Genomic DNA, 267,854 nt, shown 5'->3' with positions numbered 1-267,854 from the left:
ATTCAACTCATTTTTAATCCGCGTTGAAACCATTGATTAACAAATTCACTGCAGTACACCGCTTACTCTTATATCGAACAAATCCTCCACAGCCTCGCCGATGGTCATGCTAAAAATCTTCATTCGAGACGAAAAGGTTTAGGGGTGCGACCGGAGTTAAAGCCCCTTATTCGCCGTATGTCTGCAGGCTCTGCATGAAGACTCGTGAATATTACCTAAACCGGGTGAACCGGAGTTTAAGTCCCTTGACGTATTGGCGGCGGTTTCTAGAACTATTTTTCCCGCGCGCTATGGTTACAAAAATTTTCTCAACAAATCATAAATTTTATCAAATTTTATTTGTTATTAAAGCAAAAACCGTCCCAAACCAACCCAACCCAAACCAAAAAATAGTTCTAGAAACCGCCGCCAATACGCCAAGGGGCTTAAACTCCGGTTCACCCGGTTTAGGTAATATTCACGAGTCTTCAGGCAGAGCCTGCAGACATCAGTCTCTCCAACGTTAAATGGTAAATATCCAGAGCCAGAGGTTTCCATGATTATCAACGTACCACGGATTCCACGGAGGGATGCTTGTTAAAATAAGCATTAGCGGATGGAGTAAACACTCACTCCATGGCGTGAAATTTTCCACACGCAAATTAGCACGAGGACGAGATCATTCATCTGAATAAAGGGCGAGACTGAATTTAAAATCATTTAATGCGACTTGTCAACATGAAACCACGTTGCTTTACCAATTGAGGAAGAAATACATTTTGCTAGGAAGCAGCTTCCAAATTGCCCTCCACCAGTTCACGAAATAAAGATGTCCTCACTGTTCCGCAAGTTTTATTTTTTAATAAAAGCAAAAAGCTGTAACAGTAATTTAAGAGGGGAAATTCAAACAATTTTAGTATAAATAAATATAAATTCAGTTTTGGAGGTAAAAATTATTTTAACATACCCAAAAATACTAAATGTATAAAATTTTGGTGCCATATTGGCGGCGTAATAATCGATAATGTTTAACCGGGCTACTAGCATAAATGCCAATAAAACGAGGCAAAAATCCGAACTTCGAAATATCCAAGTTGAAAAAATTCTGCTTTACTAATTTTGTTAGTCAATTGTTTATTCCCAACCGGCGCCACCGGTCGTCTTGTCTGGGCTGTCATTCGAATGGCAAAATTTTATTATTTCATGTTCCTTTTCCTCGATTTTGGTAATTTCTTACTCATACTTAATGTAACGTTAATTGATGAAATGAGAATATTCTACACCATCGCACAATCCCTGTTTTTACCATTTCTTTCCGTGGAAACACGTTGCCTCTCGTAAGACCCGTGTTTCGTGGAGTATATTTGAAAAGGTTTTATCGAGATTCGTGAATATAACATGAGAATTTTCGTTTAAGGCGAAGAAGCAATACGAAAGTGGATTAATTTGTTTTAAAAGTAAGTATTTTCCTTAGGAAAACGAAAAAAGACGACTTCGAAGTGATGAGGGAGGCAATTAAAATGATGGAGGAAGCTAGACAGGGAACTGTGTACACGGCGAATTTTGTCTTATTATATTTTAATGCTTTTTCAAAGAGTGACTATCAATAGAAAATAATCGATAATAGTGCTAGAGTACCGTTCAGGTAAAAAGGGTGTTTTGTACATGGATCTCACCATTTTATGGGCCTTGAATTTTTTTAAATTTACGTGCTCAACGATGGAAAAAAGGGTTAAAACATTGTTTTGGTAGATTTCTTATCATTTCTTGTTTCTTTCTGCCTTGGCTCAGTAAAATATGACAATTTTTCTCGTGATATTTGTTAATACTTAATTTGGTACAATGAATCCCTTTAGGGTTTTGAGTAGGGTAGTTTCCTTCATCAAAGAAAACGAAAGGTATTGGTTGCGATTCGTTATCCACCATTAGTGTGTTCATAATATAAAAATTATTTGGTTTTAGAAATCCCGGTTTGGACGAATGGCATTGGTCAATTTTAGCCTCATTTGAAAAAGGCTATATTGGCGACCATGCGATGCCAGTCCATGTGACGTCACAGGGACCTAGTTTATATGCGAGTAGATAGGAGTTTTACATCGCCTGAGATTACCAATGCATGCATGAGGTACAGATCTCAGGAAAGCATCTGTATAATAATCACCCATTAAAATTACCTAAGTTCGGAAAGTTTCCTTCCTTTAATAGGATATTAACAATTCTTATTTAAGCCAAGCGATACCCATGCTATCAGGGTACTATGCTACCTGCTAGCAACGTACATCGTAGCGTAGGTCATAGCCTCGCACTCAAGTGACCTCATGCGGCGGAAGCCGGAACCAGAAATACGTCACACGGGATTTTCCCAGCATTCATACTTTGCCGTCGCGTTTTCGTGCGCCTGAATTTTTTCACTTTTCATTTAATTGCGAAAAATAGATATCGTCAATTAAAAATCTAAATGCGTACTCTAGGAGTAATAATCTTTCGATTTGGGCAATAAAAAAATAATAGGGAACCACCCTATTTCCGTTACACAACGTGACATTCACAGGCGGCGTTTGTCTCTCTGTAATCCCTATGAGCCGCGGAAGCTATAGTCAAGAAAAATTCGATTATCTTTACAAATTTTATCGTTTTTTTTAATTCGGTAAATAATTATTCCTCTTTGTAACTTTCATTAAAAGCGAATAAATAATATTTATGAAATTAAGTGAAATCGATTAAATTTAAAAATTTCTGTGATCTCTATAAGGGAGTTTTTATCCCCTCAAAAACCCACCATCGCTGAGCACATGTTCCCAAGTATATTTTTATTAGCTTTTGGTTTTAATTCCATTGAATACGGCTGCTATTAATCATTTTTAACCAGAGCCATATTTTACGCCGATTTATTTATTTACTTAATTAATAATAATATTTTGCATTTTAAAAATCTATTACATATACAACAAATGTGGTTGCCTAATTATACTGATGCAATAGGGTGGTTTCCCATTATTTTTTTATTGCCCAAATCGAAAGATTATTACTCGTAGAGTACGCATTTAGATTTTTAATTGACGATATCTATTTTTCGCAATTAAATGAAAAGTGAAAAATTTCAAGCGCGTGAAAACGCGACGGCTAAGTATGAATGCTGGGAAAAGCCCGTGAGACGTCATTCTAGTTCCCGCTGCCGCAAGTGAGGTGACCTTGGGGCGAGACTTTGAGCGCTGATACGACGCATGCTGCTAGCAGGTAGCAGAGTACCCGGCTAGCAGTTAGCGCTTGGCTTAAATAAGGATTATTATTACCCAATCAAACGAAGGAAACTTTCCGAAGTTAGCCAGTTTTAATGGGAATTTATTAAGAGATGTTTCCCTGAGCTCTGTGCCTCATGCATGCATTTGTAATCTCAGACGATGTAAAAATTCTATCTACTCAAATAGAAACTAGGTCCCTGTGACGTTACGTGGAGTGGCATCGCAAGGGCGCCAATCTGGCCTTTTTCAAATGAGGTTAAAATGTACCATTGCCATACGTTTAATCTGAGATTTCTAAAACCAAATGATTAATATATAATGAATGCACTAATGGCGGGTAACGAATCGCAATCAATGCCTTTATTTCGTTTTCTATGATGAAGGAAACAACCATATTGTTGGACTGAGGATTGAGTAATTCAATTGGCCGTCCTTATGGCTCGAATCCATCAGCTACACAGTGATCTGAAATTGGCTTGCGTGCTAAATACTGAAGCCGATATGTGCTAATAACTGATTTAAGTGACTAATACTATTAAAAATATCCGTGTAGCAGGGGTCCGGATTGTTATCTCATCTGGGTCAGGTAAAATAAACCATAAGTCAAGTCAAAACTATTAATTTTTTGCAAGTTTTACGATGGTAGACTGATTTCAGATCACCTGCATCATAGGACGATTTCCAAGATTTTGAGTAATAGCCTTAGTTTCTTTCCCTTACCTCATTAATTCCGTCCATTACTTAATGTGTACTCCAGACCTTAGTCCTTACATTTAATGATAGCAAGGACAACTTCCTCGTTAACACTAAATCACACATGCCATAATTCACACAAAAACAGTCACTATCTTATGCAAACTCATTCACACTTAATGATGGCGTTTCTTTCGTACTAAAAAGCACTCATGACACTAAATTAAATACTCTCGTTCAGACTTAATTATATACTCTCAGACACACAAAAATATAACTCCTACAACTTAAATACCATATACCCTCAACCAAATTATACAACTTGCTCACATCACACTAAATTAAGTACACTCATTCAAACCAATAAATATATAACATCATCTTCCAAATTGCATTCACACTTTAATATACACTATAATTCATAATAAAAACAGTATCATCGCACTAAATTTCGTGCTCGTATTCACACTAAAAATATACATACTCTGATCTCACTAACCTACGTACACTCTTTCACATTGAATGTAATCTCATTCACACTAATTAATAGAACACATCGCCCTAGATTACATGCACTAAAATATAAAATATCATGTCAATCATTTAAATGCAGTGATTCACAATTAACCATACATTCTAATTCATACATAGCAACACTATCATCACTATAAATTACATACTCTGAATCGTACTAACAAATACAATGTCATGTTCCAAACTTTCGTACATTCACATTCACACTACATTAATTACATTCATAGCAAACCCTTAAGAAAAATCTACTTTGGTTGAGGCTATAATGTGCAAAATAAAAATACAAACTTTTGAAATTTATTTCAAAGAGATACATAAAAAATTTATTCGATAGAAAAAGTAAAGTACACTGAAATTTACCATTTATACAAATTAAACAATTAGAAAACGTTTCCGTAAATTATAAAATATAATATGTACTTTAGAATTCTTATTTCTCACTCAAACAAATAAAATAGGCAGATTTTGAAAGTTATACATAGAAGCAAACATTATACATATAATTATTGGAAATAACAAGACCTAAACATAAACAAAAAAAATAAAAAAAATACAATTTTTCCGCCGAGCAGATTTAGAAAATGGATTTTTTTTAATTATCTTTTTCTCCCTTGTTATACATGCATAAATACAAATTTTTAAATTAGATATTGGCGCATCATTGAATTATATTGATAAAAACAAGGAAAACACTGACTATTGAATGATATCAAGTACATTGGTTTTTGTCGGCGAGCATAATCAGTTAAAAGTAGACAATTTTTAATTATTTATTACTCAATTAAACCCATGATTTAAGTGGATAATTACTACAATAAATTATGGCTGTTTTATTAGGTTTAATTGAAGATAATATGATGTAAAATCAAACACAAAAATATACATGCAATGCTTCTGTAAGACTTACATGGAATAAATGAGTAGTTTTAAATTTTTTTCGCCGACGCGAACGAAGTAAAGAAACACTCAAAGTGAAATATTAGTAAATCATACAATTGTACTGGAGTTTTCAAGGTTCACATTAAAAAAATCGTTGGACATTGAATTGAACACATTAAGTGACGGTCTAATTTAACAAGAGGAAAAAGAAATTATTAATCGAACGAAATTAAATTGACATTAAAAAAACTGAAACAGTTACAATTGTGAACAATAGAAATGAATGCGTACACACTCCGATACAAAAGTCACCAACTGCATTAGCCAGCGGAAAGTCATGCGTATAGCAACTAGATAACCGGTTTTTACATTTTGAAACATTCAATGTAGTTTGCTAGCAATCAAAGAATTCGGCAAGTTCTGTGAAAGAAAAATTATCAGGAAAAACTGCCGAGCAAAATTTCGAAAATTTGTTTGAAATCACCATGGTAACCTCGTTGAAACATGACTGTCCGCTGTTACACCCCCTCTCCACGTTGAGGACGCAGTTGGATTTGAGGGGGACATGCACTACACTACCATCTACTATCTACGCTACCCAAGTTCTACGATTAAAAAAAACAAGCTCTACTTCAGCCATAACAGAAAATGGCTTCCTCCAATGAAAACTAAATAGCACTTTCATTCACTCCAAATATATTAAACCTTCATTCACACATTACGTAACACAAGGTCATTCGCAATATAAACATCACACCATCATTCAGACACAGATATCGATAATAAACGCTTAATTATAATAAACAATCCCCTCTCATTCACACCCAATAACACAATCTCCCTCAAACTGAAATTACGAACTAATAATCTCACTCTCATTAATATCTCATTCACACCAAATATCATACCATCAATCAGACTACATAATATACCCTTATTCATTCGAAAAAAATATACCTCATTCACACGATATAGCATACAACATTCACATGATATAACATTCCACATTCACGCGAAAAACATACTTCATTTACACAAAAAACATAGCTCATTCCACGAATTAACATACATCATTCACTCGAAATAGCATACCTAACTCACATCATATAATATTCCACATTCACACGAAATAACATACTCATTCAGACTAAATAATATACCCTCATTCACACGATATAGCAAACACCATTCACATCATATAACATTCCACATTTACGCGAAAAACATACCTCATTCACACATAATAAGATCCGTCATTCACACGAAATAGTATACCTAACACACATCATATAATATTCCACATTCACACGAAATAACATGCTCATTCAGACTAAATAATATACCCTCATTCACACGATATAGCAAACACCATTCACATCATATAACATTCCACATTTACGCGAAAAACATACCGCATTCACACATAATAAGATCCGTCATTCACACGAAATAGTATAGCTAACACACATCATATAATATTCCACATTCACGAGAAAATCATACTTCATTCGCACAAAAAACCATAGCTCATTCACACGAAAAAACATACCTCATTCACACATAATAAGATCCGTCATTCACACGAAATAGCATATCTTATACACATCATATAATATTCCACATTCGCACGAATTAACATGCCTCATTCACTATAAATAGCATACCTCATTCACACAATATAGCATATCTCATTCACACGAAATAATGCACTTCACACAAAGTAACAACGCCATTACACAATTAATAACACACACTCTTTCACCATTAAGCACGTTCTCTATCGCACACTGACTCAATTACTCTCATTACACATATAAACTAAATACCATTCTCACACACAAACTAAATCCCATTCACTCATTAAAACACAAATTAAACCAAATTCACCAAAAAATACAAAAGGCACATATACAATCGAAATAGACACAAATATGCGAAGCAAAATATAATCTAAATCTTCAGACTTCTGATCGCCGCCATTCTTCATCTCTTGTATCTTCAAATGGGTCATATGTTCCTATCGTGTCTTCATCTCTTGACTCTTCAGTTCTTCAGTAATGAATCTACACAATTCGTTTCCTTCTTCATAATTGCTGAGTTCCTGAGTCAATTCCATTGGATGTAGAGGCATTCCACGTTTATTTCATTCCTAAATCTCCTTCTTGTAGTGTCCATCATTGCAAGCTGCCTCCCTTTCTCCCCCTGCTGATAAAACAGATTATCCTATGTAGTCATCCATGAGAAAGAAAGGTTACCTTGTACGGCACAAAGGTTATTATTCTTGAAATAAACAAATGCTAAAGAATAAGAACATAATTGTAAATAAAAAAGGATTTGACCCACATGATTGAGTTCTAGAAATAACGGAAAAACTTAGTCCGGGTAGTTGCTGAATATTAGGTTCCTGCTTAAAATTTATGTTATCTAAAAATATTAATTTTATCATTCTTGGAAACACAAGCAAAACGGAGACAAGAGTAAAAGAATCAACGAAAATAATTTGGAAAAACTAATTTTCATCTGATGAGGCTTGTAGGATATCTTTAAGGAAGCGTAAAAAAAACATCCTCAGGATTAAATAGAAATGGATTGTACAATGATAGGGGAAATTTCAGCTATAATATTCATAGATTCGCCAAGATTTCAGGGTTCATATAGCGAAGTAGAAAATAAAATTGACGCATGAAAGGATTAACTTACATTTTTAAAGCTTGAAAAATTAAATTATTTTCAATTTTCAAAGTACTAAACAACAAAACTTGGAACGTACCGATTTGAAAAAAATAATATTCACTGATACGCAGTGGTAAAATATGATAATCAATACATTCTCATGATAATATTACAAAAAATCAAATTCCACCAAAAAGACGTACAAAACAAAAGAATGTGAACATCGCGATACTTACAAATTCACCTGTAGTCACGTAGTTTGCGCAATAGTCAATTGAAGCAAATAAGATTTTGTGCACGAAAAATCATTTCTTCCTAAGAACACGAGGCATAAATCATCATCTTGGATGAAACGGATATGAAAAATATGACTTTTATGGAATTTAATATTAATTTTTATTGTCCAACTACTGCGTAATTATTAATTTTATTAGTTAAAAATTTCTGGATACCATTATCAATGCACGTTAACATTTAGAATTTGCCAAAACTTTGATGGTGTGAAAGGCGTTGTTAAATATTTTCCTGTCCAATATTTTACGAAATAATATTAAATTTTATAAGTTATTTACAGTTAAATCGTATCTTCTCCCGTCGTGTGATTTCAAAAATTGATCGAGACATCCCATTTTTGTCCATTAAATTATGCCCATTTATGGCACCATTAAAGAGTTTGATGCCAAATGAAGCTACAACGAAATTTCTTCTCAACCAAAACAAAAAATCTATCTATGAGCACCTTAAATTATCTATTCACATAACTGCTAGACTATTCGGTCAGGTACTCCAAAGAATTCAATGCTCCAGATCAAATTACAATCACGAATACATATTTTGTCATTCTAATTTCACAAAGCTGGAAGTAATACTCGTACGACTGGACAACGATTGACAACTTTGATAAAACGGAGGAGGAACGGCTATAAAATCACATGCGACAATGGTTTTGTGAAAATTGTTCTTTTTTTATTTATGAAACATCGAAGGGAAAAATTTAAAGAAATCAGAAGAGCATGCAGCGAACTTGATGAACTATTTTTAAAGGCTGCCGATCTTGTATTTTTAAAAAAGTATGGAAAAACACTGAGAAAAAATGGAGAATTCTTAATGAAAATGTGTACTCTTCATCGTTCAATGCTAATTTTCAGCGGAAATTGATTCAGCTGAGAGAGTTATTACCAAACTTATATTGGGCTGAATTTCGGATATCCACCCTGGCTGAATGAAAAATACTGAAATTAACGGTAACCGTAAGGGATGTTATAGAAGAGTTGGAGAGATCGGAATAATGATTTCATTTTTATTTAAATATTAATACTTCATTAATTAATTCTCCTTTCCCTGCACTCTAAAAGAAACGACGAAAATTGAGGAAATGGTTAGGTCTCCGAATAAAAATCCCTTACTGTCTGCAGCACTTTAAGTCTCGTTCCAAAGGCAGCAGATCAATTGCAATGTACCACAACGAACAAGTGTAGCAAAAATAATATTACAGCATTTAATGAGAAGAGAAGTATCTTGTTTCGCTTTTTTAAAGATGTTCACATAGCAGACTTTTGAAATAATTAACGGACATGCAGAAAAAGGCGTATTAGAACGATTTCCTTACCTTTTGGTGTGATGTCAGTACAGTATTACATTCCGGATTAGCGCCATTTTCCCACCAGCTTACTCCATGATCATCTGCGATGACTTGTAGCTGAGGAGAGAGAGAAAAGGGAATTGAATTAATCTCGGTGTAAAATTGAAAATTAAAAAGGTGTGTGTTAAAGTGATTCAAGGTCATTTCCAATGAATAGTTATTTTGAGTAGCCAACAGGATAAGTGTAATCTACGCATACAAAGGTATTCAAATATGTATGCAAAAATAAAAAAGTAATATCCAGAAAAATAAAAACTTTTGGAATTTTTTTTAGGAAAGAGTCGATTTCTTAAATAAGGAATGGAAATAAATCACGAATATGGATAAATGATTGCACAGATTAATGCAGAGGTTGAGCATTCAAAAAAGGCTCCAAAAAGTTTTAAAAAACTGATCATGACGTATACGTGAGACCCGAGGAAAAAAGATCTCTGAACAAAAGGAATTCATTTAAATGCATTATTAATCTCAGAAAATATAAGATGTCACATATGATAGACGCAGAAATAGCTAGGAATGATTAGGATATTCAAAATAGTGTAATATGTATTACGAATTTAAAAAATATATAAACTCAATTGGATACATTAAAATAAATTGAAATAGTAATAGCTTGTCAATAACTCATGTTGAATAGACCTGCATACCATTTTGTAATGTTAGCATCGTTTTTTGGGGCATCAATTTTAATTGGCACTCAACTGAGAGAATAGAGATAGATCGCATGTGAATTGCTTAACAAATTGAGGATCTTAATAGTTCATGGGAGAAATTATAAATACTACTCGTCCACAAAACATTATACCATTAATCTGACGATGTGATAAAATATAAAAACCAAAACAACATCAAACAGAGAAATAGAGAAATACATTTAAAACTTTATTCTTACCGATTTCCATGAGAAGAAATTCCTGTTTGATTTATCTTCAGATCACAGTTAACTGAAAGTCTCAATCTTCAGAATTTTTCATATATTCGGCCAAGGGAACATCTTCAGCCTATGAAGAGAGCGGGTTAGTACATACAAGGATAATAAAAAAACTTCCCCCGAGGAATCACATACGCCCCACTACAATGCACGGGGAGTCACCGTGACACAAGGAGGAAATTACCACTTTTCCATCCAAGTGACACAGTATCATCCCCGTACACTGCAATGGTTTACAGCGCATGAAAAACCTTGGTTCGACACAAATAAACTAAAATTAACGCAAGCTAAAAATCCTAGCCTTACTCGACGCTATGATTCATAGCCATAATGGCCCAAAAGCTAACCTAGTTTTGAAGCTGGGGTCCTCTTCACGTGAAGTTCTGATGACCTAGACCCTGGGGAGAGAGGGAGAGAATACATACAAGGAAAATAAATGACCCTTCCCTCAAGGAATCGCATACGCCCCACTACAATGCACGGGAAGTCACCGTGACACAAGGAGAAAATTACCACTTTCCAATCAAATGACACAGTATCATCCCCGTACACTGCAATGGTTTACAGCGCATGAAAAACCTTGGTTCGACACAAATAAACTAAAATTAACGCAAGCTAAAAATCCTAGCCTTACTCGACGCTATCATTCATAGCCATAATGGCCCAAAAGCTAACCTAGTTTTGAAGCTGGGGTCCTCTTCACGTGAAGTTCTGATGACCTAGACCCTGGGGAGAGAGGGAGAGAATACATACAAGGAAAATAAATGACCCTTCCCTCAAGGAATCGCATACGCCCCACTACAATGCACGGGAAGTCACCGTGACACAAGGAGAAAATTACCACTTTCCAATCAAATGACACAGTATCATCCCCGTACACTGCAATGGTTTACAGCGCATGTAAAACCTCGGTTCGACACAAAAAACTAAAATTAACGCAAGCTAAAAATCCTAGCCTTACTCGACGCTATCATTCATAGCCATAATGGCCCAAAAGCTAACCTAGTTTTGAAGCTGGGGTCCTCTTCACGTGAAGTTCTGATGACCTAGACCCTGGGGAGAGAGGGAGAGAATACATACAAGGAAAATAAATGACCCTTCCCCCAAGGAATCGCATACGCCTCTCTACAATGCACGGGAAGTCACCGTGACACAAGGAGGAAATTACCACTTTTCCATCCAAGTGACACAGTATCATCCCCGTACACTGCAATGGTTTACAGCGCATGTAAAACCTCAGTTCGACAAAAAAAAAACTAAAATTAACGCACGTTAAAACCCCTAGCCTTACTCGACGCAATGATCACGGCCCTAAAGGCCCAAAATCCACTCTAATTCCTTCGTTTTATTCTTCGCGATGTCCTCTTCTTTTGTTGTCTTCTTTCTTCTCCTCCTAAAAGTGGAGGACACACCAATCACTCCAATCTTTTCGCCGTTCGTACGATCAAAACGCAATTTTCGCTCAAATACGCAACGCATCGGATAAAAAGCCATGTACGCACGCATGTCGTATCGCTTTTTTTCTTCGAGATCTCATCGTTGTATTCTCTCTTCCATCCTGTAACAGAGCTGATTAGTACTCATGAGCATGAGATACAAGTATACATGTAACCCAAAAATGCATCGCAAAACAAAGCACAACCTATTCACACATTAAAAATTACTCAACATGGTACCTTTACCCGTCCCAACTTAAGTTTTGTATTTTAGGCCTGTTATATTTGCAACTTTTGATACCTTTTGTATTTATGGCGCCTTTTTAAGAGTTCACTCTTTTCAAGTTGCTGTTTTGTGAACTTTCCGTTCACGAGAATTCTCATAAGAAAACCCATTTACTATATGGGTCTTTAACCATATAATAACCTCATCGGATCCGATTTTAACCAAGAGCTGAATTCAACTCATACCTCATAATACCAAGTCGTCTCTCTTGAACTATAATCATCAAAGAGAGATACTTCATTTTACCATCATACCGCGGTACATATAACATTTCTAATTAGCTTATCTTCCGATGAATTCTGTAGGGAAAGACACAGTATATTAACAGCATGAATCAGAATTACTAAATTATAATAAAATATAACCTCAGCAATAAGCAGCCTTCTGCCCATCACTGAAAACCATCTACTTCATAGGAGATCCATCAGCTGCAAACACGCCTTCCGTTGACATAGAAACATCTTGTATAATCTTGATTGTGTCAGCTTTCTTATTGCTTAAGATAACCGCACGATCTTTTTACTCCTGGGAAACGGCTGTCTTTGTTCACCCTGAAATAAATAAAAATGATGTTGTAATTTTAATTAAGATTATTGTTTAACCTATTGGTGAATATCAATATTAATCAATACATTAGGCTATATGCCTAATGTTTTTTGCCATCTCATGCTAGTAATTCACAAATCAATTTGTTTTCAATATTTGTTATGTGTTCTCGTAATTTTAATCAGGTAACAAAATAGATTGCTGTAATCTATCAAACGATGGAAAAATTCAGGACAATGAAGGATGTTTTCAACGCCCCCATGAATAAATATTTTATCTGTTTCTGATTAAAATTTAATTTTGTACAAAACTTTTGATCAAATACGGTAATTAAAGATTAATAGCACAAATTGTTACAATTGTCGTGAAAGGTTTCTTAGGATAAAATAAAGGTTTAATCTAAGATTTGTAAAAAAAGATACTAAAATAAGTATTTAAAAAAAGACACACGGGTTTATGTCGCGTGATGTAACGGTAAATGTCCCAGACGCACAGTGGGCTAGAATCGTTTAAAAAGCTGGCCAAAACCTCAAAATTGATTGTTTTGAAGTGAGTGTAAATTGAGTGTAAAAATAGCTAAATTCATCCTCATGCACTGTTTTCGTTAATAGTGTTATTGAAAGAAGATGTTATACCATCTTAATTAACACTCCTTCGCCTCCCATTTGAAGGGTTTTTTTTTAAAGATTTTTTTCATCATTCATCATTTAAATTAATTAATTTACTTAACATCTGGGTAACACTGTCTGTACGCCCGTAGCAGTTTTTTTGACTAATCGCGCAGCCTTCCTTTGTATTTTATTCAGTTCGCGGATTAAGTCTTTCTGTACAGGATCCAATGTGACATCGCTGCATATTCAAGTGCGGTCGGACGAGTGGCGAAATAGCACCTTTCTTTTACTTTCTCATCTGAAAATCTTCCCACAATACGCTTGACGAATCCTAATATCTTCAGGGCTTTACCGCAGATATTCCTTATGTGTGTTCCCCACGAGAGGTTCCAGGTTATCTTAACTCCCAGGTACTTCATTTCGTCTGTCGCCTTCATGTTAATGCCATCCACTGCATAAACATGGTTATCGTCGGACGAATTTCGCAAGAAATGTACCGTCATGCATTTGGCCCGATTAAGTTCGAGTTCCCACTCTTGGCTCCACAAATAAACGTTGTTCGGAAAAATATTCTACAACAAATCTTCAAGAGTATAATAAATTAATCACAGTAATTCTTTGTTTTAAAGACCATAGAAATAGCCTTGATTTTCCCTGAGAAATCTTCCACAACCACAGTGAAAAAAATTGTATTCCTTATTAGTACAGAGCATACAAGACTGTATACTATTTCTGTTTCAATTATTACGTGCCGTCAAAGCTTTGAAAATGGAATGATAGGTAATAAGGATTCATAATTTTGTCCAATGGAGAGATGAATTACTAGTCGACTATTATAATTTGCTTTCGGTAATTTCTTGATCAAAGCTTTCTTAGCTCACGGTGATTACGGTACGGGTAGATAGTACGGGTGTATGCCGCGTGATGTAAATGGTAAATGGCCCCAAGACGCACAGTGGGCTAGAGTCGTTTAAAAAGCTGGCCAAAACCTCAAAATCGACGCAAAACCTTATTATGCAGTCGCTGGGCACTGCAAGAGGTGCACTGAAAGGTTTTCTTTCTTTGAGTGCATTCCAAACACTACTACGGAGAATGGACTTCGTGGAATCGTGTGCTTAAAGTAGGGAAACGGACTCTTTTTTTTTAAACTGAATTTCTAGGCAAGGGCCCTCGATGATCAATGGCCTCCACTTCCTAACCTCTTATACATATTGAAAGGCCAGTTGACAACGGTAGTTTTTATAGTAATGTGCCAAATACCAATTCAGGAGTAAAGGCATTCAAAATATTGTGCAGCTTAAGTATGATGACGGCACAACATATTGACCTAGTAAGTAACGAGGAGGTGTAAAGAAAAGTTGGAGAAAATAGAAATCTTCTAAAAAAAACCTCAGCCACATCAATAGGTATGATGTCCTAAAGAAGACAACTGTGGATTGACAATTTGAAGGGATCAAAGGCAAAGGATGGCCCCCAATGAATTACAAAAGACAAGTAAGACTAATACGGCACCTGAACACGCTCACCAAATACCAATTTGTAAACATGAACAAACAACAAATCATGCTGAATTACCAACAAGGTTACAAAAGAGGATATTACGCAGGGGTAAAGAAATGTTGGGTCATTCATGGCTGACTCCTTTGAGGAAGGTTGAACACATTGCAACGGTTAGCAGGAGGGCAAGTCTGTAACACTGTTTTCTTCCGAAAATGGGAGAAAGGAGATTTGTGAAGCGCCTGCGCGAGAGTTTTCGCCCGCCCCAAGTCTCTAGCGCGTCCCGCCGGAGAAAGGAGACAATTTGTCGCCTGGGAGACTACTATACCATTTATCCGAGCTGACGGCGGCTGGGTGGAAAATAGAAACTAGCCAATGAGAAGCCCTGCCCCTTCCACCTCTCCGTTCCCCTCCATCCCCTTCCCTTTTCCCCTCAGCTCCCCTCCATATGGCCGACCGGCGTTGCCAGCCTTGGGAATAACGGCACTTTCGGGGGCGACAGAACGACCACTGTGTGATCTCCAAAGATTCGGCTTGGCAACACTGCTATCTGGAGAGCGATGTGCACTGCACGGAGTTCGGAGAGGAACTGCGGGCTCTTCCACACTTTCTCCTGTCGCTCTTCTGTGATTGGTTAGAAGAGTGGGTGGGTTTCGAGCACGCTCAAGGTCAGCCGCAGTCAGTTCAGAAAAATGGTATAGTCTCCCGACCCAAGTCTGTAAGCCCCCTCAAGCGCCTTCCGGCGCCCCAGACAGAAGGCAAGGTCCTCGCCAAAGTTAAAGGATTTAAACAGAGACTCGTCCGGGAAGCTATTGAAATATCCAAGGAAGAGAAGAACAATTTCAACAGGGACACCGGCATTAAAATTAGCCGTACTTGGCAACCCGTGGTGAGAATAAACAAGCAGCAACCCACCCCCCTAACCTCCCGCTACCCTCCCCCCACCACCTGACGCAGATACCTATATAAAAGATGTTAAATTCTCATCTCTTCAGAATCCCTTGAAAAAGCGACCAGCATCTGTCGGGAAACGTTGGGGCCACCCAAAGCATTGACGCGGCGACATAGCCCAAAAGTTTCTAATCATAACGACGAGTACCCGCGAATGTTTTTAACGAAGAATTGCGACGCCTCCATGGGGAGGAATTCCGACAGTGACCAGCAGATCCTGCCATATTTTCTGAGACTGCAGCACAACCGACGTACACCCCGGATTCTTCACAATGCCAGCAAGCAATTACTACGAGACAATCTATTCAAGGGACCCGTCGCGAACCTCACCACGTCGGCAAGGAGCCTTTCAACGTACGCATATTCTCGCCCATGCAATGAAGAGGAAACATTTCGAGAGGCTTGAAAGGACAGGACGGCATCACACATGATCGCGGTGGCGGAGACTACGAGGGAGAAACAGAAGAGGAAATTCACAAGATTACGAAATTCGCAGAAACCACACAATCCACAAGGCGAGGCACAGGTCGTCGCGACGACCTGTGCCTCGCGTCGCGACCTGTGCGTCGTCCAACCGAGTCTTAGAGAATGGAGAAAGAGTCAAACTCACGACGGCAGCGCCACGTACGGCTAATATTGGTACTGCTTTCATTTTCTAATTGCCGTTTTCTCGCAATTAGCTAGCAATTAATAAAAAGTAACTGATGAAATCTAGTGGTCTACCAAAAAGGTAGACTGTTTCTGTGGATTTGTGTTGATTACATCCTGAGGGATTGATGAAATCTAGTAGTCCACCAAAAATGTTGACTCTTTCTGTGGATTTGTGTTGATTACATGCTGAGGAATTGATGAAATCTAGTAGTCTACGAAAAAGGTAGACTGTTTCTGTGGATTTGTTTTGATTACATAAAAAGTAATTGATGAAATCTTGTAGTCTACCAAAAAAGGTTGACTCTCTCTGTTGATTTATTTTTATCAAATTCTGAGAAATGGGTAAATTCTATGAGTCTACCGAATATGTTGACCCTGTCGATTATCTTCATTGCATTAAAGAGGAGTTACCTATTTTTTTTATAGCTGAGCGAATCTAATAATGTAACTCTTTCACTCACTTTGTTATAGAAATGTACTTCATGTCCCTACATACAATATCTTCATTAACATGTTTCATTCAATGAAATGGTTTCTTAATCCTCTTTAACCTTTCGTCCATTCCACGCCATTGCTTTATTATTGTTTGTGTGGTGTCCCTGCGTATTTGCACGTAGTTCTTTAGTAATCCATTTTGGTACTGCTCTCGGGTATACCGGGCGGTTGACTCTTTCTCCATTCGGAACGACTCATCGTCAACCTCTCAAAACACCCCTTGGACCCGGCCGCCCAGTCGATCCTTCAAAAAGGATTCAATTACGTGCAGACGCCAAAGAAAATTCAAGTGGAAGAAATCATTAGCGGAGTAGAGAGCGCGATTGGTCACCTACCACCCAGCGAGGCTGAGATGGTTCGAGAAGACGCCTGCCGAATCCTCAGAATGAATAAGAAAAACCAGAAGCACACTACCACCATTTATCTATTTATTTAAGTAAATTTCACATACAGCCGTAACGCCAGTTTACAGTAAAATTTTTAATAATGACATGAATTAGACACAATACAATAACAACATAAAAACAAACAAAGAATTAACCAGAAGGGTTGTATAGCATTTAATTAGCAGACATATGGGTCATAGCTTGTGCGGTGAATTTTTTGCGTGACAGGTAAAGAGGATCTATGGAAGGAGGGAGCGAATTTAGAAGGGAGGAGAGGCGATATAAAGGTGAGCGCTTGGTCAGGGAAATCCTGGGAATAACAGGCAGATGGAGTAGGGAGAGAGCGAGCGGGTGGAAAGAGTCGGTATTCTAAAATTCAACTGAGAGAGGAGTTCAGGGCAGTCAAAAGTCGAGTTCAAGATGTTGTGTACAAAGTTGAAGTCCGTTTTATGTCTGAGATTCTGCAGATTAGACAAGGAAAGAGAAGACAATACAGCATCAGAGGACAGAATAAGATAAGACTTCCTCCATGCACAAGATATCCGATGAGACAATGTATGAGTAATGGGCATGAGGATGAAATACTGCATCCGGAAAAATATACTGCCTGAGTGAACGAGATAAAATGATAGATTTTTCAAGGCATTTAATTTAATAGCACTGAGAAAAGTATAAACCAATGGCATTTCGTTAGTTGAAAATTCAACATTAATTTGTTCCGTATAAATAATGATATAATATATCGTCCAAGCATCATGATTATAATCATTAAAATATTAAGCATAATATGACAAGAATTGCCTCCATGCACAAGGTATCCGATGAGACAATGTAAGACTAATGGGCATGAGGATGAAATACTGCATCCGGAAAAATATACTGCCTGAGTGAACGAGATAAAATGAGGTTAACAGAAATTTAAGCTTTGCAATCAAGGGGCCTGTAACCACTTCCGGAATAAATTTGTTCCACAGCGTAACTTTAACAAACAAGATAAGTGAGCGACTCTATGCCTAACTATTTTGGCAAAGAAGTGGGGGATGCAATCGCCCATGCGCCATGGCGGAGAGAGAAGCCCTTCGAAAATTGAAAGAAAATGACAGCATCGTGATTTTACCAGCAGACAAAGGCAAGGCGACTGTCGTCCTAGAGAAAGAAGAATATGATAAGAAGATGGAAGAACTACTTGCGGAAGGACCTTATCAAAAGATCGACAGAGACCCAACCTCCCGAAACAAAAGGATAGTGACAGAAATAACAAATACTTGTGTACCGGAACCCGCCGAAAGAAGAAGAATTAACCCACAGGATCCGAAAACTCCTTGTATCTACGGCCTGCCAAAAATTCATAAGGAAGGAGTGCCCCTTAGGCCCATTGTCAGCGCCATTGACTCACCAACATATAAATAAGCGAAATACCTGGCGCCGATTTTACAGCCCGCAGTAGAAGAGGCGAAATCATACGTGAAAAACTCTCAACGTTTTCTTCGGATTATTAGTGGCATCCAGGTCAAAAAAAAAGAAGACATCCTAGTCAGCTTTGACGTGACATCGCTCTTCACAAATATATTACTTGTGACGAGGCAGTAAATGTCATCAACGACAGATTCGGAGAAATCATCGCCAAGCCGGCAGAGATTTGCCCTAAGAGCACTTTTTTGGGGGAATAATTTTTATCAACAGACGTCTGGAGTAGCGACGGGTTCCCCTCTTTCCCCAGCAATTGTAAACATATTTATGGAACGCATAGAAGAAACAGCAATTCAGACCGCCGCACATTGGGCTGAAATCGAAAAAAGCTGGACAAAAGTCCAAAATGACGTTTTTTGAGATAGAGACTTTAAACTTGGCGTAAATACTTATAAACGATTACCAACTATAGATGTATGTGCCTTTTTACAACAAGACGACTCGTTACCTAGATACAGTGGCCCAAACATGACCAACTTTTTAGAAATACTTGCGATCTCGTTTTACTTCAGAAACCTTTGAATTTAATCAGGTGGTGTTGCGTTGGCATGATTTTTATGGAATAAAAAACGCAATATGCCTTTGAGCTGATGCTTTGCCTATACTTTCCATTAATTTTGAAGATTTTGGTTCTCATTTGACTGGTTTTACAACGCAAAATGGCGGACCCGTTTTTCACGTGAAATTTGACGTAAAGTAGACATTATCTTTCGTTCTATAAATATATAATTCGGGAAATTCGCATTATGGTGTAAAGTAGAGATTTATTAAGAATACTAAGCAGAAATCTTGGAAAAAAGTCTGCGACGAAGGAAATGAGAGCGATTTTTCGATCGCGAGCTACACGCCGCGGGACCCTGAGGTTCGGTAACAGAGGTCGATGTTTCAAGTTTTTTGAAACTTTATTCTTGAAAACCGTCATTATAAGCACAGAACCTAGTCAGTATTGATCTAAAACACTATACTGATGACATTAACAAGCATTATGGATCGACCGAATTGACCATTTAACGCGTTACTCGAGTGAAAATGCTAGGGATTGGATATTTGTCGACAAACGAGATTTGGGTAAGATATATCGACGACATTTTTATAATTTGGACACACGGCAAGGAAAAGCTTCAAGAATTCTATACCTATTTGAACGGGATCAACGACAACATAAAGTTTACAGTGGAGGTGGAGGAAGACGGAAAACTTCCATTCTTGGACGTTCTCGTGGAAAAGAAGACGGATGGAACACTTGGGCATACATTGTAACGAAAACCAACAGCAATAAATCGGTATCTACCTGCACGCTTTATCTCACCATCACCCAGCCCAAATAAATGGAGTGGTAAACACTTTGATTCACCGCTCCTACACGATAAGTGACCAGAAAAAACTTTGCCGAAGAGAGACGGAAGCTAGAGGCCATTCTACGGGGAAATGGATTCGACGACAGAGGTATCTCTCGCACTCTTAATAAAGTCATCAAAAAGAAAATGAAATCAAAAACAACACCGCAGAAGCCGCGAACTCATCCACAAACGACCTCAGCGACCAGAAGAAAGCCTTCCTGCCATGCATTAAGGGGACGACTGACGTAATACGAAATGTCCTACGAAAATTACAGATAAGGACTATCTTCTCGCCTCACACACAGATAAAGCATCTCCTAAACACCGTCAAGGATAGAACTACACTACAAGTGGAAGGGGTTTACCGAATTCCTTGCCAGACGTACGGGAAGAACTACTTCGGCGAAACAGGCAGGTCGGTCAAAATACGCCTAGAGGAGCACGAGAGAGCGATTCGAATGGGACAGTCAACAAAGCCCGCGGTAGCCGAACACGCAGCGCTTGGGCACACAATAGACCTCGAGGAAGCCAAAATCCTTAAAATCCTTAAATCCTCAAAAGAAGAAATAAGCGGCCATGAATTAATCTACCTTCAGAATGCTCCCAGAATGCGTCTTTACGAAGCCGGAGTCAACAATTGCGCAATACAAGTACCGTAAAAAACTTTTAAACTGTTCACATCGGTTTTTCACACACCCATCACGTTATGAATCAGTACCGTCGTTACTGTTTGTTATTGCCATGGAGCGAAACTGCTTACTCGCATTCTGACGTATCAGGGCGTTTTTATAGCGCGAAAGAATTTAGTAATTTTTTCGAACTTTGAAGCTCCCTAGTAACAGGAATATTGAGAATTATGAAGTCATATTTGGCATACGTTAATAACTTTAACTCACCTATCTTAACTTGTAAAAAAAACTACCTTTTTAATTTTATGAGAGCACCCCATTTTCGGAGCACCCTGGTTCATGTCAAACAAAAATATTAGGAAAGACCTAAAACTAACCCCTCTCTTTATCCTTTTTTCAAATCATACTTTTCCCGGTTCGAGAAATCATTCGCTGCTATGCAAAACGAACTCTTAACAACTCTTTGAAATTATACCCCATCAGCATACGCTAAGCACAAAGTCTATATTGCCTACGACACAATGCCATGATCATACCGAGAAAATTCATCAACTGAAACCACCAAAATTCAGAACTTCTCACAATCAGTAAACAGCTGGGAACTTGAGCTACAAGCAAATTCCGCGAAATTTCATCGTAGCGTGGTCTCTATAATGGTAAAGGTGCATTCGATATTCTTTTGTTTTCAAATTGACGTTCTTGTCAACTTCCTTATCATCGCTTTCTTCCTCTCACCTTCCTTACTTCCCTGATGTTTTGAAGACAAAAACCGGTCTCTAGACAAATGAGTTCCTCGGAGCGCAAGGAAGGAGATGAAGTATAACGATGAATACCGAAGCGTTTTTCACATCTTTTCTTCCCGTGATCTCGTCTTCCATGAAATGGATGCTACAGAAACTCGGCGATTGTGGAAGAAACTAATTAAACTAAATCTTCGGAGAGCACCAAGTCGTCATCGTCAAATTTCGAGGGGAAAAATAAGTGAGCATCAAGAATTTTTCTGATCGACGTTCGAAGAAAATTCAACCTTATTGGAAACGGCATATCCCCACGATTCTCATAGAATGAATATTATCAACTAAAATCAGTCCTGGGCCTTCTGCGGGGAAAACGCGTCTTACATTGCCAACTACGGCATAAGTACGAGGCGTGTTCTCAGAAAATTAAAGGATTGGAATTTGGATAGTCTGATTGTCAAATTTGTTTCATTATGTTGGTGAACATGCACCTGCAGAATGCAGAAATAATTTAATCTGCATATCTTGTATGATGTTGGGCACGATATGGTGGAAGTTCTAAATACTATTAAAACAAGACATTGCAATATTTTCGCTGAGTTTAAAGGTACGTTTTCATGAACGCGTTTCAGGCGAACCGACGCGAAAGCGAAATTCTCAGCCAATCAGAAGCCCGGATTTCTTCGTGTGATATCGCGTACGTTCGCCTAGCTTCGCGTCTCCCGAGATGAAATATGTTCAAAAGGTACGTTTTCATAGACGCGTCAGAGGCGCACGCGCGCGATGATACGCGTCACGTATTCGCGTGAACCGTTCACATGCAAGCGAAAGCGAACCTGCGCGTAGGATGTGCTTGCGCGACATCTACGGCAAAGAAGAAATTATAAAAAAAAGAAACGACACGACCGTGTGTGAATGTTGCAAACTAACTTTCAGATATATGAGTTGGAGTGTATTTCTGCGAACATATTTGAAGGGAAGAAATGGATGCAGTACTGCCATTGAATCCTGTACAAATGGAATGGAGGTTTAATGCCTTATTGGGCCTTGTTTTACTAAGAAGACGGCGATATGCAAGAAAAAGGTGGTGGGTTCGCCCAATATTTGAGGAACGCAGAAGGCAGGGAGACTACCATCATCTCCTCCAAGAGATGAGGCTTAACGACCGCGAGTCATTTTTTAATTACTTAAGAATGTCCCCAGAAATGGTTTAGTTAGAACTATCGAATTCTGATGAAATTTATCAAAATTTTCGGTCGTCATATGGCTCAATGAAAAATTTAGTAACAATTACCAAACCAATTTGATAAATTATATCAAACTGGTTTGGTAATTGATACCGAAATGGCCACAGCAGTTCGATAAAAACTATCAAAATCAAAAGATAATAAAACATACGTAGCGTGCACATGTGAAATATTTTCAATCCATAAAACACTCTTATGATTTAAAATCATAAAATTAATAGTTAAACGTAAGTTTATGCCAAAAATATACATAAAAAAGTAAAAAAAAATACTCCTGCTAGCAGCATCGAACGTGGGCCCTCCGCATGGTAGCGTTGGGCGCTAACCACTGGGCTACAACGGTTGTCATAACAAATGCTTACTCAAACACAGTAATATTTTATTAATGTTCATAATTAACCTTTGCGTTGAAATGTGAATAAGATGTGATTAAAATTTCCCTTTGTAAGCTTAAGAGTAATACTTGATGCACACAATTGCACTAAGTAGTTACTCCATATCCATATCTAGTGCATATGCGCAAGAAAACTTTGTTTGTACGCTTTTTACATCGATCTAGAGGTGATTTTAACGTGCTGGGTGATATCCTTATTAGCATGGATTGCGTCTAGTATGACGACTTTAATCACGTCATTCAACATGATCGCGAATGATTATGCCTCAAGAATACCTCCAATTAAGGTTTTTATGTGTCGAAATACACAAACATCTCCTAACAGCTTTAATATCCATGATAATACGCTGTTCAATCATTGTCTTTGATGCACCGGCTTACGGATAACATTGCAATGTAAAGCAGAAATAAACAGAAAAATGAACGTAAATAAAACTAAAACTTTATCGCCATCACAAATAATAAAAACAAAATCATTTCTACCAAATTACCCAGATTTCCGAAATGATAACTTCATCAACGAAACCTCGCTGGTCGGCCATGTTTGAGATTCTACGCGTCCCACGCGTCGAAAGTCGCGTTTCGTCGTTACAAACAACAATTACAAACTACACTCGTCGTTAGAAACGCGTTGTGTGATATTAAAACTCACAAGGAGACATCGCCAAAGTGATATTCGGGATCTGCATGCGGATGTTATTAACTGAAAATATATAGATAAGGTAAAAAAAGTGTCACAGCTTTCTTCCATATTGGCTCGGGTTCGAGAGATATTCGCTTGTAAAGATTTCGCGCAGCATGACATCCCTTGAGTAATCGCTACCTCTTACCTACGGCCGTGTTTTTCTCTCTTCTAATGTTTGAAATCACTGTTACATTTTATCCCCATTCATTTTATTTAGTTACTTCGCGATTTTTTTAATTTAATATCAATTTATGGATTTTAAACGAAACTCCGAATTGTGCCTTACCACGGCGATTACTCAAGGGATGTCATGTTGCGCGAAGTCTTTACAAGCGAATATCTATCGAACCCGGGTCTATGTGGAAAAAAGCCGTGGCACTTTTTCTACCTTAGTTTCAGTTAATAACATCCGTATCCAGATCCTGAACATCACTTTGGCGACGTCTCCTTCACTGGAAATATTGCAATGTCTTATTTTAATAATTTAATCTGCATTCATTGTTTACTTAGTCTTTTTAAGCCGCAAAAGGTAAGACATGTTTTCATGAGCTCGGCGATTTTCCGTTTGCACTTGATTGTTTGTTGGTGATTTATTTGGCCAATAGGAATGTAGCTATTTCTATTATTCTACTATCCTCTGTTTTCCGCCGAACTTCGAAGAAATTGTCCTTGAAATGGTGGAAAAAGCAGAGCCCGTGATGCATCGCATATGAACCGTTACTGAGTCCGTAATAAGGCCTGAAGATGCAGAAAAGGTCATCAAAAATCACTCTGCAGTCAACCGCCCGAACGGTTATGTAAGGAAGGAGTTTAACATTTCAACGAATAATTAATCGCTTGAGAATTCAGTAGTCATGCGACATCCCCAACACCTCACACGACTTAATAGTTTAGCTCTAGAATAACTTTACACGGACTAAATTAAATAGGCTCTGTATTTACAGTTAATAACATACTGCATTTGTCAATGCTAGCCATAGCTAGTATTATCAACTAGTAGCTTATGCTTAGCTAATGCATGATATATTTGCATGCTTCTCTTGGCATGTTATAACTCTTGCATGAATCTCTCACGGCGCTAATTCCTATTACCAACTAGTAGGTTTATTTGCATAGTCGTGACTTGAACCCTTTAACCTTTCTTTCCTAGCATGTTACTTAACCCAATCCACAAACTGTACATGGAATCATTACTTTAATAACTTTCGTCGTATAAATACACTCGCCATTTACGTCCTCTTTGAGCAATGTGCATATACAATATGTCCATTTTTAAAAATGCCTCTTTTAAAAATTGAAAAACGTGTAATTACTTCGGACTCCATCTCTCACAGAGCTCTACCACATCTACTACTCATAGCATAGACCCAATCGGCTACTGAGCTGAGCCTTAAAGGGACATAAACAGCAAGACGTAATGTGAATCTAATCTGAGGTCAAAAGAAGGAAATCCTCAGACAAGAAAGCGCTTCATCTAAAGAAATATCTCGTCATAAATTTCAGGGTTTCGTGATACTTTGGTGGGCCTCCAAAAGACCCCAAGTACACGAGACTCGAGCCAGGTGACCAAATCAGTATGGAATTAGCAGCAATAGCAATAGCATTAGCAATAGTACTGTGAAAAATCATCTGACTTACAACTAAGCATACTCACTCCCTGCTTTCAATAGTGTTTAATTACGAACTTTCCCGTGTCTGTAAGTGCCGTGAAGGCTAAGGATGCAGGTTGCTTCATGAGCCAACCTTACAACTTTTTAACCAACCCGGCCCCATCAGTTAAGTGGGTCTCGTTGGTGTCTATATATTACTGAAAACAATAGAGCACTCGAGTAACACGAAAAAGAACATGATGGACAAGAATAGCTGTCTCGAATATTTCCCAAATTCTTCTTGAAATGAGACTTTGTTTCGAATGACGATATCCGTTAGATACAAAATGAATTTTCGTCATGAAAAATTTCATAACGATAGCAGCAGGGCCGTTTTAAGGTCGTTGTAGGCACTTTCAAAGTCGTAGGCCCTCCCCGACTTCATTTTTAATATTTTTCAAAACTCCACCCACACCTCTTTGCTATTGGAAATCTAAATGAACTTTCCGCATTGTTAATTATTCTGTGCAGTGATGATGTTGTAATTCCGGTGTTACATCATGCGCTTCGCATTCGTTGTTTATTGTTAATCGTGTGCTTCTTCCCACACAGCACATCGTTGCCAGAGGACGTCCGCTGTGCGTCCGTCGCGTCCTCTCAGTGTCCGCGGATTTTCAGGACAGCCAGAGGACATCCGCCGGCTGTCCTGGCCATCCGTCCGCACACTGTCCTATCTCGGATGTCCAGCGGACGTCCAGCTAGTGTCCCATTACGCAGGGTTTGGGAGTTTTGGTTTCCTCTTAAAATACTCACCTCCTCAAGGAGGAACTCCGAGAGAAAGTCTCGTGATCCTCCTCCGAGTAGGGAGTATAGGAGAAGGGAGAAAGAAAAAAAAACTCTCTCTCGTTTCTGAAGCCAGAATACTTCCTCACGATCGAGGAAGAGGAAATTTTTCGTGGAGGAAGAGATATTTTGAGGATTATTTTAGGTAACCAAATGTAATCCTCTTGTTGGAGTGTGGACTCGGAGGAAATTATAAACTATTTAACGAAAAAAAAATTGACATTTTTACCGCTTCTATAGTTTAAGAACAACAAATGTACGCTATTTTTAAGTTTTATATTGTTTATAACAATTAATTAAGTTTAAACAAAGTTAGCAACAATTTAAGTAACATTTACGAGCGTTAAAAATTTCTACATGCCTCACGGGTTAAACAACAACAATTGAACGAACAATTGAACTCTCTACATTATTTATAACAATTTTTAAAGTTTAAATAAATTTAGCAACAATTTTAGAAACTTTCAAAAAATTAAAAATTTCCGCATGTTGTACGGTTGAGAAGCGTTGGATGAACAATAAACCCGTACTTTTCATGATTATAAAAATTACTTAAATTTAAACAAATTTAGCAACTTTTACAAAAATTAACAACAGGAATAATGGAATTTATCGATTTTTACTGAAATTTTATATTATGTACCAATGTCCTGCGGACGTCGCTTAGCCGTCTCGGGGACATTCCATTCCTACAGGTTAAATGAACTCTTTCAACTTATTGATTAATTAATATTTACTCTCAAGGGATTAAAAAATCTCAGAGGCGATTGATTGGAAAGTATTTTAATGAAACATAACGCTTTAAATTCATTTTAATTTTTAATGGTAAGAATTCTCCTAAAATTATCACGGCATCGATGGCCTCATTCCCAGATTAGAAATTGTAATTGTCCAATTTAAGGATAGGCAAGTAGAAGAAGTAGTAGAAGATAGAAGGTAAGTACTGCCGTACCTTTACTTTATATCGAAATTCTAGTTTTTTTGGTGGCGAACGAATTTTGAATCTACCGCTACCATGGTTCTCCACATTCCTCCGTTCCTCCTTTCCAACAGAGGAACTGGAACGGAACACCGGAGACAGCATGGTGGTTTGGCGGTTACAAAGATGCTGCTGCAAGTAAGTTTGATGTGACTTCTAAATAATTTTTTCTTGGCGTTCACTGGCGGCAGTATAGTGTTTCCGCATGCTCCTTATATTTCTTATAACTCAGCCTGTAACATCTCGAGGAAAAATATGGCTCTGCTTGGAACAACATTACCGTCTTGGTAAAACCGTTACTTGGCAACTAAAGGTAGCGTCTTTTTCCGTTGTTCATGGTGAAATTTTCGCTTTTGTTCCTTGTTTACATGATATAATTTAAAGTGGAAGTTCTTGTACTATAGTCTCTGTACGCGAGAACGTATAGGAAATAATGTAAGTGCTAGCGCATAAAATAGAACCTGTTATTTTGATAGCGTAGGCTACGGCTGAATTTGTTGGAAGTCCCAACGGTCCGTTTGGTTCCGTTCCTAAATCAAATCAAGTAGGGTTCTTGGCAATAAATATAACTAGGAATTGTACTTACGTGTAACCGGGGGATTTTGCAACACGCATGTATGATTAATAGGTTTCACGTAAATTATTAATTCTTTGAAATCGGACTACACCGTGTGATTTCTTTCGATATGTATAGTTACGCACGCATCGAAAAAGAACAATAATGTTATGATAGGATAACCACCAATGTTTAGCCTTTTTACAAAAAGTTTTTATACTCTTTATATGTTTGATGGAACTAGGTTAATAATTAAAAACTTTAGGTCCTAAATAAATAAATGATCTATTATGTCAGTAAAGATAAGGCTTAGGGATTGAAAAATTACAATGCCGACGTAACTTTTATAGCGTTTATTATATTTTTTCTGCCAAACTTTGCTAACCTAATAAAATATAAACTAATTTAACTGCAAACTAAGTAACTGTGCTATTAGTCATCCATGCATTTAATTTAGTGGAAACTATAGGACGACTGTAAGAAATTCGGGATGAATCTAAACAAGGTCTAATTGTAAGTGATATATTGTGTAAACAAACCTTAAGGCTATGTTTTATGGTTCATTTATTTGCTCAAACTGCTGCATGAAATCTTATACCCAGAAAATAGAACTTGTGCATCTTTTCGTACAGCCATCGGTACACATTTTGGTGTAGAGTATCGTGAACCTGATATATTTACCTGGAGGCATTTACTGACTATAGCTTTCATGTAGTGGAGTTGAATAAAAATAGTTCATCTGTATTTTTATTTATTTCCTATCTCTATTTATAAGTTTGTATGTCTCTCTTCTTATAATTGTCTGTATACTTATTTGTCTTCATTCTTTACAGATGTTGCATTTAACCAGGACGATACAGCCACCAATTCTAGTGTGGAAGTTACAGTGAAGAGTTGGCTGGAACATGCTTAAGCGAGGCATGTGAGAGAGGTGTAAGTATTCGTTTGATTATTATATAGGTTTGAGCAAGGAGGAATAATTTTGGCCTGGATACTTTTTTGGCAAGTTGCTCCTGTAAAGGGAGCTCATATAAAGTAAATTTAAATAATTATTAAACATCTTGTAATACAAGGTTCACCCTTCCATGCTAAAGGTAGAGAAAATAGTATTGTTATGTATTATTTTCAGATGCAGATTCCACTACCAAGTAATTCAAACATTTGAAAACAATTTTTGTTCTGCATATGGGAGGTATAATTACCAAAAACGTGGTTGAAAAGGATCTCATGCTCTATAAAAGTTCGATGTATAGCACCTGTAGAACTTAAGAATGGGATAACTTATTCAACAGGGATAGTAGTTGCACAGTACTACAGAAGCTACTATTTTCTAGTAGCTCTAGCTAACTAAGATGTTTTGAAGTAGGTGTTTTTGTAGGAGCTATAGAAATTTCAGTAGCTCACAGCAGGCCTTAGCTGCTATTCCCCTGTTATGTCTCTGTCGAAATGTGAATATTGCCAGTGAGCTAGGTTGTCACTTTTGCCTTGATACCAGACTACATTAGAAGATCTATTTTAATTATTAAGATTGGAAGAATTCGGAGATCTAAATCATGGAATGGCCTTAACTACAGCAAGTTTTTGCTAGTTTTTCAAAGTTTCTATTTTTTTAAGTTGCATCTCGGCCAATGCAGCTAAGTGGTTTGTGTGCCAAATCAGTGTGGCTGTTTTCACACTAATCCCAAGAGATCTAGTTCACTTAAACTTCCTCCTTTAAATTTTCTAGTTTCCTTTACTCCTATATCATATTCAGCTCTTCTGCATTAGTCTTCCTTAGCTCCAGCTTATGTAACACTTTTCTTCACCTCCACAATTCACTCTAGTGTAGTCATAATCTTCAAGGGGAGACCAATTGTTCAGAAATATTATCCTCCATTTGAATGCTTTTTCCAATATCTTTTTCGAGACCTCTACTAAGCTGTCTGGCAAGGATGGATCAAAGAATTTTTTTCTACATGGTGCACCAGGGTCTAACAGGCAACAGTCTTCTCATATTTGGGATTAAAATCTAGTTCAACAATTGTTCTATGAAAAATGTTCTTAATCATAATATATACATTACTAACACATTAATAATTTTACTCAAAATCTTTTCTTATTTAAGAACAAGAAAAAGTCAAAGAAAAGTTTGTAAAATGTATTCAGCCTGTAATGGACAGGTTTCCTAATTTTGAAACCTTAAGAATGTTAAACACGTGACTAATAAGACTGTAGCGTCCTGTCTTATGTAATCTGCTTGTTGCGTACAAGATACAATTTCTTGCTACAATGAAATGTTTATATACTTCATTATTACAGGAGCAGTGCAGGAGAGCAAGACAGCCCCTGAAAAGGATGTGGAGGTTGCCATCCAAAGCTGGCTAAGGCACGCCAAGGAGAGGTTACAGGGGAAGAAGAAAGTTAAATAAATCGTATGTAGTTTCTGGCATTGTACTGTTTTAAGAAGCCAAATAAATATTGTGCATGAAATTGATGCCTTATTTATTTAAATTCTTGTCTGGACCTATTATTTATTAGTATCGAACAAAATGCAATCCTAACCTAAACGTGTCCTGAAGGTGTCCAGAGCGGACAATTTCAGGTCGTCCATAGGCCACCTTTTTTACTGACATGCGGACTTGCAGCGGACATCATTTTGTATGAATTCGGCTGTCCGTAGGATGTCCATAGGCCACTTGGCGGACAATCACCGGATGTCCGAAAGGTGTCCGTGTGCTGTGTGGGTTGTTTCTTAAGAAAATTTAAATTAAGTTTCCTTTTCTAAACTCAAATTGATGAAAACGTATCTTCGGTCAACGAAGGGACAAACATACTTTACAGAGGTATAGCGATTAGTTATTAGCGATCTATCGTTAAAATGATTTTAAGCGTTTCAGCTGTTCACGGTCTAACATCTTCACTCGATGAGGTGCTTCATAGCACGAATTGCTAGCGATGAACTCAGTTTTCCATCGGCAAGGCGCGTTATATATTCGTAGTCTAATTAATCAAATGAAAATTATATATTTCCTTGAGTTCATAAAATTATGCGAATCGATATTTGCGCGCGTCAATTTTTACAACTTTATTTAATGGACACATACCTTTTGGCATAGATATACCTAAATGTTTTCTCAGAATATTCCAAGCGTAGGTATTAGCAGAGGCCTTCGGTTCTTAAGTCCACGATCATGGTAACATGCTCATTTAATCCTGAGTGTGTATATTTAACGTCATTTGACCCTTAAAATGTAAGTCCCATTAGAAAAAATTGGATGTTTGATAGTAATTTCATCAATCTTTCTTACCTTTTGGCTTGTTCTATTTCTAGGGCAGAATTAAAAGAAATTATTTTGAAAATAGAGATGTAGGGTAAATGCATGTTGGTTGTATTGAAACGTGTATTATTTAAATTACATCGGAACAAAATATTCATGGAATTATGCTCTATGTAATGGCATGGCATGATACAGTGCCACACGTTCAATCGATAGAGAAAATAAGTAGGCTACAGATAGATGATAGGATTAAAGTATGGATTAGGGAATTTTTTAAAGGTATATCTCAGAGGGTAAGAGTAGGTGAAGGGTATTCTATGGAGATAGCGGTAACATCAGGAGTCCCGCAAGGAAGCGTATTAGGTCCGCTTCTGTTTTTAATATACATTAATGACATCCATGTGGGAGTTACGCTCCAAAATACGCCTTTTCGCGTATGATTTCATAATATAACGAAGGATCAAAAGCAGTGAAGACCGTTGTCCTTCAAAATGACTTAAGTAATATATCTTCGTGGATAATCTCCAACAAAATGGATGTGAAAACGGGAAAATGCAAGCAAATTACATTCACGTGAAGGAGAAACAAGGACAATCGGTCGGATCTATCTAATCTATAACTATATATAATATGTATCATAATAGTATGAATTTTTGGCAGGCCTTAGATACAATGAGTTTTCGGTTCCTGTGGGTTGATTCTTCTTCTTTCGGCGGGATCTGGTACATAAGTCTTTATTGTTTGTGTCACTATTCTCTTGTATCGGGAGGTTGGGTTTCTGTCGATCTTTTGATAAGTTCCTTCCACAAGTAGTTCTTCCATCTTCTTATCGTATTCTTCTTTCTCTAGGACGACCGTCGCGTTGCCTTTGTCGGCTGGTAAATCACGATGCTGTCATTTTCTTTCAATTTTCGAAGGGCTTCTCTCTCTACCATGGTGGTATTATTCCTCTGGCTTTTCCTATTCGTTCTGAGGATTCGGCAGGCGTCTTGTCGAACTATCTCGCTTCGCTGGGGGGCAAGTGAAACTTGCCGTCAAGTCATTTCTAGAAAGAAAGACGTCCAGAAAATTCCCTGCCAGCATCCACCATTGATGCTCAATAAAGGCGACATGGCCATTAGCCCTCCGGCATAGGGGAGGAAACGTTGGCCATTTTAAAGGCTTTATTCAATATAGTGCTCACTAAATATGGTCAGACTATATCACTGTATTTGTCGAGGCGCCAAGAAAGGAAAACATCCTACAGCATATGCAACCAAATAGCCATGATAGGTCACCCACTTGACATATCTGAACGAAGAATGGCATATGCTACAGGAAATGGATGGCTTAAGCTATACTATGCGAATGTCGTTTCAGCAATCCCGAGCAGTACCAAATTGACATCCAATTTTTAACCGTTGATCATTTCTCCTACCTATCTCATGCCGTTCGTGTTTTGTTTTATTTCGTCAGTATTTTGCTTTATTTGGCTGGGTATTTTTTATACACTAACGTCTAAACATGATGGACATACCAATTCAGTAATTCTGAGTAACTAAAGCATGATGGATTCCATAATCCCCAAAGACGATGGGCGAGTTGCATATCGAATCGTCGGAAGGAGACATAGAGGACTTGATGCGGTGCATAACCTGAGTAACCTTTACTGATAATTGATAAATAATTAGGGCACTTAAGGAAATCATTAAAAATTTAAAATAAGGATTAAACGGCAATTATTACGTTTGTTGCCAAAAAAACGACGTAAAAAGATTGAAAACAAGCCGTGGATTCGCCTGTTTTGGAGAATCTATTTTGGCGGTATGTCTGTTCCCTGCACCTTTCGCATCTAGGGGCTTTTTGGTAAATTCTGAAATTTTCATCGTCAAATGTTAGACGTATCCCTACATGGCATCAGAGCTTGTCAGAAATTTTTTGCCCCTGATTTTGTTCACTGACCGGCACAATATGTTGACGATATCAAGCCTTCATTCAGACTGTTAATAATGTTGTCACACGTCAATGACTTCCCCACCAGTTTTGCATCAGCCCTTGTGTTTTTTTCAATGCTGTGAGTAGAAATTTCCAACTCCTATTTAAATATTTTAAATGAATGATGATGTTTGTTATTATTGGGAGATAGAGTGGAGTTGTCACAGTCGTACTCCGTGAGAGACTTTATTTGTATTTGAAACAATGATTGAAATAGCGATGAGAACATTTCATGCCATCCCTATACATTTGCTTTTATTCCATTCACAGTCATTGGAATGACACAAGTTGAAGGCAATTAAATGGCAATTCCACTTTTATTGATATAGGATGGCAACAATACTTTTTTTGCTGAACCAAATGGCCGATAAAAAATTATAAATACATATTTAGCCTATTAAGTATTTATTTCCATGAATCCAGGGTAAAAAACACAGCTTCAACCCTCTTCCAAACAATGAAACACTCCGTTATTCACAGAATGATTTCACAAATCAAAATATTTTTTCTATCTCTGAGATCTGCATGCATCATTTCCATATGTTTCCGCCCTGAATTGTTAGGAAAACAGAAGTGAAACACATAGCATGGCATTGGGAGAGATGAAATGGAACAAAACACTGAGCTCATACTGGATCATAGATTTTGTCATTTAATATGGCATCCACAACGATCATGTTGCCGTTAATTGATTGCCTCTATGAATGAAGTGAAATGGGTTTTTATATGGAAAGTTAAATTTTAAAAAATTCCCTTCAGTGAACCTGCTTAAAATAAATATTTTTTGGAGCTACTACCACTATTTGTAATATGTAGCTGGATTTCAAGAGAGATTATAACATATTTCTGAAACTAGAAAACATAGAGACAAGGTGTTTCACATGTTTATTGCACAAGAAAAAAATATTTTACCGGAAGCTATACACATCAAAAGGTATATATATTACACTATTAACAAAAAGACAATGGAATTATTTGTGTGACTTAAGTAGCAAATAATTTCTCCACAACTTTGAATCCTAATCTATAGAATCGACACTTTCATTCCCGACCTAATACCTAGGATAACAATATCACCTGAGAGTGACCTAAGCTCCATTCCATAGGCTGGTAAAAAAAAATTCAACAGCAGGAAACTATCATGGTAGGGAACAAATGGGGGAGACGTAGGTCTCATATAAACACTTGTTAAGTGCATACATGTATAAATACATCCCTGTACATATCATAAACTGTTCCCATGAGTACAATGACTACACATACTGAGTGTGACAAGCTGCAATTATTACATTATATTCCTTGCCTTTGAACAAAATTTGAAAGAGCTCATTTACTTCACATTATGTTATGTAAAGATAATATAAAAGTGCAAAAATCAGGCATCAAACTTTTATGACATTAGCACCTGCAATGAATAATATACATATGTACTGATCCATATGAGATCTGCCATTAGAAAGCTGTTTCAAATGACATAGATTCTAACTCACAACTCTAACAAGCTGCTGAAGGATGATACTATATATTTACACCAATATCTCTTCCTTAAAGGCAAATTTTGATATGGGTTTCCCAGGCTAAATGATTAACCACATCAATATTTTTTTCAAATAAAAGACTGTCTTGGAGGTTTAACAAACAACTTGACATGTCAACAACATGATGTGTCAAAGCAATGGTTGGAGAATATGAATTGAAAATTACAGAGTGAAGTTTCTTTTCTATTCATTAATCTCACAAAGTGAAGGATGAAACCTTAAAATGGGCTCAATACACTTCTGAGGCTGAGGAAACGCTCTAAGTGGCAGTCTGCTCACACTCTCTGGGGGAGAGCTTTGAGCACCCACTTCCCATGATAGCATCCACTTTGCAAGTGGGCTGGGAAATGCTCATACTATTAAGACTGTGAAGGACAAAGTGTACAACTCGATCATCAAGCATTACTGGAAAAAATAATGTTTGGCTGATAAATATTTCCTGTTTGCCTTTCCCTTGCTTTTGAGGTCCTATTTAAAGAAAAACATTCATGAACAAGACCCAGGATTGAAATTTCAGGAGAGGCACTCATTCTGTATTCCACAAAACAATGCCATGCATTGTCTATGATGAGAGGTTACTTATTAAATGCACTGTCCCACCTCTTTACTGGCAGTGATGGATACACATGAGGTACCAACAGGTGGCAATGGGTATCGATGAAATCATGACCAAATAGCACATATTAACTTACTCAATATCAAAATATGACATGATTATCGACCAATAAGTTTGAACTTTTGACACCATGGGTAATAACTAATTACATGGCTAAAATTGAAGTAATAATGGTTGCAGATCACAGTGTGCTGGTTATTTCACAAAAAAAGGGAAGTGAAAGAAGTGATCACAATACAGAGGTACATTGCTCACATGATAGACCCAAGAGAGTAGAGTTTCTAGAATAGAAGGTGAATTCCACATTAATATTTCAAAGTATTACGTATGTCTACGTATGGTTGCTCAAGGATTGGCTGATGGAAAATAAAATTACAGCCATTGGCTGCTGGAGGAGGTGGCCACTAAAAAGAGTAGTACTTAACATTGTTTACATGGAAAATACATTTGGATTGAAGGAGAATTTACATGATAAATAAATATTATGTTTGTAACCCCCAAATATTTCAATAACAAATAGATCACCGTCAGCTCCCATAATCCTGCTTAAGAAGAGATATTCTTTCCTGTTGTTACTCCTGATTTTGATATGTCAATGAACAAGGACAAGTGTGTGTAAGGGTCCAATGTGACTAACATAAAAAAACTACTTGCCATGACAGGATATGCTAGAACAGTAGCTCTCGTAAATTGCTCAAATGGCACAAAATTGTTAGTGTACATCAATAAGAACACATGATCCTAAGAATAATTTTTGCTAAGTAAATAGGCTAGTTCTAATTCACAAGGTTCACACTGGTAAGTATCCCATATTGTGTGCCTGATCTTATGCCATACAATGCAGGCTAAGCTTTGAACCTGGCATTCATTGAAAAAATTTGATCCACCTGTAGGAAGATTTATGAGAGTTATGATTTCTCATGCAGGTAGAGCTCACCAAAATTTCTCTATTTATGAATCAAACAGTGGCATCCCTTTTGAACGCACAGTGCCAAATGTGGTAGTAAATCTATAAAAGTTAATACAAATTTACAAAACAGAAACATTGTATGGTCCACCAAAAATGAGTGTTGGTTGCAATGCATAACACAACACTAGCAAACCAAACCCAACCAATTAAGATGTAACCAATCTTTTATGTCAGCTATGCCGAGTGCAACTATTCAAATTTTTGGTGAAGCTCCTCAAAGTTAAGCTTGATATAAATTATCATAACTGGTTTTTGTACTAACATTGCAAATATTCAGTTTTTCTGTTACACAGTGTAGTCCTTCCCAGGATTAATTGTACACTTCGACTCAGCTAACTATATCTCATACCTACAATGTCCTCGACCATGAATCTATTACAATACCAGTTCAAAACTTAAATAGATCACTGTAAATATATAGCACAACAAAATATAACATCCAGAATGTCAAAACTATTATAAATAAATAAACAAAAATAAAAAATTTCAAGGTATTTACTTGGGGAAAATATGGCCACTTGAAATTCCAGTCTCTCTTGTGAGCAGTATTCAATCATTGAAAAAAAATTGCAATGGAAGCAGCTTTCATATTATTGCAATGTTTTTCACACGTGGTATCCAAGAAGAGCTATCAAAAACACTGATATACAAGAATTAATGCATTTAAAACATGCTGCCAGAAATGATACAGTCGCCATTTACCTTCTTCACAAAATAATTATTTTCACAGAGATTAACGAGGTTTTCCGAAATATACAAGGAGGAACTGGCCTCTATGTTCCAAGAGAGCAAACACAAATATACAGGCACTTGATGAGCAACATCTATTTGGCTGTGTGGTAGAATTTAAGGCAGATCATTGCTCTCAGAAACTGAAGTTGGAAGTTTCAATCGTTGTGCCTTCATTCATAAATAGACATTAGACTTTCAAAACAATCTGAGAATCACTGTCCAATGGAGTATAGCTGCTCAATTTTTAACTGAACTGGACACTGGTAATCATCTTCTTGGCTGTGTGTTGCTAACGGCTTTTTTCCCAATTGTCCGACTGAAGAGAGTATTGGAGATAGCAATTACAGGGGAGAACAACTGGAGAGGAGTATCACTGAAAATATAAAAGAAAATTACAATTTTACCAAATGCATCAACTAAATTAATGTTTTCTGATTAAAGCAAAAAGTTATGGTAGTTCCTGAAGCTTAAAGAAAAGCTAACATTATAAGAACCATCCCAAATCGTAATACCATACTGTGCACCATCAATGCAATGGAATTATGAGCAAAAATATGATACAATAATATGCATAATATAATAGCTAAAGAGTGGTTTCACACATTAAAATAGTACATATCTGGAACTATGAATATATTGGAAAATGGAATAAATTACGTACTATCCATTTAAAACTTCTCAGAATTAAATTAAAACAAATTTGCCAGGTGACTGAGAGGGCAAGTAACGGTTCATGTCTTTCTTTTGTTTAACATTTGCGTACTTTGCAAACTGAATAATCTAATTCCTTTCCTTTCCACCTAATTCTAGCCCTTAATTTGCCCACTAAAAAGTACAGCTTTAGAGGATTATTTTTACTCAACTAAGTCCACTATTCATAAACGAGTCAAAAAGGTGATTTCGAAAGTCGATGCATGAACTCTTCTACATCATAAACTTAGGAATTCTACTGACAAAAGATGGGCGGTCCCTTGCAATGGCTACAGTGTCTCGAGTACATCTCAGCCAAAGAGAGAATTCCAAACCCTCCAATTTTGCGATTGGTGAAAATCTGTGGTGGAATCATAGATAACTTACCAAACTCCAGTAACTGGTTCTGCTTCGTTTCCACTTATAATGAACAATGGAAATAATATTGAGAAGACACAGCCACTGTAATTAAAAAAAAATAAAGAATTAAAACATGCTGTTAACTACCACCTTGATCAGCATATGATTCAAATTAGATCTTTAAACACAATTAAAAATTTAAGATTTTACCTTACAATATACGATGATGGCATTGCTGTCAATACCGCAAGGGGAAGGCCAAATCCGACAAAATAAGGCCAGTTCCCCTCCAAGAAAGTCAAACGCTTGTGAAGTTCCCAACCCATGTTGAACCACTTGTATTCAAAGGCATACAATGAATACAAGAGGCACATGTGCAGTAAGCACACAATGTCTCCTACAGGAGCAATGGGGAGCATGCTGACAAGCATACTCTGAAATAAAATTTACATTAAAATGTTTTAAAAACCATTCAAATTAACATACTAAAATTAACCAAAAGGTGACATGGCATCTTAGAAGCCTAGAAAAATGAAAATATTCAAACCATAGATTAAAGTGGGAAGAAATATGCAGTTTCCTTGAGCCAATGCCACCCTAGCAAGCACTAAGCTTGCAAACAGTACAAATTGGCAATTTTGACATGAGTTTTCTATGATGAAGTACTCTTCTCCTTTGTAAATAATTTTACTAACCAGCTATTCCTTTACTCAAAGAGGTTTTATCAAATAGTCTAAATTTACAGTTCCTAGAAACTTCCAAAGATAACTAAGAATTGCTAGTTACTAAACAAAAAAAAATAAACAAAGAAATGCCACAGATTCCCATTTGTGCATGAGCAAGCTTAAGTCACATACCGGAAAAATAAACATAATGTGTTTCAGTGCAATTGCATTTTCTTGCATTTTAACAATTAACAATAAATTTATGACATAGCCTGAGAACTTAAAATTTTAAATTCAGCATTTTAAGCTGAAACAGATTTTTTTGTTGCAGTTTCCCAAAAGTGAGCCACAATACAAACACATTTTGGCAAGCTTTGGAAAAAATGCGTTCTCTAGTAACTGAACTCTACGGATGCAAACTAAAAGAGTCAAATGGAGTAGAGGCGCATGAGGAGGGGCAGTTGCACCTCCTTAAATGCGGCCTGAGAGCTTCTCTGCTCTTTTGGAAGAGTCGCATGTTTTTGCTGACTCACTCGCTCACTGCCCTCATCACTAGGAGTGACATAAGAAATCAAATACACATAGAAATAGAAAGCCTTATATTTTACAGATATTCCTGGATAATTATTACCGTGTTTACTCGCGTAAGCAGTGCCCTTGTGTAATTCCTTGCACCCCCATTTTCGTGCCGGATCGTGAAGAAAAAAAAACTTCCTGACGCCTTTTGGATAATATAGGAATTCGTGATTTATTGGTGGATCGATAAATTTATATTTCCATGATTAATAAGGTAAAATAATGTTATAAATATAATTCCTGGGTTTCCTAGTTTCAATGCTCAACTCTGGAGAAATAAACGATAAGAATTTGAGGGAAAATGGAACGTGGCTTATTTAAAATTGTGTAAGCCGCGCGACTGCATTTTTTCACTGGCATTTCCGGAAAAAAAGTGCGTGGCTTCTAAGGGTAAATAAGGTAATTCTGGATAAACAGTCCTCTTCTGGATTTGTAATACAACCACCATAGATAGGCCTCTGGAGATTACAAGCCCAAAGAAATTGGGTGTAGCCAGTGGCAGATCTATGGGGGGCTATATCCCCCCCCCTTGGGTATCCAATGTACGCTAGATAGAATGGTAATTTTTTTCCGACCCCCACAACAGCTGGAATTTTAACCCCCTCCACCCCCCTTGTCCTTATCCTGGATCCGCCACTGGGTGTAGCAATCCAACATAAGTGGTGATTATAATTTTAATAACAGCATAAAAAATTTCCCCAAACTATGTAGTATTTTTCTCTTAAACAAATACAAGCAGTGGCGGCGCGTGCGTATACGCATGTTAGCAAGTGCACAACCAAAGATGAATGAATAATAAAAGAAAACTATTCCTTTGCAACGAGAAGGATAAAAATCCTGTCTGCATAAGCAAGAAACATGAAGCTCCGAACGCTACAGCTATCTCCTTTTCGAATTCACCGCTCTACAAGTGTGCGATCCCGTGGCATCGTGCCGGGCGCATATTCGGTTTATGCGATCGCTTATGGGTGCTCGGGCGGGACGAAGTAAGCGGGGGGGTATGTGCTGTTCAAATGGGGCGATGGGAGCAGACTCAAAACGATGCGAGTGCGCACGCGCATATTTTTGGTGACTGACTCGCAGGTAGTGTAGTGGTGTAGCCGCCACCTACACTACCTGCGCCCAGGATCCTAGTCCGTCTACAGAGTCATCTGTATGGCCGTTTTCTACACTACTTCCTCATTGGGCGTAAGGAAAGGTGAACGAATTTCACCTACCGTCACATGTAAAGGTGTGTTTATAATAATTATTTTAATGCATGATTATATTATTTCTGTTCATGCAATTTCAAGGGTAGAATATACCAGTGATATGTTTTGCTTGCTATGTATTCTATTACGACGAAATATGATGCTCATGGATTAGTATTAACATAATATAATTAAATCATCCTATATCTGCTCTAATGCACACCCTAGATAAATTACCACCAGCCGCCACTGAATACAAGGATATTGTTTCTGCAACATATGTCATTTACTTTGACATTCCATGACTTTCCAGACAAAATTGAAGTTCCTTTCAATTTTCCAGGATTTCCAAAAGAGTGGACACTCTGAGAAGAGTATGACTCTTAAAAACTTGCGCTGTAAAAATTTCTACCACTCAGTTTCAACAGATCACCCCATTCCAATGCCTTCCCACCAATTGGTGGCTCTCGCAAGTCACACCGCTTGCCTTGAACACTATCTTGACATCAGATGAGCAGAGGAAGTGCATTTGGGCATGGCCTACGTCACACCAAACATTGGCAACCGCTTATTAGGAGCACCCATCTAAATAGAGTGCAAAGGGCCCCAGTGATTTTCTATCAAGCCAAGATTTCGTTAACTTTTGAACCTATTTTTCCATTGCCATCCACTGAGGCAAGTTTCAATGACCCGCAAAATTGAATTCCAAATGATCTATAGGGTGCAAAAATTTTGGCAAATGAAAATATTACTCATTAGATGCGTGCACCATTCAGTTAAGTTTTGATGATTCATTTCAGCAATTACCCCTATTTATTAGTAGGTGAAGTAACATATTAAAGGGAATAATTTACCTGCACCAAGAAGAGAGCTTGGACTAATATGCTGAACAGTGTGTCTGCAATCAACTTACTAACACTGGAGAGCAGCTGTGGTCTTCCTCTACTGTACCGATAGGCTGAATCAGCTATGTCCTGGAAATTAAATCGTAATAAATACAAAAGATATACTAAGAGTAATTTCAGAATTTTTGACTGAGAGATAAGGATGAAAATACAATAATGGCTCATTGATTTAATGAAAATTAAGCATGTATTAGTTCATTCCTGCCTCATTAAATATAGAATTTCCATTGAAAATATTTAAGTGGGGCTTATTTTACTCGTGTTTTTTTTGGACTACCATTAAGAAATACAGATTATGATTTCAAAATGAAAAACATTTGGTTATGATAAAAAAAATTAAATAATAACGCATTTGGGATGTCTATTGGCAATGCTAGAATTTGAAAATAAATACTACATGCACTTGAGATATGTAACTGAGGGTAATGGCTAACTACATGGCGAGGAGAGTAGATTATATTCACCTGAAACCATAAACTGTTCACAACCTTGCTCAACAGGAATAATGGTAATACCCACGTTGCACTGAATGTCCATGATAAAAATGGTTTCATCCAATACCACACAGACTTGTCCATTCCAGGTGAATGACCAAACAGGAGTGAAACCAAATATCGAAGACATGGTAGCACAATTGCTTCGAAAATGATGATACTACACCAAAAAACTACACCATTCAATGCACAACACTGAAGAGTTCTCTTCAAGACTTTGGGTTCTCTGCAATTTAAATATTCAGTGAGAGGCAATAACTGACCAGAGGCATAGCCAACATTACATGATGAGAATCGTAAAAACATAATTCATACTCATGCTTTTTCGGCGCAGGGGTTCCTTCTCGTCCAACATCTTTTCTTCGGCCAACAAGCTGCTCCTTCGAAGGCGACTTTAAGGCCCTCTCTTTAATGTTTTTATCCAAATAAAATATGACGATTGTTCCTTTGAGGCTATCCACGAATCCTTTGAAGATCGCGTACAGAATTCCCTGATAACGATTGGAGTTAGTGAATGTTTATTATTTCGCAATATGCATCTAAAGAATAATGGTATTTCACATGAAAGCATCTTTCCCATAATATCTAAAAATACGTTACCGAGCAATTATTCATAATTACAGGGCAAATCTTCTTTACTACAATTAATCATTAGCCACAAGCGGTATTGCACATCACAGCTGATCAACGTAAACACGTAATTACAAAGAGAAGACAAACGAATATCCTCACTCCTCTCGTTAGTCAATTTTTCTGGGCGGTTTATTGTTGTTATTGTGCATAGCCCAAGCAGGCCCTGTTTTTGACGTATAGTAGTAGATAATTTCTCCAACGAGATAGTCTTTGATGAGTTACCTTCCCTTGCGTTGAGCTATTGCAAATATTAAATATTGTGTCAATGAGGTCCAAAAGTTTCAATCTTTTTGCGTACATTTTTTATTGAGCCAGTGAATCTTCGCCGAAAGCGATTGTGTTCCCCTGGAACTGAGTTAAATAATGGTGATTTACGGAGTTTACATCGTTTCCAAGTCTGGTGGGCTTATATATCATCATGATCACAATGTTCCGAAGCTGGAAACTGAAAAAACATTTAGTTTCCCTTTGGATTTAAAATTGGAATACGAGAATAAAAAAGTGGTCGTCGTGTTTGGGCAACGGGATGGAATAATGGGTATGGCTAAAGAATAATAAATGGAATTATAGTTTATGTGAATTATTAAGTTCGGTTTTTGTTTATGCTATCATTTTTTCAGTGGGCCACGTATTGATGGCTGTAAATGGATCGGTGGTTACTAATCGACAGTTGGATGACGGTCGCGACGTTTTTGATGTCATACAGTCAGAGTCCAACTATCCACTCAATTTGAAGTTTGGTCGCCCTAAAATGACTACCAATGACAAAATATTTTTGGCTAGTATGTTTTATCCTTTATTTGCTATAGCCAGTCAACTAAGTCCAGAACCAAAGAGTTCTGGTATAGAAATTCTAGAAGCTGATACATTCAAACTCCATTGCTTTCAAACACTTACAGGTATACTGAGTGGTTACTTGGCAATTTTTTATTGTTTTGTCAAAAATATCGATGTTGTTTTCTATCCATTATTTCTCTTTAATATTCACAGGAGTGAAATTCATGGTAGTGGCTGAGCCATCGCAAATTGGAATAGAGAGCCTTCTTAAGAGAATATACGAACTTTATGGTGACTATGCACTAAAGAACCCTTTCTATTCGCTAGAAATGCCCATCAGGTGTGAACTGTTTGAAAATAATCTCCAAAATGTCTTGGAACAAGTTGAAAAAACTGGTATCAGTAACGTTTGAATGATGAATTTTTATGTTGTTATGTATCTGTGTGCGATTAAGTTGATGTGTAAATATACATTTATATAGTTTGTTTGCTTTTAGTTTCATTTTCATGCCTTATTTTCAAACATCCAATGGTGTGGGTTGACAGCAACACAGGGTATGTTCCAAATGTTGTTTTAAATAAGACCATTTTTGGATTGAGTTGGTTTCCACCTGTAACAACTGAGTAAAATTAAATTTCAGATTTGATTTTGAAGTGCTTTCATGGAATTGGTCAACCTCATACCCTCGAAACACTCTCGAGAACATGCAGTGAGCCTTTTCCTCAGTGTTAATTCAGATTTCTGTATATTACTAAAGAAAGGTAAACTTTTATCATAATATTTAGCCACCTGTTCATTTTATTTAATCAAAGTTACTAAATTGTTTGTCATCACTATATGTATGGTGAAACTTTATGCATCATAAACGCTTAAATAGGAAATTCCCTTCAAAAAAGCCTTCGACTTGACAGGGATTCAAATGTAGATTTTTGGTCAGGAATGCTATTACCACTTAGCTGTCATTACCAAGGTTCATGGTGCTAATATTACCGTGGAAAAGAAGAATGTGGTTAGCATGGTGATCTGTGCATTGCTGTGGGTAGCCAAAGGTCTTTGGTTCAATTGCTCATGGTTCCAGGGAATTGTTTGCCCTTCAGAGAGTGTGAGTTAGCGAAAGCTTTATCGTGGGAGCTCAAACAGGCATTGCTTCAAACAGTACCGAAGTTGAATTCTCGTTGACATTCTCTAGGCATGTGACAGGGAAGACCTTCTGATGATGGTATCAAAAGAAAGTAAGGGAGTATAATAGTATCACCAAATGCTGTTGCAGTTCCCTTGCATGTTAAGCTAATTTATATTCATTAAAATAATTATAGAGGTTGGATTACATATTTCACCTTATCTTCTTTCCTCATTGATGGAAGGGAGTAGGCCCCCTTACGTAGTACGTCATTGGGCATAGGTGTGATTAAAATAATGTCTGCTGCTGGTCATTGAGGGATGGCTGTTTTAAAGAGATAACAAGAAGTCAAAACTAAGTGGGATGAATAAAAGATAGATGCACACAACTCGATCAACTCTGGCTTTTGATATGGGCTTTAATGTTTCTTGGAAGCTATGCATCACCCAATGATTATTTTATCGGAAAAAATCCTTTTACTAACATCACTTATAGATGGATCCATTTCTAGCTTGTGAGGCAAAATATTTTTTCATTTTTAAACCCTACGATTCTTGTTGGTAACTTCCTCCGTGCAGTTTACCACTGTGTTCGTCACAGGATTTTGGCAAAGATCATCAACTGATGACACACAAGTAAAGGAGGAAAAACCTTTGATTCAAATTGCTGGAGTCAACAAGTCAGCAGAACCTGCGATCTGAACGAACAACCTTACAAGAAACATTACCGTCTATCTTGCTATCTTCGACTCCAAAATTGAAAATCGGTGTATGGATCTCTGGGTTTTGGTCATCTCAGCAATGAGGCGCTAGTTGTGAATTCCAGGGGTTATGATGAGAATCAGTTTGTTAAGACCAATTGGCAATAATCTCCCCCTTGAAATACCCATCCTCCTATCTCCTCTCCTTCGAGACTACCAATCACCTACTTTCATAAATCCCCCCATCCCACTTGGATCCTGTGCATCAAGTGCTCCCTTGTTCTTCCCTTCCCAAACTGCCTCATTCATCCCACCCTCCAGGGTCCTCAGAGAGTGAAACAAAGCCACATGGCCTGAGCTTAACCGTGCTCTTTCAGTTCTTCCATGGAGGGAGGGTCTCCAGTAGAGGGCACTGAAGTGTTAAACGGCCTTCTTCAAACTACCATTGATGATTTTGTCCCAGTAAACCATCTGTATAAAAAATACCCCTCTGCCATTCCCTGTAGACAACCCTGGCCCTGAGAAATAAACTCAATGCCTGCATTTAGAAACGACACCCAGGCCCTCTGTCCCACATCTTGTTCATTACCCAATGGTGCCATTCATGCTTTCTCCATTCCTCAGGACTATAACAACCACATTCAAGAAATTTCGGATGGAATTAGTGACAATCCGAAAGAATTTTGGACCCTTATCACTTCAAGAAGAAAGTCACTCAGAATCCCTTCCTCTGTTTCCTGCAGTGGGCTTAGTTCTCATGTTGAAGAGCACCCTGGTGTGTTCAATGAGTATTTTTGTGCCAACTTCAACACTGCCTCTCCAATCCTTTTTCTCCCTAAGCTTCTAACCATACGCCACCATTCCCTTTCATTTATTTCCACAAATCCTGAAGAAGTTCTGTCCTTTTTGGTAGCTCTGCCCAGTGGCACAGCAAGGCAAGGTTTTGGGGGTTAAACCCCCCCCCAGAGCTCAGAGAAATATTTAAATTTAATACATTTTACTTAATAGGATTGATATTACTAATAGAATAGTGTAAGGAGTAATAAAGTATCCCTCAGAAAGCCGTAAAACTCACCACTTTGAACCGTTTATTTTAAAATTCCTCAATTTATTAATCTTGCACCTACCGCTTATCCTGGTGGGTATTCCATACAACCACACACCCTGGTATTAGTTGCACCTAAACCCCCCCCAGCCTTAATTCCTGGCTGCGCCCCTGGCTCTGCCCACCTCTCAGGCCTCTGGTTCCGACAATGTCGGTTTGCTCTCGCATCACTACCATCCCTTGCATCCCCATTCCTATATCCTCTTCAACAGATTCTCCTCCATGTACACTTTCCCTGAGCTCTGGAAGAAGGCAAACGTCACTCCAATTTTAAAATGTAGCCCAGAGGTATCATCGAGAATTATTGTCCACTTTCCATTCTACCCTTACTGTCCATTATTTTTAAGTGTATCAAACGTAGTTGTCTTCTCTCTCCTCTAAATATACCCCTATCAGTATGGCTTCCTTCCTATGATAGGTTGCGTCTTTCTAACCTCCCTGTACTACCACCAACTCTTTCAAATCCAACTCACAACTCAATGCTTGCTACGTACAGACTTATCCAAAGCCTTCGGCACCAATAATCACTGTTTGCTCATGGATTAACTTCAACACCGGTATAATATCCATTTAAATTTTTGAGCCACAGTTTCCTCAGTTCATGTTACCAACATGCTTTAATTATCAGCACCTCATCCTCTTTCTTACCTGTTAAATCTGGTGTACCCCAGGGAAGAGTCCTTGGTCCCCTCCTGTTTGCACTATTCATGGATGACATTAGTGATGCCATGATCCCTCTTGATTGTAATTTTCTTCTATACATGGACGATTGCAAATTTTCAAGAAGATGGATTGCCCCTCCGACTCTTATTCCCTTCAATCCGCCATCAATTTTGGCCACGACTGGTGCTCTACTTGGCTGCTTTGAGTTAACCCCTCAAAATTGGTGCTGATGATGTTTGAATCAATCCCCAGAAACACCCATACACCCTCGTTAACAAATCTTTCCCTACTGTAACTTACCACTGCTACCCAGGAGTGGTCTTTGATGACAAATTAAAATTTCAGGAACACACATTACGATGATTGTGAAGAAAGGAATGGCCAAAGTTGGTATACTATATTGAATAACTACCTTCAGGACCCTATCGCTTTATTGATTATCATTTTTTCTTTTGGCTGTACTCTCCCCATCCTGGAATACTGCTCACAAATTTGGTCAACCGCCTGTCCTACTATTCTAAATTTGCTGAACTGCCCTATCAACTTCTTTCTCATTGTAGTGCCATTGAATCCTGATGCTCAGATACTATTCCCACGGGTGGATCCAGGATTTTGTTCTGGGGGGGCACAAGGATGCCTCGCAATACAAAATGAACGCAATGATAATGGGACCGTATTAAAAATCTTGCATATTTATAAGGGTCTGGGGGTGGGGGGCACGTGCCCCCGCGCCCCCCCCCTAGATCCGCCTATGACTATTCCCATTAGTCTATCCTTTCCTCTCTCAGGATTTCCAACATGGCTCACTGGCATGTTTTATTTGTTTTGAATTTCCTGCTTGGAACCTTCAGCAGATCTCTCCGGACCAATGACATCCCCTCTTTTGTTTTCAATTTCCTCCTCGCCCCTTACGTAATAACACTTTGCTTCATATTCTACGATTCCATCTCAGTACCCCATTTTTCTATCAAATCCCTTCTGTTTAACTCCTGTACTTCAATATATCGTTCCCTATACCTCTTCTCCCCCTCCACTCGACTTCTGGGATCGAAACTTAACTATGAGCGGCGAGGTTTTGATTAATTTAGTTTTGTTTCTGGGAGTAATGTTTCGACTTGGGTCGATACCAGTGGCGCCGACTCCATGGGGCCTGAGGGGGCCCGAGCCCCCTCAAAGATTTGTTTGGGGGGGCGGAGCCCCCTCAATAATTCAAGAAAATAATTATGTTATATTATGCTTTGTGAAATCACAAAAATATATTGGTAATTTTTATTTCCCATGTTTGACGATAGTTACCTTTTAAAATAAATTCAACAATGTATTAAAACAAATAATTATAAGGTTGAGCAGGTTAACTGAATCAGGTGGTGTGAATCATGATAGTGTTTCGGTGCTGCGACACACTTTCAATTTAGCCTCTTCCCGGGGCAAGACCTCGGATATGGGCCCCCCCAATATTTTTTATAAGTCGGCACCCCTGGTCGATACTAAACTCCTTGTTGATTTAAATTTCGTTCGGGAACAAACCTAAACCTAGGGCTCATATTTTCGTTTCCCTCCGGATCGAAACGAATGATTTTCGTTTCGTTTCACTTGCCATCCCGGGTTTTATCATGACCTTCATTAACTCTATCATATTTGCCGCGAGTGAACACCACTCCTTCTTGAGTAGTAGCAAAGTATACAAAAGATGGCTCTGTTCCTCTACGACAACTGTGACACCTTTGGCCAACTTTAGTACTACAACTACTGTGCATTGAATTTACTTAGTTCATTTGTTATAAATTCCGCACATCAGTTGTTTGTTTTTAATAAAAAGCAGTTGTGTGTTTATGTTTCTGTTTTGAGAAGGTGAGGCACATGCCTTATCTTCTTAAGAAAAACAGTAATGACTCTTAAAAAGAAGGTAAGCTCCTTTGCTCACATACAATCTATGGTCCTTATAATCTTTGGCCTTATTGTCATATTGAAAGGGTCATTTTCTTTCAGTCAACCACCAGCTCTGAATCAACTTCTACAAGTAACAGTTCATCTTCGTCATCAAGCTCCTCCTCATCATCAGGAAGTGAATCGAGCTCATCAGATTCAGAAAATTCATCTACATCTCAACCTAGTGCCCGTAGTCCCGCCAAAAGCAATGCTTCCACAGACTCTGACGCGGCACGGAGTACAGTAAAGAAGAACCCAACTCCTGCTAAAGTTTCAACTTCTACCACAGCTGCTAATAATGAGGGTTCAAAAAGTAAAATTAAAACTCGTTCTAAGGGAAATTCATCGGAGGAGGAAGAACCCCCCAAAACGGCTGCTCCTAAAAGGAAGCCCGTTCCCAAACCCAAAGCGTCGGCGACAGTGACTCCACATAATAAGCATTCCAAGCCTCAGGTGAAGCATGTCAATGCAAGTAAAGGTGCAAACAATTCTCGAGCTTCCAATAATGTAAGCACTGGTCAAAAATCAAACGATAAAGAGTCGAAGGCTACTATCAAACAGGAATCGACTCCTCAGAAGAAGCAGAAGACTAAAAGTATATTTAGTCCTGAGAATAGTAGTGAGAGTGATGACCAAATACTTTCCCCCCCAAAACTAACCCCCATGAAAAGTACTGCTAAACTCCCCGCCACAAAACCCAAGCCAAAAATGAAAGAGACCAACTTGGCGCCCGTCAAAGTGGAGAGACCAGCGACGTCGTCGAATTCATCGGCATCGTCAGCTACCTCAGGTATTTTTGAAATACTTACATTAGGCAATGCCCTAGGGGTCAGTTTAGTGAACCCACCCGCTTTGTTATTGGCCTTACCCGCTCTCCCATTACTGCAGCATCTCGCTGTTATTTACCAATTTTGTTAATAACACACCTAGCCTATTCTACATTAAATTTCACTCTATTCGGTTCTTCATCAGTTTTCCAGTTTGGGTTGTGTTTTTGTTTGTAGCTTTTTTGGAAAAAATAAATTTAACCATATACAGTGAAAAATACGTCGAGATTCATGATGCTAGAAAGAATTTTTGTTGTGATTTCACCTTATATAACGTCATTGGAATGTTAAATGTGCACATTTAAAGGTTAACCTTGAATGCATATCCCCAAATGCGGAGGGAAGGCCTGTGAAACATATGTGTGCCTTGCTGGCTTATATTTGGTTGGCCATATGTTGTCTCAGCAATATTGTTGAGTCAAGTTTAGATACGAATGACTAAATAATGGGGTGAGATACAGGAAAAGTAATTACTTCACTGTTTTCTGCATTTTTTTATTCATCATCATTACTCAACAATCCCAAGATTGGTTTGACGCAGCTCTCCATTTCTCTCTCCTATCTGCTAACCTTTTCATAGCGACTTATTTCTTCTCTTAAACATCCTTTGTAACCTGACCTATGTAACTTCGGGGCTGTCCCTTGCTCTTTTTCCCTTTCACTTGTCATTCAACGATAGACTTCATCAGGCCATCATGCCTCAAAATGTGTCCAACTAAGCTGTCCTGTCTTCTTCTTAAGGTTTTTAGGAGGCTTCTCTTTTTTCCCATTCTTCTTAGACTTCCTCGTTACTTACACGGTCAATCCATTTTATCTTCATCGTTCTTTGGTAGCACCACATTTCGAATGCTTCCACTCTTGACTTCTCTGCTGCTGTCAACGTTTAAGCCTCGCTTCCATGGAGAAATATACTCCATATATATCATCTGATGAATTTTTTTCTTACTTCTATGCTTGTAATCTCAGTTGTAAGAAGATTCTTCTTTTTGTAGAAAGCCCTCTATTCTACTGACTATTTCTTTCTTACTTCGTCCATCATTGGTAATTCGGCTTCCCAGGTAAGAAAACCCTTTTACCCCTTCAATCTTGTGCTTCTCTAGGTTAATCTTTGTCTCAGCCTCCTCTCTTTTGCTGCAAACTAATATCTTAGTCTTCTTTTTGTTGATTTTCAGCTGATATATGGCCAGTGTCCTTTCCATATTTGTCCAAGTCTTCTTCAAATCATCCTCTGTCTAGGCTATGACTGCTACATATATTTTTTTCTGGAGGTAAACTAGTCCCGCATTCGGATCTCCGGGCGGAGACTACCCAAAAGGGTACATCAGTCAATTGTGACTTTTTAAATTATGTATAAATGATGTAAATGCCATCTGTAATGTAAATAGTACCCAATTTTTAAATTACTTTTACAAAGCATATGTAGACTATTTGTTATGGGCATATCTGAACTATTTATTGATTTTATCCTTAGTAATGGTGTGATCTATGACCGTGATCCGTAACTGTATTGCAATTTACAAATTTTAATCTACGAAGAAGATTGTTGCCCTTAACTTTTAAAAGAAAGAATTACTCACATGTATGACGAGTATTTTCCACTTAATAACTTGACTGGAAGTAAGCATTTTTGGAGCTCAATAAAGTTAACCCTCCAACAAACATTTTAACATATTTACACAATGAAATTGAGCATCAAATTCTTCAAAAACAATAATTTTATGAAAATTCATATCCAAATACCCGAAAGAAAATTTTCCTACCTCAGGATAAAATAATTACTTCATATTTTCTCAACCAATTTAATTATTCACAAAAGTACACTTACCATAATTCTTTTCCCCATACAATTAGTAATTAGGTTGCTTGTGATATTTTTTTGAACCTTTTATTTTTTGATTCCAACAGTCAACACAGGAACCCACATAGCAATGAACCTTTCAGAGACGTCTCGAATATCACGATTGTCTCAGAGATGTAATCGTGAGACGTTCAGGAATTTAAAAAAAAACTTATTTAAATGCCATTAATGCCTTCCATGCATATGTTTGGTGCAATTCTGCAGTTATGATTATTAAAATCACGTAAATTCTTATGGGTTTCTTATTTTCAAAAGGTCATCCATCAAAAATATGTAGCTAAAAATGATCTAGATAAGTAGGCCATAACTGTATAATTTGCATTTAATTATTTTTTGCCGACATTTTTAAGCATACCGTAGTACAAACTCTCATGAGACATCTCAGAGACCATTTTTTTGGACATAGTGACATCTCAGAGAAGTCTCAGGGATGCCTCTGAAGCTCTCAGAATGTCTCCAAGTCATAACATGCGATATTCGAGACGTATCTGAGACGTATTTCTGCTGTGTGGGAATCAGTCCAGGAGCAATGCTATAAATGATATTCTTTAAAATTCCTGAAAAGGTGCATCTTCTTCTATTGTCATCCACTAAAATTATAATTTTAAATATGTACTTATAATTGTTATGATGTTCAAAAATAAAAGGATCATATTTAATTAAATAAAAGATCGTAGCACTTTTCTACAAGTGCTATGATCTTTTATTTATTTAAATATGTCTAACTTCCACCAATTGAAGCCTGAATCTGTTGAACTTATATAAAAGGATCAATGCAATTATACGTAAGACACCTATCACTCAAAATATACCTCTGATAAAAAGTATTTAATTTACATACACTCATGTATGTCAAAAGTCCTGTGTCCTCCATAGAGATATACTTCAAACAAGATCTCTCTCCTTTACCCTTTTTTATGTCGAGTAAGCACTGATTATCAAATACTCAGTTTAAATAATCACTTAGATCACTCATGAACCAAGGTTCAGTAGTGTTCACGTACACATGCAAGTGGCTGAACACTCCTCTGTGTCCATCTTTCTCCACAGTCTCTAACCAACTGATGCCCTAAGGAAGAGCAGTGCGCACATCCTACCTAATACCCTCATTAATCTCTTAGGGGGGGGGGGTAATTCTAATGATAAATTAGTAAAATTAGGCATTGCAATATTTCCATGGGATTTTATTTTTACACAATGGGTTTTGGTGTTACAACAAACAATTTGTGATGAAACACGCTGTGTTAAAATAAAATCCAGTGGAAATTTTGCATTGTCTAATTTTACTAATACTAAGAACTTCCAACACATTGTGCCTTACATTATACAAGCTGATCATAAATGTTTTGGTAGCCTGAGGAAAAGTCAAAGAACTGTAGTCTCATTATGATGTATCAATAACTTGTTTTCATTACTGTGATAATTTTTCATGCCAGATCAAATGGGCATTTTCATTTGCTAAATCAAACGGGCATTTATTATTGTTAACGACGTTTTTCATAATGCTTTCCTACCATTAGAATATGTTTTGATGTTATTCTGTAACAGAACTCATGAAACATGAACTTCTCCAGAGACATAAGTATTCCGAGGGAAAATTTTGTTTTTTTTGCTTGTTCATTGTATTTTAGTTGGTTTGTTTAGTTTAAAATTTTTTTTACAGAAAGTAGCTCAGAGAGTGAATCCAGTCAAGACTCACTGCCAACCACTGGTAAGATGGCGGCAACAACGTCAAATGCCCAGCCTCAGCCTCCCAAGAAAGCAGAAGTTTCCAAGAAGAAGGGGAACAAGGCTGCGAGTGCAGCATCTGCACAGATACCTCCTCCACCTCCTCCCATTTCGTCAAAGAATTCCACCACTGGCTCTGCCCCCGTGTCTGATGGAAGCGATGGTGGGGATAATGCTAAGCCACCTGTCACTAGGAAGCTTACGAGATCTGTGAGTGCCCGCAGAAGTCGACATCTGGTGGGAAAAGCCAGTGACACAGAATCAGAAGCTGGTAAGTTAATCGTTGATATGGAGTGTCTTTTTAATGTGCTCTGAAATGGAGTGCTGGCAATCTTTATCTTTCCATTAGTTGCTCATGGTCATAAGTATACATTTGGAAATAGTATCCAATACCCTGTATATATGTAATGTGCATGCATATAATTGTCATGGCAGTCATTGTTCAATGTGCTCTAGATTTTATTATTAGCATAATTCTGTTTTGCATTCTTTGCTTTTAATTTACAGCTCTAATATGGGTTCATTCATCTTTTTCTCCAAACATCCTTTTTTTTTCTTTCCAAAACCCTTCTGTGAGAGTTACATTCACACTGTTTTTACATATTTTAATTCCTCTCGGGTATTATTGACATATCTATCTCGAATCTATCACAAATCTATGTATAAATCGAAGTCAAAAATCCTGTTACTTATTTACCCCATTTATAACTTGAGAGCAGCTGTACCAATTTTAATGATATTTGGTTTTTTGGATACCTCTCATCCCCAGATAACGGAATAAACAGTAAAACGTGGTAGAAGTTCACGGGAAAAACTAATCAGGATGTTAGGGGTATGGTTTTAGGACTTGGTAACACTGTAACAGCTGACAAGTCGATCAAAAATACTAAATGATTTGTTTTGTTTTTGCCAATTTAATGTCTGAGGTTCATATCAATATAAAAAACATTTGAGCTAAGCCCAGCTTGAGTTGACACGTTGCAACCATTGATAACAAATCTCCAAGCAATTGTTGACTATTGGTATTGGCCATGTTTCTGTCGACGAATCAAGCGGATTCATTTCATTTCCTTGGAATTTTTGCTGTATCGTTTCATCGAAAGATGAGCTCATTAAGAAAATGTCCATGAACATGACTGATAACCACAAAAATCACAAATGGTTGAGTGAGTGAGCAAATTTTTGCAGCTAATAAAATGTTGCATTCACCATGAAGATTAGCAAAGTGAGAGTTTGTGGTTTAAATCTACGTAGTCTGCAATCGGTCTAGTGTATGTAAACTTACCCAGTTCTTGGGCCCTCCCCAAGAATGGGGCAAGTGTGCGCAATGGCCTTGGACCTAAAAGCATTATTTTTATGGTTAAAAACTCATTTTTTCATATTACAGTACTTTCTTTTTGAGGTTGAAGTAATTTTTCAATAATCACCTAACAGTATGTCACCATTATTTAATTACTCATGTTACTAGAATGTACCACCACTTTTAATATGGCTTATAAATTATGTGCCTACACGTAGATCGATTCATAAAATTTTGTTGATAAACATTAAATTGTGGAAGGATCTAATATTTTACGCAAATATTTCGTCAATACACTGATATTAGTAGTATAAGAACTCATTGTCAATTATCATACAATTTCCTAATTTTTTGGTGGTTGCTAAAATTATTTGGGTGGATAACAAACTATCAATAACTCCAGTCTCTCATAAAACTTACCTGAAAATATGGAAAAAAATATGCTACACAGTGAGTCCTCGTTTAACGTCACTTACCTTCCCTGAAAAATGTGACGATAAACGAAATGATGTTAATCGAAAAATAATATCCCATAAAAAACAATTTAAAAAGTGAATATTGGCTCCTAGACCTCACAATTCCTACGAGAAAAAATTTTAACGCGTCATATCTGGGGCGTTTTTTACGATGGGATTGCCAAACAATGGCATAAATATGAGTTCCTGTCTTCATCGACGACAGTAGCAGTAGTGATGTAAATCCTTCTCCAATTTTGTATCTTCCTGCGTTTGCTTTTCGGCTTCGCTATGGGGTGCGGTCCAATGAATGCTGCTTCCGCTACCAGACGGAAGTGCTCCGGAGCACCGGTCCATAGGCACTACGTTCGCTATGAGAATTTCTCATGGTCCTTATATACTGGTTGCTAATCTCCCGACATATTCCGGCTCAGGAGTGTTGCCTCGACGGACGCTTTTACTCCATGAAACCCCTCAAACGCCTCCCCTCAAACACAACTCTGGGCACAGTCGCACTGCCCCTAGGGTCCACCACTCACAGTCATTGCCGATACTGGGAGGATGGCCAGGGCAGTTGTCCAACAGGAGCAATATCTTATGGCAAATATTCATTCGCTTGCAGTACTGTTTTACGGCGGGTAGAAATTGGTCGTTAAAGAAGATAGACTGTGTCACCCAAGTCTTTTTATTAGCCTTCCAGACAACAGTCAAGCGATGTTTTACCATACCTTTAAGTGCCCTCGGGTTCTCCAAATGATACACAAGCATTGGTTTCAGTTTCATATCACCAGATGCATTTCCCCCCAAAAGTATCGTCATATGATCTTTAGCCATCTTAAAACCTTGAATGGACTTCTCCTCCTTGGAGATATATGTTCTAGAAGGCATCCGTTTCCAGAATAAACCAGTCCCATCACAATTAAAGATTTGTGGAGGTAAGTATCCGCCTTCCTCAACAATTTCTGGAAACATTTCGACGAATGCATTGGCAGCTTCACCATCAGCACTGGCTGCCTTGCCACTCGTTTTCACAACACCACGCAAATTAGATCGCTTTTTATAGCGATCGAACCACCCTCGACTAGCCGTAAAAGGTTCAGGATTAGGCATATCTTTGGTAAGGTCACCATATATGGCCAATGCCTTTCTATGGAATCTAGCCAAATCAACTGGCTGTTTTTTTTGTACTTCACTCTCAAACCACAACGTTAACAAACGTTCCATTTCCACAAGAACGGTGCTTCTATTTCGTGATAAATGTTTTGCGTACAAGGGAGTTGCAATAGGGAAATTGCATACTTTTTATAAACAGTGTGCTGATATACTACAGTAAACACTTAGTACCGCAATATACTTTTTTCCGCTTAAAATTCAGTTTATACTCTAGAAAATGACTCCCAAAAGTCGCCCGAGTTTCGCGGGCTAAAAAATACCGCCCCCACTAATCTTTGGCTGTGACGTCATAGTTCAGTACGAGTCCAAGATCCAAGCCCAGTAACTGCAGGTTTGGAAGAGCCACGTTGCGTTTAAAGGAGAACATGGGTGAAATAAGGAAAAATTACAAGTGGTGCATTGTTCCTCTGTGCAATAACACCCCAGAAAAAATTTTCGTCTGCATTCCCATGGAGGAAATTAGAAGAAAAGCCTCGATGCATGCCGTCTGTCGGGATGAGCGTTACGGAAAAATAAGAGTATAATAAACGGAATGATAAACCCGTGTGCTATGTGAGCGAAGATAACTTTAATATAAATAATATTTCCATATTTCATTGACTGAATAACTTGAAACTGAGATTTTTCGATAATTCGGCCGCCGTAGAATAAAAACTCAACTTCCGAACAAAAATCGAGATAGGTACGTTTCTCGATGGTTACGATCGTTACGATGGACTCAAATTATTAAGGCACTTGTTCAATTTCAGTTACGGAAGGACATAGAAAATTCCATGATGCTTAAAATCAAGGGAGGAAATATGAAAATATAGAGCAACGTTGATCCTCATGCATTCGAGTGCCAGCCAAGAAGACAGCGTTTTCTTCTACTCTCGGCGTCAAAATGATGTGCCGCTGTACTTTGCAAATTTATATCCTGGCTTCACCACATGCTATAATAATGAACTATACGTCATTTTAAAGGAAATTTTATCCTAAATTGTGATTATTTTATTACAAAAAAATTGAAAAATGTAGACATGGTCAGTGCAATAAATGACTCCGCGCACCGAAAAATTAGCCGTTTTGTCAACTTCATGAACTTTGCAACTCAACCTAAGGAAAACTACTATGTCTACAGCATTCATCTTCCACATTAATTTACACTCATCAGTGCGGATTAATAAAATGGCTTTTGGGTATTTTTAGAACTTATATTTTGTTATAAATTAATGAAAATATTTAAACATTATCTTGTCCCATAGTTTACCCCGAAAGATAAAGGAAGTTGTAGATGGAAAAAGAATGGAATCCAGAGGTGGTCACAAAAAATGAATCGCAGCATTCTTTGATTTAATTCTACGCCGTTGCTTGCTTTTCAAAAAAAAAGTTGAGTCACAAGAGGAATGTTCCGCGGCCTTTGATTTGGAAACTATGGAGATAAGAATGGACATGTGTGGATCAGCAATTTCCATTTAGTTGGCTGTCAGGATAAACCAAGGATCCATTTAAAGGTTGTCAGGCCATCGTATAAAGATAGGACTGATGTGCACCACAGGGGAAATGGGGTGTTTGAGGGAAAGTCAAAGCCAAAGTTGCCCAAAGAATGTGCAGTTCTATGTTGCTCTTTCCCCAGTTAAAACCAAATAGAAATTGGATTGGGATGATATTTTCACCACGGGTTCCAGTGATAGTGAAAGTGCAGGTGATCACGGTCATCGTCGAAAGTCATCCCTCTAGGATTTCCGATACGGAATTTTTAAGTGACAACCGATCGCAATGACGATGAGCTCGCCTTTAGAGAGGGTTTCAGATATATCGTGAGAAAAGCTCCCAAAATGTATTAAAGACTCTGTTTGGAAAACATGTACATTTTAATGCTAATTTAGGAAGTATTTCATTTCAAAAGTAACTTATTAACACCTGAAGACGTTGTGTTTATTATCTTGATCGAAGGGCGATTGACCGATTCTTTCTGCAGAATAGGAAGTGGCTTCGGGGTTTTTAGTCACAAGATGGTAGATTGTGTTGGAAGTTCGTCTATATTATCGCTACTAAATTGAAACATTAATAGTCTGCCTTCCTCAGAGCTTCCTGTCGCCCTCAAGGCAAGGTATTTTTAAGTTAAGTATCATCGACAGCTTCGAGGTGGAAATAAGTTCACCATAAGACTCTAACGGACTGCCAAAAGAATACACATTTCACCTGAGTATACGCTTTCGCCAATATTATACGCAAGTTTCACTTTGTTATGAACTATGAAACATTAAAGATCAGCTACCTTTCCATTTCTCGGCATCGACTTTCCGAGCCGACGAATTCTACAGTTTCACTAAAATACCCTGTTATCATGATGGAATCAGTAACAGGAAGCTTGCTAGGATCAGCCTAAGAATAACCATATGCCTTCATCTTTACGCAATCTATCACTTTCAATGGAGGAGAAATAGATCAAATAATAGCCCTGAAGTCACAATGAACAACTGCGATACGTCTGCACTTCAATAAATGAATCATAACCACGCCGTCGCATGTATTCAAGTATTCAACCTATACTATGGCCGTGCCTCGTACTGAACTATGACGTCACTTTTCTACCAGCCAATCATCGGGCGTTTTCGCTTCTCACTTGCATTTGAAAATTCTCGTGAACTTTGATGCATTAAATATCGCAAACCACGTCATAAAATAATAAAAAAACTTTCACCGAGGTATGCAAACATATATTTTTAAATAATTTTGGGGCTATTGATTATATCTGAAATATATGCAAGTTCCCTATTCTCCCAAACTCTTTGATCTTTTCCTTTTCTTTCAAAATTGACCTAATTGTAGACGGCGGAAAGCCTAAAATTCTTCCAATATCAATTGAAGTGGCTCCATTCTCACTTCGTCTGACAATATCAAGTTTTTGCTCCAAAGTTATAGTTTTCCGCCTTTTTTTCTCTCCCGCTGGTTCAGAAGAATCACTTCTCTTGGACATATTCGTGGAAATTTCTCTGATGCTAAAATTTGCTATAATTGTAATTGCAATTAACAATACACGCACCGTTATACACTTTGTATAGACTGACTGTATTACCGCCCACGAAATGAACAACCTGCAATGCCTGCCACTTGCCTTTTTTCTCGCGCGAAATTTAAAAGACTTGACGTTATCGCGAAGCGAAGGTGTGATAAACGAATGACGTTCTCGAAATTTTCTTGACGTTATCGCGAAATGACGTTAAACGGGGTGACGTAGAACGAGGACTCACTGTACTTTTAAAAAAGATTTCATATATTGATTGGACTGGTAATTGGAATGGCGAATTGGGTGTTGAAGACGAATTAATGGTAAATGTGTAGTTTATCTGATGTCAGCTTTGACGACAATAACCCAATTTTCTATCATTTATTTGCTTTGTAATGACCGCAATGAGTACATTCTGAATGCAGGCAAAAATTTCATGATAACCAATGATAGTTTTAAAGTGTACCGGGACTAGCCGCGGTGATAACTTTTTACGGGAGTCACCCGCAATGCACAATCGTGCGTAAGATCCACAGAGAAAAAACCATTCGCCTTGACCGGGACTGCTTGTGGCATCATATGCTCAGCAGTCCAGCAACATCTTGTCCGGTAGTGTCCGAAAATATCCACACGGAAGAATGACGCCTCGATAGCTTAACTGGCTAAAGCACTCGACCGGAAATCGGGGGTTCGAATCCCGGTCAAGACGAATGATTTTTTCTCTGTGGATCTTTCGCATAACCAATGATTACTAGCCCTGTTATTTCTTGATATGTATTACTCAAACTAATAACTACTGATGGCTATTGAAAAATTCTTCATTTGTCATTTTGAAGTGCGCAAACATTGTCATGGAGTACCATAATGTATTGGTGGTATTCATCAGGAAATAAATTCATGATAATAGGGTAGTTTCTTTCATAAAAAAAAACGAAAGGCATTGATTGCGATTTGTTACCCACCATTAGTGTATTAACATTATACAAATTATTATGTTTTAGAAATCTCAGTTTAGATGAATGTTAATGGCCAATTTTAACCTCATTTGAAAAAAGCCAGATTGGCACCCATGCGATGCCACTCCACATGACGTCACAGGGACCTAGTTTCTATAAGAGTAGATAGGAGTTTTACATCGTCTGAGATTACCAATGCATGTATGAGGCACATAGCTCAGGGAAACATGTCTTAATAATCACCTATTAAAACTGGCTAAGGTTGGAAAGTTTCCTTCGTTTGATAAGGTATTAATAACCCTTATTTAAGCCAAGTGCTGCGTGCTAGCAGGGTACTCTGCTACCTGCTAGCATCCTGCGTCGTATCAGCGCTCAAAGCCTTGCCCCAAGGTCACCTCACTTGGTGGCAGCAGGAACCAGAACGATGCCACACGGGCTTTTCCCTGCATTCCTACTTAGCCGTCGCGTTTTCGCGCGCTTGAAAATTTTCACTTTTCATTTAATCGCAAAAAATAGATATCGTCATTTAAAAATCTAAAAGCATGAAATACGCACTCCAGGAGTAATAATCTTTCGATTTAGGCAATTAAAAAATAATAGGAAACCACCCTATTTCAAGCATCTTTCATAAAGAGTTTTGTCTCCTCAAATCATACTAGCATTGCAGGTTCATGCCATGCACCATAGATTTTTTACTGATTTGCTGCTCAGCTATTGTCCAAAATATGTGGTTATGTATTTATTGAGATGCATTGAGAAGGAAATTGAAAGATAAGGGATATTGAGATTAGTTTTCAATGCCAGAATCAAGTTGCCTTGTCTTTAATGAGGACCACAGTGGCAAGGCCACTCAAAAAATGTACACGGTTGAAATAACATGAATGGGCTAATTTGCCTAATGACGAAACATATTCCTAGATTATGCCATATCAATTGTACTGTAGTACTAATAGATGCATCTGGCTACCACAAAAATGCCTTACAAATATATGTGCGGTTGAATTCAAAAGTATTGCAACTAATGGAATGGCATCACTTTTGTTGCAGTTCGTAAATGGAGTTTTGGTATTTTTTTTATTGTATCTGTCGGAGGGAAATTTGAACAACACACTCATCTCCTGCAGTATTATTATTACTACATCATTAAAGAGAAATATATATGGGATATATGAAATGTTTAATACCACATGGATTGTGGAGCTTGTGGTAGATAGTAAATTCACCACGAGAATGTCAATTTAGTTTTTTGCATAAATTGGCTGATCTGTCAAAGTATATTCTCTTACAATTAATGGTAAAGCCTTTTGATAAGAGATAACAAATGTAAAGTATATATATTTTTGATAAGAGGTTAAATAGTTTTTCACTTTCTGCAATTAGGATATGTAGTAGAAAGGAAAACTCGCAATCTCACTATTGGGATGTTGTTAAAGTGTGACAAAAGACTGTAATTTCATAGAATTTGTTTTGAATTGTCATTAATTTTGCCAATTGCTCATTTCTGTGTTACTGGGCATTATTTTACTAAGCTTTCTTAATTCTAAGAAGACCCCACCTGCTTTCTCCCGGTCATAATATTTTCCTAGAAACAGCTGTTTGGAGTGAAAATATTTTTCCCTGTGAGGCCTCTTGCTCACAATTATCTCAGGGCTCTCTCTTCAACACTGATCTCCTGTATAAAGTTGTTCCCACACAGCAGAAATAAGTCTCGTAGACGTCTCGAATATCACATGTTACGTCTCAGAGACATTCTGAGAGCTTCAGAGACATCTCTGAGACTTCTCTGAGATGGCACTATGTCCAAAAAAATGGTCTATGTGACATCTCTTGAGACGTCTCACATAAGTCTCTGAGATGTCTCATTAGACTTTGTACTATGGTATGCTTTAAATTTAGGCAAAAAAATAATTAAATTTAAATTATACAGTTATGGCCTACTTTTCTCAATCATTTTTAGCGACAAATTTTGTGATGGATCACCTTTTGAAAATAAGAAACCCATATTAAATGTCGTGATTTTAACAATCAAAACTGCAGATTTGCACCGAAAAATATATATGGAAGGCATTGATGGCGTTTGAATACGTTTTTTTTTAATTCCTGAACGTCTTATGATTACATCTCCGAGACATCTGTGAGACATACGTGACATTTGAGTCATTCGAGACCATAGTGAGACGTCTCTGAGAGGTTCGTTGCTATGTGGGTTGGGTATAAATTAGTGATGGGTCGATTCCAGAATTTTATCGATTCCGATCCCGATTCCGATTCTGAGATTTCGATTCCGATTCTACCGATACCGATTCCATCGATTCTGATTCCATAGGCTCCAAGAAAAATATCACTTAATTCCAGGCAACAAGAAAACCACTTTAAAAAATATTACTCGTTGGAAGAGTCAGTTGACAAAAGCATCTTTCATATCATCACTATGTAATTAAAATATAATAGCTAAATTTTTAAAACGGAACATACCTGAAAAGTGTTGTTACATGATAGGTATTACTTTAGAATATTAGCACTCATGTTTAAATTTAAAGTAAAAGTATCTCCTCGCAGTTAGGACGGCAAAGTCGGGCGAGAATGATGTTTGGCGGGGAGAGGGAGTACATGCAATGCGGCTTCGAAGGCGTAAATGGCGGGTTTGGGGCATGGAAAACCACACCGTGACGCACTTCCGCAAGATAAACAATCTTTTATTGATAATATCTTATCATTATCAATAATGTCTCACAAATTTAGTCTCCTTTTACTGGCTTTAAATTTTTACTCAGAAAGCAAAGCATCTTCCCTCTGTCAGCATAAAGCCTGTTGCATTTTACTTCACATATTTTTCCTGCAGAACTAAACGTCCTTCACTGAACACAGGGGATGGCAGTATGGCAAGAAACCTCTTTGCTAATACTTTCAGCCTTGGGTAGAAGATACAAGTATTCCCGTATTTCCCAGGGAAGGAATTTGGTGGTGCATTCATCTCTGATAAATAAGCTTCCACTTCAGCTTCAACAGTGTTTGCTATGGTGACTTTGGGTACTTTTCCAAATGCATCACTGTATCTTGACCATATACCTATCACAGGCTCCTTAGTCTCCATTTGCTCCTTCGGAATATAATAGGGATTTCCAAGTAGCACTTTTTGATCTCGATTCGAGTTGAAAATTACTTACGAGTATCAAGTCGAGTCGAGTATGATAATTTATGAGCCAGGCATTAATACAGCAATGCATACTACAATATATTCTACTCCAATTTACTATGATGAATGTCTAGCGTAGTGTAAGAAGGAAAATATAATGAGGATCGTTGATGGTTATTGCCAGAAGTAGGAGATGAATGAAAACTAATATCTCTTCAACAGTTCCATAGGGACAATTGAAATTAATTAACCCCAAGTAATATGTCGACCATATATATGTATCCAAACTACAAGGGAGAGCCCTGAGTATAGTAATTTTCACGGCTATAATAAAGATTACATACTACGTCTATGAATCATGTAATATTTGGCCCTTTCAAATTCTCAAGCAGAAAAACCAATTATTCTATATGCTCAGCCAGCAGGTTTTGACGTCTCCATGTTACAGTATTGCTGCTGCAGAAAATTGTCTTTTGCTACACACTTGTGTGACTGAGCAAGTACTTTCCTACCAAAATTGCAAGATTTCAGAGACTGGAATTTTTATTAAAAATTATATCAACGATTTTTTTGTATCTTGAATCTTCATGGAATTCAAGTAGACGAAGCAAACAAACTATAGAACTAAACTTTAGTTTTGTAGAGCCAAAAAAATTCTATACTTCTCACATCATTAAATCAACCTTAAAATCTCTTGCTTTTTTTAAGTTCAAGAAAGAAACTAAACGCTACAAATGAATATCACATCGGACGGACGCAGTAATAAAAAAGACTAAAAGAGCCTTGTGGTGTCAAAACTCCCCCTTCCGCGCGACTCACCTCGGCGAAGGTGGAAAGGGAAAAAGGGTATCGGTCATTGCCTTTCACGAAAACAGTTCATTTTTCTCTCTCTTAAGCATGCTGACTTAATCTCTTCACTTTACTTCAATACCCGAGCCATATTTCTTATGCGTGGGATGGTTCCGAAAAATATCCAATCCTTAGTATTTTCACTCGAGTAATGCGCAGTTACCGAGCCTCAAAGAGTTCCGCGGCGTGTAGGTCAGCCTTGACGCGCGATTGAAAAATCGCTCTTATTTCCCGCGTCGCAAACTTTTTTTCCAAGATTTCTAATTAATACTCTTTACAAATCTCTACTTTATACTGTGATTCAAATTTTCCGAGTTATATTTTTCGTAAACGAAAGATAATGTCTACTTTATGTCAAATTTCACGTGAAAAACGGGTCGGCCATTTTGCGTTGTAAAAGCTAACAGATGAGAGCCAAAATCCTCAAAAGTCATTGAAAGTATAGGCAAAGCACCAGGTCAAAGGAATATTGCGTTTTTTATTCCATAAAACTCATACCAACGCAAAACCACCTGGATAAATTCAAAGATTTTTGAGGAAAAACGATATCTCGCGTGGCATTGAAAAATTGGCCATGTTTTGGCCACTGTATCTCACTAAAGGGTCGTATTGATGTAAAATGGCATATAAATCTATATCTGGTAATGATTTATGAGTATTAACGCTAATTTTCATATCTCTATCCCCAAAAAGGTCATTTTGGACTTTATTCCAGCTTTTTCCGATTTCGGACCAGTTTGCGCCGGGTAGGAAGACGATCGGCCGCCGCGGCTGGCGTAAAGGTATTCGGCGCCCACGTCGACAAATATAGTGTATTCGGCAAGCTGAAACTACCAGGCCAAGGCATTAGAATGACTTATCGGATTTAAAAACTGCATTATTACATGAGTTTCATGATAGCGCTTCCTGTCGGTAGATTAGACCTACTAGCCTCGAAAGCTCTGTAACCTTAACTAGCTAGACTAGTCGACTCGACATTCGTAATGCTACTCGAAACGCTCGAGTTGAGTACCAACTACTCGAAACGCTTGAGTACCAACTACTCGACTCGATTCGAATTTTTTAGTACTCGCGCATCCCAAGATATGTGTTTTGTTATTACGATTACGTGGCGCGAAAATTCGAATGACTGTTCGAAACGCGGTCGTACATAAATTTGTGTGTTGAAGTACTACTGGAATCGGAATCGATTTTTCACTTTTGCAAGTACTCGTTTTCGATTCCGGTTCTTGGTCAAGAATCGAGGAATCGAAGAATCGAGGAATCGAACCGACCCATCACTAGTATAAATATTTGGGTTAAATTTGTTACCTTTTCAGCAGCCATCTTTGTATTCAACAATAACTGTTGTTATGGCAAAGTGAAATCACAGAATTTTATGTTATTTACAGCATGAATGTAAGGTATTTGATAAAGACTGCTTTCTGTTGATTGTAATAAGATTTGCTCTGTAATCCTTTCTTCCTGAAATCAGGAGTGAATTTCAAGAAAGGTTAATGTCCAATTCATTTTTGATGGTGAAGTTATTTTCCAACAATCATATTTTGCTTTTATTTGTGACTTAGCATCACTTTACCTCTGATTGAGTACCTGTGGTTGTCTTGAGATTTATGTATTCATATTAATATAAGGGTGAACAAACATCCAGGCTTATATGATTATCCCAGTCTGGGTGTCCAGGTGGATTTATGATAAATTGGAAGTTTTTTGGCCACCTTCGATGTGTTTGAAGTTTCTTTCTTGTAACTAAATGTATGCTGTGTTTGTTTACCTCTATTCTTAATGAGCTGAAGGGGGAAGCAATTTATAATAATTGCTCCATATAAAGATGTTGCCATGAGGTCATTACATAGTTATTTCAAGCAGTATTCCTGCCTAGAATATTATAATTACCCATGGGGATTCTATACAGGATGCCAAGGCTCCTGGATATGTAAGATCAATATTTATGTTTGAAGGAATTGCTGAGAAATGAGTATTGCAATTAGTAATTGCTGTTAAATTCAAATTGGCAGTTACTGCATGTCCCATTTTTTTCCATGTAGTGTTCTCTTCTTTGTCTCTGGTTATGTGATCACCATTTTAGTAGTTGTATTTCATGCATGCCATATAAGCCTAATTTGAGGTTGTCATTGCAATTGCAGAAACAATCAAGTCGGGTCGCAGTGGGAGCAGCAAGAAGGTGCCCCCTCCACCTCCGTTACCACCACCATCTTGCCGCCTCACGCCCAGGAAAAGCAAGAGCCGTGCGTGTGCCGTCAGCGCGGAAGCACCCAGCATCACACCCATTGAGGAGCGAAAGTGCCCAGTGTCAGGGTGCAACTCATCTGGTCATCTCAGTGGCCATTTTGAGCGACATTTCACCATTGAGGCGTGCCCAGTATATCACAACAGAACTCCTGAGGAGTGCAAGGTCAGTGCATTTTCCTTTGGTTAATCTAAACTAGGAATGCTTGCTAGTACATAGCATTTATATATTTCAGTTTTCTTAGTTGGGTGTATTAGGGAATTATTTTCATCAAAATCATAATGGTATTGAGTTAATTTTCTGGCATTTAAGGAACCAATTCTCGTAATCCCATTTGGTAATCATTGATTCACTTCGTAATGAAAGTATGTTTGATACTTAAAATTAGTGATGGGTCGATTCCAAAATTTTATCGATTCCGATCCCGATTCCGATTCTGACATTTCGATTCCGATTCTACCGATACCGATTCCATCGATTCTGATGCCAGGGGCTCCATGAAAAATATCACTTAATTCCTGGCAACAAGATAACTACTTAAAAAATTATTACTCCTTGAAAGAATCAGTTGACAAATGCATCTTTCATATCATCACTATGTAATTAAAATATAATACCTAAATTTCAAAACAGAACACACCTGAAAAGTGGTGTTGCCTCATAGGTATTACTTTAGAATATTGGCTCTCATGTTTAAATTTAAAATAAAAGTATCTCCTTTAATATCTATTTTTTTATTGAAAATATCTTATCATTATCAATAATGTCTCACAAAATTAGTCTCCTTTACAGACTTTAAATTTTTGCTCAGAAAGCAAAGCATCTTCACTCTGTCAGGATAAAGCCTGTTGCGTTTTACATCACATATTTTTCCTGCCGAACTAAAAAGTCTTTCACTGAACACAGTGGATGGCGGCATGGCAAGAAACATTTTTGCTAATACTTTCTGCCTTGAGTACGATATACAAGTCTTCCAGTATTTCCCAGGGTAGGAATTTGGTGTTACATTCATCTCTGATAAATAAGCTTCCACTTCAGCTTCAACAGTGTTTGCTATGGTAACTTAGGGTACTTTTCCAAATGCATCACTCTATCTTAACCATATACCTGTCACAGGCTCCCTAGTCTGAATTTTCTCCTTCGAAAGATAATAGGGAAGTCTGAGTAGCACTTCTTGATCTTGAGTCGAGTTAAAAATTACTTGCGAGTGACGAGTCGAGTATGATAATTTCTGAACTAGGCAATACAGCAATGCATACTACAATATATTCTACTCCAATTTTCTATGATGAATGTCTAGCCTAATGTAAGAAGCAAAATATAATGAGGATCGTTGATGGTTATTGTCAGAAGTAGGAGATGAATGAAAATTAATTTGTCTTCAATAGTTCCATAGGCACAGTTGAAATTAATGAACCCCAAGTAATATGTTGACCATTTAAGTGATATATGTATCCAAATTACAAGGGAGAGCCCTGAGTATAGTAATTTTCACAGCTATAATAAAGATAACATACAACGTATATGAGTCATGTAATATTTGGTCCTTTCAAACTCTCAAGCAGAAAAACCAATTATTCTACGGGTTCCAACTATTCAGGTTTTGACGTCTCCATGTTACAGTATTACTGCCTGCAGAAAATTGCCTTTTGCTACACACCTGTGTGACGTGGTAAGTACTTTCCAACAAAAATTGCAAGATTTCGGAAACTTTGGAATTTCTATTAAAAATTATATCAACGTTTTAATGGATCTTGAATCTTCATGGAATTCAAGTTCTTCAAGAATTCCATTAATTTTTCTCTCTCTTAAGCAAACCGACTTAATCTGTTCACTTTTCTTCAATACCCGAGCCATATTTCTTATGTATAGGATGGTTCTGAAAAATATCCAATCCTTAGTAATTTCACTCGAGTAATGCGATAAATGATCAAGTCGATCCATGCATAATCCTTTTTAACATCCTCAGTTTAGTGTGTTAGGTCAATGAAGACGATTATCCGTGCTTTAAATGACGATTTTCAAGACTAAAGTTTTAAAAAACTTGAAAAATCGGTCTCAAGAGTTCCGCGGCGTGTAGCTCAGCCTTAACAGGCGATTGAAAAATCGCTCTTATTTCTCTTGTCGCAAGCGTTTTTTTTCCAAGATTTCTACTAAGTACTCTTTAAAAATCTCTACTTTATATTGTGGTTCAAATTTTCCGAGTTATATTTTTCGTAAACGAAGGATAATGTCTACTTTTTGTCAAATTTCATGTGAAAAACGGTTCGGCCATTTTGCAATGTAAAACCAGACAGATGAGAGCCAAAATCTTCAAAAGTCATTGAAAGTATAGGCAAAGCACCAGGTCAAAGGAATATTGCGTTTTTTATTCCATAAAAATCATACCAATGCAACAACACCTCGATAAATTCAAAGATTTTCGAGGAAAAATGAGATCGCGCGTGGTTTTGAAAAGTTGGTCATGTTTGGGCCACTGTATCATCACTAAGGGCCATATTTATGTAAAATGGCATATACATTTATATCTGGTAATAATTTATGAGTATTTACGCCAAGTTCAAGTCTCTATCGCCAAAAAGGTAATTTTGGACTTCTTTCCAGCTTTTTCCGATTTCGGACCAGTGTGCACCGGGTCGGAATACGATCGGCCGCCGCGGCTGGCGTAAAGGTATTCGGCGCCCACGTCGACAACTATAGTGTATTTGGCAAGCTGAAACTACCAGGCCAAGGCATTAGAATGACTTATCGGCTTTAAAAATTGTATTATAACATGAGCTTCATGATAGCGCTTCCTGTCAGCAGATTGCTGGACCTGCTAGCCTCGAAAGCGCTGTAACCTTAACTACTCGACTCGACTCGACATTAGTAATGCTTCTAGAAACGCTCGAGTCGAGTACTCGACATTAGTAATGCTTCTAGAAACGCTCGAGTCGAGTACCAACTACTCGACTCGACTCGAACTTTCGAATATTCGCACATCCCTAGAAGATAACGTGTTTTGTTATTACGATTACGTGGTGCGAACATGACTGTTGGAAACGCGGTCGTATATAAATTTGTGGTTTGAAGTACTACTGGAATCGGAATCGATTTTTCACCTTGGCAAGTACTCATTTTCGATTCCGGTTCTTGGCCGAGAATCGAGGAATCGAAGAATCGAGGAATCGAACCGACCCATCACTACTTAAAATCAATTAAAATAAGTTAAGCAACCCTGGTTTTGTCAATATCAAGATGAACAAGTTGTTTATGACCTTTACTTTTAACTACCTTCGGATGACCGCCTGCTTTGGTGAAACATAAATGAAAGAAATATATGTACTTGATATATGCCATCTATCATCAGTGTTCAGAATTAGAACCATGCTAAAGTTTTGGTGGTTGAAACAGACAAAAATGTCCATGTCTCCCATTTGTAAAGAGGAAATAAGTTTTTTTGAGGTACAATGCACACTGGTGTAAATATTCAAGGAAATAATGAAAGAAAACTTTGTAGCACATTTAAAAAAATGGTGGATGTGGAATATGGCTTAGTTTATGTTGTGTGTACTTCACTTGCTCTGAGGCCAGTCAATAGCAAGTCCGCTTTTTTATACTTTGAACCTGATATCAGCCAGGTTTTGTTCATATGAACAACAAATTTTTAATTGAGTGCTATGGAGTTTATTCTATGACTAGCAAAAGATGTGGCAAAAATGCTGATGGAGACCAAGCAATGATTTTGTGCCATTGTTGATTTGAAACACCTTCTGTAGAATTCTCATTTAGGAAATATCCTGCCTTATACAATGCAAATATATACACTAAATATTGATGAACTGAGAAAGAAGACCTGCTGAATGTAGGATTAAGATCAGATGGTTATCTGACAGTGACTCAGAGAAATTTGGTATACTGTACACAATTACTTACTATGTACTAGGTATGTTTTTTTGCACGCTTCTGAAAAATCTGATCGAACCAATTTCCAACCATTCCAACCAAATTTTTTGAAGATAAAAAATAGTTTCTAAAAAATAGTTAAGATAAAAAATGAGTTTGTTTCTCAAATCTGGCAAATTGATTCACTGCCAGTGATTGTCAGTTAAACTATTTCATAAACCTTTTAAATTGTCAAAATAGACACATTTATTTTTGTTTGGAAGAGACAAGGGAGGACAGCAGAATTTTCTAGAGTTGGCTACATATATCACTGAAAGAAGGGAATACATGAATTCAGAGTGTATGGAAAAAACTCATGCAGCGATCTCAATTGACTCGGTTCATTCTATAGCCCACAAACTGGCAACCTTTCAATAAATGATTCACAGACTGGTGTCTTTACCTCTTCAACCCTGCGAATTTCAGAATTAACTTCAAAGAATTAAATATGTTGCTTTGGCCTATGGTTATAAAAGACTGTATGGTGGATGGGATTCTGAATTTTTTTAATGCAATGGGGTCATTAGAAATTTGTGTGCTCTCTAATCGTTTCCATCCAAACCCAAAAAGATGGTGCAAACTAAAATTCTTTTGTGACTTTCCCATTGAATAGGGTGGTTTCCTTTTATTTTTTTATTGCCTAAATCGAAAGATTATTACTCCTGGAGTACGCATTTCACGCTTTTAGATTTTAAAATGATGATATTTAATTTTCGTGATTAAATGAAAAGTGAAAATTTTCAAGTACGCGAAAACGTGTCGGCTAAGTATGAATGATGGGAAAAGCCTGTGTGATGTCATTCTGGTTCCAACTGCCAGTGAGTGAGGTGACCTTGGATCGATAATATGTGCGCCGCTGAGATGCAGGCTGCTAACAGGTAGCAGAGTACCCTGCTAGCAGGTAGCACTTTGCTTAAAAAAGGATTATTAATACCTTATCAAACGCAGGAAACTTTCCGACCATAGGCAGTTTTAATTCGTGATTATTAAGAGATGTTTCCCTGAGCTCTGTGCCTCATGCATGCATTGGTAATCTCAGACAATGTAAAACTCCTATCTACTCGTATGGAAACTACATAGGTCCCTGTGACGTCATGTGGAGTGGCATGGCACCAATCTGGCCTTTTTCAAATGTGGTTAAAATTGACCATTGCCATTCGTCTAAACTGGGATTTCTAAAACCAGATAATTTGTATATTATGAATACACTAATTGTGGGTAACGAATCGAAATCAATGCCTTTCGTTTTCTTCGATGAAGGAAACTACCCTATTGTTTAATGTGGATGAGTTATTTTGGTTCTCAGTTCCACATTGACGTTGTCAAGGCTGCTGATATCAGCCATGAGCATGGTGAAAAGAGAAAGGGATGGGTTGGACTGTTGCTCAGTCACAAGTTTGTCTTAGTGGAGGATAAATTCTCTGCACCCGTGATTTGGTAGGAAAACTAAATTATGAAATGGAATAAGGAGAGCTGCACCATAATTTTTACTTGTTATATTGTACATTTTTTTAGGCTACGCTTGATTTCAGATGAAAAATTTCTACGATATGTAGCTCTGACATATGTTGATTTTCTAATAGTCCAAGGAGTCATTTTCATCAATTTAAGTATCAGTCTATTTACTTATGTAGTAGACAAATACTAATTGGTGACATAGACATGTTAATTACGTCACTCTCAAGAGGAAATCTCTACGATTCATTCTTAGTTATTATCCTTGTATTTAACTGAACTAATAACAGCTCCATTTAGTTCACTACAAATCTTTCAAAGTAAAAACAAGTACGTACTCAAAATTGATTTTAATAATATGAATTCTCTCTAAGCTATGGCTTTAGGGCAGTGCTTCACTCTAACACCTTCTGAAATACAGGAATGTGTTTCTAAAATTATAATTCCATGTGATAAATACAGAAAGGTGGAATAAAGTATGGTGCAACAATTATTTTTATGTCCCTAGTTGTTATTTTGTTAATTCTGTCATAACTGGGATGGACACAATTTCTGCTCAAGTTTGACTGTAGCTCTGCCCCAGTCTGCAAGCTCTAGTAGCTATCTCATGTAGTAGTTTGTAGGGAATGCCATAGCTGATCATCTGCAAGTCTTTGAGCAAGGCAGCTAACAATGCTCACCCATTGGGAAAATCTCATTCTTTCTCATCTCCATTCCTGCTCAAATGCATCTATCTTCTCAGACCTAGTCGCCTTATCCCTTTCCACCCTGTGAAGCTTTATTTTGCAGAACCCTACACTGTGGAGCGACAATTCCTTGTTAAGTGATCAATGAAGGAAAGGCGGTAATAAGCCTCCATTGGTTGCATACGGAGAGAGAGTTGCAATGCCTTCCTACACTGATATCTCTTCATATTTTCCCATCATTTTGATTGAAAATAGCAAATTCAAAAAACATTCAGAGAATAAAATTTTACTTGAAAATTTACCCTTGTGAAATATCCATAGAAATCACCATATGTCATTCATCTGCATCCATTAAGAATTTACGTTTAGTTGTTTTATAAGCAGTAGATTTCACAGATCCATTTATACTATTAGTTGGTAATGGCAATATATTTATCCAGCAATTTCACCTATTTTCATGTATTTGCTTAATTCTTACTTTCTCTAATTGTTCTGTACTGCACTGTTCTGTCAAAAAATATCACTTAGAAAGCTAATAAAGAACAAAATTTGATACAGTAGAAAAATAAAAAATGTTTATATGCACTAAAATATGAATGATTCTTTGAAATGGTGGGAAGTATTGCAAAGAATGTTGAGATTTAATACACTATAACCTTTTATGCGCTGAAAGTGAATGCACCGAAAATCTATATTAAATGAATGTCTTGTCAATAAAAGTGTGGATGATTTTTATTGGTGCAGAAGCTTCTCTGCTTAAAATTTATAGATTATTAAATTTATCTCTTTGTTGGTACATCACCATCAACTGTGTGGGGGTGAATGTCTTTGACCTAGGCGGTGGCAGGAGAATGTCATTTAAGGTATTTCATACTCAGGATAGACATGTGGTGAAGAGTGTTGGTTGCCCTTCATCAAGCATCGGGTATAATTGGCATGTTTCTCACTTCAGCTTGTTGTTGATTATTCCCATATCCCATGCCCATGAGATTTAGGATAGTAGGTAGTTGGAAATCAAAATTTGTCATGAGTGGTCATAGATCAATCCAAATTTGTCAACTAGAGAAAGAGTCTTAACTCATCCATGTACTATTAAACCCTTTCCAACCACTCACAGACTCGCTCACACATGTGTGTGGGCTGAACAAGTTGAGATACAAGAGGAATTCATGGAATCAACTGAAACCTAAGGAAAAATTATCGAGACACTATTTTCTATCTATGGGAATGCTGTCAACTGCCTCTGTGCTTACACTTTTTGGGGGCATTTAGCGGTCAAAAAATTGATTTTAGAGAAATGTCATTGTTCGAATCTAGCCCTTGTAATACATTGAGAAAGCAATTTTCAGACCAATGGCACTTTGTGCTTAGTGCACTTGTAATTTTGACCAAATCATACAATTTCATTCTTTTGTGAATCATTATCTTAACAAATTGGAGGGTGATATAGTGTTGTATCAAAGGGTCACAACAAAGGGAGATACAGTGTCTTTTCATAGAGAGTGACTAGAAAAGGCCGCAGGCCTTTTTCAGGGGAGAGAAGATTCTGGGGGGGGCCAGAGCGAGCAAAAGCGAGTCTGGTCTGTATCTGCACCAAGGGTGAAATTTCATTTGTCTTAGTTGGGATCCAGATCCCTCAATGCTCAATCAGGTGTACTACGAGTTACATCACCAAGCCATCTTCCTCCAATGCAAATTTCAAACTGAATTTACGGAACATCCTGAATAATCCTGTCTAAGCCAAGTTATTTTTTCATGGCAAATTTTTGGTGTAGTTACTTTGAAGCGATACCTGTGACTGCGTGCAAAGTTACTTGTTTCATGCAGTGCTTTGGTAAACATCAGTTTGTGTCAATTATTATACAGCAGACTCCCGATTATCTGGCTGCGGTCTATCCGGGTTGCGGAGTATCCGTGCATGATTTTCACTCTTGCACAATTTTTTCCACGATCTTTATAGAAAAATAAAATCAGACACAAAATCATTGGAATTACTGCATTAATGCTAGGATACACTGAGCTTATTATTTCCATTAGAATCATTATTGTAAAACAGAAGTGATCACGCGCTAGCTGCATTCACGGGAGCACCGTGTTCATGTTTTCCAAGCCTTGCGGTGGGCGACCGCGCTCCGTGATCACAGATACATGTCCAGCAGCAGTTGCAACCCAGACAACATGTGCGAGATGCGACTGGGTGGTGTGGTGCCTGACAATGTAGTTTCCAATGTCAAGTAGTGGTTTTGAAGTATTCGTGCAAACCACTTTTCTGTATCCGTGATCACACAGCCTCGGATGTGTGGTTTGCGAAACCAGACCCTACATGGAGCATTTATATTATGAGTACAACCATGTTATTGCCGCTAAAAAGATCGCGAACTGGCGAAGAAAGCTTTCAATGAGTTTGGGAAGCACTTTTAAATGACAGAATAACTGCATAAATAATAATATATTGTATGTTTTACGTAAATTGTGAACATTACAAGATATTTAAGTGAAAGTTTGGATTATCCGTGTTTTCCTATTATTCGTGCCGTCCCTCCCCATCATTAGCCATTAGGATAATCGGGAGTGTTCTGTAATTACCGAATGTGGACTCTTATTTTTCTGACCGTTCAAATGAGAGCATTTTGCTTTTGAACTTAAAATGGGCAAATGTTGTCTTCAGGAGAGCTACATGGAGTCGAAGAAGCGTGAGGAAGAGCGGAAGAAGGCTCTGCTTGTCATGAGCAAGAAGTCGCCCAAGGCGCATGTCACGCCGGAGCAGCGCCAGTGCCAGGTGAAGATCAAGGAGCTGCGCTCGAAGGGTGTCGGCGATGGAGAGGCGGAGAGCCTTCCCGACGAGAAGGACCGTGAGCCCAGGCTCACCAACATTGTCTCCGATTATGACCTCAAACTCTTTCAAGAAGCTCAGGCTCTGGCTAGTGAGAAAATTGTGAGTACTCGTGCTGTTTTATTTATGCTTGAGTAAATTAGTTTCACCTATAATCTACTAGTCTGTGTGTATTGTCACCAACAAATGTTCATTCATTTGTATGAGCTATTGAAACTCTTCTGGTCGTTTTACACGGAGCACTGACTTGCACAATCTGACGTGTGTAAAAAGGCTCAGTCAAAATTACATCGTGTAAAGTGGTTGCTGGAACACATGCGAGAATGCCTGGACATGAGATGGCAAAATAGCCCCTGTTCTAATTTCGTTCATGCATTGGCACAATTCCATGCCATTTTAGAAATTAATGCAGTTCTAACCTGTGCAATTCCGTGCCCGGTATAAAACGACCTTTCAACATCTTGATCTATGATTATGTAAGTATTTTACTCTGGATGGCTCATAGTTGATTGCTAATAAACTGTACCTATTTGAGATGCATTGTGTTTCTGATGTGCAGGTGATTCTCACGCAGAAGTGAGCTACTAACTTTATAAGTTTCATTATTCAAGCATTGCCAACTCCTTAAATGTGGTGTGATACATTGATTCTGAATAATACTTTCCTCATGGAAATTTTCATTCAGCATTTAGTTTGCTAGCAGCATCTCGAGTAGTGACAAAGATACTAAAGTTTTAAATAATTCAGATTTTAATTGATTCCTGGAGTTAATTGAGATGAAAATTTTGAGTAAGTGCTTTTGTATTATGTGCTCCACATATTTAGATATACTTGTTTTGATGAAAACATAGCGAAAACTTCTGAAAAAATCAATGAAGGAATATAAGGTACCTAAATATGTATATTTTTTTAAAGATTAGCGTGTGTGATTAATGCTAACTTCCATGAATCCTCTGGGTAAAAATAGTCCTCATTATCAGTACATAATTATTTTAATTTAGTTTATTTATCTCATAGTGAATTATTCATAGTGCATGAGAACATTGTTGGGTTCAAGATGTGCTTCTTAAAAAGGTAGAGATGTTGCTTCCCAAAATATCTCTCGCCAATAGGTGTATGTATTCTGAGGTAGAAAAATAATTTTTCACTTGGAGAAACCTTTGCCTATCATTTGAATTACAACAGTCGCTTTCATTCCTTTATCAAACTAGGACTGAATAAAAATAATGTCCAACATTGAGGAATCAATTGAATAAAAATCTGTTTCTTCACACAACTGTGCTGAATTCGAAGTATACTTGAAATAAGTGCCTCCTTTATATATAAAACTAGAATGGAACATTCTCACTTTTGCAGTAAAAATTCTATTTTCATAATAAGTTTGACAAGAATATTAATGTTACACTAAGGAAGCCACTGCTAATAAGTGTTACCACAAACCTCACCATGAAAAGGCTAACAAATAACCATCAAGATGATTCCGATAATCAATTAAAATGCATTATTCTTCAATATAGTGTAGTGTACGCAACAATTTGCCAATTTATAGTATTCATTGCAATAACAGGGAGCATTTCATTTCTACATTCCTCTTATCTTGTATGGAGTCAAGGGTACTGCAATATTAACATACTTGGGTACGGAGCCGTTTTGCAAGGCTCTATGTGTGGTCACAGGCCTCTCTTGTATTTGATGTCAGCTTGTTGAGCTAAGGTGTTCTTTCATTTTTTTTCTCGTGTTCTTTCATTTTTTTTCTCGTCAAATCTTACCTACATAATTTGTTGCACGTTATCATTAGTCAACCATCCTAGGATTGGTTTGACGCAGCTCTCCATTTCTCCCGCCTATCCTCTAACCTTTTTATAACCCTATTTCTTCTCTTTTACATCCTTTATAACCCTTTGTCCTATATAACTCATTCGGGGCCGTCCCTTGCCCTTCTTCCCTTCCATCTGTCCTTCAACGATTGTCTTCATGAGGCCATCGTGCCTCAAAATGTGGTCAACTAAGTTGTCCCCTTTTCTGCTTGTGGTTTTTAAGAGGCTTCTCTTTTCTCCCACTCTTCTTAGCACTCCCTCTTTGCAGCACAAATATTTTATTTTTGTTTTCACTTTATCTTTACTAGGAGGAGGATCTGAAGGGTTTGCCATATGTCAAGGGTACAAAGTACATTGAGATGGGGAAATATGAAATGGAGGTATGGTATCAGAGTCCATACCCAGAGGACTACGCCAGATTGCCTAAACTTTATTTGTGTGAATACTGTCTTCGCTACATGAAGAGCCGCACAATATTGAAGAGGCATTTGGCCAAGTGCGTATGGAGGCACCCTCCTGGGGAAGAAGTCTATCGGTGAGTCCAGTGCTTCATACTTGATATAGTAATTTGATCTGTTGAATTTTTAATAATTAAATTTTCTGGGCATTGATAGTGAGGGTTTATTATTACCAACATACTGGTTGGTAACTGATTCCACAAAATGTGCTGGAAGTTTGGTATTTATGTGATTTATGTTCACAAATGAAACACCTGTGTGCGTGCATATGAATCAGAACTAATTTCCACAAACTATATGGACGAAATTTCAAGTATTGCAGTGTGCTAATTTTTGTTTGGAAAGTTCCTGTGGATGCAAAATAGCTAGTGGTGTGAGCGTTGCAATGGACTTCAAATTCTGCACTTGCAATATCAAAAACAATCAATTTTCTTAGAAGTTCTCTTTGGACCTACCCATCCCATTCTGCCTCAACTTAACCCTTTCACTGCCACCGGGCCCATATATCGGCCCTCGCTGGTTGAGCGAAAACTGCCAGGGGCCGAACTATTTCACTTTTTTTTCGTGATTGTGGCCTTTGCAACGTCTGTAATTTATGTAAACCCCCATAATCTATCTAAGGTTATAAGATGTAAATATATCTTAAGAATTGGGGAAAAAATCTAGGCGTATTAAATAAAATTAAGTGGCTGAAAAATTTTAAAATCTGAAATGTTGCTAATTCTGGAAAATAGCCTTGGCAGTCTTCGTACATCCCACCTGAAATGGGCTGGCAGTGAAAGGGTTAAGGGGCTCACGATCCACAGCTTCCCATTAGACGTGGGTGTAAATGCCCAGATGATCTAATCCAACAGCCGTACAATAGTTAGAAATATGAACTGGAAAAATGTGTCGAAAAGTCCATATTCAAATTACTAAGTGAAGCAGAATTTCTTGATTGTATTCTTTGTGTGAGCTGTCTTTTACCCAAATGTGACAATTTGGAAATCTTAATCCCATGTTTGCTGTTCAAGAGTCACTTTGGTTTGTATAATTATCATATTTGTTTTCTCCCCTCTCTTTACTTAACCCTTTTAATGCTATCCTTCTTCCCGGGGTGCAGTCGAAAAATGCGAAGGGTATTTTAATAAAATGTAGCAACTAGGAAAAATAAACATTATATAGTTAATGTTTTAGATATCTTTAAGCATTTTTTTTAATCAATGAGATTAAATTGGACAATAATCACGACATTTTATACGTTTACTGATGTATAAGTTTTTTATTTCAATGTCCTCAAATTTAACAACAATAACGTAAAAGCCAATATATCGGCATGCCGCACTTTTCAGCTGAGCAGTAAAAGCAGATATATCGACGTGCCGCGCTAAAATGGTTAATCATCTTGATTTATCAGTGTTTAACATGATATGAATTTTGGTAAATTGCTTTTTTACAAATTTAATTTACTTATGCCTGTAATACTTATCTTTTCAGAAAGGAGAAAATATCTGTTTGGGAAGTTGATGGTAAGAGGTACAAGCAGTACTGCCAGAACCTTTGTCTTCTTGCAAAATTTTTCCTGGATCACAAGACGCTGTACTATGACGTGGAGCCATTCCTCTTTTACGTGATGACCATCTGTGACTCTGATGGTTGCCACACAGTGGGTTACTTCAGCAAAGTAAGTCACAACTCTCATTTTCTTGTACCTTTCTCTTCTATCCTCAGGGAGTGCATCATGTGATAGCACACATAATAATTTTCACAAATGTGAGAACTGTGGAAAACTTTTGAATTAGACACTTACATTTGTTCTTCTAATAATCGTGTTTGCATGAAGTTTCATCACAGCATCTACGGTTGTGGAAATAGAAATCAAATTCTGCTTTGGTGCAAGTCTGTTTTCCTGATGACCTCCTACCGGTTTCCAAAGGCCTTCTGGGTGAAGGCCATTCCATGGACATAGCTAGAATTCGCATGATTTCCTTCCAGGAGAGGTTTGGTAGGGCACCCTGTGTCACTCACACTCTTGTCCATGTCGGGAACATGATATGCTTGGCCAAAATGCATTTCTGTGGGGGCTGGGAGGGTCAGTTCACCTTTTTTGCCTATGGCTATGATCTTTTGAGTGTCAAAATATACTTAACATTGAAATTTGTGCTTTCTCTTACTTCTGATAGCTTTTGGAAGATGTAGAAGTGATTATGTAATACATTTTTTAAATGGTTCCCCCCAGATACTCATTACTAATGAGGGTGGAATTTCACCTATGTGGACTTCTGGTTTCTTCTTGAAATATGTAAATGATTGAAAGTTGATAAGGTTAGTTGTTGAGTTGTAATTTGAAATGGTTTTTAAGATATAAATATCTTCATTGATCATTTTCTCCATATTTGAGGAAGATTCTTACCTTACTTATAAATCACTTTAATCTAGCTTCATCATATGAAAGGCCATGATAGCATCGTTAATGGTGTAGAACTGCTTGGTGTTTCTAATTTTTAGGTCGAAAAGATTGTAGTGCATCGTGGCATCATCAATGGATGCATAGGTATATATCAATGTATTGATGACATGATTTAATAATGCTGGTAATTTTACCAGCAATTGCTAAAAGTAGTATTTTTTAAGTACATTCCCATTGGCGGTGCTATGACTAGAGCTCGGAAACAAAGTCTTTCAAATTTCTGTGAAGTGCGGACTTTTGTGGTTTTAACTGCAAATCGTTATAAATTTCATTTAAATAGAATTTATTTCAGTAACTCATATGAAGAGGTTTGGGAATTTTTTGTTTCTTTTTCGTGAATTACATTTAGGCTCTTTTGGTCTGATTGCCGAAATCACATGACATAAGTGGCTAGTGTTTTGCCATCGAAATCACTGATGATAAACTGGTTGTCTACTAATTTATTGTTTTTCAAATGCTTGTCCACGGAGATGAAAGAAAACTCAGAATTTATGCTTGCATACACCTGAAAGTTGTTCACTGAAAGCAATATACAAATATGTAATAGACTTCAACAACAAGTAATTCCAGAGAAAAATAATGAATTTGTTAATGTTCATTCATGATTCATTGATCTTATTCATTGAGATCAGCAATGGAGGCTGCTTTGATCATATAGAAAAACAGACCAATAGAATCTGGCCTCTAAACAGACAAGCGGACAACTCTGTTGTAGAAGCGCATAAGTACAAGTATGGCATATTGTGAGAACCTTGCCAAAATGAGAGATTGCAGAGGCACCATCAATTAACCAATGATTTGCATGTAAAAAAAATGCTGATTATAATTGGCCCTTTTGGATTAGGCATCAGTCCTTGCAAGAGATTCAGTCTTTGGAAAACATTCACCACCAGTACTCAATCACTGTAATTGCTAATGATCTGTTTGAAATATAATAAATTTGGAGTGTTCAGTATCAATTGCACTCTGTTATCTGCGGACCAATTGTTTACTATTTATGTATTCTGCCCAGGGTGGTAGGCTTGTGATCTAGCTACCGCTGCTGAATGGTTATGCCTCATTCACATTACGATTGTTCCAGCGATTGTCGGAACTATCGTACATTCACGCAGCGATTGTTAATACCTGTGCTGCCCTCTAGTGCTGACATCTAAAGTGAACGGGAAATTGACGGTTAGCAAAGGTGTTGAGGTATGCAGGGACAAGATATCAGTGTGTTCAACGTCTATTTACCGAATAAATTTTCTTCCGCCCATATTCTTCCTTCCTAGGACAAATCCATGAAAAAATAGAGTTTCACGAGCTTTTCGTCTTTCTCTTGTTGCTTCCGTTTCCGGTCTCCCAGCGCCTAACCATCGTAAAGTGGCTACGTTCGGAACTACGTCAACTATTGTCAGGACATGCATTCACACGGCTAGTTCGGCCAACTATCGTTGGGACGATCGCTCGGACAATCGTAATGTAAGCGAGGCATTATGCCTTCTGTATTCCCTTCAATTGTTATCTCATTATGGTGCCCTTAAGAGATTCCTCAAAGAAGGGAGGCTAACAAAATCTTTCATTTCACCATCTTTTTGAGTACACATTACTTTTCTCGACTCAACCAGTTTATACTTACCAGGTGCGGTATCCAGGGTAAAAATGATACATGTTTATATATTTTCTGGGGAATTCTAATTCATCATTAAAAGTAAAATTTAAACATGCTTTAGCCTTTTACTTGCTTCTAAAAGCCCATATGATGACTCACATATTCTCTCATGGGGTCAAGTAGTGGGTTATTTGTTGAACCAAAGGTGTCTTCAAAGTTGGCTTTTAAATTGGGTAAGTGCTGGTCGAGTGGTAGAAAGGTAGGTTTGGATGATGTTGTGTTTGGTGAAGTTCTGGAAAGAGGTGGATGTCTAGGCAAAATATATCCAACAAAACGATTTCTCATTATAGAATAATCTTCCAATTTCATTGGCAAATAAAATCATGATTTCGCTTGTAGTGGGCCCTGCTATCCCTATGGCGGTGCGTGTTTGTCTCTATCCCCTATCTTCCATTCTTATCTTTTCCTGGAAGGTATCGTCGGGCTCTCATCGCGGTGGTGCCTCCTATCCTTTTTTCTTTCCTCAGACCTTCCCATCCTGAGACACACGGGCGTAAAAGTCGCTGACTTGGTTCCTGACTCTCAGGAGCAAAATGTATGTGGTCGTGCCCTGCGTACCCGTTTCCAATGTCTAGCCAAGATAGCCATAAGTTATGAGAGGATGTAGCATGGAGAGATAGAAGATAATTTTAGTTTAAGAGTGCCATCATGCTCTTCTGATTGAGTAGAGGGTACGATGCAATTTGCTGCTATTGTTTTCTGGATGAGGTATGATGTATGGGCGTTCCAAATGAGTTGGGGGTCAAGCCTGACTTCCAGGAAATTCACGTTGTTGGTTTCAGGAATTGAATCCATTCTGTGGTTGGGGGATGTAGAGTTCCGTCATCGTGAAAAAGTGAGTCAAAGGTTGCTGGGATTATATTCCCTCAATTTCAGCTCTTCATTGGTTGATACCAAGCCCCTCTCTCCCTTGCCAATTTTTTGGGAGTTTTCTTTGGTATGGTTGGAAGTAGGAACTTCCTTTCTCCCAAGCATTGTTGAGGGCATATCTTGTGTTTCAGTTAAAATTTAATCAATGCCATTATATTTCAATCCTGTCCTCCTTTTACATGCTGTCACAATATCCATAAGATTTGCTAAATATTTAGCATCATGTAATGCTAAATATTTGCCTTGTTTATGATTTGCTCAGGGATAGTAGACTTTTCCAAGTATACCTGTCTGATGCTCCTCATTTTGAAAGTCTGCAGTGGTTTGGCCAGTTTCTTGAATGTAGATCCCTCCTAACTCATACAAGGTACTATTAATGCCAGGAGTTTTAAGGACTGAAGTATCCTTGAATTTTTTGAAAAAGAAAAGAATAAAACCTAATTAGGTTCTTTTATATATTTAAATAGGCACAACAATAGGCATTTCATATTGTAGTTGCATCTTCAGGTCAGGTTAAGTCTTTCACCTGAAAATGTTATGAAACCCAGGTCGTGCGTATTTAAATATACAAGAGAACCTAATTAGGTTTAATTTTTTTATTTCCATTATGGAAAGGTTCCATATAGTTAAGCCTGAAGATATAAATTATATCCTTGACCATGATGAATTGGCTGTCAATCATACTTGGGGCTTGTGGATGGTCTCATTGTTTCACCTTTGAAGAATTCACAGTATTTTACCCTGCAACTGAGGAGAATTACATTTGGAAAGCTCTGGCCAGAGCTTCTCTCTTAGATCATTCTCAAATGTCCATCTAATTCATGGTGTGTGTGCCTTCCCTTGTTTACTCGGAATTGTACTTGTGGATGAGTATGGATAAAACTGTGTTCCTTTGTGAGGGATGGTGGTAGTTCTTTCTGTTCATGTATAAATCAATATGAGTTGGCCGTATACATGTGCCTGACCCCACAAAACATCTTCCTTTCGGGTTATGCTAAGGAAGGGTAAACATTGATTTCTCTCAAATTCTTAAAGGAATCTGACCCTGGGATGCAGATTATCATGCTGTCTAGAAATTGTGAAGTGCTTTGATGACGTGGGGTGAGACGATATCTTATGTCTACGTAACACTTGGCTGGCTTGGGCAAGGGCCTTCTTAAAGTCTTCCATAAATAAGTCGATAATGACTGATGAGGGAGTAGGTCCTGTATCGATGGCCTAACTTAGTTCATAGAACTTTTGGAAATCTGGTAAATAAATTGAAGTTATTATGTGGTGGAAGATACTGAGTGTATTCTGATTGATTTAAGAGACTTTTCAGGGGTGGGAGCTCAGAGATGGAAATCCAAGAACAGAGAAGAAGTGTTAACGTAGACTCAAGGTAGGCCCTCATCAAAACTTGGAAGCCGGTTCTCCTAAAATTAGGGAAGAATGAGAGACAGATGGAATCAATTTATCAAGAATGATCTTACAGTTGAGAGTATACATCTGTTGAATGTGAAACTTCATAGCCTTAGGATCTTGATTGAGGCCACATTGACGGACCAAAGCTTCACATTTGCTACGCAGTGAGGCTAAAGCTCCGCAACCCTGTCGACTGCATAGCAGAGCGGTTCGCCCTCACCAGTGAGAAGGCGCAGTTCTCGGCGTTGGCCCCTGGATATGAGAAGACAATGTTATTCACCATCGGGCGGTCTCTCTTCACGCCACGAGACACAGCAGGATCTCCAGACAATGGGAATCAATTTAAGCGCCACAAAAAGCCTATCGTCGTTTTTGTTGTGAACGTCGCAACAACCATTTGGTTGCCGATCGGGGAAGTTAAGAATTTGCCTCGGTACGACGCAACTCCTGCCGAGTGTCGCTGTCTTCAAAGTAGATGGGTCCGTAGCTGTGTTTCCGGTGCGCTCGCTTCGGACACAGCACATACTTGTGGGCGTTCGCACCTCGCTGAATCCGCTGCTTCTGATGCCGCGTGTTCCAGGAATGCAGGAATGATGTGGGGGGCGGCACACTTATTCCCTAATTGCAAGAACGAACACTCTGCGAAGTTCATCATGCGTGCCGTATTCGCGGCTGAGAAGGAACGCGAATCCGAGAAGCATCAGAGTGGCATTCAGAAAAGCCGGTCAGGAAGACTGGCGACACCTCGGCCATAGACGCCTACGCGAAAGCCTCCTCCGATTCATACTCCGAATCCTTGTCTCGATCAACCGCCGCCAAGGAGACCATCAAGATGCCAATTCAAATGTTTGTTGAGACCTATCTACAGGCCGTTTTACACGGGGCAGGGAATTGCGCAGGTTAGAGCTGCATTAATTTCTAAAATGGCGTGGAATTGCGCGAATGCATGAACGAAATTAGAACAGGGGCTATTTTGCTGTCTCGCATCCACGCATTCTCGCATGTGTTCTAGCAATTCACCGCTTTACACGACGCAATTTTGATTGCCCCTTCGCACGTACGTCAGATTGCGCAATTCCGTGTACCGTGTAAAACGGCCTTAAGAAACCATTTACTCTCACAAATACGATCACGTTTCACTGTTAAGTTTTGAAAAGTGTGCTTCTTGTTTTTAAGGTGGTTCTTTAGCAAGGAAAAACCCGCCTTCAGATAGCAACTTGTTTTGATAATAAAATCGCTATGCTGTTGGAAGAAACGTAATGAATGTATGAAATCGACGCACCGTCCTCGAAAATGTTTCTTTTTTCAGCCCCGAGAAACGGTTCACGCTTTGATGCGTGCTGACTATGTCGGCTCCGTGATGGTTCAAAGATCCGCCTTGGCCGTGCGAATGATCGGTCTATTTGCTGGAGCTCTGAAGGACGTGGCGGGGCTGAGATTGGTGCGACTATCTAACTGTCTATGCTATCCATTCGTGGATGCTCTCTTTAGTCTAAATAAGCCACGTCGACTGAATAGATTGCGAATAAAAAAGAACAATTTCGGTCGCTTAAGACTGATTGTCCAATGGACGAATGGAGTCAAGGTCCTCGGCAAGGCACTTAGATAATGTGATTAGGTCACAGAAATGTCCCATTATCATCAGGATGCCTTCAGTGCTTATTAATCTTCTGAGATGGACCATCTCGGTGAAATTCGAGTCCCTGATGTGTAGCCTGTAAGTATTGCTATTAGAGTTATTGACAATCCTACGGAAGAAAATTCATAACGGTTTACCGCACGCATTGATAGTGAAGGTATTAATGAATGAGTTGAGTGTCTCGCGGAAGGATGTTTTTTGTTTAAGACTTTTAATGTGTCATTGGACTTCTTTTGGTTCGGTATTGTACTCCCAACTATTGTACTGCATAGTGCATGTACGACTTGCGTAGTGTGTTGAGGTGCCCTTGGTGAGGGATGGAGGGGGTTAAAGATTTATATCGTGACCATTGTTCTTCCCTGAATCGAATTTAACTAAAGTTTTGCGTATTAAATATGATTTATACCATTAAAGTATGGATTGAAAAATTAATGTTCGCGGTATTTTTGTACTGGAACACGAAAGCATTTTAGAGTTGAACTCTTGGTATTGAGAGCCGATTTGGGCTTCTGTCCGGAGAATGTCCTGTTTTTGGCCCATCGCTGTTGATACCGCACAAATTATTCATTACGACTATGCCGTGCTGTCTTTTCCTTGATGATTATGTTTTTTTTGCATCTGAAGAACCAGTTCGCTTTCTATAGTTCTCGGGCAGTGCACGGATTTTGGTTCGTTTTCTCCGCGAAATTGTTTGCGAGAGGAACGCGCTCTCTTCTGTGGTCGTTTCTTGAAAAAGCCGCCGCGCCTCGAAGTAAATGCATGCTAGGAAGATACCTATTTTTGGTATTGCGTGTTGATTTTCGTCCATTATCGCCTGTTTTTACAGTTACGCTATGAAAGGCGACTCGCATTCAATTTAAAGATAGATCAGACCACAGAGTATTCACTTCTTCTCGGGTTCTTCACCGGTTTAAAATATCCGTGCATTCCACCTCACTACTAGTGGTGACTTGTCGCCGCTCGTCCCCGAAATTCACACACATCAGCTTAGATCGCTTGGTCCCAAAAAGGTGTTCGTACTTAAGCACAAGTTTATAAATTTCAATTCCAATGGAGATGAACTTTTGTAGGCAAATAGTTCATGGAATGAGGGAATTTATTTTGTTCATTTAAGTTCATATTTACCTGAAAGCTCACATAAATTTAGACTCTTAAGAAAATCGTAGACTAGTGTTGAAATTTTCTTTCATTAGCTTTTTCGTATTTCCTCAAGGTGAGTCAACAGGTTTTAATTTTCACTTTTCGGTTGATAGAATAATGCAGATTATTTATATGTAAATATCTCGATTTTTATTGGTGATTATTTTCCTCACGATTCTTGTGTTCAAATCGTACGACTAGCTCACTGTTCGCGAGTGTCGATTTTACTGTACATCCTAGGTGGTCCTAGAACTGACTTTCAGAATGTAGACTTCGAGCTCTAATTCTGCCTGAAACTGTGTGAAAATAGAAGAGTGTTGATTGTAGTTATTATCGATGGTGAATTGCTTTGAGCGATAATCGATCGTGTGAAGTGAGGCTTGGAAAGCAAGCGAATTCGTGATTTAAGATATTATGAATAGAATTTTGATTTTCGTACTCCATGACCAATTTACCGAATGATTTCATTGAATTATGCTTACGTTTATCTAATTATATTCACCACGGGCAGCTATGGGCTGCTGCTTTAGCTCAAATCTGCCAGGTAGCGCCTGTATCCATACTGTGCCTAAGTTTCTCTGCTTAGCTGAGCTATGTGAATGTGTATCTTTTATTTTATATATTGTTTAGGTATTGAAATAACCGTACAGGGTTGTCTGAAAGGTAAATTAATGGCAACATATTACCGAAATCTAGCTAGTTTATGAATATATTCTTCAATTCCACCTGAATTAATTAATTAATTCCGTTTTACTAAATGTAAACGGATTCGATGCAAGAGTTATTACATTAAACCATAAAAATACCATGAAACAATCAGGCCACAACAGTATTGTTCTTGACCTGTCTCCTGTCGGTTCAACTGTAAAATATGTTCAAGGTCTAAACCGTAAGCTACAGCCAAATGCTATTTCTACATTGTTTAATTACTAAGGTAGCCGAAATGTCTTTTAAAATATCTCATCTGGGAAATACATATATATATTGGGACTTAGGCTACGTTTGCCTTATGGCATTTCATGCCTTGAGGCGTAATATTATCGGCCGGCAAATCGTGTAAGTTTGATGGCGTGATAGAGGCGAGTGTGTAGTAGCCGGACACTTTTTGATCGGAGAGCGCCTGAGGAGCTTGTGCTGCCTTTACAAAAGGCGCTGGCATTCCCCTTCATTTCTCTCCTCTTGACTTAGTGGACGTACGATTGCCTTTTTTTATTTCGTTCCCGCCGTGCGGCCATTCCACCCCCGCGCGCGAAGCAGAAGGGGGGGGGGGGGCGCGGGACGCCGGGGGTCATTGACCCCTCTCTCCCCGCCGACGTCGGCCCGACCCCCTCCCCTTCCTCCCTCCCTCCGCCGTCTGACTTCCCTAAAAAGCGGCGGTAAAAAATCGGGAGGGGGAGAGGGGGGGTGCGGCGTCGTCCCGCGCACACTCGTGGCTTTTTGGGTGGGTCACTGCGCCCCCGATGTATGGATTTTGGCGGCGGGGGTGCACTGCGGAGAAGAGAAGTCGTCGTCGTCTACCCCCGTCTCAATGCCACGCGCGCACAGCGGCACCGTGTCCTCCCCCGTCGACGACTCCCGATCGATGCCGGTCGTCTGGACGCGCGCGATCATACACACACGCTCTCAATCCTCATTTGAAACAAGTCGCCGCCGCCGCCCTGTCTCTCATCCCCAAATGCACGCTCGACCGGATGCAGTGGGCGCCCGTCGTGCGATCCTCACCCTATTGGACATCCATGTTGCGGGCTGCCTCTGAGGTGGTTCCTATAGTCCATTTCAAATATCTTTGCGACTGAGAGGCATGTGCAAATTTTTTGGGGTAGGGCGGAGGGCACGTGCCTTCCTGAAAACCAATCCAAATGCGATAGGCGAAACTTAACCTCCGCGACATTCAGTCGCTTTCAGTAGTCTGTGGTGTACGCTTCGTGGGTAAGTTAGCTGTGTTGCCAAGTGGGAAGTGGATTTTTGACGCAGCCTTTAGTTTCCATGGACAGAAAAAGTCTTTTGAGGCAACATGGCAACGCCCGCCTCTCTATCTTCCCATCCCACATCCCTAATGTCGCAAATCCCACCTCCTGCCGCGACGCCGCTCGAAACATTCCGAACTCGCGCGACTGGGCCAGTCCCAAAGATATTTGAAAAGGATCATAGCAGTAGTCCTCGACGTGAAATCAGCTACATGGTCTGCTCGACACGATGGCTCATACAAATTACGTAGCGGAGGGTAGCCCTCGTCCGTCATTCCGATACCCACGAATGTATTTAGTCCCATATATACATGAATTACAAACTTATGTCGTGCAATAAAAATTTACGTATATATCAACCTGTAAGTATGGGGGACGGGGACACATTTTCACAGATTTAGGTTTTTGGCATGTGTATTTTTAAATAAATATTTTTTTTTAATACTCCAACATCCAAAAAGATTCCTTGCCAGCGTTTTCGTGTATTTAATTTTTTCGTGAATTATTTGTATTCCTTAAAAAAACAGTTTACCCTTGTCAGGCGTGTAAAGTTGCTCGATTATGGATCAAGTTTACGCAGCACTCGGTCACATCTACACATCTTCAAAATTTGGGCTTAGCCAATGAAATAGACACAAAGTCTTGCATATCGGTTATATACGATGATGATTTATTATTAAACAGCTATTTGTAAAGTAATCAAACTCTAATTGGGCCTAAAAATCATGTTAATGTGCATAGGTGACTCATTTCTCTTTCAACTTTATATTTGCAAAAGAAAGTTAACCTTGAAATTGTAAAAAATCTCATGCAACGCAAAATTATTACTGGTGGCTGTATAGAAATATAAAAATTTTCACGTGAATTTGTGAAATATGTTCATAATGATGTTTGCTCCATAAGTGTTCTACGGCGTCGAACTTAGTAAGTGACGCGGGAAGTGTGTGAACGTGCCCCTACCCATTTTCTTATCAACTGAAAGTAGCATGATAATAATTATTAATTTAGCTATTTTTACTTCACAAAATGATCGATAATGGATGACCCTTTCGAATGAATGCACAATTTAATATAGATAGTAAATTATGGCTTACGAACTCCGATATATTACTCTCTTAGCTGAAAAATGGAAATCTTCTCCTCTAACGAAGACGCTGGCTAGTATGAACTGAAATATGGAAGAGATGATGACAGGAAACAGCATTCAGATTGTCTGACTTTTGATATGCTCCATGCCTCACGGATTTTCAACGATGACCGATGTGTAGAAAGCAACCATAACTAACCGCAAGTGAGTATTTTTTTTTTTTACGAAAGACCAGGTTTTAAGTAGCTGTGTGGTCTTAATCGTTCTCGGGAACAATGGCCTTTTGAATTTCCCGTTCTCCAATCTATTTTCCTGATTTTTTGTTCACCTTCTAATATACTGCAATAGGCACGTAAAATGTCGTTGGACGTTTTCCACAAAACGTGACCATGGAAACCAATGAAAAATAAGTAAGTTTGAGATCAATGAAATTGAACCGAAGTTGTTACACCGCTGCTCATGAAAATGGGTAGGTGGTATTAATCAGATTTCAATTTCAATCGAATTGGTTATTCAGTGAGGTTGAATATAAATGAGGAGCTCTTAATTCACGGATTGTCAAATACAGTTGAACATTTCGAATTCGATGTTTCCCATTCGATGGCAAATTTTATTGTCATTTCAGCGAGCTTAGTTGGAAGCGATTTGCTTACATAAGGCTATTCGAGAATATCTCGTTCTTATGAGCGACGGGATGTCGATGTTAGCTCCATTGACCTGCTCAACGAAGAGATCATTGCCTTTAATTTGGACACTAAGAATTTTGGTGGTTTTTTGGTAACTCTCTGAAAATAAGTCATTAATCCTAAGACTTTGTCTGCGTTGACGTGTTCCAACTTTCGCTCTTAAATTTATGTCTTTGGGAAAATAGCTGTGGTCGACAGCTAGGTGCATATTTATTCGCCCTTAAGGAAAAAGGGTAAGATTGCCTAATCTTTACCATTTTTTATTTTCCTGTGTAACACTATCATCGTCATCGCTAGTATCTCTAGTTCTTCTACATAAACCGTTGATGTTATTCAAGGTGCTTCGTTATTTGCCCTTTCCCGAAACTTAAAGCCATCGAGTGCGTCCACCGGGTTGCGGATGGTGGGTCTATATAGAGTTTATGTGCGAGATAAGCGAGTGTACTCGTCAAATAAGCAGTCGTGGACAAAAGGTGACGGCGACCTGAAGGGGCATTGGTCTAGCTGTGATAGTAAGTCTATTAGTCTATAATAGTTTGCTTAAAAATTAGTCTGTGGACATAGCTGTCATAGCAGAGTCTAAGAAGGATTTGAAGAGAATTCTGGTAAATATGAGGAGGATAATGGGTAGATATCAACTGAAAATAAGTATGAAGAAAACTAAGATATTAGTATGGATTGGAAGAGAAGTGAAAACGAACATCAAAATGGGGAAACAAAACTGGAAGATGTGAGTGATTTGTGTTATTTGAGGAGCATAATAACTTGTGATGGAAGAAGCAAGAAACAAATTATGAGTTGGGTAGCTCAGGTGAAGAGAGCATTCCGACAAAAGAAAAATCTATTTACTCGGGAAATTTGAGCGTGGAAGTAAGGAAACGATTCATCAGAACGTACATTTGGAGTAAAGTTCAGTACGGATGTGAGGAATGGACAATAGCAGCAGTGGAGAATGGAATGCAGAGCTGCGTAAAGCCAATCTTAGGATTGTTGACCACTGATGATGAGATTCCGCTTTCATCCATTACTTTTATATTTGCAGTATGTTGCCCTTGTGATAAATTAAGTTGAAAAAACTCAACTTATGCCAATGGTCCAAAGTAATACCCTACCTACTACCTGCCTACCTAATTTGGACTCCTATTTTCTTAGCAATGTTTCAACTCATATTGTGCGTTGAGCTCACGTTGCTGATGAGAGGATCGTTACTTAAGAGCATAAAGAAAAGGCTTGTGAAGAGTGGAGCGCTTTTCGGACTGAAACGGAAAGATGAGACTGGGCTAGAGACTTTCGAGGCATAGGCGTGAAGAAGAATGGGGAAGAGGAAACATACTAGGAAGAAAAGGAACCATGAGGTGCCTAGCGTCGTGGGCATTGAGACGAAACTTCTAGAAGAGATACGTAGGTGTCGAGAGGATCTTGATGGATCGCTCACTGCGCGGGCATGAGGTCCCAAAAGCCGTGTGAGTCACGGAGGAATGTCTGTTTAGCGGGGAAGAAGAGGGAAAGGAGAATAGAATTTTTTAATGGAATGAGTGGGAGTAGGATGTATTTTGGTTGGAAGAGGGAAGTACAATTCGGGAGAATCGGCCGGACGGGTTAATTCGTTAAATGCTCCTTATTCATAACCAGTGGAATAATTAAATAATAATTAATACGGGAAAAAGTCTTTATCTTCAACGTTTGAATCCTTCCAATGAGGTTCCGCATTGTATTTTATTCATAGTTAGTAAGGGTAACCTACGAACTTGTAGCTAGATCGAGTATTCAATCGTCCAAAAATTCTATTCTCGGAAATTTCTTAGAGGTGTTAATGCAAAGCTTAGAAAGCAAAGAAATTACAAAAATGCAGTATGTGGAACTGATTAGGCCATGCATGACTATATTTCTGCAATCGCTTTATTGGAAAGAGAAATTGCAAGTGTAGGTAAAAAAATTGGTTGAAACTCCAAAAAAAACGTGTTACTTTCCGCGTAATAATTACTATTTTAAAGTCGTCGACTAGAAAAAAATCAGCATTGTTGGGTGGTACACTTTGGAGAAATGAGCATCAAAGTGCAGAGGGCTTTTTCAAAGCTTGAGCCATGGTTTGAGCTCCAGTTCTCTCGTGTGCATGCTATACGGTGGAGGAATGTGCTTGGAAGAGTGAATCAAGTCAGCGTCGTTTGCTTTCCCCCTTCGCTCAATGGCGCTAATCATCTTGGCGGACTCTTTTTTCCAATTAGCTGAGCAACCCCCCTCCCCTCCGCCCCTGCCTACTCGCCCCTCCTATGAATAAGGGCCGCTCGTGAAAATAAACATGCATGGAGTTGCCGTTATACACACCCTTGCTCTAGCCGAGGCCAGTTCGCGGGGCCCCTAATCGTCCACATGTCATCGGGAAAGGAATTTTACCTCATCGTAGTAACCGTGAATGGTGCGACTTCTCAGGAGGCAAAAGCTGAGGACAGCAGTAAAACACCCTAATTCAATATTACCACTGCCACCTCTCCGTATTCTAGAATTTTCATTTAATGGTAATGAAATTTTCAGTTGAAATAAGCAAACGCTATCGGCGGATTGGCGATCGTCTCATGCCCGGAAGTGACGTAGGGGGAAGTGGAGGGAAATCACGTGATCTTTTTTGTTTCTCAATTTCATTTTTAGGAGCACCCGCAGAAGCCAAAAATCACCGTTGTTTACTCATTGTCAGATAATTTTTCTCCTATCCGCAAAATAGAATTTTAGCAAGTATGAGGCTTAGAGGAAAATCATTCCTTTTGACCGGGATTCGAACTTTGATTTCCTGACTACGCGAACAGCTCAAATCCTGGAGAGGTGTGCTTGAAATTTGTTGGAAAAAATTCCGATCGCTTTCCATTCCTAGTGGTTGGCAACACGATCGGTATTTGTTCTGTTTGAAAAGGACGATGACTCCCAATAATAATAATAATAATAATAATAAATTTATTGTTCTAGGACCTTGTCCTATGGAACATATCAAATTTTACAGTTAAGTCTCAGCAGTGAACAACATAAAAAAGTGGAAATACAATTTAACAGTATTAATAACAAATATATTACAGTATTTTAATTACAATCATATTTTTCGAGTAAATAAACAAACATTTTCATTTTGAATTGATTAACAGTTTTACAATTAATAATATCATCCGGTATTTCATTCCAAAATCTTATAGCAGAGTTTAAAGTGGACAATTGAAACACCGTAGTTCGGCAATTTGGTATTTTAAAACGCCTTCTAGCTCTTACAGTTCTACTGGTTTCACTCTGGTTACATATAATCATATTGTAAAGATAGTCAGGTGTTTTAGATGACAATATTTTGTAAACAAAAACAGATAGCAGGAATTTAGTTTTCTGTTGGGGTTTCAACCACTGCAGCTTTATGTAGTAAGGAGTGACATGCTCCCGGATATTTATATCATATATATATCTAATCGCAGAATTTAAAAGTGTTTGTAACTTCTGATATAATTCACCAGTTAGGTCGGAAAAAACAAGGGAACAATAGTCCATATGTGGAACCAGCAAGGTATTCGCCAATTTTTTTCGTACTTCTATTGGGATTAGGCGTTTGAAATGTTTGATCTGTGCCAATATTTTATGTACCTTGTTAGAAATAGTGGATACATGTTCGTTCCACGTTAGCGTATTGTTCATAATGACCCCTAAGTTTTTTACCGTGCTTGAATAGCCAATATCAACGCCTTCAACTTTTATTTTCGGTAATCTGTCATAGTTGAGTTTCCTGACATACATTGGAGTACCAATAATAATAGCTTGAGTTTTATGGGGATTAAGTTTTAGTAAATTCATTCTGGCCCAATCACAAACGTGATTAACATCTTCATTTAATTTTTCAATGGCATTATCAATGTTTGTTGGGTGACAGTCTAGATAAATTTGTAAATCATCTGCGTAGAGGTGATATTTCGAATGGGTAATTGAAAGTGGTAGATCTTTTATGAAAATTGAGAATAAGAGGGGACCTAATATTGAACCCTGGGGCACACCACATGATACTACCGAGAAGCTAGACAGTACTCCGTCATCTCCTTTTACTGCTTGAGTTCTCTGGAACAAGTAAGAACGGAACCAATTAATCACTGGGGTGGAAAATCCTAATTGGTTCATTTTATCCAGCAACAAATCGTGATTAACACAATCAAAAGCCTTCGAAAAATCAAAAAGTACAAGAATGGTAACTCTCTTTTGATCTATTGAGAAGCGAATGTCTTCGGTAACTCTAATGAGGGTCGTTTGTGTACTATGTCCCTTACGAAAACCTGACTGATAGTTATCCAGCAAATTATTAACGGATAGGAAATCTAACACAGAGTTGTAGACGAATCTCTCAAGTGGTTTAGAGGCGATAGGCAGCAGTGAAATAGGGCGATAATCAGATAGTTGTGTAGGGTTTTGGATTTTCTTAATAGGCTTTACAATGGCTCTCTTCCAAGCAACGGGGAAAACAGAGTAGTTCAGTGAGCAATTATAAATATCAAGCAATGTCGGAAATATCACACTCATAACCACTTTCAGTGTTTTATTATTAATCCCATCATTTCCAGCAGCATTAGACTTGATGCATTGGAAACATTTTAGCATGATCTCGGGAGTTAGATTCGGAAAGTAAAACGTATCATTTCCAAATTCATTGACTTTGTGCAGGTTGACTCCTAATGCACTATTACGACCTGTGGCTGGACTTACTGTTGTCCCGGGGGTGATATTGGCTGATAAACTGATAAAATAATCATTTAATGCGTCAATTGGAACATCGAGTGTTGTACCCTGATTTCGAGACTTAATCAGTCCAAGTCTTCGAATTTCGTTCCATATTGTTTTAGAATCCCACTTGTCCATAAAACATTGGTTATAATAGTCTTCCTTAACCTTTTTCATAATACTTTGGGCCTCATTTCTCAGTTTCTTATACTCCAGAAAAAGTTTTTTAGATTTACTCCTTGTGTAACTGCGGCGAATTATGTCCCTTTTATTGATAATATTTTTTATTTCCGGGGTTATCCATGGAAGTTGGTTTCGTTTCGGAGTAAAACTTTTTAGTGGGGCATGAATATCTAATAATTGATTTAAATTAATCATAAGGGTTGATACCTTGGTATCTACAGAATTGGTGGACATGAAGTCTGCCCATGGCATATTATCAAATTCTTCTTGAAAATTACGGAGAACAAATTTACTGAAATCGCGGTAGCAAATTACCTTCTCTTTCATTTTTGGCACCTTAAGATTAAATTTTATATATATTAAATCATGGTCAGATAAGAAAGGAACTGGATATTGGCCATGTTCCTTTATTTTAGAAAGGTCATCTATAATAAATATATCTAATAGAGTACTTGATGTGAGCCGATGATGAGTTGGATGAGATGGTACTAAAGACAGATTGAACCTGAAACATAGGTTTCTTATGTAGTTACTGTCATGCGTAATCTTTAAAAGATCCGAGTTAAAGTCACCACATATAAGTATGTTACTATATGATGGAAGGAAGCCTGCCAGCGTACATTCAAAACATTCACTCAAGTAACCAACCTTAGGAGGTCTGTATACAACACCAAGTAAAATCTTTCCAAGAGGACATGTTATTTCAACAAACATAAATTCAGGCTTGAAGTTTTCATTGACACAGGACAGTATCTTTCCATTGAGATTCTCTTTGATATATACACACACACCTCCACCACTTCGTTCCAACCTGTCGTTTCGTAACAATATATAATTATCCAAATTAACATATTCAGTGGGCACAGATGGTTTCAACCAGGATTCAGAAATTGCTATCACATGATAATCACCACAAACAAAGTGGTTACGAAATTGTGCAAGTGCAAGGGCTCAATATTTCGTCAGCGCAACAAATGCCGATCGCTTTCTCAACGACTCGGAAGCGACCGCTCGCAATGAAAGCCGATCGGAATGCGTGTGAAGCGCACGTCCTCCCCTGGATCGAGGGCTCACGGCCCCCCTTGCCTGCTTCCCTGAGAATAATGAGACGGCTTGTGCGCTTGAGACTACGTCTCGTAAGAATTTCAAGGAGTCGAGGAGGAGGTGACGACAGGTCATTTGCGCCATGAGGAAGGGAAAGGTGGAGGGAAACCCAGCGTCGTGGTTGAACGGCTCTTAACGGAAGGCGCTGAGGGGACCACGGCTTAACGTCCTTTCCAGCAGACGGAGTGTATACTACTTAGAAGCACTCTCAGCATAGCGTTTAAGTAAATAGCGGGCAGTTTCTGATGAATCTCTTCTAACGTCGATGTTTGATAGAATCCAAAATAAACTTTCCTATTCTCCACTCAGTATTTTAAAAAAATACGGGTTACAGAAAGTTCTGTTTCATCTTGAAAATGGCCTGAAAAAGTCGAAGACGGTAGAGGTTTTAATAAATTATGATTGGAATATAACGAAGTTTAATTTTTATTCTATCATGTCACCATTACACTTAGTGAACTCGCGAGCCATTGATTCGTCAATGTTCGAACCCGGGCCCGCGGAGTGGGAGGCCAACAATCTAGCCAAGACTCTCACCCGATCCCGACTACGCCTCGAACGGAGCCATCGAAACGTATTTCGCCGCCCCCTCTGGGCTCAGAACCAGGGTCCCTGGGATGGGAAGCCAAGCCCAGGTCCATGGTTTCTAGATTCCCGGCGGATACGTATTCTCGCGACGTGGTGATGTCGCTCGCTCGTGCTCTGCCGCGTTCTCTTGCTCGCGGGGGGCGCTGGGGTCGTGCGCGCGCACCACCCCTCCCCCTGCGATGGTGCAATGCCCTGCCGAGGGTGTGAACTCGGCTCTCATCCCCCCCCTTCGCCCCTCTCCCGTATTTTGGGGGAGGGGAAAGGCGTTCGCCGTCGGGCAATGGCCGCGCAATCCCCGTGGAATTACAAACATCACCAAATCAACTATAAAAAAATAGTATCATTATTTTCATGTATCAAGTTTATAACGATGACGTGACGCCATACCTGTTACTTTTTATTAATCGTTCCTCTTAATGGATTCATTGTTTGCATGCGTTGCATCGTCGGCTCGCAGACGTTTACCATTCGGATGATACTGTCCTGGATGCCGTTGGTGTCGCGGCAGGTTCGCGTAAATGACTTCAATTTTTCATCAAACATTGGCATGGACAAGATACGTACGCAAATAAGTTCTGTAAGCGGTATTTTAACGGACGCGTGTACTCTATACTTCGGCCTATGTAACTTTTACTTCTGAAAGTGTGTCATTACAGCAGAAAATTATCGGGCACAATACATGCCAACTTCTATTTGATTACTTTGTTCGAGGCTTGTCATGTACTTGGATGAAAAAACTTATCACATCTAAAGTTCTAAAAAAGTTTCATAGTCTAGTATTAAATGGCATTATTGCAATATGTAAGCCGTGAAATATGCCCGAATGTTGGTCGGATATGAACGGATGTGGTGTCATGTTCACTTCTGTATCTATCGCGGGAAGGCCCTTCGAGTTCCCCGATGTATTCCAAGTGAGCCGAGAAAGACCTTTGCTCATTCCCGTTTCACCAATGTATTCAAACATTTGCAGTTTATCTTTCGCGAATGAATCTTAAGTTTGTCACATTACGTCCTTAAAGTAGCTCCATGAAGTATTCGATGTGAAATCAGTGCGTGGAATCTATTGCTCAATTTATGTAGACGCCTAATTCTTGAGAGGAGCCTTTTGGTTGTGGATGGATTTTCAGAGCTCGAAGAAATATCCACAGATTTTCATTTTTTTGTCTTTTGTTGTTTGATTCGGTATTTTATATTGATTGGAAGCGGATCAAACGAAATACAGGACAGGTGCGGAGTGCGATTTAAATCTGTTTATTATAATTTGGAGGATTTTCGTTGCGCCGTGACCGTAAGTTAAAGTGAATGCCGATTGCAATGGCCGAATGGTAATCACTGTCAATATTGGTTGGATGCTATCTCTTATAGCGATAATCGTTCTCTGTTCAGTCGGGAGAACTTTAAAAGGGGGAAATATCATATTCAGCCGTGTCTCTAGAGAACACTTCGTTAGGAGTGGCGAAGTTTTTCGTATGAAGACTACTTATTTACAACATTTATCTGAATAAATCTAAAACTAAAAGTGGTTTCTCATTCCAAACTGCGTACTTTTTACCGCTATTTTTTGTAAACGAAAAAATGAAGTGTTTAAAAAATATCTTTACCCTAGAGATTCGACTTAAACTTACAACTTGAAAACAGCAACGAGGATTTTAAGGTATATCTACGACATTGCAGCAAGGTCGTCGCGAGAGGAGTTGGGGGTCTAGGGGTCTTTGCACCCTCCCACCCCTTAAATTCGTGGGAAATAGACAATCTTAAGCGTAGCCCCCCTCCAAATGGACCCCCACCCAAAATCTTCATCTTCAGGTGAACTCGCTCCGAATTTTTTGTTTCGACTACGGTCTTACAATGGTCTATTTTGCTATGGATTTACCTTTTTTCAGTGAGTAAGTAAATGTACCAAAAGGACAACTATGTGACGTCTACTTTGTTTCTAGCCCCGCTTTGATTGAAACTGTTGCACGAAAACGATCTCTTAGCGCGATATTGAATTCAGTTAATGTTCTCAATAATATCGGTCCACTCTAATCGATGTACCAAATCCTTTTAAATGGCCATGAATAATCTTTTACGAATTCGTACTTGTAATAACTGAATAACTTAATTATGTTCCTTCTCGGGCTTCGGGCGAATATTCCATATTATTCCACAAGGAGTCGCTATTTTCTGTGATTGTCGCCGTGTGAAATGCGTGAATCGGGCGCCATGACTGCCCGGGGTCGTCGCCTGCCCTTCTCCATCGCGCCCTTTGGTGGGCGTTTGCAAGAACGCGCTCAAAGGAATGCAATGCCCTCGATGTCATTACGTGGCCCTTCGGCTGAATTTTTTGCCCAAATGTCCGGCGGCGGACTGCGCCGAAACGAAACTGATTTGCGGAGAATGCAGCTGAACGAGAGTGTTCTAGCGGCGTGCCGCTGTCGATTTAGAGCTAGTAGAGGCTCGAAATGTATCTCGTAGTCGACATCTCGAAGTCAGTTCGGACGAATTTAGCGTCTGTGTTAGTTTTCGAGGGGGGCCTTGGAGGCATCCTCTCCCCTTGCAGCCAGTTCGTGTGCCTCTCTGTCCACATATTGATAGACTAGTGCGGGGGGGGGAAAAATCCCAAGGCAGCGGGGAAGGCGGATTGACCTTGGGTGACCTTGGAGATGGGGTCGTTGACTCGTCGGCGCAGACACAGACGACCGTCCCCAATCCAGCCGGCCGTTGCTCTCTAGCTCTAGCTTGTGCATTTCGTACGGCCCTGTGTGCGGAATGGAGTACTTAATTATTATTTAGTCCGAGACTGCGACAAAGAGCGCCATGCTTTGATGGATCGAAGTTCGTGAACAGCGGAAGTGGTCGCCAAACCACTATACACATTTCTTTTTTTCCATTCCTGTCGCCTGTGTGTGACGCAATAATCAAGTTTAGCCAATCATTGCTCTCCCCTTTCCTTTCCATTCTGATTTCCTGCACATGCGCAGAACGCGTCCCAAGACGGGCACGAGAAAGAAAAATGGGCGTGTTGATAGTGACGGTTCTTATTTGGAGTGATGCAGCCCAGATGATTCACTCCGAGCCCACCGCTCACCTCGGGCTCATTATTTCGTTCAGTTCGTCTTTTTTTTGCTCATTTAGTCGATTCAGAGAATGTCGTTCTCAATTTTCGAGAGTGACCACTTATCTTTGTGTATTAGGAAATATTTTTTCATGTTCAACCGAAAACTAGTATTTAATTGATGGAATTGACTATTGGCATTTTTTGCTCTGGGATAACTTATTTGCCATGCTCCTCGCATCACTCTTCCAGTTGTGGTGTATCGGATCGAGATCGAACAAGGGACCTCGGTGTCAATGACCGTCATAACGTAGCATTGGGGAGCGAGGTAGCTTAGTGAGTACAGCGCGTGTCTGCTGATCCAGGAGTCTCGGGTTCAAGAGGCGGGTGAAGTACCACCCAAATAAAATTCCTGGTATTGCGAGTTGGCCAAGAAACACGAAATGGCACCCTTCCCCACCCTGAATGTGTGAAGTTCACTCGCCTGTGGCTTATTGTTAGTCCGGAGTGAGCTCTACCCTCTCTTGTTTATACCAACCTTCGGGTTGATTCACTGATTGTGAGTAAGTGAGTGATTGGTTCCATTACTGTTGATTATTTATATGTTGGTGAGAATAATGTTGTATTCATTAGTCAGTCGCGATGCGCAATAGCAATGGGTGGTGAGAACGCTGCTCATACCAGTGTTTGCTGCGCACCGTGACCAACCCCTCTGGGATTGTGTGGTGCGGTGACGATGCTGAGGGGAAGACCATTCCATTGGGCGGGGGGGGGAGGGGGAATAACACAGCGCGGTGCTGCCCGTGACGCACGGTGTGCGTGACGTCAGTGCACGTGCCCTTTCGGGGAGAAGGGGGACACTTCCGGTGGGCTGGCACGAGCCGCTAACATTTGCTCCTCCGATAATAAGCAATTTTAGATCGAGAGATGGAAACTGTTCCGTATGCATGACTTGCCGTTTTTAATTCGGCTTATTCATCATTTCATAGCATTCAGAATGCCGTGCCTTATTGGTTGAAGCCAGTCGGATATGCGTAGATAGGCAGTCGGAGTTTTCACGGTTCATTTTCCTCACCCGTTGTCTCTTCCTTTCCTCGTCGAGATCCGAGTCGACAAAGTGAGGAGATGGAGTGTATTACCTCATAGTTTTGCCATTCCGAAAGCGCCATTTGCGTGTAATTAGTCTGATTTGACTTCAATTACCGTGATGATTTTAAAACCGGCCGCTTGAATGGGTTTAAAATCCATAGTGATTATTTCCCATTTGAATTCGAATTATAAGTTTCATTTTCTTATGACTCAGAAAGTGATTCACTAACTTCGTTCTATTTTTATCATGATTCGTATGTTATGACTAGCATTGCTCTAGTACTTTGTCAAAAATATTTATATATTCTAGAATATGTCAACATATTCCGAGTACTTAGACAAATATCGCCTCGGAGCATGTATGGAATAGCGGATTTTCCAATGAAACATTTCGAAATATGGCGTGGTAAGCCCATTTTTCATGCGAGCAGTCGATACATGTTACTGTGAGGAGAGCATATTTTGAAATTTTCATGAAAACGACACTTGACATGGGGGCCCCCGCGGTGGGCCCTGTCTGCCCCCCTTCCCTTCCATTGCATCGCCAGTTCAACGACCTGCCCCAATCGATAATGGCTGGTGCCACACCACGCCCCGCCACGGGGCCCGCCCGTACTACTACGCACGCACTTGGAGAGTGCTCTGACGGGTCGTGGCGGGCCCCCTGTTAAGTGACCCCCCCTTCAACACGCCTTCAACAATAATCTAATGCGCGTTAATGCACAATGCGCACTGCTTGCTGCCCCTCGCCGTTTGAAGGGCAATCCGTGCATCGATTGGGCCTTCTCTCCCTCGCGAGCGCCAACGCGGCCGCCGCTCCAAACTCTTCCCCGACCTGCCTCACGTGGTCGAGGAAGAGCGCCCATTGAAGAGGACCCCGTGCTCACTCGATGAGCCGTGAGCAGTGCTCACTGACAAGGAGACATCGCCAAAGTGATGTTCGGGATCTGCATGCGGATGTAATTTTCTGAAACTATATAGGTAAGGTAGAAAAAGTGTCTCGGCTTTCTTCCACATAGGTCCGGGTTCGAGAGATATTCACATGTAAAGATTTCGCGCAGCATGACATCCCTTGAGTAATCGTCGCCTCCTAACTACGGCCGTGGCGGCGCGGTTGTGAGCACCTCGTGCCTCATTCGTGCCCTCCGCCATCAGCTCTATCGCAAGGAGCTTCTTCGTCTTCCCACTCCGATTTCTCCGCCTCGGATCGAGCAGTCTTATCATAAGACTCTATAATAAGAGTCTTATTATAAGGGTGTATTATGTGCCTATAGCATATTTGCGAAACTATTCATAAATCCAATGGAATGACACCTTCCATTGTCCTCTTGTTACATTTTAGAGATGTTTTGTAGGGATATACTGCCTTTCTCGAAGAATAACGCGATTGCGATGGGTGGACAAAATCATAGGGAAACACAATGTTCGGAAATTACATGGAACTAACTGTTTTCAGAATTCACCTCGACGTGCGCATAGAAATGTATACATGGAAAACGAGAGAACTGTTGTGTTTTACCAGTTTGTAGTTGGATTTCAACCCATCAATATGTCGTTGCCTGTCAATTTGCTGACTGCTTTGCGGACTGCTTGCGTTCTCTATTGCCGTGAAGACGTTATGATGATCCCTGTGTCGTATAGTTCCCTTTCAAAATACGAAATTGGGATTACTTCCCGCTTTTTCGAGAGGGTATACTACAAGCTTAAATTGTTTTTGTCACAATTACTGAAGGATTTGGACTAATAGCACATACCGATTACTAATCTTATAGTTTTCTCCTGAGCAATAAATTGAATTTATTTTATTCGTATATTTAAAGTCTGCGGAAAAACCAATTATGCTCCCTCGCCAACTTGGGGGACTTATTCTCATTAAATCCTTATAATCCTTTTATAAATCCATACATATAACAGCCCTATCTCCTCTATCCAGCACTTTCTTCCAATAGTAAGACCTCATCAGATATGCATGAAGCCGTGTGCGATGCAAATGAGAACTGTACTCCATTAAATCTCGAGGGATGTGCGCATATTATTTATGATTTTAAAACAGATTTAAAGAATATGCTGGAATCATGGGCCCGAATTCCAATTCGTAGAAGCCTATGCATAGGTGAACTTATGAAAGAACGGAAGCACCACAGAAGTGTTGGGTCCAGGGCTAAATCAAGAACTACTGTTGTAAATATATGATGTCGGATTAAACAATAACAGACACGTACAAATAATACCATAAAACAACTTAAAATACAGAAGGAAAGCAGTATTGGCACAGACTGGCTATCTTCGTTGACAAAACTAAATAGTATATAGTTCATGAAAATTAGCTACAAATAATCAGCTAATGGTGAATATGTATATACATAATGGCTCTCACTGTACTGCAAATGTAATACGCACTAAAAATTGTCTTATAAAATGAAATATATAAAGTCTTCTTTGTTTGGGCCTCACTCACTGACGTTGTACTTAACAATAGATCGGATATTTCCCTGATGAACGAGGAAATCAAAGCTTCATGCATACTATATGTCTTGCCGTTGTCGTCACTAGCAATATTCAAGCTACCTATAAGGAGAAAAATGAAAATATATCGAACTACCGAATGAAACAATAGGTTCGTATGTGGAAAATGAGTCCGGTTATCAACGATGGGTACATTACCCTAGTCATTTTTCGAAAGTCTAACTTGTGTGTACGTTAAACTACTAGAAGCAGCTATAAAAATGCACGTCACACAGTAAAAACATTCCTAAATTCAGAGGACGAAATAGTGTTAAATATAAATCAAATGTCGGAGACAATTAGAAATTGTGCTTTCCATGATTTATGGACATCGCTCTTGAAAAAATGAGTATTTTTCAGAGGTTTTTATGGCGATTCCTGACTGAGCTCAGAATTTTTAAAATATTCAACCAGAATGCTATAAGTTTCATTGACATACATTAATAATCACAATAAAAATCAAATGTCGGCGCGTCACCCTGGAGAATTCTGGGTCAGTAGTTAAGAATTAGATATTTAGGTATATCTGAAGTCAAGTCACGGTAGTGCCACTAAAATGTTGCTACGGTCGGCTCGGAAAAGCGTCAGCAAAAAATACAATCAGGGAATGTTTCACATTTTGTGTACCCTTATTTCGCTTGTCAACATCGGTAGATGTCATCCATGAAAAACTTTTTTATTTGGAATGAAAACCTTTTTAAAATTCACATGAACATACTTTTGATTATTATAAATTCATTATGAGTTCGCCGCGATGAAATCACTCGTCCAAAATGATACAAATGTGAAATAACCAAAGATTTCTTTAACTAAGCGATTTCACCGAGTGAACCCTCAGAAATTTTTTTAAACGAAATCGAAAATTATTTACATTCTTACTGTAAGAAAAATTTTCAATATTTCGTGGCATTTGACTTGTATGGATGCCTGGGAGAAGACTGTGCTGTGCATTATCCTCTTGGGTTGAGAATCACACGTTGAGGGTAAGAAACTTGATGACTTGAAAATGATCCCTTGAAAATACCCTTTTCAACACTAATTGTGGATTTTCACATGTTCATTGCATATGTTTGGTGTAATGTAGGTATTGAGCGTTATGTTTCCCCCTGATTTCACCTGGGTCGCGTGGAGGCATGTGAGAGAATTGATTGAAGAGGAATTATACTTTTTTCACAAATAACGTATAGTTTTATTACCATAAGTGTATAATTACCGTAATTTGTCTCGTGTTCATGAGAGCTATAAATTCCATGGAAAGACCTTTCAACCTATTCCATTTCGTGGGACATATTTTAGGTTCCTTGGGAGTGAATTTCATCAAATACGCCGTGAGATTGCGAATTGCGTGGTCCACGCGGCGACCGCTTCATCTCGGTGACATAATGCGACCGATGCTGACGTCACTTGCGAGGTGGCATTGACCTGAAAAATTCGCAGCATCGCGCTATAAACGGCAGAAATACCGAGTGGAAATGGCCTCGCTGTGTGGGTTGTGAGTCGCCCACTCTATGGTGAACTTACTTGGGCGGCCCGAGAGAGAGACTTCGCCCAAGTGAAGGGTTCCATTGAGATTTAAATGTCAGATGGAAGAATTCGTGTCTTAAGTCAGAATGAAAAGGACAGGGTTTGGAGTGGTGAATCAGGAAGTTCAGGAGGATCTCGTGCCGTCATTCAGGACGTGAGAAGCGAGAAGAACCTGCTAGTTACTGTCTCGATGAAAACAGAATCCATTTGTAATGAATGACGAGGAGGAGTAATGAATGTTGGCGGGGTTCTTCAGAAGCTTCAGTGTCTTCTCGCGGTGCAATTGGGAGTCTGCGTCGTGGACGCCTCCCGTGAACGGCCGTCCGTCACGGTGCAGCCGCCGTGATCGAGCGGCCCTAACCTGCCCTCACTGCTTTTGACGTGAGGCTCACCCGGCGTCGCTGCGCAGGAGCAGCCCTCGCTCCGCGCAGGGGAGCCGCGTTCGACCCCGCTCCCGGACATCCCTACCCCTCCGAGCAGGGCGGAACGGTGAATGTCATCCCGCTCTCGCGCGGCTAATTCCTCTCGACCGTGTCCCTCGCCCGGACGCGGCCCAAGTGTGCGTCTTCGAAGGCGAGGCGCAGAGAGGAGGAGACCGGAGGGGAGAAGTGAGATTATGGAAAGCGGGCATGGCGTCGGAATGGAATTTGTGCCGCATGAGACAATACTACCCTTTGTGGAGCATGATGCCATTTCTCGGGAAGTCCACTGCGGCTAATACGTGGAGGAATTCACTGTGGCATTTGACAAATTTGAAGCCGGCAACGAAAGTCATTGACAGCCGTTACTACACATCCACCGGCAGCCTTGACTCGTCCAGTTCCGAAATCTCCTTCTGCACTGTGCCGTAAGCCTTCACACGGCAACTATATGCATGGCATCGCGAAGCAGCCACTTCTAGTGTGGCGTCGCGACGCGTCGTTGCCCTTCGGTGATCTCTCGCTGTCCTATTGTCGTGAGGAGTTAGGGGAATATTTGTTGACTAATGAAGGAAAGCGGTGGTTAAATGTAATAAAATCTGGTTATTACCTGGAACATGAGATATAAAGTTAATGGTGGTGGTTAACACATAATGGTGGTGACTAATATTTAATAGGAAGAAATTCCTTACGGTTAGTACGATATGCAACATATATTAGACAATTTAACGTGTCATCATATTTAAGTCATAATCTGTTATCAGTTTACCTTATATTTATCGTGTAAAAAGAGCATACCCTTGAAAAATTGGTCTTTTAAACTTTCACTATTTTTTAGCGTCTGAAGAATTTTTAATTCGATCCAAATAAACCGTAGACTCTGCAATTGATGCTTAAAATCAAAATCGGCTTCTTGACCTGGAGTTTTTAAACAATTGTTTCGAATAGTGTGTATTTCTTTAAAATTAATTGCAAATTTTATGTTGTTGTGCCGTGTGACTGGCTCAAGAGTTTATAATGATCAGTCCTGGATCTCCTTAGTGTGTCGTTTAGTCGTTAAGCCTTATAACTGTTAGCGATGCGCTGTTGTAGGAATCTCTCTCGTTGCCGACATACGTTCAAACTAGTTGCTGCATTTAGATACTCCAGAAATGACATCCCTACTTTTTATCTTTACCTAAAACTACGTTAGAAGCAGTGAAATAGTTGTTGAGGAATAGTACTGACATGCAAGGAAACACGAACAGTCAATCGCCGATACAAAGACACGGTGGTAACCTAAAAGAAAGCTAGCCTGAGTGCATTCTATCTGCCATTGATATTATTTGCATCCTTTCAGACAGTCTTTGCGGAATTCCCCATCACAAATAGTAAGTCTTGCAAGGGCGCAGCGCAGTTCTTTGACCTTCCGGCGTTCCCTTGACTATCGACCGGGATAGGGTGTTGTGCATTCTGACACTGCAGCGGTCGTTCTTAAATCATACGCCTGGCTTCTTTCCTGCACTCACAAGGCTGTCTGGCTCTTTCCCACCTATCTTAGGAACCTATGCCTTACTTTCGTCGTCTCTAGGGTTGCTGGTAGTACTCATTCTTGTGAAATTTTAGCTCTGTATCCATGTATTCGCCATTTATTACCATCATTATGCATTATTACCACTGTTTACCATTAGATGCTATTATGGCGGGGAAAGGAGAATCACAAGGAACTTAAAGAGCGAACATGAGATTGTGAGAATAGCATGGTAGCTGTGTCGAGATCTTTCTGTTGTCCTGATCTCCTTTCAAGTTTCTTCTCTCTCTTCTTTTACGCGGTTTCCTCTCCATGATTGTGCGAGACAGTCTTCCTCCAGCCATCCTTTGACCATGTTTGTATCACAGCAGTTGTTTTGACTTCATTTCGTTGGGATTTTCGTAGAAAGTTCCATTTGTTCTCGAATTCTGTCATTAATTCTTACCCTATCAAACCTCGGTCGGCTAGAGCGGCTGCCCTTGTGAAGGAAACTATTTCTGTAGCTATTAATTTCTTTTCGTCACTCCCGCTTATTTGCCATCTTTCAATACCGAATGTGGGTTATATTTTGGAACATGGTGTTGCATATGTATCGTTTATTTAAACCCATTTATTGTTGATCTACCTTTATTTATCCTTTACATTATTATTTCATCATTACCATTAATTGCTTTCAGTGGAAGAGCGTGTAAATATTTTGCATACAGCCAGTCAGACAGATAGGCCCTGGCTCGGGGGAAGAGGGGGCCGGATTATGGCCTCACCCGAGCCAGGTAAAATAAAACTAAAGTCAAGTCAAGTATGTCGTGCTGTTTGAAATTTTTGTGGTTTGTTGTGCATAACTTGAGAAGTGGATGGTGGGCAGAGGTAATGGTTCTTGGAAGCGATTCGCCGTTCGTCCTTGCCGACATGGGAGGTATTTCAGAGCGACTGCGCTAAGTGCATAGTTTCATCCTCGCCGTGAGGGATGGGCCTGGCGGGCCCTCTCAACGAAAGGCTCAAATGGGGGCCGCGTCGCAAGCACTCAAGCGGGGATACCTCTCAATATCTCTGCCACCATCGAGATATGAACTTGGACCCGTAGAACTTGGGAAGCGGAACTACTTCAACCTCTTGCGTTATCACTATTTCAAATCAAGTTTGGGCCAAAGTAACTTAGGTTTTGTTCATGCAAGGTTTTCAAATTTATTAAGCGTGTAGTCTTTTCCCCTTCACTCTTTGGTAGGAGGAAAATCTTCTAGAATGACATTAACCCCACGAAGAATCAGCGTAGCTTCTGAGTGTAGGGCAGTGAGTTAACGTCGGCTGGCAACATCTCGTTTCATTAGTTTGGCAAGATTCTGACTAGAGAAACGTTAGCTTAAAAAAAAGGATTCGAATTCATACTGTTGTATTTATGATATTTTCAAGACCTATACTCCAAAGCATTGTAGCAACATTTATGATACAATTAAAGCATATTTTACATTATTTGAATGATAGTTCGTTTTCCACAAAAATGCCGGGTAAATCAGTTTCAGTAGATAGAAGATTAACCACAGATCGTCATCTTCTTCGAGTATGCCAGTGATGGATTCTTCTTCTTGACCGGGCAATGTGGATCTCCTATGCCAGTGGGGCCATACATCTTGTCTTACATGCTCTTGCCCACCTATAGAAAGATAACTGTACCATTCCCTCATTGCGAGGACTGGGGCAGGCATAAACGCGTGGCCAGGAAAATACCAAAAAACAACGTTCCCCTTCTCTGCCTCTCAAGAGTCGACAATTAAATGGTAATATTTGCAAAGTTAACTTTCGCTGTAACATGTTTCTTGTTAATAATAATACTAATAAGCTGGTGTGCGTAACCTAACATGTAATACCTCAAAGGACCATGTTAGTACTCATGGCACCACAGCTAATAGGGTAAAAACAAACTTAGAGTACTGTGAAGTTCGTTGAAGAGTAACTGTTTGAGTAAACCGCGGAGTAGCTTCTAATTCGGAGTCATTCGCAAGCGTAAAATTAGTGGAGAAAGCATTCTCAAATCAATCACCTGTAATTGAAGAGATTTTAGTCGTACATGATACTTATCCTTCTTCCTATAACATAAAAATATGGTAATTATAGAGATATCGCCTCAATCTTGTGTGGTTTAAGTATTTGAAGAACATTTGGATATTCCTGGTTCAATTAAAGGTGATGACTGACTTTGAGAATGCTTTGCCCCCCCCATAGATTTGCCAATGGTTACAGCCACATAGAGCGTTCTGTGGGTATTGTACCAGAGGCGCAATGTACCAATAGAGGGTCTTTATCCTGCATTCACTCTGGAGGAGGTCTCTAGCGTCGTCTGCCATGTGAGTGTTGGTCCTCGTTGAGCCGAGTGTGGTCGTCACTTGCGCCCCGACGACCTCAAATCCCGTCTGCGTCTGCTCTCGCCCGCGGCTCGCTTTTCACGCCTCCGCGTATAGTCTGTTGGTGGACAATACCAATGAGTGGGGAAGTAAGTTGTGAAGACAATGCTCCTCTTCACGACTTACTTCCCCGTCCAAAATTTGAATACATAAAACTTCCTGCAAATTTCTATGAAAATTCTATTTTTTCTGGCTTCGCATTATTCCTCTTGCTCTATAATTAATTCAATAACCCTTCGATGCTTGTGTTTTTGGTAGCGATTTTTAAGTATATTCTTTCTGCTCTGAATTGGGAAATGGGCCTCCATTTCGACCGCCGCGTCTATTGTTTTCCAGAAAGCTTTTTTTTTATTAATAAAAAAATGAAAAATTTATAAATTACGTTATTAAATATGGATCTTCTAAAATTCGAGGAACGTGAAGAGGCTGGGCGGTCGTCGTAACTTAAATTTCGTATGAAACAGATCTAATTCATCCTAAAAATCTTTTGAAAATTTCAATAAGTCTATTTTTACTTCGTGTAAGGTTATTCGGGAATTTCACCGGATCAGGTTCTCCAATTCCATCTCGAGCGACGTTTCGATGAACGAATTGTCCATCGTCATTAGGACATGCCCTGATGACGATGGACAACTAGTTCATCGAAACTTCGGCCGAGATAGAGTTGGCGAACCTGACCCGGTGGAATTCCCGAATAACCTTAAACGATTCGGTTCGCAGGGAAAGCCTGCGATCATTCCTCAATTTTTTCTTGTGTAATTGATTTTACGAATAAAATTCTGTATTTTAAAAGTACTCCCCGTCATTATCACGGAGTAGTATATAAATACTTACTACTTTATTCTGTTTCGAAGTTCACTTAGATCACTCACAATCCCGCTTCACTCCATTCCTAATACGTTTCAGTAAGTCCCGATTCCGGTGCAACATCTAGAAATATTCATCTTTTCTTACGGAACCCATGCTTTAATGAAAATACAGTGATCTTACCTTAAACGTGGGTGTTACGATCCGCTTAAAATATTGCCACGTTGTGCGAATCCACGTTCAAAGATGCATTAGATGGAATTTTAATTCAGATTCTTTATCCAAATTAGCATCAACCCTTCTTCGGAAATCGCGTAAGATTGATTTATGACAACGCGTTCGGCGAAGCAGGGTATTGATGTGTAAACAGCATAAAATTAAATTTGCGTTCGGGAAAGCCGTCTTAAAATTTTCCATTCACACATCCACTGCCTAAACATATCACTCGTCTGTGAGTGTATCGTACGTCTTTTCTTCTTATATTTATTTTTTTAATAAAAATATTTAAAAACCTTTTAAAAAAGCAAAAGATACGTTAGAAAACGAGAAAATCCAAAAAACTTCGAAAATCCGCGAAAAAAATAAAAAAATATCAAAAATGAAAAGGACTGTGATCTAAAACAAAAAAAATCTTAAAAGCCGTTAGAAACCTATTAAAGAAATAGTTACGCCATATTTTAATTTGTTCCGGTTATTGTTTTTATTTATTTTCCTAGTTTTAGTTGTTCAAGTTTTACGAAAAGTCACATTTTAAGCTTCCTTTTCTCACAAACAATACACCACACTAGCCCCGCAAACTAAAGTCATTTTTATTTTAATTATTTTCTGACAACATGGTAGTGGAGGCCATTGGCTACCGGAACAATTCTTCAAGCGCCCTCGGCGCATCAGATAGTCTGCTCGGGAAAGCCGTCTTGTGGCAGGATTTACTGTCCAACCTGTGAATTTAGGAAGTGAATCTTCATGCTTATGATCAGCTAAAATAAGTGACCCGCGAATGTTGTATTTCTCTGTGCAGCACGCTAAAAATAGGAATCTTTTTGTTACGTTATTGTTGTGCTAGAAGACTCGATATTATTTTCAGATTTTTGGATATGATCCATTGAGAATTGAGCGATGAAATTTGATGTTTTAGAGCTACATTGACACTATGAATAATACTGTACTCCGGAAATCCCTCATGTATCCCAAAAAAATTCGTATTACAGCTCTTCGTATATATTTTGAATGATTCAACTAGTTGTATTCTTCCGTAAAGAAGTTGGAAACAGTAAAAATTTTCTAAACTTAAACATATTTCCAGCTTTATAAATCATTAGACTAAAGAGGTGCTTATTGAAGGGCATATTATGTTATCTGTTCGCAGTGCTTAGTATGGCACGAGCCGTTGTGGTTGTACCTATATGTGCATGATGAGTAGAAGTACGCATCCCCTGCCGTGCGCCAAATGGGGGTGGATCGTGTCCTGATCTCCTAGTCCATGCGACTCTTATCATGGCGTCCAATGGTAGGAGAGGACGTGGCTCACCCTGGCGGTGGGGTGTGCGAAATGGGGCGGCCGTGACGCCACCGTTCAACTTGGAATTCGTGGAAGGAAGAAGGGGGGGGGGATGAGTGAGTGAGGGTGATTGAGGCGAGGAATGTGGCGCTGACTCACGGCCTGCTCTCGGCGGATGTGCCGCTGCTCCGTTGGAACTGCCGCGCATGGCGCTCGATTATGACGTTGTGTGGTTTAACTCATATTGCAACCGTAACGTAAATACTTACGCTCACTTACCCTACATTATGGAGAAAAAGAAAAGAATTTGTCATACCTTATTTGACTCAATTTCCTCATAAATAACATTGCAGCATGAGGTTTAAATTGTTTTTCTCCTAACTGCCGTGCTTGATATTAGAGCCACGTTAAGCGCATTGGGTTAAGGGGGGGCAGGGGGAACACATTTTGGAAGTCTTTGCGTGGCGTTGTGATCTTGAGAGCATTTTCCGTGAAATTAAAACTAAGCTAAATGTAAGCTTAGGCTTAAGGGCAAGCTTAAATTCTGCTCACTGAGAAGTTGAAAAATTGCCATTGTGAGTAATTTAATAGTAATTCCATTTTATCTTGGCACCTAGGTAGCACTTGATCCTTCGAACTGCCTTCTAGTGCTATTCCGACCCTTGCTACTTCTCCAAATCACCGCACCGGGCGCTTCAGGCGGGATTTCGATTAAGACGTGCATCAGTCTACGAAGTCGCATTTGACGATTACAATTCAGCAGTGGGATTGAGGGTACTTCAGTTTGATATTGGATGACACTACCCTCGCTTTGCTACCTAAATGAGAATATCATGTTAAATATGTGAGTTTTTATTTCAAATTACCATTTAAAGCCTAGTGAATAGAAATTCACGAACAGCGAGTGACTCCATAAATGATGAAGTGGAAAGTTATTAAGTTAAGTGAAGAAACAAAAGCGATTTCTACTGCTTTTGTTATTTACAATAACAGTCTATACAAAGACAGTCGCAATCGGTCTGAAAGACGTAAATAGCATTACGGTTATACGACAAAAGAAATGATGTAGAGGTGTACCTGCCTGAAATTATTTTCATGTTCATCATGCTTTTTTCTGTGTGTGAAACCTGTGAACGATCCAGTGGGTGAGTGTAACAAGAGGAAATTGTATGGAAGTAGGCAATGGCATAATTTGCAGTGAACTAGCGTAGCATAAGTCCACCGGTAAATTACCCACTACTTCAGCTTTGAGCCATCGCATTGGATGTTCTTAGCCTATGTTCATGCCTATCGTTCCCGTTTCTTTGGAACGGAACAAACGTGTGAACGATCCAGTGGGTCCAGTGTAGCTAGAGAAAATTGTATGGAATTAGGCAATGGCATAATTTGCATTGAAATAGCGACTAATGTTTTAAAATATTTTAAGTCCATTTCATCTCATCAAGAGAATGCAGTGTTAATGGTACGAAAGTATGCTTGAACTGAGCGACATATTGATGCATGTAATTGAACTTAAACCCTATCACTAGTTTTTGCGTCAAGTATGGGCTACATAATTGAAGTTAACTTAAATATTTTATATATCCTCGAACTAGCTCTCTTGATGGAAGTAGTAATTGCAAATATCTTGTTAGGTGTGAATTTCCTTCGAATTTCCATCCGTCGAAGTCAACAGAAAATTGTGAAATTCCGTATCTGAACTGCGTTGAAAGTGGTGTCGATCAATTCATTGCAACAATTTTGCAATGAATGCGAATAATAATGCATTTCATAGCGACCGCTTCAGTTTTGTCCAAAATCTCAGCTCGGATTCGTGAAGGAATAGAGAAAATTGGAAAATATTACCTCAGGATATTGACTTCCTCATTTGGTGTCCTATTTTTGGTCATATTTAAGTTGTCCATCTGTGATGTCACGCAAATTAGTCTCTTGAGTATGCGAGGAAGTCGCGATGCACAACATTATTGAAGACATTTGTTTCTAGCTCGACCTCGAGCTCTTTGCGCGAAAATAAATTTTGCGACAAGAATTATTTCGTGGAAATACACACGTAATCGTCGCGAATGTTTATAACAACTCATTTTATTGTTATAAGCGGATTTATGCATTGAAGATAATCGAAGAATAGAAATTTATGACGGATTAGATTCGTCTAAATTTCCTTCATGTAGTTGTGGAGATTGCCTTGGAAATCACGGGTATGAGGCATTGAAAGTGCAAGTGAAGGCATCGGAGCTTTCTTTCAGTAATTTTTTTTCGTCGCATTCCTAGTTACATGAAAAGCAAACTTTGGTTTTCCTCTTGCGCCAATTTAGACGTTCGGCGAAAATTCTCATCTATGCGAGCGGAGATGGCGCCCCTCTATGCTGTGGCGGTCGCGCACGGAACCATCGGTCGCGCCCGCTCCATTCTGGGCGTCGTCGCAAGGTCGTCCCTCGGGAGTCATTCATCCGACAATCCCCTCGCGTGCACAACCCTAAAAGAAACGTAATGTGTTGTTCGAATCATCCAGAAATTTTCTACGTCTCTTAAAGATCTTTCGTCCACTGTGCCTCTGCGGCCCGGAGTTTGGTTAGGATTAGAGATGGACGCCGCACAGTGGTACAGAGAACCCTAGAATGTAAGCGTAGGCCTAAAAATGAACTTTCTTTCCTAATAAACTATAATGTTAATAAACCATGTGACGGATTAGGGGCTTGAGAAAATTTCCTGCTACTCGTATTAGCAATAGTAACAGGTGACTGGGAATACACAAGTTGGTACGGGCCACTCTGACAGTGAGCGCACTCGAGTCTGCTGGTGGTTTCCTAGTACATATCTAAATAAACCTTCACTTCAGTGGATTATCATTATTAATCCTATTTGAATTCTGTCAATTGGAAACAGAAGGAATTAATGAGTATTTTTTTTAATTTAGCGTTAATCATTGCGTACTTCTCGTGCAATAGTTAATTTTTTGCGATAAAGTGGAACCGTAACTTGAAATGCTATCAGTTTAAAACCAGTGCCGTAGCGTTTTACCTACATCTTGATTTTCAACGTAACCTAATTCAGGCTATTATCCAAATTTTAAGCTGTGAAATTCTCGATAATGTGCAGATATTTGCAGATGCGAAAGTTATGCTCGAAGAAAAAAAACGCAGCCTCCAACCCCGCTTCTGCCAATGGTGTGCCTCGCGATTAGCAATTGCAAGTAACTAGGATTAGTGTTTTTTGGCGTACACAGTGAGGCGAATGACATGCTGGAAACGCATGATTCGCTGCTAAAGTAGATTAGGAAAGGGCGTTGGCCTAGGGGAGTAAGTTATTAAATTCTGAAATCAGCCACCGACTTTCCTGTGAAATTAAGAGGGAGAGGGTGGCGTGCAGTGTTTATAGATACCCCAGTCAATCACATACGGTGCAGTCAAGTTTAAATGACTGTGCCTCACGTTCTCTTTTTTGGTGGTTTGGCCGCAATTTCAGTCCACTTTGGTCCACTTTGCGGTAGATTACAACGACATGGTCCCTTTACAGCTATTCTTGCGATCCACCCTGAGATTCTTGAAATATAAGCTTTATAGATCAGTTAGATATCATTGGCATCCTAAGACTGAGCCCTATGGAACTCACTCCGACGTTGGTGCTCCCCTTGATTGATTTTGCACGTTTCTCGTGCAAGTTATTTTGTTGTGCTCGCCATAAATCTCTGTTTCCAGTATGTTAAGCCCATTTTCTTCCTTTATGAATGAAATCTCTAGCAGCAACTCCCTTGGCGTTGAATGCAACCTTGTTTGCAGTTGCGCAATGTACCGAACATCCTGGTCCTGAAGGAGTGTCGCTTAGAATCCGTTGCACGGCCGAGGAGTCTGTGCGTGACTAGTAATACCCGGGATGGCAATTTTTAAATTAGATATAGCGTGGAAGTGGGTCATTTCTTTTTGCAAACGCACGTTGGAGTGCTAGTACATATATATATGTGCGCGAGGGAGTGAGTCCGTGAGGCTCTTGGCTGCCGCCGCCGCCGCCCCCTTCCGCCCGTGTCGTCGCCGCTGCTCTTCTCTTCTTCTCTTTGGCTGGCGGCGGGAGAGGTCGTTGCCTCCTGTGGGTGGGTGGGCGGGTTGGGAGCGGGCCTTGTCTTTTGGTCTCCTCTCGTCTAGCGGCCGACATTGTGCCGTCGATGGCCTCTTAAGTTCTTTACAGTCATCCATTTCCATGCGATCCACCCGTGGCACTGTTTAAGTTACACCTATCCACATAAAGTTGAATCGGGATTGTATTTGTACAGCAAGAATGAAATATTCTGACAGAAGTTCGTTTCTCATGACCTGAACTTACACCCGAATACCCCCACTATCGGACAGTCAGGCTACTGTACTAGTTCTGTGAAGCGACGATTTCGCACTCTTGGGTTTGGACTAATCCATTTGTTTAGGCGGTGCTCGGTGATTGGGATCCGATCAGTCAAGATGTCGTTTCGAACTTGGCGCCGTTTTTGTGCCGGGCTGACAGACTCACTTGTAGCGGGTCAATATGAAGCTAATGTCTTGTCGTCTCGCGATACGGATAGCGGCAAGGTTATCGAGAGAGCATCCATCTATGTTCACGATGAGTGGGGTTGAGAAAAGTGCGTGGACTGGAGCGGAAATTTTACGTGTGGAATGATGAGTAGCATGCGTAAAGGCAGGGCGGAATCGTGTGAGGTGGCTGCAGTCTCTTGCTTACGATCCTATCGTATCGACACTGCTGTACAGTATTCCAATTCTCCCTTCTTTTCAATTAACCATCGATTAAGTTTCACCGAGAGTGAGTTCAACCTTCGTTTTTTCTATTGGAAGGATCCTCTCTCCTCTTCGTAAAACGTAACACAATTATCTGGCATATTGCATTGTGCTTCTTATCATGACGGATGTTGCCGAAGCATTGTTTTTTCCGAAAATATTATAGATATATTCGCAAGGACGCTACTTTGACATAGCCAAGCTCTTGAGGAAGCACGAAAGAAGACATCTCATCTCTCCTTACTTAGAATTATGTTGAAAGTATCGAATTTTCTCTTAGTGTAAGACCAAAGGCATCTCATGCAAGTAATCCTTTATTTTGAAGTTTAGGCTGTAGTAAAAGTTGATTGAAATAAATTTATTTGCCTCGAATATGTAGTAATTGTTCGTAGTGATGAATCCTAAAATTGTTTGACGCATCGTCCGCTCTCCTGTCAATTTGCCTTTTCATACTTGCTTGATTATTTTCTTTAACATCCTTATTATCGTATCCTATGTAACTCATTGTGTGCTTTCCTTTGCTTTTCTTCCCGTCCACTTGTCCTTCGACGAATGTCTACATCATAACAGTTTTATGGGATGTAATTTTCTTAGGGGGTGGACGCTCTTGTGTTTTCTTCATACCACGATCGATTCAATCTCGTCGAGAGAGCTCTCGACCGCCTTCCTCCGCGATTCCTCGCTTCCTCGTCGACTCGGCTCTTGCATCGGGACCTAACTCGAGAATTCATTCCATAAACCAGAGCCATCAAGGTGGCAGTGGAATAACCAAAAGCCCAGCTTCAATATTATTATTGGAAATAGTAAAAGTGAATTTCTTATGAATAGATTCTACTCCAATGTTGATACCTCTCTCCCTTCGTGAGTATTATATTCTAAGGGAAAAAATTCCTATCGGATAAAACAAATTGTCATCAAGCGCTGATGTGGGAATCAGCCAATCAGACCCATCAAGGATTCTGGTGTGGACTGTTACCTTGTCAATCTTGGTCTCTGTCCAGATGCCAAAAACAGCTCATGTAAATAAATATTGAATCGGAGGTCCAAACTGCCACGTTGACGATGTTTCGCAGTGTCAGTTATCTTCGGATATCCGTGGGAATTCTATGATGGGGAACTCTGAGAATGGAGAACTATCTACTCTTCCTTTTACGGAGATGCTAATTTCGATCCAGTTGCGGACCTTAGTGGCATTAAAATAAGCAACATCCTGCAAAAATGCAAGCTGTTACCACACCCGCTTAGTTCTCCGGCGACCGGTTACCACGAAGTGGACCGCAGAGATGATCCCAATCTTGTTTGCTACTGGCTACCGTCGAAGCCTTGCTATTCTTGAGCATTTGGTCATCTATGGCTTTCCATGCGATCCGTGCTCTTTATTAATGTCCCGGAAATGAGCGTCCCTATGACACAATGTTATTACTTCATTGGCAGCATCCGGTTTATTGCCTGTTGGAAGCTCCATAATTCTCTCAAGCACAACACTCACTCTCGTTTTCTATCCAATATCCGATGTTCACATTGTTTTTTTTTTTCAGTTTTCTTCTCCTCTCTCCTCTCATTTATCCATTCGCTACACCCGAGGCGCCTATGCTCAAAACCATTGTCCCTCTAGAATCATTTCCTCTCATTTTCCCAGTCTTCGTTGTGTTCGCTCGTATTCCTTACTTTTGTACCTTAGTTGTTCTCTGAATTTAAACTTTCTCAGTGCGATTGTGGCTGTGCAAATCTCGCTAGTAGCTCGATAATGAGCATGGGGCGGCTGATTAAGCATGACTAATTAGTTTTTTACCATAATTTGCGACTGCTGTTAGTCTTTGGTGACGATCATGAGCTTTGAGTAGTCGCACTCATGGGTAAATATAATCACGGTTGAAAAATATTCTTTGTCTTAGAAGCAATACCCTCGTTGTTTTATTTATGTTCACTAAGATGGTTTGCAATTGATTATCGTCATAATTCATCGTTATTGATGTTGATCATCGATGCTAACACTGCATTTTAGGCCTTTTTTATTGTGCATTAGGCGATGGAGTTTGTCATCCACATCGGTTTGACCCTAGCTCTGTTTTCATGATTCATATTTCTACTTTATGAACGGCGAGTGGAAAGGCGGTCTGTCTGGAAATCGTTTAGTGATGTGGACGCATGGAGTGAAAGAGCGCACTCCTGAGTATCGATGAAAGGTCATCGTACAGCGCTAATCATGGGATGAGCTCTTAGCTTAACGTACCTCAAGGGCAGCTATAAACTGTCCTTTTGTTACATTACAGTTGGTTTTCATATATCTCTTATTATAGACTAGTTTCAAGTATTCCTTTCGATTTGCCGCTCGTCGTGGGAGCGGCTCTCTTCGCGAGGGCCACATCCGCAGTTCTCTTTTCGCCCTGCGCCGCCGTGACTGCCGCGCCCTCTCGTTGCCGCAGCCTTTGTCGTCTTCCAGCTTTCTTATCCCTCTCCGACTATTTGAGCCGCCTATCCGCCCGGGGGAGGGAGGCGAGGTCGTTTGCCAGACGGGGTCGGATGCTCCAGACGGTGGCCGAAGGACGGGCGGAGAGAGAGAGAGAGTCTGGTATCGATCGCGGCCCCTTTGGGAGACTGGTGCAAGGGAGGGGCAGGAACTCTTCTAAGTGGATTGGCCAACCTCCCTCAACACCACCCGCGTTAGAAGAACCCGCGCGTCGTACAGGACCCATCGTTTCGATTCGTGCGGACCATCTCTGCCCTTACGAACGGGAGGACTTGATTCCTCGCCGGGAAGGGCTCGATACATTTATGGGCTGAGGTCGATGCAATTCGGCGCACCACTCGATGCAGTCGTGCCCAGAGATTAAGGCGTTCCTGCGATGAGCTCGATACAGCGCTGTTTAATAAGGAATGAGGTTCGCGCTGATTGTCCCATGAGGATTGAAATCGTGGTTTTTGTCCGAAATACGCTATTTAATGTATGAACACGCTTTTAATGGCGAATTCAAACTTTATTGATTTGATAATGTTGCTATGGTACGTATGTTTACTAGGTTGTGACAAAATTTGCTTCCTTAGTGAAGAGCTCTCGGGATCGCCACCGGGTCAGGAACTCCATAGCTGTCGACGTTTCGATGACCGAGTCGGACATCGAAACTTCGGCAGCTATGGAGTTCCTGACCCGGTGGCGATCCCGAGAACTCTTCACAAAGTCCATTCGCCGGGAAAGCACGGAATCTATCTTTTGCTTCCTTAGTTCTTTTATTTCTTACAAAAATTGTTGCAATATCTAAAGCTTTGTGCTATAAAATTCTAAGGCGGAAATTCTCCGTAATGAAGTCATGTAATTTGGCTGGAATTCGAACCCGGTGATCGCCAGTGGCGTTCAATGGCCCAAGGAAAGGTGACTCCAGTCGGTCTGTTTTTGTTGCCTCAAATTGTCGCTTTCCATTGCGAGGGTGTAAATTCTACAAGAGGTGCCCCACTGATTGCACATTTGTCTAGTCTCGATCAACCTTTTACCTGTAGATCGGTATCGTCGCTGGCAGTGGCTCCACTCCATTGGTGCGTGAAATTCACACAGTCACCTTTCCTTGGGCCAAATGCTCCGGACATGCAGAAGCACTGCTCAGGGGGAGGCGAGTGCACCTGGTGTCATTGACATGATTCGCTGATGCAATAAATTGTTTTGCACTCAAAGTTTTGAGTCAGTGGTAGAGGAATACGTTGAATAGCTCAGGCATTTTTCTTTAAACTATCGACCTCTCAGATAACTATCTAGCTATCACAGAAACGTACCTAAAGTTAGAGAGGGTTTTAAAAAGAAGGAGGATTTAATTAGCGGGTGTTATAAAGGAGAAGTTAATGAGTTGATACATGCTGTAAAATAGATAAATATGTAAGCGCGGTAGTTTATGAAAAAATCCAATTGAAATATAAGGTAGTTACTCTATTCCGCAATTATTTAATGTGCAACTACCTTTTATTTCAATATGTCGAACTTCCACTGCATCACGCCTGAATCGGATTAACTTATTCGAAAACGTTCAAATCCAAAAGGGCATTAAAAGAGGAGTGAGGAAGTGGTCGTCGTAAGAAATGAGGAGGGACTGCGCCATTCAATACGAAATGAATGAAGCGAGAGTTGGGGTGCGGTGTGGTGACCGCACACGGAAGAGGATGCTGGAGCCTGGATCATCAGCCAAGAGGAGAGATTGATATAGCAACAGGGACGAGTGAATATTCAAATAAAAAATCAGGTAACAAGAGTGGATATGACCGATTGTGGAAGAAAAGCTTTACAATTAGCAAAATCAAATTTTTGTTGAGTAAAAGTTGGACGCAGCGTATGAAATAAATAAGACTAAAGAAGAGTTGTTAACTCAGCCTCCGATATTAACGTTAAAGCAGCTGCATGACCAACGTCTAGGATGGGTAAATTCCACAAATGCTAATAATTTTTCATTACGTTTGTAGAAAGAGCCTGTTCAGAGGATGCTTTTTTAATATCTTTATACCTACGAGATAAAAAATTGCATCTTGTATGCTCACAGTTCAACAGAAAGACTTCCGAGTTCGAGCATCGAAAGGAAGTGGAAAATGTACGCATGAATGTGGGGTGGTTTGATGGCCTCGAAATGAGTGGCCACTTGCGAGGTGACAACTGCACGCCAGGCGAATGTGAGCTGACCAGAGTCACGTGGGCCAGCGCATCTTCTATCCTAAGGTGAAAAAATGAATTGAGGTTTCCTCAATCACACGCCAGGAAGAATACCAACGCAACTAAGGGTGAATATAACTTAAATGCGGATTAAATTTGTGAACGGAGCCATTTTCAGAGCGGAAGTAATCTATATCAGTCTGGTATTAACTTTGCACCCTTTATGGTTGTATTCCGCTGTATTATTGATTCTATGGGCCATCGCGCCTTGAAAGCTGGATTATACCCAACTTCGCGTACGCGTAGGTACGGAGAAGTGAGACTCCACATCATTCGTCTTTCTTCTAGTTATTCCGTGATGGCTTACGCATTTCGGTTTTTTCAATAAGCACACCGAAGATGCCTCTTTGACTTAATGCGTTTACTATAGTAAAATGCCCATTCCATCCTCGAATTGACTCAGATGACGACGACCGTCAAATGACGGGCATGATGAACACCTGAAATCTCTTATTAGTTTGATTGTATGTGTACCCCATGGAAAGTAATGCATATATTTCTAAGTGCATCGCTAACTTCGTAAAATTCCAACGGTGTCGTCTTTCATGTATCGCTCGAACCAGAACTCCAAATCTATTCTCAATATATCCAAATCCTCTCACTTCCCTGACAATCCTGACTCTCTGTGTTATTTTAATTATTCGATAATTTTACTTCAGCTATCTGCGTTAAAATTGTATAAAACTGATGTTGATGAAGTAGTTCCCCTAGATCGGAATAGGTATGTCCATTCCGGCGGACTACTCATAATTTTATCTAATACGGTTCAAGAACGTCTACAAATATCCACTACAATACATTCTAATAAAGTCGTAATTAATGCAGGCATTTTGCCATCTTCGTTTGTAAAATTTTAAAATGAAGTAAAATGTTTAGAGATAACGCGTCTTTAACCTGTCGTTTTCTTGAACTGCTCTTTGAATATCCAGTATATTCAGTTACTTAGTCAATAAGAATATTTATATTATAAAATAATAAAAACACCTATGCAAATATTTATTAGAAAAATAATTCATAAAATTATTTGAACAATAAATTATTTGAATAATTTTTTTTTCCTTCACAACGATTGGCGTAGTGATTTTTTAAGGATGAAATAATGAAAATAGTTCATAGTGAATATTTATATTTTTCATATTTGCCAAAAAGCGCTCTAGTGGGATGGGGATGTCTCTAGCGTCAATTTGTGAGGCAGAAAAAATTAATTGTGTGACGTACTGAAGAAGATACGGAAATATCGATGACGTTATTTGATCTTTGCGTGTATTGATAGTGATTTTATCACAGCTCCTTTTTTCTGTGGAAGAATCACATTTACTACATGTTAGCCTAACCATGTCTCAAGAACTGCCAATTCGTTTCTTCGTTATTAATAAGATAGGTACATATTTCTATTTGCTGCTCCAGTGTAATGTGTGTATCACGTTTGATAGTTACGGCTGTTAAGTGAAGGAGGTGATAAGCAATTTAATATTCAATGATAGCGTAATGCAAGCATTTAGAATAGAATAGAATATTTTTATTATGCTCTAGGTAAAACCTATGAGAGCAAAAAATAGAAAATACAGGAAATGTTCTACTCTTAATAAAAGGCATTTTGACAAAAATAAGGCATTATGGAGATAATTGCTAGGCTAACAAGTAGTAGATATTTATACAAAAAAGGTAAAATATTCAATACTAATAACACAAAAATATAAGTTTTAACTTAGACAGTAATGAACACACACATACATATACACATTTATGTGGATAGTTTTGATAACATCACAACTTTAAGATGATTACTCTAATGAGTTGAGGAGACTCAATTAAGCCCCAGACTTCAAATAGGAGTGCAGCCTTCTTTTAAACGACTGAAGTGACTGTGGCGTCTTTATATTTGGCGGTAGAGAGTTCCATAATCCAGACGCAGTTGGATGAAAAGATTTGAAATATATATTGGTGCGGGCTTGAGGAATTTGAAGATCAGAAACACGGCGGGTGGAAATTCCAGTAAGGTTTTTGTGGGGGATGAATAATTCGTACAGGTATGCAGGAGTCTGTTTTTGGAATAAGGAGAACAGAAAATATCCCAAGATATAATCCCTTCGGCTGTGAAGAGGTAACCAATTCAGATCAGTGTAGAATTTGGTCAAATGTTCATCTCTACGTAAATCAAATATAAATCTAACACAGGAGTTAATTAACCGTTGCAGACACATTTCAAATACCCTAGGTAAGTCATTATAGAGTATTATATAGTAATCAATAATGGGGAAGATAACACATGTGACAAGCATAATTCTCGTGGAAATAGGGAGATTTTTCTTTTGTAGTTTCAATAAATAAAGGGTCTTATTCCCTTTATTACATACTTCAAGCACATGCTGATCCCATCATAGATTGCAGGTGAGCGTGAGTTCAAGATATCTTACAGTCTTGGTAACCGGCACAGTGGTGGAAGCGACGCTTAAATTTGGGAGGCTGTCGTAAGCAATTGTGTTTAGAAGTCTTTTATTACCAAAAATTATAGCTTGGGTTTTGTTTGGGTTTAACTGAAGGCAGTTCAATTCAGCCCAGCTGCATATTGAGCGAATCTCTATCTCTCATGTACGAAGTTAACTTAAAAATAAAAGCTGAGGAATTTACGGAATTAGGTTAAAGTTGTGATTTGTCACGATGCTTTTGAGGGCCTTGAGACGTTGGCTATTGAGGCAGTGTGCACTGCTTCCAGGATTCGACGAAGTGCGAATGGGCGCGCGGCCTGAGGAAGCACCGAATGGGTTTCCGGCTCTGCGCTAATGCGATAGTTGCTGGTGGAGAGGAGGGATGCTCTCCGCGTTCTGATGATCGATCCGCTCACAGTTTGAGGCGGGCGGCTGAGGCACTCTTGGCTTCCCGACCCGACAACCGTGGCAAAGTGCCGTGAGGTGTGGACACCGCGACCATTTTCCGTCCATGGGATGGGACATCGAGCCATGGTCCCCTTGCCGCCTTTCCTTAATAACGCCGACGCTGGGCAGTGACCCTTTTTGCAGGACGAATTTCTGTTTTTTAAGTACCGCACTCCTTTCTAAAATCGATTTTAAGCTGAAGTAAAACACCAAACGAAGTTTAATGATGAGATTTTTTCACATAGACATCCACTTCCACCCGCAAGTTCTTCTGTTCTAGACATTTCCTTACTAATTTCATTCCTTTTGCCTCTCAACCTTGCTCTCTGCCGTCATTTAATTGAAGCATGCCCTTGTTTGCTCTGGCAAATGAACTCAATGTTAGTGATATTGGATCAGTTCATCGGAGTATCCGCTATCCCTGAAGGATCCCGGGCTTATTAAGCTCCCAGAAAATTTGCGCCTGAAGTACCGATCCTTATTGCCAATTCCATGTGAATAAGCCTCGAAGAGTAGACATCTGCAGCCGTTGGTGTAAATTAATTGATCACTTTATTTATGTATAGTGTTCCACCAAGCAATATCAGAAAGCATACTTTAAATTGATTAGCTGCTCCTCGGCCGTTACTCTTCTTCGGATCGTACGCCATTCCTCCGTTAGTGCTTAAGACGTCGACGACTTGTGCCATCGGCTGCTGCGCATTAAGATCCCCCTCTCATCTGAATCCAATTTTCTTCTCTCCCTTTACAGGCTCTGGTTACTGCTCGCATCGCTCAAATCCTTCGATCAACAGGTGGTGTCCCTGCTTACAGCCACCTTGTTTCCTAGCACCCTCGTCCCCGTGCTATCGAAAAATGTACCCATGGAGCCAAAAGAGATGCGATGGTGGAATAAAGAGTGTGTCCCGTTAGTTTGCTGTTGCCCATCCGCAAATCCAATTAGTCGTTCCTTCGTTTTCGTTGCCTGAAGTGTACATTTAGAAATAATTCGTTCCACTATCTTCCGAATGGAAGTGCATTTCATTCTCATGTCCAGTCGTGTTCGTACAGTTTGCTGAGGAGCCGCAATTGGACGAGGAGAGGGAATGCGAAGCGGGGAAGTTCATTCATTTGGAGGGAGAAGAGGGCGAGTTGACGGGAGGCTGCGTGCCGCGTCATAGTCATCTTCACCGTGACAGGCTGCTATTACGGGATGTCCTCTACGTGCAGAAATGGATATTTTTGCTCATTGTTTCTCTGGATTTATGATCAGTGGTGTGCTCCCTTCGATGAGGATTCATTCTAGGTAGATCCCGTACTGAGGAACTTTTTAATTTCATTCGCATTGCATGCACCGTGAAAAAGATGTTTAACTGTCCTTTTAAGATGTTATAAGGCCGTTCGCTTAGACCGGAAATCGCTGTTCGATTAAAGAATTCGGGGGATGGAAGGGAAAGTTAAGTTAGTGCGAAAAATATTGTTCCCAACTCAGCCACTATATCTAAGTTTATCAACTTTATAGCACGTTAATCAGTCGTTATCCATTTTTATTTTATTAGTGTTCACTTTCTACCTATCACCGCTACCATTTACGTTTTTCTCTCTCTCACGTTTTGAGCTATAGAAATGAATTTTGTGCGTTTAATGTGGATACTTTGTCTGCATATTTTATTTGTATTTTAGGGATTTAAGCAATGATGGAGTAGAAAAGTGTTAAAAACGTGTTTTTTTTTCGTATTAAATCATCTGTTATTTTCCTGATATTCAGAACGAGCGAATTACCTAATAGAAAATATGTGGCCTACATGACAGGATAGCGATAGTACTTAGGGTACACTCGACTATGGGAGCCTGATGGATTCGACAGAGAAACTCTAAACACGTTAACTACGACATTTAAAGCAAACTAATGCAGTGAAACTCGGCACTAACTATTACGAGAGAGATTTCGTTCGTTTCATTTATCTTCATGGTTTGTATGTTGTTTCTGAATGCTAGAGCAGTTGATGGGGCTGAGAAAAAGAAGCAAAAACGTGTTTTTTTTACGGTAGTAGAGTCAATGTATGAATGAGATCATGGTTTAGAAAAGAAGTGGGGTCCACCCCTAGCACACTAGGGAGAGAATGCTTGCAAAGCAGGCAGCAGGTATAGGAGAACGCGAAGTTGCCTCCCACTTTTCGTGAGTTGTGACCTCTTTAGCTCTGGTTACACTTTAAGGGAGATTCTTTCATGTGGCGAAGTAATCACTCACAATAATGTGAATAGTAACGTATCCCGCGGTGCTCATGGGAGTACCGGAGAAGTGGTTACGCGCTCGGCATGAGTTCGTGATCTCACCAATAATTTAATTTAATAACCACCTTTTCTGTTATTGGGTTTATGGCGTTGATTTTACGCCGCCAACAGCTCGAGGAGGAGGGAGGCGGGATCTGAAAACGGAATAATTGTCCATCTCTATTTTTCAAACTCTGCAATCGACAACAAAATAAATTTGCCTTACGTGCTCATAATGTATATACATTTATTGCAATGACTGGGGACCACGTCATGTCCTCTCAAATGCTGTGATTATGAACTCTATGAAGAATGAATTAGTAATTGTTAAGGTGTCTAGTGTGTATTGTTTGTATTTTACTTGATGTGGATGATTTTAATTTGGGCCTTGTTTCTCTTTTCAGGAAAAGAATTCATTCCTAAACTACAACGTGTCGTGCATTCTGACGCTCCCGCCGTACCAGAGGCAAGGATACGGTCGACTCCTCATCGATTTCAGTGAGTCTCTCTCCCTCTCTCTCTCTTAATGCAGTGTTATTGGATCACGGCTGGGGAATGTTAAAATGTAGTTTAATAGTGCGTAAGTCATCCTCTAAGATAAATTGTTCCGTGAATTTCGTGTTAACCCAAAACTCGGCTTTCATTCGAATCGACTGTTATTTGTCAGATGGCGGTTTGAATATTGGAAAAATATCGGTTTTATTTTATTTTATCGCATTATGATTGAAAGGGTTTTGGTAAACGGAGTTTGTTGAGAGTTGCCGTGCAATCATAATTCCAGAGGTCACTGCTGTGATGATGTTTGGAATTCACGATTTACTATTGGTGAAGTAGGAAGTGAAGGAGTGTTCGTTTAAATCTGCTTCTAATTTTGGAAGTGAATAGAGATTACCCTGAGGTGTATCCTGGTCTGAGTTACTTACATAGTAACATTCCAATCCATCGTGAACTAAATCCACCATAAACACAGGCCCGTATTAGACGAGGTAGCCAGGCGACGTCGCCAGCGACGGTAGCTGGCGACACACTGGCTACCGAACCTAGTAGCCAGTTGTGTAGCCAATTCAGCAGCCAGAATTTTTCAGAAATAGATACAACACCAACAAAAACATCTACACAGCTCAGTTCTGCGATTACTTCGTCAGTGAAGCAGGAGCTGTATCATGGCAAATGGGGAATATTTAAACAAAGGCACTAGTGCGTAACAGTTGGTAAATAGTAACAGTACGTGAATGTTGAGAAATGGTTTGAATTTCTTGATTTTGTATTTTTTTCATTTGAATATACGTGTACTTCTAAAAATTTCAATGATATTTAGTCAACTTAACATTTGGGGAAATTTTTAAAGTTGTCATGATTAGTATCACCGGAGAAATATTTAGCTTAGTGTGATATAAAACATAAAGAAATAAAATTAAATCATTTCAAGATTGTAAATTTATAACTGTAAATTATATCATCCGGCAAGGAAGTAGAGAGTATTTCGTCTAAACTTTTCCTCTTCCTCATGAAAAATTTGTGTAATTCCAGATTAAGAAAGCGTTATCTCTCCGATGGCTTCCTCGGGACTCATTCCTTTAAAATATTTTACCTCTAGTATATTTCTCAGCATTCGAGATGTGGGTATGGAGAGAATGGAGAGGGTGAAATGGACGGAGAGGAAAAGGAACGACGAAGTGCTGGATATGGTTGGCGAGGAGAGGCAGCTTTTAGATGAGATACGGAGGAGACAGAATGTATGGATGGAGTTTGTGCTTAGCGGGGAGGGGATGTTGAAAATAGTGTTAGAGGGTAGAATGTTAAGGAAACGAGGGAGGGGAAGGAAAATAATAGGATTTTTAGATAGATTGAAAGAGAGTAGGCCTTACAGTGAATTGAAGAAGGCAATGCTGGAAGGAAAGGGAGGCTCCCAGTTCACTTCTTTAGTACTCCATGGAAGCCTTCCTTAATCGGTAGAATACTGTAATCTCTCTATATTTCTCAAGTGTTTCTTGCGTCAATTGACGTGACCCATCCGAGGGGTCCTTCCCAGGGGCATGGTGCCCACAGTCCCCTTTCTTCTCCTATTCCTCCTCCCTTTTTGTTTTCCAAATGCTCTAGACCACATCGACGCGCCCCCACTCCGAAGTATATTTAAAAACACTGTCGAGTGGCTACCGACTGATTTTGTTTCTACACATCGCCAATGGATCCGTAATGAGGAACTCGAGGACCAGAATTGGCGGGTCCAAGTGGTGATTTTCAGGGGTGCGTCGGGCGAAAGTAACGCAGTCATACATTTGCATCAATAATTAAAATATTAAAAGCCTTAGTATCACCGAGATATGTGTAACCCCGGATTTATTAAGTCCTTAGCATCGAAAGAGATCATTTTTATATCTCAAGTAATTTAATGTCCCACCGTAAATCTCTTCTGTGCCCAGATGAAAGCGCTTTAATTCAGGTTGAAAACCAAATTAATAATAGTTATGAAAATTTTGCATGCATTAACGCCTAAAATTTAACGCAGATCACGAGTGGGCGATTTATTTTGCGGTGTAATAATCAAATTATCCAGCACTTGGAATAGTCATATAAGCTGTGTTTGTATCTTCATTCTTGGGCGTCTGAATTGGATATCTTTCTCATTCCAATGAAATTGAAATCTACTCCGTTTCGCCGTATGCCGTTTCATATCGATACTTCCACCGCATAAACGCTCAACAATCGCCCACCGATTAGAATCCGCTCATCTAAGGGTTATCTAGATGAGCGGATTTGATTCGGTGGGCGATTGTTGAGCGTTTATGCGGTGGAAGTATCGATATTGAACTATGTTCAAAAAAGGTTCTACTGGCTCTATGGATGTAAATATTCCCTCCATTTACGGTCCCTACGCAGAAGACAACGGAACAGATTTTGACTACTTTTAATTGGGAGTCATGAGTTACATGAGTAGTAAATGAATCACGTTTCCTCGTGTGTTTTCGCCGTGCCTTCGTGGTGCGAAGAGTGTCGTGGGAGCGAGTTTCTCGGGACGAGGCCTTCATTTGTTTGTCAGTTGACCCTTTAACGAGTGCCCTCCGAACAATGCAATGGGCGGAAAGGGGCCTTCGTATTCGCATCCGTCCTTTTGATGGACGAAGCGGTAGTCTCCTTGGACGCCCCATAGTCTGGTGGCGCGGTCATTCAAATCAAATGCGGATACGTCTTGGGTATTGCTCAAAACATTCGTTTTTCAGAAATTACATCCTTGCCCTTGAAAATCTATGGTAGACTGCCGAGTAGATCAGGGAATATATTTGTCATTTTGTGTTTTTCCTGCGTTTGGAACAGGCTCAAGTGCCGTTTCCAGTTAGTGGCTTTGATTTCAAATACAGCATGCTAATAATGCAGTGGATTGCGTGTCGAGGATCCTTTGTTTAATTTCTATGTTATTATTCGCCACTTATAGCTTTTTTTATTGAAAATTGCATTTCTTCTTGCGAGAAATCTTAAACTTTTGCGCGCATAGGAAAGTGTCGTCCTCACATATGGTAAAAACGAATGGATTTTAACGTAACTTTCAATAAAAATGGCTCAATAGCAATGGTAACGACCGCGTTTAAAACTTAAGCTTAAACGACTTCGCTTCGCGTTTCTCTCTGGCTTAACACTTTATAATATATACCCTGAACTTATGCTTCACTGAAAATAATTCAATACCCCCCGTAAAGAAATTTATGCGACGTGTGGACTTCAGATTTGATGAGTGGAATGGTAGAGTGCGATGAATGATAAAATGAATGACGGCGTGAGCGATCCACTGAACAAAGAAAAACTTTTGTCCGTGCCAAAGGGAATATTTCATAAGTCGAACCCTGCTTTAACGAAATGGGAAACCTACAAATATGCATGCGTGCCAAACATTTCTGTGGAAGTTCTTGTTGCATCAGTATATGAGTCTTGGAATGTGAATCACTCCAAGAGTTTGTATACTCAGCTTAAAACCATGCGATGATTAAGTGGTTTTTAATGAAAAATTCGAATAAAAATTAACTTCGAACCGAAACGAATTGGATCAATTATAGAAATTAAACGAGCACCTCTAAGTCTGAAATACATCCCATGGCGATGCATAAATTTATATTTATTTAAATGATATACAACTCGCCCATCGTCTTCAGGGATTCTGGAATCCAATCATTAGATTCCTGAATCCCTGAAGACGATGGGCGAGTTGTCCATCGACACGTTGGAAGGAGAAATGGAGGACCTAACCTGGTGCGAAACCCGAGAAAACTTCACTGCAATGTTCGCCGGGAAAAAACCAAAAATTATATTAAATGATATAGGTAATTATATGTTTGTATGTCAAAATATCATCTTCGTCTCTCTAATCTTAAGTCAGCAATCCTAAAATTGGTTTGACGCAGCTCTCCATTCATCTTTCCTAACCGCTAGCCTTTTCACAGGGACGCATTTCTTCTCTTTTTACATCCTTTGTAACCTGTCCGATATAACTCATTCGGGGCCGTCCCTTGCCCTTTTTCCCTTCCATTTGTCCTTCAACGATTGTCTTCATCAGACCATCGTGCCTCAAAATGTGGCCAACTAAGTTGTCCCGTCTTCTGCTTAAGGTTTTTAGGAGGTTACTCTTTTCTCCCACTCTTCTTAGCACTTCCTCGTTACTTACACGGTCAATCCATTTTATCTTCATCATTCTTCGGTGGCACCACATTTCGAATGCTTCCACTCTTGACTTCTCTGCTGCTGTCAACGACCAAGCCTCGCTTCCATAGAAAAACATGCTCCATCTGATAAATTGTTTTCTTACTTATAATCTTTTATTCTCATCTGTAAGAAAGCCCTCTTCGCCTGTGCTATTCTACTGACTACTTCTTTCTTATTTCGTCCATCATTGGTTACTCGGCTTCTTAGGTAAAAAAAAAACCTTTCATTTCTTAAAACTTTTGTTTTCCCGGTTTAATGTTTGTCCTAGCCTCCTCTCTTTTGCCGCATACTAGTACCTTAGTCTTGTTATTGTTGATTTTCTTCTGATATCTGGCCATTGTCCTTTCCATATTTGTCAAAGGCTTTTTCGAATCATTCTGTCTCAGCTGTGACTACAATGTCGTCAACTCATCGCTGCTTACAAATTCTTTTTCCGTGGAAATTGACACCAAAAGCTTTCTCTTTGATTTCATTGATGGCTTTATCGCTGTAAGAATTAAAGATTACGGGGAACAGTGCACAGTGTGTAGGGTGTAAAATGATATTTAATCATTGGTAGTAATTATGTAGTTTACATTGACTCTGTTCATTTAATTACTTTCTGAGGGATGATTGTTGTAATAAGTTGTATTGAAAACTTTTTTTGGCTCTGTGGCTCATTTTATCAGGTATTAAGTTAATTATTTTGCTAGTGACCCTTGTCCCATGTTGAAATTTCCTCTATAAAGCGACATTTCAAGTCATTATGTCCTCGCCAAGGACCACCTTACACACTTATGCTACCATAATTTATTCTGCTGCATTTTCATCGTTTTATTTTTCACATTTTTGTGATAACTGTTCCTTTATTTCAATGGCTTCTTACAACCGCTCCTAATTGTCGCAAAGCATTGGTGTATGGAATACTTTCGACTCTTTTTCGAGTGTTCGTGGTGTTTAACATGCCTACGGTAAATGCGTTGGAAAGTTAGTAGTTTTCTTGGGAAGTTGAGAAAAACGTTACGCGTAGTTTCCATCATGTCAGTCAGTGTGCTTATCTGAGAAGGAATCCTGTTCCGAATCAGATAACCGAATACACCGCAGATTTTGGGGATGCCCTCAGCGGCTAGCGAACGTGGTTTATATATATTCTGTAATTTAGGATGAAAGTGACGGGTTTGAAATGGGGTTGTCCGCCGAAAGCGCATTTGATGTCAAACTTAACATGAAATAAATTTCGGTTTCGCGTGAGAGGGTGCGATTGACCTTTGGCATTGCAAATATTGTTGACTTGGAAGAATGGTTTGTGCGAATTTCGAGTGCGCCGTCTACGCGCGGCGAATACAAGAGCGGCGGCGGCCGAAGGGGCGCGGCCAATCGATTATCACGCGGCGGCGGCGGTCAGTGTCTCCGGCACCCACACACCCGCACCCTCTGCTCCTCCTCACTCCTCTCAATCTTCTACGCTGGTCATCCCAACCTTCTTGGACGGAGGAGGAATGATTTTTGACTAATCCCTGGTCATATTCTTACGTACCTTTTCTCTGTCTACTTGAATGGAATCGGTCAAAGTATTAGTCTACAGTGCATGTACACTTGCGGCTTGGAAACGTGGGATGTGAGGAAAACGTTAAATAAACAGCTAAAAAGTAATTTTAGTGATAAAAAATCCGTCGGAGTAAGAGGGTTAGCCTCTGCGAGGTGCTGCGGACTATTGGGGGGAGGGGCGGGCAGGATATCGTAGGAGAAGAAACGCACTGATTGGACGAAACACTCCGTGTGGATGTCCACTCTCAAAGGAAGGGGTGGACACGCTGAGAGAGATGGACTAATATGAGAATTTTCTAGAAGACATGTGGACGGAAAGAACGTAGGTGGGCGTAATGAGGCTGGGCGAAGGAATGTGTCCTTCAGTAGATTTGAGGGGAAGAAGAGCCTCTCTCATCTTCAACTCACTCCAGTCGTTTCTTATTTTACCCTCGCGTAGTGTGTGCACATCGATTGTTTATGTTTAACCGATTGATATTTGATCAGACCGATGTGAAAAATGCATGCGTTTTAGGCACTTAGACGAGTGAATTGTTATGTATGGTGTTTTAGTTATTTTTCATAAATTATGCCTCTAAAATATCCTACGTCTAAAATAATGAATTTATAACTAAAGACATATTTTCTTTGTTATAATTGCACCCGTCAAGATCGCATCCGGGACGGTCGTAATCGAGAATCATAACCTACGATTAGCCAATTCCGTCTCTTATCTCTTCAGGAGCCAGGTGTAAGTAGGCCATTTTCGGCCCGAGGGAAGGTCAAGGGTTAAAGTCACTCAATTTTTCGGGTTTCCTTCCGCGTTCATCGATCTCATACACATGGAATATATTTCTCGCCCTCTCCAGCGGTCGACTTCGGGTGCACAAAATTGCGACGAAGGTTACGGGAATGTATTCGGATTGTTTTTCGTTCGAAAATGGATAAATGCGGAAGGAGGAGTGTGCGAGTGGTCTTCCTTGGAGGTCGCTCTCCTCTCTCTCTCTCGAGGGGCGTGGTCCGCCCCGCCATGTGCGACGGGGGGGGGGAAGGGGTGAGGGGCCCCTCCCGGCAAAGGGTAGACGCAGACGGTGACGTCATAGTCATTGACGTCGCCCCCGTGCCGTCGGCGGCGTCGGGTCTACTCGGGTCTAGCCGTATCGACCCGTCTCCCTCCCCCTCCCGCCCCTCCATTTCCCCCACCCCCGGCGCCTGCGCGCCCCTCCCCCCACCCCATCCCTCCCACCCTCGCACGTCCTTCCGCGTTTTCGCACTTCCCTCCCTCCCTCCCTCCCTCCCCCTACACTCTGATTTCTGCAATCGCCGGTCTCCTCGCTTTTCTTTTCTTGCTACGCACGCTCGATCCTCAGGAAATAATGACTGGAGGGAGCGTTCAATACCCGCCAGTTACCGATGAAATCTGTGAGTTACCAGTGTAACGTCGGACTGTAACTTATCTATACGCTGGGATGCCGAGGGGTTGTTTGAAAAAGGAAGGGAGATTATTGAAGGAGATTTGGAAGGACTCATGTATAAAATAAGTCGACTCTATCGACGAATAGATGTAAATTGATTTGAACGATGGTCCATTTGTTCCACGTTGCACTGGCCCGTTCTCACCTGCAGCACTGTTAAATGCATGAAAAAATAACTGATTTGCTAGCCCGTGAATGAAGTATTTGAGAAACTGGAGAACAGGTTGTAAGTTTCTCGGCATGTCGACTGTAGTGAGGAGTAAGTAGTAATTGATGCGAGCAGTTAAAACGGTGGAAATTGGCCTGATGTATTTGGGTTTCTCGCCAATCCTCAGTCTGAATGTCTTCCTTGATGTGCTATGAGGTGAGGATTAGCGTGTGGATATGCAGGCCTAGTGAAGAGCTACAGCGGCGCGGCATAAGACGGTCAGGGATGCAAATGAATGGGAGTGCGGGTGCTTAGTTGCAGCTGAGGGGGACGGAGGGTGTGGGACGCGAAGGGCTTCTTGGGAGAATTGATGGCCGTGGTCGCGTTATGGCGGTTGCGAAGTACAGCTCACATTAAAATCCAGTGATGGAGGCACTTAAAAGTTTGTCAGGGTTCCACTCTGCCCTCTGGGATGGCGTGAAGACCGGCAAATATCAGGCAATTTTGAATTATTTTTAGTAAAAACCTCCGGGAAATATCGAAATGACTTCGGATTTTTTTGTGGTGTCAATATACAATATGATATTTAAAAAATGCTTATTGAGAGTCTCGATCCGAAAGTCCCCCGAACATCAGTCGCATTTTATAACAACTTGACTGTGGCGTAAGTTGTTGTAGTTACGTTCTAAAGTCAGTTAAGTACAGCTATAATGATTTCAGCGCCTACATTTGGTGAAAATTTTTGGAACTCCAGATTTGATTTTTATTCCTAAATATTACACGAAATACTGTTCAGATCGTGGTAAAAAGAGTAGGAAAATTGCATTGTCATCAAGTTCTGACCTATCCTGTACATTTCAGCGCTCTAGGTAATCGAGAAGTGGTTGAAATTTGAGGAGTAAGATTTTCCCGGACGGCCAAACAAGAAAGCGAGTGTAATAAAACGTGGCAAAAATAGCAATGGAAACAATGAGCCTTTTTCGGGAAATTGCTAAGTCAGATTTCCCAACTGCTGTCGCATTTGTATTCCTGTGATTACCGAAAATAGGTTCAATGCTTTCTGTAGGCATCGCGCTTTTGTAGGTCATTATCAGATTTCATTTTATTCTAAGTGCCCATTTTTAAAAATCATCATTAAATTTAATTAACTTACCAAGTGTTTTCTCTAATCGACAATACAAAATCAGTATTGTCCCCTGGGAAGTTTTTAATTATACTTGGAAACGTCGAGGAATTTTCAATCGCCCACCTGCTAGAGACGCTTATTAACATAGGAGGAGAATGGAGTGCATTATCTGAGAAAATTTTATTATTAGAGAATTTAAAATGTAGAAGCGAGTGGGAAGTATGCAAAAGGAGAATAAATAAAGGAAAGAGGGAAACAGTTCTTGGGATCGTTTATGTGTTGGCATCAGTTTTAGCCGGTGGGTAATCATTTCTTAGTAATGAAGATGCGTGGGAAATTCCAGAGGGTGAAGCGAAAGAAATCCCGGAAGAAACGTTAAACGTATGGAAAAGAGTGAATCACAATAAGAAATGAATAAGTTCCATGAAGTAATAAGAATGAGCAACGACTGATATCCAACCAGCCAGCGTTCCAAACACTTCGTTTTTCCTTCCCTGGGACTTTTTGAGATGAAACCACCTGGTTGAATTAAATTAGTTTGTGGATATAGTAGAAGTAATACATTAAAAATATTCACTTGAAATTGTTTAAAACTGGATATAATATGCGTATGTTGCTCCATAGTAAAACTTTAAATGAGCTAAAATTCATACTTTTCCACATTTAGGAGCTGAGATTTAAGGAATGAAGGATTCAAGGGTTTTAGATGCCCATTTTAATCGTTTCAGTAGTATAAATGCCTTGAATCTTATAATTTCTAATATTTAAGCCCTTAATGTAATCCATAACTGTGATTTTTATTTCATTCAAAGCTAAATATATAAAAAAGGGGATGTCTGTTTGTGTGTCCACCATGCATTTGTATACGGCTGCACTGATCGCAACCAAAGTTGGTACGTAGGTGTATCTCATGCTCCCAAAGCCAGTAATGCTACTTCTGGTTTTGTCCAACGCGTCCTTCGCGTCGTTTTTCTTATTCCTCTTTTGTTACGTCATGTCACACAACTTCTGTGCTTGGACATCCTGATGGGTAGGCACACCTCTTGACAGGCTCGAAGGAAAAACGTAAATTGAAGGATTCTTCACTTAACCATTAATCCTTTTGGTGCAAAACTTTTTTTTTGTATGTGTTCACACGACGTTACTGGTCTACGAGCTTACGGACACACATAATGATCGATTTTGTGTGTCGGGTTAAAGGTGATCCCGTGCGCGGTGTACGGAAATCGTTTTTTTTTTCGATTGTTCACTGTTACGTATGTATTCCATCATCGTACCTGCTGTGTTGTATGTAAAAATTCAGCCACGTGATGTGACCATGAATACCAGTTCTCTGCGGGCACTATACTTCCATAGCAACGCCGAGTGGCCTGCTTGTAGAAAACGAATGAATGAAGCGTCATTTCGTATTACTGTCACTTATCAATGTTTAAATCAACTGTAAATTGTTGCTAAAATTTTCTCAAGTGCTCTATCTCGGAATCGTCGGAAGCATATATTGCATTAACTGGAGACATTATCTTCCAATCGGGAATGAGGAACATAAGCGAAAGTTACTAATTTGGTAGATTCTGTTATCGTAATTAAATTTCGGTTTATGATTCTGGGTGATCCTTGGATTATTTTCAAATCAATGTGTGATATACATTGTTTTCGCATCGATATTCCTCTGGCGAGTACACCCGGTCATTGGCTCCCCCCGGCGTGTCGTCGACACGCACACCTCAGAGGAAATGTGAACATGAGCGCGCATGCGCGGTGACCAAAAGCCGAGGTCAGCATTGAAACTTCCGCAATATTATGGAAAAAGGAAACAGCAATGTATTTCCATAATCCTACCCATAGAATTCAGATTTGCACCGCGATTTTTTTCACTCTCTTTATTCTCTATTCTATTCTAACATATAGATAGACTCCTTGTTATAGACCACCTAGCATAGCATGTGTGAGTTGAAGGAAGCGTGGTGCCAAGGATGGTTAAATAAATGCAAACTTGGTATGGACAGACAGAACGTTGTAAAGAGTATAGCCGTGTCTCAATGGGCCATTTGGCTATGCCAATCCCAGGATTTAGGCATGTCGCCATCTTGGAAGGATGTCCCAACTCGTTAGCCAGCATAAGGGTGGGAATTTAGGCAGCTAACGTGGCCGCCGGATTTAGGCGTCGAAGAGTGCATCCTTCTCCCCACTTTTCCCATGATTCAAAGCGTGCAAAGCGTCTTCAGGAAGAAATCAGATGAAGGGCATCATGGCTTTCAACAAGGGATAGTACTTATTTGCAAATAGTGTTGATATTTTGAGACTTGTTCGAATAATTAGTTATTTTTATTTCGTTTATCATGAAATTGCGTTAATAGAAGTGTAGGAATTACGGAGAAATTAGCTGAAGATAAGGTGGCATTATTGGACAGAGTCCCGACATTGGAATCGGAATGAGTAACAAAAATTAAAATCTATAGTGATTACAAAAATGATACCGAAACCTGATTTATGTACGTAAAATATAAGTTGTGTAAACAAATTGGCTAAAAATCTTCTGTAAAACTTTTAAAATATTTTGAAAATAATTCCGACAACCGTCAGACGGCAACCGTTTAAATAGACTAAATAGACCTGTCTTTAATCATACAAAACTAGAAATTAAATTGTTAAAATATAAGAAACTCGAAAAAGTTCTTGGTTGTGAGAACGATTGACATATTACAAACTAATGAGAAAGAATATACGCTACCGTTTCGCCACAAACGTAGCTGCTACCTCTTTAAGAAACAATACGGAACTAAAAATACGAATTTGAAAGTATACCCCTACAATATTACTACAAAAACAAAAAGGTTGTCTAAGATACAAAAATCATGATAAAATACTCTTCTCCGACATCTAAAACTCAAAATCACTTGACACATCACATTTAATAATAATATAACACACACCATAATAATAATATACCATACAACATAATAATATAACACCATATGTATATATATGGTTAAATATAAATAACCATATTATATAATAAAACACACAATAATTTAACCATTATTTATGAATCCATAAAGGAACCTGTTGGTTTTGTTCATTATTTGTTCAAATCATTCCGAATATCTCTTGTTTTGCATTGGCCTAGTGCCCAGTAGATGGTAGCACCTGCGTAAGGATGTCCTAATTCATGATGCCCAAAGGCTAACGAGTTGGGACACGGCTTAAAAGTTCTTTGAAAGAGGTCAACAATTCTCGCAGAAACGTAGTGAGTCAAGTGGTTGCTTATGCATTGACGTCGTTTCTGCCTTTGGGTTACTCCTGTGGAAGTAACATACATGTAGATGTATGTTCGTGTGTAGATAACTATCCTCGTCCCTGGCCCTGAAAACTTCGGCACGCGCTTAACAAGGAGAAATTTAAGGCAGCAAAGCTCTAGATATTTTTAACGCATGCGAGGAAATGATCCATTTTCCCGGTCGAGGCTCTGTGAGCTGCTGTAAGTTTTGATTATGATGGGACCGAGCAAAATTTTCAAACGTGCAATGAAGGAATCGAAGCGTAACTCATTTCTCAGGATTTCCTATGCATCGATTCATGTTTCGACTGTTTCGCTGTCGTTTTAGCTGGCCTCTCCAGGTTAGATATAGCATCTTACCCGAGGGCGACAGCTGAAAATCCGGCGAAAGTGCACCTCGAAACATGAATCGATGCGGAGGTAATCCCGAAGAGCAAGCGAGTCTTTAACTGCCAAGTAGAAACCTTCTCCCATGTGAGCTATTGGGAAATTTCATTTTTTTTATTCTATCAGACAAAAGAAACTTGTGATTACATGTACATTAATTCATCATCAAGAGTTTAACTGAGAAACTGAGAGGACCACAGAGGAATCTTCAAGTGGGCTGTTAGCGATCGAATCCCTGTGTTTCTGCAACACTTCTAGCAGTCTTCGCGACATTGACTGGGCCAAATTTTGCCATCTTTGTAAAGGAATTCTTTCCCATAATCCCTCCGCAATTTCCCAAAGCTAATTTGCATTTTGGGTCAATCTGTTCTCCTCTCATATTTCTCTCTTCATTAAAATACCCAATAATCCCGACCGGGTTGAGGCCAGGACTACGCGCTGTGACTGCTGCGAATTGTTCCTCACGTGTGGGACGAGTCGTTCGTCGTCCCCTATTGCGGTGGACCGTGGCCTCCCTAGCCCTGCTCTCCCCTCCACGGCTTGATCTTCATCTCACCTGTCTTGGAGACGGCTAATTGTCAAAGGCGCAACACCCATTCGATGCGCTGAAGATGCTGGCCTCCAAAATCCCCACCGCCTAGTCTCTTTGTTCCAATGTGAGTTGAGGCATATTAAGCTACATTCTCGCAATTTATTCACCAAAAACCGCTGACTCTTATAAGACACCAGATCACGGAGTCCACTTCGCTGGCGTGTAGTGTGTAAGAATGTGAATGAAGAGGAGAGGGAGCAGTCGCATAAATGCCCATACCTTGAACTTGAGGGAGTGGTGTTCGGCTTATATGGCACACAGCTCCACTTATACCCTTAGCGGTGAACATTTCGCTAGAGCTAATGGTGAATTGTATAATACTTGTTGTACGAAAAGAATCAGACCCCAACTTCTGGAAGATATGGAAGGCCTTACTTCTAGGCTTTGGTAAAAATGTTATCGCCGTAAAAACAAGCGTAAAATTTTCTTTTTTTAGCAAAAAAACGACATAAATTGCATTCTTTATAAGCTAGCACATTGCTTTACTGATTGAAGTCGCATGAAAATTTGACACAGAGGTTGTCAGGAAAAGATAAATTTCTCAAATAGTTACATATATATTTTGATCACCGACCGAACCGTTGCAATAAACATACCTTAAATCGTTGGTTACTTTCTTGAAAATATAGATTCTGACCACATTCGGTTTGATATTAATTTGTTTCGGCTGAAAGGATTACCGGTGATTATGTCTGAGACTAAGAAATAAGGGAGTTCTGTGACAATATGTGAGCAATTAAACATTTACATCGAACAGATTAACTTTCGTGATGAAAGGAATAAGTTTCCAAAAACAATTTATTATTCCATTCGACAATATAAATCGCCAATGCGCGGGAGTCCAAAAATTTGAAGACAGGAAACCGCATCCCCTCAGGGTTTTAGATGGGTCTAAATTCCACTTTCACTCTGCTATGCCGCATGTCGAGGAATTTACCCTCAAGAAGGGAAAGAAAAGGTGCATATGTGATAACGGATGACACAACTCACATTTATCAAATGTCAAAAAAAAATTTTGTGGGGGGCTGGACAACGAAGAAACTGGCTGTCGAGTGTCACTTTTCTGTCAACAGCTCAAGCGGTTATGGAAGATGAGATTTTAATATAGGTGAATAGAGATAAACTTTCATTCCAGTCATCATTTTTCATCCTCTGGACCAATGAAACATTTTGTGAAGATTTTATGACGAGAAAATTGATTCATATTACAGGAGGAGCGTCAACTCAGGTTTCTATGGGATTTGATCTTAGGACCATATGGTACGACCCCGACCGCTGCGTCACCTGAACGAATGTGCCTCTAAGCAGTGCCGAAGTATCCTGATGGCGTTCACAGATACAACAACGACTCTCCCCACTCAAAGTGAAACGTTAGCAAAGGCGTAACTCCAAAAAATTTTTAGGGGAATTCTGTATTTTGTCTTGACCAGATTGTCTTTTGTGACGCATATCCTTGAATTTCACTTGAACGGACGGTATGTAGTCTAAAAATTCGCGTTTCTATGAAAAAAAAATCCCGGGTCAAATTTTGGAAAGCCGGGCCTCCATATGTAAACAAAAAACAGACGCCAATGAGCTTTGCCTAATTTTTTCCGCCAGTGTACCATAGAGAATGCTAAATTTGAGTGCTGATGGATAGAAATCGATGTTCCGTTTGTTGGTAGAACATTTTCATTTTGTTCCTGTTGAATATTTGTCGTCAATTAAAGGGAGAAGTGAGCTATTGATTTACTTACAGAGTTATAATTCTTTTTATCCCAGTGATTGGCCTCACCACTGATTTCTTGTCTTCGCCCATAGGCTACCTTCTGACGCGCACCGAGGGGAAGATAGGCTCGCCAGAGAAGCCGCTCTCCGACCTCGGACTCATCTCGTACCGCAGCTACTGGAAGGATGTGCTCCTGGAGTACTTGTGCAACTTCGGCGGCAAGGAGCTCTCCGTCAAAGGTGAGATCACAGCGAACCAACTAACGGCTGTTGCTCCTCCCATTTGCATTCCCCATTCTGCAAGCAAATCACGATGGACTGGCTAACGGCGTAACTTCACATATTCACCTTCGTACCAAGCGCCAGAATTCCGCAGAGGAAATATCATTTGCCTTTACCGGGATTCGAGCTCAGTTCCTTCGAATTGTCTCAGGGATTTCTATCAATTTTATCACCATGCCATCAGCTGCAGGACAGGAAGATTGGTGGCCGAAGTGGTGTAGCAACAAGCGCGAATTCGGTGGATAGGGGTTTGTATTCCCCACAAGGCAAATGATTTGCTCTCTGCGGAATTCCCGCCCTCGATTCCATTCACGCCCATTTCTCAGTTTCATTCTGATGGAATTGGTTTACAGGTGTTTGTTGAAGTGTAATGTGTGAAAATTATGATGAATTCGAGTCGAACTTGTGAAGTCCGCTCCCGATACGTGTCCACAGTCTACAAAATGATCTAAAATGTGCGGAGCGGGGAAGTTTTTGGATGAATTTCTGGAGAGATTTTGTGTCATTCTGGTCAAACAGAACTTAAATTTCTTCGTTAAAATTACGGCTCATGGAATGAGTGATTTAATCTTAGAACTAAATAGTTTATAAACCATTCATTTATATTTAAAAAAAGAAACTCTGCAATCCCCCATTATTATATGCCGGGGTACTTCTCTCTGAGGGAATGGGGGTGGAAGGTGCAGCTCATGTATTAAATCGTCTGAATAAAATTCATGTTATATTCGTATATTTAATAAAATACAGATTGTCCATAACGTATATACGCATTGATAACTTGTAAGGAGACTTTTATCTGAACGTGGAATATGAGACGCTGTGGTCCAAGCGACTTCCCGTGTTTCTTCAACGGGTCCATATTCGACTCTTCTTCTGATTGTCTAGAATCGGCAGTGGAAAGAAGGTGCTACGTTTTTAATTTGAATGGGTGTTTTGCCCGCTTGCTAGTGACTCCTGGAAGTGAATTATTGGGCAGAAGATGTGATTTGTGTTTTTGGTATGGTATGGTATTTGGAGGAGGCGACCGACAGCTGAGGTCATTTGCGCCATGATGGAGGGGTATGGAAGGAAGGATGGAGAGAAACCCGGCGTCGGCATTAGCCTGCTCCTAACGAAAGGCGCCAAGGGGACCACGGCTTTACGTCCCATTCGACGGACGGAGTGTTGAGCTTGAAGTTCCCTCCACACAACATTCAAGCAGGGATCGGGCAGTCTCTGAAAATTCTCTACCACCGCCGGGATGATTTGTGTTTTTTAGAGCCGAACTACCTACTGCCAATAGAGTGGAACTTTCAGTCGAGGTAGTGATTGATTACGTTATCTCTACGATTCGATGTTTACAAGTGTACAGACGACTTACGTCCCATTGTCGATTGTTCCATTCCGTTGAGTTTGAATCAGATCTATTCCCGAAGAACAGGCGATATTTAGTCGAACATTTTGCAATCCGCAATTTCAAATGAACGCAAAGTAAAAGTAATTTCCTTTAGTGAATATTCGATACGACCCGTACTAAGCTTTTTAAGGATCGGCTGTCGCTAAACTGGACGGTGCCATGAAGAGCAAAGCCCGGCTCAAATTACATGTGTCGTCATGTAAGCGGCCCTTTGTGATTATTTGTTGTGTCCTGTGCCGTATTTAATTGCTAGTTTCTCTCTCCTCCCATTAAGGTGTTATCGCTTCAAAGCGATTGCCAACCAGGGCGATATTCGACCTGCGCCCGTAAACTAGTTTGAAATTAAAAAATCCCTGATAACTTGATCCTTTCCTCAACTTCCTACGTTTCCGTGCCTGTGAAGATCGCTGTTTGGCTTATCCGAAACGATGAATTTAATTTTAAGTTTGGAAATATGGGTTTCCATTTGAATTTAGCAAGCACGAAAGAGGATATCTGTCGAGAGTCTTCGTCAAATAGATTTTATGAACGGACTTTGTCCATTTAGCACGCCCTTTGTTGTAGTTGGGGGTTTCCGTTTGCTCCTCCGCGTTTGAGGCGCCATTTTGAACGCTCTTGTTAGCGCCGCGAGAGATTGTGCCTCCCATTAATATCTCCTCTCTTCTTTTCTCTTTGCAGACATCAGCCAGGAGATGGCGATCAACTCGTACGACATCGTGAGCACGCTGCAGGCGCTGGGCATGATGAAGTACTGGAAGGGCAAGCACATCATCCTCAAGAAGCAGGTCCGCGGCCATGGATCGGTACGGAACCACCACCTGCCACCACCACTCCTCCCCCATCGCTCTGCACCATCGTCGCGTGCGCACCCGTTGCTCTTCTTTTTTTTACGCGGTCCGATCTACACAGTTCACGTCATTTGCGAAATATCCTCTTCTAATTGCACTTCATCGATAGGCTTTGCCGCAAAAAGTAGCCTTGCCGTGCCGTTTCACTTCAAAATATAGACTTTGTGCTACTCCACAATGATTTATTATTTGAAAATGGCTGTTAAATGTTGAAACCGATTGGGCAATGTATTCCTTGTGAAATAGTGCAGAATCTTTTTGCAAGAGCAATGTACAAAACGACTGCCGAAGTTCTCTACGTATTTTCCGTGCTATATTATCCTCAAGATCCAAGAAATAGTTTCTTATAGGCAGGGGTGCCGACTTACAAAAAATATTGGGGGGGCCCAAACCAGGGATCTTGCCTCGGGAAATTATATAAGTGTTGAGTTTTAAGTTTTTGAAGCATTTTAGAAGAGTCATATGATCAACATTAGAATCTTGATAACTCTAATCTCGATATCTGGACACTCCGGGAAAAATCGAAAAGCCTGAAACATTTTTTTCTCACACCGATAACGAATATTTGAGGGGGCTAGGGCCCCCTCAGGCTCCATGGAGTCGGCGCCACTGCTTATAGGGATTCAGGTCTAATCATTTTTTGACAGTCAATTTATATAATTTTCGTTTTACCATAAATTTATGATAAAAATAATACTTACTTATGAAATCGAATGCTGTTTAAGTCAAATCAACGTGGTTATGTGAAAAGTGCTGAACGGTCGTCTCTAATATCTGGAATATTGTTAACTTAAAAATGTGAGGATTAAGTTATCTACATTCTCTATTATCTCATGTATATTCTGCGTGATAACCTCGAAAGATGACGCCTATGAACGCTACGCACTTTTTAAAAATACATGCGCAAAAATTATTATTTTTGATCACTCAGTCGTGAATCTCTTTGTAAGCGAAGTGTTGAGCGAATCTAGAAAAATTATCTGTCTACGGCTCCGCACTCTAACGATTGCTTTTCTCGCATTTTCAACCAATTCAGGTGTGTTATATTGGAAATTCGACGTATTAAAATAAAATGTAATTACACTTTTACGCAATTACTTTAACGCGTCGTAAGCATTAAAATAACTGTGAAAATTGCTATTATATTTTATTTCGATTTCTCGCATTTCATTGAAAAAGGTCCATTTATCTATGGTTGGTAAAATACAACTAGTGTAAGAAGACTGCAGATCAGTAGTGCCATTCTATTATTGTCTACTCATTTTACAGCTTTTTGAGACGACTGTTCCGCTTCTTCGGATGTAGCCAACGTAATGTGACTTCTATTGCTGTATGAATTTACTAATCACTGAAAATGTATTCAGTAGCGAGAACAGTTTTTATTTTTACCATAAATATTTTGGTAAAGCGAACATTATATTAGTTTCGTAAAACTACGGATGTTCTAGAATTTATGAATACTTATTTCATGCATTGAAAAATATCGCCATAAGAGTCTGAATAAATATGCGAATTTCTAAGTGTAATATTCAGAGTATACAGCTCGGAAAGCTTTTTATTTTACAAATTCATTGAATCCAGTGCAATTACTAGAAGATATTTTGAAATTTTCTTGAAAATGACTTGTACTTTGTTTTTTTCGGGCCAGCCTCTGAAAGTAATTAAGTGCTTGAAGGATGAAATTTGCTATTAACATAATTTGTTTGCTGCTGTCCTTGGTATTTTTAATGGTGCGAGTTTTTGCGTTCAAATTCAGTTGCACAAGCATTGCGTGGTCAATCAGTTGAAATTTGCCGAGACCATCAGACTCCGTGTTAGGGATACGTATTCAGTGAGACCCGGCTTAGAGCTCTACTCCTGTTTCACCTGAGACTTTTTCCACAACCTGAATGTCGTTTAATTCTTGTGGTCACATTGGTTGGGGAAAATCGACCCATTTTCATAACGGGAACGTAATGCGGAAAATATGAGCCAGAACATCTCTTACTCATCATATCCTTACAATATCAATTGTATTTGTTGACGTAGAATGTGAGCCTCTTCCAAATCAGTTAATTTTCATTGACTAGATAACCTTAGCCTGGCGTACCCTCTCTTCTTCGGATGCCATCGACGTTAACTTGACCCTTTATGCTCATTTATTCCATAATTATTTTCTAATGGTAGATTTACAGGCTTTAAATAGTCTCCGTATGCTATCCCGGGGTCGTGGTCTCGAGTCCCACCTAAGCCTTTCTTGGCTCAGTGTTTGCAACCCTCTGTTTATCCCAAGAAATCAGGATTTAAGCCGAGAGGATCATATACAAGGCGTCCCATTTATCTTGACCACCCGAAATAACTTTATGTCCAGATGCAAATTCAAAAATGTGTCAAGCAAATGTTCATTAGCCGTCAGAGGGGCATTAATCAGCATAATTTCCTTCCTTGTAGCTTTGTTATTTACAAAGATATGAACATCGGTATGTCTTTTTTAAATGACACCCTATATTTTTTATTCGGCAAATCATTACCTCCCCTAAAGACTTATTAAAAAAATGTTGCACAGTTGACCATTAACATAAACACGGTGTTAGGAAAAATGACTGACACTCTAGCGCTTAGTGCAGGTACGCGGGTATTGGAACTACTCCACTTGCTGACGTTGACGGTGAACAAATGAAAGCATAGTAAAATGCATGCCAGTCATAAGAAACTCGTCCACAGTAAGTGGACGAGTTTATTATGTTTTCATAACGTTGTGTTAATGTTAATGGTCCACCGTGCTACATTTTAGAATAGGTCTTTAGGAAAGGAAATGAATTGCCGAATAAAAAATATAGGGTGCCATTTAAAAAAGGCATACGGCTGTTCATATCTTTGTAAATAACAAAGCTACAAGGAAGGCAATCATGCTGATTAATGTCCCCCTGACGGCTAATGAACATTTGCTTGACACATTTTTGAATTTGCATCTGGACAAAAAGTTATTTCGGGTGGTCAAGATAAAAGGGACGCCCTATATATAAATCTCAAGTGACCGTGATTAGGGTCGTCGGGAAAACTATGCAAAGTGTGCTGTTCACGATTTGGTTTCCGATGTTGAAAGAAAAACTGATTCAGTATCGGTTCACCGCATTATTTTTGTCGGATTTCAGTTAAAACGGCGGTTTTTTTTACATAAAATCTCTTTGCACGGCTTCATTTATTGGATCCGGGCTTGCGTATTTGAAGTTACAGTTTTATGAAGTCGACAGTTAAGTGATTTGTACGATTGCCGTCATCTTTGTAGCCGCACCTTAGCTTACTACCGGTGAATAATATCCCACGACTGTGTTACTCTTCTTGACGGCCTATTTGCCGTAGCATCATTGGATTTTGAAGGAATTAATTATGCGTATCCGTGATAGTAGGCGTTCGTGAGTGAGTTGATCTTTACACGTAACTTATGCCTTTTTTCCTTGCTGATAGAGCAAAGTTAAATGCAACCTGGAATTATTCGCGACCCTAGAACAGGATTATATGCATTAAATATTTCGTTACATCCAACACAAGGGCCACCTGGATTTGACCTTATCCAAATTTTAATGAAGTACATTGCACCTTAGGAATTAATAGAAGGGGGAACCTCTTGAAACTATGTTCGGGGTAACGGTTTAACCGAAAATATGTCGCGGAATACATTTCCTCTTTTTCTCTGTCTTTTTTTTTAATATATATATTTTGGCCGCCAATGCTTTGCTGCTGAATGTTGAAGGCAATTTGAAAGTAGGTAGACGCGCTTCTCATCGCTTCCTTTTCTCTGTCGGTGAGATGGCCTTGGCATGCCGCCCCTTAATCATGCACCTTTCTGTTTAGTTGTTCCTCCGCGTGGCGGCGCACTCTGCCCATTACCGTGAGCCTTTGCTCTGTTCTTGAATGTGCTCTCTTATTGATATGTGCGGGTGGCAAGTGGTGAGTATGCTCTCAATGCATTATTCTCGTAGCATTATTTCAGCATGAGCATGCATTTCGCTTCTGGCCGCCTTGTTGCTTCTTCGCGGTCCTCCTAGCTTATTGACCTTTCTAAGACCACTTAATGCCGTCAGCTATTTATAATGTTTATTTCTTACCGTAAAATGTTACTACGAATATTTCCTATGAGCGTTAAGGGCCATTTTGAAAATAGCCGGCATTCAGCTGGTTTTTCAATGTTCGCATAGCGCTTCAAATGATATTGTTTAATTTGGGAGGCAGACATTGGTATGAATTTTCAATTAAATCTAAAGACAGTCACAAATTTCGTTACAGCCAACACAAGGGCCGCCTGGATTTGACCTTATCCAAATTTTAATGAAGTACAGTGCACCTTAGGAATTAATAGAAGGGGGTAATCTTGAAACTATGTTCGGGGAAATGGTTTATTTTTTAATTTTATTTAATTTGGGAGGCAGACATTGGTATGAATTTTCATCTAAATCTAAAGAGAATGTAGGGCAACTACAGTCGGAAGTGGTGTGGATTGATCCGCCCACTAACCCACTTCCCGGTTTTCGCCAAAATGTATCATCAACAAGAGCATTTTCACAAGTTTTGTGACTTCAAATACCATTTGGGTGTCTGGATGAATCTCTTCATAGGATGATCAATCATTTCTCTGGGAACTGCATATCGCGTTGCCCTATTAGCGGTGCGGGGTCCTTCTATCCTTGACCTTCCGCATTGCCCTTCCCTATCTCTATTGGAGGCGTGGGCGGACTCCTATCCCCCCCCTCCTCCAGAGATCCTGGCTTCAAAGTCACTGACTTGCCTCAGCTGGGAGTGTATCCTCACGAGCCCTTTTTTCCTTCCCATTGTCTTAAAATGCCCAAAGTGTGAGGAGGAGGGATGGGAAAGGGACGGTTGTATATTTCCCTGGCGTGTAATTCGTCGTCACGAAGGGTGGTTGGAAAAGTCGCCAGGGCATAGTGTTGGACTGGCGAGGGGCGTGCGATATAATGAGTTGTTGGGGGACAGATTTTCGTTCAGTGTCCTTTTTCACAACTGTCCCCTTATTGTGTCTATCCTTTTTTTGTGGCACGCCTCATACAGACATGGCGCGCAGGGTGACACTTACGAGCGAATTTGAGATCGTTTTTTACGGTAAAAATTCTTTCCCATATTCCTATAAAAACAAGTCGATTTTTGAACTTAATTTTCGAAAACTAAGCTCTGATTATCCCATATACTCGATTGGATGCAGTTGCGGGAGGGGACAAGTGTAGAGGCATCATGTCGAAGGTGGCATTTCCTTCTACGTATCTCGATGCCTCTGTGAATTGTCCCTTCATTCCAATGGCCCCCTCCGAGGGAGCAGAAGTTGCTTTGACGAGCTTATCGCCGGCACTGCTCTTTGCTTTTTATATACTGCAGGATCCACCTTTGAAGATTTTTCTATCTGAAAATCTGATTTCCATTCTTATCGCGGTGGCGCTAGTATCTAAATTTTTTGGGAAAGTTTTGATAAATGCGCCAAATGATACATGTGAGCAATGTGATTGTCTAAGGTGACATTATAATTAAAGGTGGGTAGGTGTTTTCCTTGTTAAACTCTTTCCGATTTTCTTCTTCGCATTGGTTTTTAATCAAGTTTTCCTATTCGTTTTTTAGTTTTCGGAAGCTATTAATTATTCTCGTGAGGTTGGTATGAAAAGTACTTAAATTAATACATTACGTCATCTCACTAGTAATTGCATTTAAGTACGAACTATAATTTTGCTATCTGTCCTATAGGTTGCATAAATCAGGCTTCTGTTTCCATTCAAAAGAACTACTTCGGAAAACAATGACACTTACTAGTCCAAGAATATCATTATACGTTTGATATTATCAATTGAATCGTTGACGTGGGAAAGGTAGTAAGTCAGAAATAAGCGAAATTTCGTTTATTCATGGAGAAGGTATAACATGCACATGCCAATCGCATGGATAAGGTAGAAGGTCAATTGGTACAATAAATCAGTTGCTACGACTGACGAAGTTGTACACTAATATAAACTTCACAATGTTGGCAAGCCTCTTTCTTTCGTCTCCTGTAAAATTCACATTCAGTGACTAAATACCATTCCCATGTCAACGCTTCCATAAAAAATATCTATAAATAGGCTAACGGTAATCAATCGTTTTTTCCTCGTACTGTCAGAGATAGCAAGACTTTCGAAATTAATGGCGGCACTCGCTTGAATTGTAATTGATAGATGGCATATGTTTCCTTTTTTCCATTCATTTTAGTTTATTTCCGCATTTTCACGGCAATTTAACATGTTAAAGTATTTATTGCCCTTTATGTCTTCTTTGTCCTTTTGTTTGATGCTAACCTTGCATATATGTACTCATATTAATTACTAACCTGTAGCAAATTTTAGCTTTCTATGTCTCTCTCTAAGTCAAAGTCTTGTGTTGAATGCTGCATGGTTGGTGGGAACTCATAATATGTTATATGTTTAATTGCTAGTAGCTCTTGTTTAATTGCTAGTGTAATTTTTTCGATAAGCATGAAGCGCGTATGCGAAGTTTTGCATGCTGGTGATTTGTCAATCCCTGCCAAACGCCATGTAGGTGGCTCGCTGGATATTGTGTAGATATGGCCTCGTGGTATTTCAGTTTAATTTTTTTTTCTTTTATTGAAGACCTCTGCCAAAATGGCATGGTATTACCTAGGCACGGCTTCAATTAATTTTTGATAAGTAACTTCTGACGAGGAAGCAGGTTTTTAATTGAACTTTTCAAATTATGTGCTGTTTTTCCAGGAGCTTTCATTGTAAAGAAATGTACTGCTAAATATTCTGCTGGAAATGCAAACATTGCCCCTAAGAAGTTACCATTTTGCAAGAGAATGATATTCAACTTACCCAATTGTTCCATAGTGACGGATCTTGGCTTGGGGAAGTCGGGAACATTTTCTACGTTTCGTCGGGGAGGCTGTTATGATCTTAATGTGGAGATTGCATGCTCAATCTATGAATACCGAATAAGGTTTAAAGCACGCTTGAATTCGCCATTGGATATCTTGGCAATAATTATATTTGACGTAAAATTCTTGGACCTAATCAACCGTCTAGTGTTTTCACACAATGGAGAACATTGTGCAGAAAATCAACTGAGGAAGTTAAGATGTGCTTTCTCCAGTTATCGATATAAATTGCTTGCGTGGATAGCTAGCCGCGAATCAATATCGATAGGCTTTCGAGGTGTGGAATATTATGCTATACGTTATTTGCCAATCATCACTCTTGATAATTTAGATGGCTTCTTCAAATTTAAAGTAAAACTACGCATACTTCCTAAATTTATGTTCACCTCTCGAAAATTGTTTAATTAGATAAGCATGAATAAGGTATTTTACCAGGTTTCAATCTCAATCCTTCACTTTCAGCGTGTACATGGGCTTGTGCGCATATTATATTCTCGTTCTAAGAACTGTGGAAATGTGGAACCTTTCCATATCGTGCATGTAACATCCGAACCCTCGTCACAAATGCTCTCACTATGTGAGCCTGTTCTACAAACTTTTATTTGCTTTCAACTAGTTTCGACGGCTATAGCGTCATTATCAAGACAAACAGACGCATGGTAATGACGCAATAGCCGCCGAAACTAGTCGAGAGCAAATAAAAGTTTGTGGAACACTATTGGGTTTTTGTTTCACCATGAATATCTCATCGTCCCACCAATTCACGCCAAAATCAGTTGATTTCACTAGACTTCATTTGCCTATCATGACTCCTGATAATTTTAATGGGCTAGTTGAATTTAAATACAGGGTGTCCCATTTATCTTGACCACCCGAAATAACTTTTTGTTCAGATGCAAATTCAAAAATGTGTCAAGCAAATGTTCATTAGCCGTCAGGGGGACATTAATCAGCATGATTGCCTTCCTTGTAGCTTTGTTATTTACAAAGATATGAACAGCGGTATGTCTTTTTAAACAGAGGAAATGAATTGCCGAATAAAAAATATAGGGTGCCATTTAAAAAAGACATACCGATGCTCATATCTTTGTAAATAACAAAGCTACAAGGAAGGCAATCATGCTAATTAATGTCCCCCTGACGGCTAATAAACATTTGTTTGACACATTTTTGAATTTGCATCTGGACAAAAAGTTATTTCGGGTGGTCAAGATAAATGGGACACCCTGTATAAAATCAGGCAAACTTCCTAAATGTATGAATGCCTCTCAATAATTTAATTTTTGGAGCATAAATAATGTATTTTACCAGGCTGCTGTAATCCCAATCCTTCACTTCCAGCCTCTGCAAAGTTTTTCCATTGGCGAAAATCATGCTCTCGTTCTAAGAACTGGTGGAGGTGTGGAAGTGACCCATGTCACAAACGCGAGTCTCGCTATCAGCTGAGGCTGCTGACACTTTTCTCTCTCCCTCTCTCTCGTCAGGACGTGATCGAGGAGTACGTGGAGCGGATGAAGCGTCGCGGCTCCGTCTACAAGGAGATCGACCCTCAGTGTCTCAAGTGGACGCCGTTCGCCAACCCGGCACCCACGCCCGTCTGACCCCTCCCACCGCAACTGCTCGCTGCTGCTCTTCTCCTCCACTGAAGGGAGTCGCTCGCGTGAGCCGAAGAACGGATCATTTGAGCTGCCTAACGTTCTTCTCTTCGTATCACCCTCAACCGGTCTTTCACTACATGTGTGAATTTCCACGACGAACTGCATTTTCTACTCGATTATCTTCTCGGCCAATTCGTTTCACAGTCAAATTAATATTAAAAAAGAAAAACAAATTCTCAAAGGTGGGTAGATCGGAAGTTATTTATAAATACTATTTGTAATAATACAATTTTGTTATTTTGACGCGCATAGCTTTTAATGTTCTACTTCAATAGTTTAAATAGTAGCCTATGTCCATGGTGTCATACCAGTGTTAGTGGCACCATGTCTATGTTGTAACTTCTATTTAATAAAATGTTTAAAAATTTATTGTAGCTTTCTTTATTTTCAATTAGCTGGCTTTGGTCCGTGAATGATTTACATTTCATTTGTTTTAATATTTTTAAAGTGCTGGTACTATTATACATTTTCGATTGGGATAATAAGCCTATTTTATAATTAAGTGGTGCTATACACATAAGATTGAGACGAAATTTTTCCTTATTTTATCTAGAATTCCGTGACTAAACCTTTCATTTTATTACCATTCGATAGTAAATACGCATTCAAGGAATCTTGCCTCGTGTGCGTTTTAATTTCCTTTTTTATTGATCATCGCCTTTTTTGTCATCGAATCCGTTCAAATATATTTGATTTGACACATTCCTCCGTTTTTTCCATCTTCGAATGAATTTTCGTGCAAAATGCTTGATTCACCTGAGTATGGCAATGATTTAATATTCATATATGTACTGTAAAAATCGTATATAACCATCACGAATGTAATGAAATCGCGCCTATAACGAGGTGAGTTCCTGTTCTCTTATACTGTCCTATGATCGCCAATGTTAATTTCCCCGCATTTAAAGAGTTCGGATTATACGAAATCCCCGCTATTACGAACTATTCTTTGGTTCTTTGGGGAATTATTTCCTTCTTTATAAAGAAATTAGGGCCATCTTCGCTACTTAACTGTTCCTTACTTTATCATCAGATGCTCTTTCGCGTGGCCGACACCACATAGTTCTACCGTTGATCTTAAAATCCTTCCCTAAACAGCCGTTTCATTAAAGGGTGTGACGGTTATTTAATATTACGGATCTGTTGCTTAAATAAATATGGAATATTTTATTATTAAACATTTTTGGAATATTGGCCTGCAATCCTATGATGTATAGGGCAAAATCCTTAATTATGGATGGAAAATGATTGTTATTGTTGGAGTTATATGGGCTCAGTAATGATTAAATTGCTAGAGCTTCCTAGGATCCCAACTGGGATTTGCAGCTGTCGTTGACAGTATGGCTCTTGTTATACCGCCAAATTGTCTTCTTTCAAAGACCATGTATGCATTGGAAGGCGTTTTTTTTCACCTCTAGGCGGGAATACGTGTGAATTGGTATTATTTACCCTAGTTTGTTTATCGATTACGAGCCCTGTCATCAATTCATCTTATGGACTTAATTCATAATAATGAGTGTTTTTCTTTCCAGTAAAGGTTTTTGCCTTCAATTTGTCGAACGAAGTTAAAGAGTGGCATATCCCTTTGTTTCAAGGCAAACATGTTGGCTTACTTCTTAATTATCGGTTAATGACTCCGTCATGTACACCTAATTCCTTCATTCTAGCCTGACAGAGATCACAACCAAATGTCCTCGAACTTTCGATTATGCTTTTCGGGATACGCAAATTTCAATACTTACCGCTAAGGATTCGGAAGAGGGTTTAATAATTTCGCTGAATAAAGTCAAAAATGTTCCGTGATGGGAGACGGTGGCTGGTCATTTAGAGGGCATTACTCACATGGAATACACATTCATACATACCTTAGGGGATGTTTTCTGTCGTCCAAATCCTCCCTTTTACTCCATAGAAGTTCTCAATTGGATGTATATTACGATTTATTTTCTCCGGTTGATGCCCTATTCATCTCCAAGAATACTGAAGTACCAGGACGAAGGAGGGGTCCAGGGATCGCGCTCCCCTCCTTCCCCCGAAATGAAAAATATTAATTAGTCTGAACTCTCCTTGGAATCCATCTGGACCACTGGGCCACCTCTCGTTCTTGCAAGTTGGAAATCGTATAAAATGTAGAGTATTTTCTAACCACTTGAATTAAATATTAAAGTGTAAGCAGTGCTTGAGGCATAATAAGATCTGTACCTATTCATTAAAAAATCGCATAAATTCCCGGCGTTTAAAGTAAGTATGTGAAAACGCTTTGTTTGGCAGTGAGTTGGGGTGGCCAGTGGTGGCGTTTCCGTTAGTGACCTCCTCTTGACTGGTTAGCCATGAAATACATACGCCGCACCGAGAAGAGTTCAGTATGAAACAGTATTCATCAGAGGCACTTTTTCTCTTTTGTTTCGTCCATGTTCTCTGTGGTTATGTGTACTTTTATTGTTTGAAAATAAACATAAGGTTAAAATTTAAATTAAAAGGGGAAATCGCGAGTTTTAACATTTTCAAAATTATAGATTTTGCTCTACTTTCGAAGTATTTGATTGAGGGCATGAAAAGGCCTTTAGACGGGAAATACACGACCAAATTATTTAGCTCAAATTATTTATTTCGTTCTATTGCTTTAAGAAATTTAATTAATTAATTTAAGAATTGCTTTAAGCAGTAAATATTATCGCTTTGCGGGTGACTCCCGTAAAAGTTACCACCGCGGCTAGTCCCGGTATACTTTAAACCGATATTATCTGAATACTAAGGTTGACCACCGTATTATACCAAAGCCATATTTTCATGTATCATCTAGTAAGAAATCCATTTCTTTTTCCCCAATGGAATGCAATATACTCGATTGAAATCGATTCAATAGTCGTCTGAGGGTAAAAGCGTTCTTCACTGTGATGAGCATTTTATTGCTGCCCGGCACGGCAATCATCTAGAACTGTCATTAGCTCTAAATATATTGTACTCGTTCACAAAAACTTGAATCGACTAAGCCTGGCTGCAATAAGCAGATGGATACTTAGGAAGTGCGTCTACTAGTACTTCATAAGGACTTTCAGCGGCGAAAAGCGACATCGAGTAGTTATTTGTTGAGAATAGCACAGATTTCTCTTACAAGTAGCCAGTAGTGAGGAAGTAAATTCTGTAGAAGGTCCCACTTTTGTAGATTATGTTAAATCGATTTCAAGATGGAAAAACTATCTAAGCTATGATTGGTGGGTATTTAATTCCTAGATCTAGTGGATACTACGCCCATTTCAGTTGTTGCGAACGGGATTTTACCGTAATGAAAAGGCGGTACTTTGTAAAATCTTAGGTTTGTAGGATCTTGTTTTCTATGTTTGTTGTGAGTGAAAGTGTGTGTGATTTGGGCTTTCTGGTTGAGAGGCTGGTGTTTGGTCCCTGCGGTGAATTTCTCCCCCTTCCCGCACACCAACACAGTGAACATTTTGACTTGCAAGGAGGACGAGCTGTGGGAGAATTATACGGTCATCTGAGTATTGTCATTTATTACATTCTACGAGGCCGTAGAAGCTCAACCCCCAGCTTTGCAAAAAGTAGATACTTGTCTATTTCTACACTTCTTTAATCAAAACGACCCGGGTTTCGGCACATAATGCCATGCCTTTGGGTGACAGGTGACATTTTACTCTTCTGTACAATTGCGGAATTGAGTTTCGACTCTACAAATACGTTGACCGTAGCTAAATCCAAGATCACCCCGAATGGAGACGATTTTTCTCCCGAAGTCACCGCCGCCGTGTCTCTCTCGAGTCCCGCCGCGGGGTGGCGGTGCTGCTGGCTGTCTTCTTGGCAACAAGGAGAGGTGCCCGCGTAGGGCCGCCCACGCTCCCTCGGGGAAACCCGTGACCGAAATAGGTGAAGCGAGCGGTGTCTGGAGGCCAACCTCCTTCCTCAACCCACCCGGATGTGACGACGGGGCCCCGTCTGGGTGAGAGAGAGAGATATTTCATGGTCACGGACGGAGGAACGGGCGGCTGCCCAAACCCAAGGTCGCATTGTGCAGCCCATTCCCTCAAGTACGCAAAGATCATTTGCAACTTTTCCCACAATATATTACAGTCGTTTGGAGATCCTGTTACTATGGGCATCACATCCACTGGCTGATAGTGAATAGGGCCGCTCAAGGTGGCTGTACCTTAGCCAAAAGTCGAGAGCGATATTGAAAACCTTAAATTCAGTATAATCACTGTTTTCATTGAACACTGATGGGTCTCCAACTTAGTATTTAATTTAATCAATAGAAGAAAATCGTTCCATATAGACAACACGTAAAAAATCTTTCGTCGGAATCAGCTTATCAGAACTATTATGTGGTCACGTGATGAGGGATTGCGTCTCCAAGTTTGAACAAAAGGTTGTTGAGTAGAATCGAAGAAGAAGATGGACACTGCACAATAGCGCTAAAGTCAGGCATAGAAGCAATCTGTAAAATATTATATATGCGATTTGAATTCCAGGAACCGATCATGCGCATTGGTGATAGGCTGATTTTTCCTGATCCACTTACTTTTTCATGTTAGGTGCAGTACAGGCTTCTGAAATGGATGTTTCTATAAATTTTCCGTGTTAGTTTTGGCTTTTGCTTTTGGCTGAGGTTTCTGAGTTAGTTTTTATGTTACTAACTGGAGAATGTGTTGGTTGTCAAATATTTAAACTCGAGAACTTAAAAAGCTTACGGGCTTCAGGTTCAACAGCATATCCTTTTATTGGTTTCAATCCTTGTCTTTCGACACCTTCAGACCTCGAGGTCACGGTGGTCCACTGCGTGCGATGCGATTTCGGTTGTTGTTTGGGGAATTCGGTGAAAATATAATTATTACTTTTAGTTGTTCTTTTGGCTGTTCCTATTTCATCGTTAATTATGCATCAGCTCCATTCATCGCCTGAATTTCACAGGCGACTGCAAGACGTCAGTGCTGCTGCCTTTTAAGTCCTTGTCGCGGCCTCGATGCGTCATTAGGTCTGAATCACACTGGCGTTGTCCACGTTCAAGCTAGAGTATGCTATCCGTTATCCATGGACTTGTGCTTGGTCAAGCACCGTGTAATTGGAATTCTGCATCATCGCCAGCATCCTAGCTGGAATATTGGTCTCTCCCAGCAGGGCCTAGTTCCCGTCAGTCATGTATACTTTTCACTTTCTACATTTTTCAATGCGGTCGTCATTTTTCTGTGTAACAAACATGGTTTCGACACTATCGGGACTAAGTTGCAGTAAATCCTGTTCTCGCTAAAAATCCTCGGACTGGTGCTAGTAAAGGAGTGGTATTGATGCTTTGAGGGCTGCATGATTGGGGTAAGTGGGGTAAAGTGGAGCGTTTTTATCAATTAAAAAAATAAAAGTATCTGTTAATACTTGAGTACTCATTTGGTATTCCAAATGTAATACCTTTGAGATCTTCCCGATGCATATTCATGAGTGTGTGCCAATTTTACAATAATTTGTATTTTTAATGGAAAAAAGTGGTCCACTTAGCCCCACAAGTTGGGGTAAAATGAACCAATATTCTATTTGGTCCTTAGGGTCAGTTTCTAATGGCAATAAGCTAAAGAGAACGACAAATATTTGTTAAAAATTTTTTTATGCATGCAGCACTAAAAAATATAGCTGGCCTCATCATAGTTAAAAATATATTGAGGCGGAAAATCTATCAGGTATACTTCGAGATTAAGTAATTGTTTATGGTATCAACATCATCCTGGGCACTGATTCTTTTTATCTTCTCACGTCTATTCTAAATCTTGGAGTGATTTCTGGGTGACGAGCCAGGAAGCCTAGCATCCTTTCTTAATCCAGCTTATTATTTTTTAAAACTTTTTCACAACTTCTTTTTCTACGTATGCTTGTGTAAACACAATCACAAACATCACTTGCTGTATTGGCGCTGCCCCATTCTCCACAGAAAATCAAACCCCCAGCCATAAAATTCTCTTCACTTTCTGTAAGGGAGTTTTGTCTGTCATGTTTCAGTGGATTTAAATTTTCACCCTATTTTCAATTGTGATTCAAAGAAAACCAAACATATCTGTAGCTTTCCTAATTGACATTATGCCACTTTTGACTTGTTGCACAGTGCATCTCAAATCTTCCACAGCCTGCTAGTGACGCATGAATGGCTTGGTCTTCTTTATATAGGTACGAACCGTGGTGGTACACTTTACCCTAAGAAAACCAACAATTTTATTTACTGGTGGATTTTAAAGCAACTGAAGTTCATGCAGCATGAACAAAGAGTCGACATAACCTTAAAAATGTGCTAAAGCCATTCATGCAATTGGCAAGTGAAGAAATCTTTCAGATAGTAAGATAAAAAATAAGTTTTCACATATTCTTCAATTAAGTGAAATACGGTGTTTCATATAAATATAAATTTTTACTTGAACGTACCTCAGTTCATGATATTACGCTTGTCGGTGCATACATCACAATCCAGTGCCTGCTCAAAGTCTTCTTCTAGTAATGGGGAACATGCATGAAATTTGTTCATCATGCTAGTAATTCTCATAGAATTCTCATTGAATAGAAAATTTTCTCACGAGTCCAAATATGTAAGTCAAAACTCTCCTAGCTCTCCACAGTCGTCATTAAATGCTTATTAAAAGTGCTCGAATATCGCTTGATGTCACGTGACCTGAAACACCTTCTGACGTCATCGCACGGTACATCTAATTCGCTAAGAGAGTAGAAGGGCAGAGTCTTGATTGCAAGATATCGAAGTAAAAATCATCCACGAGTTTTGTTGAAGTTCCTCAAAGGACAAATTGACTTAAGAGGGATTTAAGAAAGCACAATACGACAGTTTACTTTTGGTCGACTCCCTTATGGCGGCTGATTTTCTGAAAAATAGTGATTGCTTCCAAATCTCATCAAACAGTCCCCTTCATTTGTTTCAATAGCACCTTGGCAACAATCTGCTATTTGACGTTGAAACAGCGTCAAATTTGCGTTTGTGCACCTGCATCGACCGATTTTCTATCCACTTCCTCAGTCTGTCATCAGTGGATACCGTGCCGTGACGTCACGCTCCGATGACGTCGTGTTTTCAAGCAGCCGATGAAGATTAATTTTCAAAGACTCATTACTCAGCTAAAAAACGTTATTCATCCGCGAACATTTTGGCGAGTATATTTGAGGTATGGACCTTCTTATTCTAGTGCTTTGAAAAAATTGTGCATGTTCCCCATTCCAGAGTAATTCACTAGCTATGAAGAGAGGATAGGCGCGGAACTGTCCAGTGGTCCACTTCTTCACCCCTGGTCCACTTTACCCCCTTTACAACACGTGCAGTGCCTCAGCCCACCACCAGTAGCAGACAGACGGGATTGTACGGACGTGTTATCTCACGACCAAGATGTTCAGTATCAACGTCTCAAGGAGAGTAACAAGGGTTTATTTTCTATGCTGCCAAGATTTTCTTAGGCATACATTTGTATGGCAATGGCTGACGTTTTCATTTACACGTATTCATGTTAAAATATTTCTTGGAGTGTAGGTCAACATATGTTATGCAAAAAAGTTATAGCCAACGTTTTTGTTTATTTTAAACCATCACCAGGGCTTCAATATGTTCTAAGTTTCCTCTTGTATTTCTTCTTAAATTTTTCATTTTCAAAGTCCAAATAAATAATACTCCAAGAAATATTTTAACATGAATTAAACGAGGTCAAGATAAGGAAAACAAATTATTTAATCAACCAGGGAGGAATGTTATTTATCACTTTAATATCACCGTCATCTCATACTACAATATAGAAGTACACGGAGAAACATCCGAAGAAGTAGCTGTATAACAACATCAAACCTTAACCCATTTTTTTGGAAAATTTAAGAAGAAATACATGAGGAAACTTAGAACATATTGAAGCCCTGGTGATGGTTTAAAATAAACAGACACATTGGCTATAACTTTTTTGCATAACATACGTTGACCTACACTCCAAGAAATATTTTAACATGAATTAAACGAGGTCAAGATAAGGTAAAAATAATAATTTACACGTATTTACAGCGAGGACTCTGATGTAGGAATTATTTCCCATTCTGGATTTTTCAACTGAAGGTGACGCATGCCAAGTTTGAAACAATTAATTAATTAAGGACCAAAATCACTCTATGTATTTATTTATTCATTTTTATAATTTTGAATTTAATTTTGATTTTATTCATTAAATGTATGAGGATTTTTTAGTCACTATTTAGCCCGGTCAAAATAGACATTGACCCTTGCATAAATTGCCAACAAGCTGAAAATTCTCATGAACCTCAAGGATACCACTCTAATGAAATCCTGAAAAGTCCCCATCGATCCTGTGTGTGAGAAAAAGCCTTTCGGAAGTAGGCTGGAGCTGTACTCTCCGTAATATGTTTGACTATATTGTTGCGTCCTCCGAACATTATTGGAACATTATTAATTATTATTTAAAAGGTTTTTTCTCAGAAACGATAAATCTTAGAGAAAAAATAGAAATGACAATTTTGTAGATAATTTTTAGATCTACAATTTTGATCTGAGCAATTTTTTTATCATAAAACTAACCGCTTGGCCAAAAAAATGCAAAAAACTCATTTTTGTGACCTTTGACCTTGAATAAAAATATTTGCACGCACGGGATCGATGGGGACTTTTCAGGATTTCATAAGAGTGGTATCCTTGAGGTTAATGAGAATTTTCGGCTTGTTGGCAATTTATGCAAGGGTACCCCTATTTTTTGGGCTAATTTGACCGGGCTAATTGTCGAAGTGAAAACATAAACATTGATTGTTGTGCTGCAGGTCGGAGTGGAGGAGAGAAAAGTAAAGTAGGAAATTGTTTGGTAAATTGTAGAAGTATGGCGAATGAAAATTGATCGCTGAAAATTGAGGAAAAGAAAGTGCAGGGGGATATCGAGTGAATCGTGCTTACGCACTACATTAGGAATACATTGTGTGTTAGCAGTTAGTAACCATAGTAAACATTTTGGAACCCCATTCGTCCTGGATAGCTCAATGGAGCGTCATTCGCCTTAGGCTTATTGGAAACTGGCAATACCTCAAGTAGATCGCCAAGTTTGCTAGGTTGTAGGAGATGAACTACGTGGTGTGGTTTCTTCTTGATATCCTTTACTCTGCTGCTGTATCCGGTCTCATGGTATGGCTGAGGAGCTGTAATAGTATAAATTGGAAATGGTAGACACGTATTATATCTATCTCACATTTTTAAGAATTAAAGGGACAACTTTTGCCTTATTCACTGTGGCTTAGCCACTTTGGCCAAGGCAATTAAATTTAATAACAATTCACGCTGTTTTAATAATATTTTTTTGCGATAATCGCAAAAGAATTGTTTTTATTAGAGTACCAGTTTCCACCAATAGTGCATATCTGCTTTCCACTGATAGTGCTTCCCTGCAAATGCGAACATTTTTAGGAAGAATTGTGCATCTCTTATTGATTAATTACAAAGTGGTTTAAAAGGGAGAGTGTGAAATTGGGTCAATGTTCATTTTTTAGTTGTATTATATTAGAATTAATGTATTTAATGGATTGTTTGAAATTGGTTCATTGGGACAATGTTAAATTCTTAGTTGTATGAGATTAGAATTAGTGTATTATTTTTACCATGGGTATCTATTCCGTTTCAAAACATGGTATTAGATAAATAGAAACTTGGTATGTACACATTTGTTATTCATGTACATCAATCTAATGCTGCCACCAGGCAATAGCCTACTTGCAGCAATGTATTATAATAATAATATTATCAAGTGATTTTTTACGCGTCAACGATTGGAAGAATGGATAAAGAATATTCGAGGTGGAAAAAGAAAGCCATTGCAATGGAGTCTTCGTCGAGGGCGAGATAAAAACGCGGGTGGTTGGAGAGAGGGTGGGAAAGAAGTAGGGGTTAAAATCGAAGCATTTACCGCAGAAGGATCGGGAGAAATCACTAAATATGACATCATTTACATATAGGGTTCACATTTTCTTGCCCGTGTTTCAATTTGATCCCGAATATCTGGTCTCTTGCCCTTATTTTCTATCTGAAGCACTTGAGGCACAAAGTTTGAGTGAGTGTCATAAGCATGTTTGCCAAAGAGTGTCCGCTGATGTTCCATCGCTCTTGCTTTGAAAAATCTTCCGGTGTGACTCTATGTCGCCTCACGGTTCGCGCATTTTAACGCGTATATGGCACTGTTAATTAAATAATCAATTTTTTCCTTCGTGGAACTCAGCAGATTTTTCATGTTCTTCCGAAGGTAGAATGTGGCTTAATATTTGCTTTCTTTAATAGCTCTGAAATCGACGAAGATATTCTCTCAGCATAAATTAGTTGACAAAATTTTTCCATGTCACCTCTCTCTCCATTGTGGATTTGTCACTTGGCAAACATTAGACTTTTTTCTGTTAGATACTTCCTATTTTTTGTAATATTCATCATGTGTATTTATTTGATTACTAGGCATTCTTTTTTCAATCAGTGCAGGAGAGCGGGGCGTGTATGAGCCTATTGACCTTTGAATGAAAGGTCGCTGGCGTCTGAGACAAAAGACGCCGCGAAAAGCGAAGACTTGGTTTTAATGATTTTCTGGCCCTTCCCATTTTTGCACTCGTTTCACGAATTGCATAACCTTCCTTAACCGGTTTGTAATGAATTAAGGATCTGTAATTTCTGCGTGGTGATGTCCGCTGTTGAACGAAACCGGTCGTCTCTGAGGACGTTCGAACAAAATCATGCGAAAAAAATATTTTCAAACCAGCCATCAATTTCACAAGTTGAGGACGAAAGTGTTCAATTTACAGCGCTTTTTATTTGTAAGATGAGAGCATTTTCTAAAATTCCTATTTTTCCTTTACTCAGGTGACCAATGTTAAAAGTTCATTTAGTAGCATTTATGGCGAAATAAATGCCTTTTTTACTGCCTAAAAATGCCTACTTTACCCGTTAATGCCTTTTTCTTCTAATACTCCATATTTAGGGCCTAGCTAGGATATATTCTTCACGGGATCCTAAAAATTTCTTTATTATTGAGGGAGACAGTTGTTTAAGTTCCTTTTTAACGTAATAACGTTGAAATAATATCGTTAAACACGCATAGAGAAATATCATTCAAAGTATGCAAGAATCAATGAAGACGTATCCTCTATGTGAATTGGACTTTGAAATTTTACTGAATCTCAACTCAAATAGAACTAAGAGTAGCATAATAGGCTGAGCTATGATTCTAAAATCCCTAGACAGAGAGAAACAAGATTCAAGTTCAAAATGTGGACATGACAAAATGAATGATTTTGTCAAGATCAAAAACAAACACTAACCTGAGATGAGCAAATGGCGCATATTTTTAGTTAAGTTTTAAAATTATTACATCAGCCTAAACGTATTCATACTCTGATTACTCCATCACAGACTGAATCATGCAAATGCGTTGTTGATAAACCATATAAATTATTGTTCCACAGTAATGTCAAATATATACAAATATCAATTAAACAAGTTATATAAACTACAAAACTACACTATGCACTGCTTGGGATAACCATGTAACTGCATATTACCGAAAATTAAAACTTCAGAAAATGAGGAGAAGAATAAAATGGCAAATGAGTGCATAAATAATTAAAATCTGCAACTCCCACATATCTTCTTCGACCACATCATGACATAAAACTACTGTGTTCCACAATTCTTTCTACTTTAAATCCAATAATGAATAAAATTCCCCAACAAAATTTGAAAAACATCATAGCAATTGAGAGCTTTAAAAAAATAACTATTTGTATTCTATCTCAATGAAAGTTGGTATCTTTATCATTTTGAAAGTGTTTTTCTTTTGGAATTCCAGGTATTTTGCAGTGTGGTGATGAAATGATATCAATTTGAAATATTTGTTTTGAAATCGTATGTAATTTGGAATTCCATGCATTTTTTTCTGTATTGTGAATTGATGAATCGATACCACGTTATTTCTGAATGATAATGAACTAATATCACTTTGAATTGTTTTTTTTTTTGAAAGTGTGTATACTTTGAAATTTCATTTAATAAATGAAATTGTATTTCTGTACATTCTGTTACCCATAGCTTACTAACTCATAAATTGCTATCTGTATGTTAAATATCAACTTTTTGCAATGCTCAAGAGGATTTTTTACTTCTCAGAGGATCCTTTTCTTCTTATATTTTTATTCTATGCAAATCTAAAGAGAGCGAGGGAACTGTGGCAATTTTAGGTGATTTGTACCGAAGCTTGTATAAATAGCTGAAAATTTGAAGGCACCGCTAAATATTATTAAGTTAAAATGTATAATGCCTCTAGTAGATCTGGAGCTAGTATTGATACTATCGGGAGTTAGACCAACGACTTCATTGCCTGTATAGTCAACCTTTGCTCGATCAGCAACAGCTCTTATGGTCCTTGATCAGCTAGTTTTGATTCTCTTATGTGCATATTTTTTGATGCGATGATGCCCAATCTAAATTCAATCAACACACGGCAAAACCTTTAGGGTATAACTCGGCATCTAGATACTTGAATATATCTCTTCAATTAAAAAATTAATGTAATTAGCATGAATTACAAATTTTGCTTTACGTCATCTCCGAATACCAAAATTCCGCATGGCAAAATACACCGAGTTCAATGAATAAGCCTGCGATAGCTGTTTTTTTTGTTTTTGTTAATTTACTCTTTTTTTCGGTGCCGATTACAAATATTAACATTATTTTGAATGAATTTATTACTCCAACTGAAATGTACATTTTTTTAACACCACAAAATTAATGTAACTTTAGGTAGCTTCAATGGTTAAAGTAAAAAACCAGCATGAAAGCTACCATCTTAAAAATTAAATTCAAGGCAGGCCAGAAAACAAAAAGAAAGTATATATAATTTTTGATATATTATCATTATGAAACATATATGTGACACGACTTCTTTCACTATGACGGATATTTTTTACAAATTTGAACTTTTAAATATGTGCAACCTTGGTAAAATACGCTATAGCATCAACTCAAACAGTCTTTATTGTTGTCTATCTTCTCCTTATCAAAGATAAATGATGGAAAAATCTCTAAATAGTGGTGGTGTGGCCCATTGACCCCTCAATTTCTAATAAAATTGCCAAAATTTAGCGTGAATTACTATTGTATTTCACTTCTAATTTTGAATGTTTTAATCATGTAATCAATTTTATTGGCACATATTTTGCCATTGAAAACGCAAAAAATGGTGGATTTTAAGCATCGGTTGTGAGAAGTACAGAGTTCTATTACAATTCTTCTCCGTTTTTAACATTAATTTTGACCACTATTGGTTTGCTTTACGCTTTCATGTTCTGTTTTGGATCCACTACGGGAAAACGCGCAGCAGCATTCGCTAACTGAACCCATATTTCCAAGATAACAGTCGTTATTCCGCGATTACGGGTATTCTTAATTCGCCATGTTGCGTGAACCCAGGAAGCATCAACCGGGAGAGGTTTTTCCTCATGTTTGACCCTTTGCAACAGTCCTACCAAGGAAACAGAAAGTATGCCGTAAACATACCAAGTTCAGCAAAGCAAGGTACCGAGTTAGAAAATGTTTACATGAATCTGCGTTCAGGGAAACCACGGTAAATGAGTTATCACAATCCAAATGTGGGTGTAGTAAGTTAACTGTGCCTTAAAGTTTTTCCTGGATATACACAATTACTTATACCACTTGCTTAAATAAGTGGTACAAGTAATTGTGTATATCCATGAAAACTTATAATGCAATGCCACAAAGTAAACCAAGAGTTAGTGAATCTTGTACTTAAAAGCATGAATTCATGTAAGCCTGGAGCAAGGAGAAACTTATTTAAGCATATCTATAAAAGCTCTTCGGAGATTTTGTATCTTTGGGTTGATGTAACTCTATCCGCTCCATTTTTCTTTACAAATTATTCAATTCCTCAATGTCGAGCAACAATCTGGAAATAAATTCGATTTTCCTTGGACAGAAAATGGGGTGCATAGAGATTGCTTGGTTTGCGTGAATGGGATGGCAGAGATCAGATAATCATTGGCCGGATATTTATTTCAAGCTGTTCGTGGGCTTGAAATTTCTATTCGTCATTCAAATTTCCATGGGGGAGCTTCCTAGAGATCGGATCTCAATGTATGCGGTTCACAAATCGACCGACCCTGGATCACCGAACACGGCGATCTGTTTTCTTTCATGTTACTTTTGTGCTAATACCGATGCAAAATTGGGGGAAACAATATGAACAGCATGGTATCTTATGCCTCCATGAATATGAATTAGTGTAACGTGATAACGCGGGGGTGGCTGGTAACACCCGCGTTCTAGGAACTACGACTATTTTCCTGAAAACCTGGGCTCCGAAAGTGAAGATTGCTGCATGTCATATAGAGATCTGACGAAAAAGGTCATTCTCGAACTTGTCTATGCAAAATGCACTCAATTCAATTAATAAGTATAATGTATACGTTCCAGGCTTGTTTAGTTAATCCGGAAAAAGTAATAATTTTTTTGGGGAGCCGAAAAAATGTCTATCTTCATATGGCATTGCAATCTGAACCGTTCCACAGTGGGCTAGAATCGAAAAAAGCTGGCCAAAACCTCAAAATCGATTTTTTTTGAGCTAGGAAGTTGAAACTTCGCCTACATATTCTCAAATAAACTGTGCATAACTTTCCAGATTATTTATTTCCTGTTTATTCACGTTAACAATATATGTGAGGTCTAAGTTGAACAAATTTAGCGAAAAACGACCACCCTCGATTTTTTTTGAAAATTGCCAACTTTATCCTCGTGCAGTGGTTTCATGAATAGTTTTATCGACAAAACTGTTATACCATCTTAATTAAAACTTCTTTTTCTTTCATTACAAGGGTTTTTAAAGATTTTGTTTCATCAATAACCATAAATATATAACAAAATGGCGGAGCCTGTTTTCAGCCCTTTTTTTACATAAACGTAGAGAAAAAGTAGATATTACCCCGGACTTCCTCCAAGTGACTGATACCACGTCGTTCTATGAAGATTCTACATTGTGGATCTAAAGCTAAACCTTGCACCAACTTGCAACCCCGAATTTTAAATCGTTTTTTTCGAGCGTGCGGTCGACTCCGGTTCTGGCCGGCGGCGGCGGAGAGCCGGCGACGCCGCAAGCGTGTGGATGCAATATGGTCTCATTCACTTTTATATGTGGATAACAGATATAATAGTGATAGAAAATAATCACCAGAAAGTAAAATTAATAAATATTGCTACGAATGACTCTTATTATGCAATCGCTGGGCACTGCAAGAGGTGTACTGAATGGTTTCTTTCTTTGAGTGCATTATTTTTCCTATGAACGCGTTCATAGGAAAAAGAGTGAAAGGTAAAATTTAATGGATATTCTATGCTATCCATCGATATCCAATATTTTAGAAGGTCAGAGATTTAAAGTCATGCATGAAAAAGATAGAAAAACGAAAGATGTCATTTTTGCGATTTTGCGACATGAAAGTTTACGAACAAACCCGTTGGCTCGGATTCTGCGTCCAAAAATCCATTTTTAGGGCAATAAATCAAAACAAATCAAATTTTTCTCAGAAAAACTGCATTTTGTCTGAACTAATTACTCTGCGGAAAAAAAAATTAAAAAATACGTGAAGTATGTGACAGCAAACACGTTCGCCCCCGATCCAGTAATTCCAACTACTTTCACCCACTTTGAGAAAAAAAAACAATTGTAACTAATTTTATTATTCTTTAATTGTATGAGTCACTTTTGTAAGCCATTATCGTGCACTAGTGGGTTGTCTGTAGGGAACAAAACATCTGAATTAAGAAGAAGCTAACTTTATTCTCGAATTCAAAGCTACAGAGTTGAATCTTGATGTCAATGCAGATACCCAATCCCATATTCATTACGTGCAATTAAGATTAACTCCCATCAATCATTTCATTTTTGGAATCAATAGAGTATCTCCATGTAACGGTCACAGAAAATATTTGAACATCGGTGATCTTTTCGATACCTCCACTGCACAAACACTCAACAATCGACCACAGAATCAAATCCGCTCATCTATATACTATAAAGCCCCTTAACGACCACTCATTCATTCATTCATTCATTCACCCATACAAATGTTTGGGTTGGACGAGACGAGATACGACTATAAGTCTTATGAAGACCTCCTATAAAATTGTCTGAAACAGCAGGAAAAATTATGAAAACAATAAATTTCCAATTATTTATCTGTCTATTCAATTGAAATTGAGCATGGGGATTAGTTCAAAAAAGGCCACCAAAATCCAATGGCGGCGCGGCGATCAGATAGAAATAAAACATCATAGCAACATATTTGTTTATGCAAGCAGAGGAGCAAAGTTGGAAAAGAAGATAAAGGATTTAAAAAGAAAAGATAGATAAAAGAATTGAAACGAAAATGTGAAGATGATAGAGTAGGAAATTTACAAATTAATTTTTGAAAAGTCAATTTCTTAATGTCTTCTTGTTGCCGATACACGATTGCAGTCGAAAGATTTATAAACAAACCTTCCATAAAAGGTAGGTTGGTAATACTGATTTTATTTTCTTCGATTATGATGGCTGATAGAAGATTTTATTGCGCAATATATTGGATATTAAAGCTGTTTGGAGTTGTTTGTGTATCCCAACTCATGAAAACTTTAAATAGAGGTATTCCTGAAGTGGTATTATTCGCGATCATGATAAATAATCTTTCGATAAAATTCGTCATACTAGCCCCAATTCATGCGAAGGATCTCCATTTCGCGCATTCGCACTAGGTATTTATATACAGTTTTTATGTAATTCTATTTTGTTCATCATCCTCTTCTAAGCTTACGAAGGGAAACCGCAGTCACACCTTATTCATATTTCAAGAAATTGGTTGAGCAATGTGAAAAATAATTTAGAAAAGTTTTTAAAATATTTATCTTGACGACCGATTAGCCCCACCTCCCGCCCCCCCCCCCCCCAGCGAGCAAAAGAGAGTCTAGTACTATGAAGGCTATCTAGATGAGTGGATTTGATTCTGTGGTCGATTGCTGAGCGTTTGTGCCCTGGAGGTATCGTTTTCTTGTAATGTGGGAAATCCATTGTTCAAGAATTTGAGACAGAGAAACCCCGGATGGGAATATATTAGCCACATTGAACACATTTTATTGGGGAAATATATTTTGTGGCAGCAAGCAGAAGAATATTTCTAGCCACCAAGTTGGTGGTGGGGTCGGATCTTTGCCTGCTGTAACCCTTGGATACGTCCCGCTTGAGAGGGTATTTCATCACCCAAAATTACTAGAGGCATGTCAAATTTTTTCATGTTGTCCCTGGAAAACCTGAAAAAAATAATATAATCGCCTGAAACTCAATTTTATTTTCACGGCCATCATCATGGAAAAAGATATAATTCGGTGGTCGATGACTGTATGATATTTTCCCTTGACATATGAGCTTCGTTAAGTTTGTTAGGGTAGTGTTCTTCATCAAAGAAAACGAAATGCAATGATTGCGATTCCTTACCCACCATTAATGTATTCATAATATAAAAATTATTTGGTTTTAGAAATACCAGTTTAGACGGATGGCAACGGTCAATTTTAACCTCATTTGAAAAAGGCCAGATTGGCGCCAATGCGATTCCGCTCCACGTGACGTCACAGGGACCTAGTTTCTAGACGAGTAGATAGGAGTTTTACATCGTCTGAGATTACCAATGCATGCATGAGGCACAGAGCTTAGGGAGGCATGTCTTAATAATCACGTATTAAAACTGCCTAAGGTCGGAAAGTTTTCTTCGTTTAATAAGGTATTAATAATCCTTATTTAAGCCAAGCGCTGCCAGCTAGCATGTTACTCTGCTACCTGCTAGCATCCTGTGTCGTATAAGCGCTCAGAGCCTCGCCCCAAGGTCACCTCACTTGCGGCAGCGGGAACCAGAACGACGTCACACGGAGTTTTCCCATCATTCCTACTTAGCCGTCGCGTTTTCGCGCGCTTGAAAATTCTCACTTTTCATTTAATCGCGAAAAATAGATATCGTAAATTAAAAATCTAAAAGCGTGAAATACGTACTCCGGGAGTAATAATCTTTCGATTCAGGCAATAAAAAAATAAAAGGAAACCACCATATTCGGTGGGCTATGCGACTGTGTGATATTTTCCCTTGACATATGAGCTCAGTTAAGTTGAATTGAGTGGTAATAGTCAAGGAAATGAAGCTCAAATGAAGGCATATCCTTGCAATTTTTTCAAACTGAATGTATTTGCATGAAAATTTGGGATTACGTTTATCTTACCCTCTACTTCAAAATCTATATTATTCCAAGGGGCGCTTTTTATTTTTTAGGGGTGGAACTACCCCTTAATGCCAAAAGTAAAAAAAAACTAAATTTTAAAGCTTCATTTGGGTAAAATTTAGTTTGGATCAGTTGAATAATGATTTTTGAATGCTTTGGAACATTATTTCAGAATATTTCAACCCTAAAAAAATCAACCGTTATCGGGGGTTAATGCAAAAAATTAAATATACCATAAAAATATATTATTCGCCATAGTATTCAAATTAAAGAATGCTGTTGCTTAAATATGTACTGTTTTCATTTTACAAATTCAATCCATTTTTTTCGAAAAAAAATGGATTGAATTTTCCTACATATATCCTTCGTTTTTGATGATAGAAAGTTGATTTAAAAATTAATTTTTAGGTTTTTTTAAAGGGCTACGATTTCCTATTTTTAAGATCCTTTTAATTCCTTACTTTGGAAGTGGGGTGAGTTTAAAGGGCTTAAATAAGGTGGTGCTTGTTTGTAAATGGAGATTTTAAACGGCCATATCTCAATAAATATTTATCGTAAAAAATTTACATAAAGAAAAATCAGTTAAATTACAGATGCTATAATTCGTCAGGATAACATTTTTTTCGTATTTCCAGTATTTTTGGATATGTTCTGAAAATAAGAGAAATTGCAGAAAATTGGTTTACACGTTTAGTTCCAATTTTTTCAAAATTAAGGTTTTCAACTTAATAAAATTTTGTGATTCATTGATAGTACCTTAATAAAGAGAAATGTGAAAGGAAAACGATAAATTTAATTAGGGTGGTAATTAGGTTGCTCTTCTCACTGATTTCTTCGTACAAAATTTGATTCTGGTCTGAACTTACTTTTATCATAACCCGCTGAATTCTCATCATAAAGACTGTTTTTACGTGTCTTAAGAAAGGTTTTTAAACCAATTTAAAAATAAGAACCAAGTTTTCCTCGAAAAATGGATAGTGTTTCAGCTATTTGACATTAAATCTCCGAAGTTTAATGCTTCAAAAGCAAAAGCTATCTATTAAGACGCCGTATCTCGGTTCATATTGGTTGTCAAGGGAACATTAAAAAATCATTTTCTTTGTTTTTTTATAATCTATAATTTTAAAATCTATTTATTACTGTCAAAATTTCAAATAAATCGATGCAGTTTGAAAAAATTGCGGTTGGTTGATGCTGACGGTTGACGTTGATCTTCCCTTCAGCATTGCACTCGGTGTTTATTTACGTCACCCATCTCTCGATGATATCTCCTCCACGCCTGTTAGAGTGGTTGCTTCGCGAGCGGCCCCTCCGTCAATCAAATTACTCTTTCGATGGATTTAAATCCGAATGAACATCGCCCTTCGTAATCTATTCGTACGCGCCGTCTATGAAATAAAATTAACTGACATTTGACGTGTATGTTATAAATGTTATAGAAACCCCTCAATAACTCGACTTACAAGTTGTCATGGAAAATAACCAATAATGGGTGGTTGTTTATGTATTTTTGGGGACGAAAGAGGGACACGGAAGTTCATTGAATCTTTTGTACTTAAAAAAGATAAAGTTGAAGAATAAAGAAATTAAAAAAACAGTAAGTAGTGATAAGATACTAAATTCTATCGCTACAATACGATACATTTCAAATATTAATGTTAACTTCCCTCGGAAGCCCGAACAGTTCGCTTAAAGTCATTCATGAAAGTCTTATTTATTTTTAATTATTGCATAGCCACTATAGCCTTTACATAGAATAAATAACTTACAATCTGTAGCTTTAACAAATGCAAACTATAAAAAAAAAACTAAAAAAGAATAAAATATAAAGATTCAGGAGAAGATGTAGCTTCGAATCTGCTTCTTGATTCATTTTCCTTTCTCCTCCCTCAGTTTCTTCCAGGCGCTTCGGAAAGCGTACATTTTTTTTTTTCATAGAACCAAAATTTACCCCCAACCCTTCTGGATGTAGAGTTCGACGTTTTACGTTTAAGTCTTTTCTACGATTTAAATAACGCCTTCATTAGAAGTTCCTCCTTGCAATGTGTGACCCCTGCCTAGGTAAATAGTAGCTCAGAAGTGTCACCATAGCTTTCGAATTTTGCTGTATTCGACAAGGATCAGTGGTATTGCTGATTTGTGATGGTATTTGCAACTGGTGTGAGGACTATCGTATTTTTGCAATGGAAATTCAATCCTCCGGTGCGGAAATGTGGACACTTGGAAAGGAGGACTATGGAATACTGGAGGCGTTGGGGATGTAGGTATGGAGAGGAATGGAGGTGAAGTGGACGGAGAGGAGGAGGAACGACGAAGTGCTGGACATAGTGAGTAAGGAAAGGCAGCTTTTAGGTGAGGTACGGACAAGGGCGTACCCAGGATCATAACCAGGGGGGGGGGGGCAAGCCATGGTCTAGGTGGGGACAAACCAAATTGTGACATTAGTTTACGAGATTATTTCCTTGAAAAAATAGTTTTATTTTAGTTACATATCTTATATGTACTAATACATATCATTTTTCGTGGGTTTAAAGAACATTTGTTGAATGCTTTCGTTTCAATTCAGTACTGATTTTGCTTAAAGACTGCGATTTGTGCTTGTAGGGGGGGCAGCTACCCCCACCCCTGCCCCTCGCTGGGTACGCCCATGGATACGGAGGATACAGAAGGTATAGATGGGGCGAGTAGTTAGCGGAGTGGGAATGTTGAAAACAGTGTTAGAGGGTAGAGTGTTAGGTAAATAAGGGAGAGAAAGGAAAAGAATAGGATTTTTTAAAGATGTAATGCAAGAGAGTAGGCCTTATTGTACATTTAAGACTCTCGACCCAGGCGAGACTCTCGCCGCGCCTCGAGTCTCGTCCCGACAATGCCGAGAAATGAAATTCTCGTCTCGACCGCCGAGACTCTCGGGTGGTCGAGAGTTCGCGCAGCCCTACTGCTGAATCGTCGAACCGCGGACTCCTCGTTCGCGGAGAGATTCATGGGCAGCCGGCAGCTTCCACTCCTCCTCTCATCCTCGCACTACTGAGAACGCCTTCGATGCATCCATCCTCAGGCGACGCACAAGTTTTCTGTTCAAATGACGCTCTTTGGCTCTTCTCTGTGAGCGCCACATTCTTCCTTTTTGCCTATCAAGCAATTTTGTTTGTGGAAAGTCCGACGAGGCGTGAGTAGGGGGCCTACGAGTCCGGGTGAAGGCGGCAATGGGTGCAAGTGATCAAATGGACGAATGGGACGAGAAACGGTGAGTAGAGAAGAATGGACGCATAACTGAGTAATGGTAATTACAATCAACTCATACCTTCCGTGGACTCAAAGCATCGTGGTCTGAAAATACAAAGGATCGCAGCTTCTGTAACTTGGGTAGAAGGTATCATTCGCGTAATATGTTCAAGTAGTAGCAATTATTGATGTCTTATCTGCCATGTACGCAGAAATGAGCGATATGAATGGACGCGTAACAGAGTTATAGTAATTATCCAGCAGTCGTACTGACGTACGAGTTTTAACCTAAATATTGGCAGCACTGCAGATGTTGGGAAAAAAGTTTGGGACAAGGTAACACAAGTGGAGAAGAACAGGATCAGAGAGAGAGCCATTCTCCTGAGAAGGACTCAAAGGTGGATAGATGCAATGTGATAAGATATAGCGATTACGAGTGGAGTAAAGAGAAGAGAACACTGAAGGAAAGCAGCACTTGGGTCGGATGAGGAAGGACAGGAGGAATTAGAACGAAATGGGGGAACGAAAGGAAGAAATGTGTGGGGAAAGGCAGAAATGGAGAGGGACGCAGTGCACCTCTCTTTGGACTGCGACCGCTGTGAGGGCGACCTCGTTCGGCCGGAGGGAGGCAGAGGTATGCATACTCACGTGTGGGTCGACAAACGCACGCGCGCATCACACAGTGCGTCCGTCGGGCGAGGCAGGAGATGGGAGGAAGCCATCCACGCTGTTGTCTTCTTCTGGTGAGTGAAGAAGTCCTTATTACCAACGCTATAGCACTTCTGTAAGCGTCTATGACTCTAAACTTAAGTGGAAATTTGTCATATTCATGTCGAAAATGAAAACCGTCGAGCAAAATCCTTTGAGCAATATTAAATTTGCCCACAACCAAGCAAAGTTTTTCTTTACGATACGTCGCTGAAACCATCGCTGGCACCGTCTTACAGCCAATCAGAACTCACTGCCGCGAACAATGATTATTACGCCACGCTTGGCTTTTAATTAAGTGTCGTAAATACGGAAATTGAAGGAATGAGCGATGGAAAAAGGGACGGTGCGATGACCGTGTGATTCAGAAAATGATTGTCTCTTTTAAATATTTTTCTCCCTTCTGTCGTATGTCCCTCAGACACACTGCTACTTTAACCATTCCACCAGCGGATGCTTTACCCACGTCTTCACGCACCACCTTCCCCACTTCCTCATATGATACTCCACCTCTACATTCCACGAGGTGTAGCTTACGTTGAAAATGTTAACCTTCCTAATGTCATTTGACACATAACTGTCACCATATGCCGGTTGAGTGATCCAATATTCTGTGTGGTAAGTTCTCACTGACTTTAATGTTTGAGCATAGACTCTATTAAATACATGTATGGAAGATCTGGTCTACCTTTTGGAGGTATCCCACCGCAGACGTAAATGTTAGAACCAACTCAGCAGTTGTCGTCTTCATGCTCGAAAGTTTGGGGAAAGCCTCAGCATTCAGCCCGACGCATCGCGACGTACCATTTTGATTTTCTTTTGAAGACTTTTCGATCGCCTACCCTCGATCAATTCAATGAATGTATTCCCTTGACATTCGCCTCTCCAAACTTAAGATATTTCAACGGTCATGAAAGCTCCCGCCCAACGTCCGTGTTAATCGCCAAATCGTGAATTTCATGGCCAACAATTCCGCTTCCTTAACTCGCGTTGACGTTGCTGCCTTTCAGTTTGGCACAATGACGATCAGCGAAGACTGCGGCTATATCTGTCTATGCGGCTATGTGCTATATCTGTCTAACTCTGCCATACACCCCATAGTTAGGTAGATCATGTGGGCGCAGAATCGATACAGGGAATGGTAGCGTGGGCAGCAATCATAACGGTCTGGGTTCTTCTTCTGTTATTGTCCGGGCCTCTCACTTTCCCTAGCATGTAATTCCTCAATAGACGGACACAATTATAACAGCTATAACTGGCACGTATGCCGATTGGCCTTTGGTCCGGGAAGATCCATCAGGGGTCTCGTGAACTCTGAGGAACGGAAACGTACTTGGCCAGCACGACCTTTCATCTACATCTGCCGTGCTAATAGCACTTTTAAAACGTGGATGTTTGGCAAGCAATTGCGTTTTTCGACACATGACAGTGACAATTTATTCTATTTGTGTTGCTTCATTGCAAGTGCAATTATGAAACATTGATACACCTGTCCCGCGGAAGTGAGCGCTCCGAGAATGGATCTTGAGCTACTTAAAGTCCTTGCTCGTAAGAAAGACCCTCACTACGCAGCAGCTTTGGCCAAGTTTTGTAACCATCTATGGTATCTTTCCGAAAACTTGATTTGTATGGCCCTCTTCGATGAAATGGTTTCTGAAGACGAGAAAAGAGACATTGCGGAAGCAATGAGAGACAATGAGGGTCCTCGTCGTCGCCGACATTTTTGTCGCGAGATCCGTGCACATGGAAAAGTGACGTAGACTATCAGAAGGGCCTATCTATAGTTCAACACCTTAAGGTTGTTAATGATACTGCAGACAGAGGAGTTCAATTAATTAAAAGATTCTAGTCAATAATCTAGTCAAGAATCTAGATATAGAATCTAGATATAGAATCTAGTCAAGAAAAAATTGAGAAATGATGAGGCTCAGAGGCAACATCTGTTACTAATTTTTAACCCTTCACCTGCTTCCATCGTCCATAAGCAATCGCCTAGGCAGACCGCTCCCATCGACTATTGACGATTTTCATTTATTAATATATTTTGAAATTATTTTTCGCACAATTGGAATACATGTCCTTAAGTCCATCATTTGAAGTAAAATCAGCAGAAAATTAGTCAATAAAATATTTTTGAAACATTTTTTCCTTAAGTAAAAAGTTATAATTTATAAAATTATGCAAAAATAAAAAAAATATTATCATTTTTTGCGCCTGTGGGGAGCTCTATTTCAGCTTTTTGCGCAGTGAAAGGGTTAAGCGGCATAGGGAATTGTATGAAAAAAGTGGCAAAAAACTCTAGCTTTTCATATTGCTTGTTGTTCCCAGTACTTTTGCATCCGCATTTTGACAGTATAACAATGAGAGAGCATTTTCTTTCAGAGGTTTCTAATTTTAAATCCCCCAAGACCCTTAAAGCTAGGCAACATTGCGTGAAATTTGGAAAACTCAAAAATTCAAACTTTGAATGCGTTTCGGGAGGGTCAAATATTGTCCGATTGAGCTGAAAAATTTTATGGGTTGTTTTTTCATGCATTCGCATAGGACAATGGAAATGCCCCCTCAACTTTCAAAGTTTCGGTTTTTTGGGACACCCTACCGTGCTACACCTCCAGGGGGTGTAACACGGCACGCAGTCAAATTCAACCAGGCTTGCAGCACTCATCCTAGCCTTACAGCCTGTTAGTCAGAAACGCGTTCGTTCGCTGGACATAGACACTCTGGAAAACAACACGCGGTCATCTTAAATGGTCTAGTTAGTCTCTTTATCGATTATCACGTGGTATACATGAAACAATTCTTCAATTACGTTTATTGAGATCTATAGATTTTCCTCGCTTACTGATGCAGTGGCGAGGTCATCACTGAAGAGCCACTTGTTGATTTCATACCCGTTTACCTTGATTCCTTCATTGCTTCCTATATGTACTTATTGAATAATGTTGGCGTTGGGTAACTTCTTTTCGGACCCCTTGGTTATATTTTTCTCTTGAATTCCTTCCTTCGTGCGTGCGTATTATTACCGCGTCCTGATAACGGCTATCTGTGTTTCTTCCGTTGTTGTAGCTCAAGCTCTGAATATATCGGCATGCTCGTCTCTAGTCCACGAAGGCAATGATTGCTCACGTGGATTAAGTTCTCTACCAGTATTTCCTTTTCAGGCAAGTATGGCCTTCCAAACAATAAATAGTTATGGTGGGTACTTTTTCACTCGATTTATTCAAGACGGCCGGTTTCGTCGCAGAGGCGACATTATCAGGTACAGAAATCGTTATAATAACAGTTATTTTGTTGTTGTTTATCTGGTTGCTATTACGCGTTGGTAGGGGAGGGTTACGTTGGGTTCTGTACCTGATGATGTCGCCTCTGCGACGAAACCGGTCGTATTGAATAAATCGTGTGAAGAAGTAACATAACTATTTATTGTTTGCAATGGATTTTCACAAAGTAAAGCCTGAAACAATCGAGTTTAAGTATTTCCTTTCTCGTTCCCATATTCTTCCTAAATCCAAACTGGTTTTCTGAGAGATTTGCTTTTTGCTTTGCTCTGAGAGTGTAGCTAAACAATTTCCATCGAACAGAGATGCTGACAGAATTATTTGCAGTCGAAATAATGTAATGTAATACTGTAGGAAACTGACAGACAACCCGTGACCAATCAGCAGTAGCCAAATTTACGACTCACTCTCAACGAGCGAAACCAGGGCTTCAGGTAATCGCATGCGTGAATAGGGTGGTTTCCTATTATTTTTTCATTGCCTAAATCGAAAGATTATTAGTACTCCTGGAGTACGAATTTCACACTTTTAGATTTTTAAATAACGATATCTATTTTTCGAGATTAAACGAAAGATGAAAATTTTCAAACGTGCGAAAACGCGACGGCTAAGTAGGAATGATGGGAAAAAGTCTGTGTGACGTATTTCTAGTTCCCCCTGACGCCTTGTGAGGTGACCTTGGGGCGAGGCTTTTAGCGCTGTTACGACGCAGGATGCTAGCAGGTAGCTGAGTGCCCTGCTAGCTGGTAGCGCTTGGCTTAATTATGGATTATTAATACCCTATCAAACGAATGAAACTTTCCGACCATAGGCAGTTTTAATAAGTGATTATTAAGACATGTTTCCCTGATGTCTGTGCGTCGTGCATGCATTGTTAATCTCAGACGATGTAAAACTCCTATCTACTCGTTAGAAACTAGATCCCTGTGACGTCACGTGGAGTGGCATCGCATGGGCGCCAATCTGGCCTTTTCGAAAGAGGTTAAAATTGACCGTTGCCATTCTTCTAAATTGGGATTTCTAAAACCAAATAATTTGTATATTATGAATACACAAATGGTGGGTAAGGAATCGCAATCATTGCATTTCGTTTTTTTTATGAAGGAAACTACCCTATTACAGAAGCCACAAATTTCCCATGCCAAACATCTGCTCTCAAATTAAATTTAAAAGCACATTGCATCAATTGGGCTTATAAGTTAAGGGAACAATATGAGAGAGATTCCGCGAATCGCGCAGTAGGGTACAAAAAGCTAATGACCGCGGAAAAGCGCGCATTTCGGGGCGACAATGGAGTGCTTATAAATGGCTGAAGGTGGCTGCGCACTGCGCAGTAACGGAGAGCTGAAATAATTGCTGAAGCCCCCCAGATTCAACATTAATGCGAGGAATGGAAAAAGCTAACAAATGAAGTACTTATACATTAAAATAATAACAATCAAATAAATTCAGAGATAAGGAAAGATAGGGATAGGAACATGTAATAGAAAAAGGACGAGGACAATGGTACTGTGGTAGATGGAAAAAAGCCAGAAATCAGAGGGTGAAAATGCGGCCTGACTGGGACAGTCAAAGTCAGGTAGCATTTTTACCCTCTGATTTCTGGTTTTTTCCATGTACCACAGCACCGTTGTCCTCGTCCTTTTTCTATTATATGTTCCCATCCCTTTCTTTCCTTACCTCTGAATTTATTTGAATGTTTGCACTTAAGGCATCGTGAGAATGAATGATGTAAAATAATAACAATGTGATACATAAAGAGATTTTATTAAAACTTTGATGCTTCTTATTCTTAGTGGCACATTTAACCGCTATTAAATTTCCATTCGAAATAAGCAAAACGCACAAGAACATAATCGCCGGATTCCATAAATGAGACTCATCAGGGATAAAATAAAATAAAAATACTTTGTTCAATTCCACACTTTGTTTAACTAACTAGTTGTGGAACTAAGCAGTTCCACAAGGTAACGCCGGAGACCGTGTCTTAAGGCCTGGTTACACGGTACATTAACACGTACAAGTTAATGTACGTTTGCGTGAATGATTTCTGTGGACCGGAACGGAACATGTACGAATGCATGAACCGAATTAGAACAGGTTCTATTTTCCGTTCATGCATTCGCACAAGTTGGGTGGTTACACGGTGCATTTTCGTGTTCGTTCACGCGTTCATACATTTAGACATTAATCCGTACGCGTTAATGTATCGTGTAACCAGGCCATTATATTAAAAATACTCATCAGGAATCATTTGATCTTGGGTTTTGCCATTTCTACCTCGGTGGCGTGCGCAGAAGTCGAAAATCGCTCTCGTTCATTTTCATATTTTCGAGTGTGAAGTTCACTCTGAAGCGTAAACTGGGCCAAGTGTTTGTTCGGGCCGGATGCAAAGGGTGCGGTCCAGCGTGTGTGATATTGGGAGGCGGCGCTCTCGACTGCAAAGGGGCGAATGACCCCTGCCTCACCCCCACCCCCTTCCTCAGGGCCGCCCGCTGGAATGCAGCGACGGTGCAGTTCTCACGCGGCGAGACGCCTCTCCCCCCCTCCCCCAGGATTCCATAGCGTGCGACAACCCTCCTCGAAGAAGGGGACCACAGTCGCCTACGAGACTACACTCACCCCTCCAGACACGTTCGCGCTATTCGCTTGAGCTCCTCCCGGCAGAAGAGCAAATGAAGCTATGTGACTTCCACGATATGCTCATCCTCTGTTCATTCTTTCTTGCGTTATTGTGCATGCGAGTGTTTTAATTCACTGTGTTTTCACTTCGATTTAACGCTATGTGTAGCTGAAATTGCGAGCAAACTCGGACGGAGATCGACACCTCCACTGCATAAACGCTCAACAATCGCCCACCGAATCAAATCCGCTCATCCAGTAGCCCAACAATAAGAATCCGCTCAGCTGGCAGTGTCCGGAGCATAAACGCACATCTCCTTTTCTCCAAGCTTGGAGGTGAGCGTTTATGTTACGGCTTGCGCCAGCTGAGCGTATACCGACCGATTCGATACCTCCACAGTATAAACGCTCAACGATGGCCATTGAATCCAATCCGCTCACCTAGTATTATAAGGGCTATCTAGATGAGCGGATTTGATTCGGTGGGCGATTGTTGAGCGTTTATGCAGTGGAGGTATCGTATTGTTGGGCTACTACCCTTCTAGCAGAAATATGTCTCCAGTACGTCTCGGATACATCTCGAATATCGCTTTTTTACGTCTCAGAGACATTCTGAGAGCTTCAGAGACATCTCTGAGACTTCTCTGAGATATGTCACTATGTCCAAAAAAATGGTCTCTGAGATGTCTCATGTGACGTCTCAGATAAGTCTCTGAGATGTCTCATGAGACTTTGTACTATGGCATGCTTTATATTTAGGCAAAAAATAATTAAATGCAAATTATACAATTATGGCCTACTTTTCTCGATCATTTTTAGCGACAAATTTTGTGTTGGATGACCTTTGAAAATAAGAAACCCATATTAAATGTCGTGATTTTAATAATCAAAACTGCAGAATTGCACCGAAAACTATATATGGAAGGCATTGATGGCGTTTAAATAAGTTTGTTTTTTTTTCCTGAACGTCTCACGATTACATCTTCAAGACATCTCTGAGACATACGCGATATTCGAGACCATAGTGAGACATCTCTGAGAGGTTCGCTGCTATGTGGGTAGATGAGCGTATTTGATTCGGTGGGCGATAGTTGAGAGTTTTTGCAATGGAGGCATCGAGATAGTATAGTTTTTGATTGTTGAAGAAAAATGTATGATATCGCGAATAATTTGATTTTAACAATGGAGAGCTTAACTTTCACGTGTCCGAGAATCAGGGATTGATTCTTTCTCTAAATGGATACAAAGAGAGTTTAAGTATACCGGAGGTTTCTCAGGAAAATGATTAAAAATATTAAATAACATAAAGCATGGATTTGGAAATAGATAGCCGAGGAAGTTCTCCTTCCAACGAGCAGTCAACACGAACTCTTTCCCAACTTGACAGGTCACAATTCCAGAAATACAGATGAATCACACCGCTGAAAGAAGGCAGGATTAGAGTAATGGCTTGCAGAATGTTAATACAACGCTTAAATTTATTTGTGTTAAAACATGTAATACCGAATAATCTGTAACTAAAGAACAAAATATTTCAACTGTTGCATGTGCAAACATGATTTGAGGAAATTTAAGGAATTTGGTGCAAATCGAACCTGATTTGTCTTGATTGGACCTCATCAACTCATGTCATACTTGGTTTATCGATGCTGGATGAGGAGGAATTAACACGACGTATTGCATTCTTGAGTCAGGGTCCGTCCCTTTGCCGCTAGAGGCGCTGGCTTCAGTCCAGTTATCTCCACTGCCGCTGCGTCGTGTCGGCGCCCTCGTATCAATTGCACTCCAACAGGTGCCGGGATTCAGTTCCCACCAGAGCACCTGATGAAGTACAATGAACATGGGACGCCCACTCCCTCCACAAATACATATTCCTTCCTCTTCTCATGTAGTGGCGACGAACGCAGTTGTAGAACTACACCAATCAATACACAACGTCATCCACTTACCTTCCTGTCAGTGTAAGTATGATTTCAAGGATTATACGACGAGAGCCGTCACTACAAGGTGAAAGTGAGGCGACGAAAACGAAGGAAGACCTTTCCTGGCGGTCAAACAGTAAATTCATGCCCAGAAAAATATTTAGATTCCCGAGTGTGCTGACAAGCGTAATAACTAAAGAGGAATTCCTTGTGAGAACTCGGTTTATTGCAGAGAGCGGAGAACAGAGTAACAATCTCGTAACAGTACAACACGACAACTCCATCTCGGCCAGTCCTCTGCTACAAACGAAAAAGGCTGGGGAATGGACCACTACGGACTTGGATTCACTTCAATCTTCTTCTCCGCCATTTCCTTCGACCTAACACCATGGGCTGTTCTCCCGCAATCACCGCAACTACACCTGAAACCATGTGCTGACGGGCGTAATAACTTAGAGGAATTCCTTATGAGAACTCGGTTTATTGCAGAGAGCGGAGAACAGAGTAACACCGAGGAACAGAAAAGACAAGTTAATTAACCCCGTCTGATCCAATTCCCACTTTGAATTTCCTTCATCGACTTAGCATTGAGCAAATCAACTTTTATCAGGCTAATGAATATCCAAAAAAATAAACTTTAAATAGTTTTCCAGCTAAATTAGCGGAACCTTGTAGTAGTCGGGTAAATAGTTAAAAACCTTGTAAATTGCACAAAACTTTTCATTTGGTAATTCCGACCGGTTTCAACCTTCACGTACGATACTTGTGCACTAGTTTTCCTCCGAAGAATTGAGAAATATTTGCCTTGAGAATCGAGAAGTATTTATTTAACTCACAATTTAGATTTTGATGAATGCAATCAACCTGGGAACACTTGTCTCATTCCCACCCTCCGCCTCACCGCTAGAATTGAAAACCTTGGAGCTATCGATGCTGCCAACGGCCGCACCAAGCGTTCAATACTCAGGTCTTAACAGGGCCCCCTAATCTTCATTTCCCTCCCCTCCATCTTCCCATCCTTACCCTTCCACTTTGTTATCCTATACTATCTCAGCCACCGATCATCCTCCCCGAAGAAGACCGAGAAACGGTCGAAAATTTGAATCCGATTGAGTGTTTATTTTATTTGTCTTGATTTTTGTGTGGCCTCTCTCGGTATTTTTTCTACATATCACCTGAGATGTCCTTCCAAAGTTATGCATAACGCTGCAATATGTAATCGATCTGTGTGAACTTCTGTCCTCGAGTGGCTCCAGCGATTTCCATGTGGTTCCTGAGTCGTCAGCTGCGAGCAACTATTCGTTGCTCGCAGCCCATATTCTTCCTTCCTAGGACAAATCCGTGAAAAAAATAGAGCTTCACGAACTTTTCGTCTTTCTCTTGTCGCTTCCGTTTCCGGTCTCCCAGCGCCTAACCATCGTAAAGTGGCAACGTTCGGAACTACGCGAACTATTGTCAGGACATGCATTCACACGGCTAGTTCGGCCAACTATCGTCAGGACGATCGCTCGGACAATCGTAATGTGAACGAGGCATCACCCCAATCATCCAGTTGCAATATTCACATTCCGACATTCTTCTTTCAAAAGTATCCTACCCCACATTCTTTATTTCTCTCAAACCTTCAAAAAAAAACCTTTCCACGGAAGAAAACGGAGCACTTAGAAACCTGAGACGAAAATTCCAACATTTTCATTACATCCTCTGACAAAGGATCCACTATTTATGTGCTTTACTCCAACTTTCATCTAAACGAAATCCAAAGACAACTCGATGACATCCCTCCATACGCACCAACCTCACGTGAGCTCAACCCTGTAATACATCGAAACATCCTCTTAAAAAAAAAAAAACACCATAAGAGGGCCTTTGCAGTAGCAACATTTCTTCATTATCTCCACCTCCTCCACGAACTCAGCACTTCCACCCAAGATACACAAAGCTATGCTCTGTTCATTTTATCTCTGCGGGTGAGCTGGTGTGGCCAAAGCAATTGGAGATGAGGGGAGGGAAAGTTGCTCGACATGTGACTTAGCTTTTGCCAATCAGCATACAATAGGCGTGGCTTCAGTGAGTCGCTCTCAGACCTCCGCCGAGTGAACATTGTGAATCTGCTCGTGGAGCAGGGTTGCCAAACCTCACGCGTTCTCTTTGTATGTGACTAAGTATGCCTTCCATGAGCTTCTGTGAAAGGATTATCCCCAATGCCTTCCAGATGATTAGGTATATTGTCTCGGCGCCGGGGCCCAAATACCTGTGGCCACCTTTGACTCATACGTTTTCAGTGACAAAGTAAGGCAGCTATGTACATTTGGCAACGTTACGTTCGCTCCTCCTCTCCCTCTCTCGGTACTACCCCTCCCCCATCAGCGAAGCCATTCGAGAGTGTCCGGGCTCTCACGAAAGCTCGCCCGCAGGCATAAAGTAAATAGACTATAACAATCCTGGCCGCCTAATCGTCTCTGCTTTCAATTACCTTCATTACTCCGTCGACCATTACCACCAGCCTCTTGTACACTACTTCCCGTCTCACATAAAATTAACTTATGATTTTCTCAATCGCCATCGTTCTCTCTCTCTCTCCCCGTTGACAAAGACGTCATCATGGCCACCATCGAAGTGACATCCTTCCATGCCTCACGATGAAGGCTTCTCCTCCCCTTGGCACTCTCTACATACAATCAACCTGCAATAACTAGCTCTGACCTTTTTGCGGTTCTCTTCCCCCTCATCCTAAGAAAAAAACCTTCTCTTTCAAGAAACACACTATCCACGGGTCAAAGGTTGCGCCTTGGGAAGCAGATTCAGCCCTTCGAATGCAAATTTATTTCTTAGCCTTCCGGAAGAATATTTCATATCCTCCCATCAACTTCGACCCTTACTCTGGCTTCGCTTCATTGACGACATATTCCTTCTCTGGCTTCATGGAAAAGACTCATTGAACTCGCTCGTTTCGATATTCAATGATCTATCCTGTATTTCCCATCGCCCTTCCTCCCGAATAATATTTCTAGATTTTTAAATTTCCTTCTTTGGCAAATATTATATTTATACCTTGTGGTTCACGAAGTCCTTGAAGTTATCCCACCTAAATTCCCAATCCATCCATGTGTACCTTTTTCATACCCACAACACCTTCATTAGCCTCCCAAATTTAAAACAAAGATGTGTGCTGCCACGAACGCCTTTTACAAGAGTAAACGCGTAGCCATGTCGTCGGGCAGTAGTCACGTGATTTAAGGTTCGCTACTGCGAAGGCAGGAGGAGCGCTCTAAACCGCTCGTGGCCCCAAAATCAAAGCCTGTGCAAGTCCGAGTCGTACTGCGTACTGCGATTTTGACAGGAATGGTTCTACATTCAATGATAGGCCCTGGCACTCCTCTGTATTCACAACCATCCTCAGTATCTTGCAAGACCAAGGGTCGCGTCGTATTAAGGCATATACTCTAGCTATGCGAATTCACCTACTACGGCAGTAGAGGAACATTCTGTGGAGGGCTAGATCTGTGGTCCAAAGGGGAATGAAAAATGTTGTCAATAAGAAGAGTGGACGAAATAGAGGTGTGCTCTAAGAGCCTTGAAAAATACTGAGAGTGATTCAAAAACTATTTTGCTGATTCGACTTCAAATGTGGCTGCAAGACAATGAACTGATGAAGGATCACGGCTGATACGGATTGCGAGAGAGGCTGAAAACAAGATTGCCACCCGTCCAACAACTCGTTGCTCCAAGACTTGCACATCCACACACGAGTCCTCCAGAAACCACACCTGATGAGATTTATTTATATAAACATTGCATAATTTGAATTATTATAGGATCTGATTGGTACGAGTAACACGTTAATTACGATATCAAGCATTAAATTACTTTACATAATGTCATGCCCATGCTATGCACGGGATTTTCGGCATTTAAATGCAGCTAACTTACAAGAGTGGACATTCGCACTTCTTTTCCGGAAAATGGATTAATGACAACCCTCACTTATAAATCAGGAGATCAGGTTTTAAGGAGTTGGGTAGAATTCTCATGGGTAGTTGAGTACACTTCAAATTGACAAATGAGTCTTTTGATCAGAGTGATACGATGTTGAAGAGGTGGTATGGAATAAAAAAATTAAGAAATGCAGATGTGGAAAAACTAGCACACGTACTTATCCAACACTTTGAACAACTACTATTTTAAACAAAACTTTCACGACACGAAATGATGAGCCATCAATATTTGATTTTAGAGAAATTATTTAAGCTAAAAAGGCTGGCTGAGCAGCTACTCGCGCGCCGCAGTCGGTCACTTAATACAATTTCCAAACAATTACCGTATCGCTAAATCTGTGACGTCCCAATCTGAGCCCCGATTCGGAACTACGGAATAACCCTTTCCCCCTAACTTCTTCTGAACCCGTGAGCGACGTATAGGAAATCGTTGAATAGTATTGAGTTCAATGGTTTTAAAGCATTCTTGATGGAGTGACACACGGACCATCAAGTACTCGGCTAATGCCAAGGACAAATTGGTCCTCCTCGAGGAAGTGATTAAGATGTCCGGAGAGCTGGGAGTGTGAAGTGACCAATCAATATAACAGGAATAACACGTTTTGCAACAAACAAATTTAAATTCCGAGAGCCTGACTGACTAACAAGGAAAGACTCAGCAGGAAATAGTTTCAAATTTTGGCCAGTCGATGACGAATTTCTTTTTAAGTTTCAGAGAAATAGCTTCATAAATGAATCGACTTGAAATATTCCACTCATTCTATTTTTAAATACCACCGGGCACATTCTAGGGTAAGCAACGTTTCCTTTTGGAATGACGCGTTAAAATTTCAATTGTCTGGGGCCATAATTTCTATTCATACTACTAAGTTAATTCCGTCTCTCGAAAAATGCTAAAAAAAAATACAAAGTAAACTGCCATTACTTTTCGAGGAAAGATATTACCATTAACATTCTCTCGAAGTCTCGGAACTGAATCATGAGCCGCGAAAATGAGAAAAAGTTACAATTGATTTCACGAACAAATTCCATGTTTAACTACGACGTATTTCATTTAAAGGTTTCTAAGAGGAATATCTATTATTATTTAAGCCACTAATTTTTTTTAAATAAAGCCACCCGGTTTTCGATGAATAATAAGATAAAGTGTTAAGAATTTACACCTGGTGATGATCATAATTCATCGAGATCCGGGTGGCTTTGTTTAAAAAAAATAATGTAACTCAATTATTCTTCTTAATTATACACGATATTGTTGTCTCTTTTAACTTATTTATTCAACTACTCTGGTAACTAGTCAACAACTTTTTCTTACCCTTGACAACCCTTTGCTTATTTATAAACTTCAACACCGAATGTTGTTGATTTAAATTAACATTTCGTTAAAATAATTACTATTACCTTCAACACTTTCCCTTATTGATTTAAATTAAAATCTCGTTAAAAAATTACTCGAAATGTTGTTGATTTAAATTAACATTTCGTTAAAATGATTACTGTTTACTTCAACAAAAATAATGGTCATAAGTAATAGATAATCGTTTAACAAACCACACATTTATAAATATATATATTTTAAAGGCATCATATCAATCTGCGTTCGGACCAAATAGGAAGGCAGTTGCGAGCTGTCAATCGTTGAGTAATTAAAAACCAGAGCGATATATTCGGTTCAGCGCAATCGACCGCGATAACATTTAAAAATCCAACATCACGGGATCAACGACGGGTTTGAATGACATTTACGTGTTGATCACATCGATTGGAAATATTGCTCCCATTTAATTTCATGCTCAAGAAATAGGAGAAATGTCAAGAATTCAATAAAATCAATTTACGAGTGTTCCGCAAGCCTAAATTTGCCAAAATAAAAGCAATTTTGTGGGCTTCAAATGCTGACCTCAGCATTTAGTCAACTGAGGAGCCAGCTTGATAGTTTGATTACAACATTTATACGCTGAAGTTCCTCCGGTGGCGCCGCCCGCTGACAGCAGCGACAACAGGAGATAGCTATCGCGTTCGCCCGCAATGTGGCGCTCACTGAGCCGATGATTATATTAATTAAAGAAAGGGGTGGGGTGGTGTTGTTCATCGTGCGTTCACTCCTCGCACCACTGATAGATGGCCAACGCATGCAAGTGTGAGCGATATGCGTGAAGGGGCAATGAACACCACGCTCTAGAACACTGCGAACATATAAAGTGAATCATTGAATTGATTAGGGCTTTAGGACGAGAAAATTAAAACCGATCGAAGGGAAAAATTTGGATTCAATACTTTGCGGAAATTTCAAGAAGAATACTTATTTCCTGGAGTTCCAAATATTTTTAGAGAGCCTAATTATTAAAGTATTAGCGATCACAAAGATAAGGTTAGGGGAAGTAGACTGCAGCGGGGGCGCAGCTAAGAATTAAGGCTAGGGGGGGTTTTAGGCGCAACTAATACTTTGAGGCGTGGGGGTATTGCATACCCGCAACGGTAAGTGGGAGTTGCAGGGGCCCACCTCCAGAAAAATTTTAAGATTAATAGTTCAAAATGGCGATTTTTACGGCTTTCTGAGGGATATTTGATTATCCTCACACTATTCTATAAGTAATACTAATCCATTAAGTAAAATGGATTAAACTCAAAAATTTCTCTGAGCCCTGGGGGGGGGGGGGGGAGGGGGTTTATCCCCCAAAAACCCCCCCTCGCTGCGCCACTGGACAGCAGAACCGATAGATTTAAGGTGCCGTTTTTTTAGCGCGAACCACGAACCCTGCGAATTTTTAGCTCCCAGATAGCTTGAAACGGACTATGTGAGGTAGGCTGTGTAGGAATGCGAAATTATAACACGGACCAGATTCTAGCCACGCCACGAGTTTCATTAATGTACCAAACGGTGGCGAGCATTGGTGCCGGTGGAGTTTTCTTCTTTGTAGCCCATTTTACGTGGCCACATCCACGCCATACGCTTGACGATGTGCACTGCGTGCAAACACACACATTTGTACGATTGGCAACAGATTTTTCCAATGCATACGCCTATATTTGACGGACTATGCATGTATAATTCTCTTTCCTACCATTTCACACTCACAAATCCGTGAGTGTCTGAAGACATCAAGTAAATTAATGAAAAATCGGCAAAGTCATTGACCCCGTGTGCGCAACTACTAGTTTGTACTGGAAGCGTGGCTCTAACAATGCACGGCACATTACACTTAAATAATGCGATGCGACTATATGTCTTATTCCTATCTGTTACTGTTCTACAACATAATTATTTAAAATATTCTGCATTTTGTCATACAACTATGTTTCACTACATTTTATCGTCATCTACCTCATTATGAAAATAAAAAAATAGACGCTACACAATGGGATAAACTGTTACTGAAAGTGCGATAAAATAAAAATGAAAGTGCGATTTTCACGTATCTCTAGTCATTAGTTAGACGCACACCAAAGAAAATTATTATCTTTTCAAGCGATACAATCATACAATTCTGGAATAGCCATTGTCGTACTTCCATGTCAATGTGATGAAAAAAGACGACAGCACAGGCGATGGATGGATATTCCACGGTTGCGGGAATGGGACTCCAAGGAGGGACGTTCTTACATACGAGCATAACAACGACACGCGATCGGTACTTCGAGAGGCCGGGCTCGAATCTAAGAGGAGATGAATTTTTCTTGATGATTTCCATTGTTTAATGTAGAAAATCCCGCGTCCCAAATAATCCCCAGCCATTATAGCCTTGGGAGTCCAAAAACATATAGCGCAGAGGGCCCATTTAAACATATATTTGCACTACTAAGCAAACATCAACGAAGGAATAACAAGTCTGGATGTGAATAAGGAGCGGTTCTGTCGTAAGCGAAGTCAGCACGCAACGGGAGGGGCCGTTGCCCTTCTTGGCCGGTCAACAGCATCCACGTATCATTCATTCCGTGACGATTGCTAGGAATCGAGTCCGCATGGAATAAGAGTGGTGATTGTTTGGGATATTAAAAGCGGGAAGGGAAGGATGGGTGCAGGAGAAGAAGGCACGAAAACCGGAGGCAACGCTACTGCAGCACAGAGAGAGCATAAAAAACGATCTGATCGCTAAAGTCGGACGCAGAGGACAGTGGCGCAGCGAGGGGGGGATTTTGGGGGATAAACCCCCCCCCCCCCCCCAAAGCTCAGAATTTTTTAAATGTCTAATCTATTTTATTTAATTGGATTAATATCACTTATAGAATAGTGCGAGGATTAATAAAATATCCGTCAGAAGGCCGTAAAACTCACCATTTTGAACGATTTATCTTTATTTTTTCCCCCGCACCTCCCGTTTACCCTGGCAGGTATGCCAAACCCCCTGACCCCCCAGTGTTACTGTGCCTGTCTAGCTTTAATTCCTATCTGCACCCCTGGCAGAGGATATGTTTTGGAGTCATGTCTCGTTATTACAGCATAAATTTCTTCAAGTTTCTTTCATTTCAAGGCAATAAGTCGCTTGTGTAGCAAACTTTTATGGATAAAATGATGACTGGCTATAGAATATTTTTCCCTGTGGATTTTTTTATGCCTTTAAAGAACAAATTGGCTTGTCCTGGCGGACTTTAAATGCCGGAAGGCAGCGCGTTCGCGTGGTAAGCGCGCATTCCCCGTGCTCCAATATTGGATCGGAGAGAGTAAGACATTTATGGGACGATTTTTTATGGAATGTTGTTGAGAGTAGAGTCAAGTGATGCCGTTGATTTGGAATGGATTGATTGGTTGGTTTTCTCAGCAGGGCGCCTCATCTTCCCTTGCTTCTCGTGTGGCGGCGCTGTTAACTGCGCCCGAGCCTCTCCGCGCGCTACTTCAGGTACCTGACTAGTCAGTCAGCACAGTCACTAGCACCTGATGCAGCACGTGCGAGCGACTGGGATCCAAGAGCTGCGTCAACATTCCGCTTCCGATGCCATTCATTTCTTCCTATCTTCTCTCCAAAACCTAAAAACCATGGTTTTTTATTTTATCCCATGGGTACGTTCGTCTATTGGGTATACTCCTCAACGTAAGAACATCAGCGGTGACTAGTAAAGTCGTCGCCTATGAGGCAAACCAGGATTTAAAAGATGCAGGCGAAAAAGTGAGCGAAGCGGTGTGAAACATGATTCGGGCTGATTATTTTCCACGGAACACTTTGAATATGATAGACGTGGAGCCAAAGCCAGGGCTCAAGTCAATAGAAAATAATTAAATGCATAATTAGGAAATGAACTACTATTACCAATAAAAATGTGATAGCGCATCACTTTCCAAATAAATTTTAAAAGCGTGTAAATAACAAAAAAATCATACATTGAAAGATAAAACTCTCTCATCTCACGATTACTGTAATATAAGGTGTTATTTTTTTAGCCCCGACAACATTCTGTCAGTCACTATGGGAAACTCAAAATTCCAAAAGGAGTTCGTGTCGAGATGATCCGTCCGGCATCTGTGGGAAAAACACGATTCACTCACCAGGGACACCGTTTTATCCAATCAGAGAGGGAATAGTGACGATAATATCCATTCCGAAATGGTAAAAGGCCACACATACGTAAGCACATATTCCGACAAGAAGACTCCGTGCAAGACTCCATGCCATCAGCCTCTGCGACGGGAACCGTCACTCGCGTTATCACTCAATCACACGAGAGACAGAGAGAGGGAGAGAGAGAGAGAGAGAGGATGAGGTATGGCTCCACGTCGCTTCCGATGCATACGCCTCGAATGAATGGGCCTCGCCGATGTCCGTCTCCGCCGATGAATGAGGAGAGCCTGCGGGAGTAGAAGATGACAGAGTGAGACAGCTACAAGTGACCGTCAGTTTTTTGCGCCAAGGTGCGCTCAAAGCGACAATTTCTTTCGCCAGAATTCGACGCATAACCAAGACGCGAAAATGTTACAAATGTATTAACACTTTGAGAGCCAGCCCCTAATTTTTAAAGCCCTACTGAAAAATCCAGCCATTTTTACTAAATTCGCCAATTTTTTTAAACATAAGCATGAAAAATATATTTACATCGATGTGTATTTCAATAAAAATGGACTTTGCTCTTCTTCATGAATGAGTTGAATAACATTTATTTCGAACTTTTAAATATATATTTTAATAATGAAAACCTACTGTTTTTGAAAAATCAAAAAGTTGCAACAAATGATGTACCGCCATAAAATGCATAAAAGTTTTTATTACGCTCAATTTGAACTATTTAAACCATGGAAATCAAACTAAAGCATTGTTCCAAGCGAATCATTCAAAATCCTGGATGACAAAAAGGGTCACTCCACCATCAACGAACGGTTCTTTCTTCCAAAGAATTTTCACACAAAGTAGGCTGAGGAAAGGATGCCGGTAGCTACAGAGGACTTTTCGCCCTCAAGACATTAAAAGAACTTTTTTCCATAGAGCAGTTGATTTTTGAAATAATAGAACCACTAAGCAGTAAATTGGAAAAATGGCAAACCTCAGAAGGATTAGCAGGACGTAATATTACGCCCATAGCACGCTAAGTGTTAACGACATGAAACGCATTTTTCCGCAAAAAGTGGAAAATATTCCTTTTTGTGGAAAATTGCTAGTCATTTCATTAATACGTAGGACTTTCACGAGATAAATCTCGAAAACACACACTATATTATATTGCAGTACCAAACAATTAGTAGAACGGATCATGCCTTCCGTGCTATCATAATTTTCTATTTCCCGGCACGTAATTTCAAAGCGCGACATTTGCCTGTGGTCAGACTTTGACTCGGAAACGGAACCAACACGTATGAGTCTCAGTAAGAATGGCGTTAAATTCTTTATAAAAATCATGAGGTCTCTGATTTTATCGTGGAGTGATGAGGATGCTATCAATGGCTGCGTTTGAAGGAGGAATTTGAAATACGTCAAATATTAGGCTTGATGAAAGAAAATTAAGAACATTTTCCCATTCAGAACTGTAAGCATTACTGAGCAAATTATCATCTGCCCAAACATACAATCGCAGGCTTGCCAATTAAAGTATGGAGACAGTAGGTTTTTGCGGAGACGGAAAAATAACGCCAATTTATCAACCGGCGTCTTAACTGAAATATAACTTTTTTCTGCAATTTTGCGCTACATACATTGTAAACAAACCTCATGTTCGAAACCAGCGTCCCAAAAACAACTATTTAGCAGGAAGAATTTGGCAGCACCCCAAAACTTTCCAGATAAAATATTTCTGGCTGTAGTACGGGGTAAATATAATGAACAAGAGACGCACTCATGGCGTCTGCAAAATACCTAAAAAGCAGAAGCCAACAGAGAAAGACAAAATTCAGTTTCACCTCGGGAACTCACAAAAGTTAGCGAATGAAATATGTACTCTAGTACGGATTTCATTAAAATCTACTTCTTCAAGGTTAAATTTAACGGCAATAAAATCTGCTGTCGAAGAAATAACATCAAAACAAACGCTATCGCCGGACATCGCTCTCTTGTTTGAACTTTGGTCGCATCGAGAGTCGACCGGAATCGAAGGGCGATAATCCATTCGACCGTCACTGAGAGATCAACAATGACCAGCGGTTATTCACCGATAAACAGAGCTAAAAAATCAGAGCGAAAATTTCACCGGGAAGCATTAATGGAAATGAACAATACGGTAGTTTCAATCATCTAAGAAAACGAAGAGCATTGAATGCGATTCATTACCCACCATTAGTGTATTCATAATATACAAATTATTTGGTTTTAGAAATACCGGTTTAGACGAATGGCAATGGTAATTTTAACCTCATTTGAAAAAGGCCAGATTGGCGCCCATGCGATTCCACTCCACGTGGCGTCACAGGGACCTAGTTTCTATACGAGTAGATAGGAGTTTTACATAGTCTGAGATTACCAATGCATGCATGAGACACAGAGCTCAGGGAAACATCTCTTAATAATCACCCATTAAAATTAGCTAAGTTCGTGAAGTTTCCTTCGTTTGATAGTGTAATAATAATCCTTATTTAAGCCAAGCGCTACCTGCTAGCAGATTACTCTGCTACCTGCTGGCAGCCTGCGTCGTATCAGCGCTCAAAGCCTCACCCCAAAGTCACCTCACAGGGCGACAGCTGGAACCAAAAATACGTCGCACGGACTTTTCCCAGTATTCCTACTTAGCTGTCGCGTTTTCGCGCGCTTGAGAATTTTCACTTTTCGTTGAATCGCGAAAAATAGACATCGTCATTCGAAAATCTAAGAGCGTGAAATACGTGTTCCAGGAGTAATAATCTTTCGATTTAGGCAATAAAAATTTAATAGGAAACCACCCTATTAAGTACGTCTGGGAGAAAATGAGTATTTTCAGTCCACACGGAACCAAATCAAGAAATTTGTTTTGGTGCGATTATTTCAAATATGAGGTTTGTTTACAAAATTACACAAAAGCAGCGGCTGACGGAAAGGTTTTCCCTGCAAAACCGAGTGTTCCCCTCCCATGGAGACACGGAAGACGCGCGTGCAGCCAAGAGAGGGCGCATAGCACGTGAAATCTCGGGGAGATGCACGGGTCTTCAAACGTGACAACAGAAGAGGGGACGAGAACAGTGGTGGTGGAGTAGGGGGGGGTTGGGGGTGGGGGTGTGAGGGTGGAGGGAGGGGCAGGGCGATGGAATGGAAGGGGCGCCTGTGACTGCCACGGTGTCTCTCTCCCTCTCTCTTACATTTCACAAGCAAAAAAACACGAGCACTGCATTCCTCCGGCAGAAGCGGCATTTGCGATCGAGGTCTTTGACTTCCTGTAGCATTAGAGAACAGGGGCGCAGCTAAGAATTAAGGCTAGGAGGGGGGTTTTAGGCCCAACTAATACTTTGGGGTGTGGAGGTATTGCATACCCGCCAGGGTAAACGGGAGTTGCGGGGGCCATCCTCCAGAAAATTTTTAAGAATAATGGTTCAAAATGGCGAGTTTTACGGCTTTCTTTGGGATATTTGATTAATCCTAACATTATACTATAAGTAATACTGATTCAGTTAAGTAAAATGGATTAAAATCAAAAATTGTTCTGAGCTCTGGGGGGGGGGGGGATTTATATCCCCCAAAACCCCCCCCATTGCTGCGCCACTGTTAGAGAACGCATCGCAACCTATTCCGAGGTCTTCCCTTTTTTTTGAGGCCTATCACTCGATCAAAGCATTCGCTATCACCATGAAATGTTTTGGGTAAACAGAGGAGAAGCTTGTCGGCATGAAACTGGAAATATGAAAATTTTGCATCCGAGGTGAGATCTTATTTGAGATGAATGAAAATGCAGGCAAGGGTCTGCCCAATAAACCCTGAACATTTCAAGGCGATGGCTTGGGTTAAATAAAAATTAATGCGGCAATTAAGAAGGCTGCTCAAGCCGTGAGTGAGGCGCCCTCCGATCCTGTATATGAGCGAGCCACCGAAGTCACCGAGTTAAAGCTAGAAGATCATCCAAGTAGGTGCTTACGTACTAAGTCAAACGTTTGAACAGATCTTTCTCAAACTTGCAAGGTGAAATATTTTCAGATAACTTCAAAGTTATTTTGACAGGACACACTTAGATAAGGTTGATTTCGGTTCCTACTCAATTTTTACATAATAAGATGTTTCATATTGTTTTTTTATTGTCTAAATCGAGAGATTGATACTCCTGGAGTACGCATTTCACACTCGTAGATTTTCGAATGACGATATCTATTTTTCGCGATTAAACGAAAAGTGAAAAATTTCAAGCACGCGGAAACGCGACGGCTAAGTAGGAATGATGGGAAAAGTCCGTGTGACGTATTTCTGGCTCCCGCTACCGCCATGTGAGGTGACCTTGAGGCGAGGCTTGAGCACTGATACGACGCAGGCTGCTAGCAGGTAGCAGAGTACCCTGCTAGCAGGTAGCGCTTGGCTTAAATAAGGATTATTAATACCTTATCAAACGCAGGAAACTTTCCGACCTTAGGCAGTTTTAATAGGTGAATATTAAGGAATATTTCCCTGAGCTCTGTGCCTCATGCATGCATTGGTAATCTCAGACGATGTAAAACTCCCATCTACTCGTATAGAAACTAGGTCCCTGTGACGTCCCGTGGAGTGGCATCGCATGGGCGCCAATCTGGCCTTTTTTCAAATGCGGTTATAATTGACCATTTCCATTCGCCTAAACTGGGATTTCTAAAACAAAATAATTTGTATATTATGAATACACTATTGGTGGGTAACGAATCGCAATCGATGCATTTCGTTTTCTTTGATGAAGGAAACTACCCTATTGCGCACCTACATGTCGTCATATACTCTCCCCTAGGTGCACCGAGACCTTTTTGGATCAGATAAATAAACATAATAACTCGCAACAAGAAGGGAAACCGCGGAAAAAGCGTTTGCCTCATGCATGTGGTCCCCTTGTCCGTCACCATTGCGAGATATCGCTATTATTTTTATCGAATGACATTGAATCGCCAACTCTCATTAAAGCATATTAGGTGTCTACCAAATTAAGGCCACCCATACATATTCTTTTGGGGACTTCATGAATTAGAAGAGCTTTGATTCGACGCAAATTGGACAGTTTTAAATCTTACACGGTCCGAAAAATTAATTATTTTAACCTACTTTTTTTTATTTCCCATTCCCAGATCCTCAATTCTGTGGAAATTAGGCTAGCCATATTTGTATGGCGCATATTTCCAGAAGTTTTAAAGCCACAAAGAAATACTTTTTTCTCTACATTTTGGGGGTTATTCCGCCACAGACATGGGCATTCGCGAAAAAGAAATCGATTTTCTTAGACCCTCAACCGAGGCGAGCAATAATATTCCGCCATGTGTACGCATACGACGACAAAAAACTACGACGCATCTATTGCAAAATATGGCAAGTCCTGAAGAATTACAAACGAATCAATAATTACCCCGCACCTCACGAAACTAATTACTTAGTCATAACTACCGTATCTTACGTTGTTATGTAGCGATTTATCCACTAGAAGTCATGACGAATATATTGAATTAAAATGTCTCTGCAAAGGTCTTATATAGCCGTAAAATGTGCAAATAACTTCGTCGACTACTCCGTACGTAGCTCCGTCCATTAATGATGTTTTTACGCGAAGAATATCACCTCTGAGAGCATCAAGAACGGGTGGGGGTGGACCAGGGGGTAGAGCGTTGGTGAACTCATCCATGGGCCCAGGGTTCGATTCCCAGGTGAAGGCACAAACAAATATTCCGAGTGCGAAGTAACCCAAGTCAAGTAACTTTGATTACGTGACTGAAACACGACTGGTCAAGTCCGAGCTGAGCTCTACCCTCACCTATCCCAATCACGGTTAACTCAATAAGTGATGTAAAGTTGGTTTTCTGTATTTCGTGCAAACATTAGAGAGGGAAGTGATTGAAGGGTGGTTTGAGGCGCAATCGGCGCAAATCCTCCAGCCACCGCTGTACGTCAAGGGTCACAAGGGTTGTGTCGCCAGCACCAAACCCTGTCACCAGGAAACGACGCGGCACTTAAATGCTTCAACATAGCACTCACTTCGCGCAGGAATCTCGACTAGTGGTAATGAATAGGAGCCCTCTTAGTTACCGAGGCTGAGGCAAACATTGCGAATTGTGACTTCGGAAATATACTAGTAAATTGAAGAAGTTAGCGAAATGAATACCTTAACATAGTTTTAATTCAAACTAACATTCTTCTCCAACTTCGCGAATATTATATTTAATATAAAACGAAATTTCTATTCGTAAAAAACCAACATCAAAACAAACACTCAGAAAATCTGACTCATTATGGATCACGTGATCGGGGATTATGCCATTTCAATCTTGGTCGTTGGACGAAAATGTATTTGAAGGAAAGCGGAAATAGTGCCTCCTAAAGGCAATGTTCACGTTGATATACAACATGAGCTACAAAGCGATTGGATTCATAATCCTCTAGAATATTTCTGTGATATTATAATTTATACTTGCGTACTTCCCGTCTAAACTACACGAATTTTACTATATATAAATTCGCATAATCTATTGTATTGGTTGTATTTGAGTTTGCAGTTATATTTTGTCTCTTAGCAACATCAGGGCCCATATCACAGAAGTTCAGATTTTGTTGACGACCGTAATCAATACCATGCTTTAAATAATATATTGAAAGGGCGTAAGTGATAAAGGCAAATGTAAGTGGTACATTCAAAGTGATAAATACGTACACCTAAAATCTGCAAACCAATGTCCGAATTTTTAATTACCAATCCTGGTGACCACGGCAGAGAAGAACGATAAAACCGGATGGTAGAGGAATTTGATATACACTGCGAGAGATGCGCTCTAATTCATTGAAAATATAATTTTTGGTGTAGAATTCAGTAAAGTTATAATATAACAATGTGCTTCGCATTATTTACTTGATGCACATAAAAATCCCGATGAACTTCGTCCATAATCGGATATCGTGCGTCATTGGTTTACAATACGATGCAGACATAATTTCTTTTTCGTGACACAGCTAAAATAAAAAAAACAATAAAAACGCCTTATTGGTTCATTATAACACAGGTTTTCTCTTAGTAAAATTTGAAAAACAATCGATTTTCTTAGAATTGAAAATCACTTTGGGGAAACCCTTCCCACTCTGTCCCTATCGAAGGGACTCGTGAACCAGCCCTTCCCATTGGACGCCGTTTTAAATGGATGACCTAATCCATTAGCCACGACATAATCTTACAAGTAACACTTACGTGCGATAGCGGAATTAAATTTGAATAGGGTAGTTTCCTTCATCAAAGAAAACGAAAGGCATTGATTGCGATTCGTTACCCGCCATTAGTGTACTCATAATATACAAATTATTTTGTTTTAGAAATACCGGTTTAGACGAATGGCAATGGCCAATTTTATCCTCATTTGAAAAAGGCCATATTGGCGTCCATGCGATGCCACTCCACGTGAAGTCAAAGGGACCTAGTTTAAATAGGATAGTTTAAATAGTAGATAGGAGTTTTACATCGTCTGAGATTACCAACGCATGCATGAGGCACAGAGCTCAGGGAAACATGTCTTAATAATCACATATTAAAACTGGCTAAGGTCGGAAAGTTTTCTTCGTTTGATAAGTTATTAATGATCCTAATTTAAGCCAAGTGCTACCTGCTAACGTGGTACTCTGCTACCTGCTAGCATCCTGCGTCGTATCAGCGCTCAGAGCCTCACCCCAAGGTTACCTCACTTGTGGCTGCCGGAACCAGAATGATGCCACACTGGCTTTACCCAGCATTCATACTTAGCCGTCGCGTTTTCGCGCGCTTGAAAGATTTCACTTTTCATTTAATAGCGAAATATAGATATCGTCATTGAAAAATCTAAAAGCGTGAAATACGTACTCCAGGAGTAATAATCTTTCGATTTAGGCAATAATAAAGATTATAGGAAACCACCCTATTGTGATCTTGGGTCGTCAAGAGGGCTGAATATACATGTATCTCCCAAATAAAATAAGTCTTCCTCCTCACTGTGTCACACACACTCGCGTCAGATGAAGAGGGGGGTGGGGCACTGTGTGGGCATTCCTTCTCCCCCCCCGGGGCCCGACTTCCTGTGACCTCGCCCCGCAGGGCACGTGTCGAAATGATGACGAAAGCCTTCGACGCCGCGTCGCCAACTGACCCTCTTTCAACGACCAAGCTCCCACAAAAGCCATTCGTAGGAAATGAATGAACACTAAAACTGTGTTCTCGTTAATTTTGTATCGTAGATAGAACTTTCATTACATCACTTACTCTAGTATGCAGTGGCTCAGCGAGGGGGGGGTTTAGGGTGATAAAACCCCCCCCCCCCCAGAGCTCAGAGAAATTTTAAAGTTTAATCCATTTTACTTGTCTGGATCAGTATTACTTAAAGAATAAAGATAGGATTTATCAAATATCCCTCAGAAAGCCATAAAACTCGCCATTTTGAACCATTATTCTTCAAATTTTTCTGGTGGAGGACCCACGCAACTCCTGCTTACCCTGGTAGCTATGCAATACCCAACACACACACGTAAGTATTAGTTGAGCCTAAAACCCCTCCTAGCCTTAATTCCTAGCTGCGCCCCTGCTAGAATGTAAAGCAAATGGAGTACTTTCAAGAGTGAGAAATGTGATTGGAATACTATTAATTTGGTAAATTCTTTCGTCATCAGTACACAATTGAGGTTACCAGCACTGTTTGATGCTTTGCTTGTGTAAAATTTAATGTTCAATATGCACTGTCTTCGCATCGATATTATGAAGGCAAAGACGTCTGGTCAATGACCCCAGGCCACGTGACTTAGGGAGGCACACGGGGATGTATCATGGCTGACCATTGGCACGCATGGAATGTAGCAGCGAAGAGCAAACAATTTCTCTTAATGAGTTGATGTAAGAATTCCTTACGAATGATGGATGGCGAAATTGAATAGCCGCGAAAAAAATCAACATTCAGCCCAACACTCAGCGACCGATGTCGCAAAATGTTATAAAAAATCTTATAACGTCATCCCACCCGATATTTAGACGATATGATAATGTCTGGACGAGGGAAATAGTAATATATAGCGTCTTTTTTTTCAAGAAAAGAATGACATATTCGCGCATGAAACAGCCTTGTCCCCCAGGAGAAACCACATTCGATTAAAACTTCCAAACAGTACGTGGGGCATTCTCTGTTTTGAATTCCTTAGAACAGCGGTTCCCAAACTGGGGGTCGCGACCCCCAGGGGGGTCGCGGGCCGTTCGGAAAGGGGTCGCGAGATGTGCGAATAATAAAGTGAACTATGTACTTAAACTTAGACAACCATTTTTAGGGGGTCGCGGCTAAAACGTATGGGCTAAAATGGGTCGCAGAAAGAAAAAGTTTGGGAACCGCTGCCTTAGAATGATTGGGGGGGGGAGGGGCGGGTGAAGGAACCCACCTGGAAGGGAGAGGTGTTGCGGTGATCGCTGGACTCCGACTCGATGGGGGTGCTGCACCCGTACCAACAGCCGAAGAGAGCCGCACCTGGAACTATCCACGCCATCTGTGGAGGAAAAGAAAACAAGAGGTCAGATTGTAGAATTCACACACATACAAGAAACACGGGCGTACCCAGAATCATAACTAGGGGAGGACAAGCCATGGTCTAGGGGGGGGGGGGATGGCAAGCCATGGTCTAGAAGGTGGGGCAGACCAAGTTGTGACATTAGTTTACGAGATTATTTCCTTGAAAAAATAGTTTTATTTTAGTTACATATCTTATACTAATGCATAAAATTTTTTGTGGGGTTAAAGGAAATTTGTTGAATGCTTTCGTTTCAATTCAGTACTGATTTTGCTTAAAGACTTTTGCGATATTTGCTTCCAGGGGGGGCAGCTGCCCCCCCACACCCGCCCCTCGCTGGGTACGCCCATGACAAGAAACACTCATTACTTACTTAGATGCTATTTGAATATTTCCCAATTCCATCTACAATCGCAGTGAAATTTTAGGGAATATGCTATGTAAATTTTACATAAGCTTAAAGACATGTAAAAACAAGAAGCTGCATTCATTATGTGCGAGGACTTGAAACGATGCCCTAGATTTGTCTGCAGTAAAAGATCATTGAATTCATCTTTATGTTGGATATGCGTAATTTTGATTTTATCACTTGCACGAGGGAATCCAGCGTGACCGTTAACTTGACCTTTGGATTCACATTCCGAAGCTTTGGGTTCATGTTCACGTAAGAAGTGGATATTATTCGAAAGAAACGCAGTAATTCCATGAGTGCTGTGTAGATTATAGTGGAGCACTCCGCCCGCTATGTTTTTAAATTACTGATCCCTTATGTTCGCCAATGTCGACGTAGGGCTCCTCTGCTTCCCTCAATGACGCAAACAACTGATAGCCAATCTAATCATCTACGTATACATGAACAATAACGCAGCAGGACCTAAGTAGGAGAATTATTTTTAATGGCAAGCTTACTCGGATCAAGAAATGGTAACAGAAGGACCTCGCAGAAATAATTCCAAGGAGAAGGGATATTTGGATGAATCAGTACGTTGGAAAATTTGAATTAATTCTGCTCCATTAATATCCCTCTAGTGCCTAAAAACCTCTCTCGTAAATTCATAGACCTGCCCCGCGGGTGGAAGGAAAAATGAATTTCAATCTTTGGGACTGGCGTGGAGAGGACATCCGGTTGCCAAGCGCCCGGAAATGGCACGTCCACGGCCTTTGGTTGGCCCAACCGAAGATCGGAGAACTATCAAGATGTAAAAATAGACGACGTTGTTTCCGGGATATCGATGGAGGAAGAATTCGCCGAATTGGCCGACGAATTGCAGCCAGCGAATTATATTTGCCAATGCCTCAGGTGTCGCAATGGAGGACAAAGGCTGGCGATAACGGACTTCATCCTCATATTACCCCGCAAACCATATCAATAAGCGCGTGGAGGGGGGTGTTAGGACACCAGCCGTCAACAAGTAAAAAGGACATGCGCGAACAAAGTTCAACCTAGCATTTATTATAGTCATTTGCTGTCATAAAACGAATTCGAATATATATCCGTTTTGCAAAAGTATCTACCGTTTCTGTCAGACCTGGAAATATAATGGGGATCTAAATAATATACTCCATGTCGTGCTGAAAGATTCTTACTTGTTCAAGCAGTGAAAGCCTAGAGTGTAGCCTCTGAGTCTTTAGTTCATCGTTCATGCATTTAAATTTAAAGTAGACTAATCCCTTTTTAGGAGAAGAAGAATGAGTACAGTTAAAAATATTATGGCTTCCATGAAATGGTTCCTTAATGTAGAGTTCTTCTATCAGCAAGAAGAAATAAACTCTTTTTACGAATAGAGCTATCGGAGTACATTGTTTATAATAATAAAATGTGTGCTTAATTTATCACCGTTGAGCATGAAAAAGGCAACTTTTCGCAAAAAGAACGATATTCATTGTCACTCGACGCAGTTAGCACGAGAAGGAAGGATCGGGCTGCATTCCGTCCACGAGTGTCATTAAAATTCAGCGTTATTAGGAACAATTTTCCTCCTCATTCTCCGACGTTGGATTACCCTCGGTTTGACCTTGCAAAAGTGATTTTCCAAATTCTATCCCCCTATACGATCAGGTATTTCACAATTACACTTCGATACGCTTCTGCTCGTCATTTGAGGGGGATCTCTTTGTATGATTAGCGGCCTATTTGGCTGTAAAAAGATGAACCAACGCACATAAGCTTACAAGTACACCTATAATACGTGTGAATATGACAATTATTTCTATTTTTATTAGTATAGGCAGGTGAATAGTATACAGTAAGTCATTATAGATAAAAATTGTCTTAGGACATCGGATCTGTGTAACCACAGTCACTTGTTTTTCTATCATCATCTACTCCACCCCACCGCTCTTCAGATGCATTGCCACGGTGGTCATGGAGGCTCAAGGGCTCCATTTCCACCGCGTTAAGTCTTCGGGGGATTGAGCGAGAGTTAAAGACATGATGAGTGTTTGAAAAGGGATCATGTGTATAGATACGTGCATGCAAGGGCGTCCTAGTTAGTCCTCCTACTCCGGATTTAGTAGGCCGAGGGAATACATGGCAAGGACACCCTCTGCAGTGGGACTTGATCAACTGGTGACTGAAGAATTCCAGAAAAAAAGCGTTCAACCAATGCGAAGATTGACGTTTGAAGAAGTGCACTGCTGGTATTGGAAAATTTGGACAGCCTACCCCTTCCCGCTAACGTCTCGAGACATAGTTTTTCCCATGAAACATATCCTCCCTTGTACTTCCTAATGATTACCCCCTTTATCAATTATCCTCTATACTCAATCCTAAAATACACATCGAAAAAATTCCAAAGATGAAAAGTGAAAGATGAGGTATTAGCTCAACCCACTGACGTCCTTTCAGAGTATATTTCTTTACTTCAATGCATACCATTGTAAAAAAACACCGAAAGAGGAATTTTGTTATTATTGTTACGAACGCCCAGCACTCAACACAAAGCGAAACATTACAAGCTCATTCACCAGTTACTAATCACAGTCGCAATTACTAATTAATATATTCAATTAATTGTATATATGTTCGATTATAGGAGGTTGGGCAATAATATTTGGTCATGAGAACGAATTTTTGAACACACAAAATTCTAATTGGCCGTTGAAGAAACAGCATTTTGAAATTAATATGAGCTATATTACATCAAATGCACGGGTATGGGATATCAGGCCGACAATACTAATGGATCCCAGACGAATTGAATAGTCAGGTAGTTAGCGTCAGGGTAAATTATAATGTAAGCTGTTAGAATAGAGGAGTAATAATTTTGTTAAGCTGTGCCACTGCATCTAGCTGTCAAAGCGTGCATTGCATCCACGTGATTATCGCCCTACTTTCGGTGGCAATCACCGACATGCACGGTGTGAAGGGTATTTTCACCCGTTTTCATTCATTCAATCAACTCCTCTTTTCCCCCGGACTCCTTTCACATCGGATGTTTCCACGTGGTACAGAATGGTATCCAGAGAAGGCGACCGACAACTCAATTAATTTGCACCATGAGGGAAGAAAGGGTCTGGAGAAATCCGGCGTCGCAATCAGCGTGTTGTCGAAAGGAAAGGGACACCACGGCTTGGCGTCCCGCTCAACGGACGGAATGCAATACTCGAAGTGCTCTCCACAAAGCAATCGTGCAGGGATCCAGGAGGCTCTGAAAAATATCCACGATGTCTTGGATATAAACCCGGGTCCACGGGGTGGGGAGCCATCACTCTATCACTACACCAACCCGCTCCCATTGCATTATGCGACGAGGAAACTCGTTCCTCCTCCTGGTGAGAGGATTCTATTTTCCTGCTTCTGAGAGGATCGTTATTTAAGAGTTTAAAAAAAAGGTTAGTGAAGAGTTTGATCTGGAGTGTAGCTCTCTACGGTGCGGAAACGTGGACACTGAGGAAAGAAGACGAGAGAAGATTGGAGGCATTCGAGATGTGGGCATGGAGAAGAATGGAGAGGGTGAAATGGACGGAGAGGAAAAGGAACGACGAAGTGCTGGACATGGTTGGCGAGGAGAGGCAGCTTTTATGTGAGATTCGGAGGAGACAGAAGGTATGGATGGAGCGAATACTTAGCGGGGAGGGGAATGTTGAAAATGGTGTTAGAGGGTAGAATGCTAGGGAAACGAGGGAGGGGAAGGAAAAGAATAGGATTTTTAGATAGATTGAAAGGGATTAGGCCTTACAGTGAATTAAAGAAGGCAGTGCTGGAAGGAAAGGGAGGCTTCCAATTCACTTCTCGAACACTCCATGGAAACCTACCTTAATCGGTAGAATACTAAAATAATAATATCTGCTTGGTGAGCGTTCCGTGCGGACCTGAGCATTTTGAGCCCTTTTCATAGGGCATGTCCTCTCTTAAAATATATTTTAAGTTTCTCTTCGCGTCACCACATGCTAATTGGCTACTCGTACCTGTGCCTCTTGTTAGCAGGGCAGTTAAAACAACAAACGTAAAAATTGATTAGAACAAACTTTTCCAGCCACGATTGGGGCAAGCTTCCCTTGATGGCAGAGTCAAGGGGATATTCCGCACAGTTATATTTATCCAATCAACCGATTTCGGCGTCGACTCCTCCCATTTTGAAGGTGATTCAAATCCGAATGTATCGGGAGTGTGAATATACCCACCCATGCACAATATTCTAGTGAGAGAGGGGAGGGGGTCTGAAAGGATAGGGTGTGGAAGAGTGAGTTGGAATAGTCATGAAATTTGGAGGGGGCTGAGTAATACGGCATGAGATGGAGTTTGGGGTACGAAGAAAAAGGGCAGCATTTACATTCGCCAGATGATGGATAGAGTGGGGATGGGGAAAGACCACAGTTCGTAGACAGTGCAGGACCTAGGGAGGATAGGAGCGAAGCTGGAGATGGCGGAGAGGACAGGCATTAGTTGAGGCAAATAGGGTGGTTTCCTATTATTTTTTTATTCCCTAAATCGAAATATTATTACTCCTGGAGTACGTATTTCACGCTTTTAGATTTTTAAATGACGATATCTATTTTTCGCGATTAAATGAAAAGTGAAAATTTTCAAGCGCGCGAAAACGCGACGGCTAAGCATGAATGCTGGGAAAAGCCCGTGTGACGTATTTCTGGTTCCCGCTGCCGCAAGTGAGGTGACCTTGGGGCGAGGCTTTGAGCGCTGATACGACGCAGGATGCTAGCAGGTAGCCGAGTACCCTGCTAGCTGGTAGCGCTTCGCTTAAATAAGGATTATTAATACCTTATCAAACGAAGAAAACTTTCCGACCTTAGCCAGTTTTAATAGGTGATTATTAAGAGATGTTTCCCTGAGCTATGTGCCTCATGCATGCATTCCTAATCTCAGACGATGTCAAACTCCTATCTACTCGTATAGAAACCTATCACTCGGAAAACGTAATTTGCTGCAGTCAAGTATTATTATTTGTTAAATGAATATGTTATAATATTTTTTCGGTTTACATCACGAAAACAACGGCAATTACGATTTTTTTTAAAATGAGAGCACGACACTTCTAGGGCGTCATGGAACAATGATCTTGGTCTCTAAATCTCACAGCCGCGCTAATATGCCTTCATCCAAAGCTATAGAAAAGGTATTAAATTTTTATCCACGCGCACTATAAGCAGATTAAAGTCTTCCCAACCGTCTCGCTCAGCGCTTCCAGTCTCAGCTGCCGAGCAGCCAATGTGAAGAGGCCCAATCACTATGCATAGCCCAGTATGCAATAACGGCACACACGAACTTCAATTATTCATTCGAATATCGAAATAGTCTTGAATTCTCCAACGATTTCCTAGGTGCTTGTCAAAAGAATCAGGAACTTCAAAAAAAGTTGTTGTGTGCGGAAAGCATTACTCTAATCTAGCATGGATTTGCATTGCACTAGCCATTGTGAACTTTTGTCTTTACATGAATATGCACGTATATTTTGCTATCATGCGTAATATTTCTATGACCGTGCGGTGTACATGTGGCGGTCCTCTTCCTTGCTTCATGTTGGTGATTGATCGCCCCCTGCCAAACACCCTAGAGGTGGCTCGCACGGTATTATGTAGATGTAAAATAATTTCACAATGAAACCTCACTGCTGTCATGGACCAGGCAAACATTTCAATTTAAAAAGTAATATGGTCAGGGCAACAGGGGCGCAGCCAGGAATTAAGGCTGGGGGAGGGTTTAGGTGCAACTAATACCGGGGTGTGTGGGGGTTTGGTATAACCACCAGGATAAGCGGTAGGTGCGAGATTAGTAAATTGCGGAATTATAATATAAACGGTTCAAAATGGTGAGTTTTACGGCTTTCTGAGGGATATTTTATTAATCCTAACACTATTATATTAGTAATATCAATCCAATCAAGTAAAATGGACTAAACTTAAAAATTTCTCTGGGCTCTGGGGGGGGGGGGGGGTTTGACCCCCAAACCTCCTCGCTGCGCCACTGCAGGGCAATATCCAAGAGCTCCGTCGTATTACGATAATTTTACTTTTAAATATGGGAGCTCTTGTCAAATGAGGCGCGACGCGTGTCCGACCTCCGCGCCCCCACAAGCAGTGAGGGAATGGTGCGTCGTCAGCATTGAAGCAGAGGCAGCCACGCACGCATGCATGAGTGTATGTGCGTTCGCAGCAGCGGCAGGGCCAGCCAGACGGATGCCGCGCCGTCGGTGGTTATTCTTAGTGCGTGTCCGAAGGGGGGGGGGGGGGGGGTGCGAGAGGGCCTTTAGCGGATTCGGGCAAATTGCCTCGCCGAGTTGAACGACCTCGAAGAAATGGCGGACGCCGCCGCCGCCGCTGCGAATCCAGGACACTACGGCCTTGGCACACTTTCATCACCACCCAAAGTGGACGACTATCCTTCGTCTTTTTTTTTTTTATTCGCGACGGCCGAGCGATTCGAGATATCGAAGCATTCTCCCCCCCTCCCCTCCTCCTCTGCGAATCAGTTTTGCCATTCCTCATGAGTGAGTGAGAGAGAGACTGATGCTATCTGTTTGTCAATCCAATCTCGATGGATAAATACGCGCACTATGCAGTCAAAACGTCATCGTTAGAAGAGTTATCGGAGCACCTTGGTTCATGTCGAACAAAAACATTAGAAAAAGACCTAAAACCAACCCCTCTCCTTTCCGTGTTGAAATCATACCTTCCCCGGTTCGAGAAATCCTTCGCTGCTACGCAAAATGAACTCCCAACATCCCTTTGGGATTATACCCCATCACCATACGCCGAGCACAAAGTTTCCAAAACTGCCCTTATCCCCTGCCACATTCTCACCCTCACTCAATCTAGTCTACGACACTATTCCATAATCATATCGAGAAAATAAAACGCTAGAAACCATAAAAGTCAAGAACTTCTCCTGAGACAGCTAAATCAGCTGGGAACTTGAGCTACAATCACAGTCCGCGAAATTTCAGCGTAGTTGAAGAGCTGATCGCCTCTCTCCTCTACAGCCTAGATTTTTTTTATTTTCGTCATTCATCTACGTGCCTGCTGATCACCCTTTCACGCGAGACCCATGAGGTTATTCTGTGGAGGCGGTAGCAGGATATATTACCACAGACAAGGGCATCCGTGAGTTTTTTTTTTCATTAATTTGTACAAGGCTGACCAGGATTACGACGTGTCGATATCGTCTTCACCTTGACAATGTAGAACATGAAAATGAATTAAAAGAACTGATGGGTCATTTCTTGCCACTATGTTACCACTTTAACAAGGAAAATATTTCATCCCTGGCTTCCACACAATTTTCACGACTTTGTCTAGCTTCCCACTGGAAAAATCCATCGACGTTGATTTGGTGAAATATGACGTAAATAAAACCAACGGACGCCCTCCCATTTTATATTTGCACACTTTGAAGCGGAACCCAGACGGAAACAATATATGAAACAAGATTAACTCACAATCGACGGCCTTGGATATCCATCGCGCCGGGAAAGTGCACCAAAACCCATGAGATATTATGATTCGCTGACGCTAATGATGTAAAATTTGGATGCAATCTTCAATCGCCCACGATCGCGTAGGTAGAGAAAAAAAATATTCATCGGGATATTCATTTAAAAAAATCAATTTAAAGAATACATCCGAGGACTGTATAGTTGGCACGAGGCTGCCTAGGTGACGAATAGACTCTGTGTCCAGGGGTTCCGTCAGGAGAGAGTGCGCTCAGCGTCAGGCGATTAGCACTCGAAAGAGAGAGAAACAAGAGAGCGGGAGCGAGGCGCAATGAACGAGGTGCAGAGGAGGGGCAGGAGCGGGAGGGTGCAGAGGAGGGGTGGAGCGGTTATTAAAGAGCGCATTGCTCGTCCCGCGAGCAGCTTTAATGCACCCCGCGTGTAGTATTTATGCCGTACGTACAGAGGGAGCTCCGCATTTCGCCTCCCGTTTCCACGCGACCCCTCTCTTAATGGCGAATCAACAGGTGTCAGAGGGGGGGGAGGGGCGATCATTTTTGCCCCCTCGCGTCAAATGGAAATTGCGTCGATTGCGACCACGGCGGTGGCAAGGGGTGGGGGTTTTTCATGGGGGAGAGGGGTATCGGAGAAGGAAGATATAAAGAGGCTGGATATATCTTCGTTCATCATAATAAAAAATCAACAATTCCTATGATTGGTTCCGCGCAGCTCCTATCCGCTATCATGTATTTTCATAAAGCCAGGTTACATGATGACTGACTAATTTTCGGGTTCTCCCGCCGCGTCTGTCGTTTATGGTTGACAACAGTTTCGAAAGCCGTCCTGCTTTCGTCTTCAGGTTGAAGGTGAGAAGTTTTCATTTTTTGCCGTCTTATAGAGCACTGGCCGATCTCCCCCTGTGCGCTGATAGGTCAGTACTCTCTTGCGGCTGGAGAACCCGAAAATTAGCAGTCATCGTGAACAACGCCGCGGAAACCTACGCACGAATTTCGCCAGATTACATGGTACATTAACGCGTACGAGTCAATGCGTGAATGCATAAACGATCTTGGTGGACCGGAACGGAACATGTACGAATGCATGAACCAAATTAGAACAGGTTCTCTATTTTCTGTTCACGCGTTCGCTCAAGTTGGGTGGTTTCATGATTCATTTTCGTGTTCATTTACGCGTTCTAGCATTTAGACATCCACTCGAACATGTTAATGTATCGTGTGACCAGGCCTTTATAGTGACATATTTCTTCTCGTATACTAATAAACTGTCCTATATAACTCATAACTGTTGGAAACGAATAATGGTTGGCTATTTCTTCCAATGTGGACACATGTTATCCACAAAATATCGCATTTTATAAGCAACTGGCGAGACTTTCTCCTCTTTAAAAATGAAAATTGCTTTAAATCTAGTGCTATTTCAATTCCATAACCAAGGTTTGTGTGAAGCATACCATCATCGAGAGATACTTCCCATCTCTTGGGAAGCATACGTCTATACAATATTAATTGGACGAATTTTAAAATTTAAACAATGCCACGCAAAAACATTTTCAGCGGCGAACGTTGACCTCCTATTCACATCATCATCGTTTTAAGGCAGCAATCCTAAGATTTCTTTTGACCCAACTCTCCACTCTGCTCTCCTATTTGCTAGTGACTTTTTATAGTGACTTTTTTCTCCTCTTTTACATCCTTGAATATCTGTCCATGTTTTTCACTCCAGGCACTCCCTTCACCTTCACCCTATCAACCTGTCCTTTTACGATTGTCCTCATCCGGCCATCATACCTCATCATGTGGCCAACTCAATTCTTCTTTGATTGCTTTCACCAGACCTTCATACTGAACAGCCGATTCAATTGATTCGTCTTCATCTTAGGAATAACTCCACTGTTGGAAAAATATAGGCATCGATTCCACCTTTATTTTATCATATTTGCAATTAATCAGTGACGACCATTTTCGTTGCAAAGCATCGACGCAAATTATGAATGGAAAGCATTCGACCCTCCTCATCGCCATCCCTGTAAGACATGCAGACGCAAATTCATCAGTTCAAAAGGTCACCAGGAAGGCAGCTTAGTCAACATTTCTGTTAAGCTGGCGCTGCGATAGGGTGGTCGCACATTATAATCACAGGGTTATCTACTCGATGAGGAGGCTACAAGAGGAGACACCGATCTCACTGATTTAGCCCCAAACCTCTACCATTCGTCATTTCCTTCCATAATCTTTTCCTCCTTTCGCTCGTCCAAACATCCTCCCCTCCATCGCCAAGACAGCAGTCCCAAATGCAGTGGAAATTTTCGATTGCAGCTCCAACCGATACACTGGACGTGGCTAACGGTATTTGTAAACCATTTTCCATTCATCTTTACCATTCCGCAGTGTCACTCCATTCCCAGAAAATATTTTGTCGTCCATCTGAGGCGTACCACACGTCTACTTCCTTCAATAATTTCGGCCAATTTGTACTTAGCTCTTCGTCCGAGTGGAGATTCACTGTCACAATCACTACACAACTCAAATGTGCATGAAGAAACAAACGCTTGTCATGTTCCAAACAGATTTGAAGAAAACCAACTTCGGATGTCGCAACTTTTCACTGCACTAAGAGCCGCGTGGTAGAATTACACACGCGGAAGTGGAATGGGATGTAGGGAACAAGATGGAGGGGGAGGTGGGGGGAGTAGTTTGGCGTGAATAGTGTTCGATCACTCCCGACCTTCCGCATCTTCTATATTATTTCTACTGTATACTGTATAGATACCTTTTTCTCAACTTATACGCAACCAAACTCCACAAACGAGGTACCAAAATGCACATAATTTATCAGAGAACATGCGACGGCATATCTTACATCCTAAATATTGCTATTGTTTCCTAAAATGGGTTTTTAAGTAATTTAAAAAAACGGTAAATATTCCTGACGCTAACGGCGCACAAACTGATACATTTGTTCATTAGCAACAGTATCTCGCATTCATTAACTAACTTTTATCAAAATGCGGCTGATTCCACATTCAAGTCTCCTGTTGATATGAGTCATCATGTGCGTTTAACAGAGGATAGTGTAATTACTTCCAGTGTTGTGTTTAAAGAGGTCCTCTGACCTCAATGTGTACATGAACATTCCAATGAAATGTGTACATAAGACCCTGCCTTTTGTTTCTACATTTTAAAATTATAAACGCGCCTATCCCTCAGTGGACCTGTCCATGTTTTTCACTCCGGGCAGTCCCTTGACCTTTACTATATCAACCTGTTCTTCTACGATTGTTCTCCTCCAGCCATCATACCTCATCATTACATCATCGTTACATTCGTTGAATATCCCGGTATAAAATGGCCTATTAGAGCTGTATCCGATGGTTTGAGAATAAAATAAAAACAAAATCCATCGCGAGCATCGAAAAGTCTACCATTGAAAACTTGACCCGCTGGAGAACCCGATAAATTCCTGCACCAAATTCCTACTGCCTAAGACAGGGGTCTCCAAAATACGGCCCGCGGAGGGCTTTCATCCGGCCCGCGCACTCGTTTCAAGTAGCGCGCGATTCTCGCTCGTTTAACTCTGTGAGACGCCGCTAGGAGCATTGCAGCGCTGTACTGCACGTCAAAGTCGCCTTCAACCGTTCGTAAATAAGAAATACGCCATCGGAAACCTCAGTAGACGTCGGAATCGAATACTTCAGTCATCGGCAAATTTGCAATCCGGCCCGCGGGGCGATTCGGAACTTGGAATTTGGCCCCGGTGGCCTAGTAAATTGGAGACCTAAGAAATATTGTGTGCTAGTGGATGAACGAAGTGAAACAGTCTTGGGGCACTCCGACGGCAGATAAACCGCACGAGGACACGAGAGGGCGTAGGAGGGTGGGAGTGAACGACCTCGAGACGACAGAGTTGCGTCACGGGGGCGGGGGAGGGGGGGTTGGGGTATAATCTCTCGTCCGTCGCGATAGAGACGAGTGGAGGAGGCGACGGCGCCCCTCAGGGGGGGGCAAAGGGGAGGGCGGGGGTCTCGCCGCCGCCGTGCGTGCATGCGTGCGTGGTGAGTCACGGCGCCGCCGCCGCCAGTGAGTCAGGCGAATGAGTGGGCGAGAGAGCCAATTGCTGCCCTCTTTATCCCAATTGTGCCCGCATTATGAATCGATTGATTCGACGCCACGGAAAGAGGAAGGCCACCGCAGAAGATGATGGCGCCCGTGGGAAGACGACAGCGCCGCCGCCGGCGAGCTTCCGAGGCTCTCATGGAGCTGGTCTCCGGCCAACGCCGAAGGTTTCCCACGGAATGGCTGGCCATCTCGAGCTCATTGATCTTGAGCCTGAAAATATCGCACCTCTCCGAGGATGCTGGCGATTACAGGACCAGCCTATGAATACATACTAGACGTTGTCTTTTCTTGAATCACACGGTGAATGACCTTGTGCAAGGTTTGTAATCATATTACTATAACAAGATTTGAAGGATCTAAGGTTTTCCCCGCGAATAGACTGGAGGAAGAGTTATCGGGTTTCCAGCCGTGTCAAAGGGTTTTTCAGCCGTGTCCAAGGGTTGTCTTTTCTTGAATCACACGGTAAATGACCTTGTGCAAGGTTTGTTGTCATATTACTATAAGAAGATTTGAAGGATCTAAGGTTTTCCCGGCGAACAGACTGGAGGAAGAGTTATCGGGTTTCCAGCCGTGTCCAAGGGTTTTTCAGCGCCGACGTTTCGAGGGCGAAGTCTGCCATCGCTCACCCTGAAGACGATGGCAGACTTCGCCCTCGGAACGTCGTAGCTGAGAAACCCTTGGACCAGGCTGGAAACCCGATAACTCTTACTCCGACATAAGAAGATTTGTTTTACGCTGAACAGAATAGATACGTTGATGTAAAAAAGCAGATTTTCGCTACGCAAATTTAGATAAATAGAAATAGAAATTAGCTATTAGAAAGAGCAAATTTGATGGACGGCAACTTGGTCTTACTTGGATTAAGAATGAAACCTAGGCCGTACCCATGACGAGAACGACCAATCCTGCTATCTATGATGCAGAATATTCAATATGGTTGCCAGTAATCACGAAATACAATTTAATACTAGATCTACGGGATAGTCTCCAGGGACTTGCGCGCCTGCCACACGCCTATTAAGGGGACTTGCGTGATAGTATGTAAACGTAGATTTGCACGTCAAGCATATTATGATTCAGGATTTTAACACACATTCTAGTATGGGTTGCCCAGAATACATTTCCAAGGAGCCAAATGTCATTTTCCGTGGTACCTCTCACACATGCATGAAGCATCCTTTTCCACTTGCCTCCAACCCATTGCCTTGGAGGGCGTTACACTCCCACCTTCAATTCTATATCCCATGCAAGAAGTCTCCCTTATTCATCGTTGCCGAATCCAGCTCTGATCCTTATCTCTCCATCCGTCCGATGCTTTTGATGGCCAGCATTCTCATACAGCACCAAGTTTCCTTCTCATCTTCCCTGTTTTTCAAATGGTCCATGTCTCGAATCTAAGGTACGTCACTGTTCACTTGAATGGTTTGAGTGGCAACACAAGTAGCAGGCTTTAATACTCGCTAAGTTTCCACGCTGACGGCGACCCTGGAGACATCATATACATCGGCAAACGCGACGATGACTGAGCAAGGATTATTCACCGTTAATCCATGAAGATTTACTGCCGAAAACCCACGCTTGGGTCATCATAAAACCCAATTCACGTAGAGGTTATTAGAAACAATGACAAGCCCTAATAAATCGCTCTTGTTAAGTGAAATATAACTACTTGAAACGAATATGACTTCCATGAAACCATGGTCTTGATATGCTCACAAAATAAATAACTGATGACAGCTATCATATGTCGAACGATGAAAGCTTTAAATACACTGGAATCGAAAGAAGGTTGTCACTAACAAGGGCGCAGCGAGGGGGGGGGGGTTTGGGGGATAAAATCCCCCCAGAGCTCAGAGAAATTTTTAAGTTTAATCCATTGTACTTATTTGGATCAGTATTACTCATAGAATAGTGTTAGGATTAATCAAATATCCCTCAGGAAGCCGTAAAACTCGCCATTTTGAACCGTTATTCTTAAAAATTTTCTGGAGGAGGGCCCCCGCAACTCCTGCTAACCCTGATTGGTATGCAATACCCCCCACACCCGTAAGTATTAGTTGCGCCTAAAACCCCCCCTAGCCTTAATTCCTGGCTGCGCCCCTGGTCAGTAAAATGTGTACAATTTCGGTAGCAATTGAAAGACTTGTACCCTAGCGATAAGATACCAAACTCGGTGCTTCAAATGACTGCCATATACAACAGGATCAAAAATATGTTTTTTTTAAAGGTTTTTTTTTAGAATCACGGTTACCAATGCTCAAATACGATCCTTAAATTAAAATGAAATCCGACACGACGCAGACAAAGGGATAAAAAGAGAGAGAAACGGGGTGAGGTGTGCCGAATGACGGGAGGAGAAAGCGATATGCGAAGCACAGACCGGAGGACTGTCCTTACAATAAGACGGTCATTGAGTGAGCCATACATTATAGGGAGGAAAAAGTAAAGGAAAAGTCCACCGAGGAAGGTCGAGAGATAAGAATTTTTAGAAAAGAAGGGCACAAGGAAAAAGAAAATGAGGCGAGTATAAGGAAGTGGCTCGACTGGGAAAGGTGAAGTTCTCCAAATGACCACTCGAACTGAAACGGCAAAGAACTGCTATAAAACAGTCGCAGACATAATAATGAATCGCTAAGTAAAAAAAATTGTAAGTTTAAGAGAGAAACGGCTCGATGGCTTAATGCGTGCGTTTTCATACTTACGCCACTATTGGTTCATCAAACGCTTCCCCCGTTTAAAGTGACAAAATAACATCAAGTTTCGCAGATCAAATTCAGTCAAACATTTCGCTACCATGGATGGAACCATTCTTTTATGAAACGTATCCCCAAAACTTATCTTTTCAATGGAAACGTGTTGAACCAAGGGGATGATTGAAAAGTTATTATATACGGCAGACGAGATGCATTACGGATAGAGACCTTTAACGGTAGAAAAAAAGGCAATCGAATGGAAGTTAAATGAAAAAAGCGTATACATGTATTCGAAAGAGTGCTCACTTGCACGCATAATATCTTTCAGTGCAACGAGGGACACACTTCGTAATCAATCTCTCTCCTACACCGTCATAACCTTTAGGGAGTGGGGGTAGCCGTTCCCCCCCCAGGAACTACTCGAGAGCGAAGTTCGCCTATATCTCCCTGAGAGGCCTTCTTTGTGCAAACAGCGCGGCTAGGTTAGCGGTGCCGCTTATCGCATGCGATTTCTTGGGAATGTGAGAGGAAAGTCAACCTTCCCCCCGTCACTAAGGAAAGGCTTCGAGTATAGTTACCTGGAAAGCTCTATTGGCATTCACCAGAACTTCAAAATCAACTAGCATGAAAAAATATGAGCGTGGCCAGTATAAGATTAAGAATTAATTAATTAAATTATATACTAATTGCAGTAAAAAGATATTTCGGCAAATGTCGGCAGTATTTCGCAATTTAAAATATTTCTTCTCAGGGCTTATAGGAAAATTGTCAGTCTTTCCAAGCGTGAGGCTTAATATTGCGGAATTAGTTATTTTTTCTATTTACTCTCAACTTTTCTATTTTACCATACTTAAATATTCATTTAAACCTCAGAATGAACGAGTCATAGTTTCATAAGGACAGGGTAACCATTACCTCCCGTTTAAAAGATGTTTTTATAATGAAAAAAAAATCTTTATCAAACTAGGTATAAGCATGTCAGACAATTTTTCCTGGTTTATGAAAATTCTGCCATTATAGATTAAATAAGTTTTTCGATGTGAAACGTCAAGCTACTCGTGCCAACAACAGTTTGGCGTGAATGCGCGGATAATTGATGTCTGAAGCCCTTTCCAAGGATCAAACTGGTATACTGAGGCATTTATCCGTCGTAATGGTAACGCATAATATGAATAGATGGTGAATATATGCTGAAATAGGCCCGTTGAATCTAGAGAGGCAGTGGATGGCTTTATTTACTTCTAAGTCTAATAAGATATAAGTATAAATTTACGCTAAGAGGAATGTACTATGCGTAAACTGAGCCTCGTGTACATAGTAAATACTTCAATTTAATATTTAATGGATAACTATGGGTCACCGAGAAAACATACAATTAGATGAAACGATTACGCTAACCGCTCCATCAATTTGACACGGTTTTAAAATAATGATCAAAGTTACGCGATAAAACTAATATTTTAAATAAAATCTGCAAGGCTAACTTCTTTTCATACTCTCTTGGGGAATTCGAATGAACTTATTAGCAAGTGTTACTAATATTCTGCTTAATGACGATTCAATACGAATTACGATTAGTTATTATAAGTACGAATATCTTTCAATTAAATTTACAGGAATTGAAGTTAAATACTTGCCGATAAATGGAAGGAAATGATGATTAATTCGGGGAATATAACTGATTTTTACACGGTTATTTTCTTCCTGGAATGATAAGCGCCGCAGTTAGGCAAGAGCAAAAGTGGAGCAAGTGATTGGTGGTTCGCAGGAGGAAATGAACTTAGTGACGGCGACTATGAAGAGCAGTGCGAGGCGCGTCGTCATGGATACGCGGAAAAAGAGCGTACTAGGAAACGAGTGTTGATAAGGCACGTTTGAGGAGTGAGTCACGGTCGCGTGATGCTCATTAGTACTCACGCTCGGGACGGTCGGTGGGCATTGGTGACTTCTCGTCGACTCAAAAAAAAAAAACAGGCAAAAAATTAATACTAATCATTGAGTCGTGAGATTTCGGATGCACGCACGGGCGTGGCTTGCATCGAAAATTCTCTCGAATTTTCCATGTCGTCCTCTTGCAATATGCCATAAAGATTTTTAAATTAAAAATTCAGGTCGACTATTTTCCATGTAGTGTTCACTCGAGAGTACCAGGGGCAATAAAAATTAATTTTCTGACATAAACAAAAATATCGTTTGTTGAGGTAAAGCTTAGAAGACGTCAGTGCGAAAATTCACTCCCTTCCCATTCGAATTCTAGGAAAGAATTTTAAATCCGTGGAATCCGGCCGTTCGCTCCTTCTCTCTTCAAACTTTCCTCATTCCTTTCAATTCCCGTCCTCTCGACGGCATTAGGCGCATGCGCAGAATATCCGAAGAATGGAAAGAAAATAGGAACAGGATAGCTCTCTCTTTCGATCTCAAATGGATGGCAACGACTCCCTCAGTTTTATCGTCCCGAAGCGTCAGGAATGGTCGAGGAAAAGAGCGCGTTAACAGCAGGTGTGGGCTTCACCGAGTGGACCGCCGTCACTCGATTGGTCCAGCGCATCCCCGCCCCATCCCCATTGACCTACGTCACTTTCCTCAGAAATGTGGGAGCCATGGAAAAAGCGGCACAAGAGCGCAAGCAACAAACGCAGATTGAGAATTGTTGGCATACATTTACAGTGGATACGGCTCCAATTTACTCATGCGCTTTCATCAATTTTCCCTCAAAACAAGTCCTCGAAATAATTTAATTTCATCTTAGAAATTACAAAAAAGAGAGTGGCCTATTCTTTGAAATACTTTATTAGTTTCAAATACTCAAAGTAAATGATTTTATCGCTGGTATTTTAAGAAGAGAAAAAAATAAGCCACATACCAGTGCAAAGTATGATTCTTCCGTTCGATTAACTTGTCTTACGGCCAACCCGAACATTGTAACCGATCCATTTCGAAATTACATTCTTCATTTCGTTTTCAAATCGATTATTAGCAACTTCTTGGGGAGAATTTTTTCCTCCGAACTAAACAGTTTCGCTAAAGCTCCCAATTTCTTTTACAGCGGAGAGAGGTGAAATTTATACAAGAATATCTACGAATAAATAGATTTAAGAATCATAGAGAGCAATGACGTAAACGGCCGTAAGCTATATGACCCTTTTGATGACCTTCTTAGGCGTCCACTAAGGCCATTTGTTACCCCTCTTGCGTAGCGGGAAATCCGAAACTCATCATAGCCCTTCGACCCATTTCTGCACTAGACGACCCAATCACGGAATTCATTCGTCCGGACGGGCATTTCCCACACCAAACATGAATAATGGAATAACGGACGTGGATCCCCAACCCCAACTCGCCCTATGCCATGCACAATAGTACGCAAATTGTAGACGTGTATAGCGCTCGGCTTCTGATCGAAGGGTCCGTGATTCAATGCCAGGTGAAGCCCGTTGGCGCCGAAATGATTGCATTGCGCTCCTTTGCCCGCCGTTGGATGGCGCGAAATTTAACGGTGACGGATCAGTGAAATTTTTAAAACCACCGAATAAAATCTTCTAGTTGGAGTCTATCTTTTAAGGCCGTTCTACACGGGGCACGGAATTGTGCAGGTTAGAGCTGCATTAATTTCTAAAATGGCGTCGAATTGCGCGAATGCATGAACGAAATTAGAACAGGGACTATTTTGCCGTCTCTCATGCACGCATTCTCGCATGTGTTCTAGCAATTCACCGCTTTACACGACGAAATTTTGATTGTGCCTACGCACGTACGTCAGATTGCGCATTTCCGTGTACCGTGTAAAACGGCCTTTATAAATCTTTATATTAGCCTATATTTTCCTAATTTTATGCTTCATTTGATTCCAAACTACCCGGAAATATGACAGAAACAACCCATTCCAATAGTCAACCAGAGCACATAGAAGATTCGGTAACTTCAGGTGTCTACCTAATTCTGACAGAATGTGGCCCGCAAAAGAGAGGGCGAGGGGGTTGCTCGTGTCTGAAGGGATGATTGTCGATCTTAAAAGAAAAACGTACGTTTTCCCCCAAGATATCCGTAGACAAAGAATGAACCTTTACTTTTAAAAAATGACTTACCGTTTGTAAAAAAAATTGCACTAGTTTAATAATATAGCTTTTATCCAAAGTCACAGGAATACAAAACCGCAAGGCGACCGTAATAAAACATATTCTAAAATGTAACAAATAGACCATGTCGTTGATAGGCATTGCCTAAAAGGAGGAGACCAACTTACAATAAGTTTTGGAAACGAATTATACCTAAGGATGGAGCAAGACAGGAGGATTAAAGTGGAATCCTTAGTGGAATAAGTACAGCTTGACTAATATTCGAGTACCATATTTCACTGGATTCAATTATCAACGTTGGGTACTCGTTTGGTGATCACTGACCACATGATAGCCATTGTTGGCGCCGCGTGATTATTAACACATTTCACCAATACATGACTGCAGATCCGCAGGTGACCCACGAAACGACGGTCATCAATTATTAAATGTGCACGCACCATGACCACAGCGAAACTGACTCTGCTGGCAGCACTGACTCGGTGTGGAACTCGAAAAACATTCGCCAATGACCGTCATCAGCATTGATCTAGAGATTAGTCTAATGCAACCGTCCACCCCACCAACTAACCGTGTCATAGTCACGTATTTCTTATCCTTCGCCTCCTGTTCCACGTATCCCATCCAAATCCTCCCTTCCAACGTTTACTTCCGTCCATCGGTTTTTCAACTTAAGGCTGGAAGGCGATACTTGGTGGAACTTGGTGACAGGAAACATAATAAAGATACACTTTTGTATCTTCCACAGAAGTTTTAATAACCGACCCAGGTCCTTGATAATGACATGGTGTATTGTCGAAACCTGGGTCGGTTATTAAAACATCTGTGGAACACACAAAAGTGTATCTTTATTATGTTTCCCATCGGTCTCCCGTATTTTATTTTATGGTTCTCAGAGGTCTTATCTTTCGGTATTCTTTTTCTAGCCATTCGCCATCTCCATTCCATCAATATTCTCCTCTGGCTGCACGCTGTTATCTTCCATGCCATAAAGAAGCGCGCGCTCTAGATGTACTGGTAATGATTCGTATACCGGAGGATAGCATGGGATCCTTGGGGTCCGCTCACAGCGACTCGCCGTGGAGTGGTTCGGGTTGGTTGGATCAAGGGGGGGGTTCTCCGTTGCTCGGGTCGATGCTGCTGCGCGCGGTCACTCACCCCAGTCTCAGCTGATCCACAACTAAGGGGGGGGGGGGAAGAGAGGGTCTGATTGGGGCGGCCGCTTAAATGGCTACTCCTCAGCCTCACCTGTCAGTGCACCTGACGTTGCTGTTTTGCGTCGGCAAGACACGCATTGAGGAGATAGACAAGGCGTTCGCTTTCTCCTTTCAGCCTAGCGCTAAAATGCTACTATAATACATGAAGTAGAAGCGTTAACCTTTATTGAGGATCGAGCATCGTAGCGAATCAAAAATATTATTCTACTCCATGAAAGAATTGTATAAATTTATGTATTTCGGGGTTTAGCTAGCATTTACAAAAAAAATTCAACACGTAGTATTAGTACTTAAAAAAATTGCTTGAAAAGAATGAAACCCCCCGAATGATTCAAAAGGTAAAGAAAAATCTTGATTTCTTTTCAGTAACCGATATGAAATAACGGTCATTTTTTTGTATTTTTAACAGATTTTGCTGGCCCAGCAATGGCACTATAAATTAAAAAGATTAAAAATCCTAATTTTTTGACATTATCATATTAAATGGTAATATCATTATTGTTTTCCTAAATTTAGGATTTTTGCATTTTACATTCCCGCTCTGCGAAATCTCCCCTGAAGTTAATAATTCACTTTGCTTTAGGACTTGCTCGCTAAATGCAACTTAGTAATTAATGCCGACATGGTTCTCATGTACCAATATTGTAAGCACACATTCTGACCTTCGTGGTTTATCCGTCTACGCGCAAAATTGTTTTTTTTTCAGATATTAGAAAAAGTTTCAAGGTCTTACTTCATTCACTGATATCGGCTATCCGTTTAAAGCAGCCAACATTATAAATGCAGGCAGGCAAATCCCAGACATTAATTATTTATGAAATGATGATTCTATCAGCCGTTGCTTTTTCAAATATTTCCGAAAGTTTCCTTGAAAACCATTTTTAATGTAATGTGTGATTTTTGATCTGTATACAGAAATCGCTATATACTGAATTTTTATGCAAAAATTTGAAATTGGCAAAAGTAAATGATGTCGAAGGATACGACTAAAAAATCAAATTAAATTGGTAAAATGAATCAGGAATTAAGTTGCGCCAAATGATATTTCAACAATGTTTTAAAAAAATATCAAACCAATGTTACATATCAGATAAAAATATAATAATACTCGCCAGTTAGATAAGCACCTCAAAAAGAGGAAAAAGCCTTGCAGAGGGAAGTTTAAAAGTCCCTGGATACTAGTTCCGACGCCTTCCTCGCCACGACGAATGAAGCCTTCGCCTACCCACACGTCTTGATTTCATTTTTCGCTCACTCGTCGTTTCCCGCGAATCCACTCGCAAATGTCTCAATATTTCCTTTTTCGCACAGCTCCCCCCATTTTAATTCCTTCTTACATGAGACAACGACCGTCGCTTATCCTGTCGACATTAATGACAAGTGTGCACCATCCATCTCCAAGCAACTCATCAGGCATAATGTAACAATCGGAGCGCATCCATCCGTAGCACTAGTCTCCCTTACCAAACCTTCCGATGGTATCCTTGGCGAAATTATGGCGAAACTGTCATACCATAAATATTGGCCAAAATGCAGCCCCTTCCGAAAGGCGCACAGAGTAAAATAGTCGATTGATTTGTAGATCCGTCCGCTTGGGGGGTAAGTCACTCCATGAGGTCGATTACACCACTGCGATCCAAAGAAAATTATTTCGTACAGAAGCCACGTGTTCATCCCGCGCCATTTCCTTCGCGTCCCTGCGGTTCCTCCATCTTCATTTGTGCACTTGCCCCGTCTCTTCTTGGGAAGGCTTTTTCTTTCCACCATCCCTTCCTCCACGCATCTTCCTTTTATCGCCCTGCACCGTGATTAGGCCAAAAAATTCGAGTTCTTCTTCGGGGGTGCAGACAAGAGACCATCTTATCTCTCTCTCGATGAAACTCTCCCCGTTTCTTACTTAGTCCACTTATCTGATCTTCGGCACCCTCCCGTAGTCTCCACGGCTCCTGTTTGCTTCCGATCAATTTTCCTATTGACCCGTAGGTTAATAGCCAATTTTGATGCTGATGTTACTCACGCACGGGTTATTCATTGAATACAAATGTAGCACTCTGTGGGATGGTCGCCTTTTATGGTAACAATCCTCTTTCGATCACGCAAAGCCACGCATTTCCTCGAGAGCTGAGCCGCACGGTGACGTGGTACGGAATGGACTCCCTGCCCGTGGAAGGATCGGCGGCCAAGAACCAGGAATCCGCAATTGCAATCCGAAACCACGAACAGTCAGGTTTCCCAATAACCACCTCATAGTGAAAATTTAAGCTTAAGACTGATCGACCGAAAACAGGATAGTCTACGGCTATAACGTGTGCTTCGTTGCTAAAATTCTAATTGTATGTGACGGACGTTTCTATAGTTGACTTGAGAATACCGACTGGGAACGGCGCCAGAAAGTTCCAGTTTGCATCCCCAACGCGAATGCTGTTGGAAACTGTCTCATTTACTCGGCGTGAGCGAACTAAAGCGATATCCGTGAGACACCAAAAAAAAGTGGGTCATTGCCAGCCCATTAGCTGCGACTTCGTAAAAGCCTGTACATGGCCTCGGTACTTCAACATTACGTCAGGGAGGGGCATAACTGTATCTTGGACGCAGCACATAGCGATGTGAACCCGCGAAGCACCACGCACATCGTAATACAAGAGTTTATGATAATTTTGGCAAGATTTATTGGCGCCGTTGTTTCACCGTAAAAAGAGAACGTGTACTGCATTGACGCTTTTGAACTAGGGAGAGTTTGATCATTAATCCACGGTTCTGAAGAGATCCACCCATTATCTACTGAAGAGCGAAGTCTTAACGGGTTTTACATCAGGTCCATTATTCAGCAATGGCCGACGCTTAGATGACTAACTATGCCACCATTACAAAAGACTCTATATAACAGTTCAGGTATTCGTAATGAAGTAGCTCCAATTTTTTAAATGCGGACCTATATTTACTCCTAAATATCTTTTCTTAGGTAAATTTGATTCTTACCATTATTCATTTCAATGGACATTGTCTATGAGTTCATACGTCCAAAACTAATAATTTGTTTCCGATGAAAGTGAAGGGATTAAAATTCTAATACCATATCCTTTTTTTATTGAATTAAAATGTCATACCCTGATCCTCCCATTAATTACTCACATAAAAATCTTCGGTATTAGCAGTTCAATAAAATAATGGTCGATTACGATCGGAACGGGATAAAAATTTCAGGGATTTTACAACCGGGTGGGTTACTCGAAATTTCAATATCCCTTATTCTTCGGGGTAAATGCGATCACAGACTACAAAAGTAATCGTCTAGGGCGTGACATCGTTGGAATTGCTAAGCTTAAGATATTTTGAAATAACTTCTTGGTAGCTTTATCAACATGATTTTAAAAATGGCCTTTTTTCCGTCACAGAGTGACATCATCAGGAAGTTTGATGAAGTCACCCTCAGACGGAACCGGTGACGTTTCCAAATGAATCTTGACGTGGATTTAGCAGAAAAGGAAGTGATCCTATGGTCATGCTCTCCCCATGATGATCAGGACATTTGTAAGTCCTACCACGAACAGTCGATTGCCATGAAAAAAAACTCACCCGGTCGAATCCCCGAAAGTTTTCCATCCAGGTATTTCACCCGAGAGCCATAATTTATTATCTGGTTATCGAGGCGTCAACGACTTTTTCTCTGGCGTGGCGGTAGGCGTGGGATATGAGTGCATAGTGAAACTGCAGCGGATTGCGGCACCTCCGCGACCGCAGTGCGCGCGTGGCATTCTAGTGTCCAGGGGGGGAGAGGGCGGGGGGAGCAGGTGGGGGGGGGGGCGGGGGGCACACGGAGGCCTCGGGAAGACGCAGCCGTCTTTGCCGCCGCCGAAGTGGGTCAAGTGAACTCAGTACGAGGCATCGGCAGCAAAGAAAAGAAAACGAAGAATTTTCTCTCTTTCTCCCTCGACTGATTTAGCCATCGCATGAGCAGCGGGTATAGGTCCCTGACTGGAGCTTCGAGAAGCAAAAGTACGCGAGGAATTAAAATCCTAAGTGATTGATAACAAATTTATAGCCCCTGAATGGCCAAATGGGGGTCCTACGGCTAGATACTAGAGCCGGCTCCAATATCTCATGGTCGTTAAGTGGAGAACGAGGACAATAACAATTTTGCGGTTGAGGCCGTAAATTTATATCCGAGCGATTTCTAATTCCTTCGAGATATTGCACGTTAGAGTTAATGGAGAGAGTTCCTTCTTAACTACGCCATTTGGAATTAACTGCGTTACGTATCCTCTACTTATACTTCCCACAATGGGAGCTCTTTCGGAAAATCACGACGGGGTACGGGAAACCTCATATTCACTATATGACACTACCTATCGCAACATAATATCCGAATATTCTCAACATTTTGCCCAAGCAAGGTGTTGCCTTAACGAGGCTTTCCCTAGCGCTTCGGGCGAACAGTATCTGTTCCGTTTCTGCATTCGTAGAGACCTAGTGAAACAGGCGGAGTAAGGAAAACGTTTTATCACATCCACGTCCAGAAATCAAATTCTTTAAGGTATTCAAGTCTTCCTCCGTGTTTTTTCTGGAATCAACGTTCCTAGTATTAACTCGTACCCACTTAGTGTTTCAGAAGCTATGACTCAGCAGTCGAAACGTTGGGAGTTACAGTTAAGCCGATAACACACAGGAATCCAGAGAGATCGTCATTCAAAACTGTTACATCCTGGTAGATCCGAAGCCGATGCGACCGAAGGCTAGTGTTCGAAGGCCCATGAGCATGCAGAGGGCCGCACTCCAGTCCGACGTCAGGGGAAGCCTAAAAAAGCAGCAGCGGTCTCGAGGGTTCGAGAAGAAGGCAAGCGCCGCGTCGACGCAAAATCGCAGATCACGCGACTACCTCGCGATTCGAAGGAGAGAACTCCGCGAGGGAAAGAAGGGCTGCAACCGAGGAGACACAAAAGACGCAATACGTCACTCACCTGTTCTTGCGGTCGCCACGATCCCCTTGGCTTCAACTCCCCCGTGCAGACTACTTTGCATTGCAGAATCCGTTTATGGGACCGAGAGGCGCCACCATGCGCCAGAAGCCAAAGAGCCAAAGTACACTGGCCCGAACGTCACACGAACACTAGCGGCTCACAGACTCTGCCCCGACCAGAATGAGAAACTAGCCTTCATCATGAGTCACGCACTGTCCTCTTGAGGACGGAGAAAGCACTGGATGCGTCTGCTTCCCGGCCAATCACTTCCCAGACGTCTGCTCCCCCGGGGTGCGGTCCCGCCGACAACTGCTCGCAGAGTGACCCGAGATCGCAGCAAATCGGATGATTGGCGAAGGGGTGGCGGGCTACCCCTACTTTCCCCCACCCCACCAAGAAGAGGGGTCTCGCGGCGAAGGAGGCGCCGACCGGGAGCGACCGGCCTCCGCGGCTGCCGCAGACAGACTGCTGCTCTGTCGCCGCCGCCACCCGGGCCTCCCCTGTCTTCCCCTACCCCCCCCCTCCACCCCCAGACTTCTTGCAGGTAGCGTAGCGCCGCCGGCGTCCGCGTGGCGCCCTCGAAATCCGCGAACCGGTCCCGCGGACAGACATAACCGTACCACGGAGATAGCAAACCTGGGGACGAAGCAAAAATTCCTTTAGTGCACATTTTTGCATGAGATAATTACGAAGCACTTCCTCCCATGATATTTATATTGCAAATATATAGTAATACAATTTTCCAGGTACCAATTACCATGGTTTCTGCTCAAATGCATACTTCAAATTGAAAGTTTCAACGGAGCTACCACGGAAATTCAAACATCATACTGTCTCACCAAGTGGTTATCAGTCATCTTCCCGTCCTTCGTAATATTTATTTTACACTAATTTAATTTATTGGGCACTGATAATTCCCCTAATTAACGGGTAAAAATTGGCCAATGGGTGATAGAACTCAACGATCATATTTCTAAAATTTGTTGAGGTAGGTGTCATAAAGAATTATAAAGCCCTCACCACCACATCTTACCTTGCGGTGTAAAAGAATCCTTATTAATACCATAATATAGAGTATAAGTGAGGAATATAATGCATTTGTTACATATGTTATGCATGTTAAAATATTCCATTTTTATTCCTCTCTCCGAAGTAACGAGCGGGTACCCATGCATTCTTAAATTGAGATTTCCCTTCTGCGGTGAAAGTCCGCGCCGTGGTTGACCCCTTTGAAGTGTGTCATTGCTGCTCTGGTGTTAATAGACTTCTCACGTGCCGTCACAGACTCTCAGATCAGAGCTGAGGCGTAATTGACGAGCTTCCGCTTGCGCTGTGCGATTCGTGGGATAATTTTCAATCGAAGCCAGCAAAGAAACGGACCAACATGGCGGCGGCTCCACGCGCGGTGTACAACGAGAGAATCTGCATGAAACCATTGTGTCATTGGCTATTCTAATCCGCAAGCATGTGGCCTCAAAAGATTGAATACAGCGATAAATCTCTCATGGTTTTTCCTGTGTTGCTTGATTTTAAAGATGGAATATCTATGATCGTTCCTGTGGAATCTGTGCAGAGTTTAATAAACGATTATTTCGTATTCTCTATAGAGTTGATCCTACTGAAGTTTCGGATTGTTGGAAATGTTTGTGGAAGGAGCGAATTAATTTACCGCCATAGCTACTTTCGAAATATGACAAAGCTCTAACTAGATATTTGTATATTACTCCGTTCTCAAATTCACACATTGCTTTTTTTTGGGGTGGTATGGATTTGGGGGTTTATGGTGGACAGCAGAGGCCGTCTAACGCTTGAAGGAAAATTCAGGGCGCTAATTTGTGTGCACAATAGTGCGAACCAGAATTCACATATAATGTATTCGTTGCATTAACAACTTCCAAATCACCGCTTTCCTGAAAATCTGCAATTGGGAAGACGACTCCGCTTATTGGGCCGAAACACTCGCTCGACGCTAAACCAGGAAAGCGAATACAGAAGAAGGCACATAATATGTCTTCCGTGGAATTTTCTTGGTATCGGAGACAGTAATAGCGGCACATATTTACAACTGTCACAGCGTTGTTCAGCTTCTTCCAGACGCTTTCTATAGATCGCCCGTGAGCTAGGGGCAGCAGCTCCACACGGGTGCTAAATCCGGTCTGATGTCAACCATGTTCCTTGTTCGGCTAGGACCGTGCTCGCCTACACACGGAGCGAGCAGCCGTCCCAGTCCTCAATCACACTTAGAAATTAAACTATTTATAGAAATAAATAAAATATTACCACCAAGAAGTAAATACTCATTTAAACTCATCAAAATGGTGAATCCTCTTCTATTGAAGTAACTTGTTTCATGCTTATACCTATATATTTTACTCGTGTTAAAAAAATGGCAAAACAGCGATATGTGCGTTTTTGACGTTGTTCGGCTGTGCAGGCGAGACGATTCTCCCCCCCCGCCCCGATACCTCCCCATTCTCCCTCGGGGGTCCTTCACCTCTCCCATGTAACTTCTCGATTAGGGTGGGGGAAGGGGTCGGTTCTGGAATGGACCCGAGAGTGATTCCCATTCTCTCCTTCCTTATCGGCACCACCGTAAATCGGATCACTCGCTCTCTTTAAGAAACTACCCCGACAAACGCAGTCATCTTGTCGATGTGGATACAAGTGCCGTTTCGGCCATCACCATCACTGGTCAAAAATCCTAGGATTGGTTGGACGCAGCTCTCCACTCAGTTCTCCTATCAGCTAATCTTTTCACACCTATTTCTTCTCTTTCACATCCTTCTTTACTTGTTCCTTATATTTTGTTCGAGGTCCTCCTTTTCCGTTCTTGCCTTCCACTTGTCCCTCGACGATTGTCTTCATCAGGCCATCATGTCTCAAGATGTGGCCTATAAGGTTATTCCGTCTTATTGTTAAGGTTTTCATGAGGCTTCTCTTCTCTCCTACTCTTCTTATGATTCCCTCGTCACTAACTCGGTCGATCCATTTGATTTTCATCATTCTTCTGTAGCACCACATTTCGAAGGCCTCTATCGTTGCTTTCTCCGCTGCGGTCATTGTCCATGCCTCACTTCCGAATAGGGGCATACCTAATCTAAATGCCGTTCACATTGAATAGACAATATTTTTGAACATATCGTTATTGGAAATATGAATGGCTATTCTGAACAGTCAAATCCTCCAACGTGACAGACAACACTGCTTTCGGAGATCTAGTGTTGTAAGCACTGCGCTCTTTCTGCTCGACATTCTCATACCAGTTAACTCCTTATTTCTTCATACCTACAATATATTCGACGCGGTAACTCACAAAAAAAAACTTTCATACAAATTAAATTTACGAGGATCGAAGGAGCATAGGCGGATTGGTTGCGTGAATTTATGAGTGATCATAAAAATTACGTATCGACGGTAGCTGAAAGCGACATCCGGTGTCCCTCAAAGAAGCGCAATCCTCCCACTTTTGTCAATTATGTAAGCCCCTTATTTCGATAAATATTGTAACTCTACGTCTTAATTATTTAAAGCCAGAGACAGGAATTTATTCTGAAAAATCTTTTAGCATCGTATCACAAAGAATTTCTTCTTAGTTTAGCGGTTGTGAGATTCGTACTCCGGAGCCATTCATTTTTACCTTTCCCAATCATCGTTAAGATATATAATAATGACATATGACTAAAAAATAATGTGAGCCATACCAGTTTTGCTCTAAGGTGCTCACAAGTGCATTAATGACCTGGGCTCCGGAATGAACAGTCTCATACTCACTCAATGATTCAATTGACTCACTGGGATAGGTTAGGGAGAAATGAGCTGCCCTACGCTTTTCCACAGGCGTGATAATATCGCAATTTCAGAGATAGTTCATTCCTTCGTCACACCTTCCATAACGCGCCTTTCGAAGCAGCATGGCGGTTACGACGTAGATATCGCAGGAGTTATGTAACCAATATCCGTTACAATCACTCCCACTTAAGGCATCACTGGCCCCGGCCCCGACGATCGGAATGTATTGGCGGATGTCGAATTAGCGTGCGAGACAGTCTCGACTCGTTTATTTTTAAATCTACATAAACACCCCCTCATTATGCTCATCCGGAGGAGCATGTGGAAGCTGCGGTAGCTCTCGTTCCCATGATGTTCGAAGAACACATAAAACGTTGTAATGTGTCTCATTTTAAGCCCGTGCGACATTTCCCAATTTACTGGCCAAGTAATATATCGGGAGTACGGGACGGCGCGGCGATAACATCGATCTTTTGATTGACGAAATATTTTCCCTTCAAATATCTTCGGCGGCGGTGTGAGGCGGGACTTGGAAGCGCGGGGAACGGATGCCTTCCTGGGAAGCGTGGATCAATTGACAATAGGCCACGCCCACTGCACGCGGGTTGGCTCTGAGGGAGTCACGTGACGGCCCACTGTCTGATCCATCGTCGGTGCAATCTGTGGGCCAGCCTCCGAACACCATATACTCCTTATAAGGATTACAGGACTACTGTCTGATTGTCTGTTTTTCTACTGCTGTTGTTGGACTACTGTCTACTTGTCTGATTCAGCATTTCCTTCAGGCCTTCGGTTATCTTCAAGAGTGACACGGAGAACATAATATTAGAGCCTAACTATATTTCCAGGTCCGTTAGAAGCGATAAATTAAGAGAGATGTTTTGCCGAACGGATACATATGGGAATTCGTTTTTCCCCCGAACCATTGAGGATTTAAATAAATGCCAGTCCCAACTTCGTTAGAGCACTTCGTTTTTTATGCGTAGACAGCTGATGTCCTAACACCCCCTGTCACACGCCTTTTAGGCGGCTTGCGGGGTATTATATAGATGTAGATTTTACGATGTGCACGTTCAGACGACTCTCTGGAAAAATTCCAGTAAAGTAAAAATATCGTTTAGGGAAGAAAAAATGCCTGTTTTCATTTAATGATACAAAAACAAAGTCACTCATAAGTCGCTATACGGATCTATGCGGCTCGAGAAATGCGTGTAAAAAATTTAATAGGCGAGTTGATGGTCCAAATTACGAATGGAGTTAACCCTTATAGCTTTTCTATCATTCTTTGAATTGAATGTCAGGGTTCCCACGCTATCTACATAATTGAATTCACGGTTTTTTTTCAGGTTTTCACGGTCTAGATGTCATCAAATTCACGGTTTATAGATAAGGCATTTTAGGCAGAAATGTTGATCATGAAACAATCATCGGCCGCACGCTAACTACAAATGTAACAAACACAACAGTAGCCTTGAATGCAAACGCAGCAATGAAAGTGCTATCTCTAATTACTTCACCTATAGTTAGCAAAATTCAGGTCCGGCTAAAGGGTGTGAGTGGGAAAATGGAGAGAGCAGGGTGGCAGGGAAGTGAAGAAGTGCCTGATTTTTTGCCAGCGTTAATGTCTTCCTATCGCAGGCTTAAGGTCAATGTGCTGTCATGGCACACGCGGACCAATTAATATTTGCGCTTTCGAATACACGAGTGCAGGCAAATGCGTGGACGGTATCTTCACGTGACTCGGCCTTGACACATGATCGAAATATCCATTTTTTTCTTTTCATCTGTCTATCGTAGTTCTACAATCAAGTTTGAGAGATTTCTAAGGTTTTATGACGAAATTCACGGCTATTTCCAGGTTTTTTTCACGGTAGACGAAATTCACGGCTTATTCACGGTTTTAAGGTTTTCACGGTTGAGTGGGAACCCTGAATGTGAATAGACTGCACGTGATTCGATAAAAAAAGAAACGTGGTTCCAAGGTTGAGGCACCATCGGATTTCGGATGGACAAATCTACCCTTTTTCACGAGAGAACGATGATGATGAGTTTCCTGGAATTGTCCCTAAATTAATTTGGGCGTGCGAATCGCGTTTACTGCCAAAGGCCCTTAGCAATGGCCGAATGAAAATAAGTCCGTCATGAAATGGTCATGATATTGGGCATAAAGGGTAGAGGGAAATATGGCATACATACTGTATTATAATCACCTCCGTAATTCTTATCGCTCTGAAGTAATGTCTGCCCTATCATTGGTCCCACTATCCTCCCGTAGGAATTTCCAAGATATTTCCTTCATTTACAATGCATTAAATGGCAATTTCCGATCCTCAGATATGCTGCCTTTCTTTTCACTCCACTTTCCCACCCGCTCCTTCCGTAAAAATAACCACCTACTACACCAACCTAAATTCCGTCTTTCTCTCTCTCTCTCTCAGAGATCACTTTTTTACAGACTCCCCACCTCCTTCAATGCCATTTCGAGTACTCACCCTTCCCTGGATCTTTCAATGCCTATAAGATTATTCAAGAGGCAGCTTCGAAAATCCATCCACTGAATCCATTTTTTTTCTTTTTTATATCCTTTTTATAGTTTTTTTATAGTTCATATTTGTTAAAGCTGCAGCTTTTATGTTTTGTATTCAATGTAAAGGCCATTTTGGCTGTGTTTGAATAATTTAATAAATAAATAAATTGAAAAAAGGCGCCAGGGAGACCACGGATTTACATCCTTATACAACAGACGACGTCCCCCCATTAGTACTCTCCACATATCAGTTACTCAGGAGTCAGAATATCTGCCACCCCTGGGATTTGAACTGAGGGGGACAAATTCGAAAGCCAACTTTCAAACCACCGCAGCAACCAGGTTCCTGATTTGGAAGACTTTGTTAGTAACACACACGTCCAGGATGAGTTTTACCGAAACTTATCGAATGTAGCATGAATACTATTTTAAAATGCTTAAAGCAAGGATTGGAAATAACGATGAAGCCACTTGAATCACTGGATCTTATCGAATGATGTCACTACAAAACAATATCAGTCGCATACGCACAGTTGAGGTATGCACGGTGGTAATTCTTAAGTTGCATTTACATGTTCAAACTGGCTACTATAGCAAATTAACAACTTTTACGCTCGACTCGTACGTGGGGAGAGCAACTGGGAAGGGACGATTCTGGATGGTTCGCATGCGACACTGTTCATTTAACTGCGCAAGCATATGATGTAGATTCCACTCACTAGCTATTCTCCAAATTCTTACTTACTCGAGGGAGCAAACATCTACATCTACATAATACCCTACGAGCCACCTCTAGGGTGTGTTTGGCAGGTGGTGATCAGTCATCACAATAAAATTTAACAGAATCTTCTTTCAAACCAGGGAGGATGAAAATATTTATCTTTCGCCGTGAACATTTCCTTTACTTTTCCACGTTTGCTTCCACGACGCGCTTTGGCAAACACACGCAGATAATATTGAAGCGGATATAGTTTCTGAGCTGCTATCACAGCCTCAGTCAATCTTCCACGTGTCCACCCACTTCTGCAGCGGCGGCGCTGACGATACGATATCGACCTCACTATCGAGGAAGGTCGTCGGCCTACGTGACGTCACCACCGGAAGTTCTCCTCCTCCGCATGTCCAATAACCTCCTCCCCTGACAACTTGTCCGTCTCCCCCAAATAAGAAGCCTCGCCGGACGGGAGCGAAGACAATGCTAGAGGTGTCATCACGGCCATCTCGATCGAGTTCGATCGATCGAAAATTTCAACTGAAGGGTCAAATGATCTGCGAAACTTAGAGGAGCTATGCAAAGCATATTAGAAAACGTTAGCTTCGGCGTTAAAATATGCTTCGAGCGTTTGTATGACGATAGCGTCTGATTTCTCCAATTGACGACACTGCTCACTTCAGCGTTCTCAGCCTCATCAACAAATTATACAGTGTGGAGAAAAATTGTGTTTCGAAAATTTAACCATGGATAGCTGATGCCAGTGGGGACCTAAAGTACCAATGGTGTTTAGGTCGAAAGCGAACCATTTTTAAAATACAGGAACTTTGAGCCAAGCGCTCCGATTGACCGCGAGTTTACCCTGTTGCCCGATGTTCCGGAGAAAGGCAAATGCAGGCAAAGCATTCAAACTGTGAGTTGCGGCTCAGGCACAGGCACTACTCCGTCGCGTATTTGAACGACGATAAAATGGAGATGATTTGCCTAATTTGAATTTGCCTCGTCGGCCAAAGAAAAACAACCTACTGGGAAGGAAACCTATTTTTTACGGTTATTGTTTACAAATATGGCGGGACAAATATAGCTGGCACAATTTTTCCCACTATAGTACATACTTGCATCCATGGCAATGCGACTCTTACCAACGAGGACCATCTCAGCCTTCGATTAACGATAACAAGGACTGCCAGACGATAACAGGGGGGGGGAGGAAAGGATACCCCCCACACTTCAATAGGGTAGTTTCCTTCATGAAAGAAAACGAAAAGCATTGATGGCGATTCGTTACCCACCATTAGTGTATTCATAATATACAAATTATTTGGTTTTATAAATCACAGTTTAGACGAATGGCAATGGTCAATTTTAACTGCATTTGAAAAAGGCCAGATTGGCGCCCATGCGATGCCACTCCACGTGACGTCACAGGGACCTAGTTTCTATACAAGTTTTACATCGTCTGAGAATACCAATCCATGCATGAGGCACAGTCTTCAGGGAAACATGTCTTAATAATCACCTATTAAAACTGGCTATGGTAGGAAAGTTTCCTTCGTTTGATAAGGTATTAATAATCCATAATTAAGCCAAGCGCTACCTACTAGCAGTGTACTCTACTACCTGGCAGCAGCCTGCGTCGTATCAGCGCTCAAAGCCTCGGCCCAAGGACACCTCACTTTGCGGCAGCGGGAACCAGAATGACGTCACACGGGCTTTTCCCGACATTCATACTTAGCCGTCGCGTTTTCGCGCGCTTGAAAATTTTCACTTTTCATTTAATCGCGATAAATAGATATCGTCATTAAAAAATCTAAAAGTGTGAAATGCGTACTCCAGGAGCAATAATCTTTCGATTTAGGCAATAAAAAAATAATAGGAAACCACCGTATTATCCCTTCGTCTACCACCTACTCGAATTTTATATCCGCTAATGACCGACACCTACTCATACAAGATGCGGTGAGATTAAAGATGTGGTGAGAATTCAGATGCAGAGGCTAGTGCGGTGAAAAGTTACGATGATCCAACCATATTTCCAGTCGATAGTTCAGTGAATGATTTCCGTCCAACAGAACGAGGCAACATCAAAATTTCGCGGGCAAACCCGTTTTGTTGCCTCAATCAACCGCATGATGGTGGAGGCGCTGGTGGTCGAAGAATCCGAGGGACGAGGGGGCGCTGCGAAAAAGAAAGAATGGAGAGACGCGAAGAGGACGAACAGACACACTGGCTCGCTGAGACTCTTGGTCGAGGAGGGCCCTCATTTCAGGGGGGGGGGGAGGGATTCATTCGAAGCGGTCAAGATGAGGGCCCCCCCCCCCCTGGCGGGGGCTGATTCGGAACAATTGGGGAATGCCAACGACGAGAAGAGATCAATGCGTTCGTTATCTTCTATATTATTCTACTGTATAGATACCGTATTCTCAACTTATACGCAACCAAACACTACAAATGAGGTACCAAAATGCACAGAATTTATCAGAGCGCATGCGACGGCATGTCTTACTTCATAAATATTGCTATTGTTTCCTAAAATTGGTTTTTAAATTATAAAAAAAACGGTAAATATCCCTGACGTTAACGGCGCACGAACTGATACATTTGTTCATTTGCAACAATATTTCGCATTATTTAAATAACTTTTATCAAAATGCGTCTGATTCCACATTCAAGTCTCCTGTTGATACGTAAGTATGAGTCATCATGTGCGTTTAACAGTGGATAGTGTAATTACTTCCAATGTTGTGTTTAAAGAGGTCCCCTGACCTCAATTTGTGCAAGAACATTCCAATTAAATTTGTACATAAGACCCTGCCTTTTTTCTACATTTTAAAATTATAAACGCGCCCATCCCTCTGTGGACCTCAATTGAAAAGAGCGGGGGAATCCCGCTGTGAGCGGGCGCAGTACGCTCGTACGATTAAATATCGATTCTAAATCGAAAGAAAGCATTCATGCAATTTTTTATCGTCCGTTAAGAGCCGAAACTCCCTTCACGAAAATCCTCGCTATCTCTTCGATAGCTGAACATCTCTTTTCGCTTCGCTAAAATATACCACAACTGTATATTCATAAGGATTTCAGTGACGACAACGACTGCAATTATTTTTAATACCCCGAGCCTCTAATCATTAATTAAAGAGCTTTAATCAAGAGCATTCATCCTCTTTACAGGATAATCTCACAAAACTTAATTCCCTATTCCAGTGTACACGAGGAACATTCGCCAAAACCTCAAAGGCAAACTCGTCATTGTATTCAATAAAAAATTTAAAGCGGTCTCGGCGACGGATCCGCGCGCTGGATAGCCGTTAAGTGAGTCGCAGACGAAAAATCGATTAGTAGTGTCGCATTTCCAAGTTTTTTAGCGATCACACCCGAGGGTTGGTGGGGATAAGCTCGAGTAGAACTCACTGCTGGTTAAGGCACAGGCGAGGGAGTTATTCACAAATTCAGTTTAGGGGGGGAATGGGGTAATTTTTTATATTTTGATAAATAAAAGATTGCAGCACTTTTCCACAAAATTTAATCCACAAATCCACAAATTTTGTGGAAAGTGCTAAAATCTTTTCTTTATTTAAATATGCCTGACTTCCACCAATTGAAGCATGAATCTGTTGAACTTACTCGGAATGGGGTTGTTTTCTTTACTTATATCACCTCGCACTTCTAGTTTTTTTTCAGTGGGGAGTCTCCTCCGGTTTTACCCTAGATTTAACCCTACGCTCAGAATCGCTATACCATAGGCTACTACCCTACCCCATTCATAGATGCTGATTAGTTTCCCTATGGCCGCCATAGAGATTCGTGGCCCTGTTTCCTTGAGGTTATTTTCCTCTCTGAATGTTGGCTGATGACTCGATGGCCGTCCTTCAGCGCCTCGGCAACAAAGGGTCGCCGATCGGTTCCAGTCGAAGTGACCTCCGCTCACGCGGGGCGCCACTGTTGGCACCGTTAGTGTGGCAGCCCTGCCATCCGGGCGTGGGTGGCTGACGGCTCGCCAATAAGAAAGAGTGGGACCTTCAGCCAACGCCGTCGCACAGCGTTCGTTCCGCGAATTTCATTTCATTTCATTGGCTCCAATCGGGTTCCAGATATTATCTACGCTTTAGAAGAGAAATGTGCCCACCAGATCGTGGAAAATTTTATAGTTAATAGTCACGGATGTCCAGGATGAAAACAATTCATGGGTTCTGCGAATAAAAAATTCTGTAAATATTTTTTTATTCACTCTTCTTAGGCGAAGTGAATGTTTTCCAGACGGTAATGACATTTTTTCGGTGAATCCTATAAATCCCGAAAGTATAATATTGCTCTTCTATGTTTTGCATCACACACTTCGTGCTTAAAACAAAAACCAACAATTATTCATAAACCGTTCGTAGCCGAAAAAAATCCATCAATGCCTTACAAAGAGCATATGGTTAGCTTTAGTGGAAGAAAGACGTTAGCATTGGAGATTTTTTTTCGGAGTAAAGACAGAATACTAATGCAGGAAGTAAGATTTTGGTGAAAATTAAGTAATGCTTGTTTTAAATTTTATTTTCGAAGACGTCGTTTAATTTGATGGAAACATGAGCGAGTGATGGAATCTCGATTGCATAATTTCGATCGTTCCTTGCTCTGTGGAAGCATCGTCCTGCTTACCCCTTCAACCGACCGAAATTCTTTGTTTTTTTGAAGCGATTTATAATTAGAATTTCAAAGGCTAAAATTGCTAAAACCAAAACAAAACTGTCTCGAATTTACATGATAGGAATGAAAAACCCCAAATCCAATTTTCCTAAAAACATATGCTTAAGTACAAAATCTGAACCCTCCTCATTTTTCCTCTCATAAATGCTTGTGTATCATGAATTTATAAAAATTAAGCTAGCTTCCTCATGCCTACTTCAATCCGGTCTGTAGTGTTCTAATACCTTAAAGGAAATTATTGATTCTCTCGCATCACAACTAGGGGGAAATGAACCCCGCTCTACAGCCCGTAAACGCTAACTTGGTATAAAAGATGAGCTAAAAGGAATTATCTCAATCGACCAACAACAGGGTAATTGTCATAATAAGGTCGCCCACACGGACCCGAAATTACAAAGAAAGAAAGAATTCGGTAGAGAAAGATTTAAGTTCCGACGAAAGAAATCTCCACATTTAGCCACTCCCCCGGGAAATAAATGTGAGAAAAGGCGGAAGGTGTCACCCGCTCCTCATGAGTAGATGACGTCGATTGGAGTTCTGGTTCAATTTGTCGATCCGGCAGATCGTTTCATTGAGGGAAGGTATCTCTCGCAATAGTGTTAACAACAACGAACTACGAGAGGACCACGTGCGAGAGAGAGAGAGAGAGAGGGGTAGCGACCCGCATGCCATAGGCCCGTGACGTCATCAACCTATCTGAGGAAGGTTTGAGGCCGTTAATACTTCGTCGCGATTAGCTCGCGAAAAAGGGCAGTATGGTAGCCTAGTGCAGTGACGTAACTATGGGGGGATGAGGGGAAGGATCCCAACCAAAGCCTCAGAGGTAAAAAAAATTATTTACAAGTCTAGTTTTGACATATAATAACTGAATCTGCTTAAAGTTAAAATTTTAGTGCCAAAATGATGTAAAATGTATTTCCAGGAATGCCATTTTTCAACCCCCCCCGTTGCCAAGGGGATCGCCACCCCACCCCATCCCCCCCAAAACATATTCCTAGTTACGCCACAGTTAGGCTTATTGAGTAGATCGCTTGGCTTCTGATTCAATGGTCCCGGGTTCAAACCCCAAGTGAAGACCCCCAAGAAAACCCTGGAAGTGCGAGGTGACCCAGGCAAAGGAACTACCTCCCTATCCCTGAATGCGTGAAATTGACACGCCCGTGGCTCAGGTAAGGGTGAGCCATACCCTCACCAACCCAAGCTTTGGGTTGAACCACTTCGTGACTGTGGTTGCTGCGGAATAGCGCGAAAACTATGCTACGGATTGAGGAACGGAAAAAAACGAATCAATTCACTTTCAAACTCTAGAATCAGACTGATAACTTGATGGTTTACTTTGTGAAACCTCTCCATATTGGAAATAAAGAAATAAAATCTTTGTAAGTTTCACTGTTATTTAATTAAACCGGGGTCGTGCCCATAATTAAATAACAGTGAACCTTACAAAGTTATTATTTATTTATTTCCAATCTAGAATCAGAATTGACAAGAAAATAGAATTGGTGACCACGAGCCCAGTGTGTGTTTTTCGATTGTTTCTCTTGGGGTGCGGATGGAAAAGGGGGGGGGGACGGAGAAGGGAAGAAGGTGCTCCAATGAGGACACGTGTCATGCGGACGGGTAGGGGCGACTCTCAGGGGAGGTAATAACGAAAACATAAACAATGTGTAATTCCGATCGTTACCTCCATTTCACCCTTTGCATTATTATCTCTTCAAACTCCACATGATGGTAGTTGAGGACATGAAAAAGAACTATAACGTATTCTATGCTGTAAAATACCTACTAACAATAAGACCTAATAAAACTGCCCCCCCCCCCAACCACAATGCTGGTCTACAATTGACAAATTCTTCGAAACATCCATGCACTAGACCCAAAATCAATTAATCAAACCCCATAATGAAGAAGCAGAAGCAATTTCCACAATCTTAAATTTATTGGTACTACCGGTTTCGTTTTACAGCATCATCAGGTACCTGAAAGTGAAACCGGTAGTATTAATAAATGTAAAATTGTGGAAATTGCTCCAGCTTCTTCATTATGTCACGTTTCCACTCCATCTCGCCTGAAACCTTAGATTATAATCAAACCCCCATGGAATTTAGCAGACAACCCGAATTTAAAATATAAGTGGTATTATGAAGCAAGCCAACCCCCTATGCAATTGGCGAAATATAAATACATTCATAGGCAAACGCAGATGAAATTACCCTAAGCGCTAGTACTCAAAGCTGAACTTCAAATGGGTGTACTGAGAGGACAATTTGGCAACAGTATATACCAATAGCAAATAATCTGTCTGCTCCTTTATAGTTGGTATCCGTCGTGCGGTTGGTGGCAGAGAGGCAGGCGGGTCGTCTCTGGGATGTCGAGTCCCCCTTAGCAACAGCCGCCGCCGACGGGTGCCTGCTTGCTTCGGTGGTCTGGGTCGGGAGGGGGGGGGGAAGGAGGGTGGGCGGGGGCGAAGGGAAACTCACTATACACACCCTCTCACGCGACCGTAAGGAAATCCTCGCTCGGGCTGACTCAGTCGCCCCGACGACGACACCGTGCCGCTGGCAGAGCCCGAAAACACGAATTTAACACACCAAATAACACTAACCCGATGTCATAACGTCAAAACGCCAGGCCAATGTATTTGTTTTTGTAACGGATATCCAATTAATTCTCAAAAATGTTTTCTGATGAATTAAAGGATTATTTTGATAGCCAATAGTGGGCTTATAATATATATTATAGTATCTTAAATATTTTGTAGCCGAAGCCATCGATGTATTTGTTTTTGCAACGGATATCAAATTAATTCTCAAAAATGTTTTTCTGATGAATTAAAGTGTAATTTTCGGCAATTTTGATAGCCAATAGTAGGCTTATGACATGTATTATAGTATCTTAAATATTTTGAATTCATGAAAAATTCAACAAATTTAACACCTACGTCGTAAATATTTTTCCAATACACCTTTATTTTTATAATTTTTGAATTTTAAAATCGTTTCTCAGAATGAAAATCTGCCCAAACCACTTGAATCTACACTATTTCGAATTTAGTGCTTCACGAGCACTCACTGCGCTAACGTGAGGGCCCAGACAGGTACCTGCAAATTCACAGGTTGATTGTTCGCTCAAGTGCCTCTCCAGCTACCCACGCAGAGTGAATTCGGAATCATCAACTATTACCGCCGCAGAGTCGGCACAAAAAAGTATGGGAATAGTAGGTTTAATATCAAAAGCTAAGGGCTCATTAGCTTTAATATTCCCCGTTTTGCATGATTCTTGTCTCAACGACGGCCAGCAGTGGCGTACCCAGTGGGGGGGGGGGGGGTCCGGACCCCCTCTCCCCCGAAATATAAAAATAAGATTATTTTCCTTCATAAAATAAAAAATATTGAAAAGTCAAGAGTTTAAAAAATATTTATTTAAAAAAATGAATTTTTTTTTCGATTATGAAAAGCGTTAAAATTGGTTTAAAACCCCATCCTTAGTACTCTGTTTTTCAAAATTTATCTCCCCTGGTTTTGGGCCCCCCTCGAACGAAATTCCTGGCTACGGCCACGCCACTGACTTGCCAGCCACGTGGGAGTGAACGCACTCGAATCGGCCACAATTTCGAGAAATCCAATCGCGACCAAATAAATATGCTTCCTACCATTCCGGGACTTTTTCATCCATTTATTTATTGCTACTTTCAAATCCGGTCACTACATCTCCGTTTCGGATAATTGTATCAAATTAGAAAAAGGCTCACGTATATTTCCACATTTAGTAACTTTTACTAGAGCAACTATTTTCAAGAATTTTGAGTCACCTTCAGGAACTGAACCGGAAGTGGTGGCCATATGCATATCGCAAATTTTAATTACTTGAAATAGTACAGTAAATAAACTCGGGAATTCACGTCAACCTTTCAATTATTTCACATCGTTGTCTGCCAATACAACATGTGGCCGTGAAGCGATAGTCCGTTGAAAATGACCCGTAAATTGTTATTGTTGTTTTGAAAATGACGTTTAAATATGTTTGCATTGACACTATCGAGGGTTTAGGGGGAAGTGGGGACTTCTTAGCCTCAACCTCTCCCAAATAAAGACATATTTTTATTAAATATTGTGACCGGCAAGGCCAAGCCATCTCGCTTTCACATTTGACCTCGGACATATTTCTTGTAACTTCCCTCTTAAAACTTATTTGTATTTTTCCTGATCGTCTTCTTCATTTGATTCCGCAACTACGAAGATTTCGTGGATATCATATATCTGCCAACCTTTCGAAGCGATCAACGCTAGAGCTACGGACAACGGTTTGAGCATGGACTTACATAACTGTTATGTCATAATCTCGAATTACTCAGTTCATACTTCCAACGAGAACGGATGTCACAGGCAGAAAGCAAATGAAACGGAATATGATATCATTCAGTGAACGGAGAAGAATTAAGCGATTGATTTCCTACCTAAATATGCAGCGGAATAAAATCCTGACATTATCATCTGCAGTGAGAATCCTCAGAAAGCATTAAATTGCTTCCGTTAGATGAATTTGTCCATAATAATTCACCAGCTATGTAGAAATACACCGAATCCAGGCAAGATAACAATGATATTTTTACATACAAATTTGAGGGCTTAATCTATTACTCCGTACCACACCTTGGTTTGGATGGCACGGTACCTCGTAGATTTAGACGTACATCTCTCCTTCCAATTCTCGACAGAACTTGGTCCTTATTGACAGCGCATGCGCTATGACATACGGCCTCGAAACCGCACGAATAGCGACAAAAAACTATAATGACATGAATGTGATTCACTCTCGTCGCTAATAAGTTGTAAAGACTCGAAGGATACTGCGATGATGGGCGACGGTCATGAGAGACGGATCTTAGCCAGCTAAGAAAGTGCATCAAAGCGTGAAACTTAATACGCAATTGTAGCGGCTAAAATGTTTTAATTCTTCAACACACTCTTCATCTGTTCAAGAGAGTATTTTGGGGAAAAGTAAGAACATAAACTGACTATATTCATGATTGAATTTGAAGGATTGAATGGCATCTTGTATTTTTACCGAACAGATTCGCCGGGGTTCATTGAACTCGTGCAGCGCCTTCCGTAGAAGCCTTGAGATTATAACGCTGGGATGATGACGAGAGAAAATGATCACCAAGGGTAACCTGATGGCTACCGTTTCCCACGATGCACTGGACGTTAATGTAAATTTCAAGTTCCTCGGATGCATATAATATTACCATCACCATTGAACACGCATAACAAAGTCATTACGATGGTCAACATAATAAAAGGATCACGGAAAATAACATCGTGAAATTCACAGATAAGTTTTGTTACAAAAACTCTAAGGCTTTTACACTTCACGTCAAGCTTTTTTTCCGTGTTCTTCATTTTCCTTAATACTCCTCAAGTGAAGTAAAATATAAGTTTCGTGGACGAAGAATATTGGTTTCAGCGAGATATTAGGTAGAGGGCGTAAGAGCGATCCTCAACAGCCTACAGTTGCGGCACGTGCATTCCAAATCTCGAACAATGTCGCATCGAGTGGCGATAGGAAAGTTGAATTCTGCCGGTCGCAAGTGAGCCACGGCGGGCGGACACCAAACTACTTGGAGGAGCAGCGGCGCAACCTTCTTTCCATATCTCTCGGGGGAAAATCCATTCCTGCTCACGACGGCCCCCACCGCCCCCTAAAATCCGACCCCGCCCCGGTGGACACAACTATTTCACTGAACTACAAGATGTTGGGCAGCAGCCGCTGGAGAATCTAGGAGAGGACTAGCATCACAATTCCGAGGAACGGAAAGACAGTAAAAAAAAGAGAGCTGCGTTTCAGCGTGATAAATTTATATCCCAAGGAAAGGACGAATTATAAATGACTATAGTCCATTTCTCCCTGTCATTGCATTGGCGATGGAGCAATACTACCTTCACACTCGGAGGACTCTCTGAGTAAAGCATCATCATTGACACTTAGCATCAAATATCGTACCGGAAAAAGTGGTCGCATTTCACAGCTAATTATATAGTTCCTCATGGTCGCAGTTTGCCCATTAATCAGATATTTTTTGATATGTGATTAATTTGCATAATGGGAAAAAACTGTTTCACTGATTGTGAGTATGTTTCACATCCAAAGACAGGTGGCATTATAACTACCAAATACAATTACATCTCTTTACTCAATACTCAGGAAAGAAATTCGCAAAAAAATGACTATATTACACATGTGTAAAGTAATTAATACCATGTAAAAATTCTGTCGGTATATAATCACTTTTTTTCTCCTTGATGATGTAAAAATGATACTCTTTTTCACTGCGAATTCCATCCGTTGTTCTTGTCCCTTGCGAAATTCCAGTAGGCGAGCAAAATCCTATAACCCCGAAATCGGCACTAAAGCCACTAATGAAAATAATCATAAACCACGCAGAGAATGAGGATGCTCAAGAGTGATTCGGGCACTGGATGCGAATCCGTGCGATCCCAGTTCGATCTCATGTTTAAGGCAATAATTTTTAATCTCTCTGAGGTAATCGCACTTCTCGACTCCGCGGGCGGATTGACTTCGAATAAGTATAATCACTGGTAACTCGATGGTTTTGGCTCGAGAACAAGCGACTGGCGCGGACCGTGCGAAATTGACACGCGAGGGAGGGGAAGTGGCCCGCCCACCCACTTTGAGGGCCAGACAAGGGGGGCGGGGGAAAACCCACGTCCTGCTGCCCCCACCTATGGAGCACGCACGCTTGCCAACCTACCCCCGTCGCATTCTTCCACACTTGAGCCCCCGTGGCCTCTTGCATCGCCCGTCAAGGAAGGCTTTCACGGCATCAGGGGCTTTCCGGGCAGTGCACCGCGTAGTTCTCACGGTGACCCAACATTTATCTAAGCCATACCCTAAAATACACTGACAGGAACACTCAATGCTTGATCAATTACCCACATACATCCATATTTATGAGGACCGACTTCGACCCGTCGCATCTTCACCAATTTTCGAGACACCGTTAAAAGTTTGTAATCCTGCAAAGGATTTTAATAGCGATATTCCTACACACGAAGCCAGAGGGGTGATTCTGATTGAACTTGATGGCAGTGAACCTCAGTCCCATTGGGAGAGGCACTAAACGTGCGTCGGCTCTATTGAAAATGTAACGACCTCATTCACTAACTGAAGATTTTCTTCTTCACACAACTACACTCCGAACCTTTCACGGATCGCGATGCGATGACAAGCTTAACTGAACGAAGAGTCACTTTGACAGATTTCATCGTTCTTTGGGCAATGCAATGCGACGACATGAGTCACGTCATCGACTCCACTTCCGCCGACGGCTCGCCTCCGTGACACGTCCCGTCACCAAGGCGAAGAAAATGGCGAAATTTCCCTGAATGCATGAGATAGTTCCGAAAACTGTCGCACTACCAGCGATTTCATGAATGCTTGAGAAGCCGAACAGAGTTTGAAGTGTGGGCGATGAGATTCCAGTCAAGGTATTCGATAAATCACGTCGTATTTCGTGAAGCACTCGGGCAGATCATCCGAGTAACCTGTTCTCACCGTCGAAAACTGCTCCTCCCTTCTCAGCGACCGGGTGCCTCCGGATGGACGAATCCGTGAAATGAATGCCTCGTGACGGTCCCCTTTCAATGGAGGGCGTATTTGTCGATAACGGGAAGCGGATAGGCCGAAACGGGAGCACTCCTTCGCATGCGGATGGATGCTGCTGCTGCAATGCTTGTTTCTCGCCGTCGAGATCAATGGCTCGCCCCTGCGCTGTCCGTGAATCACCTTCGCCCGAAACACACATCGCCTGCCGGTACAATCCCCTTCCGAAGCGAAGCCGGGTTTCCCTCTGCCATCGGCGCACTGATCTCAGCATAGGCTACGTCACATGCACCTCCGGTGACGGGGGCTTACACAACTAAAGGTGGTGCCACAGTCGGACCGAGCGATTATGAGAAGCGTTTCGTTTCCCCGACAAAGACATAAATCCTTCGGCAGACACCGAGTTTAAGAATGCTCGACAATTCACCCGGCGCCGAGCAACCATCGCCTTACTCACCAAGACTTCCGTCCGCTCGTCGGCTAAGGGGTTATCCTGTAGTCCGGACACCTTCCTCGACGATGATCGGCGACTATCTGGCTCGGAGTGCGACGACTCGGCCGCCCCTGTCTGCAGTCGGAGCGAGAGTGACGGGGTAGGTCAGAGATGCCGGCGAATGAGGGGAAGGGAGGAGAGGTGAGGGGAAGAGGGGGGAGTCCTTTCCCCTCCGAGGGAGAGCACCACGCCCGATTCATCGTCTCGTCTCCATGGCAACCTCCTCCTCGGTGGGAGGGGAGTCTGGAGAGAGGTGTCTATCGCCTCCGGGAGGCCCCTGCCGGAGGCGGCGGAGAACTCCCTTCTTGCCCCCGAGTATCCGCCGCCCGTGGGGTAGGTAATGCGCCCGGCTACTCCTCTATTCCTCTGCATTGAACCAGCCACCCTTTTCGCCGCGATGCATCGACCGCGCCGGCCTGCTCCCGCTGCGCCCTCTGCCGCGACTGACGGCGCTCGGCGGCCGAGGCGCGGCTTTGATCGCACCACTCCCCTCCCTTCCCCTCCAGAGGCGGCCGGTGTGACGACCTCCAGCCGAAAAAAAAACTTCCTTCCCCTTGCAATGTGGGAGGGGTCCGTCTGCCGGCTCCCCATTAAAAGCCGACTGATGGTGCGATCGCGAGATGGGGGATCGATGCGCAGAGGAGCCGGGTTCGATTCCGAGCGGGACGTCCACTCCAATGCGCTCCGTTGCCGCAATCCCAACCTACTCCCACGGTCTATCGCTTCAATGGCGGCCCACCTATGCCCTGGGATGCCACGTGCTCACGTCGGCATGGCTACGAGCGAGCAACTTGCGTTCGTTCACGGAATCACCCGCAAAGTACTCGTAAAATTGCGGAAATTCGGCACTTGGATCTGCCGAATTCGTTCTAAGTGTTCCACCACTTCCGCTATCAAGGCGTATTCTCCCCTTGCGAAGAGACGCTGGCTTTAGAGGGACAGATCTTCCACAAGAGAAGACGACAATGCCCGACATTGGCAAGTCAGCGGCTGTTTCCTTGAATAATATTCATGGTGATCGTCCTAACCTGGCAATTCTGCCTTGTGGCTTTGTATATCTGGCTACACAAGCGAACTTGTCGTCTAACGAATACAAAATTATAACTCAATTTTCATAATGCCTTGATTTCCTCCTCTGGGGTGTTGAGCAGTGGGTGACCAATCACCAGCATGCAACAGGTTACCCACATACGCATTGCATGCTCATAAAAATACAGTGTAATAAAAATAATGCCTACGTTCATGCTGGTGGTGTGGGCCCTTACAAAGCGTGCACATCCCCTTGCATCCCGAGGCTATAACACAAATGCACTCACACGTAGAGGCGCAGCGAGGGGGGGGGGGTTTGGGGGATAAACCCCCAGAGCTATGAGAAATTGTTAAGTTTAATCAATTTCACTTAATTGGATTAACATTATTTATAGAATAATGTAAATATTAATAAAATATCCCTCAGAAGTCCGCAAAACTCACCATTCTGAACCATTTGTATGAAATTTTTTCCAGAGGAGGGCCCCCGCACCTCCCGCTTACCCTGGCGGATATTCCACACCCTCAGACACCCCAGTGTTTTGCGCCTGAAACCCCCCCTAGCCTTAATTCCAAGCCCCTGCTCACACGAAGGGCTAAAATTTGCTATCGGTTTGCCATCAATATAAGTGTATCCGTGAAAGCGTTGAATTATGAAAAAGGTTTACCGCGAATAACTAGAGTTCAAACAAACCTCAATAAGGACATATTAAGGAAGAAAAAAACAGTGCAAATTTATCATGAACAATAAAATACAGGCGGAAAAAGGTAGACATGCAATTAGTCGTCATAGCGAGTGATGCCATTATTTTCTTATTAGTCGAGACACCGATGCTATCTTTAAATTACCAGGAGACTGTCCTTTAAAATGTATCTGCATTGCAGTCTATTTTCTTAAATTTCTTCTCATGATAACGTCTACCTAAGAACGGCGGTATATGAAGGATATTTTTTTTTCGTCGCACGAGAAAAAAATCTTCGAATTTGCTTCGTCAATTTAGCCAATTATTTTATTTACGCTCCTGTAAAGATCCTCGGTCTATTTCGCCTAACACATTGAAAACGCTGCACTTTTTATTTGAGCAACTCATCACGAATCTGGCCGCTCCGCTAAACACTCAATTGATTTCGGTTCTACCCCATGAGAGTCTCACTTTTTATCGGCATGCTCTTTAAGAGAGGTCAAAGTAGAGTCAGGCAGCTCTTCTCTTTCGACTCTCTATCTAACTACTCCATTCCAGGTACCAAGAATCTTTTTTACAAATCCCAGTTTGCTATCGCTTTTCCACGCAGTGGTGCAGCGAAGGGGGGCGGTTGGGGGTTAAAGAACCCCCCCTCCAGAGCTCAGAGAAATATTTAGTTTTAACCCATTTTACTTAATTTGATTGATATTACTAATAGACAATTGTAAGAATAAATAAAATGTCCCTCAGAAAGCCGTAAAACTCACCATTTTGAACCGTTTATCTTAAAATTCCGCAATTTATTAATCTGGTACCTACCACTTACCCTGGTGGGTATTCCATACCCCCAAACAACCCGGTATTAGTTGCACCTAATCCTCCCCCCCCCCCCCCAGCCTTAATTCCTGGCTGCGCCCCTGTTCCCACGTACTTATTGAATTGGAAGTCCGCAGAGAAAGGAGATGCCTTGGTTATTCAAGTTGGACAACATTGAACGCGAATTTAGGATATCCGTGTCAGTATCCTGATGTTTAAGGGAAATGATTTTTCCTCAAATCGAAATATTCGCACTCCTTCATGTGCATTTGCAGTTGACTCCGAAGGTACGCACTGAAAGTAGGCCAGTGGCTGGTTCCGCGATTATTTCCTTGACTCAACGAGGAAAGGAGACCAAGCAGACGAAGAAGAAGAAAGCAGCAATGCATGTAGGGACATGGAATGTTAGGACAGGGCGGATAAGCTAAAAACCAGAATGTTAGAATAGACATGTTGGGGCTGATAATGAGTGATATGAGTATTGGTGACCACTTGAGTGGGGTATAATAGAGGTGAAATATGTTTCTGTGGATGAAAGCCGGAGTGGAGTAACTATGTATTGAATCGGAAATGATGTGAGATAAGCATGCATTGAACAAGTCATCAATAGGGTTCTGTTCGTGGTGATCGAGGCACGACCTACGGTCTTCTTTGTGGTGTTCCAGGGGTAATTAACGATTAGCAACCATTAAGAATTAAAGTGAATGTCGGCGAAGATGAGCAGGTGGGCCACTGCTACCATTTGGGAATAGGGTAGTTTCATTCATCTAAGAAAACGCAAGGCATTGATTGCGATTCGTTAATCACCATTATTGTATTCTTAATATACAAGTTATTATTTGGTTTTAGAAATACCGGTTTATACGAATGGCAATGGTCAATTTTATCCTCATTTGAAAAAGGCCAGATTGGCGCCCAATCGATGCCACTCCACGTGACGTCACAAGGACCTAGTTTCTATACGAGTAGATAGGAGTTTTACATGGTGTGAGATTACCAGTGCATGCATGAGGCACAGAGCTCAGAGAAACATCTCTTAATTATCACACATTAAAATTACCTAAGTTCGGAAAGTGTCCTTCGTTTGATAGGGGAATAATAATCCTTATCTAAGCCAAGCGTTACCTGTTAGCAGTTTACTCTGCTACTTGCTAGCAGCCTGCATCGTATCAGCGCTCAATGCCTCGCCCCAAGGTCGCCCCAAGGTCGCCTTACTTGGCGGCAGCGGGAACCAGAACGACGCGTCGTGCGCGTCGCGACGCCACTCGGGGTTTTCCCAGCATTCATTCTTAGCCGTCGCGTTTTCTCGCGCTTGAAAATTTTCACTTTTTATTTAAACGCGAAAAATAGATGCCGTCATTTATAAATCTAAAAGCGTGAAATACGTACTCCAGGAGTAACAGTCTTTCGATTTAGGCAATAAAGAAATAATAGGAAACCACCCTATTGTGACTCGCGCTCATTGCTTCAGTCCGACGATGGGATTGCATTGGTGAGGATAGAGACACAAGGCGCACGAATTCGCTGACTCGGAGCGGGGAAGTAAGTTCCGGGCCACCGGCCATCACGACGAGTTTCGGAGAGTTCAAAGACCCGGATTTGAACCAAAGGCCTCTCGATTAGCCGATCGACGACCTGCCCGACCTCACCGACTCAAGTAGCAGCTACTAGTGATCGGAAGTTTTTATGCCTATTTTCTATCATCAATTTAATGTTTTTAATTAAGGCGTACATAATTTAAGAGTGACACAATAGGATTATAAATACTTCAATAATTTGAGGAGATAAAGTTTTTAGTTATATTTTTACGTGTGAGCGACGATTGTTTTTTTTTAAGAAAAAAATGCGTGAAATAAAATATTTATTTTTCCCTGAAGATGCATAATATGCATTGCATGTATGTATTTGCCAGGAAAAGGGAATTTATTTGTTCTAAACTGGAAATTGACTCTACACGCCATAAGCTTTGCGACTTCATGCTTCACGTGATTTCGGGAGACACTAAATCAAGTCATAGCAGTTTTTCTCATCACGGAGTTGTTTTGAACGATTCTTCGGCTCTTCGTTGAGTTAAAAATCCATTTTTTGCCAATGCGACGCAAAATGTCTAGCGAGCCACTGGCTTCTACGATAGTATTTTCTGAAATGAGTTGCCAAGCGACCAAATTATATAATGTCTTATGCTTTCCCGGCGAATAATATTGATTAAAAAGTCAGAAGATATTAACAATCAACTCAAAAAAACACCTTAGATGAGCTAGTCTAACCTCTTTGCTGTTGTTAGAAATTATCTCACGTTAGCATTTATGCATATTTGAATAAAATGAGAATTTTTTCATGCATATTATAGAGAAAGTGGGTATTCATTATCTTTAAATTTTGTTTGTATTTTCCCGAATATCCTATCCAGCCATGGGGTTGATTCACTGAGTGGGTGAGCTTCTCTCATGCGATTTAATGTTTGATCAAGCGTTAGACTATACCAAACAGAATAGGGTAGTTTCCTTCATCAAAAAAAACGAAAAGCATTGATTGCGATTCGTTACCCACCATTAGTGTATTCAAAATAAACAAATTATTTCGTTTTATAAATAGCGGTTTAGACGAATGGCGATGGTCCATTTTTATCCTCATTTGAAAAAGGCCAGATTGGCGCCCATGCGATGCCACTCCACGTGAAGTCACATGGACCTAGTTTCTATACGAGTAGATAGGAGTTTTACATCGTCTGAGGTTACCAATGCATGCATGAGGCGTAGAGCTCAGGGAAACATGTCTTAATAATCACTTATTAAAACTGGCTTAGGTCGGAAAGTTTTCTTCATTTGATAAGGTATTAATAATCCTTATTTAATACAAGCTCTACCAGCCAGCAGGGTACTCAGCTACCCGCTAGCAGCCTGCGTCGTATCAGCGCTCAAACCCTCTCTCCAAGGTCACCTCACTTGCGGCAGCGGGAACCAGAAATACGTCACACGGGCTTTTCCCAGAGTTCATGCTTAGCCGTCGCGTTTTCGCACGCTTGAAAATTTTCACTTTTCATTTAATCGCGAAAAATAGATATCGTCATTTAAAAATCTAAAAGCGTGAAAAACGTACTTCAGGAGTAATAATCTTTCGAATTAGGCAGTAAATAGTAATAGGAAACCACCCTATTCCCGATTGACAGCATTCCTCCTCCAGGGGCAGGAAGGTGGAAAAGACTTGAGGCACGCACGCACGCAGAGGAACTACCAATCACGCTCTCCATCGGAAGCGGGCGCGACTGCTCTCTGAGCGAATGCGCGAGGAGGTCGGGTAATTAAACCCCACGGACACCATCGCCACTTACGGAAAAAACATCGCTCTTGGCGTACAAATGACGCACTTTCCAATGCACGCATTTCTCCCTTCACACTGAAGACACGTCGCGTCGCCGTGACACGCTTTTAAAAGTCCCTGGATCGCACTTCACCAATACAACAGGGTGTTTCTAAACGAATATCGGGGTTTTCACGCTCATATAATATTTATTGCACTAAACTTACAATTATAAATGATACATCAAATGAAAGAGCAACTCAAACAGTTTTTTTGTTGGCAACAATGTGCATGTGCCCTCACCATTTCTGCCGCCATCTGTTAGAAAGCGCTAGTAGTGAAGATGGCGACTAATGAACAGTAAGGTTTTTTACGGTTTACAAAGATGGAATCTGTAGTTATTGTGTAACGTGTGTTCGATACTGAGCTATGGCATTTTTTGTTGGGGTGGCCCTTATTTGAACTCCTTGAAACCTGCCGTTTTTTTTTTTACAAAAAAGAATTGTACGTATTATTTTGAAAAAGGACAGATTTGAAAGATCCTTCCCACTTTTTCTTCACTTGCGTTTGCTTCCGTTGAGGTATCTATATATTTATAAGGTCATACGATGTTTTTATGCTAGAAGTGGCAACTCTAAAATAATTCAGCCCCTGCCTTCTCCCTTTACCCTGCGTAAAATAAGTGTGCCCTTACCACAAACAAATTTGACTTTGTTTAAAAGATGTTTTTTGTACGTAGGACCAAAGGTTTTTAATTTGTTTCCCCAGTCATGCTTTATTTCAAAGTCTTTGAAAAAGTTTTTGCAAAATGCACATTCTTGGCTTCTCACTAAAGAAAGTGTAGAGCAAATATTGTTATAAAATATTGATGTAAATGAATTATAAATACTACTTTAGTTGTTTTCTCATGTACGCACTTAAGCTTTGTTAGTATAGATTATCAAGGTAACACAAAATGAGCTACACTATATGTAAAGCATAATGTATTATTACTTTGGATGGTAGCCTCAAACAGGTTATCCTTCGCGGCTACATTAAGTTACTCAATTTTGCTATTGTCATGTAATTTGTGTGTGGAGTAATAAAATTATTTATTATTATTATTACTAAGCTCGGTTGTGATTCTGCAGGTGATAATAAAACCCGTACCTCCACAGCAAGCTGAACGTTCCGAATTAATGAAAAATGATTGAAGCAGCCGTTGCAACAATTACTCAATATGCGCTTGGGAGGAACTCGCATTTCGTCTTAATGAGTGCCATATGACGAATAGAGCACACATTAAACATTTGTAGGCTATCATAGCAAACTGTTTGAGTTGCTCATTAATTTGATGCATGATTTATAACTGTAAGTTAAATGTAATAAATATTATAAAACCCGATAAAACCCCGATATTCATTTAGAAAACCCGGTATGCTCTAGATATCTCTCTATCCCTACGCTATTTTTATGAATCCTCATTTTGAATATCAATGTATTTCCGAATATCATTAGTGGAGTAGCTTATAGTTGCCTGCCAAAATGTTCGGACAAAAATTTGACTCGCTTTTATTGCAATTGAAATAGTTTTGAGTATACAGTGATTTAAATATAATGCAATTACCTTTAGCTCGTGATCAAGCGATCTCGTTGCGCATGGTTGATCTGCACACCCCATTCCCGAACCCTATTTCCCTCTGCCTCTGCTCAGAACGGAAGTTGTCTCGCATTACGATGTGAAAGGACACATTTGTCGCATCAACGCAGCATTACGGAAAATTTTCACTAAAAATTTCTCGTATAACATAGCTTTAGCATATATCGATATCTCCACTGCATAAACGCTCAACAATCGCCCACCGAATCACATCCGCTCATCCAGATAGCTATAATAGTACTAGATGAGCGGATTTGATTCGGTAGGCGATTGTTGAGCGTTTATGTAGTGGAAGTATCGATATATTGGGTACATTCATGGAATGGAGACGGGATTAGGGTTGCAGAATGCGCCAATAGTTGGCGTATTTTTCTATGGGTAAGTCAATTCGAAGGGGGAAACTCATGAGGTGGTCACGGTTTTTGGTGCGGGGTGTGGAACTGTAAAAGGGAGGGAATGTTGGGTCTGGAACAAATTGATAATAAAAAAACCATCGCAGGATATTGTCTCTTTCCTATTACTCTAAAATCTAGTTTATTTCATGATCTCCTCCATCCATGATCCATGATCTTCTTCTTCTTTCATGATTCACTTTCTTCAGTCGTTTCATGATTTTACGTTCAATTAATTCTATGTTTAAATCTACTCTATGAATTTGTATGAGTAAATTGTATTTGTTCTTAGAGGACAAGAGTCCTAGAACAATAAATATATTATCTAAATCTAAAAATTAGCCTTAGCACCCTTATTATTACTTAGACGCAAAGTTTCATAATCAAAACATAAAAGTGGTTAAAAGTACATACAGGTGGTGCATGAAACTTGAATTTTCCTCACGGTTTACAATAAAATTTATCCGATACTTTACTCTATCCTCGAATAGTTTCTTCATTTGGCCAATGAAAGAACTTCCGCGAGTGATTCCGTCTTAATAGACGAGCGTGCTGCGCCCGCTCCAAGCGGGCTTCCCCCGCTCTTTTCAATGCAGGTCCACAGAGGGATAGGCGTGTTTATAATTTTAAAATGTAGAAAAAAAAGGCAGGGTCATACGTACAAATTTAATTGGAATGGCATGTACGAATTGAGGTCAGAGGACCTCTTTAAACACAACATTGGAAGTAATTACACTATCCGCTGTTAATTCTTGTTTAGCGTTTTCCTTAATATTTACAAAAATATTTTGAAAATATCTTACCCTAGATAATGCTACATAAAGTTGGCCATGAGAGAATACAGGGTCAGGCAGGAATAATCCAGCTCTTTGCAAAGTCTGACCCTGAGCCCTGATAATAGTCATCGCATAGGAAACCTCAATGGGAAATTGTCTGCGAGTCAAATTAAAAGGCATGGTGGGATCCGACGGCGTTAACTGTATTCTTGGGATGAGGACAATCTTGCCGGAATCGATTATTTTTTTTAATCGGTTATTTTTTTAACCAATTTTAGGACACAATAGCAATATTTAGGAATTAAGATATGCCGTCGCATGTTCTCTGATAAATTCTGTGCATTTTGGTACCTCATTTGTAGAGTTTGGTTGCGTATAAGTTGAGAAAAAGGTATCTATACAGTAGAAACAATATAGAGGATGGGCGGGATACATGTTCAGGCTGGACAGAGCGATTCTCCAGAAATCTATTCACAATGAGTTCCTTTTTCCCGTTGTGGTAGATGTGCGTGTATTGGAGCGGACATCACTCCAGGAAACGCACTCTTCCTTAGTTCCAGGACGCAGTGCGTGGGCAAGTATCGACGGATTGGCTCAGTGGGCCCTCCAGGAAATCCTAATATCTTCACTGGAATTCTTCCATTGTCCCTTCTTTGAATGCAAAAGGGCTTACGGAAAAAATCGCAAAATGTCGACTAACAAGAGATTGATTATCCGGGTGAAATATTGCGAATCCCATTGGCAAAAAAGTAGTCCTGTGTGTTGAAACAACTATCTTTTTTAATTCTTGTAACATCTATACCGGCTTTGTTCTTCCAAAATGAACCTGGATGTGACTTGTGAACAGTGGCATAACTAGGAATATGATTTGGGGGGATGAAAGGGGAAAATATTTTAGGAAAATTTTGGAAAAATGACATGCCTACAAATACATTTTACATAATTTTAGCGCTTAAAATTTGGGTTTCATTAAAAAGGTTTCGTTAAAATTTACTATAAGTCAAAACTAGACAATAGTTTTGAATATTATTTTTATTTCTCTGAGGCTTTGGGGGGGGGGGATATATCCCCCTCATCCCCTTCATCCCCCCACATAGTTACGCCACTGCTTGTAAAAATGTTTTATGTTCTATCTAGATAACAGGGATGCAGTTGTTGCTTAGCGAGTCGTTGACTGTGATCTGAAACTGCCATTACATATTACATGAATCGCAAATTTTATGAACTAATGAGTAAATGAAGTTTCCGGGGAAATGAATCTTTTTCATTTAAACATTGAATTGTAAAGTAAAAACAACAAAATTGATCCAAGACGTCTCTCTCTGTAAAGTTGTACATTAAGGTGGGCTGAGAAATTACCTTTTTCGGGATCAAAGGCGGGAAAGTTATTTACCCATATGAGGGTCTCAAAATCCGATATTTTTTCCAAATCCCATATTAACTACATCATCACAACCATGAACCAATAATCCTAAGATTGGATTGACGAAACGCCAGTCTCTCCTATCTGCTCCACAGATCAACGAATATGCATCGCTAGGCCAAAATTTAGATTGATTTCGAAGTTGACGATTTATTTTTGGGGTTAGTTATGGGAATTATTAATAAGATTCACTGAGAAATATAAAAATGGATAATTTATGGAAAGTTGGTAATTTCCGGCAAATTCGGCTTCTAAAAGTGAAAATGTGAAGAGATACCGCACGCAGCCAGACAATAGGGTAGTTTCCCTCATCAAAGAAAAAGTAATGCATTGATTGCGATTCGTAACCCACCATTAATGTATTCATAATATACAAATTATTTCGTTTTAGAAATCCCAGTTTAGACGAATGTTAATGGTCAATTTTAATCTCGTTTGAAAAAGGTTAGATTGGCGCCCATGCGATGCCACTCCACGTGACGTCACAGGGACCTAGTTTCTATACGAGTAGATAGGAGTTTTACATCGTCTGAGATTACCAATGCATGCATGAGGCACATAGCTCAGGGAAACATCTCTTAATAATTCGGAAAAGGCTATTCGGGCTTCCAGCCTTCGGGATGCCTGAGCCCTGAGGATGGAATCCGACTAGCGTTCCGAAACGTCGGCAAAATGGAGGAAGACCACCCGGCTGGAAGCCCGAATAGCCTTTTTCAATATATTCGCCGGGAGAGCATGAGATTTTACATGTCTTAATAATCACCTATTAAAATTGCTTAAGGTCGGGAAGTTTCCTTCGTTTGATAGGGTATTAATAAACCTTATTTAAGCCAAGCGCTACCTGCTAGTAGGGTATTCTGCTACCTGCCAGCAGCCTGTATCGTAGCGGCGCTCATAGCCCCGCATGAAGATGGCCTCAAAAGGCGCGGCGGCTGCCGGAACCAGAATGAGGCCACACGGGCTTCATTCCCAGCATTCATTCTTAGCCGTCGCGTTTCACGCGCTTGAAAATTTTAAGTAATGTATAGATATAAGCAGCTTTCCCGCAAAGGGCAAATTTGATTCCGAAAAAGGTTATTTTTCGGTACACCCTAGTGTGCATCCAGTTTGATAGCGCGGGAGAAACGAGTGACGCCGTAGGCTTTGCGCGTGAGGGGTTTCGTTACGACGTCGTTTACATCATTGCGCGCGATGGATCAAAAATCGACATGTATACGTGTTTTTATTTTTCGAACTATAATGGAATTAGTACATCGGGTCGAATGCATAGCCTCTCGGCGACTCACTCAGACCGGATCAGATGAACTGCGAACGAATGAGTCGTAAGTACGGACCGCGTCTGTGGGTCTTGAGTGGTCTTGAGAAAATGTTTGTCAGGCCACGGGGATTACCATGCTCGACGGACGGACGTTGGAAAGTGAATCTTTTAGCAAGTGGATAGTGTGAAAGATATAATTTATTTAGTGCCACATTCCATTTCCATTTCATTCAACCTAATAATCGATCTTAATTTCGGCGTCGCAGGCGGTCGCAATTCTCCTTTTGGTATAGGTTTATCTCTATAGGTTTTTTTGTACATGTGGTGTGAATATATCGAGGTAACTCAGCGATACTTTTTTTATAATCGAACACGAACTTAATATTTCGGCAGAAAACATGGACATTTTGTATCATATCGACGATAAATATCGCAAGAAAGTCAAGAAATTAGGTTGGATGAAATGGAAATGAAATTTGGTAATACGATATCATAGCTTTTGTACAATTAATCTGCTTTAAAAGATTCAAGGTCCAACATCTATCGAGCACGATATTCCCCGTGCGAACTGTGCCGCAAGTTCGAAAAATTGATCTTAATTTCGGCGTCGCTGGTGGTCCCAATTCTCCTTTTGGTATCATGCTTTTTAGGTTTTGTTGTGTATGTGGTGCAAATATCTCGATGAACTCGGTGATCCTTTTTTTATAATCCTACACTAACTTAAAATTTCGACGAAAAACAGGGTCCGCCATTTTGTATCGTATCGGCCACAAATAATACAACTGAGTCATGAAAGTTGCCAAGAATTAACAATAATAAACCGCATAAAGATATTGCAAATTTTTGTTTCTATTGAATTACTACAGAAGGTGTGGCATTAGTTTTAACATGCTGAATTTTTAACAAAATTCAATGAGGGCAATTTTTGCGAAGTTTGTCCAACTTTTAGGCCAAGTAATTTGTTTAAAAAATTTACCTATGAAAAAAGGTTTGCGTAAAAAAATGCACTTAAGTATTGACAACAAATGTGCAAAGTTTAAATTTCCGCACACGAAAAAAATCGATTTTTAGATTTTGTTCAGCTTTTTTTTTATTTCAGCCCACTGTGCGACGTCGTGATATAACTAATCAGGAAGGAGAGGACTGTATTAGTCGTTTTTAAGGGAGGGAATGCTTCAAATTCTCATCTGACTGAATTACCGCAAGAATAGTAGTGCATGGAATCCGGAGCAGAAGACATTCCTTCACCTCTTTGAATACGAATTCCGCGTAATTGAACAGAACTGTGGGATTTGCTGAAAAGCCATATTAACTGAATAGTCTGATGAACTCTTGAGGAAGATTTCGAGTACTTGGTACAGTTAAAAGAAAGACAAATCAAAGGACACAGCTGGGAATTGAAGAAACTAGCTTGGGAAATCGAAATATGGTGGACTACAGTTATGTTCCTATCTCAGGATTTCAATGCTGTATCAATCGTAGTAATGCAATAGGGTGGTTTCCTATTTTTTATTGTCCAAATCGAAAGATTATTACTCCTGGAGTACATATTTAACGCTTTTATGGTTTTAAATGACGATATCTGTTTTTCGCAATTAATTGAATAGTGAACAACGCGACGGGTAAGTATGAATGCTGGGAAAACTCCGTGTGACGTCATTCTGGTTCCAGCTACCGCCGTGTGAGGCCACCTTGGTACGAGGCTAAGATCGCCGCTACGATACGGGCTGCTGGCAGGTAGCGCTTAGCTTAAATAAGGATTATTAATACCTTATCAAACGATGGAAACTTTCCGACAATAAGCAATTTAAATAGGCGATTTTTAAGAAATATTTCCCTGAGCTCTGTGCCTCATACATGCATTGGTAATCTCAGACGATGTAAAACTCATATCTACTCGTATAGAAACTAGGTCCCTGTGACGTCACGTGGAGTGCATCACGTCATGGGCGCCAATCTGGCCTTTTTAAAATTGACCATTAACATTGGGATTTCTAAAACCAAATAATTTGTATATTATTAATACACTAATAGTGGGTAACGAATCGCAAACAATGCCTTTCGTTTTCTTCGATGAAGGAAACTGCCCTATTGGGAAATATTCCCTGAATTGTTAAAAAGCCATTGATTCTTTTTTTCCTATTCATAAAGTACGAATTGTAAGTGAAGCAGAGATGGACACTGTCAGGTGTACGATATGCTTTTGAGGTTTCACAGGGTTTTGGCGTCACACAGTGAATATGTGTGAGTCCGTAAAGTGGTTAACCTGCAATGTAACTGAAGACGAAATTACTGTTTTTCGATTTATGTTTCACAATGGGAATATTTTACTGTGTCCATCCAGATTCAATATGAGTTTCCTGAGTTGTGAGCCAACGATCCTTGTGCATGCACTCACAGTTTCCAAATCACTAGACAAGACGGCTTTGCTCGGCATTCCATTCGGCTAACGATTTCTGGTGCGCCCGTGTCCCAAATATTTGGTCACCTAGACGAGTGGTGGGGGCAACACTTCCCATTCCAAACTCACCCCCACCACTCCCCTTGAGCGCATTCCTGACGACGATGCCCTCTGGCGGGGGGCGCGAGAACTCTCCGGCTATTTGCGGAGATGTCGCCGCTACAGTTTCCTGTCCGTTCATCTCCTCAGCATCATCATCCACTCGGCCAGACTGCAGACGACTGCGACCATGAATGGACCAGGCCACACCCAGGGATGCTGTACCTACGGACGTCTGCGGAAAGACGATATACCTATCATCACCGCTCCTGTCATATATGTAATATATTCGCGCAGTTATTACGAAATTAAAACTTAACAGTATGGTTATAAACAAGATTTACGCTTAATCTAAGTGTGATAGGCATTGTTAATGTTAATTCTTATTCTTAACCAATAATATTAGAAACTGATCAACTATAGTTGCTCTCAACAATCAAATCAAATATCCTCTGAAATACATAGATGCAAATGGCGCAAAGCAGTTATTCGTGTTTTTGACCGTGTTCCACCAATTTTAAAAATTGAAAAAAAATTAGGAATATACTTTAGAGTAGGGGTAACAGCTTATATTTTTTCGGCGGGCCTATTGTTTCCTAAATTTTTCTGAAAATTTCAAACTAATGTAAAAGTTTAGTTTTCGGTCAAAAAATTTGAAAAAAATCAGGATGGTCGAGCGTTATTGTATGTACACTTTAAAATCAAGAAAACGATTAAAAATAAATAAAAACTGGAGATATTGTTAAAAAACTAATATTGTTAAAAAAATTTGGGGGTTATTATCCATTGTTAAGAGCTGAAACTTTGGGGAAACATAATTTTGGAAGCACTTTAAGTTTTTATTTTTTATTTTTCAAAATATCGGGGGGCACTTTTCACCATCTTAACCTGCTACACCCTTTATATCTGGACAACAGTGCATACCATAATAATAAATAATACGTCATTTTTAAGCAAATTTTATTCTCATTACTGAATTATTTTTTGTTTTATGAAAATTTTTAAAAATGTAGACATGTGTGTGCAATATATGACTCCGCGCACCGTAAAATTAGCCGTTTTTTTACTTCATGAACTTTGCAACTCAACATAGGGAAAACTACTACGTACACAGCATTGATCTTCCACAACAAGTTGCAAGAATTAATGCAGATTAATAAAATGGCTTTTGCGTATTTTTAGAACGCACATTTTTTGTAAAATAAGGAAAATGTTTAAGCAGTATCTAGTCTAACAGTTTACTCCGAAAGAAAAAATAAAATTGATATAAACACTTCTTAATTTATTTTCAATTTTTCTATGATCCATAATTTATAAAAATATTTATATTTGTAAATGTCAATAACTTCTACTATTGCCATGTTGCCAAACGGGGCTTAGCCGGGCCAGTGCCGGTTACCAGGGAGCAAAGTTTCGCGCGCAAGACGTGGCAACGCAGCATTCGTTCGCTCCCGCGTATTTTTTTAATGCCCACATGTAATGTTTACTACCTAAAAATCATGTATTTTCGGATAGGGAAGATACTAGACCGCAGTCGTATCGGGAGGTAGTTTTCCAGCATGTGAGTGCATCTCGGAGGCTCCGAATGAAAACGCATTTTTCTCGCAGGCACGAGCATTCGGCCACACGGTCAGGCGGGACCCGGTTGTGGCGAACACGGTCCTGCCAGCCGTAACAGCAGCCGTGCGAAGGACCAGGTTGGGTGGCTATTGGATGCTGCTCCATTTAGCTGGATTGCAATGGGTTCCATCGGCAGCATCAGCAGCATACCTACATCTATAAAATAAATATATTTCATAAGCAAGCGATTCTCAGAGGATATATTGCGTTAACCGCTTTTCTGCGGCAGAAAGAGTTCATCTACATCCACATAATACCCCGCAAGCCGCCTAAAAGGCACGTGGCAGGGGATGTTAGGACACCAGCCGTTTACTCATAAAAAAATGAAGTGCTCTAACGAAGTTGGGACTAGCGTTTATTAAAGTCCTTTATGGTTCGGGGGAAAAACGAATTCCCATATATATCGGTACGGCAAAACATCTCTCTTAATTTATCGCTTCTATCGGACCTGGAAATATAGTGTAGCTCTAATATTATGTTCTCTGTGTCGCTCTTAAAGATATCCATTCTCAATTGTTCAAGCAATCTAAGCCTAGCGCGCAGCCTCCGAGTCTCCAACGGCTCCCAGCCTAATTCGCTTAATATCTGGGTAACACTGTCTGTACGCCCGTGGCAGTTTTTTAAGAAACGCGCAGCCTTCCTTTGTATTTTATTCAGTTCGCGGTATGAGTATATTTAGAAAGAGTTGCGAGAGGACAATACGATAGCACCGCGGAGAGATTCAAGGTTTAAGTCTTAAGTTCTTAAGAATATCGGAGATACAGAGACTGTGGATTTATCGTGTCACCAATCAAGTTGATGGATGACTCATTTTTATTTTCTAGAGTTTGAAATTAGATTTTCTATTCATGTCCATTCGGAATTTTATAATTTTACAAATTTCTTTGGGGATCTGTTTGATGTTGTGACTTGTATGTTGGCTTCCTACCCCCGTGGTTTCGGTTCAAATTCCTGAGTTGGCAGAGATTTTTTGGGGACTGCCCTATTGAGTGTTTTTTGGAAGGAATTTAAAGTATAGAACTCCGTTCTTCGGAAGGGACGTTTAGCCGTGGTTCCCTTGGCGCCTTTCGTTAAAATCGGAATATTACCGACACCGGCTTTCTTCCGCGTTACCCATATCTCCCTACCCTTACCTAAACGCGCGAATCACCTCAAATGTCAAATATCCTCCTCAAAATACCATAACATACTACGAATTTATTTTCTGAGTCAAAACTCACATCTTGAAAAACATCCTTAAGGTGGGTCTGATTGTAAGAATACAATGTAGCAGCAATAAAATTATGTGGAGACTGCCACTTTATTATCGCGAGCTCATATTTTACAATGGCACATTTCCATGGCTCTCTCTCCCCCCGTATTTACGAAATTGATACAATTCATCGCTGGATGTCGTACATGTGCCATTACTGTCAGATACAGGGTATGAGTGAGGATGATCTTACCAGACAATGGGCGTCAATAATGCGGAGCAGATTACGTGTACGCTAAAGCCTGGATATCACTTGCTGCTTAACGAGTCCCTGGATAATCGTAAGTATTCTCTTGCCAGGCTGAGGAACCCGTGGCTCAAGTTTAAGGCGGCTGGCTTGCCACCTCGTCACAAAGCATCGCTGCGGATTATCACAGTTTCCCTATTCGTTGCATAACCTCGGCCATAGCGTAGGTACTCAAAATTTTCATTGTGTTCTAAAGTGAGAACGAATCGGAGCGATTCATACGAGACATAATTCATTTAAGCGCTGGCGTAGAGGTAACAAAGGCTTAAAACTGACGACGACGAGTTTTCCAACGACAGTTGTTAATGCTCTGACCCAAAAATGAAAATATCACGTAATAGTGGAAAATATGTTCTGAATGGCAAATTTCGTAAACAGTAGAATTACTGAATTTGTAAAAAGGAATTCTCAAGTATTGAAAATTGGCACGGATATATCAGTATCTATATTATACTACCCAAAGCTGCCTCAACAGGTGTGTGGCGGTGGGTGCTAGGACACCAGCCACACGCAGGCAAAAGGAAATGCTGCGACAAAGTTCCACCGACACCATTTATTAATATTTTTCATTCTTCGGTAGGGGGAGGGGATAATGAATATCCATAACTATCCGTTTGACAAAATATCTCTGATAACACAGGTCAACAGTGGTTTTGGTGCCGGAGCTTTTAAAGCTGATTTCAAGTATAACTGGGGTGCTGAATCCAAATATGATATTAGTTTTTTCCTATCAGCTCTAATTTTCAAGATACAGATATGTTGTTACTTACGTAAAAAAATGTTCAATATGATGATATGGAATAATTACATAAATGATAAAACCCACAAAATATAAAGACTTGATTTATTTATAGGAATGTTAAATCACCTACAATTACAATAGTTTTACAATGCAATTGAATACAAATAATAACATTTTTTTACTGAAATAAAACACTTAAAAGAAAAAAAAGACGTAAAAACGTCACTCAACACTTCGGAAGCTTCTTTTGCGCGATTTTCTTGCGTGCGTTTTATTGTTAAAACAGTCTCGTTTTAAGCACCAGCAGTAATTGCCATCATATGGTTATCCTATCTTCCTTGGTAGCGATCTTCCATTGTTTTGATTTCCTGGTGAAATCTTTCACCTTCTGTTGCTTAAATTTTCAGGAAAACAGTCTTAAGTGACTGTGTAGGTAGTGAACTTTTATGCTCATATTACCACCAAATGATTTAAAGTTAGTGAGTATATTGTTAACCAGCTCGAGATAATTCTCTCGTTTGTGATTTTCCAGAAAATTTTTTATTACTAATGAAAGCCAACTGTTTTTTTCAATCTCATTCATTGACTTGACAAAAGCAGGATCCTTTGTAAGTTGTCTGATTCGTGGCCCATCAAAAATACCAGCTTTAAGTTTTTCTATACTTACCTGCGGCATTTTTATTGTTATGTAGCCGAAGCATGGCCCATTCTTGTCAAGAGCCTTTACAAATTGCTTCATTAGGCCTAGTTTACCATGAAGGGGCGGTAAGGTGATTTTCTCCCGTTCAACTAAAGACTCAGCAATATGTTTTTACCCAACAATTAAGTTTTCTCTCTTTGACCACTCCTTCTTAATCCAGTGGTTTGTCTGTCCCTGCTACCACAGAGGCACAAGGAACAAGGATATTTTGTGTTGCTAAATTGCTGCCCAAGAAGAAAGTTCACCATTTTGAAATCTACACAAATCACCTAGCGATGTCCCTGGCATTTTGTCTTCTGTAAGACCGATACTATTGTATCATATTCTTCACATATATTTTTTTTATATCACGAGATGTGGGTCAAATGTAAATATTATTTATTTTTTCAAACTTTGCCTACGTTTCGGACATTATATTTGTCCATCCTCAGGGCTATAAAAATGATAATGTATGATACAAAATTAGTTAAATACAGGCAATTTTACAGTTGTTATACATTAAAATACATGGAAATACATATTCAAAATTTACCTTTAAGTCTGATGTTGTTTGTATTTATTTACAATTTGGTTGCTTGGATTTCTTTCTTTGTTGGTTATGTCATTTATTAAATTATGATAAATTTTGCTAAGGTAAGTAATGTCTGTTCTTTTATTGCAGCTTTTTTTATTTCTGGATATGTGGTACATTTCTTTGAATAATCTTTTTGATAAAACTGGTTCTGTATCTAAAATTTTGGCCTCTTCGAAACGAAATGAGTGACTGTTTGTAATTGCATGATCTGCTAATGCACAAATTTGAATTTTGGTCTTAATTGATGCCTTATGTTGTGAGATCCTATTTTTTAAATATTGACATGTTTGGCCTATATAATTTTTATCACAGTCTTTACATGGAATTGAATAAATGATATTGCTTCTAAGCTGCATAGGGGTATTTGACTTAAGTTTAGAATATATGAGTTTATGTTGGGTTTTATAGTTTTTATGTGCTATTTTAAAATTTGTTTTTTTGAATACTTTGGTAATTTGTTCTGATAATCCATTTATATAAATCATTCCTCGATATTGGTCTGTATTTGTGTTTGATATATTTGTTGTAGTTATTGTATTGTGAGTCTGTGAAGATGATTTTTTATTTGAATAGAGTATGTTATTGATTAATTTTTTTGGAAAGTGTTTTTTTTCTAAAATATTACCAATTATTTTCAAATTTTTTTTATGGAAAATCTTATCACTTAAACTGAGTGCTCTAAATTTGAGTGCCATGGCCGTATTTATTTTGTGCTTTAGAGGGTGGTGGGAATGAAAATTTAGATATCTATCTGCTTTATGCGGTTTCCTGTACCAATCTATTATTATGAAACCATCAGAGTTTCTTTTAGTGATCATATCCAGAAAAGGAAGTTCATTATTTTTTTCTTTTTCTATTACAAATTGCAATTTAGGATGGAAATCATTGAAATGTTGTAAAATAGTGTTATCTTGTATATTATTTGGTATTGCTAAATATAGGTCATCAACAAATTTGTAGATGAAAGGTATATTAAAAGGTATCTTTGGTAGCACTGTATCTAATAGTTTGTTCATGGTGAGATCTGCCAAAATGGTTGCCACTGGGGATCCCATAGGAACACCATTTTTTATATGGTATTGACAATTTTTATATTGTAAATACCCCTGGTTTATACATAAATCAAAAAGTTCAAAAAAATCTTCTTTGTTTAGAGTTGTATTTTGGTTTAGTATTTCCCAATTATCCATTACAATTTGGTTTACCAAGTCGAGGGGGATATTTGTAAAAAGGGATTTGACGTCTAATGAGCAAAGGTTATAATTTAAAGGAATATTTTGTTTTTTATTCGTGGGCCGGTGCGCCCTTAGACCAACGTGGTCTAAGGGTGCGCCCTTAGAAAAATGCGTTCCTGCGCCCGCAAGGCGCAAGTACGTCTTTTCTAAAAGGTGCTCCAGTCAATTAAAAACCCAACACTTGTATACAAAAACAACTTATACTGATAATACAGTAACTAAGACGACAGCGACATGCTATGATTGCAATGACACGCTGCGCCATTGCTAAGGTTTGCGCGTTACGAGACAACGTTGACAGCTGTGGCGGCGCTGAATGCAGACCTATGATGCAGACGACATGGCGCCGAACGAGAGGCGATTGTTCTTCGAGTTTTTCCAGCGGCTATTAGGGATTGCTCGGTAGGGTGTTGCCTATTTTTTATATTTTCTCTGATTTTTAATTTCTACCTCTTAAAATATGCTCTGGGGTGCAGAATGGATATCCTAAAAATTTCATCTCAGTTGTTTAACATTTAGAGGTCGCTCAAAGAGCATAAATGCAATAACATTAAATTTTCCCGATTTTTTGAAGTAACATCATTTTCAGGGGTAACGCACGATTTTGCAGATCTTAAGAGACAAAATTCGCTCCATTTTAACGTCCGCTCAACAGTTTTCCAGGAATAAAATACTTTTCCGCGAGCTACAGCAGCGCGTTACACCCCTGACGGCGAGCTGGTCGCTCGCAGGCCGCATCACCTGTTGAAAATAAGTAGTTGGATGAAGCTGAGTATCAAATGGGCGTACTGCTGAAATGGCGTTTGGTAGATAAGAATGTATACGTCAGACAGAAATACATCGTTGCAGTGTAAATGCCTAGACGGCATGAAACCTTTTTTCGCGAGGTGGTGTGTCCCCTTAGAATATTTGAAAGAGATGCTAGTTGAATGAACTGTATGCCCAATTGTTTCTATAAAATTAAAATATTCTATTTATCAGCTTAATTCCTGTTCGAATCCTTTAAAGGAAATTAAAATTACTCCACAAAATCTAGTGTTTCCTGCTGCATAGGCAACTGAGTAAAAAAATTCTCCCATTCTTCGTTTAGTATTCGAAATATTCGAAATTCGAGGTATTCGAGCAATGATTTAATATTCGAATTCGATATTCGAGTTTGAGAAATCTGCTTTTCGACCCATCTCTATATTTTGATTTACTTGATTTTGGTAATGTCCATTAATTTGTTGTAAGATTACTTCTGACTACACAAGAAACTTCAATAATTATGTATTGCCGATATTTGGCCTTAGACCTTCACCCCCACATTCATGTCACCGTCAATAATTTATGGTGGACTGATCCACAAAACTAGATATATTTCTTAAAAGCGATTATTGAGGACATTTTCGCATACATACATTTATT

General features: G+C 40.2%; 4 protein-coding genes across 7 annotated transcripts; 2 read left to right on the top strand and 2 right to left on the bottom strand.

Moving 5' to 3' along the window:
* Positions 1–33,998: 33,998 nt before the first annotated feature.
* LOC124157959 (etoposide-induced protein 2.4) lies at positions 33,999–42,580 on the bottom strand. Its single transcript, XM_046533073.1, has 7 exons — positions 42,469–42,580; positions 42,184–42,359; positions 41,839–42,094; positions 41,324–41,443; positions 38,249–38,472; positions 38,066–38,140; positions 33,999–37,361 (listed from the first exon to the last, which is right to left on the bottom strand). The coding sequence occupies exons 1-7, from the start codon at positions 42,481–42,483 to the stop codon at positions 37,256–37,258; spliced, it is 972 nt and encodes a 323-aa protein (XP_046389029.1). The 5' UTR covers positions 42,484–42,580; the 3' UTR covers positions 33,999–37,255.
* Positions 42,581–42,604: 24 nt separating this feature from the next.
* LOC124157960 (trafficking protein particle complex subunit 4) lies at positions 42,605–43,766 on the top strand. The gene is made up of 3 exons (XM_046533074.1): positions 42,605–43,039; positions 43,122–43,400; positions 43,492–43,766. The coding sequence occupies exons 1-3, from the start codon at positions 42,865–42,867 to the stop codon at positions 43,689–43,691; spliced, it is 654 nt and encodes a 217-aa protein (XP_046389030.1). The 5' UTR covers positions 42,605–42,864; the 3' UTR covers positions 43,692–43,766.
* A 4,873-nt stretch (positions 43,767–48,639) lies between these two features.
* Positions 48,640–152,724, top strand: LOC124157958 (histone acetyltransferase KAT7). 2 transcript variants are annotated; one of them, XM_046533072.1, is made up of 11 exons: positions 48,640–48,773; positions 48,857–49,586; positions 53,145–53,480; positions 66,215–66,483; positions 75,052–75,318; positions 77,342–77,568; positions 78,968–79,154; positions 126,759–126,852; positions 141,358–141,504; positions 143,621–143,727; positions 152,182–152,724. In XM_046533072.1, exons 1-11 carry the CDS (start codon positions 48,756–48,758, stop codon positions 152,296–152,298), a joined length of 2,499 nt encoding a protein of 832 aa, XP_046389028.1. In that variant the 5' UTR covers positions 48,640–48,755; the 3' UTR covers positions 152,299–152,724. The 2 variants fall into 2 exon arrangements, with proteins under 2 accessions (XP_046389028.1, XP_046389027.1); XM_046533071.1 differs by having other exon boundaries at positions 143,621–143,745.
* An 8,313-nt stretch (positions 152,725–161,037) lies between these two features.
* Positions 161,038–226,895, bottom strand: LOC124157957. 3 transcript variants are annotated; one of them, XR_006864670.1, is made up of 4 exons: positions 226,423–226,895; positions 201,328–201,432; positions 191,977–192,197; positions 161,038–161,520 (listed from the first exon to the last, which is right to left on the bottom strand). XR_006864670.1 is itself a non-coding variant. In XM_046533069.1 (3 exons), the coding sequence occupies exons 1-3, from the start codon at positions 226,481–226,483 to the stop codon at positions 161,315–161,317; spliced, it is 372 nt and encodes a 123-aa protein (XP_046389025.1). In that variant the 5' UTR covers positions 226,484–226,895; the 3' UTR covers positions 161,038–161,314. The 3 variants fall into 3 exon arrangements, 2 of the variants coding, with proteins under 2 accessions (XP_046389025.1, XP_046389026.1); XM_046533069.1 differs by lacking the exon at positions 191,977–192,197; XM_046533070.1 differs by lacking the exon at positions 161,038–161,520 and having other exon boundaries at positions 191,699–192,197.
* Positions 226,896–267,854: the final 40,959 nt, after the last annotated feature.

The sequence above is a fragment of the Ischnura elegans genome, chromosome 4, assembly GCF_921293095.1.
Source record: "Ischnura elegans chromosome 4, ioIscEleg1.1, whole genome shotgun sequence".
NCBI classification, from domain to species: domain Eukaryota; kingdom Metazoa; phylum Arthropoda; class Insecta; order Odonata; family Coenagrionidae; genus Ischnura; species Ischnura elegans.
Note: the sequence above shows the minus strand (reverse complement) of the source record. Positions and strands in the feature narration are given on the sequence as shown.

Excerpts from the sequence above, each read along its gene's own strand:
- LOC124157959 (XM_046533073.1), bottom strand. Across the intron at positions 42,095-42,183 it reads CCTGCGCCGAAAAAGCATGA|AGAACCCAAAGTCTTGAAGA; the intron begins GTATGAATTATG and ends TTTAAATTGCAG. Across the intron at positions 41,444-41,838 it reads TGAACAGTTTATGGTTTCAG|GACATAGCTGATTCAGCCTA; the intron begins GTGAATATAATC and ends TTTAATTTCCAG.
- LOC124157960 (XM_046533074.1), top strand. The coding sequence starts at position 42,865 with ATGGTGATTTACGGAGTTTACATCGTTTCCAAGTCTGGTGGGCTTATA. Across the intron at positions 43,040-43,121 it reads GCAACGGGATGGAATAATGG|TGGGCCACGTATTGATGGCT; the intron begins GTATGGCTAAAG and ends TCATTTTTTCAG. Across the intron at positions 43,401-43,491 it reads TTGCTTTCAAACACTTACAG|GAGTGAAATTCATGGTAGTG; the intron begins GTATACTGAGTG and ends TAATATTCACAG.
- LOC124157958 (XM_046533071.1), top strand. Across the intron at positions 75,319-77,341 it reads CTCTGGCTAGTGAGAAAATT|GAGGAGGATCTGAAGGGTTT; the intron begins GTGAGTACTCGT and ends TATCTTTACTAG. Across the intron at positions 143,746-152,181 it reads AGGTCCGCGGCCATGGATCG|GACGTGATCGAGGAGTACGT; the intron begins GTACGGAACCAC and ends CTCTCTCGTCAG.
- LOC124157957 (XM_046533069.1), bottom strand. The coding sequence starts at position 226,483 with ATGCAAAGTAGTCTGCACGGGGGAGTTGAAGCCAAGGGGATCGTGGCG. Across the intron at positions 201,433-226,422 it reads CGTGGCGACCGCAAGAACAG|ATGGCGTGGATAGTTCCAGG; the intron begins GTGAGTGACGTA and ends TTTCCTCCACAG. Across the intron at positions 161,521-201,327 it reads GCAACACCTCTCCCTTCCAG|CTCCTCAGCCATACCATGAG; the intron begins GTGGGTTCCTTC and ends ATACTATTACAG.